Source organism: Somniosus microcephalus, chromosome 21, assembly GCF_052327205.1.
Source record: "Somniosus microcephalus isolate GS21.2 chromosome 21, FLI_Smic_1.0, whole genome shotgun sequence".
NCBI lineage: Eukaryota > Metazoa > Chordata > Chondrichthyes > Squaliformes > Somniosidae > Somniosus > Somniosus microcephalus.
The window spans coordinates 70,114,550-70,342,500 of NC_141007.1; the positions used below are offsets into that span (position 1 = coordinate 70,114,550).

General features: G+C 42.0%; 1 protein-coding gene across 5 annotated transcripts; it reads right to left on the reverse strand.

Moving 5' to 3' along the window:
• Window positions 1–12,016: 12,016 nt before the first annotated feature.
• On the reverse strand, window positions 12,017–227,721 carry smurf2 (SMAD specific E3 ubiquitin protein ligase 2). 5 transcript variants are annotated; one of them, XM_085963891.1, is made up of 22 exons: window positions 227,593–227,662; window positions 126,255–126,368; window positions 122,429–122,544; window positions 113,950–113,988; window positions 108,631–108,739; window positions 86,838–86,971; window positions 85,025–85,090; window positions 84,156–84,240; window positions 78,737–78,820; window positions 72,318–72,520; window positions 60,276–60,360; window positions 58,995–59,153; window positions 56,270–56,314; window positions 29,565–29,766; window positions 28,292–28,395; window positions 25,844–25,958; window positions 21,427–21,605; window positions 18,808–18,945; window positions 16,855–16,975; window positions 15,335–15,536; window positions 14,984–15,059; window positions 12,017–14,403 (listed from the first exon to the last, which is right to left on the reverse strand). In XM_085963891.1, exons 3-22 carry the CDS (start codon window positions 122,436–122,438, stop codon window positions 14,304–14,306), a joined length of 2,256 nt encoding a protein of 751 aa, XP_085820017.1. In that variant the 5' UTR covers window positions 122,439–122,544; window positions 126,255–126,368; window positions 227,593–227,662; the 3' UTR covers window positions 12,017–14,303. The 5 variants fall into 5 exon arrangements, with proteins under 5 accessions (XP_085820017.1, XP_085820018.1, XP_085820016.1 ...); XM_085963892.1 differs by lacking the exon at window positions 126,255–126,368 and having other exon boundaries at window positions 227,593–227,683; XM_085963890.1 differs by lacking the exons at window positions 122,429–122,544; window positions 126,255–126,368 and having other exon boundaries at window positions 227,593–227,721.
• Window positions 227,722–227,951: the final 230 nt, after the last annotated feature.

The window sequence follows — 227,951 nt, forward strand, 5'->3', positions numbered from 1 at the left end:
TACATGAGCCCTTCAGCCCATCAAGTTTCTGCAGATACTTTTCTCCACCTACTTCAATCAGACACTTTTGCTCATTCCCCATACCTTTTAATATTCCTCTTTAAATCAACTATTTCCTTTTAAAAATAATTTATGGACTCCGATTTAACAATTATTTGTGGCAGAGAATTCTACATTTTAACCACCCTATAAAGATTAATTTCCCTCGTCGCCACTTTAATTCTTTGTGATTATCTTAAATCTGTGCCCCCTCGTTATCATCTCATCAACCAGTGTAAAACATCACTATTCGCCTCATCATTTTAAATTTCTTTTATTATTCGTTCATGGGATGTCGGTGTCGCTGGCAAGGCCAGCATTTATTACCCATCCCTAATTGCCCTCGAGAAGGTGGTGGTGAGCCGCCTTCTTGAACCGCTGCAGTCCATGTGGTGAAGGTGCTCCCACACTGCTGTTAGGGAGGGAGTTCCAGGATTTTGACCCAGCGACGATGCAGGAACAGCAATATACTTCCAAGAAAGGATGGTGTGTGACTTGGAAGGGAACTTGGAGGTGGTAGAGTTCCCATGCGCCTGCTGCCCTTATCCTTCTAGGTGGTAGAGGGCACAGGTTTGGGAGGTGCTGCCGAAGAAGCCTTGGCGAGTTGCTGCAGTGCATCTTGTAGATGGTACACACTGCAGCCACGGTACGCCAGTGGTGGAGGGAGTGAATGTTTAAGGTTGTGGATGGGGTGCCAATCAAGCGGGCTGCTTTGTCTTGGATGGTGTTGAGCTTCTTGAGTGTTATTGGAGCTGCACTCATCCAGGCAAGTGGAGAGTATTCCATCACACTCCTGACTTGTGCCTTGTGACTTGTGCCTTGTAGATGGTGGAAAGGCTTTGGGGAGTCAGGAGGTGAGACACTCGCTGCAGAATACTCAGCCTCTGACCTGCTCTTGTTGCCACAGTAGTTATGTGGCTGGTCCAGTTAATTTTCTGGTCAATGGTGACCCCCAGGATATTGATGGTGGGGGATTCGGCGATGGTAATGTCGTTGAATGTCAAGGGACGGTGGTTAGATGCACGCATGTTGGAGATAGTCATTACCTGGCAGGTAACATTCATGCCACGCATCAGCCCAAGCCTGAATGTTGTCCAGGTCTTGCTGCATGTGGACATGGACTGCTTCAGTTTCTGAGGAGTTGCGAATGGCACTGAACACAATGCAGTCATTAGCAAACATCCCCACTTCTGACCATATGTTGGAGGGAAGGTCATTGATGAAGCAACTGAAGATGGTTGGGCCTAGGACACTGCCCTGAGGAACTCCTGCAGCGATGTCCTGGGGCTGTGATGATTGACCTCCAACCCCCACAACCATCTTCCTTTGTGCTAGGCATGACTCCAGTCAGTGGAGAGTTCCCCCCCCCAACCCTGATTCCCATTGACTTCAGTTTTACTAGGGCTCCTTCATGTCACACTCGGTCATATGCTGCCTTGATGTCAAGGGCAGTCACTCCAATTCCAATTCAAATGCTTTATTGGCATGAAAGTTTACAGAGAACCATATTGCCAAAGCTTACATAGCAAAAAGGTACAGTTTTCCAACATTCTGTAGGTGTCAATCGATTTGACATTTGTTGGGTACATACAATATTACTTTTAAACAATATTAATTTTAAACAGTCTTTCTACTTCATTTGGTACGTTCAATATTAATTTTAAACAGTCTTACTTTTAAACAGTCCTCAGGTTGTGACATGTTGTTACATATTTGGCCCCAAGGCATGGTCTGTCTCCTTCTCCCAGGACTAATCTCAATTTTGACAGGTCATCCAATTCCTTGAAATCTGGGGTTGTTTGGCTTAGCTTGTTGAATAATATGTTTCTTGATGTGTTGAATTTTTCGCATTTTAGGAGGAAATGCATTTCTGTTTCAACCTCGCCGGCCAGACATTGATCGCATATTCTATTCTCTCTAGGCTGCCAGGATTTCTTGTATCTGCCTTTTTCAATTTCCAGTTGGTGGTCGCTTAGTCTGTACCTGGTGAGGGTCTGTCTCTGTTTTGTGTCTCTGATGGTCGTGAGGTAGTCTGCCAGTTTATATTCTCTTTTTAGGGCCCGGTAACATTCTAATCTGCTTTGGCTTTCGGTTATTTTGTTCCAATGTTCCAGGTAGGTTTCTTTGCATTGTTTAATGATTTGGTTCACTCGGATTGGTGTTTGGACGGCTGTGTTGGTCTGGGGCTGGTCAGGGTCCGGCTGAGTACTTAGTTTCAGTAGCAGCTGACTCAGGGGACTCTTTTCTGGGTTTAGCTCTTGGGTCTGAAAGGCTTTGAAATGAAGGGTGTCTGGGGAGCTAGATTTGAGGTGATTTAGGAAGTTTAGTGCTCGTTTTTGGATGTTTATTATCAGTGGGTATCTGCCTAGTTCGGCTCTGCATGCATTTGTTGGCGTTTTTCTTTGGGTGCGAAGGATGCTTCGGCAGAATTCTGCATGTAGGGCTTCTATTGTGTGTTTTTCCCATTTAGTGTAGCTTTGGTGATTTAGCGGGCCCCATACTTCACTACCGTACAGTGCAATGGGCAGGATTATGCTGTCAAATATTTTGAGCCAGATTTTGATTGGGATTTGGATGTTGTAGAATTTTCTTTTTATTGCATATAGGGCTCTTCGGGCTTTTTCTTTTAGTGCATTCACTGCTATGCTGAAGCTCCCTGATGCTGTAATAGTTAGACCAAGGTAGGTGTAGCTCATAGTGTGTCCTATAGTGGTATCACTGAGGGTAAACAGGTATTTGTTTTCCTGACATCTGGGCCTTTTTTGAAAAATCATGATGTTGGTTTTCTTTAGATTTACTGTTAGAGCCCAATTTTGGCAGTATTTGTCGAGTAGGTCTAGTTGTTGCTGTAATCCCTGTTCTGTGGGAGACAGCAGAACCAGGTCGTCCGCATAGAACAGGGATTTCACTTCTCCATCAAGGAGACGGAGACCTGGTGACTCGCTTTGCTCCAGCATGTCTGCTAATTCATTTATGTATATGTTGAAACAGGGTCGGGCTCAAATTGCAGCCCTGCCGGACGCCTCTTCTCTGGGTGAAGAAATCGGTGCGTTTGTCTCCAATTTTGACCCCGCATTTGTTTTTCAGATACATTGATTTAATAAGGTCATAGACTTTGCCCCCTATTCCACACTGAAGAAGTTTATAATAGAGCCCTTCGTGCCATATAGAGTCAAAGGCTTTCTTGAAGTCGATGAAACAGGCGAATATTTTCCCATTTTTTGTTTGGTGTATATGTTTTTCAATGAGGGTGTAAAGGGTATAGATATGGTCGGCGGTGCGGTGTTTTGGAAGAAAGCCTATTTGGTTTTTTCCTGAGGATATTATGTTTGTTAAGAAAATCAAGTAATCTACTATTTAGAATACTGCAGAATAACTTCCCTAGACAACTGTTGACACAGATGCAGCTCTTTGTCCATGTTTGGACCAAGGCTGTAATGAGGTCTGGAGCAGAGTGGTCCTGACGGAACCCGAACTGGGCATCAGTGAGTGAGTGCTGCTTGATAGCACTGTCGACGACACCGTCCATCATTTTACTGATGATTGAGAGTAGACTGATGGGGCAGTAAATAGCCAGATTGGAATTGTCCTGCTTTTTGTGGACAGGACATACCTGGGCAGTTTTCCACATTGTCAGATAGATGCTAATGTTATAGCTGTACTGGAACAGCTTGGCTAGAGGCGCGGCTAGTTCTGGAGCACAAGTCTTCAGCACAACAACCGGGATGTTGTCGGGGCCCATAGCCTTTGGTGTATCCAGTGCGCTCAGCTGTTTCTTGATATCACGTGGAGTGAATCAAATTGGTTGAAGACTGGTTAGTGTGGTGGTGGGGACCTCAGGAGGAGGCCGATATGGATCATCCACTCGGCCCTTCTGGCTGAAGTTGGCTGCAAACGCTTCAGCTTTGTCTTTTGCACTCGTGCTGGGCTCCACCATCATTGAGGATGGGGATATTCAGGGAGACTCCTCCTCCCGTTAGTTGTTTAATGGTCCACCACCATTCACGACTGGATGTGGCAGGACTACAGAGCTTTGATCTGATGCGTTAATTGTGGGATCGCTTAGCTCTGCCTAGAGCATGCTGCTTCCGCTTTTTAGCATGCATGTAGTCCTGTGTTGCAGCTTCCCCAGGCTGGCACTGCATTTTTAGGTACACCTGGTGCTGCTCCTGACATGCTCTTCTACACTCCTTATTGAACCAGAGTTGGTCCCCTGGCTTGATGGTAATGGTAGAATGAGGGATGTGCCAGGCCACGAGGTTACAGATTGTGGTGGAATACTATTCTGCTGCTGCTGATGGCCCACAGCGCCTCATGGATGCCCAGTTTTGAGCTTCTAGATCTGTTCTGAATCGATCCCATTTAGCACGGTGGTGTCACACAACACGATGGAGGGTGTCCTCAATGTCAAGGCGGGACTTTGTTTCCACAATGACTGTGCGGTGGTCACTGCTACCAATGCCGTCATGGACAGTTGCATCTGCGACAGGTAGATTGGTGAGGACGAGGTCAAGTAGGTTTTTCCCCTCGTGTTGGTTCTCTCACCACCTGTCGCAGGCCCAGACCGGCAGCTATGTCCTTCAGAACTGCCAGCTCAGGCAGTAGTGGTGCTACCGAGCCACTCTTGGTGATGGACATTAAAGTGCCCCACCCAGAGTACATTCTATGCCCTTGCTACTCTCGGTGCTTCTTCCAAGTGGTGTTCAACATGGAGGAGTACTGATTACCACCTACTGCCCTCCCTCAGCTGATTAATCGGCAGGAGGTTTCCTTGCCTATGCTTGTCCTGAAGCCACGAGACTTCATGGAGTCCGGAGTGAATGTTGAGGACGCCCAGGGTCACTCCTTCCCGACTGTATACCACTGTGCTGCCACCCCTGGTGGGTCGGTCCTGCCCGTAGGACAGGACATACCCAGGGATGGTGATGGAGGAGTTTGGGACATTGGCTGAAAGGTATGATTCTGTGAGTATGATGATGTCAGGCTGTTGCTTGACTAGTCTGTGGGGCAGCACTCCCAATTTTGGCACAAGTCCCCAAATGCTGGTGAGGAGGACTTTGCAGGGTGGTCCGTCCGGTTTTATTCTTATTGATTTTCGTAGCGGTATTTTACAACGGAGTGGCTTGCTGGGCCATTTCAGAGGGCAGTTAAGAGTCAACCACATTGCTGTGTGTCTGGAGTCACATATAGATCAGGTAAGGACAGCAGATTTCCTTCCTTAAAAGGACATTAGTGAACCAGATGGGTTTTTACGACAAGCCAATAGTTTCGTGGTCACCATTACTGATACTTGCATTTCATTCCAGATTTATTTAATTAACTGAATTTAAATTTCCTAGCTGCCGTGGTGGGATCATTAGTCCAGGCCTACTAGCCCAGTAAGATAACCACTATGCTATCATAACCCAGTATAATCTTCAAGACCTCTATCAAGTCACCTTTAACCTTTCCAGTTGCATTGGGCTAAAAAGCTCTAATTTCTCAAGTCTCTCTTCATAACTGTAACTGGCAACACCTTAGTGAGCCTTTTATTGCTTTTAACGAGGTGCCTATAATGAGGTGCCCAAAACTGTTAGGCTAAAGAGTGTTGTGTACAACGGTCATGTACAAGTTCAACATTACCTAATTTATTTTAAGAACATAAGAAATAGGAGTGTGAGTCGGCCTTTTGAGCCTGCTCTGCCATTTAGTAAGATCATGGCTGATCTTCTACCTCAACTCCACTTTCCCACACTATCCCCATATCCCTTCGTATCCAAGAATCTATCGATAATTGATACAGGCTGCCTTTTTAAGACCTTGAAGTGCTACCTTTAATAACCTGTGGATCTGCACGCCAAGGTCCCTCTGCTCTTCAACTCCATTTGAAACCTTACAATTTGAGGTATATTTCTCTTCCCTATTCAAACTTCCAACATCAATTGCTTTTACATTTTTGTACATTAAAATGCATCTGTCCCCTATTTGCCCATCCTGTTAGCCTCATGTAATCCTTAACAATTTCAGCACACCCCTCCGCCCCAATTTCACTAGCAAATCTCCGAGGAACCCCCTCACTGGCCCTTACCTGTCCGAAAGCTGCTATGATCGCAACATCTGCAATTTTAACTTGCTCTCCTGAGCAGGCGGCAAGGACACACGCTCAGAGGCAACAGGGTCCATCTTTACACATGCATGCTGCGGCCCGATGACATCTGAAGCCTGAGCAGGGAATCCACCTGAAGTTAAAATCGGGGCTCAACAAAAGAGCCAGCCCAGGCACGATGGGCTGAATGGCCCCGTCTGTGCTGTATTATTCTATGTGAGGGTAGAGCTTCCAACAGGAGAACTTCACCTGTGGTTGCTTAATGCACTCAATGCATTCCCGTGCATTATTTTTGCCCAAGCATTAACCCATTTTTTGTGTAAAAATGGCACATGGGAATGTCGGAGTGCATTGAGCCTTCACAGAAGTTCACCCGATGAGTTGCTTCCCTGTGGCTATTCCCCCGGCCCCAGCAGCACATCAGCCATTGTCTTCTGTATAGTATTCGATCACCAGTTTGCTACTAACTAGGGGCCATAAATATAAGATAGTCACCAATAAATCCAATAAGGAATTCAGGAGAAACTTCTTTACCCAGAGAGTGGTGAGAATGTGGAACTCATTACCACAAGTAGTTGAGGTGACTAGCATAGATGCATTTAAGGGGAAGCTGGATAAGCACATGAGGGAGAAAGGAATAGAAGGATATGCTGATGGGGTGAGATGAAGTAGGGCGAGAGGAGGCTGGTGTGGAGCATAAACACCGGCATTGACCAGTTGGGCCGAATGGCCTGTTTCTGTGCTGTGAATTCGTTGCATAAAGCATAATAGGCTTGAATCTTAGCAATGAGATGGTGTGTGCTTCAAAATAGTTATTCTCCATGAGGAAAATGTATAGAATCTTGGTTAGACCACACTTGGGAGTACTACTGTGAATAGTTCTGGTCTCCATATTATAAAAAGGATAAGGGGACACTGGAAAACATGCAAAAACGATTTACTAGAAGGATACCAGAACTGAGGTTATACCCATCATGAAAGATTGAATGTACTGGGGCTCTTTTCTCTTGAAAAGAGAAGACTGAGGGGTGACCTGATAGAGGTCTTTAAATTATGAAAGGGTTTGATAGGGTAGATGTAGAGAAGATGTTTCCACTTGTGGGCGAGACCAGAACAAGCGGCCATAAAGCTGATAGTCACTAATAAATTCAGTAGGGAATTCAGGAGAAACTTCTTTACCCAGAGTGGTCAGAATGTACAACTCGCTACCACAAGGAGTGGTTGAGGCGAATAGCATAGATGCTTCCCACAGATAAGCACATGAGGGAGAAAGGAATAGAAGGAGATGTTGATGGGGTGAAATGAAGAAGGGTGCAAGGAGGCTCGTGTGAAGCATAAACACTGGCATGGAGCAGTTGGGTCGAATGGCCGGTTTCTGTGCTGTAAATACTTGGCAATTGTAATACTTTGTAAAAAAATTTCCATTCTCCTTCCTGGTGTCCATTGTTTCTTCAAGACTTGAAAAGCAAAAAAAGTGCATCAGTAACCCCATTTGGATGGAACATAGGAACAGGAGTCGGCCATTCAGCCCCTCGAGCCTGTTCCGCCATTCAATGAGATCATGGCTGATCTGCGACCTAACTCCATATACCTGCCTTTGCCCCATATCCCGTAATACCTTTAGTTAACAAAAAGCTATCAATCTCAAAATTGATCTAGCATCAATTGCCGTTTGCGGAAGAGAATTCCAAACTTCTACCACCCGTTGTGTGTAGAAGTGTTGCCTAATTTCACTCCTGAAAGGTCTGGCTCTAATCTTTAGACTATGACTCCTAGTCCTAGACTCCCCAAGCAGCAGAAATAGTTTCTCTCTATCTAACCTATCTGTTCCCCTTAATATCTTGAAAACTTCGATCAGATCACCCCTTAACCATCTGAATTTTAGGGAATACAGCTTTAATTTGTGTAATCTCTCCTCGTAACTTAACCCTTGAAGTCCGGGTATCATTCTGGTAAACCTACTCCCTCCAAGGCCAATATATCCCAAGGTGTGGTGCCCAGAACTGCTCACAGTACTCCAGGTGTGGTCTAACCAGGGCTTTGTATAGCTGCAGCATAACTTCTACCCCTTGTATTCTAGTCCTCTAGATATAAAGGCCAGCATCCATTAGCATTTTTGATTATTTTCTGTACCTTTTCATGACATTTTAATGATTTATGTACCTGGACCCCAAGTCTCTTTGGACCTCCACTGTTTTTAGCCTTTTACCATTTAGAAAGTACCCCGTTCTATCCTTTTTAGGTCCAAAGTGGATGACCTCACATTTGCTTACATTGAAATCCATTTGCCACAGTTTTGGCCATTCACTTAATCTATCACTATCCCTTTATGCTTCCCTCTACACTGCCGCCTATCTTTGTGTCATCGGCAAATTTAGATATATGACTTACTATGCCATGTTAGAGCTGTATTCCCTAAAATTCTGGCAGGACCGGACAGACTAGATGCAGGGAGGATGTTCCCGATGGTCGGGGAGTCCAGAACCAGGGGTCACAGTCTAGGGATAAGGGGTAGGCCTTTTAGGACAGAAATGAGGAGGAATTTCTTCACCCAGAGAGTGGTGAACCTGTGGAATTCTCTACCACAGAAGGCAGTGGAGGCCAATACATTAAATATATTCAAGAAGGAGTTGGATATATTTCATAAGGCTAAAGGGATCAAGGGATATGGGGAGAAGGCAGGGACAGGGTACTGAGTTTGGATGATCAGCCATGATCGCATTGAATGGTGGAGCAGGCTCGAGGGGCCGAATGGCCTACTCCTGCTCCTATCTTCTATGCCATCATCCAAGTCATTAATAAATACTGTGAATAGTTGAGGCCCCAACACAAATCCCTGTGGGACACCACTCGACACATCCTTCCAATTTGAGTACCTACCCATTATCTCTACTCTGACTCCTGCCGCTCAGCCAATTTCCTAACCAGGTCAATAATTTGCTCTAAATTCTGTGGGCTTCTACCTTAGTTAACAGTCTCTTATGTGGGACTTTATCAAATGCCTTCTGGAAGTCCATATAAATAACATCCTTAGACATTCCCCTGTTCACTACATTAGTCACCTCTTCAAAAAATTCAATCAGGTCCGTCAGGCATGACCTACCTTTCACAAATCAATGCTGGTTCTCTCTGATCAACTGAAAATTTGAGAGGCACTCAGTCACCCTATCCTTAATTTTAGACTGTAGCAATTTCCCGACAACAGATGTTAGGTAAACTGGTCTATAATTCCCTGGTTTCCCTCTCTCGCCATTCTTAAATAGTGGAGTGACATGCACAATTTTCCAATCTAAAGGAACGGTCCCTGAATCGAGAGAACTTTGGATGATTATAGTACTACTTATCGGTGAGCTTTCGTTCAATGATATATACTGTACAAGACAGGTGAACTACATTTGAATTATTTTATTTGTTCAGACACAGAAATATTTAAGTGAATGGCTTCAGGTTATGTTACTTTGCAATTATGTAAAAAAGATTACTGAATGCATGTTTAAGGAAACTTGGTTGGGAGTTGAGATTCAATTGAAATCAGAAGATTTAAATCAATCTTTAGCTATGTGATTGATTCTCCCAATTATCCTAATTTAATGCACAGATCACCACAAGCCTCATGCACAGCACTTGGGGGAAAAAAACTATAAAATGAATTAATGATTTAAGTGATTACTTAAATCTGGTTGAAAAAAATTAAACCAAAACAGTAACAGACAATAAGAGCAAGCCTGGAGTATATAGAATAAGCTATCTGATACCAAAGAGCAGATCACAACCGTCAAGTCACTCCAATTCCTTGTTACTTTCATAATTATTATATGCTGTGAAATAAGATTTTTGGCTTCATTCAGTTTGTGGCATTTTTGTGTTTGTCAATTTAATCTATCAATATATGATCACAGTGAAGAAATTAAAAACTGACAGATCTTTACACCACGTTTATCAAGAAGTAACCAACCGTTGATTGCAATATGATCATATGCATACAACTCATGAAAGGAGAATCTTACCGTGGGAAGGTGGCAGGAAGTTGAAAAGGCTGTTAAAAAAGCATACCTGGCTTTATAAATAGAGGCATAGAGCATAAAAGCAAGGAAGTTATGGTAATCCTTTATAAATCACTGGTTAGGCCTCAGCTAGAGTATTGTGTCCAGTTCTGGGCACCACACTTTGGGGTGCAGAGGAGATTTACTAGAATGTTACAAGGGACAAGGGACTTCAGTTACATAGAGGTACTAAAGGAGCTGGGATTGTTCTCCTTAGAAAGTTGAGGGGAGATTTAATAGATGTGTTCAAAATTATGAGAGATTTTGATAGAATAGAGGGGGAGAAATTGTTTCCACCGGCAGGAGGGTCAGTAACCAGAGGACACAGATTTAAGATAATTGGCAAAAAAGCCAGAGGGGAGATGAAGAGAATTTTTTTTACGCAGCGATTTAAGATCTGGAATACACTGCTTGAAAGGGCGGTGGAAGCAGATTCAATAGTAACTTTCAAAAGGGAATTGGATAAATACTTGAAAAGGAAAAGTTGCAGAGCTATGGGGAAAGAGCAGGGGAGTGGGACTAATTGGATAGCTCATCAGTCAGTACAGGTATGATGGGCCAAGTGGCGGCCTCCTGTGCTGTGTGATTCTAAGCTTCTAGGTATTTTCAATGTGAAGTGCTACCACACTTCCCCATTCACTAAAACAGATTATCTGGTCATTATCACATTGCTGTTTGTGGGAGCTTGCTGTGCGCAAATTGGCTGCCGCATTTCCTACATTACAACAGTGACTACACTTCAAAAGTACTTAATTGGCTGTAAAGCACTTTGGGACATCCTGAGGTCATGAAAGGCGCTATAGAAATGCAAGTCCTTTTTTTCTTTTATAACAAAGTAATTTAAAGGGATCCCAGCTTCATTAAGAGTTTGGCAAAGCCTATTTGTACAATGCCATAAATCATTGTCAAAACACACCATTGTGACAGGAGTGATACATTGCCATAACCTTTTCTATGAAAATATTGCCCTTTGAAGATTTTTCTTACCTGATAAAACAAATCTATAGATTTTTGAAGGTCTTCCCTTTGTCTCCCGAGGACCCACTATTTTTGGTCAAGTGGTCAAGAAACAGCCACTCAACTGATGCCATCCAGTGGTATCGCAGCATCAGCAGCAACAAGTGTACTTTTGGGTCCAGGATGCTCATGCAAGGGCTCCCCCAGGCGGCTAAGTGGGAAAACACATCACATGTTGTGGTACTGACCCATACAGACCTGGCAAGCACTATTGTGCTTTCACCCGACATTGCGGTCGCCAACTCTGGTTGGCCGCATTGCTGGAGGTTTAATCACTTGACTCCCCACCCCCAACAGCCTCCCCCAGTCAAAAAGCCTTTTATTTTCCCCGTCTCCAATTTTTTTTATAACTAATAAACAAAAGTGTCCAAGGAAATAAAAAAAAAAAAAAAAAATCACACCATTTTTCTTTTAATGCCCCAATTAATTTTCTCCCGGGATGCTCGGGGCAGTGTCCAGGCGATTAATCTTAATTTCTGGAGACTCCAGGAAAATCCTGGAGCGTTGGCAAGCCTACCCGACATCCACTTACCAGCAGTGGATAGTGATCAAGGGTGTGGGAACCCAGTCTTAAACCAGCGATACTGAATTCAATTGTAGAACATCCCCAACTCCGCACTGGTCAAGATCAGTCAACACAGCACAGACTTTAGATCAAACCTCGGCCCCTTTTCCGGTCTGTATGGCTCACTAGTTAGTGCAGTTACCTAATGAATTCACATTGGGTACAGATTAAATCGAAGGAATTAAGTTTCAGGGCCAACAGCAGTCGGATGTCACCGTTTAAATATTGGTTTAATGACTTGAGCAGTTAATAAACAGAAGGCAGACATAAAACTGAACTGTTTATGCTGTGAGGGTGCAAACAACATACACTTTATTGCTCATTCTGCATGGGTACATACGTAAAAGTTTGTTTCCATACAGCTTTTTTTGTTGTTTTTTATTCATTATTAAAGCCCATGTAACAGCGGGGGTGAAATACAATGTGTTAACAACGCTAAAACACTCTGTAATAAATACAAATAAAATGGAAATGAGAAAAACCTAAAAACAAAATAAAATATGGTGTTTTAAAAAGAACTGGGAAGTAAAGCCAAGGAGTTAATTGTAAACTAATTACATCTATATAAAAAAAAGATTTTAACAACTGGTAGACAATATTCTATTAACCAATAAGTGTTACATACAGTGAACTGCTCCTGTCTGCTATAACGTATTATTTGGTTTTTACAGCATATTTCAAGTCTGTGAAGCGATGGGAGCATGCGAGGAGCTATCAGCTGTATGATGAAGCATGCGTTTTATTACAAGGGCAACACTCTAATTGCTGACTTTAGCTTTTACTTCTGTGTATGCAGCCCATTTTAAATCCACCATTGATAAAACTTAGGCGTAGTGTTATGGATGGTTTCAAAACAGATCATGAAAACAGACCACGTGTGCATTGGACATTTATCAAGGGGACACAGTTGTAAATGTCCATTGGGGACTCCGTTCTGGTAATGGGATGTCAGCTGTCAACCTTTTCCTTTCGAACAGGAGGGAGAGGGGTGGGGGTGGGTCAACAGACCAAACAGAACTAAAGTCCTAAGATGTGCAAAAAGTGGTTTAAAATAAAAGTTAAGATACAATTAATTTAAAAGTTGTAATAATCACAGTATTAGCCTCAGATTTCTATATCACGCCTCACCCAAGACTGTACAAAGCACCATTGCAGGACACTTTCCCATTGGATGATGCTCTTGCAATTGATAGGCAGCAGTGCAGGGCAAAAAAATATATAAGATTGCTGTATCAACATGTGCTCCCAGTACAGAAATACTATCATCTGACAAGAATGTCAACAGGTTATAAATATATTAAAACTCATGTGAATGTATAGGATCTGCAGAACATTTCCTATCATTAAAATTACAAAAAAAAACATACAATGAACTCAAACTCTTTAAAAAGTCAACCTGGGGTCTTGAGCTGCCTCAATTTAATATACAGGTCATAATTCATCTATGAATAGAAAAACAGAACTGATGACAACTCTCAACTTTATATATTTAATTTTTGTTTTCATAGTTGTTGCTGGCTATACAATGACGTTTGCCTCAGCCCAGCTATAACTGATAAAAGGTGATTCACACCCTTCATTCAATGTTAGAAAATCCTGGGGAGCACAAACCAACATTGCATTGTAGAGTGTTGCCGCTTTTAATATACAATAAAGGAGTATTCATCCCTTAAGTCATGTAAATAACTGATGCAATAACAAAAAGGGAAAAAAAAATAACAAAAAGAAACTTCCCAGTTAGCAATGCTGGCTGGTAATATGCAGTTCATTAAAAGATTCCTCCCCGTCAATCTGGGAGGGGTTGGGGAAAAGTGGTTATGGCTGAGTTGGCTGAAACAAAGTGGAATGTTTCTCCTGTGATGAGTTTATATGTATGTATATATAAAATATATATGTGTATGTGTATATATAATATATATATATATTTATATAAACTGGACTAATAGACGTTGATTCAAGTCTGGAGCACTCCAGGAAGAACATTTATAACAAAAAAAAAAATTCAGCCAATTTTCCATTTCAGAATCCATTTGGAATATTAAGTTTACAAGAGCTCAATTACTGTACTGCTGATCATTTCTATGCTTCACATCCAAATGAACGACCAGTAGGAAAAAGGTGCTATTATGGTATAGTCACTTCAGCCCAACAATAGCTTGTTGTACCGATTGCTGCAGTCTACATCATGATGCATGGGGGGGGGGGGGGATTAATAATTAGCAAGGAGTAGATGGGTTTAAGACAGATGACTAAAAATAGTACTTGTCGTAGTAGTCTTTTAAATCAGAAATGCTATCAAGAATACTGCTAACTGGTCAAATCATAAAAAGCCAGCAGTCTGTCATTTTCCAGATATTAGTTTAGCAGCTGATAGTCTCATGACAAACGCCAGGTGACCGGTTTCCTCAAAGTTCCCTAATCATCCAATCCCTCTTGCTGTCCTCTTGCTAAGTAAGGGGAAGACGTCCTGTATAGTCCAAGCCCTGCTGGAACCTTGGCAGGAGAAAGCCCTCACTGACTGGTGCGTATGCAAGTCCCACGATTCACAAAGCAGTCATTCCACAGCAAACCCACAAGTCTCTTCAATGGCTGTTAGCAGCTTCTCATAGAGTTTTTCATAGTTCTCGTAGGGAGGAATGTCAATTCTGTTAAAGCTAGGAAGAAAACAGACAAGAAATGTGTTTTACTGCCCAGTTCTTTAGCAGGTTATAAATCACGACACAGCTGCATCGCCTCAATAGTCTTTGACATAATTGCACACAATGCTGTTTTCCAGGACTCCTTTTATTACATTGTCCTATTGTCTGGAACATCCCTCTAAGCTGTCTTCATAATCTTTACTGGCCAGATATAAATCACAGTCCAAATTATGCTATAATTTTCACTCCAGTGCATGACACTGTAATCTGTTCACTCCAGGGAACAAGAGTGAAAGAGCTGCATGATGACAGAAAATTATTAATGGCAGATTCCATTTGTAAGACTATCCCTCCCATTCCGTTAATGAATTCCTGGCGAGTCTAGTACAAATTTAATGGGATGGGTTGACTGCGTGAAGGTATTATCTTTCTCATTATGCTACACTGATCATCTGTCCATTTTAATTAACTGAGCATTTTCGCTTCCATTTCCCACCCTCAGATTTTTTTGCATTCTAAAGGCAACTTGAAAACAACAGTATTATTAAACTAAACATTTCCAGAAACTAAAAACAAAAAGAAAGCGATCTCCTACCAGGTATGTGCTTTGGGGAGGTTGTTAGTGCTGGCATCGATCTGGTGGATGGTGAAGAGCCTTGGACCTGCTGCACCTGCAGTAACATTAAGACACTTTTAAATATCAATAAACTGAAAACGGGCTGTAATCTTAACAAAAACGTTTGCTAGTTTCGCAGTATTTTAGCTCCCGAGTTAGCGTGCCTTGCAAACCGCCTCCCCCCGTCCCCCTCACCCCAAAGTAATGTTGAGAAGCCGATAAACCTCTCTCCCCCGTCCACTCCGGCATACACAGAAGTGGTCAAGCTTAAGTTTTCTTTCGTTGTGTCGTACCGCGCGTAGCTGTACATGGCCACAAAGTCACACTCACCTTGCAATGCTTTAAAACCCTGCAGAGGCACTCGAGAGGATCCTGTCACGAACTGAAGCAACCGGGCTCGCCTTTCCTCATCAAAAGACTCCACTGCCTTCCAGAACCACTTAACAATATTGCTATCCGCTGTACAGTGTTTTAACCTAGTGTTTGATTTCCAGTCGTTGATATCAATCTTGCCAAGGCCGCAGATAATTAGCTGGGAACGGTCAATAGAAAACAAGCCAAGTTAACATATGGATACAGCTTTGCCCTCTCCAGGCCATTAGCTATCTAGTTAAACTATGCTAACTACACCTTAATATACAGTTTCCTTTTTTAATTTGAGTCCAATAAACCTACTTTAATTCTGCTAGCCTCACCCAGGTTGTTCATGTTCTACAAATGTTACACAACTTTAATAAAACAAGCACTATACTATGGTTTAAACTATACCACAGGACTATATTCAATTTTCCTGATGTTACTTTAGCTTTTGATATTCCACTTTATTTGTTACATTATTCTTTCTTTCTTTGGCTGTAAAGCACTTTGGGACGTCCTGAGGTTGTGAAAGGTGCTTTATAAATACAAGTCTTACTTTTGGACATTTCTCTTGAACTCAATATTGTATCTTTCTTCTTTCTAATTTTACTCCTTCCCTTCCTTCAGGTGTCGACTCCCTCACGGAGTCATTGTTTCACAGGCCCTCTGGTGCACTCAAGCAGTACTATTCACGCAGCCTCGATAGGGAGCGCTGGCAGGCGACAGAGGACAACACTGAGCTCTCCCGGCACCCACACACACCCCCACCCCCCCACACATACCTTCTAGTAGCAGTAGCTGTACAATGATCAACAGTATAGAGATCAGGAACCCTGGTCCATTTCCCCAACCCAACTGTTGCACCTCTACTGCTGCCCTCCTGAGGTCAACTAACTCAGCACAGGCCAGAGACCGAACATGGGCCCTTCTTAGACTTACGGCTCAGACACTGACTTAACTCTGAGCAATCAGGATGCCTCCAACACTGTATTTAAAAATAACATTTAAATTTGAGGTTCTTTTTAAATCTACAGATCATTTTATTTAAAATCACGAAGTGGAGCTGGCGGAGGATGAATGCACAGACGCCAAGTGCCCACTGAGGATGGGCAACATTACAGACTGGTCCAAGTGCAGGCAGCTGCTTCAGAATCAGCACGCAGTAATGACACGCACATTTGTTGGTGCAAACCTAAAAATGGTCAAGACTTGCAGTCTGTAGACGCCTGGATCTACCTGTAACCGACATCTACACATGCAAGGACAATGCAAAAGAGTTCACGGTTTACAACAGCTCAGTGTCATCAAAAGATGAACATACCGAATGTGAAAAATCAACCTGTGTAAAGGTAACAGCGGTTACCATTCTCTCTCTCAAACAGGAGACTGGGTGACCCCAAGTACTCTCAGGACAATGAAACAGGTACTTGCGCCCGAAACACTAACACAGCACTGAAATGGACAGAGTGCCATGATAAAAGCAGAGTACTCACCTCCAACTCCTTCTCATCAAATGTCTTCAGCAGATGCTGTGGGATCACCTCATTGAATCCTTTCTGCAGAGCCAAAAACTGGGCCTCGATACCTCGTAGAAATCGCCAGTTCACATATAGCCTACAACAGGAAACATTTCCCCGAGTCAGAGTGTTTCAGACGGACTCTGATACTGTAAACTGTAGCGCACCACAGAAAAGTTAATCCATCAGGTTGGGCTCTTGTTGTCTGACCTGCCGACAGATTTACTCACTGTTCAGTGCGAGGAAACGGGTCGATGGTGCAACCCCGGCAGCCTTCGGGTCGTTGCCATTTGATGGGTTGAAAAGGCGAGTTAAAAGCTTAGCTTCTCAGCTGGATCAGTAGTAAAGACAGTGTGTAACTGGGCCACACAGACCAGAAGATGCCAGATTTGATTCTGGGATGGTGCTGATCTTAGGTAGAGGGCAGGAGGGGTGTTAACATTGGCTGCAGCAGGCCTGAGATATGGAGCAGATTCCTGCCCCTGATCACAACCCAGTGATTGCTGCTGTAAAGTGCACTTGTTTGGACCAGATCAGACATGGTTGTGATTTGAGACATGACATATGGTAAGTGTAGCGTGCTTGGGAGGAACAGATGACTTTGGACCTGTGGTTCCCAAAGTTCTCCAGCACTGGAGGTTTTCCTCGCCTCACGTCTGGGTCTGTTGGAGACTAACTGATAGAGATTGATTGCTGTGATTAGTCAACAACTCCATTATCATTGTATCATGCGACTACAGGTACAACACTGGTAATCCGGCACCCGACGGTCCGGCACCTTCAGTGGTCCGGCACGAGGAAGGTCCTGCTGTCACATTCCCTCCCTGGGATGGTTCCGGCTCGGGGCCCGGGATCGCCGCCGGGTCAGGATCAGCACCTGGACCGCGCAGCATCACCGACGGCTCGGCGGAGCCCGAGCAGCGGGGTCGGCAGCGGCACAGGGAGGGCAGCAGCAGGAAGAGGAGGAGCAGGTGGTGGCGGTGTTTGTGGTGACTTTCGACACCTTCAGTGGTTCGGAATTTTCAGTGGTCCGGCACCGGCCTGGTTCCGAGGGTGCCGGATTACCGGTGTTGTACCTGTACCAGGATGGTAGAAGGCGAACTAGATGGAACTTAGTCTTTTATCGTCTCGCTATTCCTATCTTCCTATGCTTCCCACAGTCAAATAGTTTTCCAACAATCACTGTCTTGGCTCACAAATATACAATAGGCACTTGGGTTGGGTATCGAACAGAAACTGGCACCTGTGGAACCGTCCTGACAGGAGTCAATGCTTTCAAGGAGGGGAGGCGGAGGAGAGAAAGTTAGCAACAAAAAAAAGCACAAATTCAAGATTTTAAAATGCAAATAATTTGAAGAGGTTAGGATACAATATACTGGTAACAAAAATTAAAGTTAGTTAAAGTTACAAAGGAGAGATAGGAAGAAACAAGGATGAGGGTCAGCAGAGGTAAAGTGTTTATAGATTGTTACACAGCATTGTGTTTCAGCTGTTCAGTAGTTTTAGGTTAATATTACAGTAAAAAAACGTTACACCATCAGAAAATTTCGTGCTGTTTCAACATCATAGAACATGACCCGAAAACCTACAAAGTGGGTCAGACTAGAGAGAAAGCTATTCCAGTATCGGTGGCGAATAAATATTTCAATGTAGATTGGGCGCTTGTTGATTCGGTGAAAATCCCCGGTCAGTTGAGTCAACCTATGTAGCCCTAATCCGGTACATGTGGGAGAAAGCTACTTCGCTGATAATGGATAGGTTATACACTATCTTACTGAAGAGCAAAGCTGCAGCATGCATTTAAACCGTGCAAGTCTGCACCATCAAATCCAATCCCTTTCACTCGGCTATTTTGCTAATGAGATAAAAGTTTCATGAAGTATCACCACAAAACAGCAATAAACTGAACAGACTTATGCTGTCTCTTACCGGACATATTCTTTCTTTGTCTCCTCTGATACAGGGATGCTTTTCCCATTTGGCTTCAGTTCATGTTGAATAATTTCCCCATAGGCGTTGTGCTCTACACAGAACGTGTGGTCCAAGACACCCGTGATGTCATTTTCACTGCATGGGAGAAAAATAAAACTCTGCTCACTTGAACTATTTCCTCCCAAAAGATAACCTACTTTTTGTCTAGTACATGTTGCGAGTTATCGGTTGATGAATAGATTAAGCGTCTTTTCAGACTACAAAAGAAAAATTTATCACGCTCTTCTGTATAGCTAACGCATTCTACGTTTCAACTTTATAAATAGCATGGGTCTTGATAACGGTTCTCCCCAAATATCATCAGTCAGAATGAGAACACAATAAGTCATCCTCGGTTCCAAGGGATTGCCTAAGAAGAGGAGACAAATGTGACCTGATGGTGAATAGGTTTTGTGGCAAATTTTGTTCAAGAAACTTTAGATCACATATTTCCAAAATACATCACTTTTCTCAAAATGCTTCCATGCTCACAGAACAACACGGAGTAAATGTTTATGTTCAATCCAACAAGTCAACACTATTTTGCCTCAAATGTCATCAATGTTGCACCTCATTTTGCAAATTTAAATAGAAACTCGAAGTGTTTTGCAGTTTTTAGAAAGAAAGTGATTAAGCAACAGGTCTTCTGACCCCCATCTTAAAGGTACACATCAAATCCCCCCAAAAATGCTGTTCATCCCAAGGTAGAGATGCCATCACTATTCACTAAAGCACAGCGGGTTTAAGTGGCAGACTTCTAAAGATTTCAAATCCTGCTACAATAAAAATATGCTCTAATGCTATAGTTCAAAGGCTATTAAATGGCAATAATGTATTTTGAAAATATATGACAATTTAAAAAAGTTATATAAATACAAAATTATTTAATTAACAAAAATAATAAATTATTTAAAGATTATAACAAAATTTGGTAAAACTTGTTCATCATTAAGTTATATTTGTTCAAACACTGATAATACTTGGGGAGAACAATCTATTTATAAAGCATATAATTTCGAATGTGTTAAATATACAGAGTAGAATATGACACAAACTAAGTAAATTACCATTCTTTACATAATTGCAAAGGGTTGTTACGATTTTGGGTTTCCTTTACCTTTTTTTAATTCTAGATACTTTCGGCTAGCGTGTTTCAGACTACTTCCATAGGTAGTCCCTGCTCTCCATGTCCCAGAGAGGGTATCCACTTCCCTCAATATCTGGGTAAAACTTATAGCATGTCCAGGTAGTGAACAGAGAACCCTTTTCAGCTACTGGCTTTATTTTATGCCTTCAAGCGGTCCACCTGGGCTTTGGAAGACGGCAGAATAATACTACACTAGACTTTGTCTTGGACTTTAACTGCCAAGCACATTTATTAAACAAGAGAAGCAGCAAACAGTAGCAGTAACGCAACATATTTTTACAGCAGTTAGGTTTAGCTGGCTCCATGTAGTAATAGAAAAGAAATAGTTCACAACTACAGGAAACTTTCGATTAACCGGCCCTTAACTAACCGGAACGCTCTATCCACCGGCAAAATTCAGGAGTCAGTTCCGTTAACTTTTATTACCTTTTTTCACTCCATTTGTTGCTGTGCAAGGGTGTAGCTGAAGCTGTTGCTAAGCTACAGAGGCGCTTGCAACTTGTGCCGATTGTTTTGAAGCTGCAGGGTTTGTTGCTTTATACGGAGCTCTGAGCTCCGTATCTTTTACTATAGCATTCGGTTATCCGGAATTGTTGATGAACTGGCACCAGGTCGGTCCCGTCCGTGCCGGATACCAGAAAGTTTCGTGTACTATGCTAAAATACATGACTCGACATTTTCATATATAAAGGTTCCTTTTTCTTCTTCTATTGTCAACTATGGATGTTATCGATCCTGACCTAATTATCCTCAAAGATTTGTTATATTCACTGATTTTAAAAAGACAGGATGATGAATACCTTCAACACAGTGATGAGGACCTGGTGAATTTAAATACCCGTTAATTCAAAAGGAGCTGCCAATCAAAAATATATAGGGAGACAAATCACAAGATGTTTGCATTTGAATTGAATGGCTTGGCGCCTCCGTAGGAGGATTGCCCAACAACAACCAGACTAATTGTTGCAACAGTGCACCAAGTTGAGCTGGCCCATGATTTTGGTGAATTAAACTGGGTTTAACTTCTTATACACCATGACAAAATTAGAGAAGCCAATACCGCACTTAAACAAAAATACTTCATTATCACATCATCCTAGTGCATACACCCACTGTACAGGGAATACACAAAGTGGCATTCACAAACACACGTTCGTGCCCACAACTGCTCTACCAGCTCTCGAGATGAAGTCAGTGTGTGTAAACCCACAGCTTTCAAAACATTCAGCTTTGCCTGTGCGCAGATTTCTGGCACCAGCAACATTTCTCTAAGTGAGCCGTTAACAATCGCCACCCCGCCCTACCCTATTATTTGATTTGATTTGATTTAATTTAACTTCTTCTTATGAAGTCTAAAATGGAATTCCTGAAATTGTTCTCCACGTGGATAGAGCTAAGCGGCATCAGGGGTAAAGCAGCAGTGTACGTACAGGATCCAGACTAAGCTGTTGTGTAGATCTGGGTCCACAGACTCCATGTCGTCCAGTGTGATCGACTTTCCCAGCAGCTGCTTGTAGAAGGGCAGAGTGAAGCCCCCATCGATGTAGTGCCCGTGAAACACTGCCATCCCCATAATCCGACCAACAAAATGGAAATAAGACAAGTGCTCCTAGTTTGAAGGAAAGGGAAATGAAAGCAAAATCAGTTAAATGGTGCTTAGCAATAATTTGTCTTCAATTAAAATTTTGTTGGAATTCATGCTTTATCGGATAGATTAATCATCAATAAATTATATTAGATAACAAGGAATAGTTAGGTTATGCTTGCGATTTAACTGTTTAAAAATGAAGTGTTGTCTTCAGAGTTCATATTAAGTGTGCACGTAGACATTTTCCCCATCCCATTTACCAAGTATCTGTCCCACTGTATTATTTAATACACTGAACTCCAGACATTCTCAGATTTCAACAAGAATTTTTCATTTACAAGGTGCTATGTCTTTTGCAGACTCTAAAAGCCATCTGTACATTCTAACTATTTTATAAGGCTCAGTTAGAATTGGAAAAGAAATAACTTTGCAGATGTTGCAAGGCAGAAAACATGTTCATACTTTAGAAGCTAAAAGACACAACACTCAAAATATTAAACAACAATTCTTGTCTCTCTGCAGACCTCGCCATTCTCATTTAAAAAAAAAACTATTAGTGTAAAATTCAAACATATAAATTTAATTTTAAAGGTTAAAATGGTGTTATCATAGAAATTTACAGCACAGGAGGCCATTCGGCCCATCGTCCGTGTGCCGGCTGAAAAGAGCTATCCAGCCTAATCCCACTTTCCAGTTCTTGGTCCGTAGCCCTGTAGTTTACGGCACTTCAAGTGCATATCCAAGTACTTTTTAAATGCGATGAGCATTTCGGCCTCTACTAGTCTTTCAGGCCTCCACCAACCTCTGGGTGAAAAAAGTTCTCCTCAACTCCGCTCAATCCTTCTACCCATTACTTTATATCTATGCACCCCGGTTATCTTGGTTCCGAGGCGACAACTTAAAATACTATTAAATCCCTGTGACATTAAAAACTCCAGCAATGTGATCTTTAGGTGTGATGGGTGGGGTCCAGACACACTACCTTTATCAATGTTCCCCACTGTGCTTTCTTCAAACTTCTAGTGTAAATGGCAAGGATTATTTAGTGCCTTTTGAATTGAAATTCAAAGCAGAAAGACACCCATCTCTTTCTCTGGGGCTGCAAGTGGAAAACTCAAAGGGCTGGTATCACAAACAGCTATCGTGAACCCTGTGGATTTGATCTGTAAATCGAAGACTAGTCGGGTGAGTAATTCAATACCTTTCACTGTATGAATTGACTGGGAGACTCCATTCAGTTTTGGGCAACATGTTGCAAGCTGAATGCAGCATCGAAGGGTTTGAAAATCTGAACTGGCCCAAAGCTCAATGAAGGTTTAAACTTTCATAACTAATGAAAATTGTTCAATTAACTGATTTCATGTCAGTTCAAAAATACGCCTCACTACGCCCTTCCATTTTGTTTTTTTCTCTCCTTCCTCATTAGCCCTGTACCCGAAGCCACTCCCCAACCGACCTCAGTGGAGAAGCTCGAATGCAAATTCACGCCCTATTAGTGCTCCACTAGGCTGCCCCATACAAACTTTGGTTTAAACTGCTGCTCACTCATCTGCACACACAAATCTGTTCTTCTGTTAGACGCAGTTTTTTGGTTGAATGTAGTCTCCCATTACCCCATATATCCCAATACGATTGTCATTCTGCTCTACATGTGTGCTATGGGACTATAATCACCTACTATGGAAAAAGAAACATCAGTTTTCTTAACCAGCTACCTCAATAAAATGAGAATTATTCTCAGTGTGCGCCAATATAAAGGCGTACTTTTATCCATGCATAGTTGTCTGACTTCGAGGCTGAGATTTTAGACTGGCTATAAACATATAATTCAACAAATGAACAGTTAAAATGAACAGAAACTTCCATTTTTAAAACCCAGATTATGAATTAACCATTCAGGTACGGCATCACTTCAATTTAAGCACTGTAAGCTTACCTGAAATACAGTAACTTACATGAACTCCCTCAAACCAGAATGTCACTTTGCAAGGTGCACAATGACACCAATCTTAATTCAGGTTAGGATTGAAAGGCTAAAGTGGTAGGGTGTAGGGCTGCCACGATAGAGAGGGTGGGGAAAGGGAAGACAGAAAGAAAGAGGGAGAGAGAAGGAAAGGGACAAAGAAAAAAAAAGCACACGGACAAAAGAGACACACACAAAGGAAGAAAAAGAATGAAAGAAAAAAGAAAACACGCATTTATATAGAGCATTTCAATCACAGGCACGGAATTACTTTTGAAATGTAGTCATTGCTGTTCTATAGATAATATAAAAAGGAGACATCTGCATACTTTTTAAACACTATTGTTGGTGGTTTGTGCTTCAAACTGGTCAGAGGCAGTAGGAGACCAAGTATTTTATGCTGCATTCCCTCCTCAGCGACCCCATGAATTGACACTGCTGCTTACAGTTCTGCATTCATGTCATCACTGGAGAGGGGCTGCTACACAAAATGGGTGATCTCGAGCTGCTTCCACTTGCAGTATTGAACGTGTAAAATATAGGGACCAAGGGAAAAATGAGAGAAAAGTATATGGAAATTTCCACTGTATAACAAATCAGGATTAAAACAGCAAGAGTTTAAATTTGATTGACACCAGCAGATCTCATGTGGCATTGCTCAGGGCCAGTCACTATTTTGTAATGACAGAGGTGTTATATTAAGTGTCAGCTGCAGCCACATCCAAGTCAGAAGGTTGCGGGTTCAAGTCCCACTCCAGAGACTTGAGCACATAATCCAGGCTGACACTCCAGTGCAGTACTGAGGGAGGGCTGACACTCCAGTGCAGTACTGAGGGAGGGCTGCACTGTCAGAGGTGCCGTCTTTCAGATGAGATGTTAAACTGAGGTCCCAGCTGCCCTCTCAGGTGAGCGTAAAAGATTCCATAGCGCTATTTTGAAGAGGAACAGGGGAGTTGTCCCTGGTTCCCTGGCCAATATTTATCCCTCAACCAAAATCACTAAATTACAGAATATCTGGTCATTTATTTCATTGCTGTTTGTTGGACCTCGCTATAGGTACAACTTGGCTGCTGTGTTTCCTACATTACAATAGTGACCATACTTCAAAAGTACTTAATTGGCTGTAAAACGCTCGGAGACGTCCCTGAGGTCATGAAAGACGCTATATAAATGCTAGTCTTTCTTTCTTTATCGTGTAATGCATACTATTATTCTGTTGCTAAGGCGGACCAGTTTTTAAGGCGGTCTGTTGCTTTAAGATCACAGAGTCTAACTGCTTTAAGTAAACACAGCCCGAGATCAATAAGAGCGTAACTGCTGTTTGGCGGGAGATGCTTGCTGACTGGAAGGCGCTTATAAATTTCCAACTGCACAACAACAAAAAACAACAGAAATAAGTCCCTTTATTTCTCTTTTTATTCTTTTGATACTTTGAAATGTGATATACTCTCTCAAACTTCCTATACACGTAGATTTCTACTGCTGGTATAAACTTATTTCTTCACATATTTCTATATGAAACAATTTTAAATGATCCCGAAAATAAATTATTTTCCAAATTTTGTGCTCCCACAGCTCGTTCAAATCACATATCACTTGTCCTCCACCATTGTTAATGCGGTATGTTCTGGGTCACAATATCACTACTGGTGCTCCTGAACATCATCCATCTACAGTATTATGACATCAATTGTCATAGTCTCCTTCACTCTTACACAAATGAAACAAATGTGTTCAAGCAGTGCTCCATCTAATGATTCCACTAAGAACAAACTAAATGTGATCAAGATCGAGCGCCAAGCTAAGCCTGGGCTAACTTGAGCTTCAGGATTTAGTTTAATGAGAAGAACACTTACTTGCTTAAGAAATATTAACTTATATACATTGATCTGACTTACCACAGACTGTTTAGAGCCGTTTTAAATCTAATAAACGCCCTGTGTTCATCCATTGTATCTCACTACATTTAAATTTTAAAATACTGTCTCTCACTGGAACTTGAGTTCTCATTCCACTTTTGTCCATCAGCAGTCAATTACTCCACCAGGCAGAGTGCTTTACTAAAAGCCAGGACTCGCGTGCGCACACACAGACCTGTAGGTTTTCATCATTAATACAGCTCCTTCTGCTTGCACTCTCTCAGGTTAATCTCATTGGACTGCTTGCAGTAATTAGGAACAGTGCATCTGGCCTACTGGCTATTCTCCTCATCTTACTGTGAAATAACAAACCACCACTACAAGAATTATACGATGGAACTGACAGGCCATCAATTAAAAAAAGACCTTATGCTTACAGGATTGACCGCAGAGTCTGGGTTGATTTGCAATGTGTAGATGTCATCTCTAGAGTACTGGAACAGTCCGTAGTATGGGTTCAACATTTCATGGGACAAAAGATAAAGCCATTCCCTGCAAGAAAGTAAGTAGAAACCTTTTTATTTTATATCAGCAGATATCCAGTGGCGATCTCGTGGCAAGTTAGAGGATGTGCTGGTTTACAAGGACAAGAGCATCGTACTATTTAATGCACAATGTATTATTCTGCTGCTAACGTGTAGGTGTGTGTTTCTTTAAGGCTACAAGGTACAATTGCTCCGCAATATTAAAATCAATGCTCAGTCAATTACAGGTCAGGGCAGATTTCTTCCTGTTTTTAAAACACTTAAGACCACAAAGGCTGAGGTGAATCAGAATTTAATTGTTAATTGGTCAGAGAATTCACCAGGTCAGAAGCTGCTGGTCAGTTTCAGGCGCAGATCTGAAGCAGGCAGCTTAAAGTCCTTCAGTAGTAAAATATTCAAGCCTTACAAAATAGTTTCAATTGCCACAATTATTTGAAGAACTAAAATATTAAATCTCTACACAGCAAAGACTAATCCTGAGAGTGGCAGAGATAATTTTACTCATTTAGTGAAGGCAATCAATAGTCACTGGCCGACAGTCTCTTTCTGTTTGGACATGGATCAAGGGTTGAACTAGTCGTCACATCCATGACTAAGTCAATCTCGTGATCTTTGGCATTTGACTGGTTGATAAATAAGGACTAGTTTTCAAGCCAACCACTTGGTGCCTAGTGTTTTTTCCAAACCAAAATGGATGGTGAAAATAAAAAGAGACAGCAATAAAAGTTAAACAAAAAAATTTACATTAAAAAAAAAAGGCAAAGGTTAACATTATACTGATTAGAAAACAGTTAAACTGAAGCAAAAAATAAAAATGGAATAAGGGTGAGGGGGAAAAAAGGGATGACAGGGTAAGTACAAGTGTATTTTTATGTACAATTGTACTCGTCTAGGGTTACTACTAGTTATAAAGCTACTGTTGATTCTTGGGCCGCTTTATTAATGTAATCTCCTCCCCTCACCCCCGTGTCACAGTGTCCGAGCTAAAATATTAGAAAGTCAGTCAGCCCAGAGAAACACCAATCTCTCCTATGGACCTGCCAACAGTCCAGGGGTTATTAATCCCCAACTGCAGATTCACTAAATGGGAAAGTGTGCCTTTGTCTGAGGCAGTAAAGATGTCCACAGATTAGCTCCTTCCTGAATTGAGGAAGTTAGAGAGAATTGAACTAAAAAGGATTGCAGGTAAGGGAATGCAGATGGAAAATAAATCACACGCTCTGCAAATGGCTCAGCTGGTTAAAGTAGTGAGTAGCTAAACCAGCATGCTCCCAAGTTCAACCCACAGTCTGCGCTGAGTTAGCAGATCTCGACTGGGGTTCAGTCAGAACATTGGGATTGGTTTCAGTGCTCCTAGGGTCCCTGTTCCTGCTCCAGTGATGCTAGAAGCAGAGGTATGGAGGTCAGGTGAAAACAGGATCAGGTTCAGTGGTGATTCCTCCACAAACAGCCTGCCAATGCTCACCGTTGGGCTCACGCATTAAGAATGGCCACTTGGGTGACCAACACAGTGAAACTACGCCAGCAAGGAATCGATACCTTCAGGAGGAGGAGAAAATTGGCAGAAAAAAGGAGGGACAAAAAGAAAAGATATGCTTTATGTCATAAAAGTGCAATTTCACAAAGTATTATGCAATTCTAAAGACCATCAGAACTTCCAAGTGGTTGGATTAGAGTTTGGCCCATTTCTATTTTGTTCAGGAAAGTATCCACAAGGTGGCACTGCATACAGACCCATTTAAAACAGAATTGTGATCGCAGTGCAGTATTGTGTTTAATAGGGGGAAGGAGTAATACAAATATTAATGGAATTAACTTGCTATAGCAATCCTCTCAATTTACTTTGTGTTTAAGACCATTTTCAAATTAACACCTGCAAGAATGCTGCCGCAAGTCTCCAACAACACATTTTAAAGTAGATTGGACCAGCTGCAGCAAGTAATGGTACTTACTGATCATAACGTACACTGTATAAAGACTTACAAGTACATAATACAAACCAGCTGTGGGGCACCATCATACCAACACGCTGCCCGAGAGGTGGGGCATCAGCTTGTGCCCGAAGTTCTCCAAATAGCAAGCTCCGGATCTCTGCCATGCCAATTCGGAGTAAACAGTGGGCTCAGCATTTCAACTCAAAGGGGAAAAAGCTGGAGCCTCTACTGCCGTTGAGCATCTTAGTGGACTGTTTGAGTAACATTGGCCGAGATCTGGAAGCAGTCCACTGGTCTTTCCTTGAATAGGGAACCCACGCACAGCTTGGTGGGGGTGGGAGTTGTGAAAAGAGGGACAATTTTTTTTTAAAAACCTTCTATGTGCACTATATTAACAATCACTTACCTAGCAACACCTCCATAATCTAAACCCTCTTCACCGCGGAATTTTACCATTAGCCGTTTCCATAAGTCTTTCGGTCTCATCTTCATTACTTGTCTGTAAGACTCCTGGATAAAAAAATATTTATCCATCCATTAATTAAAACATAGGTCTAGATTATTAACCAATGGATAAGAGAGTACAAAACATAAAATCCCGCTTCAAGGTGATAAAGAACTATCCACTACTCCCTCCTCCCACTCCAATAACTTAACATTGCCCACCCAAAGGCACAGGCAGGCAATCCGATCCACGCTGTGTTCTGTAAACTAAGATACACAACAGCACCCAGAGGAGTTTATTGCATACGTGTACTTATGATGCAAGTAGTCTCAAAAAGATGGGTGGCCATTGTTACCCAAAGTATTCCAATGGTAATAAAATACTCCAAGCAACCTGCCACAAGGAGGAGAAAGGAGCCTTTAGTGAAAGGAGTTGAAGTATATCAGCCGCTCTGCTCCCTTCTTGGTGCCTGCTCGGTGCGATACTCGTTCGGGCTCTTGGACCTTTGCCCAGTCACAATCAGATTACTACCTTCTCTTTAATTTGAGTGCTCAAAAGAACAGAAGGCAAATGCAGGTAAACTAAAACTCTTTCCCCAATTTATTCATGCAAATAAATGCAACTTTGAAACAGAAAAGCATAAATGAGAGCTCCAGTCAAGAGAAGCACAATGTAGAAGCCAGGCACTCTTCCACGGAGAGGGACTCGGGATAGCTGGAATGCAACTTCCTTCGTTAGAAGTCCAAGCTGCTCTAGAAGCCAACAAACTAGCTTTGAATAACCAAAAAGGTCTAAATTGCTTAGGAGTTGTACAGCAATTCGTGAAATACAGTACTGCTGTACAGAGAAACGCATCCAGACGAGAGAATAAAGACTGCTCAGACTATCAATGAATATCTGAATAAGGTGTCAGTCAGGCAGCCTGTGAAATCTTTGTTTTGCTGGTATACATCAACCACCGAGATACTCTATCTATGTAGGTCACCTGCAGTGTGTTTGACTTGGAACAAATACTCATTACACTATTGTTTGCTGACTGACAACAGTCTGCGTTTGGCAACTGCAACATCATGTCTTAGTTTTATCATTTATTTTGCTGCACTCATGCACAGTCCTGGAGTCTCACAAAATACTTTATAAAGTAACGAATCACATCAGGGCACAGCAGCTATTTACTGTCAGCTACTTTTGTCTTTTGCATTTGCAAAAAAATAAAAGGAGACCGTCTCTGTACCTCAAATATTTCTTCCCTAGAAACCTCGATGCGACAGTGGCCAGCCTGGGGCTGCTGCTGCGACAGTTCTTGTCTCAGGATCTTGAGCTTCTGGACCAGGTCTCGTTTATACCTAGGCACCGTCAGGCATTCAGCTTCATCTGGCAGGAGGATCGGGGGTGCCGGCGGCGGCTGCTGCTGCTCTTTCAGGTGGTTCTGACGACTGATGACAAGAGCAGGGGGAAGGAGAACAGAAACAGTTTAAAACTGATCTAAACACTGTACTCCAGCGCAGATTACAAATACTCCAGCACGTTCTGGTACATCCCAGGATGAGCACACTCCTACTAGGTTACAATCAAAATAAACAAACTTCAGACAGATCCTTACTCGTTACCTTTACAGCACGGTAGAAACTATCTGCAGTAGTTTCCAACAGAAATCTTTGGATAACTACTGTAATTAGTACGGCATTAAAAAAATTAATTACACCTTCAAACTACTCTCTCAAAAAAGTATACCGATGTAATAAAATTCACTACACAGTTTAAAATGAATGATTTTATTGTGGCTCAGTTCACTGTACACCGTATTAGCATACATATCTGAAGCCAGAGGTTGTCCTGCTCTTAAAACAAAGCATTCTTCCTTCAAATGTAGAGAGATTTGGACAAGTTAAATTAGACAAACTGAATGTCCCAGAAGCGAAGTTCACCTGCAAAGAGGCTCACAGCATAAACCAGATACTAAAATTAAAATACTTACGTCAGAGCTACAATATTGTGCAAACTTCCTAAATTAACTATTTTATCTAAGATTCTAGTATAACCTCCAATTTGGGGTGTGTTGACTCAAAAACAATGTTAACAGATTAGCAAAAAAATATGAGTGACTTTTTCAAACCAAAACAGAAAATGCTGGAAACACTCAGCATTTGTAAAGAATGGAAAACATGCTGACGTTTCAGGCACAGCCATTCATCAGTTGGTGGTGGCTTTGAAAGGGAAGGGAACAGTCCCAGAGGAGATGGAACCATTTACAATGTCAGCTAGCCTGGGGGTCCAGGAAGGGAAGATGTGTGGTCAGCAGTTTAGTGGGAATGGGGTCAAGGGAGCAGGTGGAGGGTCTCACGGACGAGATGAGCTCAGAGGGGGCATGAGGAGATACGAGAGAAACGTAGGTTCAGGGGTAAGGCAGCGGGAGCCTGGGGAGAGGTTCAGCTTGGTGGGCAACGGGAAGGTGGGGAAGCAGCAGAGGCAGCTGAATGGATGGTCTCAATCTTTGTGACAAAAAGGTTAATGGGCTCCTTCAATTGTTGTTGGAGGGGAGGGTGGAGAAAGGAGTTTAAGGAGACGCGAGGTAGTGGAGCTAAGAAGCCAGGGGTTATATTTGTTCTACAGGATGATCCTGGAGTAGCTGGTGGTTTTGGCAGAAGAGAATAAACCATTAGTTACATGCATTATAACTTAACCAAATAAATCTAAGTACAGCCACAATTTATTTATTTAAAATGGAAAAATTGTGAAAAGAAATTGCCTCCTGCAATTTTTCCCCTGCTTTCCTAGGTGCAGACTTATGCTGAGGTACAATTTCACAGGTGCCACCAACTCTCTTGTACTTTTCTGAAGTAGTTATTCATGTAGTATGAATGTAGACAGCAAGTGTCAGGTGGCTCTTGACTGTGAGGGGCATCACAGCTGAGCCCTGTCTTTTCCTCACCTGATAGCCACATGCACAGACGTTCCATCAGGAATCACTGGATGGCGAGTAGGAGACCTGCGTTTCCTCTCCTTAAAGCAGGAACACAGAGCTACTGCAGCACTATACCAGTTCCACACTGCACAGTGCATGTACCAAATCAATTATTGGAGGACATGACCAAAAATAACTTTAAAGATGTAAAACAAATTAAGTTTAAGAATATGAAATAAGAGCTTATTTTAAAAGTCAATACATCAAAAAAAAGTAAAACATTTTTTTAATATGCGCGTGTGCACGGTGAATATTAGAACCACAAAGAGGCTGGGAGAGGGCGATGAAGAGAAGCACATATTATCCTACATTACAACAGTGACAACATTTCAAAGGTACTTCATTGGCTGCAAAGTACTTTTGGATGCCCTGAGGTTGTGAAAGTCTCTATACATGCAAGTTCATTCTTCTAGTGAGAGAGAAAAAAAGAATTCCTCATCCAGGCGCCAACCCCCCCCCCCCCCCATGAGTGACACCACGGGAGATCAAACTGGTACAGATTAAGAATATTTTTTCATATTTGCAGGGTCATTCTAAAACAATGCTGACTGCAATTCTCTGAACGTCACAGCTGGGGTCCTGAAGCAGAGCAACAAGAGGACCCGAGACAGAAGAAAAAACAAATTTTTAAACAGTTTTCTGCCAAATCGGAACTCTTCTTCAGTCTGACCCATAATCTAATGAATACAGCAGCTGTACAAGAGAAAACACATTATAGACTAAACAGGGTCATTCTGAAAGCAATGATAATTCTGGACTGCTGATTCTTGCTTCCACCTATTGTCAAGATAAAAAAGGACATCGCAGATTTATGAGTTGCATTTCAAAATACAACAGCATGCCAATCATTGCACCTTTGATCTAAGCTCTGTACCACAGCATGCTCCACGGACCTGATTGGCAAAAGGCTATTGCTTGCAAAATGCTGTTTGTATTAGCAACCTGGCTGGGACACCATCCCTGGCTGGCTGACCACAGGAATGAGGGAATTTTTCAGTACTACCCACTGGCAATAAAACTAAAAAAATTCTTGGCAATTTTTGCAGCTCATAAACAGATGGCTTTTCGGGTACTTTTGATTCATTGTTTTAAACAGTAAGTTTTGAATAGCTATAATTTGAAGGACAATAAAGTTTAGTGTCCGTTACACATTGCCTAGTTACTCTTAAAGTACACTTTTTAAAATAAATTGGGTTAAAGCTGGTCATTCTTGTTCCTTTACAGTTTTTACAGTAAATATCCTGTGCCATAAACAGGTTGTTAAAACAAGAACTAATGTCTGCATAAAAGATGAAAGGAGTGCTAATGTGTGCTTTAATTTAAAGCATGATTTCAGTTTTAACAACGCCGATTAATTATCCAAAATTTTTATACTGCGGTAATGATTTCTAATACAATGGAAATCTTAAAAATAAAGCAACATTTCTTGAGAATCACTGTTTTTAAATGTTTACATGAAGATTAACTTTGCATTCAGATTTGCACAGCACTTTTCTGTGCAACTTGCATGCCTCCAATTTGCTTCAAACACTTGGCTGACATCCGCCAAGGGGATCCCATTGGAGTGCACCTGTTTCTAACAGTGGAGTCAGTGGAACTGGTCTCTTTGGGCTACACCGTAGCTCATCTCAAGTCACTTCCAAGTATTTGTTAGGGGGTTACCAAATTCTCCGTAGAGACCGGAGGATGAAAAACACAAAAATCGCAAAAATTGGAAATAGTTTTCTTTACTAAGTACATGCTCTGGTTGTTCTCTGCTCTCTTCATCCCTCCCTCCCCTCCCCAACACTCGAGCATGAAAACAACCTTTCCTTTCCTCCAGTAGCTTTAACGCAAGCAAGAGTTATTATTTTTGGATAAAAATCCGTTCGCTACTGCTCGCAACCGACTTTCATCTCGGTCACGCGGCCAGACTAGACTGTGAATGAGCCAGAGCTTTACTGGCAGCAATGCAAGTCTTGCTGTGTGCATAATCATGATAGGTCATCTACTCAGCCGAACAATCACTCAACATTTACACAGGACCCATGAACAATTCCACCTTGCAACTATGCAAAATCAGTACCAAAGTGTGTACCAAGTTGAACTCTAAATTAATAATTTCAAAACAAAAAAATTGACATTCTCTCCCCAGAACATGTCCCAACTTGCATCTCCACAATCTGATCACAGTAGTGGTACAATGGAACTGCTCCAATCAATGCAATTACAGGAAACTCTCTTTTTACCGGCACCTAAATAACCAGAAATCTCTCAACCGGCAAAATTCAGGAGTAGGTTCAGGTAAGTTTTACTTTATATTAGTGGCTGTGTAACCGGGGTTCCTGGATCTGTGGCCGTGTAACCGGGGTTCCTGCACCCGTTGCCATGTAACAGGGACGCCTGGATCTGTGGCCGTGTACGGGGCTCTCATACCTTAGTAAGTATACCTCTCTGTAATCCGGACTTTTTGATCAACCGGCAGCACGGATGCCGGATAAAAAAAAAGTTTCCTGTACTTGACTTCACATCTTGGGAAGCACTGCAACAGATCAATGCAACGTTGTACACCATGGCTCAGATGTTGCAGTAGAAATAATGGTGAGGCCATCAGCGCTTAACGTTATTAAAGTGTAAAATGGACAGCAACTTTCAGCGACCACACATGCGGAAATCAGGAAGTTGCTGTTGGAGTTGCCCTACTCCTCCAGAAGCTCCGCTATACTGGTATCTCGCTGAGACTTGGCACTGAAACACACGGAACAGTGTGAAGTTCCTGTACTTAGTTGATACATATGCACTAAACTCGCCAGAAAATGTTAGGGCTTGTCCTTTCCAGTGTAAGTACATTTTTAGCGGTGTGATAAGTCTTAATTACTACCAACAACCTCTCTAGCACTGAAAATGAACTTTTACATGCGTGGAGTCTCATTCCTTCAGTTTTTAATTATTGTTGGAGATTTTAAAAAATTAAATATTTTCGATTACTTTTCCTTTGTTTCTTTTATCTTAATCCCATTTTTCTTTCCCTCTCCATTTCACTTTCTGTATATGATTTAGCATTGAATTAAATATTCTTAACTGACCTTTCCTAGTTCAGACTCTGCATGGCTCACTAATGATTCTTCAATCTGATTGGTTGAGATACATAGTTGCTTTCCCCGTTAACAAAGCTTCCAGACGCCTGTAGAGGGCGCTGCGCCAAAATGGCTCTCTAGTCACAGTAGGTTCCAGTGCAAAATCCCATAGAAAGTGTATGGGCAAGTGCAAGTGTACCATTCACCGCGCACCGCAAAATCCAGCCCAAGTTTTTAGATCTTCCTATCAAAAGAATGTATATATACTCTTTTTTTTTTATACAAGATACTGACGCACAGAATCTGGGACATTTTAGTACGTTCAAGGCGCTATATAAATACAAGTTGTTGTTAATATATTAGTCCTCAGGCACTCCATGTGTCTGAATGAGTTGACCTTATCCACAATGGAATGCAAGTTTTGCTCCCAGTACATTGCTCAGGACTTGCTGGGAAAGCACAAGTTCTCAAGATTTCCTGTGTCAGCAGCATGTAAGATTCGGCTTTAGGCCCTACAGTTGAGCAGCAGCTAAACGGACGGTTCTTACTGGAACCCCCAGGCAGTGAGCAACTGGAGTACGGCTGAACTGCATAATGTGGCATGGGCCTTATTTAAATAAATTCGGAGGCGTAACCAGTTTAGCACACACTCGGTGCGCAAGTTGAGCATAGATAGTGCTCAACATACTGCTTTATTGTGCACCAAGCCCAATGGGCCTCTGGATACAATCATACACACACCAGCCATTGCAATATTGGCTCTAGGGTCAAACTCAGGACTAGTGAGTAGTTGATTGTACTGCGGGTCCATCTTAAGATCATCAATTAACTACAATTCAGCTCCTGCTGGATTATGCAAAACATTTTTAATAGTACATTTTAATTGCCTTCAGCAGCAAACAAGACCACAATCTTCAGCAGCATTACCAAAAGAGGTGGTTTTGGCATACGCCTCATTACTAGGAGAAGCACAAGACTTGTACTCACTACTTCTCTTCTACCTCCACCCCAAGCAGCATGGCTGAAATTTGTGTGCGTGTGGAGAATGTAAGATGAAAAACGGTGTCAACAACTTACAATAATATAGCACCTTTAACATCATAAAACATCACAAGGTGCTTCACAAAAGCCCTGGTTAGATCACACCCAGAGCACTGTGAGCAGTTCTGGGCGCCACATCTTAGGAAGGATATATTGGTCTTGGAGGGAGTGCAGCGTAGGGTTCGCACAATGATACCCGGACTTCAGGGGTTAAGTTACGTGGAGAGATTACACAAATTAGGGTTGTATTCCCTAGAACTTAGAAGGTTATGGGGTGATCTGATTGAAGTTGTCAAGATATTAAGGGGAACAGATAGGGTGGGTAGATAGAGAGAAATTATTCCCATTGGTTGGGAATTCTAGGACTAGGGGGGCATAGTCTAAAAATTAGAGCCAGACCTTTCAGGAGTGAAATTAGGAAACACTTCTATACAAAGGGTGGTAGAAGTTTGGAACTCTCTTCTGCAAATGGAATTTGATGCTAAATTTTAAATCTGAGATTAATAGATTTTTGTTAACCAAAGGTATTAAAGGATATAGGTCAAAAGCGGGCATATGGATCAGCCATGATCTCATTGAATGGCGGAACAGGCTCGAGGGGCTAAATGACCTACTCCTGTTCCTATGTTGACTGGAGCGTTATCAATCAATATTTTGACCACTATCTCACCAAAAAAACTGTCTACTTCTCTGGCTGCTCAGAATGATAAAAGTAGCAGGACATAGGTGACCAGTAAAGAGAGCTTAACTTTTCAGTAGGGACCCTTCATCAGAACTTATCCAAAACAGCTCTACTAGAAAACTTTAATCTATCTTCCTCGTCTTTCTTGACTTGTCTGCAGCCTTTGATACGGTTGACCACGTCATCCTTCTCCAAAGCCTCTCCTCTGTCGTCCAGCTGGGTGGGACTGCACTCGCCTGGTTCCATTCTTATCTATCCAACCTGCAATGGCTTCTTTTCCTGTTCCTGCATCGTTACCTCTGGTGTTCCCCCAAAGATCTATCCTTGGCCCCCCATCTATTTTGTCAGTTTCCACAGGTACGCTGACGACACCCAGCTCTACCTCACCACCACTTCTCTCGACCCCTCCACAGTCTCTCAATTGTCAGTCTGCTCGTCAGACATCCAGTTCTGGATGAGCAAAAATTTTCCCCAATTAAATATTGGGAAAACTGAAGCCATTATTTTCGGTCCCCACACAAACTCCGTTCTCTAGCCACTGGCTCCATCCCTCTCCCCAACATTTATCTAAGGCTGAACCACACTGTTCGCAACCTTGGTGTCATATTTGACCCTGAAATGAGCCTCCGACCACATATCTGCGGCACAACTAAGACCACATATTTCCACCTCCGTAACATCGCTCTTCCCTGCCCTTGCCTCAGCTCATCCACTGCTGAAACCCTCATCCATGCCTTTGTTACCTCTGGACTTGACTATTCCAACACACTCCTGACTGGACTCCCACGTTCTACCCTATGTGAACTTGAGGTCATCCAAAACTCGGCTGCCCGTGTCCTAACTCGCAACAAGTCCCATTCATCCATCACCCGTGCTCGCTGACATACATTGGCTCCCGGTTAAGCAACGCCTCGACTTCAAAATTCTCATCGTTGTTTGCAAATCCCTCCATGGCCTTGCCCCTCCCCATCTCTGTAATCTTCTCCAGCCCCACAACCATCTTCCCCCACCTCAGCCCCGCGATATCTGAGCTCCTCTAATTCTGCCCTCTTGAGCATCCCTGATTATAAATCGCTCAACCTTTGGTGGCTGTGCCTTGTTGCCTAGGTCCTACGCTCTGGAATTCCCTGCTAAACCTCTTCGCCTCTCTACCTCTCTTTCCTCCTTTAAGATGCTCCTTAAAACCTACCTCTTTGACCAAGCTTTTGGACAACTGCCCTAATTTCTCCTTATATAGCTCGGTGTCAAATTTTTTGTCTTATAATACTCCTGTGAAGCACCTTGGGACGTTTTACTATGTTAAATACATAAGATAACATAAGAAGTAGGAGCAGGAGTAGGCCATAGGGCCCCTCGGGCCTGCTCCGCCATTCAATAGGATCATGGCTGATCCGAACCTAGACTCACGTCCACTTCCCCGCCCTCTCCCCGTAACCCCTAATTCCCTTATCAGCTAGGAAACTGTGTATCTCCGTTTTAAATTTATTTAATGTCGCAGCTTCCACAGCTCTCTGAGGTAGCAAATTCCATAGATTTACTACCCTCTGAGTGAAGAAGTTTCTCCTCATCTCAGTTTTGAAACGGCAGCCCCTTATTCTAAGATTATGCCCCCTAGTTCTAGTCTCACCCATCAGTGGAAACATCCTCCCCACATCCACCCGATTAAGCCCCCTCACAATCTTATATGTTTCGATAAGATCGCCTCTCATTCTTCTGAATTCCAATGAGTAGAGGCCCAACCTACTCAACCTTTCCTCATAAGTCAACCCCCTCATCTCCGGAATCAACCGAGTGAACCTTCTCTGAACTGCCTCGAGAGCAAGTATATCTTTTCTTAAATATGGAAACCAAAACTGTACGCAGTATTCCAGGTGTGGCCTCACCAGTACCCTGTATAACTGAAGCAAGACTTCCCTGCTTTTATACTCCATCCCCCTTGCAATAAAAGCCAAGATTCCATTGGCCTTCCTGATCACCTGCTGTACCTGCATACTAACCTTCTGTGTTTCATGCACCAGGACCCCCAGATCCCTTTGTACTGTAGCACTTTGCAGTTTCTCTCCATTTAGATAATAACTTGCTCTTTGATTTTTTCTGCCAAAGTGCATAACCTCACACTTTCCAACATTATATTCCATCTGCCAAATTTCTGCCCACTCACTTAGCCTGTCTATGTCCTTTTGCAGGTTTTTTATGTCCTCCTCACTCACTGCTTTCCCTCCCATCTTTGTATCGTCGGCAAACTTGGGATACGTTGCACTCGGTCCCTTCCTCCAAATCGTTAATATAGATTGTAAAGAGTTGGGGGTCCCAGCACTGACCCCTGTGGAACACCACTAGTCACTGATTGCCAACCCGAGAATGAACCATTTATCCCAACTCTGTTTTCTGTTAGATAGCCAATCTTCCACCCATGCCAGTATATTACCCCCAATCCCGTGATTTTTTAATCTTGTGCAGTAATCTTGTGTGGCACCTTGTCAAATGCCTTTTGGAAGTCCAAATACACCACATCCACTGGTTCCCCTTTATCCACCCTGTTTGTTACGTCCTCAAAGAATTCGAGCAAATTTGTCAAACATGACTTCCCCTTCATAAAACCATGCTGACTCTGTCCGATTAAATTATGCTTATCCAAATGTCCTGTTACTGCTTCCTTAATAATGGACTCCAACATTTTACCAACCACAGATGTTAGGCTAACTGGTCTATAGTTTCCAGCCTTTTGTCTACTTCCCTTTTTAAATAAGGGCGTTACATTAGCAGTTTTCCAATCTGCTGGGACCTTGCCTGAATCCAGGGAGTTTTGGAAAATTACCACTAATGCATCCACAATTCCTACCGCTACTTCTCTCAAGACCCTAGGATGTAAGCAATCAGGTCCAGGGGATTTATCTGCCTTTAGTCCCATTATCTTACCGAGTACCACCTCCTTAGTGATTTTAATCGTGTTTAACTCCTCCCCCCCTATAGCCCCCTGTTTGTCCACTGTTGGGATATTTTGAGTGTCTTCTACTGTAAAGACTGATACAAAATATTTGTTCAGCGTTTTTGCCATCTCCATGTTCCCCACCACGAATTTCCCGGTCTCGTCCTCTAAGGGACCAACATTCACTTTAGCCACCCTTTTTCTTTTTATATAACTGTAGAAACTCTTGCTATCTGTTTTTATATTTTTTGCTAGTTTACTTTCATAATCTATCTTCCCTTTCTTAATGAATCTTTTAGTTATTCTTTGCTGGCTTTTAAATGCTTCCCAATCTTCTATCCTCCCACTAGATTTGGCTACTTTATATGCCATTGTTTTCAGTCGGATACTATCCTTGATTACTTTACTTAGCCACGGATGGCTGTCTTTTCTTTCACGCTCCTTTTTCCTCAGTGGAATATATTTTTCTTGAAAGTTGTGAAATATCTCCTTGAATGTACACCACTGCTCATGTACCGTCTTACATTTCAATCTATTTTCCCAGTCCACTTTAGTCAACTCTGCTCTCATACCTTCATAGTCTCCTTTATTTAAGCTTAGTATGCTGGTTTGAGATCCAACTCTCTCACCCTCAAACTGAATTTGGAATTCAACCATATTATAGTCACTCATTCCAAGGGGATCCTTTACTAGGACATTTTTTATTAATCCTGTCTCGTTACACAGGACCAGATCTAAGATTGCCTGCCCCCGGTTGGTTCAGTAACATACTGCTCAAGGAACCCGTCCCTAATGCACTCTATGAACTCTTCAAGGCTGCCCTGCCCAATTTGATTTGTCCAGTCAATATGAAAGTTAAAATCCCCCATGATTATAGCTGTTCCCTTATTACAAGCCCCAGCTATTTCCTGATTTATACTCTGACCAACAGAGTTGCAACTGTTAGGAGGCCTATAGACTATGCCCACTAGTGACTTTTTCCCCTTATTATTCCTTATCACCACCCAAACTGTTTCACTATCCTGACCCTTTGATCCAATATAATTTCTCACTATTGCAGTGATTCCATCCTTTATTAACATAGCCACCCCACCTCCCTTTCCTTTCTGTCTGTCCTTCCTAATTGTCAAATACCCCTGGATGTTTAGTTCCCAGTCATGGTCACCTTGCAGCCATGTTTCTGTAATGGCCACCAGATCATACCCATGTGTAGTTATTTGTACTGTCAACTCGTCTATTTTGTTACGAATGCTGCGTGCATTCAGATAAAGAACTTTTAAATATGTTTTGTGACAATTTATTCCTGCTTTTACCCCCTTTACTACTTTACCTTTATCTTTATACATTCTGTCCCTTCCTGACACGCTCTGGTTTTTAATTCCCCCACTGCTACCTTGCTCTATTGCCTTCTCCGCTGACATTTTTATTTTTTGCTCTCTTGAAACCTCCCCCTCAATAATTAGTTTATGTTAAAGGCGCTATATAAATACAAGTAGTTGTTGTTGCTGCTGTACATTTCCAGCATTCATGGTTTATCTTTTAAGCTCCATCAAAACTTTTTCCCCACCCAGCAACAGCTCCTCCTGCGCTATGTGGGAACTCAGGGACACTTCCTGTGTCCCTGACAACCATGTATGCAGGAAGTGTGTCCAGTTGCAGCTACTGGCAGACTGCATTGCGGTGCTGGAGCAGCGATTGGATACATTTAATCAGTTGGTCACACCGCAGGTAAAGGTGGCACAGGCAGAAAGGGAACAGGTGACCAACAAGCAGAGTAGTAGGCGCAGGCAGATAGTGCAGGGGTCCCCTGTGGCCATCCCCCTCTCAAACAGATATACCACTTTGGATACTGATGGGGGGGATGGCTTACCAGGGGAAGGCAGCAGCAGCCAACTTCCTGGCACCAGGGGTGGCTCTGCTGCACAGGACGGGAGGAAAAAGAGGGGTAGAGCTACAGTAATAGGGGATTCTATTGTAAGGGGAATAGATAGGCGTTTCTGCGGCCGCAAACGAGGCTCCAGGATGGTGTGTTGCCTTCCTGGTGCAAGGGTCAAAGATGTCTCAGAGCGGCTGCAGACCATCTTGGAAGGGGAGGGTGAACAGCCAGTTGTCGTGGTGCATATAGGTACCAACGATATAGGTAAAAAACGGGATGAGGTCCTAAAAGCTGAATATAGGGAGTTAGGAGGTAAATTAAAAAATAGGACCTCAAAGGTAGTAATCTCAGGATTGCTACTAGTGCCATGTGCTAGTCAGAGTAGAAATAGAAGAATATTTCAGATGAATACGTGGCTAGAGGAATGGTGCCAGGGGGAGGGATTCAAGTTCCTGGGACATTGGAACCGGTTCTGGGGGAGGTGGGACCAGTTCAAACCGGACGGTTTGCACCTGGGCAGGGCCGGGACCGATGTCCTAGGGGGAGTGTTTGCTAGCGCTCTGGGGGAGGGTTTAAACTAAAAATGGCAGGGGATTGGGAACCTGAGCAGGGGGACAGAGGAAAGGGAAACAAGGATAAAAGCAAAAGATAGGAAGGAGAAAAACAAAAGTGGCAGTCAGAGAAATCAACGGTTTAAATCAAACATGGCCACAGTAAATAATAATTCTAATAGGTCTAAGAGCGTTAAAAAAACAAGCCTGAAGGCTTTGTGTCTTAATGCGAGGAGCATTCGTAATAAGGTGGATGAATTAGCTGCGCAAATAGAGGTAAACGAATATGATTTGATTGGGATTACGGAAACATGGCTCCAGGGTGGCGAAGGCTGGGAATTCAACATCCAGGGGTATTCAATATTCAGGAAAGATAGGCAAAAAGGAAAGGGAGGTGGGGTAGCATTACTGGTTAAAGAAGGGATTAACACAATTGTAAGGAAGGATATTGACTCTGATGATGTGGAATCTGTATGGGTAGAACTGAGAAATACCAAGGGGCAGAAAACGTTAGTGGGAGTGGTATATAGACCTCCAAACAGTAATGCAGAGGTTGGGGATGGCATTAAAAAGGAAATTAGAGAAGCATGCAAAAAGGGCACAGCAGTCATCATGGGTGACTTTAATCTACATATAGATTGGGCTAACCAAATTAGTAACAATACTGTGGAGGAGGAATTCCTGGAGTGTTTATGGGATGGTTTCCTGGACCAATATGTCAAGGAACCAACCAGAGATCAGGCCATCTTAGACTGGGTATTATGTAATGAGAAAGGATTAATTAGCAATCTTGTTGTACGAGGCCCCTTGGGTCAGAGCGATCATAATATGATTGAATTCTTCATTAAGATGGAGAATGAAGTAGTTGACTCAGCGACTAGGGTCCTGAATTTAAATAAAGGAAATTACGATGATCTGAGGCGCGAATTGGGTAGGATTGATTGGGGAATGTCACTCAAAGGGTTAACGGTGGATAGGCAATGGCAAACATTCAAAGACCGCATGGATGAACTACAGAATTTGTTCATCGTAGTTTGGCATAAAGATAAAACAAAAAAGGTGACTCAACCGTGGCTAACGAGGGAAATTAGGGATAGCACAAGATCCAAGAAGAGGACATATAAATTGGCCAGAAAAAGCAGTAATCCAGAGGACTGGGAGCAGTTTAGGATTCAACTAAGGAGGACAAAGGGATTAATTAAGAAAGGGAAAAGAAAAAGATTGGTGAAGTCAAGCGTAGGTCCCTTGCAGTCAGAATCAGGGGAATTTATAATGGGGAACAAAGAAATGGCAGACCAATTAAATACATATTTTGGTTCTGTCTTCACAAAGGAGGACACAAATAACCTCCCAGAAATGTCGGGGAACATAGGGTCTGATGAAAGGGAGGAACTGAAAGAAATCAGTATTTGTAGGGAAATGGCGTTAAGGAAATTGATGGGATTGAAGGCCGATAAATCCCCAGGGCCTGATAATCTACATCCTAGGGTACTTAAGGAAGTGGCCCTAGAAATAGTAGATGCATTGCTGATCATCTTCCAACATTCGATGGAATCTGGAACAGTACCCATGGATTGGAGGGTAGCTAATGTTACCCCACTATTCAAAAAAAGTGGTAGAGAGAAAACGGGGAATTACAGACCGGTAAATGCTAGAGTCCATTATAAAAGATGTAATAGCAGAGCACTTGGAAAACAGTAACAGGATCGGACAAAGTCAACATGGATTTACAGAAGGTAAATCGTGCTTGACAAATCTACTGGAATTTTTTGAGCATGTAACTGGTAAAATAGATAAATGAAAACCAGTGGATGTGGTGTATTTGGACTTTCACAAGGCTTTCGATAAGGTCCAGCATAAGAGATTAGCATGTAAAGTTAAGGCACATGGGATTGGGGGCAAGGTATTGACTTGGATAGAGAACTGGTTGGCAGATAGAAAGCAAAGAGTTGGAATAAATGGGTCTTTTTCCGAGTGGCAGGCAGTGACTAGTGGGGTACCGCAGGGATCGGTCCTTGGACCCCAGCTATTCACAATATATATTAATGATCTAGACAAGGGAACTAAATGTAATATCTCCAAATTTGCAGACGACACAAAGCTGGGTGGGCGTGTGTGCTGTGAGGAGGATGCCGAGAAACTCCAGTATGATTTGGACAGGTTGGGTGATTGGGCAGAAGCATGGCAGATGCAATAGAACGTGGATAAATGTGAGGTTATCCACTTTGGTGTCAAAAACAGGAAGGCAGATTATCTGAATGGCAATAGATTGGGGGAAGTGCAACGAGACCTGGGTGTCCTTGTGCACCAGTCGCTGAAAGTAAGCATGCAGGTGCAGCAGGCGGTTAAGAAGGCAAATGGTATGTTGGCCTTCATAGCGAGAGGGTTTGAGTACAGGAACAAGGATGTCTTGCTGCAGTTGTACAGGGCCTTGGTGAGACCACATCTTGAGTATGGTGTGCAATTTTGGTCGCCTTATCTGAGGAAGGATGTTCTTGCCATGGAGGGAGTTCAGTGAAGATTCACCAGGCTGATACCTGGGATGGCAGGAATGATGTATGAGGAGAGATTGGGTCGATTGGGCTTGTACTCGCTGGAGTTTAGAAGAATGAGAGGGGATCTCATCGAAACTTATAAAATTCTGGCAGGACTGGACAGACTAGATGCAGGGAGGATGTTCCCGATGGTCGGGGAATCTAGAACCAGGGCTCAGTCTAAGGATAAGGGGTAGGCCTTTTAGGACAGAAATGAGGAGGAATTTCTTCACCCAGAGAGTGGTGAACCTGTAGAATTCTCTACCACAGAAGGCAGTAGAGGCCAATTCATTAAATATATTCAAGAAGGAGTTGGATATATTTCTTAAGGATAAAGGGATCAAGGGGTATGGGGAGAAAGCAGGGACCGGGTACTGAACTTGGAAAATCAGCCATGATCGCATTGAATGGCGGAGCAGGTTCGAGGGGCTGAATGGCCTACTCCTGCTCGTATCTTCTATGTTTCTATGTTTCATTGTATATGTACAATAGGGAAATTACTGACTGACTAGATAAATGTTTGCAAGGTTGAGAATGAGTGATCACGGCCACAGAACTATATGCTCAAGACGTTTCCTTTATTTGCACATAAGGAACCACTCCTCGTAAAGTTCTCAATATTGCACAAATTGCTGCAAAATAACTTTCGAAACTGACGCATCTCATTAGTGCATATTTTTTTTTTTTTTTTTTTTTTTTTTAAGACCACAAATGCAGCTTTAGCGTCTGCCTTTTAAACCTCAGACTTTACCATTAACCACCTGTCAGACAACCTTGAGGTACTTTTCAGAAAAGGCATGTTGCCAAGTCTGAACTGTGTCTTATTTTTAAACATTTTGCTTTATTTGAACAGTTTACTGAAATTTGCAACTTTAAAACTGTGTTCTAAAACAGTGATTTCAAAGAGGTTTTCCTCCAATGTTTTCCCCTCCCCTCCGCCCCTGCCCAGTCCCGAAGTTGGCTACCCCTACTGAGGTACAGTTCCACACTGGGCTCTGCTACCCTTGGGTATCTTGCCATTGTTCACATGAAAGCCTGGACAGTCAGTTGACTATTTGACTGTTGAGTGTAATCCTGCCCTTAGCAGGCTGCCAACCTACCCAGGTACAGTAGATGTAAAGATAATGTTTCCTCTTGTGGGGGGGGGGGGGGGGGGTCCAAATCTAGATTTATAAATATAAGATAGTCACTAATAAATCCAATAGGGAATTTAGGAGAAACTTCTTCACCCACAGAGGGGTAAGAATGTGGAACGTGCTACCACAAGGAGTAGTTGAGACGAATAGCTCAGGTGCATTTAAGGGGAAGCTGGATTAGCACGAGGGAAGAAAGGGTTAGATGAAGTAGGGTGGGAGGAGGCTCGTGTGGAGCATATATCAGTTGGACTGAATGGCCGGTTTCTGTGCTGTACGCTCAATGTAAGGTTGGGGGGAGGGGCGGGGTGCTAGAGTTGCAGAATTGCATTTCTCTCAGTTTAAGCTGAGGACCTTTTGTTTCCTGAAATTGGCCAACTCAGCACAGACCACGGACCAAAGCTGGAATACCTTTGTCTGTGTGGACCAGTGCCACATCACACAGCGCATGTACTAAGTACACAAGTTTTCAACAAAAAACACTTTTCTTGAACTATCAAAGTGAGAGACATCAGCACTGACTAAATGAAATACATGTCGCTTTTTTGTCTTGCCCCACACCACCACTGATATCCACAACAAGCATTCCAATGCTAGGTATAGCATGAGTTAAATGCAGAGTAAAGCTCCTTTTGGTCTATCCCAACTGTGTGCATTAACCCAAATCTCAGAAGAACACCACTAAAGCATCATTGTGACACTTCAATTTCTCATACGAGCTATGAACTGGCTTAATTAGTATTAAGAAACAGTGTTGAAAATCTGCCTAAATTTATTTAAATCGAAAGGAGCCTCAATAAGGGAGGAAGAAAGACAGACAAATTTCATTCCACTGATCTGGCTGGTTACCAATCTAGGTTCTAAAGGCGAGAGGTCACTCAGGTCCCCAAATGTGATCTGTTAACGTGCTCTAACAGAAGTAGTAATTCTTAAACAGCTTTGGAACTGTATTTAGAAAATATTTGCTTTCTGAATTTAAAAAATCATGCAACAAGATTTCAGAAAGCAAACAAGAACATCTTTAGAAAAGTGCAAGAGGATGAGACTCATTTTAAAAATGAATAAATGCTGGCCTTGCCAGCGACGCCCACATCCCATAAGCGAATAAAAACATTTAAAAAATGCTTTAAAGTGCTTGATACAGCTATATCTTTTTAAACACTCAATGACTATACAAAATGGCAAATCAAAGCTGTGTCAACGAAGCAATCAACTGAAATTGCTTCAACCATCTGTGTCTAAACACCAACAAATTGGAGGTTATTATGGTCTCTGTGTCGCTTCTATCTCGAGACATTCCAGGGCAAAGATCAGTGCTCCCAGTGATGAATTGCGTCTGCCGAGTCTGAGCACGGTTCCTGCTTGTGTGTACATGACGTGCAAGCTTCCTCTTGCATGGGACTGGAGACTGCACTACAAATAAGATGGGCTTCGTTCCCTCTCCATCTCCCTCCCTGTACAAATGTCAGAAAAGTCAACAGGAAGTCTCATCCTATTCAGTTCTCGAATGCCAGACTTCACTGTGGAGCCAGCTAATAAAACCATCCTGAGATCTAAGCACACACTGACCCCAGGAGCAGAGTATAGTGAATGCACTGTTCACAGGGTGGCTAGAACTCAGATAGCACAGGGAAAGCATTTGACTGGTTAGAGCAAAGGTTCCTATTCCCAATGCTTAAATGGATGGCCTTTGGTGTTGGATTGAGATGATGGATCAAAATCTTTCACCCTCACCGCTCAATCTCAGGGACTAACCTCCTCCCGTATTGCCTTCTGACAAGGGACGAGGAAGGGGTACCCCATGCCCAGTTTTCTGTTTACCTTCACCATAGAATCCTCAACAGCAGCCCCTTGAATGAGCTCACCCATGGTATGTAAGCCTGCGATGTGGATCACAGAACAGCATTCTAGGCAGACATTTTCTAACATATCACCAACACTTCCCACTTCCCCACCCATTCATTTTCCAAATCAGAAGAACCTGACCACTTCAAATCAGAGGGCATGGCCCTTGCCCAGGGCAAGTATGAAATGTTTGCCTCTTTGCATAAATGCAGAGAGGGGTGCAGGCTTGTAAAGAGTGTTACTGGGTTCAACTGTATGAAGAAGCTTTATTAACATGATCAGGAACAACAATAATACAGCTCCTGCACACGGATGACTTCACTAATTCATCCAAGTCAGTATCTTTAAAGATGCGACTATCACTCACTTAAAATAAAAACTGACTCGGATGGATAAAACAAAACAGGAAATAATTAGAAATAATCTAAATTCTTTGCATCATTTTCATTTTCAGAATAAAATCTGATGGTGATAGTTCCTCTTTAAACGAGTTCAGAGATATATTTACAGGTTTATGGCCGTGTTTATCAAGAGTGCCTGTCACTTTAGCACACAGGAAATGGACCAAATCTTGATAAGCATTTATATGTTTCTGCAAAGCAATGCACCAGACTAGCAACTAACTAATTAGGTTACTTAAAGGAGTATACATTTCTTGCACAATACAGTTGCAAGATGTTTGTGCCCCTCTCTTAATTCCCTCTATGTGCATGCTTCCTTCCAGTTGAGAAGGTAGGCAGGCAAATGTTATGCAATAAGTCACTGGAGTGATTTGCCCTTAAATGTTTCCATTCCTCCATCTGTGGGCATCTGTTTGTCACCTTCCTCGACAACCCAGCAAACAGGGAACTCACCATTTCAGATTCTTTTACAAAAGTCACAATAAGCTAATCTTTCAACATAAAGGAAAAAAAGACCATTTTTATATTATAGGAGTGCAGCTGCCAGCAATTGTGCTGTTCTCTCTCTTGTCAGCTGCAATTCTTAATGTAAGCACAACCTACCTGGAACTATCAGCATCAAAGCTAATGAAAGTGGTGGACTCCAAAGTTCAACAGAATAAGCTACAGGAGGGTTTGAATATACTTGGGAATTGGGCAGACAGGTACCAGATGAATTCAATCTGGAGAAATGCAAAGTACTTTACACGGGGACAAAAAATCCAGGCAGGGACTGCTACTTAAATGGAAAGACAACGAAAGAGATTCTAAAGGTCCCGATTGACAATAAATTGAAGCTATCGCAACAATGCTCGGTAGCAGTGAATAAAGCAAATCTGTTGGGATGTATTAAAAAGGTCAATATTGAGCCAAAGTAGTGGGGTAATCCTGCCACTTTATAAATCATTGTGTGACCACACTTAGAATAGTGTACAGTTCTGGTCACCACAGTGCACAAAGGATATTGCAGCTATTGAAAGGACGCAGAAGAGAGCAACCAGAATGATCGAGGGGATGGAGGGATTAGATTAGGAGGAATGATTGTAAATTGGCCACGTTCTCACTGGAATAGAGAAGGCTGAAAGGTGATGATAGCTGATTTTAGGATTTTAAAGGGACTAGATAATGCGGACCATGATGAGCTGTCTCACCTTGTCCAGAACAGTGGAACCAGAGGACATGGCCTGCGCTTGAAGGGAAAAATTCAAAGCTAATCTGCGGAAACAATATTTCAGGGAGCAAGTGGTCAATCTCCGTAGGAATAGGCTCCCTATGGAGACGGTGGAAGCAGACAGTATTGATTCATTCAAATGCAAATTAGATAGATTTCTTTCAGAAAATAACATTTTGGGATACAGTATATGAGTAATTTGAGACATGACATGTGGTCAGTGTAGTGTGCTTGGGAGGAACAGGTGACTTTGACCTATGGTTCCAAAGCTCTCCAACACTGGAGTTTTCCTCGTGTTATGGCTGGGTCTGTTGTAGACTAATTGATAAGAGCTTGATTGCTATTAGTCAACAATTCTATTATCATTTTATCATGCGACTACCAGGATGGTGGTAGGTGAACTAGATGGGCCTTGGGTCTTTTTTCGTTGAGCAATTCCTATGCTCCATTAAAATATGGGTCCACAAATCTGTCATTGGGTTAAGTCTATCAACTCCTGTAAAGCTAATGTGGGCAGCAGGTTCCTTACATTTGCACTTTATTTAGCAATTGGGTCTCTGCATTACACAACAGAGCCCAGTGCAACCAGCATCCAAACTAAACGTAAAAGGGCGAGCGCAACACACGGAGATTGCTTTCCTCGACAGAAAATCATTTTGTGAAAGTATCAAAAACCTGGTTGGCACAACATATACTGTGGCCAGCACTTTATTTAAAATATACGGTGAGGTGTACAACTTAGTGTTTGAAATCCATTTATTACTCAAATTTATTAAATGCAGATTTAATGAGAACCTATAAACGATTGCACGAGTTAAACAATTTGATTACTGCTTAAATCGTAAAATTTAGTGACATCATTCATTTGGAAGAAGTTAAAAATAAAAGTGCACTGCTCACCATAAAATCTAGGGTATGTCACAGCCCTTTTACAGTTTCCATATTAGTGAGGCCGTTCTAGTATACAAGTTACTGCTTTATAGCTGGAGGGCATAAAAATGTGCAACGTACACAACAGATTTCTGAACATTCAAACTTTTAATGGGAATATACACAGCAAAACCCATATTGCCACTGGATTCGGGGAATGTATGCTGAAATCTTCACTTTTTTGACCTGCAACTTCTTAGAAGTTTAACAAAATAGATTTATGCAACACTGTCTCTTTAAAATGCACATCCATCTCTCAGGATTATCTGCCATCATCAAAAAAATTGGGATTTTTTTTTGTGCTTCATTTAAGACTTAAGCATTTGTACAGATTTGCTGAAAGCCCTTCCCCACCCCATAGTAAAAAAAAGTGCCAATGCAACACAGATTTCTGGGCGGATTATTTTATATTCTTTTCCTTTTGCTTCAAGGCCTTCAAATGTCACTCACCGCCAATGCACCCTGGCTGAAAAGAGTAGGAGACGAACTGCGCCCTGCTTCTACCAATGCTGCCCTGCAGTGGCCACTCGGAGGAACACAACAGCATCCAGAGAGGACTATTCTCTCCCTGGGAGGATGGACTTGGCCTCTCCGTGGGATCTGGCAGGCACAAACTTGTGTCCCATCCCATCATTCCGTGGCACAACAATTCATCCTCAAATAAGCTGCACCACCCATATTGTGGAATCTAGCAATAAAAACTACATGTTTGAGCCCACTTAAGATGTTTCACGCTGTAAAGCATATGAAAACCTGCAAAGAACAACTTCACCACTATTCCTGACTTTATGATCATCTACTTGGACTGTACTTCTGTTCATGGGGTGATGGCATAAACAACACAATCCGTTCAAAACTCAACATGATTTCTGATCTCAGCCTGAGCCTGGTGGTGACAGGAGATGAGGGGCAAGAGTTTCATGGAGGAAGTAAAAGCACTCCAACAAGAAGATAGGTAAGTGGAGCCAACTTACACCACTAAGTCCTACTGGTCCCTTGCAAAGTTGCTTTGACAAAATCTAAGAGTAGGCTGTTGTTCATCCTACTAACCAAAAATAGGTACAGAACAGGAGAACAAACAAATTGGGTGGGGTGGGAAGAGAATGTAAAGTCGGGGATGAATACACAAAGTAACTTCAATTACAGAACTGCCACTTTCATTACAACTATAGATAGGCATTTTCCTCTGGTTCCTCAGTTGCCTTTCAAAGGCATTTAAAAACACATTTTAATAAACCTGATAGTAATGTATGAGGCACAATAAAGTTATATACTTAAAACACAGGAGGATTACAACAGTATAACATGAAAGCAATATGGTTGCTAGGAACTAGAGTCACTTTGCCATAATATAGAGGTGAAACAACCACCTTAACAGAGTCATCCAATTTACCTTGGAAAGCATTTCAATAATAGTCTTACAGAAACTGCAACCACAAAAATGTTTGGCTTGGTTTTTCAAGTCTGGCATGCCAGCAAACTATTTCCTCTTAAAAATTGCCAATATCATCAGAAATTCAATCTCCAAGGGCAAAGTCTGCAGCCGACTCTTCAACCCAGTTAGATTTGTCTCTTTGCAACGTTTCTACTGCAGTGCAGCTATCATTGGATCACTGCTGATCAAGCAGCAAGAAGCGAGTTTCCCATATTTACACATCGTAACACCATAATAAAGCTACAAGGCAGGCAGACAAATTTTAACCTGCAAGATACGTTTGGATAGCGGAGGCCCATTGGCTCCTTTGATCTCATCCTTCTACATTCCCATTGCAGCTTAACATCAAACTGAAACGCAAACAGGATCTCGGCTTTAACATTTCTTTCGAAGCCTATTAAATATATTCACTACTTAATTCCCAGATTCAAATAAAATGCAGAAAAGGGAAAAGGACAGAGATCCCAAACAATAAACAGCAGCAAACATAGATATTAATTTTAGAATCCATTCAGAACATAATTTAATAGGAGCAACAGCACCAGTTGCAGTACAAGTGTGAAGCAGAATTCCGAAACTTTGTTAAAAGGGAGGTCAGCAGACTGTCTGGATTCTTTGCAAAGTTAGAAAAGGGCCGACAGGATGATTTGCTCTTTTCCATCATTAAGAACTTAAAACATTTCACTGACATTTTGGAAGCTGCTGAATGGAGCTCTCTGTGTGCATTTAACTATGCGTACACAGATCGGCTTTCTAGATTAGAGAGTGCTGCGAGCAGGCAGTCCAGGTCCGCAGTATTCACTTGCATTGCACCAAAAAATGTTCCAGTAAAACTGCATCATTAAAAAGTAAGAGACAGAGAAATGTACCAACAGAATGCCCACAGTTCCTGGCACTGCAAACTCCAGACCTCAGGTTGTCAAGGGGTTGCACTGAATGAAGGTTATATGTTGCCCGCACAAGGAGGGAGTGAAGGAAAATTGGAGGGCAAGTCAACATAGGCCACTCTAATGTGTCTGCCAGCAGCCAGCTAATAACAGAAGAGGCCTGGGGGCAGGTTACTTGTCTGCTGTCTTAGCCGAAAAATGGTGCTCGTTACTTGGGAGAGGGGAGTGGAAAACCTAAATTGAGTAGAGGAAAAAAAGTCCTTTTAAAGTCAATACTATTTATGGATTTAGACCCTGAATAAATACATTTAAACATTCGCTGCTTGTGGTTCCCACCCAGATTACACCAGCATTGGACTCCATCCAATAAGAGGTCCACCGAGACGAGTGAAAATAAAGTTGGGATAAGCAGACAGTCATCAAGATAGGATAGTGGTTTTTCGTAATGATGTTTATTACATGCTTCTGCTAAGAGCAGCATATAAAGCAGCATCCCTCAACCACTGTGGTGTCTGAGTATTTACCAAAAACTGTCTGCCTTTCCAGGCCACTGAATTTTTCTTACTATAAACAATTTTTCCACGAACCCATAACCTTTGTCCTTTCTTCTAACATCTGTTGCTTTGGCTGCTTCATTGACAGACAGGACACCAGCTCACACCAGGCAGTTGAATACATAGATATGTACATACACACACTTGCACATGTATATTAAAACAGTCTAACTTATGACGCTAGAAAATGGGGGAAAATATACTTAGTCGGTCGGAGGATTGAGCCTACAACTCTGTGCCGACGAGCTCCTGACCCTGGTTATCAGCAGTAACTGTGATGAGTGGAAGCTAAGTAGTTCCCCACCGGGGGAGAGGGCGAAGGAGTACGTTTCAAATCAGACAGCATGTCACCCTAGAACACTCTTCCACACCTGCCAGCAGCCAGATACAGAGTGGTATTCACTGGGTCTCAGGAACAGGACACCTGCATGTTCTCTCAACTGTAGAAGAGTAAATTGTGGGTTTGGGTGGGCGGAAGAATGCGGATCCAGAGGGGAGCAAGAAATAACTTTTTATATATTAAAGCATTTGACCACACACGTGTAGACCGATCTTTGAAACATTAAAAAAAAACTTCTTACATTCTGTTACATGGTGTGTATATGCAGTGATTGTAGACTTTTACAGCAGTCGCCCTCCCTAATGTCAGTTATTAGAACTAATAAAAGAAAACTTGTCTTTTTAAAACTGTCCACAATATACTAATTTCCCATTTGAACTCACTGCCTACCCCACGACAGTATAGGAACTCCATCAGAGAACCTGAGTAACCTTCTCCACTCCTAAGTCCCCACAGGATAAAGCTATCTCAAGCTGTTAAAAAGCAGCGCTTGTAAAATTCAATCCGAGGTAAACAAACCCATGGTCATGCTCAGTGGTTGACAGAAAAGTAAACTGCTGGTAAGCTGGACTTGAATAATGTCACTCACCCTTGTAAGATAACATAAATAATGTTACTCAGTGGATGATTTTTTTTGTGCCCTGTTATATGTCCTCTATATAGAGTTAACCTTTTAGGTACTAACCTAGAGTTTAACATATGACATTAAAATATGTGATTAACTCCTTGACTAAACGTCCAAATACATTTGTAGAGAACCAGTGGGACTTGGTTTGTTGTTAGCTCCCCCTCATTCAGAGGGTGCAACCTGTGCACTGATCCGAGGCTTTTGTGTTTCATGATTGTCGTCTTCCGATTTCTGTTTCTGTAGCAAGCAGTTTTACATTGCAGGTTTGCTAGTCCTGTGCACAACCCTGCTCCTTTATCCGGGCTCGGCTCTGGCAGTGTGGGCATCACACAGGCTCTTTAACATCAGATGGTTTAACAAAGTGACAAATCGAAGTGTACTTCAGGGAGCCACCACTGATTATTGCAGTCCAGAAGAGAAGTTGGACCTACATTGGCCAAATTCTGAGAATACCGAGCACAATGGTCCCCAAGCAAACATGAAAATATAAGCCAAAGGAAAAAGAGCTAGAGGTCGACCAAGAGGAACTCTATGCAACACAAGAACAACAGATGCAACTTAAGTGCACTTGCAACTATGCGAGCTGGAGGCAAAGGGAAAGACCAAGGGGAGATGAGGGGAATTCATTTTATGCAGCAGGTTATGATGATCTGGAATTCAATGCCTGAGAGTGGTGGAAGAAGATTCAATAGTAACATTCAAAAGGGAATTAGATATATATTTGAAAATGAAAAATTTGCAGAGCTATGGGGAAAGAGCAGGGCAGTGGGACTAATTGGATAGCTCCATCAAAGAGCCGGCACAGGCACAATGGGTCGAATGGCTGCTACAGCCCAGATGTGCAACACAGGAGAGATATTCTAACAAAGAGTGTTATGACATGTTGCCCAAAACATATTACAAGGATGAGTTACAAAGTCCAGGTACTTAGACAGTCAGTAGTAGAATCTCAATTTTACTCTCTACAGGTGGGCTACATGCAATCCGGGTTTCTTCAGAAACCAAAGGAAATCAGCAATCTATTCCCAACTGGAGTATAGTATCCTGTATGTATGAAGGGTTAAAATAACATTTCTCATGGGGAGGTGGAGGGGCAGAGAGAGTCTCAACAGTAGTACCCACTTTTAAAAAGTTCCAAAGAATGATTAACATCTTTTTATTCTTTGGTCTGCTTCCTCTAGTTTTAAAAAAGTATGTTTTTCTTCTTTTCCTCAATGTTCTCTCTGACTTTCTCTCTTGCCCGTCTTGTATCCTGAAGGCAGTGACCCAAGCATGGGTAACAACAGCCCTCTGGCACATTATAGGAAAGATGTGATTGCACTAGAGAGAGTACGGAGGAGATTTACGAGGATGTTGCCAAGACTGGAGAATTTGAACTAGGAAGAAAGATTGGATAGGCTGGGGTTGTTTTCTTTGGAACAGAGGAGGCAGAGGGGAGATTTAATTGAGGTGTATAAAATTATGAGGGGCGTAGATAGAGTGGATAGGAAGGACCTATTTCTCCTAGCAGAGAGGTCAATAACCAGGGGACAGAGATTTAAAGTAATTGGTAGAAGAATTAGCAGGGAATTGAAGAGAACTTTTTTCATCCAGAGGGTGGTGGGGGTCTGGAACTCACTGCATGAAAGGGTGGTGGAGGCAGAAACCCTCACTGCATTTAAAAAGTACTTGGATATGCACTTGAAGTGCTGTAACCTACAAGGCTTCGGACCAAGAGCTGGAAAGTGGGATTAGGCTGGATCTCTCTCTTTCGGCAGGCACAGACACAATGGACCGAAAGGCCGCCTTCTGTGTCATAAATTTCTCTGATTCTATGAATGCAGTTATTGTTCTTTAAAAAGCACATGACTAGTCCACAGCAGACCACTTAAGGACATAATTCACCAATGATTTTTGTACAAGGTGAAGGGAGAGCTACAATCTCTAAAGTGAGAACTTTCTGCCCAACCCATACTATAGTATTGCCAGTTGGTACCATTTGCAGGAGTTTATATTTCTGAACCTATCCCAAAATAGTACAAATCTTCACATTACCCACAAACGTGCACATCCAATTACAGTGGTGTTTCAAATCATTCATACCATTCTCTACCAGTCATTTAATCTTTTGTATGGTGTCCATTTCTTGAAAATTACCTGTTAAAATATTAATGAAAACCTTGCCCATCTTCTACCTATCCACACCAGACTGCCTGCTTCTGCACTAACCTTACCAAGTACTTTGTGACCATATCACTTCACAGCAGCTCAGTAATACCGCACATGAGCTGCCTTCTGCAGAAATGCCCCACAGAATAGACATTTATAATCTTATGTTCTGATGTGCAGTACAAGATAAACAATATGACTTAGTTTATAGAAAATCAATCACCAGTGAGGTTTGCGCAACAACTTATCCACCCATTGGGCTAGACAGTTAGGTCAGTGTAATTTTTTCCCAAACCTCAGAGTCCTGTCATATATCTGTTACTTTTGGTAATTTCATTTTCAGTTCCAAGATTGGGAGTTTCCACACATAATATATGGGGTTAGCTATTTTTCCAGTTTATTATGTTTAGGAGTTAGCAACTACGTAACATGTTTCTAGCTTGCGATACAGAACATCACTTCTCCACACTAATTCCCATTTCCAAGATCAATCTTGTTCATGTTCCCAACTTTTGTGTTTGATTCTTTGATATCTCTCAAAATGCTGCACTTTTTGCAGTGTTTTTGCTGGGTTTGGGCAGCATTTTGTAATCGGACTCATTAACAAATAGGGAGGGGTACCTACCCCAGAGGTTTTCTCCTCTTGATGGTCAGGATATACAGCTCAGTTCGCCTAACATTACTTTCTCTCTGACTTCTCCAGCCACCCACCCAATTCAAGTCATTCTGATTGAGAAGTATCAATGGATGAAAGATAAATAACTTCACTTTAGGCAATGCTTTCATTACTTCACCTGGTATGTTGGTAATGTAGATTCGGTCCTTGGTTCGAGTCCCTCCTGTAGAACAGTACCCATGATAAAAGAAATTAAAACAAAAAAGGTACAGAAATTAATCAAAAATCCACTTCATATTTTTCATTGAAAACTCTTCACTTGCAATGTTTCGTGCCAGATGGTGCAAAGTTTAACATTAAAAATGTAAAATAAAAAGCAACATCACTTAATATTTATAAAGTCTACCGAGGGGAATATTATTTTATTACAAGTTAAACTGAAATACTGGCGAGCGGGTGCTAGTGTATGCATTGTCACATTAAAACATCAACACAGCACCACATGATCAGTTGTGCAGGTGACTTTCTGAATAACCTGGCAAGGATTTAGTTGGGCAGGTGTTGTGCCTCAATCAACAACAGTTTACACATCTATTGGACTTGGGCCAGAAACAGAAAAATAATTTTTGCCCCCAAACAAAAACAAAATGCTACCTACAGCCATCATAACCAATAAGCAGATGTGCCCTCAATAACCAGACAACAGCACCATATCTTTAAAAAAAATCACTTTAGTCTTGACACCAATACAGATTTTTTTAAATAAAAAAGGAACTAGAAAAGGTTATTAGGACCAAACAAGTTTTTCATAGATGAACCTCGCTTATCCACCTTCTCACCACATTCCTCAATATTTTCCTGAGAAATACAACAACAACTTGCACCTTTAACATAGTAAAACATCCCAAGGCACTGTCCACTTCAATGTCCTTTCCTGGCAACTTAATCCCACAACACTATTACGCTGTGTGTGGGAAACGTTCTACCCAACCTGCCTTCTTAACTCTTAACCTTCTAATTTTTGAACCCACCACCACAGTGAACAATTTGTCAGGATCAATTTTCCGATTCCCTCTATAATCTTGACCGCTTTAATTGGATACCTTGCAATCTATTCCAAAGAAAATAAGCCCAATTTCCTTAACCATTTTTCATGACAAATTCTTGTTACCCACAATCGTATCTGTTGCCTGCATTTGTACCCTCTCAACAGCAATATAATTTCTATAATTAAATGATCAGAATGTTACACAGTATTTCAAATGGTGACCTGACCAATTTCTTGTACAGCAGCAATACAATCTCTTCAGCTATATACTCTATTATTCTGCTAATGCAGTCCAGTTATTATTTGTCTTTTTTGCTGCAGCTAATCACTGCAAAGATTTATAGATTTTCCACTATAAGTCATGGATCTCTTTCTTGATTTATGCTACTGCATGACTGTTCCATTTAACATATGCTCCCTTTTTTTTTTTAAGGTCTGTGCTCCCATATTAATTATTTTACATTGAATTGTAACTACCACCCCAATGATCCATCGATATAAAATATACAAATCCTTCCAATAGTTATTATCCCTTTGCATTTACAGGGCTACTGATTCACCCCTCCCTCCAAACAAAAAGTATGATTAAGGTATTTTGGGGTTAGGAGAATGATCAACCGTCAGTGCTGTCCTCATAGGATGCTGTCTGAAGGTGCTGTAGCGGAAGCTCTCAAACAGAACAAATCTGCCAGGAAAGAATGTCCCATTTATCCAAACGTTCCAAAGCTTATGCACACTATCCCAGTTAGCCTCCCCACCCCCCCAGAACTAAAACAGATGTACCCTAAAATTGCAACCCTTTCTGACTTCCCCTCTCGTTAGCACACAACATTCTATGTTCAATGCACTTGCAGCATCGTTTTGCATGTATAAAAATGAATTTAAAAATGAAATTGTTGGATGCACCATTCACCGGACTGGGTGTCTCAAGATGAATTTAACATTGCGGTATCAAGAAACAAGAATTCTGTATAAAAAGAGCATAAATTGTTCCAACAAGCAAGCAATTTTTTTCCATTAGAACGTACAAGGAATTTTCTACACCAGAATAATGTGGTCTTTAATCAAATGGCCCCATTAATAGGATTCTTGTTAAGTGATCGTACTGTATTTTGATTGGTGAATCTATCTGCAGCCATTCTGGAAATTCATTTGACTACACAAACCTTTACGTTCACTTGGTTTTAAACACTTGCCCTCCGCCAGATTGAAACCCATACAACACACGTCTCTCTAACTGCTGGGAAGTTTTGTTTGGTACAAATTGCTGTTAGTTATTTTTTCAGCCTCTGGGTCTTTGCTACTGGTTATTTCCATTAGATCATGGATTGAGTAGTTCTGCTATATAGGAGGAAACTGCTGTAGACACTTCAGGTGCTTGCCACCAAAGAAAAATGTTAAACACATTTATTTGAACCATCAGATGGGATCATCATCAAACAAAAGTGTGCCTTTTTTCCCCCCTCAAAGCAAGACATTCTGAGTAAAGGGCAGAACATAAAAGAGCAACCGTTTGGTAACAAAACATTTCTGTGAAAAGTCTGGAAGGTTTGACATAAATCAGAGCAGTTGGCAAATCTGAATTATTTAAAGCTTGCTAATAGCCAAATTTCAAATGTTTTGATGGGACAATTTAATAACTGTACAATCAAACTATTCCAGATTGATGTTAATATCTGTTTTCAAGTGCTGTTTAAACAGCTGCATTGGAAAAAAAAACCACAATACCAATTTAAATAATGGGACATCCAAAAACGACGTTTGAAATTCACTCCCTAAAATAGTTTTGAAATTTTAAAAAAGCGGGTGGGGATGGGGATAAATCGGTGACAACAAAGGATGTTCCATTACTTACTTTAAAATAAAATGCAAATTAGCAGACAACCGTGGGTCTGTAAACTGCGTTGTCCTGTTGTTGTGGTCAACAAAGTAGACCCTTCCTGTAGCCGTATTGCGGATTTCCCAGCCCGGAGGCAATGGCCCTAGTTCCTCACAATTTACGTTGCTAAGATCCCTGCAAAACAAACATAGACGGCTACCTCAGCTTACTTCATGCCAAACCAATTAAAATGGTAAGGAATACAATTCCATAATGTCAGAAAAACCAGAGTGTTCCAAGAACTTGATACTTTCTGTTAGAATCCTTTAGTATCCCAAGATACAAGCTCACAAAACCTGCATAGGCCTCAAAACTAGGTTGTCATGTCATTAATCTACATTTTAACTGCAGGTCTCAGCCAAATGGCTTTAGCCCAAGGAATAAATCCATTAAAAGCAAATGTTCTGGTACCTTTCACATTCATATGTTGGTAGTTCTTCCCAAAGTGTATAGCAACCCACTTTTCAACAAACATTTTACTTTTACCACAAAATATAACACATATCTATGCTCTGCTACATTGCCAGCAACAAGGGTGCTTAAAATCGGATTGCCATATTTACTTAAAAGCTTTTTAAAAATCCCCCTCATTAACCAAATTTTTCCCTCTTTCAGATAATTCTCCCGCTCCACAACTGCGCTACTCCTTAGCCAAGACAGAAGGCAGCTGACCTACTCTCAGGTCTCTGCCGAACATTTTCTTTAACGGGGTGCCAATTGGGTTGCAACAGCAGCCTAGGTAGATTCACTCTCCACCCTTGTGCAGAAGTGCTTTGCCTCCACTTCGCAACCTACTAGTAGCAGGGATTCCTCAAAGGAAGAATTCCCAATCTTAGCTATGCCCACGGAGCCCCAGGCTCCTCTTGAGAACCCAACAGTGGCAAAGTCCTGGGGTCAGATGAACTGCCTACTCTCTTCATAGGGAACCAGTATATGGTGCAGAAGGCAGCAGGGAAACCTTAAAGGGGAAATAAAATTGAAGTATAAATAAATTGCCATTGATCAGGCAGTTTTAAGTGTGCATCTAAAATTCAAATCCTTAAAAAGCGTAATCATTCATTCTTTTTGCACATCAAACCAAATTGCAACAAACACAGAAAAAGTACCTCCAATTTCATATACCAAATTTAACAGAATCAGAAGACATAATGCCTGGCCTTCACAAACAGCTTATACTTTCTATCACAAACTGAAATAATTTTGGCTTTGTCGAGTCTCTGTCACCAAAGACGACCCATTTGGCCAGGTTTCCTTTACCTGGGTACTCGAGGATCGTGCCATGTGCTCACCCCAGTCTGTGTGTGCAGAAAGTACACTTGACCTTGTTGCGTTGTCCTTTGTTCTATGCAAAATAAAAGAATAATAAATACTAATGATGGTAGGAATAAAGAGGAAGTGGTTTTCAGATCTGCAACAGTGTGAATTTCAACAGTTCCCATGTGGAACATGGCACAGACTGTTACAGAAACGTACCACAATGTAATTGTACAGTAGCAATTGCTGAATTCTGCAGGCTTGAAGGTAATAAATAATCATGCATGGGAATAGAACCATTTTTAGAAGGTAATTTTCCCCCCTCCCTATCTCTTCTCTCCAAGTCATCCCCAAACAAGAAAACTGACAAATGAACCTGTCAGCTGTGGCTCAACAGGTAGCTCATTCTTCGGAGTCAGAAGGTCGTGGGTTCAAGTCCCACTCCAGAGACTTGAGCACAAAAATTTAGGATGACACTCCAGTGCAGTACTGAGAGTGCTGCACTGTCTGAGGTGCGTCTTTTGGATGAGACGTTAAACCGAGGCCCTGTCTACCCTCTCAGGTGGATGTAAAAGGTCCCATGGCACTATTTCGAAGAGGAGCAGGGGAGTTATCCTGGGTGTCCTGGGCCAATATTTATTCCTCTTTCATCACTAAAACACAGATTATCTGGTCATTATCACTGCTGTTTGAGAGAACTTCCTGTGCGCAAATTGGCAGCCGTGTTTCCTGCATTACAACAGTGCCTACACTTCAGAAAGTACTTCATTTGCTATAAAACGCTTTGGGATATCCTGATGTCAGGAAAGGCGCTATAGAAATGAAAGTCGGTCTTTCATTTTTTTCTCTAGGTCTCTGCCTAACTCACCGTTAATGACCAGGGGGTGAAAGAGAGCAGTCCACGGTAGTTCGGATTTTCCCGATCAGTGTGTGCTGAAGCATCTGGCCTCTACTCTACACTTCTCCACAAATGTACAGCTTAGAGAATGAGAAATAATAGGTACAAGACCAAGTTGAAACACCTCATTGCAGTAACAGAACATGTTTCCTCTCTGCTTGCCATATCAGGTACAGGAGCCACATCAGATGCACTGAGAGCTTCTACAGACCTCCAGACAATGCATCTTAATCCCAAAGTCTGGTACTATAACTGCCAATGTAACAAAGTGTTTTTATCCAGTCACCAGTGGCTTACACCATATAGCTCTGCAGCAATATATTTACTTGTAAACTTGCCCAATTCCCCTCCTTCAAATTTTCATTGCATAACCCAAGTTCTCAGGAAAATTAACCATTTTGAGGATACTGCAAATATTTTAAGTCAGTACATTTTTGAGTTAGCAGTACTGTATAAATCTGTATTACCCAGTGCATAGTGTGTGGATTTGGGCATTGTACTGTATAATATAGATAAATTCATCATATCTCTAAAGTTAAGGAAGCACAGTTTTAATAGCTTCAGAGATAGAACTGCTACATGTCCTTTCCCCGTAACGCCACAACACACCACCACGACAGGTTTCATTACAAATAGTGTCAGCTGTGGCTCAGTTGGTAGCACACTCGCCTCAGAGTCAGAAGGTTGCGGATTCAAGTCCCACTCCAGGGACTTGAGCACATAAAGCTAGGCTGTAACTCCAGTACAGTGCTGAGGGAGTGCTGCACTGTCGGAGGTGCCATCTTTCGGATGAGACGTTAAGCTGAGGCCCCGTCTGCTCTCTCAGGTGGACGTAAAAGATCCCACGGCACCATTTCGAAGAGGAGCAGGGGAGGTACCCCCGGTGTCCTGGCCAATACCCCTCAACAAACGTAACAAAAACAGATTATCTGGTCATTATCACATTGCTGTTTGTGGGAGCTTGCTGTGTGCAGATTGGCTGCTGCGTTTCTCACATTATAACAGTGACTCCACTTCAAAAAGTACTTCATTGGCTGTAAAGCGCTTTGAGACGTCCGGTGGTCGTGAAAGGCGCTATAGAAATGCAAGTTGGAATAAACGGGTCTTTTTCCGAGTGGCAGGCAGTGACTAGTGGGGTACCGCAGGGATCGGTGCTAGGACCCCAGCTATTCACAATATATATTAATGATCTAGACGAGGGAACTAGATGTAATGGCCCAGAAATTCGGGTCCCAACGCGTGAGTATGCACGGGGTACTCACGCGTGGACCCGATGGAAGTGCCGGTTTCTTGCATGCACTGCGCATGCGCGGGAAACCGGCACTTCCGTTCCTCTGAACGAAGGGGTTCAGAGGTCGAGCGCGTGCACGCGGGAGTCTGCGCGTGCGCTTTGAACTTGCGTTTGTTTTTGTTTTTTTGGTTTTTTTTGAACAGGTTTTTCCGTGAGGGCAAGTCTTTAGATTTTAGAAATGTAAAAACCAGGCGTAAGGCCTGCATTTTATAAGGTAAGTGGTCAATTAATTAAAATTAAAACATTTTTTCCACAGGATTATTATTTTTAAATACTTTAAAGCAAGGTAAGTTTATTTTTAGCCCTGTTTTTTTATAAAATTACTTTTTTCAAAAATTTAAATTATTGTTTAAAATAGTTATTTAATGTAATTTATAGTTTATTTAAAAAGTGTGATTTAAAAAAACAATTTATTTGAAGGTTTACTGTTATTTTGGGGCCCGTATATTCATAAGTTTAGACAGGTCTTCCTGTCAATCTTATGAATGGGCTTTTCCCGCCTCCGATTGGCTGCCCATGGCTCACGTGATCCCAGTGGCTGCCCATGGCTCACGTGATCCCAGGGGACACATCGCACTAACTATGCCCCTGGGACACGCAAGCACAGCGTGCCGGGAGTTGGAGCAGGCCCCGGAGCGGAATTCCACGGGAGCCCAGAGCTCAACTGCCGGCGCGCAAGGTAAGTGCAGGTCGGGGGCTTGCACCCACGGGAAGCCCCCGACCCGAATCTCTGGGCCATTATCTCCAAGTTTGCAGACGACACAAAGCTGGGTGGGCGTGTATGCTGCAAGGAGGATGCCGAGAAACTCCAGGATGATTTGGACAGGTTGGGTGATTGGGCAGATGCATAGCAGATGCAGTATAATGTGGATAAATGTGAGATTATCCACTTTGGTGGCAAAAACAGGAAGGCAGATTATCTGAATGGCAATAGATTGGGTGAAGGGGAAGTGCAACGAGATCTGGGTGTCCTTGTGCACCAGTTGCTGAAGGTAAGCACGCAGGTGCAGCAGGTGGTTAAGAAGGCAAATGGTGGCATAGTGGTTAGCACTGTTGCCTCACAGCGCCAGGGACCCGGGTTCAAATCCGGCCTCGGGTGACTGTGCAAACTCCACACAGACATTCTCCCCGTTTGCGCGTGGGTTTCCTCCGGGTGCTCCGGTTCCTCCCACAGTCCAAAGATGTGCGGGTTAGGTTGATTGGCCATGATAAAAAATTGACCCTTAGTGTTAGGGGGGATTAAATACGTGGGGTTACGGGGATAGGGCTTGGGTGGGATGGCTGTCGGTGTAGGGACCGGGTGCTAGGGTTGGATGATCAGCCATGATCTCGTTGAATGGCGGAGCAGGCTCGAAGGGCCGAATGGCCTACTCCTGCTCCTATCTTCTATGTTTCTATGTATGTTGGCCTTCATAGGGAGAGGATTAGAGTACAGGAGCAAGGATGTCTTGCTGCAGTTGTACAGGGCCTTGATGAGACCACACCTTGAGTATTGTGTGCAGTTTTGGTCACCTTATCTGAGGAAGAATGTTCTTGCCATGGAGGGAGTGCAGTGAAGATTCACCAGACTGATACCTGGGATGGCAGGAATGACATATGAGAGGAGATTGGGTCGATTGGGCTTATATATTCGCTGAAGTTTAGAAGACTGAGAGGGGATCTCATTGAAACTTATAAAATTCTAACAGGACTAGACAGACTAGATGCAGGAAGGATGTTCCCGATGGCGGGGGAGTCCAGAACCAGGGGTCACAGTCTAAAGATAAGGGGTAAGCCATTTAGGACAGAGATGAGGAAGAATTTCTTCACCCAGAGAGTGGTGACCTGTGGAATTCTCTACCGCAAAAGGCAGTTGAGGCCAATTCATTAAATATATTCAAGAAGGAGTTGGATATATTTCTTAAGGCTAAAGGGATCAAGGGATATGGGGAAAAAGCAGGGACAGGGTACTGAATTTGGATGATAAGCCATGATCTCATTAAATGGCAGAGCAGGCTCGAGGGGCCGAATGGCCTACTCCTATCTTCTATGTTTCTATGTCTTTCTTTTATTTCAAATGAATGGCATCATTGCTAAGAAAACAAAAAGGTTTGTCAATTTATTTTTTTGGCGAGAGAGAAAAAAGGCACGAGAGAGAACGCGCAGCAGACAGAGAGATGGATATTAGCCGGCGGCTGTTGTCACACAGCCTCCTAGCAGCCATCTAAAATAGCATGAGCAGAGGCTTGGGATTAGGCCATGCAACCAGACTTCTGATTACATGCCGAGTGGCCTGATAAGATCAGCATGTGGAAAGAGAGACAACTTCATGACGAGAAAAACAAATAACTTTATAACTCCAGAAACAAGACAAAAACAATGATTTTGTAACAAAATGGTTCAAGAAATTTTATGATAAAACCTTTAATTTAGACTATGGATCTGGCATTAAAATGGTACTAAATACATGTTGTGACTCGTCCGGTTAAATACGATACTCAACCACACAAATCAGGAAGGTACTAGGTTCTATTCTGGTCCATGTTGAGTTAGCTGATTTAGCAGCAGAGGGAAGCACTACAATTGACCCATGGGCCTGCACTAGGAAGGGATCAATGAAATGGAAATTGGCCCAATTCACTATCTAGCGACTCTTGCTGCAAAGTATGTGCTTGGATGTCAGGTGTGGGCAGGATAGGGCTTGGCTAGGATATCTCCTACGTTTGGAAAAAAAAAAAATGCTCATACTCATTGTCTAGGCGAGATGCCAGAGGACAGCTGATACTTGTGAAACTGTATCCCAGTGTAAATCAGCACCTCAAAATAATATATATATATAATAAAGTCACTCTCCGGAAAATAAAAATCACAAACTGGAGAAAAATATGGCCGTCATAAAAACATTTTTAGAAATATAGGTTGGTGTGTGTGCTGGGCAAGCCTGATAGATAGAAAGAAGCAATTCTTGTTCAGAACATCTCTGCTCTGTACCCTCTACTCTATTTGGATGTCAAGTAACACTAACTGAAAAACTTGGAACAATGACTAATTATTGACTCACAGGGCAAATGGAGAATGGCTTAACTAATGAATTTTTGGAGTCACTGAGAACTAACCAGTAATCAAACAATAAATCTCTGACCTGCATATAACACTCCCAAATGGGTTCTCTTTCACTATCCCTGCCTCAAACAATGAAAGCACAGTAAGAGATTGTCTGAAATTATTTCCAACATATCTATTGCAATTAGCTACATGCCATGCATGCTTCGCATACTTACCATAACACCCATGCACTGCTGAATAAACACATTGTACATCACTACAACAACCATTTCCTTACAAATGTAATAATCACCAACAACACTGATGCACACTTAACTCAATCAAAGACAGAATAACACACCATCCTACAGCTCCTATGCCCAGGTATATTTATGGTGTCCTTGGTAAAACTCAACATAACCGGGGCACCTTCCCATACAAGCGCAGGAGATGCAACACCTGCCCTTTCACGTCCTCCCTTCCCACCGTCCAAGGCCCCAAACACTCATTCCGGGTCAAACAGCAACTTACTTGTACTTCTTGCAACTTAGTATACTATATTTGCTGTTCACGATGCGGTCTTTTCTACACTGGGGAGACCAAACGCAGAATGGGTGATCGCTTTGCTGAACACCTCCGTTCAGTCCGCAAGCGTGACCCCGAGCTTCCGCTTGCTTGCCACTTTAACTGTCCATCCCACTCCGACCTGTCTGTCCCTGGATTCTTACACTGCTCCAATTGAGCTCAATGCAAGCTCATGGAACAGCACTCATCTTTCTACAAGGCACTTTACAGCCTTAACATTGAGTTTAACAACTTTAGACCTTAACCACCATTTCCTCTCAGGCAGCAGGCAATGGAGGATGCCTGCACCAGAGCCACTGGAAGTAGAGGTGGTGTGGGCTGGTGCGTGGGGTGGGGTCCCCTATACTGGCTGGCGGGGTGGTCCGCACCCCTGGGATCTACCTGTCTTTCTTCCACCACATTCTTGGGCCACGAGAGCCTATTTACCAGATTTCCATGCTTACCTTCTCCTCTGCTATAATCATTTACACTTCTTCTGGATCCATCTTTAGTTTCTATACTTGTCTCATTCTCACCTCATTTTGCCTTGCACCGTCATCACTTTTGTCATTTAAACACTCCTGCCCTCCATCCAATCACAGATCTCTCCCTTTTGTTCTTTTCCCACCCCACCCTTTTCCCTGGCTCTGTACTTGCTTAAATGCCGTTCCTCTAACATCTTCCAATTCTGATGAAAGGTCATCGACCTAAAATATTAACTATGCTTCTCTGTCCACAGATGCTGCCTAACCTGAACGTTCCCAGAATTTTCAGTTTTTATTTCACCATAACTAGGGATGCCAACCCTCCCAGATTGTCCTGGAGTCCCCAGGAATGAAAGACTAATCTTCCGGACAGTGCTGTGAGCAACACGGAAGAAAATAGGCAAGTAGAGCTTGAGGTTTGCGCGCGACTACGGACTTTCTTCATCTGCTCGCAGCGGCCTCCCAGTCTGGGAACTTCTCGCATGAGACGGGGCAGCTTCTGGTGAAAAGTCCCTTCCCGCGCCCAGACTCATGATCACTTAAAAGACTGCGGTGCGGTGAGGAGCGGTCCACAGAGGGAAGGGCTGAGGCAACAGTGCGAGTTCTAGGATTAGCAACGGGCTCCGCTTTGTTTTTATATAGATCCAAATGATATTACTTAAAGCCGAAGTAGCAGTATTAAAGCGTATATCTTAAATATTCATAGTAATTACAAGATTTTCTGTCTCCTGATGGGAATCCCACCTAACGTGGAATAAGCACTCCACATTTATTTCCTGCCATTCCTTCCTCAAAAAAAAAATTTCACTGTTAAATTGAGGCGAAATAACTCCCCGATAGCAAGCAAATTCAATTATTCTGAAGAAATAGTGCATGTGGCAGACGTATCTTGGATTGTTCTTGATGAGAAAATACTGCAATTGACTGGTTTGCTGTTTTACATCCTGAATTATAATTAGATGCTGACAGTAGATCATTGTTACAATAGAGCCTCGATATTAGACGCTCAGTATTTACAGTAAACCTTTTTTGTGAATGAGAAAATTAAGCAGTTTCATTTCGGCATAGTATAATGTGATATGATTCCCTTTATTATTAATGCAGCGTGTAAGCATTCTATAAGACTATTTCTTCGTGCATTTTACAACATGGTTTGTGGTTTAATGGATCAGTGGTGGGTTATGCAAGGAGTGCAGATTTGGCCCTGAATGTTCTTAATGTCCAGAGCCCAGAGCCCCAAGAATTCTTAATTCAGCTCTGTTGTGACTGACGAACGATCACAACTGCTTATTTCACAATTCTCCCAATGCTTCAGTTGATAAAGCTAGGGTGTAACTGAGCAACACAAACCAGGAAGTCCCAGATTCAAAGCCTGATCAGTGCCCAAGTTAGCTGATTTCAGCTAGAGTGACAGTGGGGAGGCTACAATTGGTCTTACCAATCCTGGACCAACAGGTTGAGGATCGGCCAGGTTTCCCACTCTCAATCGCTATCCAGAGTTAGAAAACAGGTGGATGACAGACAAGAACAAAATCAGGCTTGGCTGCGATGTTATGGATTGTGGGTTCAAGTCCCACTCCAGAGACTTGAGCACAAAAATCTAGGCCGACACTCCAGTGCAGTCTTTCAGATGAGAGGTTAATCTGCCTTCTCAGGTGGACGTAAAAGATCCTATGTTTCAAATGTTCCTAGTAAAGTGATGTTTATGAAGAAGGGGGAAAAAATGAATAAGCAGGTGAACCCCGTCTGCCCTCAGGTGGACGTAAAAGATCCCATGGCACTATTTCGAAATAGAGATGGGGAGTTATCCCTGATGTCATGTCTAATATTTATCGCTCAAATCAACATTACTAAAACAGATTATCTGGTCATTATCACATCGCTGTTTGCGGGAGCATGCAGTGTGCAAATTGGCTGCTGGGTTTCCTACATTACCAGTGACTACACTTCAAAAAGTACTTCATTGGATGTAAAGCGCTTTGGACATCTGGTGGTCATGAAAGGCGCTATATAAATGCAAGTCTTTCTTTTATGCCCGTCATCGGTTAACAAGCCTATTTGTACTCACCATCTAGGCTCACACATGAAGAATGGCTGGGTTGCACCAGGTGCTGCAGGCAATCAATACCAATGGAACTGTAGCCCAGTAGGAATAAATGCCATCAGAAGATAAGGATGGGAAACAGGAAAAAAAAATACACTCTCCTCACTGCCGACGAAAATGGCTAACTGAGGAGTTGGCCATATTTTATAAGCATAAATATGCAAGACACCATGTTCCACAAGTCAGCCAGTGTCCCTAATCCTCAAATAAACAGTGTGGTCTTGCTGGCAGACTCGAGAGCACGAGCCATGCCTGGGGCAAATACAACATTTGAATTGCTACAAGTCTACCTGCTTTTTCATTTTCCCCCCTTCTTCATAAAGATCACTTATCTTTACTAGCAACATTTGAAACGATACAACAATGAAAAGTTTTGCTAGTTTGTAAATCCTGTCTTCTGAACAAAACCTTCCCATGACCAAGCACGTGAGAGGCAGTTTGATTTAAACGGGAGTATTACTCCCACAATCTATAAGATTTTGATACCCAAGCTTGCTGTAACCTAATCACGGAATTTAGCTCATCTTCAATTCTACTCTCTTCAATCTTGATGGTTTCTTGCATTTTGGGACCAGACTCGTCACTTACATTTCTCATTAATATATATTTTTTAATTGCTCCGTTTGAGCCAGAATCCCCCCACTTCCTCTATCAGTAATTCTGTTTTACGTATGGTGTACATTAATTTAATAAATAACCTCATACTCCACACAGGAGATTATATTCACTACACCCTTAAACCCACAATGTGCCTTGAGCCCAAAAGCACTACGCAGTAAAGCAATTTATTATACTTCTATCACAATCTTGGTTGTACTATACCATCATGAAAATATCTTTGCAGATTTCAAGATACCTGTACTGTCCATATTTCACCTAATAAATCACTGGCATGAAAGACCGTTAAGATCCCCATATACAACAAAGCAAAACAAGTCCTATCCACACATTCATCTCTACACGAATGTAAAGGCTACAGGTGGTTTTCCTAACGGGCCAGTACAAAAGGGTTGCTGTAACTAAGCGATAGGTGAATATTTTATTCCCACTATCTTCCCAGACGACTTCTCGAAGCATTTTGGCTCTATAAAAGTTCACAGCAAACAAACCACAGTTTGCCTCTTCATCCCCACAACCGATTTATTAAAAAATTTTGGGAAATATACAAGCTTGCCAGCATTTCCTTTATTGCCCATCCCTAGCTGGCCTGAGGTTGTGGTGGGTCACGTAAGAAAACTACGAGGCACTTGGTCTAAGTATTAAACAAGGCTTTAATCAACTGTTTTTCAACATGGAGATCTAGTTGTGTCCTTCACTAGTTCCTGTTAAAGAATGTCCTGAGCAAGCTGGGCCCATGCCCGAGTATTTATACTCGCCCTGGACAGCGCCACCAGCAGGCTGCCCAGTATCATTTCATAAGTCATTGCCACATGAATGACAAGATTCATGTCAGTGGGTTTTCTCCTTGAACCCTTGTGGTGATGGCGCTGAGCAGCAGCATTCTATTAGAGATCGAGGGCTGGGATACCCAAACAACAAAAGGTTTGCTCTCGGTACTCCTCCCTCAATGGCAAAGAAATCAAATCTGTGCACCAAGATATTTTAGTATTGGACCAGGATATAAGATAATTAATGCAAACATCTATTTAAACTTTTACATGGGCCAAAGGACTCCGTGGTACGAACCTAGGTAGCCCACACAAACAAAAAAAGTTCAGACACTCTAGGAGATGCGTATTGTGATAAACTATTTTAATGACATTATGACCTACTGGCGCAGATATAAGGGTGCAGAAAAGATTTACAACAATGATTCCAGGAATGAGGGACTTCAGTTACATTGATAGACTGGAGAAGCTGGGGTTGTTCTCCTTGGAGCAGAGAAGATTGAGAGAAGATTTGATAGAGGCATTCAAAATCATGAGGGGTCAGGACAGGGTAGGTAGAGAGAAACCGTTCCCATTGGCAGAAGGGTCGAGAACCAGAGGACACAGATTTTAAGTGACTGGCAAAAGAACCAAAAGAACCAAAGGCAACATAAGAAAAAAAAAATTTACGCAGCGAGTGGTTAAGATCTAGAACGCACTGCCTGAAAGGGTGGTGGAGGCAGACTCAATCTTATCTTTCAAAAGGGAGTTGGATAAGTACCTGAAGGGAAAAAAATTGCAGGGCTACGGGGAAAGGGCAGGGGAGTGGGACTAGCTGAGTCTCGGCACGGGCTCGATGGGCCGAATGGCCTTCTTCCGTGCTGTAACCATTTTATGATTCTAATAAGCTTCTGCACAACAAGTTTGCTGCCTTACAAAACTTAGCCGAACTACCATCCCAGCCTTCGCAGTTCCTCAAAGCGGTAGCGTCATAGACTATCTTTTTTAGCATCCTTCCTGCTTCAACAAGGACAACCCTCCAGCTTTCAACAAATATATACAAGATGTTCAGCTCCATAAGCCCTTGATACTGTAGACAAGCTTTTCCTGTCATTCCTTCTCACCCTGGAAAGCCCCAACTGTGTAAAGTGACTCATCCATTTCTCTTGGTTACACAAGACCCCAATCCAACCTGCAGCATTTCCCATAAAGTGTGAAAACAATGGAAAAAATAGTAAAAAAGTGAAAGTGGAAAAAAAATTAAACAAATAGCGAGCCAAAAAAGTAAAGCAGAATGAGGGAATGGAGGAAGAAAGAGAATGAGCGTCAAGAAACAAAGATCTTGGATGAAACTTTTTACATAGAGCGCAAGTCACCATTTCGGATCATTAAAAAAAATTTGGATAAGTTATTTGAAAAGGAAGACGTAAAAGGATCCAGGGAAAGGCCAGGAAAATATGATTTAATAGCTCCAGTTGAAGGCCTGACATCACTACATGCACAATACAAGGCTTGTCAAATGTTTTGATACTGGTGATTAGGGAGATGAGGATTAATGTAATGTAAAGTTGTGTTTTAAACCCTTCACCTCTGAGCTCTCTACACATCCCCGAGCCCCCCTCCCACCACACATCAAAAAAAATTGTTTCAAAGAATCCTGCTACCAAATGTTATTTTAGTTGAGTTTTATAGATGTTAATAAGAAATAGGAGCAGGAGTAGGCCATTCAGCCCTTCGAGCCTGCTCCGTCGTTCAATAAGATCATGGCTGATCTTCGACCTCAACTCCTTCTTCCCGCACTATCCCCATATTCCTTGATTCACTTAGTATCCAAAAATCTATCCATTTCTTTATTGAATGTACTCAATGACTGAGCATCCACAGCCCTCTGGGGTAAAGTCCAAAAATCACAACCCTCGGAGTGAAGAAATTTCTCACCTCAGTCCTACGTGGCCGACCCCTTATTCTGAGACTGTGACTCCTAGTTCTAGACTCCCCAGCCAGGGGAAACATCCTCCCTGCATCTACTCTGTCGAGCCCCTTCAGAATTTTATGTTTCAATGTGATCACCGCTCATTCATCTAAACTTCAGAGAATATGGGCCTAGTCTACTCAATCTTATGTTATAGCAGGAAACTCAACTGCCTTTTGTATATACTGCCAATATTTACTTGTGTACAGCAAACCTCCCATCTGCTTATAATACTCAAAATAACGCTAACCAAAATCACACGTGATGCAAAACAGGATTATAACAATCCCCAAGATTACATTAGACAGGCTTCTACTCAAAGTGAAATTAGGCGACTTACCATAACCTTCTGGGAGATCAGGTGGGAGGTGCAAATGCGTCCGACTCATGTAGTTCCTGTGTCTTTGTGACCTCACTCTCCTCTCTGCCATCCTTGGGTCAGGAGTCTGTCCACATGAGGCGCCATTAGCTGGTGTAATTGGTGTATTCTCATCTACAATGCAACTCAGTGGCCTGCCAGGACTGGCATATTCAGAGGCCGGCCTATGACCAGGTGGGGGAAGAGAGAGAAATTAACACTTTACTTCTAGTATTTATATAGAAATATAATGAAGCTGTTCTAAACACAACACTGAGACAGCAATGTACAATAAAACCAAACCTATACCCTACAAATATAGCTATGTCATTGTCATGAAAATATGGGTAACAAAAGAGAGGTGAGGCATAGGTGTGTAACAACAGTTCCTGCACAGTACCCCCATGATCTCAATCATGCCGTGGTACAAAGGTGGAAAGTGGAGGTTAGGTCTTTGCTTAAAAAGGGAGGAAGGGAAGAACTGGGAAATTTAGGTCGCCCTCCTAGTTGAGGATAGGATCAGGTATTTGGGGACACTGGGAAGGAAAAAGAAAAAAATGAATGATCAAAGGAAACTTAAAATAATAGTACTTTAATAGCAGTTTACTGAGGTGTGCTATGGAACTCTACAATATTTAATGTAAGGAACCCGGCTGACTGATGAAAGCTCTTCCACACAGGAAAGAAAAGGAAAATAAAGATAATGAATCAAGTTATTGTGGTTGGAAGGGAGAGAAGGAGGGTTCCCTCTTGCACACTTCCTAGCTTCCAGCAATGGAGCAACATTGAAAAGGGGCCTTGGAACAGGTTAGAGAATGGCATATAAAGAGGAAAGTTTAAAATAAAAATAAAAAATCACAATTGAATGGTATGCAGAGCAAAATCTGAAATTTGTCAAACCCATTGCAACTTTAAACAATGTTTTACAAGTATTTTAAATATTAGTACTAAGGCAATCGGAAAATGAACAGAAGGTAAAACAAATGTTCATATTCTTCACAAAAGTTCTTTAATTCTAAGTTCCTTTAAGTTGATATTGAAGACTATATTTGGTAAGGAAATGCCCAATAAGCATTTTGTTTGTAGTTAGAGACTTATTTAGTTAATGTTTTAGTGTTGTCTTCACACTAAATCAAGGGATGCTAGGATGCTTAAATCCAAGTCTGACAAGCTGAAGACAGAAAGTAACAAACTGGCTTCGATGGCATGTTAACCATATAGAAAAACAACTGGAGAATCTTCAATAAATCTTATGATGTAAATCAAGGTCAAAATCTCAACTGCCCTGTTCATGTCTGAAGTGTCAGCTGAGCGATCTGGAAGAGGCAACGAGTGGACTTCCCCATATGAAGGGGAATTTAAAAAAATGAAGGGCGAGCTGTCGCAGGTGGAGCAGTCACAGACCACTTCTGCACAATTTCTGGTGCTTAATTATAGGTCGCCATTGGTAATAGAGGCTTTACGCTAGACAAACAGCATGCAATATTTGCAGGGTGGGAAGGAGAAGGAATGTAAACCAAATGATGAGAAGGTGCCTCATCAACCAACACTGTTTCCTGTTCCCCAACATACCATTTGAAAAATCATTTTCCTTGATTACAAATACCTCTATGCCTTGCCCCACCCTACCTCGGTAACCTCCTGCTACCCCACCTCTCTCTCAGTCCTCTGACTCAGGCCAACTGTTCATTGCCCACCCAATTCTCCTTGTAGTGGCAGAACTTTCATTCACCGATGTTCTACCCTCTAGAACTCCCTCCCTAAACCTCTTCCGCTTGCCATGTTCCTCCCTGTCTCTGAGCCTCCTCAAAACTTTTCTTGCCAAGAAATCTTCGGTCAACTCATCTAACTCTTCTACTACTGCTTGATCCGCACTCTCCAATGTGAATGAAGCACCGTAGGAAATTTTATTACATTAAAAGGTACAATATAAATGAAAGTTGCTGTTGGAACTTCAAAGCTTTGTGTCTTGAGTGACAAATATTGATAGCATTCCCCATTTTGAGTTCCATATCCCAGCTACGATGACAGGGGAAGGCACAAAATGAAGGCTAAGAAATTCTTAAGGTCTCAGAGAGGTAAAAGAAATATAAATTGGAAGGAGTCAACTCTGGCTGCACTGGTCCATCTCCTAGCAGCCAATTACACAGTAGCATTGCTGAAAGCCTGCTGTAGGTTAGCCACCTGCCCGCTGTCTGTGCATGGATTTCATCCTCAGGTTTCTCCCCTTTTCCCCATCTCCGAGGATGCTGATTATTGTTGGGGTACAGTTTCAAAACCACTGAGATGCCCTCTATTACCTTAACAAGTGGCCATTCTTGATTTGTGAGCCTAGGCAGTAAATATCACCAGGGTATTTGACTGCGGACAGCATCAGAGTCAAGCCTGATCCTGCTCTCAGCCGGCATCCCCACACAAATGCACTTTCTAGTAGAATTCATTGGCTAGTGGCCAGGGTATTGAGGTCAATTACAGAATGCGCACCGTCATGCCATCCAAAATCTACTAACTCAGCACAGAATAGGAACCTTTGAGGTTCGTGTGGCTGAAAACCACATTCATGGTGCAAGTATCCGCTGAGCCAGGAAAACTAACTAAAGAAAATAGTTGAAATCTAATAATCATCAATTAATTTTTGTAAAAGATACAGAAGTTACAGACTGAAACAATGCTGATCTTTATTTAAAAACTAATCAAACAAGTCAATCAGCTGAAACTCAGGTCCGCCCCTCCCCCTGCATTTAAGGAAGCAACTGAAATAGAAAGACTGATTTATGCTCACATGACTCACATCCGCCATGTTGCATGACAGGAAAGAGTCAGATACGGTGGAATTTTTGAAGGAGACTGTGGTCTGAGTGTCTGGTGATGTCATGGTTTCTTCGTTTATCTGGGATTTTTTTTTTTTTTTTTTTTAAACACACTACTGTACAACACAATTTTAGTTGCTGAAGCCTATGCACGTAATGCACTGATAACAGTGTCATTAATTTTGACCCTTAAAAGGGGTTTGAAGAATGGTTTATGTTTTCCGCTGTTAAAGCGCCACTGCCCTACAACTTCCACTTGTTTTCCGCTCAAAATTTCACAGCCAAAAAAGATTGCCTGCCACAAAAATGTTAGCTATAATAAACAATTTTGTAAATTGTATTTTGAGAGAAGTGGGGGGGGGGGGGGTTGAAAAAGAGGTAGAAATCAAAATTATGAACTATGAGGTTTATTGACAAATGGTATTTAACTTCAGTCTACACAGAGAGCTAGCAATTAAGTGCAAAAAGTAAAGTTAATCATTATGGAGATATGGGTATAATTTGCAACCTGAATTCTCATTATACATACACTCAATTTTTTTATATAAATGTTAAAATGTCATGTTTAAAGTGCACCATGTTTAATGGAAAATTGAGCTCAAAAGCTCTCCCAATGGTGTAGTTAGTAAAGTCACCATGTAATTGGCCCATAGAGCCTACAAATCCCAGGTTCAATTTCTAGTCCATACTGAGTTCATTAATCTCAGCCAGGATGGCACCGCTGGGCTGGGGGATGGCAGGGTGGGGGTAGGGGGGTTTGAAAAGAAAAGGATCATCCTCCTGGGATCCCACTCCTAATTGTATACCATGCACCTGCTTTTCAGCAGGGTTTACTAGATCATGGTTAGGTCAGAATTGGTCTCAGCTGTGAAGGCCACACTTCACCCTCCATAGTTGAAGAGCTGGCCAACACTCACCGACTAGACTCACAAATGAAGAGCGGTCATGTGAGATTTCAGACACCTCAAGCAATCTGTGGGATCACACCCTACCAAGAGTCGATGCTTTCAGGAATGGAGGATGGGACAGAGTTGGCACAAAAAAAAGTGCGCTCAGAAATTCTTTGTAGCGGTTTGATACAACGGAGTGGCTCGCTAGGCCACTTCAGAGGGCAGTTAAGATTCAACCATGTTGCCGTGGGACTGGAGTCACATACAGGCCAGACCGGGTAACTACTACACTACCGTACCCTGGTTGCATATCCTTAGCTGTATCTATATCTTTCGAAAAGGGCTACATTTCAATCAAGTTTTGAAGCTTTCGCTCAAAATATACTTAAATAGCACACCACAAATGAGTCCATTTGTCTGGCATGATTTTCTCCGTGGCTGTCAGTTTGCTTGTCCATCAGAGGGCCATGATCATCTACAGTCTTCTGCCTTTTGACTAGCTTAAAAAATTTTTTTGGATAGAGTCTTTAGCCAATCAAAACCCACCTTTGTGCAATTTGCTTCCACCTCCAATTAAAGGATGGGAGTCAGGGAAAGCAGAAACAATGCAAGGAAAGGGTTTAGAAGAAAAAAAGAATAGATTCAAAAGTAACATTAAAAAGTTAAAATAAAAACAGGAGAGAAAAAATTGAGGTGAGGAGTGTTTATATATTTTTTTTTAATGTCATATTTTGTATTTTGGTTGTATTGGGATACTACAATAATAAAGCTACTCCTGACATCTCAGTAACTCCATCACTGAAGTATTAGTGTATGTTTCAGCAGCATGGTGGGGGGACTGAAAACTTACACTAATGCAGAGAGACTGGATTTGTGAATGATTGAAGAGTTAATTACATAAATCGCTGGGAAACAAACTGCAAAAACACATTACATTGTTTATTGTCCATTAATAAACACTTATCCTTTACAAAGAATTGCATTATACAATACTGGACAGTGCTTTCTGTAGATTAATCATTTATCTATTACATTCAAGGGATGCCAATATGCTTTTTACTTCATGCAATTCTTTGCACAACAAATCCAATTACAGACTTTTTAATTAAAGATTTTGTTTATACCGTATTTCAACCGGAGCAGAGCACCATCTTTACAAGCATATTGTGGAGCAGGGGCATTAAACAGGTGCCATCATCAACTTTAGTGGATAAGCTTAAAACAAGTCATTTAGATTCAGAAAGGCTGAAATTCTGAAAAAGCAAATTAAGAAATGTGAAAAGCACAGAAGTGCGGAGTGATGCAGGAAGGCTGCAAACAGGAGGATGCAAATTCTTTCTCCAAGGAGAGGGCAGATACACGAAGGGAAGGAAATTTTAAAAGGAAAAAAGGAGGTAAATTAACCTATTCCACTTTCATTGCCCGTTAAGTGGCTGGCACTTCTCTTCAATAATTATTTGCAAGCAGTAGTCAGGTCAATGCAGCTTTAAAAGTATGGTATTAACCAAGCACAGACAGATTTTAGGAAGGCGGTTGACAAAGTACCACATAGAAGGCTGTTTAATAAAATTGAGGCTCATGGAATAGGTGGTCAGTGGCAGATTGGATAAGGAATTGGCTTAAGGATAGAAAACAGCAAATTGTGGTAAATGGCTGTTTTTCAGACTGGAGGATGGTAGGCAGTGGTGTTCCCCAAGGGTCAGTGCTGGGGTCACTGCTTTTTTTGATGTGACCTGGATATTGGAATACAGAATAGAATTTCTAAATTTGCCGATGACACCAAACTTGGGGGTGTGGCAAACAGTGAGGATGATACCAATCGACTGCAACAGGACATAGAAAGGCTAGCAGAATGGGCAGATGGAATTTAATAGAGAGAAGTGTGAGGTGATACATTTTGGCAGAAGGAACAGGGAGAGGCAATATAATGGCACAGTTTTAAAGAGTGTGCAGGGACAGAGGGACCTGGGAGTTAATGTGCATAGGTCCCTGAAGATGGCAGGACATATTGAGAGAGTGGTTAGCAAAGCATATGGGATCTTCGGCTTCATAAATAGAGGTATTGAGTACAAAAGTAGAGAAGTTACGCTGAACCTTTATAAAGCGCTGGTTAGGCCACAACTGGAGTATTGCATCCAGTTCTGGTCACCACACTTAAGGAAGGATGTGAAGGCCCTTGAGAGGGTGCAGAGGAGATTTACCAGAATGGTTCCAGGGATGGGGGATCTTAGCTACAAGGACAGGTTGGAGAAGCTGGATTTGTTTTCATTAAAGCAAAGGAGGTTGAGGGGTGATTTGATAGAGGTGTATAAGATTATGACAGGTTTGGATAGGCTAGTCCCACTAGTTGCTAGCACAAGGACTAGGGGACACAGATTTAAGGTTTTGGGCAAGAGATACAGGGGGGATGTGAGGAAAAACCTTTTTACGCAGCGAGTGGCGAGGACCTGAAACTCGCTGCCGACAGAAGTGGTGGAAGCGGAGACACTCAATGTTTTCAAGGAGAGGCTGGATAGGCACTTGAGGGAAATAAGCTTGCAGGGCTACGGGGAGAGCGCGGGGGGGAATGGGACTGACTGGATTGTTCCACAGGGAGCCAGCACGGACTCGATGGGCCGAATGGCCTCCTTCTGTGCCGTTATGACTCTATGACCTCAGAATCTACCGCAGCAGAAAGGGATGGCTATTATTCTGCACTTACCGAGTCGGTCTCTCCCACTGTGTCGTTCGTGTGATGTGGTTGAGATACTGTATCCGACCTGAGGCAGTTCTTCGTTCTTCCCAACTAGTCAACAGAAACAGATAAAGTAGCAAGTGACATTTCCTGGAAACAGGGATAGGAATGTGTCCAAAGCCAACATAGGAAACAATTCAATACTAAGAAATGGTTATCAAGAAACGCATTCCAAAACTTGGTTACAAACTCAGTGGTTGCCAGAATGTAGCCTGTTCTGGTGGAGTGATTATAAACCATTTGCCATAAATCACCCTCTCCCGAGTCAGAAGATTGTGGGTTAAAGCCTCATTCCAAGACGAGCACATAATCTAGGCTAGCGAGTGCAGTACTGAAGGGCTGCTGCATTGTCAGAGGTGGGTTTTTGTGCATTGAACGTCAAAATGAAGGTTGTGTCTGCCTGCTTAGGTGGACGTAAAATACCCCATGCAACTATTCAAAGAACAGGGAGTTTTCCAGGTGCCCTGGCCAAAATCTATCCTTCAATTAACACCACACCACCAAAACAGATTATCTGGCAGCATAGATGTGTACCATGAAGTCTCAGGGGCACGTAGAAAGTTTAAATCAATGTTCCCATTAATTCGTACTTCAGAGCCACATACAAGATTTCAATCCATCGTCCCCTTAATTTGCATACATCTCACACTGGGGACACCAACAGTCCTTGGTGATCGGATTTAGAATTCACTGCCAATGAGGCAACTGTGTTCACAACAGTCCTGGGCAAACATCCAGCAACACAAAATTTGAAAAACAAATCCAGCAAGTAAGAAATATAAGCAAAAAATAGGATCAAATTGCCTGGGCTTTGAGGGCTGGATTGACAGGGATCAAGAACACAATTTGGACACTGCTTAAATAAGGAATATTGAAGATTAGGCTAGGGGGTCCTCTGAATCACAAAAGCTGGGATCTAGAGGCCAGCAGAGGCTTAGTGATCTAAGCTGAAGCTTTGCATGCAAGCCAATTCTCAGATATGAATTTAAGATTTGTATATGAAGGTGAAAATAATTAGAAGCCATTTGATTTATAAAAAGGAATCAGACGATGAGACCTCTTTAAAAGGACTACGCTCCAGCTAAGTACTTAATGCGTTTTTTTTTTAAACATGTAGGAAGCTGTTTATTTCCTTTTTCACAATTTGTTTTAAAAAGTTATTCCCACACTGACACGTTCCTCTATGGAGCCTCAATGCTTCTACATTTTCTTAGTACAACGGTGAAGCGGATGCATTCTAGTGACATCAGCGAAAAGGATCTCCTTGGGGTCTGTCTGCTTATCATGAGCGGCAGTGATTTCAGCCTCTTTTCAGACCAACTGCTAGCCATTAGTGCTGAGATTTTGATTAAATGCAAGGAAAACTGTAAATTAGTTTTCTTCCTTAAAACAATCAGTTAGAGGGGCACATCTAGCTGGAATTACTTACCATTCATAGTATCTAATTCTACTGTTACTCCTTTTACATTTTTAGTAAGATATATTCACAGATATTTGAATTCTCATACTTATGCAATTCAAATTCCAAGACATGCTATTTAAACTCATGATCTATGCACGCTTATAGTTTCTGTCAGTCTCATTAGGTTATTTATACCTTACTAGATTCAGAATTGTAAGATCTGCAATCCATTTAGACGCCCACATCCAATTTTCAGTTGTCTAATAATGGATTCAGGGAGTCACGTCGAGAAAAAAATCAGCACATTAATTATGTTTTGCAAGAAGATACCATCAGACACAACAGTGTAATCATTAACACATGCACCAGTGATTTCTACCAGTGATAACCAGCGGCAGATCACACCCTCCACCACCGGCGCGCCATGTCTGCAGTGTGTACCATCTACGATGCACTGCGGCAACTCGCCAAGTCTGCTTCGACAGCACCTCCCAAACTCGTGACCTATACCACCCAGAAGGACATGGGCAGCAGGCTCATGGGAACACCATCACCTCCAAGTTACCCTCCAAATCACACACCATCCTGACTTGGAAATATATTGCTGTTCCTTCATCGTCGCTGGGTCAGAATCCTGGAACTCCCTCTCTGACAGCACCGTGGGAGTACCTTCACCACACTGACTGCAGTGGTTCAAGGCAGCAGCTCACTACCACCTTCTCGAGGGTAATTAGGGATGGGCAATAAATGCTGGCCTTGCCAGCGACGCCCAAATCCCGTGAACGAATAATATAAAATCAGCAACAATACATGAATTCTAATTATACAAACAGGTCAGCAATGTGGGCAATTTTCAATTCCAACTGCAAGTCTACTTGGAATGTCACTCCACCAGACACAGGTTTAGGACCAATACTGCTTCTGGATAAGCCTGGTCTTCAAAGTAAGCTCAATCAAAACTTTACTGAAGCATAAAACCAGAGCAAAAGCTTTTACCAACTACTGTGGGTCCTGTAAAAGTTTTGAAGTAGATTACACCAGTGCCTGTACAGGAAACTTTGGTTTATCCGGAGGTTGTATATCCGGGATACTCGATCTAACGGCAAAAATCAGGAGCCATTTTCTATAAGTTTTTTTTAAGTTCTTGTTCTTTTTTATTCCCCCAGTCAGGCACTGCAAGGTCTGTAGCTATAGCAACAGCTTCAGCTAGAGACGCTTGCAGCTGCAGCTGACACTTTAGAAGCTGTTGCTAAGCAACAGTGTTTGTTGTCAGATACGGAGATGAAAACCTCCGTATGCTTCAACATTAACTTTGTATGTCCGGCAGTTTTGATAGATCGGTTACACGCCGGTCCCGGATATCACAAAGTTTCCTGTACTTACTCAGCAAAAGAGCAAAGCAAATAACCCATCATCTTCAATGTTGCCTGCAAACTGTTCTTTTGTGTTGTGACGTACACCAAGCAAGCAAGCACGGTGCCTAGGTAAACTAGTTAGGTGAGAAATTCTTGCCTTGGATCATAGATGAGGCAAGAAAAATACTAGTGTAATAACACGATAATTATCACTCATTAAAAAAGGTGGGCAAGTTTTTGTTGCAACAGAAATTTGAGGATTACAGGATAAGGCGAGGATAAAACAAATCTGAAACTGGGTTTGAAGTGGAATTCTAATTGGGAACTGTGGTTAAGCTGGAATGGAGTTGAGGATTGGGAGGGAAATGAACGTCTAGGACTCTGATCCAGTGGTCGTGATTCTAGACAAATGTGCCAGACGAGCCAAGTGGAACTTTCTCATTCCTTATATGCATCGTGACAAAGGGTTCACTTTCTAAGTTGGGCATCATTCACTATATCCGGTAGTGTGAACAGGAGCAAAGTGCTCCAGTATTTGGAACAAATGACAATCAGCTTGCATTACTGTAAAACATGCAGCTCGGTTTAGAGGCTCATATTTCAGAGATTGTGGTCTTGGACCCAGCAGATTATTTGCAGTTCTTTCACATGAAAGGAATACGGATGTCACATGACTTAGGTGACACTCATGTTAATATTAAAAAATCTGGAGACAATTTAAGAATGGAAAGATTTTATTATTTTTACTGGTTTCGCAGTTAAAAACACAAGGAAGCACAGTACAGTGGAATGCGGGTGCACACCCAGGTTACTAAACTTCCAATCTTTCCTGCATCGACTGGAGGCAAAACCAAACATTGAGTAAATGCCAGGCGTGACCCTACAGGAAAGCAGAGAAAAGACCATGTCCAGGATACTGGCTCACACTTCTTGGCAGATGAGTAGGAGCATCCTCTCAGCTGTGACTGATACACAGCACAGGAAAACCCAATCAGCAAAGGGAAGAGGATAAGAGCCTAAGAAATAGGAGCAATATTAGGCCATATGGGCCCTCGAGCCTGCTCCGCCAGTCAATAAGATTATGGCTGAACTTCTCCATCAACTCCACTTTCCCGCCCTATTCCCATATCCCTCGATTCCCTTAGTGTCCAGAAATCTATCGACCTCTGTCTTGAACATACTCATCGACTGAGCCTCCTCTGGGGTAGAGAATTCCAAAAATTCACAACCCTCAGTGAAGAAATGTCTCTTCATCTCAGTCCTAAATGGCCAACCCCTTATCCTGAGGCTATGAACCCTAGTTCTAGACTCTCCAGCCAGGTAAAAACAGCTGCTCAGCATCTACCCTGTCAAGCCCTCTAAGAATTTTATATGTTTCATTGAGATTGTACGCTTCAGAGAGGTAGGATAGCTTGAAGGGGAGCATTTCCATAAAGAAAAAAAGTAATTCAACTCATAACATCCAAAAGCACATAATCTACTCAGCCCTTTAGATTAAAGTTAAGTCAAATTATTTCTCATATCCCACTGTGGCCCTGCAGCCAAATTCATGCTAACAACAAAGCTTAAGTGACCAATGAAAGCAACTTTTAAAAAAAATTCAAATCGTGGGTTCAACTTTCAATGTAGTCATGAATTGCCCCCTAGTCCTAATGTTACAAAAAATAAATATCTTTGTACATCTCCTTGTTACTGTGTCCCGTGCTTCCAAACTACTGGTTTGCATCAACACTGTTGAGCAGACATTTTTTTGAGAGATCTTTTCCCTGATCTGTTATAAAGTTCAGGTTTTCACTGCAGTGGAGCTTCAATTGTTGCATCAAGGGGAAATCCACATAAAATGGATACTCCCAAGGATGCCGAGACCAAGAATACAGTGACAAATGTTTATGAAGCTCAAAAATAAGTGTGTGGACATCTACCCGCAAAACATAATTGTGTGCAACAAAAAGAAAAATACTACAAATGCTGGAAATCTGAAATAACAACAGAAAATGCTGTAAACATTCAGCCGGTCAGGCAGCATCTGTGGAGAGAGCAAGGTAGGGTTAATGTTTCAGGTCTGAATATAGGTCATTGACCTGAAACATTAACCCGACCTTCCTCTCACCACAAAGGTTGCCTAATCTGCCGAGTGTTCACAGCATTTTCTGTTTTTATTTAGTTATATGAAACTTTGGCACAAGGCACTTTCCCTTTAATCGAAGTGTTTGTTATTAATGAACATACACTATTAAAAAGCGAGGAGAGAGAATTACAAAAAAAAAATAAAAAGAGCAAGTTCTTAAGCTATTAAAGCTTGGCTTAAAGATTATCTTTTTTTATTTCTCCCTCAGATCAAAAATTTGCTTGGAACCTGCAAACTGAAACCTTGTCTGTCTGTGCAAAATTAAAGAGAGACCATCTCGGAAAATAATTACAAATCAATGAAGAGCAAACGAGTGCTAGCGAAAGCATTCTTGTTTTAGCAACTTCAGGTTAATTAAACACTAAATCCTAAAACCCAAAGTAGTTCCACTTTTAACATTTGCTCAAAGAGCTATTTACTAGTAGCAGGTTGCAACATTTTATAATTGCTTCAATTTCTCACCAAACTTCTCAAACATCTATATTACCACTTATTTCTTACCCGTCTGGCAAGTCATTATCAAACAAACGACTGCAATCCACCACAGGACCTCCACTGCCTATCCGGTCCCTAGACTGAAGGCTTACTGTAATAGATAAACAAGAAGTCAGTTCAGTCAATTTATTTTTGTACATTTTCTGCTCATTTAGAAACACACAAATAAATAAAGATACTGTAAATACATTAAATAAACAAATAAATAAAACAAACAGATTTTCTCTCTTCTTCTGGTTCCCCAGTGCCAAATGCCATTCTTCAACCAAGAGGAACATAGGAACAGGAGGAGGCCATTCAGCCTCTCAAGCCTGTTCCGCCATTCAATTAGATCATGGCTGATCTGTACCTCAACTCCATTTACTTGCCTTTGTTCCATATTCCTTGATACACCTACCCAACAAAAATCTATCAATCCAAGTCTTGAAAATTTCAACTACCCCAGGATCCACAGCCTTTTGGGGGAGAAAGTTCCAGATTTTCACTACCCTCTGCGTTAAAAAATGCTTCCGGATTTCACTCTTAAATGGCCCGTTTCTAATTTTAAGATTACGCTCTCTTTTTCTGCATTCCCCAGGCAAATGTTCCGTTCCCAGCCTTTGCACCAATCTTCAATTACTACAAAGTATTCCAGGCTGATTCGCCCGGAGATTTATTTTCACCTGCAGAAAATCACGTTGCCTTCTCTTATTGAGTGATACCTCTCGCCAAGTGAGATCAGAAGATCACTGCACGGTGATCACTCGCACAAATGTCAATCCTGTGACATACCATTATAAAGACAGAAGTGCATTAAGCCTCTACACCATTGAGTGCTTAAATATTTCAATGCCAAGTATTCCAACAATTACCTTTATTACATTTTTCATACATACCTACTATCTGCCCCCTTACTGTATCATTGTCGTTAGGGCTCAGTTTGCATAGATCCAGTCTCTGATCTGTGGAAAATGAAAATTTCTCATTATCTGTTTTCTCTTAGAAATATTCAGCATTGTCACTCGTGATTCAGACTAATTGAAGCTTTTGCCAAAGATAACAGCACACAGACAGTTTTTAAACCAGTAAGTGCTAAGCATTCTGTAGTCTCGAACAGGAGCTAACTTTTAACTTCATGCCATAACTCCTTTGAACTTCAGTGATTACAATGGGTGCATAACTACAATTACATATACTTCAAACAGAAAGCCTTGATTTCACAAACTGTTGTTGAAAATCTGGAGTGAATCTCCTGGTGAATGGGAACTACACTGCAATATATTAATAAGGAAAACATAATTTAAGTGGGAGGGAAAGAGAGGGAGAAATGTAAAAAAAACACAAAATAGCTGGCAGCACGATGGTGGAATATATTGGAGCAACAATGTGCAGCAATGATGGGATGCACCTCAATGGTGTTCCTGATCTCCACCATATGACTATAGGAAGGAAGAAGGGTACAAAAAAAGCTTCACAGGAAGGGTCACCCCCCTTACTACTTCGCACATTTCCCAGCGAGTAGTTTGTAGCAGCAATTGCAGAAACCTGGGAGCAGCCTGCAGTTGGCAGGTCACTCGGGGACACCAGGAGAGAAAGAGAAGCGAAAAGGAAGGAGTTTCCCACAGAAAAAACATTGACAAAGCATTCTAATTCCTGAGATTTATGTATATAATATTGTTTTAGTTTGAGTCACAACCTATTTATATGATCAGGGACTTCATTATCATAGAGTTTAGAACTTCAATATTAGAGACTCTTCGAACACAACAATAAGGTTTCCACGAGTGCACTATGGAGTTAGTATTACAGCAAATAGAGCATTATTTTGCACAATGGGTGCTCTTAAATGCAAAGTGCCCATGACCCTTGCAATTAAAATCAACCTTTTGACGAATTCTTCACAAGTATTTGGTAATAACTTAAGAACTTAATCAATCACTCTACTTCAGCAAAACAAAAATTGGGAGGGGGGTGGAAAGAAAGGGGGGAACCAAGTATAGGGCCAATCATTGGGAATGACACCACATTCACAAGTTAACATTTTAGGACCTTGAAGAAGCAGATGGAAGAGGGGGAGTAGAAGAGCACAGATTAATTAATCTGAATTCAGTTTTGAAATTGAACAACAGTATGAATCCATCCATTTTCCCCTAGTCCCCTTCAGCCACACTGGGCTACACAGCACATACGGCTGAGACAACAGGTAAATGCCTCCAGGAGTCACAACAGCAACCCGGCAACTGCTTCCTCCTTTGGGGAGGTCCCTAGAAGCCATTTGACGCCGCCCACAGCAGTGCAACAGACTGACAATTTGGCAAAAGGGAACTGAATCCATTTCCTTCCATTCATTCTTGCTGGACATCAGTACTCAAATGATGTACTTTTAAAAAAAAAACTTAATATTTCAACGTTGCAGAGCAACTTTAAGCTGATGAACAATCCAAAAGTGTCAGAGAAACAAATAATTCACATTATTCATGCCTCTCAACCTGCAAAGTGTTGAAAGGGTGAAATTCAGGTCAATGTTTGGTGCAGGTGTACAGGGTTCTATGCAAGTGGAAAATCAGTTTGCTCTTGCTTTCTCAATGATCAAGGCTTTACCAATTAAAATGGGACAGTTGAGAGTTATGATACTGGTAAAGATTTTTTAAAAATATGATCTAGACTATCATCAAATTTGTTCTTAGTCTTTAAACTGTTTATACTCACAACCGGTATCTTTAAGGCGATTGATGGCATTGGAAAGGAGTCGCACACAGCCAAGGAAACCAGCACCCTGTTTTTTGTGGATTTTCTTGTGATTCCAAACGCTGATGGTTATAGAATCTGATCTCCCAATATATCTGGAAACAATACAAGAGGTACTAGAATCAGATCAGATATTCATATAATATTCTACTTGTATTGTTTTGATCAAAGTTGACTTCAAAAGAAAAGCAAACAGATGACTCCTATTTTTCCTTTTACACTCCTCCCTCCACCGCACCCCCCCCCCACCACTTTTTGGTTTCTCTATTCCACAAACCATTCAAGGCAGTAGGCAAATAACGCAGCCCAGCCCTCTATAGGAACATAGGCATAGTAGTAGGCTGCTCAGCCCTTCGATTCGGTTCTTCCATTTAATGAGATCATGGCTGACCTGTATCCTAACTATGACCCACCTTGGCTGCATAACCCTCAATACTCTTGACTAGCAAAAATCTATCGATCTCAGATTTAAAATGATTAATTGAGCTAGCATCTACTGCTTGTTGTGGCGGAGAGTTCCATATTTCTACCACCGTGTGTGTGAAGAAGTGTTTCCTAACTTCTCTCCTTAATGGCCTGGTTCTGATTTTAAGGTCATGTCCCCTTACCCTGGACTCCCCCACCAGCGGAAAATGTTTCTCTCTATCAACCCCATCAATTCCTATCAAAATTCTAAAAGCCTCAATAAAAGCACCCCATAACCTTCTATATTCCAGGGAATACAATCCTAGCTTACGTAATCTCTCCTCATAACTTAACCTTTGGAGCCCTGGTAACATTCTGATGAATCTTCCAAGACTAATATATCCTTTCTACAGTGCATTGCCCAGAACTGTACACAGTACTCCAGATGTGGTCTAACCAGGGCTTTGTATAGCTGTAGCACCAATGCAGAGAAGTGCAGCAGAATATTATCGCCCCGAACAACCTACAATTTTTTTTAAAAACCAATTTGCACACCTCCTTTGCTTCCTCTCCTGAATTCATCAACTGCTGCTGTGGCACAGTTTGATGGTGCCCAAAAGGCCATTCTTTCTGGAGGCTAGACAGTGAATGCAGGCTATGTAACAGTGGGCAGGATCATAGCCAAGTCTGATGCTATCCTATCCTACCCTCAGCTGACACTGAAACAAGTGGACTTTCTGGCAGGATGACACTGGACAGCAATCAGAAAGAGAAGCTCTGACTGATGTTCCTCTCCGCATCCCAAGGATACGGAGAACAACTGCCACACCATCTGAGATAAATTAACTAACAGACTAGGACTCAAACCTGGAATTGTATGCTCATTTAGATGCTGATTTACCAACTGAACTATTGAGGGAATCTATTTTCTTCCCTTTTACTGTATCGGATTGACTAAAGAGTTTTCACAATGTCACTTTAATAAAACTATGTCAAGAGTTAGTGTTACTAACAAGGATAGATTGGGCTCCTTATACTTGGCTGCATGCTATGATTTTAACTGCAATACCTTTATCACAACTTCTACTTTCAATGGGAGGACTCGAAGCTAAGAAACAGCACACAAATGCTGGAGTTTCTGTATTGAGCCTCAGAAACATTGTAAAGATAGTTTCCCCAATCGAGCTATCAGCCACCGCTCCACAAGAGCTTTAAAAACATTTTTGTTTGAAAGTTTTTTAAAATTAAATGCAGAGGATTTTTACAGGAGTACTTAAGTCCATTGCAGGGCCTATTGTGGATTGCATATTGTAGAATCATAGACTGATGCAGCACAGAAGGCGGCCATTCGGCTTATTGTGTCTTTGAAAGATTTATTCAACTAGTTCCATCCCCCAGTCCTTTCCCTATAGCCCTGCAAATTATGCCCCTTCAAGTATTCCCTTTTGAAAGTTACATCAGTTAATTATGTACAGGTTGACTGAAACCTCAAAACGTTTCCTGTATAATCTAATCTAATCCTGGAATAAGGGGCGGGCCCATGTTGTCAGAAGCAGTAAGAGTAAATACTGTAAAGCCAGTTTAGCAGTGTTATCTAAATCCCAAGACTAGATTGCAGCCTTCTACTAGCATGCTGCAATATCTGGTATATTTTACAATACATACAATTTATATATGCATACACATATATAGTAACAGATAGCTACGAATTCCAAAACTGTAATTCAATCAAGGATTTTGATAACGTCAAACAGTCAGTGAAGTCAGATGCCTGAATCTGAATTACCACCTTGTAGTTCACGGACAGCTATTTTTGTACACAGCTATTTTTGTACACAATGTATACTAAACGGTTTATTTCAAACAGTAATAAAGCTGATTGAGGTATATGATCTGAAGGTTAAAGACACCTCAGAGGGGGTGTTGTAAGGTTTCAATAATACATGCAAAACTACTTGTTTTTTTTTTTTAAAAAAGGTATTAACAAATATATATGTTAACACTCTTGACAGGAATTCTTCCCCTCAGAGTCTCAACAGTGAATGGTACACATTAATGACCATTAATAGTAAAATCTTGAGCTGATGATCCATTCCTTTATTGGGCAATCATTTTTTTTTTTATTGGCAACCCATTTACAACAAATAGAAATTGAAATCGAACACAGCACAAATAAAACTAACGTACAAACATCATACTGTTACAAAAGACTTGGGAATGATTTTCACAATAAACATGAATATCCTTCACATTCATCACGTTTGTCACTGAGGCATTTATTTTTAATCATTGTTTAAATGAGCAGAACCACACTGAATCAAGTCAGATAAATACCAGTATTTTTCTTTAAATCAACAATATATTGCAGTGTCTTTCAATTGCATGGAACACCTGCCTCAAACACCCTTTTATGAAGTTGCCTCGCGTTTATTGGCTGCAACTTCAATCCTAGGGAAGGGTAATCATGCAGGAATGACCATGGGCACCTGTCAAATTCCCACAAAAAGCAAGAGAACACTCTCCTGTTTGGTTGGATGATGCAGGACTGGAAAGAATTTTCAACTTTCTTGTGAAATAAATTGCATGTAAAGAGTGAGGTGGGCATTCACATTCATATGAATTGGCCCATATTCCCAACGTCATAAAAAGTGAACTATCTGCACAATTACTGACTTCTCTTCAGTCACCGTGCTACAAAATCCTATGTACTTCAGATCTAGTGCTTGGAGGAAGCCAACAATATATATTTTGTGTAGGTACACCCCCACTTCCTAAAATAAATCCTGAAGTTCCGCTTTAATGACATAATGATTTGATTTTTTGGGGATTTTTTTTGATGACATAAAAGCAAAATCTTCGCCAGCCAGCACCTTTTTTTGTTCAATTTTCTTCCCCCACCCCCCCTGCCTCACCCCCAACCTGGAGTTATTGCACCATTGTTAATAACATTGTCATTGTAGCAGAACTTCATGTCATCAGTGTTCAATTAAGTTATTTTATAACATTTGGGATTAGATAAAAATTCAGTGGAATACATCTCCCTTGTTAACTCTGCGAATGGCGAGATAAACTACCAGTTAAATGAAACATTATAGCGGATTTCTCCACCTCCACAACAAATTTAAAGATAATGGATTTCCAGGAAACAACCATTTTTAGAAACTATGGTTAAAGATTCACTTAGTTTTGTGCAGCATACTTTTCATCCAATGTACTAATATATTTAAGTAGTTTAAAGATAGGGATTTACAGAAAACTATCAGACTTACAATTATTGGGATCATAATGTCAATCCAATTTGCTGACATCCTTTCCAGTTTGGAACTGATTAAGAGTAGCACAAAGTGTTCAATATTTCCATACGAAACTATCAGCAGAACAAAATAGAACGGTGGGCTGTTCTTCTGCTAACATTGAGGTAGTCAAAGATCAGCATCTGCAGTATTTTGCTATCGTACTAGTGTTTGGTTCACTGCCACACCTCTTCTAGGAATGCCTACCTTGAAGAAGTTTTGCTCTTCTCTTCGACGGGATCTCCGTTTGGCTCTTCAACCTTGTTCATCTTCATTACTTAGTTTCCCTTCTCGTGTTTGATCAGGTATCTACCAAGACTCGGTTTCACAGCCACATCATTTTCTCCACGAGTCCTATCACCATCTCGTCTCGTTTTGAATACCTCTTAATGTCTCTTCTCTTTTGTTCTCTCCCAGCCTGGCCTCTTAATCTATTTCATTTCCTGTGCTTCTTTAGTCTTGACAAAGGGGTCACCCGAAACGTTGACTCTATTTTCTCTCCACGGATGTTGCCTGGCTTGCTGAGTTTTTCCAGCATTTTCTGTTAGTTCAGATTTCCAGCATCTGCAGTATTTTGCTATCGTACTAGTCAAAGATCAGTGCCTTCTGGCACAATGTACTGGAGCACTAATTCCAAGCAAAGGCCAGGCACATACCCAACAGGATAGGGCTGGAGTCAGAGACCAGATCAACAGCCGAGTCCTGGGAGCAGGTCAGGCAATAGTGGCTTGGCATTAAATGGCAAAAAAAGACTGGCCTACTCCTGCTCCTATTTCTTATGTTCTTATAAATAGAAACATTTAAAAAACTGGGGTTAAGTTTCCATTGGGGCAATTTTAAAATAGGAACATAGCACTCTTAATACTCCTGGAAGTCTTTAACACACTTTGTAAATACTCTTGGATTCACCATAATCCAGTACGAATGCAAGGGCTTCTGGGGACCCATGTAGGGGCACCAGACATCAAAATGTGGATCTGCCTTCCTCTGCCAACAGAAATACTTCTTTATTCATGTAAATACTGCAACAATTGCATTTCATATAGTGAGTAAATAAAAAGAACACCCCAACAATGGCAACTCAGTAAACCTCAATAATGAGAGGATCAACAAGCAAGAATTTTCACTTTTATGCAGACCTGCTTTTACAGTAGGATTTAGTTTAGTATTTAAGCTCTGCTCAAAACTTCTGAATATATTTCTCCTGCTGGCAAGGCAGGAATTTTACTGGTCTGTGTAGAGACAGTTTGAATGAGGTAAGCACTTGTGCTGGCAACATCTCATTTAGAAAATCATTATCACGCTGGTCTTTGTGTCAAAGCAAAGGAGTTGGTTTTTGTCTGGCACAAAATGAAATAACACAAATAATAATTATTCAAAAGGTCTTCAAGAGGTTCTTGATCAAAGGTCACAAACTTAATTTCACTCATATTAAAGTCAATTTTAAGCATACCTATTGCCCCATTGAAGCAAATCCAGAGGTTTGAGAAATCACAACTTGAGCAAAGAACAATGATCTTACTCAGCACTGGATCGCTTGATTTGATGATGCAATCTCAGGTTAAGATCTGTAAATACTCTAACCTATTCTTCAAAGTTGACATGGTCTCCGCTTCAACCACCAACTCTGGTAGTGCAGTCTATATCCTCACAACCCTCTGTATAAAAAAAAGTGGTGGCATAGTGGTTAGCACTGTTGCCTCACAGCACCAGGGACCCGGGTTCAAATCCGGCCTCAGGTGACTGTCTGTGTGGAGTTTGCACATTCTCCCCGTGTTTGCGTGGGTTTTCTCCGGGTGCTCCGGTTTCCTCCCACAGTCCAAAGATGTGCGGGTTAGGTTGATTGGCCATGATAAAAAAATTGACCCTTAGTGTGAGGGGGGGATTAAATATGTGGGGTTACGGGGATCGGGCTTGGGTGGGATGGCTGTCGGTGTAGGGACCGGGTGCTAGGGTTTGGATGATCAGCCATGATCTCGTTGAATGGCGGAGCAGGCTCGAAGGGCCGAATGGCCTGCTCCTATCTTCTATGTTTTCTATGTTTCTATGTAATCTTGGTCCTAAATCTCTTACATTTAATCTTGTGTCTTTTTTACCCCTAGATTTGACTATTTCAACGCTCTCCTGGACGACCTTCCACCCTCCATAAACTTGAGCTCACGCAAAACTCGGCTGCCTGTATCCTAACTTGCACGAAGTCCCGTTCACTCATCACCCCTGAGCTCGGTGTCCTACAATGGCTCACGATCCGGCAATTTTAAAATTCTCATTCTTGCTTTCAAATCCATCCAGGCCTTGCCCCTCCTTATCTCTCTAATCTCCTTCAGCCCTACAACCCTCCAAGATCTCTGCGCTCCTCCAATTCTGGCCTCTTTTTCATTGCTCTACCATTGGTGGCCGTGCCTTCAGCTGCCTAGGCCCTAAACTCTGGAATTCCCTCCCTAAACCTCTCCGCCTCCCTCTCCCCTCCAACAAGAAGCTCCTGAAAACCTACCTCTTTGACCAAGTTTTTGGTCATCTGTCAATATCTCCTTATTTGGCCTGGTATCAAATTTTGTTTGCTAAACGGTCCTGTGAGCACCTTGGGATATTTTACTACGTTAAAGGCACTATATAAATGCAAGTTGTCATTAGATCTAGGTCATGTTTACACAGTATCCTGGAGCCACAGAGCAGAAAGTAATAATAATGGCGATTCCGAACTTTCTCTCGTTAGTTGACAAGCGCGCTATTAAATCTCTGTGCATCCAATCACAAACAAGGCAGCATTTGGGGTGCTACAACTGGCCTCCGCGCTCGTGGGGTTAGGGGAGGGAAGATTTGGCCAAGGTTCCTGCACTTGGTGACCTCTGCTACAATGTGCACATGTGCAAATGTTGGAGGAAAAAAAGCTAGGTCTCTCCTGATGTCCTACACAGTCGAGCAGCCCACCAACACTTCATTCTCCAGGTTCATACATGAAGAACAGTTACTGGAGTGAGATACAGAACGACTGCTGTACCCTAGGAAAATTCAGCTTGCATATTTTACAAGTTTTGTTTCCAGCATTTGGTTTGGCAGTGGATGTGGTGCAATGTGAAGTCAGGCAGGCAGACTTTGGGGAGAGGGAAGGATCGACCAGTGGAAAGCCAGGTTTCAGCAAAACCCACAATTTCAATTTGTTTCTACAAATGAGATGATCAATGGGGTGGTGGGGGGGGGGTGGTGTGGGGGTGGCAGGTGGGGGGTTTGTTCATGAGAGAGCATACATTTTTGGAGGGCAATAAAGAGGGGGAAGGTTTTTTGAGGTCGGGGAAAGACAAAGGGAGACTCACAGGGATGGGGATCCAAAAAAAAAGAGTACAAGCAAAAATAGAGATTGAGATGGGGTGGAGGTTTCCAAGATTAGCCACAGAGGAAGGTACAAGGAGAGAGAAATGAGACAGGCAGGCTGACTATTGGTGTGTGCCATGGTGGGTACACCAAAGAATTCCAGGTTGATGCAGAGGGAATCTGTGAGGCAATTTAATAAAAGACAAGAGTCCAGGAAGAGGAATTTAGCTGAGAAATAGCCACTCTGATGGCTCCAGACCAGAAGGCCATGGAACATTTAGTCACAGAGGGTTGGGCTGATAGGGAGACTCATTTTGGTGGCAAAGGGCCAGGAAATGGGTAAGGAGAAGAGATAAGGAGACAGAGCTACTCAGGACCATGGTGGTAACCATTATGTGCAAGGTGACATAAGCAACCAAGTTATATTAGCAACCAGGGTATACATTAACAACAGTAGAAACTCAGGTCTCTCACGCCAGTGTATCAGACTGTCTATACCTTCGGTGAACAGGTGGTCCAGAATACTCGCTTCACTAATGCACTGTACCACAGAATAACATCTCCTGTCTGGCAGAGAACAAATCAATTCAAATCACTCCAGTCTAGCTCTCTAATGCTTTATGAAACAAAAGACCTAGGAAATGCCAAATAGGAGGCTGGGTAGTAGTAACATTGGGGGTTAAGAGGAAGAACAATGGCTATGAAGCCTAATCCTTGCTATTCATACTATAGGTATGGCTCTGCTTTATATTTTAGAGGAACAAATACAATGTGCAAAAGCAATTCAAGTTATATAATTTAAATAAAGTTCCATTCGGAGGATTACAAGATGGTGAATTAAGCTCAGCATCAGCAGAGGAACCTTTGCTTTTGCACAGTGTAGCATGCAATCAGTATGAACACAGTGACAAGACACTAATTACTGCACCTATTAGAAATATGACAACTGCCTATTAAAACAAACCAGAGCTCATTTCTACCAAACCATTAATCTTTCTGCACCTTTCATTTTTAATTAGCTTAGATCTCATTATTGTGCTTGTGAGTACAGAACCCTGCTGCTGTAATCTACTTTAATCAGAATGTACAAGAAAACCAAACAGCTCCTTTGCATAGTAAAAACACACTTACAGCTCAATATGCTGCTGGAATAAATCACTGGCAATTAGAGATTCAGCTGCAACACATCCAAACATCATACTACAGTCAAACTTAATGACCAGCACCTGGGAATGCACCTTGTTCTTCATCACAGTTGTGTTTTTGAAGTTTGTGCTTCTCTAGCAAATAGAAGGCTTAACTAGGGAAGTGTTGATTTCGTGAGCATCGGGTACTCTCAGGCTAGGTATAGCATGATTAGATGAATAAAACTTCCTCCCTCCATTCTGCCCCAACAATATGCCTAGGTCTAAATTATAGAAGAGCACCCTCTATGGCATCAATATGAAATTTTTCTATGCCAATTTAGTACCAAATTAGAGACCACTTATGTAATGCAGTCCATGTCAAGCCAGAACTGGCTTGCAGCTGCCAACTCATTTCCCATACAGCCAGCAGACAGAGCAGAATTCCATCCATCAGTCTGGGTTATTTGTACTTCAATGGTGAAAATTGTAATAATAATAAATAATTTTAACATACAGGTACATCCATACAGTGCCTTTAATGTAGAAAAATGCCCCAAAGCGCTTCACAGAAGCTCAATCAGGAAAAAATGGATGGTGAGCCAAAGAAAGTGATATTAGGAGGGGTGGTCAGAGGTGGCTTTTCAGAAGTGTCTTAAAGGAGGAGAGAGAAGTGGAAGGGTTTAGGGAATTCCAGACTGTGGAGCCCAGGCGGTTGAAGGCATAGCTGCCAATGGTGAGGCGAAGGGAGGGGTTGATGAACAAAAGGCTAGAGTCAGAGGAACAGAGTGTGTGTGTGTGTGTGTGTGTGTGTGTGTGTGTGTGCAGGTATGACTGAAGAAGTTAGAGATTGGAATAATGAACGCTATTAAACAATTTAAACACAAGGATGAAAATTTGAGCCATTGGGAAGTGGGAACCAATATAAGTCAGCGAGGACAAGGGTGATAAGTAACAAAATAATAAGTTTAAATAAAAATGGTAATGGAGATAATAATGAGACTGAAGATAAACAAGTCTCCAGGACGTGATGGTTTCCACCCAAAAGAATTAAAAGTAGTAAGTGAGGAAATGGTAGATGCTTTAGTCATGTTATTCCAAAACTCTCGATTTAGAAACTGTCCTCTTGGATTGGAAAATTGCCAATTGTCATCCCATTATTTGAGATGGGTGGGAGAGAAAAAACAGGAAATTATAGACCCATTAGTCTGTTGTGGGGAAGTTACTAGAATCTGTTATTAGGGTCCGAGTGACTGAGCACTTGGACAAAAATGAACTGAGAGCCAGAATGGATTTGTATAGGGTAAATCATGTCTAACTAATCTAGTTGAATTTTTTTGAAGGTGTCACTAATGTGGTAAATAAGTGGCGTCTATGGATGTTACTTGTGTGGACTTCCATAAGACATTCGACAAAGTTCCACATAAGAGACCATTAGGAAAAATGAAAGTGTATGGAATTGGAGGCAACCTCTTGACATGGGTAGGGAACTGGTTAGGAGGCTGGAGACAGAGAGTAGGGATAATGGTTATGTACTCCAATTGGCAGGATGTGACTAGTGGTGTCCCCCAGGAGAGTGAGGGAATGGTGGAGCAGATCGACAGTGGTATTAGTATCATGGCGAATGAAGGGCTAGAGGCTAGGCAGTTTGGAGTTTGAAAGTGCAGCTCTAAGTGACTTGGACAAAGAGTTCTTTCCCAGGGTGGAAGCTGAAGGAAGTGGTTAAAGGAATACAGGTAGAGAGAGATACAAGAAAGTATTCAAAAATTACCTTGCCTGTGATCTGAGACCAAGAGACTAGAGAGGCTACAGGAAGTGACAAGGTCAAGGGGTGGCTATGAATACGAGTTTATATGGAGGAAGAGTGTCAGGGAGGGCAGTGAATTTAGGAGAGGGTAGAGTGTGCTTAAATAAGGACTGAAATCACTAATGATGAGTCACAGAATCACAGAAACCCCACAGTGCAGATAGAGGCCATTTCGGCCCATCGAGCCTGCACCGACACATATCCCACCTGATCCCCGTAACCCCTACACCAACACATATCCCACCCTATCCCCACGTATTTAATCCCCCTAACACTAAGGGTCAATTTATCATAGCCAATCATCCTAACCCGCACATCTTTGGACTGTGGGAGGAAACCGGAGCACCCGGAGGAAACCCACGCAAACACGGGGAGAATGTGCAAACTCCACACAGTCGCCCGAGGCCGGATTTGAACCCGGGTCCCTGGCGCTGTGAGGCAACCGTGCTAACCACTATGCCACCGTGCTGCCCAACGAGTCGTCACAATGCAGACAGGAAGAAAGAGAGGATATCTTGGCGAGAAACTCTGAGTGGGCTTGGGGGCAGTAGACAAAGATGATTTTAAAGGAGAGGGAGGAGGGGTGGAACAAGATTAAGTGCTTGAAGGAGAAGGTATCAGAAGAGATAGGGAAGAGATCAAGGTGTCGCCACCCATGAACTAAGTTTCAGTCCAAGCTAGGATGTCAATGCAATCATCTACAACAAGATCATGGGTGGCAAAGCCTTGTTTGAGTGAATGTACATTCTGGAGGGAAATGCGAAAAGGCGTGGCGATTGTGTATCCGCTGGCAGATTCCAAGGTTAAGTGGTGAGTAGGGCAGGAAGGAAGTTGGTGATGTTAAGTCCCAGTGGACAGTGCACTACCTGGTCCCCATTCTCCCTGGTGCTTTTTACTAAAAATCAAATTGTTGCAACTATTTGTTAGCATCAGATGTAACTGCGTCTGCCTATATACTTTCAATATGTAAATATATTAAGACAAGAATAATTTTATTTCATCATGATGTCGAGACAATTCCCAAATCAGATGACAGCATATTCCATAAGAATACCCAAGTACAGCCTGGAGAAGTTTTGCTTTGTAATACGTATTATAATACAATACATATTACAATACAATACGTTGGCATATCCCTTAGCTGGTGCTTAACTGAAATCAAAGCAAATGTGTTCTTTGAAGCGGAAGTCATTCTTATTCCGAGGGGGGAAAAAAAGCTATAAATAATATTGTTTCAAGTTTTCATATTATCACCATTAATATAAATAGATCTAAATGTTATACTGTTCCATGATTAGCACATTCCTTTAAATATGCACGATTCTCATGATTAACTAAATTCACTTTTTCTTTAATTGGCTGACGCTGGAGTCTTGAGGGCCAAGCTCTGTGTCGCCTGTGCCGGAGCCTCTTCTTAAAGGTTACCACAGGGCAATGTCAGACCACTAGGGAAATACACAATAGATGTCTCATGGAGGAAAATGCTCAGTATCGGGTGTGTGATGCTTTCTCTTTGGACACACTCCAGAATGGTAACTATGAATATGTGGAAACCCTGTTCCTTGTTAAGAACTAATAACCTTAAAAAAGAACCTGTTAGAATAAATCACGAGAACAAAAAAAAACTGGGTAGGGCACCTGGCAAGCACGGAAATCCCTGACTACTTTTAGTACCAGATAGCAACCTCTCAAATAAAATTCTTATCTTGTAACTTTGTGTGTGCATAATAAGGCACGCACTACGGAAATCACTGTACAGTATATGCAGTGCAACTGAGGCATCGTAAACCCCAAGTTTATGATGAGCAGTTTATGACTCGGTTGAGTTTTGAACTACAAACAATGGCTACAATAGTTACTTTTAAAAAGTCAAAGGGCCTTTATACTAAAATTACTGAACTTTTATAACTATTTTTGGGGTAAATCCCTTCCATTTCTTCACTCCCATTCATGACCCCGCCCAAGTTCAGCCCTGGATCACTGGGCCTGCTTCTGGGAAAGGTGGGACTTGTACAAGTCGGACGGGTTGCACCTGAACCAGAGCGGGACAAATATCCTTGCGGGGAGGTTTGCTAGCACTGTTTGGGGGGGTTTAAACTAAAATGGCAGGGGGTTGGGAACCTGAGCAGGGAGACAGAGGAAAGGAAAACAGGGATAAAAGCAAAAGCTAGGAAGGAGAAAAACAAAAGTGGCAGTCAGAGAAATCAACGGTTTAAATCAAATGTGGCCACAGTAAATAATAATTCTAATAGGTCTAAGAGCGTTAAAAAAACAAGCCTGAAGGCTTTGTGTCTTAATGCGAGGAGCATTTGTAATAAGGTGGATGAATTGGTTGCGCAAATAGAGGTAAACGAATACGATTTGGTTGGGATTACAGAAACGTGGCTCAAGGATGGCCAAGACTGGGAACTCAACATCCAGGGGTATTCGATATTCAGGAAAGATAGGCAAAAAGGAAAGGGAGGTGGGGTAGCATTACTGGTTAAAGGAGGGATTAATACAATTGTAATGAAGGATATTAGCTCTGATGATGTGGAATCTGTATGGGTAGAATTGAGAAATACTAAGGGGAAAAAAACATTAGTGGGAGTGGTATATAGACCTACAAACAGTAAGGTGGAGGTTGGGGATGGCATTAAAAGGGAAATTAAAGAAGCGTGCAATAAGGGCACAGCAGTAATCATGGGTGACTTTAATCTACATATAGATTGGGCCAACCAAATTAGTAACAATACTGTGGAGGAGGAATTCCTGGAGTGTTTACGGGATGGTTTCCTGGACCAATATGTCAAGGAACCAACCAGAGATCAGGCCATCTTAGACTGGGTATTATGTAACGAGAAAGGATTAATTAGCAATCTTGTTGTACGAGGCCCCTTGGGTTGGAGTGATCATAATATGATCGAATTCTTCATTAAGATGGAGAATGAAGTAGTTGACTCAGAGACAAGGGTCCTCAATTTAAATAAAGGAAACTACGATGGTCTGAGGAGCGAGTTGGGTAGGATTGAGTGGGGAATGGCGCTCAAAGGGTTGACGGTGGATAGGCAATGGCAAACATTCAAAGACCGAATGGATGAGCTACAGAATTTGTTCATCCCAGTTTGGCGTAAAAATAAAACAAAAAAGGTGACTCAACCGTGGCTAACAAGGGAAATTAGGATAGCATAAGATCCAAGGAGAGGACATATAAATTGGCTAGAAAAAGCAATAATCCTGAGGATTGGGAGCAGTTTAGGAGTCAACAAAGGAGGACAAAGAGATAATTAAGAAAGGGGGATTAATTAAGAAAGGGAAAATAGAATGAGAGTGTAAGCTAGCAGGGAACATAAAAACTGACTGTAAAAGCTTTTATAGATATGTGAAGAGAAAAAGATTAGTGAAGTCAAGCGTAAGTCCCTTACAGTCAGAATCAGGGGAATTTATAATGGGAAACAAGGAAATGGCAGACCAACTAAATGCATACTTTGGTTCTGTCTTCACAAAGGAGGACACAAATAACCTCCCAGAGATGCCGGGGAACATAGGGTCTGATGAAAGTGAGGAACTGAAAGAAATCAGTATTTGTAGGAAAATGGTGTTAGGAAAATTGATGGGACTGAAGGCCGATAAATCCCCAGGGCCTGATAATCTACATCCCAGGGTACTTAAGGAAGTGGCCCTAGAGATAGTAGATGCATTACTGATCATCTTCCAGAACTCGATAGACTCTGGAACGGTACCCATGGATTGGAGGGTAGCTAATGTTACCCCACTATTCAAAAAAGGTGGTAGAGAAAAAGTGGGGAATTATAGACCGGTAAGCCTGACATCGGTAGTGGGGAAAATGCTAGAGTCTATTATAAAAGATGTAATAGCAGAGCACTTGGAAAGCAGTGATAGGATCGGACAAAGTCAACATGGATTTACAAAAGGTAAATCATGCTTGACTAATCTACTGGAATTTTTTGAGGATGTAACTGGTAAAATAGATAAGGGAGAACCAGTGGATGTGGTGTATTTGGACTTTCAGAAGGCTTTCGATAAGGTCCCACATAAGAGATTAGCGTGCAAAATTAAGGCACATAGGATTGGGGGCAAGTTATTGACTTGGATAGAGAACTGGTTGGCGGACAGAAAGCAAAGAGTTGGAATAAACGGGTCGTTTTCCAAGTGGCAGGCAGTGACTAGTGGGGTACCGCAAGGATCGGTCCTAGGACCCCAGCTGTTCACAATATATATTAATGATCTGGACGAGGGAATTGGATGTAATATCTCCAAATTTGCAGATGACACAAAGCTGGGCGGGAGGGTAAGCTGCGAGGAGGATGTCGGGAAACTCCAGTACGATTTGGACAGGTTGGGAGATTGGGCAGAAACATGGCAAATGCTCTATAATGTGGATAAATGTGAGGTTATCCACGTTGGTGGCAAAAACAGGAAGGCAGATTATTTGAATGGCAATAGATTGGGAGAAGGAGAAGTGCAAAGAGACCTGGGTGTCCTTGTGCACCAGTCGCTGAAGGTAAGCATGCAGGTGCAGCAGGCGGTTAAGGCGGCAAATGGTATGTTGGCCTTCGTAGCAAGAGGGTTCGAGTACAGGAACAAGGATGTCTTGCTACAGTTGTACAGGGCCTTGGTGAGACCGCACCTTGAGTATTGTGTGCAGTTTTGGTCACCTTACTTGAGGAAGGACGTTCTTGCCATGGAGGGAGTGCAGCGAAGATTCACCAGGCTGATACCTGGGATGGCAAGAATAACGTATGAGGAGAGATTGTGTCGATTGGGCTTATACTCACTGGAGTTTAGAAGATTGAGAGGGGATCTCATCGAAACCTATAAAATTCTGTCAGGTCTGGACAGACTAGATGCAGGAAGGATGTTTCTGATGGCCGGGGAGTCCAGAACCAGGGGTCATAGTCTAAGGATAAGGGGTAAGCCATTTAGGACTGAAATGAGGAGGAATTTCTTTACCCAGAGAGTGGTGAACCTGTGGAATTCTCTGCCACAGAGGGCAGTGGAGGCCAGTTCATTAAATATATTCAAGAAAGAGTTGGATAGATTTCTTGAGGCTAAAGGGATCAAGGGATATGGGGAAAAGGCAGGGACAGGGTACTGAATTTGGATGATCAGCCATGATCACATTGAATGGCGGAGCAGGCTCGAAGGGCCTACTCCTATCTTCTATGTTTCTATGAACGACGCATGAACTGCAGTCGAGGGGTTAGGTACTAATGCTACAAGTGATGTGCGAGTGCAGGAAGAAATCAGCACCTTACACAACAGAGAACAGAAACTCAGTGTGGGAAATCAAATTCAATGTCCCACTACTGAATGGTACGGTTTATCAGTTGTTAAAAGTGCTGCTCCACCCCAAATAAAATAAAGAGCAGGTGGCAAGTTGTGCAGTCAGTTAATTGCACTGCACTTGATGCCCTGATGGCTCAGCCAGTTTATCCAGTAAGCAGCTGTAGAACTCATGACGAAGGCCAAAGTTCAATCCACGTTCTGTGCCAAGTTAGCAGATCTCAACCACTGCATGACAGGAGTGCTACAACTGCCTTCAGCACCCCCTGGGTTGGGGAGGGGAAATCATGCTTTTGATCACAATCCTGCAATCCATGTTGCAAGTGCACACGTGTACAATGGGCAAGGACAGGATCAGGCTTGGTTTTGATGCACACATCACAATAAAATAGCCTATCGACACAGAGCGACAGACACAACAGCGGCTCTTAGACAAGTGCCGATAAACCATCATGTTAGAGACACCCAGAACTGACCATCATTGCTGAGGAATGATTCAATTCACATATGCCATTTCAAGAATTTGCTTTAAACTTTTTTTTTTTTTTTTTATTAAAGTTAGCACATTCCAGTACAATGCAAAAATTCATTATATTGTAAAACTGATCTGCCATTTCCTTCCCAACCTTGTAACATTTCTTTTTGGCCACTGTAAGACAGCAGTTTCATGCTAATGTCCGGCAATACAGAACTTAAACCGCAAGGACAATATTTTCTTCACTACTGCAGCTGGCAGTGAGCTTGGCACACACTGAAAAATATTAGTCTTTGGTTTAAGTCTCAGCTAAAAGGAGCATGGAATGAGAAAAATTGCTATTTTGCACATTAAGCTAATCCTTTTACATAGTATGTAAAATTTACCTTATCTTGGTTGCCACTCTAGTGCGGTACTAACTCAGACATTTTCATTCGGTTTGAGGTGGGTAGATATTAAATCCCCGGCCCCTTCTATTTATTTCATACTGCAGGAACGGTCTTACACCTTCTGTAAAAATGTGAATGTTCTTTGTTTGGCACCCAGTCTTCCTTCACCATCAGGAGCATTATCTTTTCCACATAACATGACTCAAACAGAATAGCAGGAACAGAAGGAGTGGCCATCCTTCTCGTGATGTTAAACCAATGTGTCTATTCTAGTGGTTGAAAATGGACATTAGAGATTCCATAACATTATATGGAGAGAGTTTTCACAGTGTCCTAGCCAAACACAATGCCTCAATGCAGCATCATCAAAAATAGATTGTCATTTAGCTCAAAGTTATTTGTGGGATCTTTCTGTATGCAGAAGAGCTGGCACGTTTACCTACATAACAGTTGCTGCATTTCAAAGAAGCTCACTTTGTGAGAGGTCTCTGAGAAACAGGATATTAATTCAAAATGTATTTCTATCATGGGCGCCACCTCACTCCAGAGTATATATCCATCACCATTAAGCAAACCTGGCTTGCTGCTCATTGTAGAAAAATGCCCCACAGCCCTGACCCAGGAATTAATGTCCCTTGGAGTGTTCAATCTCATTTCATACTTATCCCTATAACTTTGGATTCCATTTTCCAATCAAATATTTTTTTCAGGAGTTAATTTAGAAAGCATTAACTGTTTTTTAAATGCTCCACTACTGGCGGTTGTGCCTTCAGCTGCCTAGGTCCCAAGCTCTGAAATTCCCTCCCTAAATCTCTCTGCCTCTCTACTTCTCTTTCCTCCTTTAAGACTCTCCTTAAAACCTACCTCTTCAACCAAGCTTTTGGTCATCTGCCCTAATATCTCCTTATATGGCCCGATGTCAATTTTTTTTTGTGGATAACGCTACTGTGAAGCGCCTTGGGACGTTTTATTACGTTAAAGGCGCTATATAAATACAAGTTGTTGTTGTTGTGTTGGGATCTGTTCCACATTCCACTACTGCAAATAACTAAATGAATAAGTGGCTGAAACATGATTCTCTTCTTAAAATTATCCCCCCATTTGGAGACATGACACCCAATGGAGGCAAGCGATCACATCACTTGAGCTATGACAAGACACTTGTGGAATAAGTTGGGCAATACAATGTTTCTGTTGTCCATCATGTACTTAAAGTACTCTTTATTTCTCAGTAAAAAACATTACTATAAATAACACCAAAATACTTTCATTATATGATGCCATATCAACTACATTAAAATCAACTACATTAAAATCAACATATTTTACAATTCTATATAATTCTGGCCTTAACATGTTCTATGTGCCTCCACATTTTGGTAAAATATGAAAACATTTCAATTATAAATAAATTAAGTAGTGGTCAACAAGCAGAGGCAGTAATTCAATCTCAAGAACCTGCAGCACTTGAACTCCACATCACTCTCATCATTTACAATATTTCCAGAAGTTATTCTATATATTTTTCTAGGGATTTGCGTCTTCTGACTGCACCTGAAACATATTGTAAAATTAATTCCAGAACATAGTAGCTAATTGTTCTGTTGTTTTGCTTGTGAAAATTATCTGATTGCCATTTCTGATTCCATAAGTAACCGTGTAGCCAGTGAACTGACGAATTACACCCAATTAAATAATGGCCCAGATATTCCGATCCCTATGTGCTGTGTATCCACCCGTAGGGACATCGGAAATGCCGGTTTCAGGCATGCACTGAAAACCGGCATTTCCGACCTGTCAAGAATGGTCTTGACAGATCCTCCGGCTACCCTGGAGAAGGGCCTCTGTGGGCGGATAGTTCTGCTTTTTGGAGATCCTCCGCCCGCAGAAAACCCTTACAATTCTTACGCCTGGTAAAAGCAGGCGTAAGGCCTGCTTTTACCAGGATAAGAGTTGAAAAAAGTTTTTTTTAAAAATTCACTGATTTATCATTTTAAAATACTTTAAACGGTAAGTCTATTTTTAGCCCTGTAAAAAACGAATTATTTTTTCAAAAAATTAAATTTGGTTAAAATACTTAATTTATTGTAATTTCAAGTCATTTTAAAAATGTGATTTAAAAAAAATGTATTTGAAGTTTTACTATGTTTTTTCATTGATCTCCATTCATATACGACAGGTCTTCCTGTCAAATGTATGATTCCCTTCTGTGATTGGCTCCCCATGGCCCACGTGATCCCAGGGACGCTGTGAACTACATGCGCCCCTGAGATACGTGGGCCCTGCACACTTCAGGTTTGGTGAGGCCCAGGTGCGAGAGTGTCCTGGGAGCCCTCAGGTAAGAGCGCAGATTTTTCCAGATCGCAGGCCTCCGCCCGCGCGGGAGGCCTACAATCGGAAAATACGGGCCAATATTCCTAAACTGCAAAGGAAATGTAGACATTAATTATCTGCAAGCGAGCATGAGCTGCGATATACAGGAAACTGTAAGGCTGTACATCTTATTTGTAGAAATAGAAACTATATTACCTTGATTTATTCCTTCTCCCCCCATGGATTAATACAAACACAAAGACCAATTGCGTTACTGTACAACACTATGACCTTTTCAAATCTTACTGGTTTCACAGTTACATTGAATAAGAAGGCAGTATACAATGTATAGTTATGCATACATTTCTGCATTTACTTTTAAAGAAAACCACAGCAAAATATGTACAACTATCTACAATTATCAGCAAGGAAAATTCTGCAGGCATGTCGGCCCTAATCTGTTTTAATCTTGAAACAGCAATCAAATGAACAAGTTGGCACTTTGCCATTGAGACACCATCTGTCATCCATGGCATGTAAGCTATTTCCCGTTACACTGCATGCATCATAGGTCAGTCGCAGTCTGCTTTTAATACAAAAACTTTTAGTGTGGCAGACTGCAGATATACAGTTTTCCAGGGATTTTGACACATACAATACTGTGCATGTTTTTACAAATCCACACCATCATTCCTAATCTAGAGTTCGATATTTTTTGTTGTTGAAAATGATCAAGTCTAACAACTTCACATTACATATTAAAAACAAAGGTGCTCCAAATCATCAAAGTTTAAATCTCCTTGACTGTGGCAATATTTCAAAATACAGTAATGCTGTATTTCATAAGTAATTATTTGATAATTTCAGCATGTGCCAAGGACAAATTCTGCAGCAATAAAGGAGAATAATTCTGTAGAGGAAGTACTGCCGCAATATTAAGTACTCACACCATCATATACATATTACTCAGTTTTTGAGTTTAATAAATTGTAAATGTTACAGATTAATCCTCAATTGAAAAACTACCACGTGTAGTCCAGGAGAACAACACTTCATCTAACCAGAATCAAACTAGATGCACTTCACGGAGATTCAGCACCAGGATCATTGCACAGCACTTTTGGCAGCTGATACGATTGTCAGTGGGTTTTTTTGTGCCAAGACAAGGCTCGTGTTTTTTTTTTTTTTTTTTTAAAAGATATTTTTCCTCCTCTTCTGCCATGCCTTGGGCAAGCGGTTTGCTGTGGCAAGGCAAGTGATTTCTTGTTCCTCAGGTCCACTCAGGAACTACCATTGTCATTGTCTTCCAGGATGTTTAATGCAAAATTGCAGTAATCAGACAGCAAACTGTACTATAGGTGGCAAGTATAGAAACTCGTGGAATTTGTCTCAAATGATTCATCACCCACGTTCACTTGCCTTAACCACCCATCCCAGACCTACACTAATACCATTATGAAACTAGATCCTGACGCACATGCTCCTTAGTTTCTTTTCATATAGCAATGCATCTGGCCTCCACTTGGAATCCATGCAGGTAACGTCAAGGCACTGCTCTATCATGCCACGTTTTTAAATACAAATCAATTGGAAGCAGAGCATTTTTTTTTCTTTTCTTCCTCCACCACCCCACATAGAAATTTTGATGAATGGCCTTGCTCCACAAGTATCTCTTCTGTTTTTAAACCAATGATGAATAAACACTTGGGACTCGAATTTCCAAGCCCTGTGGAGGCGGGTTTGGAGGCGGGAGTGGTGGGAAAATTGCAGAATCGGAGGGCAGGAACCCATCCCGCCCCCAACCCACCTCTGTGCCAATGTCCCAGGAGGCGGGTATCCGACCTGTGCTGGGAGCCGCCTCCCTGAGGCGGGAAGGGGATTAGTGCCAATTAACTGCCTGTTAACAGGTAGTTAACTGGCAGTTTTTTGCCTAATCCCTATTTTTAGCCCTGAAGTGTGGGCTTCCCGACGGCTCCAAACCACGCCAAGTTAGCGAGGCGGACCTTCGGTCTGAAGGGGTTGGAGGGGTCGAGATGTATGGTGTGCAGGGTGCATATGTGCAGAGGTAGGTGTGTGAGGTAAGTGTAAAGTGTTTTAAAGAAGTTTTACTTACCTTTACTTTCTCCTACAGGCTTCCTTCCTTCAGGTCTCGGGAGTCCCTCAGTTCACCGGCACAGAAAGCAGAATGGCCGCTGAAATGTCAAAAGCTGCAGCATTCTGCTTTCTGATCTGGAGAGATCTCTAACTGAGTCTGAGTAGAAGGACTCAAGTTAGAAGACAGATTGTCAGTGTTTGACAGCTTCACAGAGCTGTCAAACGCTGATTTTTCATCTGTCAAAAGCTCTTGACAGATGAAATGTCAATCACTGACGTCACCAGTAACCAGGTGTCCCTTAATTGGCCTGCTGAGCCCGCTGGGTGGGCTTAAGGTCAATCAAGGGAAAATAGCGTGGGTTGGACACAAGTCGATGGAGGCGGGACTACAACCCAAAAAGTGGGAGCCCCGCCTCCATCACGTCCCCATTGACAAAATCCAGCCCTTGATCTTTGATGGGACAGAAGCTCTTTTCGGCATAACCAAATAACCTTTTTGAGTCAAGATTATTCTGTTGTGGTAGAAATTAATTAATTTGCTGCATACATAATAGGATGAAGTATTTCTTTTTAACAGCACTCTTCTTTCAACCCATTTACAATGTCTATATCTGATATGTGCATTAAAGTACGCAACATTTTCTTTATCTCATTCTCCAGAACATTACAGTTTACTACGGTAGCCTTGCGCATTAGAGTTTCAACACTCACGTGCCATGGTGCGGCAGGACATGGGTTTCAATCCGTAACATCTAGTCTAAGATCCCAACATCATCCATGCCAACACTAGAAGTATTACAGTCCGTCCCCCATCCTCCCAATTTCAAATCACAGCCTTCAGACAGATATAAAGTTGCATTGGTCAAGCCAAAAGAAAGGAACAGAGTGATCAAAAATCTACAGGTCTATAACGAGAAGACATTTATTCAAAACAAAATTGCTATGGTTATGAAGACAGCTATAATTAATAATTCCCAGTATGCTGTGTCTGGTATTCAGCCTTGTTCAAGGTACTGTGGGGCTGGTTTTTAAGCTTTTCTTCTTCTAGGACATGTACTATCAGGTAGACACAAATTCACACTGGTCAGACCACAAACAGCATGTAAAAAAACCACTTTTTCCAAAAAGAGACACAAATCATATTTTTCTAAACATTTATAACAATTTTTGTTTCTAAACAATTGACTTGGCAACACATTATCTATGGTATACTTTTCATTGCAGTAATAATTCTTGGAATTTAATCAAGTACTCACAGATCATAATGCTGATTCCACTTTGGGTCTAGGGTGTTCTTCACTGTGTCTGTAGAATGGCACTGACCTGACCCATCTACTACCACCTTTGCAAAGGGATCAGGGAGTCCTAAAGGCAAACAAAAAAAAGCATGAAATTTTGTTCAGTTACTATGCCATCTTAATTTTCTCACAGAAAAGGATTACTACAAAAGTAATTCCATTTATTCTTAGAAAGTTATACACTAGAATGACATTTTAACAATACTGTATACAAACCACACTATTTTTATGAAGACTTTTTCCTTCAAAGAAAACTCTCTCTTCTCATCCCCCACAAAAAAAGTATTTCACCCTCCTCTCCGAAAGACAGCAGTTCATGCTGCAATACAGTTCCAACTCTCAGAACTGTTGTTAATGTTTTTGATGAAGACCTTTCTTCAAACAGTTTTAAAGATATGTCAGTACCCAAAATTTTTACTTGTCTGTTCACTCCACAAATGTTCACGGACATGCTGTGCGTGTACTTCCAGCATTTTCTGCTTTTATTTCAGATTTCTAGCATCACCAGTACTTTGCTTTTCACCACATAGTACTGCTGTAGCCAACTGCAGAGCATCATTGGCAAAGGTCTGGAAGCAGATCACTGCTGTTTGAAGCTGGGCAGCATGAGAAGACCACTAAATAGTAATCTTAACAAAATATAAGACAATTATAGTACACAGTCTATCGCATGACAAAATATACAAGGAAATGGCAGCAAGGAGCAATATTGGTGAAGGGATAATGAGCAAGTCCAGTGGGCTGAACAAATACAATGGTCTGCAGTCAGGTAGGGAAAACAGTGATTTTGCTCTTAACTTAACTGGAAGTAACTCGACTCCCAAATGTCCCCACAGTACACTCTTGAAGGCCCCATGCAAAAGGTTTAGACTTTTAAATCTGTATAAAACTTTTAAAGACATCATGATCTACCTTGACAACAACAGTCATAACTGCCCACGACACACAAGCACTCCCGTTTCAGAAGACTACCATCAAGTAATTTGTACTTCAGTCATTTTTGTCATGTCTGCCATTGAATTTCCCCAATAACTACTCTGATGCTGTATGAAAATCAATAAAGTGATTGGTGTATGATGTGTGTGCCATTCTTTACAAGTATGAAATACATTCCAGAACAAATCACATCCCTACTGACAGGAAAGAAGTGAGATCATCTTTTGGAAAAGTCAACAATCTCATCGTTCCCTCTCCCTAGCAACCATGGGAGAAAATCTATATACATTATTAGATTCACGATGTTCGACTACATTTCATTGAAGAGTCTTATTACCGTGCTTTGAGCTCTCACCACCGCACCCCCCGCCCCTGACCCTACTCCACCTTCACCCTTGAAACTTCCGGTTCCAAGAGTTCAGTATCGATAGGTCGAACGTTTTACTTGTAAAGTTAGGATCCTATCGTTTTTCCCCTGAAACAAAGTGAAAGGAACTTTTATTTTGTACCATTAATTCTACAAATGTTGAAGCAAATGGGTTTAGTAGGCAGTGCTTTGAATTCAATGCATCAGAAAAGATAATATGTAACTAGATGTTGTCACTGTTTCAAATGTGTGGGTTGTATTTTTTCATGAAAACCATTAAGAACCAGAGATGTGTTGGGACAACTAGATTATGAAAAGTAAATGTACAACCTGCTGAACAGAAGAAAATAGAAGAGACAGAAAGACCCCTCCCACCCCACCAAAAAAACCTAATTTTTAACATATGTAACAATTGCCTTTTTCTGTCATATATGTAATACTCAGGTCATTAAAATGAATTTGGTCCACATTTTTTGTTGGCCTTCTAACAGTGCATTGCTCCAAGAGGCGCATAGTGCAACTGGTTTTCCCCAATGACAAATGGGCAAGTATTTTCCTTAGAATACTCGGGTATTTTTAATTGCAGAAATCAAGCAATAAAATCTCAAGTAGTAAAGGTGAGGTATGGGGAAGTTGTCAATAGTTTGTCTTGTTGGAAAAAGTTCCCTCCAACTCAACATCTCCTCAAAATTACTATTTTGTATGCTACTCATGCAGCAAGTAAATGTCAAGCTTTTCCATTCCGATGCGATTTCAACCAGAGGAGACTGCCATCTTTGACTAAATCACATGTATTTCTTAAATTTAAAATCCTGTGATCGTTAAATAAAAAAAAATTCAGTGTAAAATGTGTCTGCCTGTCCTTTAAAATCTAAAATTGCAACATTATGACATGACACTGTGGTCATCTTTGTACAGCTATTTTCATACATACAAGAACAGCTGTCCCAAATTCTGAACCAGAAGAACGGTGCTGCTCAATGACCAGAGCAGTGGCCCACGTGTCAAACACCGTCATTTATCCTCTGCTCGCCGTAGCTCACTTTTATAAAGTAAATTAATCATGACCCCCAACACTCAAATATATACTAGAGTGCCCTTTTCTCTATAATTTCTTCCATCATCTTTTGTCCTATACTTGTAGAATTTGTTTCTTAGCACCATCTCTGGGTTCTTCATAATATTCTGTATATTAATTCAATATGATGTTATATGGCTCCAGTGGGACTTTATTGTTAAAACTAATAAATAAGACTTAAAGACACTCAAAGGCTATGATGTACAATTGTGGGCATGAATTTAACTGTGCCACACTTAACTACATCAGGTCAGGGCATGCACATTTAATTATGCACCACTCTGCCTATACATCATTCGATCCAATTTATAGAGCACTCTAAACACATTATTTTGGTCAAGTCTCCTACGCCAATAGTGAAGTCATGCAACACTTTTCCCTTCCCTACTCACTTTATAATGTATTTTTACATAGCGGCCAAAAATATACCGCATAGCAGTCTGCCTCAGTTCTATAGTGAGACGTGGTTTGTAATTTATGTTGTATTTGATGGTGTGATTGAGCTAATTTTGCCCAGTTATAGGAAGGGGGGTTTCGGGGGGGGGGGGGGGGGGGGGGGAAAGAAGAGGGGGGAACAGCTAAAAGATTCGAAGAAAGAGAAAGCGAATAAAAACAATTCTCAGTCGAGTGTTTGTTTTAAGCACTAACCATTAGCAAAACCTTATCTATTGAGCTGGTCTTGCTATTCTGTTCACAACCTCCGTGTCGTACTGGTCCCCAAGCTGAGCCCGGCCACATATCCTCTCCGTCACAAAGATCACCTACTTCCACCTCCGTAATACTGCCCGTCTCTGGCCCTGCCACAGCCCATCTGCTGCTGCAAACGTCATCCGTGCCTTTGTTACCTCCAGACTTGACTATTCCAATGCTCTCCTAGCCGGGCTCCCATTTTCCACCCTCCATAAACTTAAGCTCATCCAAAACTTTGCTGTCCATACGTCTCAGTCGCCCATCGCCCCGTGCTCACTGATTGATATTGGCTCACGGTCCAGGAATGCATAGATTTAAGAATTCTCATTCTAGTGTTTAAATCCCTCCATGGCCTCACTCCTCCCTATCTCTGTAACCTCCTCTAGCCCTACAAACCTCCAAGAACTCTGCGTTCCTCCAACTCGGACCTCTTGTGCATCCCTCGCTTCCTTCGCCACAACATTGGCAGCCGTGCCTTCAGCTGTCTAGGCCATAAACTCTGAAATTCCCTCCCTAAACCTCTCCGTCTAATGTCTCCTCCTTTCGCTCGGTGTCAATTTTGTCTGATTACGCTCCTGTTAAGTGTTTTGGGACATTTTACTACATTAAAGGCGCTATATAAATACAAGTTGTTGTTTTCTAATTAAACAATGCATGAAAGCAGCTCCACTGTTGAACTCAGATGTTCCTCTTGGATCACCCTGTGCTAACTAATCTTACCATAATGATTATAGGGATCAAGAAGGTCCCATTCCAACCCATGTCGTTTGTTATGATGCATGAGCACTGCAAATGACCAAAGAAACCAGAACAGGATTTCATTAATCATAAAGGATCATTTATACATCAAACTATGACAACCTTTTTACATTGTTTTGGGTTCTCCAAAAACACACACCAGTTAGAATCTTGATTTTTTTTACTACATTGTTCTTGTTCTTAAAAATATTCAAAAGGGACAAAGCTGATCAGGTAACCTTGACTTTAATGTAAGTATTGTACAACTTGAAGTTTATTCATTGAATGATGTCCCATTAATCCAACAACTTTCAGTAATTACAATTGATAGTCTTCATACCATGAAATGAGGGAGATAGGCTAGCGCACTCAGTGCTAAATTCCTGATCGCATCCATGTTGCACAGTACAGCAGGTGGTGGACTAATCAGGCGAAATTTCCCTATAGAGTCACATGTGATAATCCCTGGTGGCCAGCGAGACTGGTGTATAGAGTAGGTCACGCGGATTTGAGAAATGAGAAACTTGTATCAATACTTCATTCCAAAATATGCCACTTGGCCCACTGAGTTTGTCCATTATAGAAATACACTGGGGCTCCACCAATCGATTTGTGTGGTGTGCAACTGAACCATATAGACTAGGTAGGTTCCTGGTTCAATCTCTGGTTTGTGTTGAATTAGTGAGCATCAACTGGCAATACAGTGCTACATTAGGCTACACTGTCCCTGGGCTAGGATGGATATAGAGAAGAAAGCTAGTTGCTATCCAATGACTCCTGCTGTAAAGTACATATGAGAACACTGAGTAAAGATAGCATGGGGCTGGGGTGTGATGCCCCCCACAGTTCAATAGCCCACTAATACTCAATATCTAAGTCCACATATGAATGTCAACTAGACCATGTCAGTGGAGGGCTGCCAGTACCCTTGGAACTGTGCCAGAGTGAGCAAGCAGGGGCTGCTTATGGTACGTACTTCCAGGAGAGAACTGCTGGTGGTGGGAGTAAACAAGGGAAGAACAGGAAAGGGAAACAATGAAAAATTGAAACATACAGCTCCATGCAAATCTAATGACACTATTCAGTCTACACACAGCCACATCAGTAATGGTGAAGTTACTCTACTGAGCAGTTGTCAATAGTTGCTACTGTTCAGTATATCTAAACTCATTAGAACACAATCTCTCCAAATACTACCAATTTGGATCAGTTGTTGTAAAGCTGAAGTGCATCAATATCATACCTCAGAAATGTATACACTTGAATTTGACTAATGTTATACACTAAATTACAAATAGAATAGCTTTCTGGCAAGTGATTTTTTTTTTAAGCCTACTTTACACTACTTAATGGAATGATATGTAAAAATCTTTAAAGTGCATTATTATACAACTAATTTTCATTACTTTTAGGGTTATGAATATTGCCAAGATAGTCTCATCTAGTGACATGCAGCTGGAATACTTACGGAAGAAGTCTTTCTTCACCAAATTCTTAGCACATAATACTAGAAATAAAAAAGGAAAAAAATTACTTAAAATCTGAAACAACATTTAATTTGATTCCAGTAACTTAATAAAATGTCCAAGCATTTTAATTAATGTTAATTTAAACAATGCAACTCATTAGATAGTATCAATTATAGATTAAAGAAAACTACAAATGCTGTTGATCTGAAATCACCACTAGGAAAGAATGCCCTACTAAAAACATTATAGCATTGGACAGAAACTACGTATCGTAAGCAGCCCTTGCTTGCTCACTCTGTGATACAGTTCCAAGGGTACTGAAAATAAGTTAAATTTATCCCAACTTGGATCACTATTAAATCAATGCCAATACTGTGACTAGCTATCACAGCACTGTAAAATCCCAGCTACACTTCATAAACGCTTCTTATTGCCACTGGTGTGAATAGTTTGGAACTACGTTGCATCCATTTAACCTTTTTCTTTTAAGATCATAGAATGGTTACAGCACTGAAGGAGGCCACTCCCACTCCCCCCCACCCTTTCCCTGTAGCCCTGCAATTTTTTTTCCTTCAGGTACTTATCCAACTCCCTTTTGAAAGCCGTGATTGAGTCTGCCTCCACCACCCTCTCAGGCAGTGCATTTCAGATCCTAACCACTCACTGAGTAAAATAGTTTTTCCTCATGTCGCCTTTGGTTCTTCTGCCAATCACCTTAAATCTGTGTCCTCTGGTTCTCGACCCTTCTGCCAATGGGAACAGTTTCTCCTCTAACTACTCTGTCCAGACCCATCATGATTTTGAACACCTCTATCAAATCTCCTCTCAATCTTCTCTGCTCTAAGGAGAACAACCCCAGCTTCTCCAGTCTATCCACGTAACTGAAGTCCCTCATCGCTGGAAGCATTCTCGTAAATCTTTTCTGCACACTCTCCAAGACCATCACATCCTTCCTAAAGTGCGGTGCCAAGAATTGGACACAAGACTCCAGTTGAGGCCGAACCAGTGTTTTATACAGGTTCATCATAATTTCTACGCTTTTGTACTCTATACCTCTATTCATGAAGCCCAGGATGCTGTAAGCTTTAACTGCTTTCTCAACCTGCCCTGCCATCTTCAATGATTTGTGCACATATTTAAGAATCTTATTTAAAATACATCCATTCTGTAATCCATATAGCATCAAATAGCAACAATGTACTCAAGGCATATGTTTGTTTTCAAGCACAGCAGTGATCAATTGGACACAAGAAGCTGAATTCTGTATCGCCCAATGAATGGGTGTTGTGTTTTTTTAATAAAATACTTAGAAATAATGACTACTGATTACATGACCATGAAACAGAGTGCCAAATTACAAAGACAGTCACACCAGTAAGGAGTAAGTTTCTGCAGAACAGCAGAGAATTCACAAAGCTATAGGAGCCATCACAGTATTGATATTAAACCCTTGTCCGTGACGTGCTGATGTGTATTTCTCCGGTCATTGACAGCACTCCTGAACATAAACAATCCAATCTCCAGCAAACTGATGGCAGCACATCAACAAGATTTTCGTGGGTCTTGCAATCTGCCAGCTCTTCTATTAATTGTCTGTTCAACACGGTGCTGGTTCAATGCATTAGTGTGTTACAGAAAAAGATTGGTGAAGTCAAGCGTAGGTCCCTTGTGATCAGAATCAGGGGAATTTATAATGGGGAACAAAGAAATGGCTGACCAATTAAATACATATTTTGGTTCTGTCTTCACAAAGGAGGACACAAATAACCTCCCAGAGATGTCAGGGAACATAGGGTCTGATGCAAGGGAGGAACTGAAAGAAATCAGTATTTGTAGGGAAATGGTGTTAGGGAAATTGATGGGATTGAAGGCCGATAAATCCCCAGGGCCTGATAATCTACATCCTAGGGTACTTAAGGAAGTGGCCCTAGAAATAGTTGATGCTTTGCTGATCATCTTCCAGCATTCGATGTAATCTGGAACAGTACCCATGGATTGGAGGGTAGCTAATGTTACCCCACTATTTAAAAAAGGTGGTAGAGAGAAAACGGGGAATTACAGACCGGTAAGCCTGACATCAGTAGTGGGGAAAATGCTCGAGTCCATTATAAAAGATGTAATAGCAGAGCACTTGGAAAACAGTGACAGGATCGGGCAAAGTCAACATGGATTTACAAAAGGTAAATCGTGCTTGACTAATCTACTGGAATTTTTTTGAGGATGTAACTAGTAAAATAGATAAGGGAGAACCAGTGGATATGGTGTATTTGGACTTTCAGAAGGCTTTCGATAAGGTCCCGCATAAGAGATTAGCGTGTAAAGTTAAGGCACATGGGATTGGGGGCAAGGTATTGACTTGGATAGAGAACTGGTTGGTAGACAGAAAGCAAAGAGTTGGAATAAACGGGTCTTTTTCCGAGTGGCAGGCAGTGACTAGTGGGGTACCGCAGGGATCGGTCCTTGGACCCCAGCTATTCACAATATATATTAATGATCTAGACAAGGAAACTAGATGTAATATCTCCAAATTTGCAGACGACACAAAGCTGGGTGGGCATGTGTGCTGTGAGGAGGATGCCGAGAAACTGCGGCGCAGGCACGATGGGCCGAAGGGCCTCTTTCTGTGCTGTAAAACTCTATGACTCTATGACTTGGACAGGTTGGGTGATTGGGCAGAAGCATGGCAGATGCAATATAACGTGGATAAATGTGAGGTTATCCACTTTGGTGTCAAAAACAGGAAGGCAGATTATTATCTGAATGGCAATAGGTTGGGAGAAGGGGAAGTGCAACGAGAGCTGGGTGTCCTTGTGCACCAGTCGCTGAAGGTAAGTATGCAGGTGCAGCAGGCGGTTAAGAAGGCAAATGGCATGTTGGCTTTCGTAGCGAGAGGGTTTGAGTACAGGAACGCGGATGTCTTGCTGCAGTTGTACAGGGCCTTGGTGAGACCACACCTTGAGTATTGTGTGCAGTTTTGGTCGCCTTATCTGAGGAAGGATGTTCTTGCCATGGAAGGAGTTCAGCGAAGATTCACCAGGCTGATACCTGGGATGGCAGGAATGACGTATGAGGAGAGATTGGGTTGATTGGGCTTGCACTCGCTGGAGTTTAGAAGAATGAGAGGGGATCTCATTGAAACTTATAAAATTCTGACAGGACTGGACAGACTAGATGCAGGAAGGATGTTCCCGATGGTCGGGGAGTCCAGAACCAGGGGTCACAGTCTAAGGATAAGGGGTAAGCCATTGAGGACAGAGATGAGGAGGAATTTCTTCACCCAGAGAGTGGTGAACCTGTGGAATTCTCTACCACAGAAGGCAGTAGAGGCCAATACATTAAATATATTCAAGAAGGAGTTGGATATATTTCTTAAGGCTAAAGGGATCAAGGGGTATGGGGAGAAAGCAGGGACCGGGTACTGAATTTGGATGATCAGCCATGATCGCATTGAATGGCGGAGCAGGCTCGAGGGGCCGAATGGCCTACTCCTGCTCCTATCTTCTATGTTTCTGTTTATTTTACAGCGCAAAATAAGGTGATATTGCGAAAGCACTGAACAACGGTACTGGCTCTGTCAATTTATCAGTTTCCCATCACCCTAACCAGCCAGTAAAGTAATTTCTCTCAAGTTCAAAGCTCACAGTGCATTGCTATATGTGATACACAGAATAAATGGTCCCCTTTTTCAGAATATAGGGGTGCAGTGCCTAATGACAATATAAATGTGTGAAAGCGGTGTACAGAGATAGTTTTAGTGTCATCCTCCAAGGGTATATGGTTTTAGTGTCACTCTCCAAGGGTATATGGTAAAAGGGGTATAAAATTAGGTACATTTAAACTTAACCTACTTGTATGTGGAGCATGTGAGAAATACTGTTTGCTGATCCCAACAGTGTTCATGGTAGATTCCAGACCTAGGATCAGTAAAGTTCTTAAAATCCATATTTGATGTAGAGAGTTAAGAAAATGCATGGAGCGCCAAAGAAATGAATCACCCTTTTCTTAATCAAAAGTCCTGACATTTAGCAGCAAGATCCATTTTTTACAAACACAAAAGCTCAGAACTCATCTATGAGAGATTGCATTAACACCCTGCAAATCAGTGAAATCTACTCTGAAAATTCTACAAAAGAAACCAATTTCAATCTGTTTGCAACGTTTCAACCATTTCTGACCCACACACAGGCTGACGATGCTTTATTCTTAAATGCTGTAGCGGAACCAAACAGGTTAACTAAGCGCAGTAAGTAGCAGACAACGAACATGAATTTTGAACTAATAGCATCCTACATGTAGTTGGTTACTGTAGCTGTCTAGGAAACAAAACCTAACACATGTTCGGAGTTGATGTACCTTGAGGAAAGCCCAGGATACATGGATAGACTAACTTTAAATAGTATAATCTGTCAGGCTAAGAGAATTACACTTTCATAGCCACTGTACAATGACTTTGCAGCTTGTCTGGCTGAGGATACCTGGGCATATCATTCAAGCATGCCCACAGAAACCTGAAAAGAGCATATCTGGAGCTGTCCATAAGCTGTCTAACCTGAAAGAATAATGAGAGATGCGGGGCAGGGAACGAAACAACACTGAATTGTAAGGGAAAAAAATACAAGCATGTAAATTCCGTACAAAAGCAAATCCTCTTACAATTCAGCATGGATTGTGATAAATGAGGTTCTCATCAACCCAGTTTGTATGTTTTAAGCAGTTTCATCATAGTCAGGTTGACTAATTCACTGTTTTCAGGGGAAAATGTTTTTGGCTTTGCGTAGTCCTATGTGGGGGGAGGGGAAGAGAGAGAAAGGTGGGTTAGCTTAAGTATAAAATAACAGAAAACTCTGGAAAAACTCAGCAGGCCAGGCAGCATCGGTGGAGAGAGAAAGAGAGTTAACGTTAGTTTAAGTATGCCTCGTGCAATGTTGTCCAATACATTAGCCACATATGGCTATTTGGGAATCCAGAAGTGGCTAATTGCATTTTTGATTAGTAAATTAAAAAATGAGTAATAGACAGTTATTGAACATGTGCAATTTAACTGTTTTGTGCATTTATTGGTAAAATGGCAAGACGAAAAGCAGAATGAGAGTGTGTTTTTTGATCATTGTGTGCATTTTCTTCCTTGTTCACTGCTCATTAGTTATCTGCTAAAATGGTGTCTAACACGAGTGAAAATGCGGGCCTTCAGCACCATGGAAACACCAATAAACATTGTATGGAGAAGGAAGCGGTGGTCATCGTGATCAGCACAACTAGAATAATCGCTCCAGGCCAGACGAGGAAATCAATCCCGACTAATAACGAGCAACTCCCAACCGAGCACTTCATGCCAAAGGACAAGCAGCATCCAACCATGTTCTGGACGGCGAGCAGGGGAGGGCCTGGGTGGGTCTGGGTCTGGACGGGAGCGGGCCTGGCGCGTCTCATTGCTGAGAATGTTGACTCGCACAATCACTCTGATAAAGTCCCAACTGCTGGACACAAAGCTAGAAGCTGCACCAAGGTGTGCCGTGTCTGATAAATTCAGGCCAGAGTTCCAAACTTTGGTGAAAGAGAAAGATTGCAATGTTTTCCACTGAATGGTGGTATATGTTTCAATAAATATACACGTGAAGTACATTTACCCTGTATTGTGTCTGACATTTTCTACTAAAATTAGTGCAGGCGGCTAACACAGTGTCGCTGTGGCCACACCTGTGGCTAGTCAGCAATTTCGATTGGACAATGCAGGCCTAGTGATGCATTGTGGGGATTGCAGGAGTTTGCTCGATTACTTTAATGATTCAGGGAGGAATTTCCCAGTATTTATTTGCAGGTTTTTCTGCCTCTCCAAGGAGTTAGCATTTCTAGCAGTTGGTGAACACTGATGGGCCAGGTGATTTAAAAAAAAAAAAAAAAAAATCTTGCTCTTCATATGTATGAATCACAGAATGCAATCCATAAATCCAAGAACATCCTGTGACAAGAACATAATTTGACTTATCTAGTGACTATTAACCAGTGACCCTGATATTTGACCCAGCGTATCCTTTCCTACCTGTTTTGATATCCTCATCGTTCAACATTCCTGCCTCAACATATCGTTCCTTATCCAGGAAGAGAGGCAAGAACGTATGCACCAAAATGGACTTCAAAGCCAGCTTCAAAGCTAAATCAAAAAAATTCCTAGCTGGTGGCCTACTTTACAGGACAGATCTCCCTGCTAATTATTGTGTTCTACCATTCCCGAGATGGTGTACTCTTAACACCAAGGTAGGAACTACAAGACACATGCAGAGGGTAGGCTGACTTCAGTGTTATTCATGGCTGGTGCTCAGGTTGTATGAATAGAAATTCAATACATCACTGCTACCAAACACTTTCTCGCCCAATTTTAAATGGTAATATGGTACGAAGGTCCCCTGACAGTCTGGTACAGTAGTTCCAATGGTAGAATCCTGTAATCCCAAACCACAAGGGTCAAAATTTCAATGCCAGCATTCAATTACTTTTGAACCTGCCTTGGGTGAATTTTGCTTGTTCTCATCACGACAGACTCCCAAACACCATTTCAAATGGAGAAAAATTTCCACTTGGGAGGTTAGCCACACTTCGAGGAGATGGACAGAAAGAAACAGAAATGTGAAGCCAATGTGGTATTTTTCTAACATTTTGGTAAATATAGGTGAGACACCGTTATGTTTGTATAGAAGATAGACAACAAAAACAGAAGTTAATTTCACAAACATACCAGCTATCGACTGTAGATCAATGGAGGCAAAGCAATGATTTGGTTTGCAAACATGTTTATGCAAAATAAAAAGGCTCTCAGAGACAGAATTATACTGATATGTAGGTAATGAGATTTTTTTCCCTAAAAGCTGATATGTGCCAAGCATTTTGTGCACTCTTGGCAAGTAGTGCTTCGGTATTTTAAAAAAAAATCCGTCAGCTGCTGTTTGATCAAATGAGCCCAATCAGGCCTGTATAGTGCATTAATAGCCTCTGGGATACAAGTGAAGAGAAATTATCTAGGACACAAAGTCTGGGATAGATCCTATGGGTAGACAGCATCCTCATGGGAGAAAAAAAAATCTGATTTAATGACAAAGATGAATTATTCAAGATCCAACAAATTTAATTCTAGAAATCATTCACCTAAATGACCACACCACCTATTTTCCTGAAGCCAGTATTGCACACGTACTCTGATAATATGGGAGGGGGGAGAGGTGCCAAGAGCTATAATGAAATGTTGCCAGCAGTTCATTTCTAATCCAACCTTCATTACTACAGATGGAAGCTATACACAAAAGTAATGGAATTATCTAAAACATAACTGGCCTTACATAATGTGACACTAAAACACAAATTCAAACTTTTAAAACCACATGTAAACATTGTCAGAGACATCAGTTAATTCATTGCTAACAATGCTCTATTTATTTAGTTATGCACAAACATGCAAAGTCAATCGGAATCTGGGACCAAAAGTTATTTTTAGAAATTAAGGGCAAATTTTGCTCCTCTCAAACATTCCTCCCTTCAGCTCCTTCACATGCTCTTCTGTGCCACATGTCTGAGAGGGAATGAACAGTTAGTCCGTTACCAGAACTCTGGCTACTTCTACTCCTAGGCCAACCACCAGGAGGCGTATAACAGCTACAATCTAGCACCAAGATCGGAGGCAGAGAAAGTCTTGTGTTCTGTTCATCAGGAGCTGAGCAGAGGAAAATCAAATTTGCATCCTCCCATTCCATGGCTACCATTTGTTTTCCACAGCGCTGGTGCATTTTGTTCCAGTTAGATTCAGATCAGACATAACACTGGACCACTTTAATTTTTAAATGTTGTTGGAATACGAGCGACCTTTGAGACGGTGTGGGCCTTCTTGCACCACTGTCTGTGGAGCTTCCAGGATGGTGCTAGATAGTCATTCCTTAAAGAATATCGTATGTATGTCCCAGTCAGGACGTATATGTTGGTTTAACATTTCTTTTGAAGGGAGGCACTTTTGACAATGTAACACTTCCCCCAGTACTAGACTGAAGTGTCAGTCAGGATTAGGAGCTCAAATCTTAGTGCGGTTTAAACCTACCACCTTTGGACTCCATGCTAGCAGTGGTACCAACTGAGCCAAGCTGGCACTTCTACATTCAGCCTACCCTATCTGAATGTATTGACTCTAACTTCTTCTCATGACTATCAACCTACTTAATTCTGTTTGCTCACAACGTAGATATGCAGTACCTTTACTCTAAAGCAGGGGTTCCCAAATTGTGGGACGCGAGGCATCTCTGGGGGCTGCACGGGAAAAAATTGTCTAATGGTGGATTTTATTTATTAATTATTTTATTTACTGCATTTTTATAATAGGCTACTAAGACAAAACTTTAAAACTGTGCGGGAAATCGTTATATTAAGTATAATAATTTACTTCAAGATGTACCAATGAGAAAACAGATACACAGTGACGATGACGAACAGAACCCTCACCTCCAATCATCAAACACTACAGCGTGCTTTCAGTTGTCCAGCAACTGTCCAGTCTAACTGAGCTCAGAACGAAGTCGGATTTTTTTTTGGCTGTATACGTCGCACTATAACTATATCTGCCGGAACATAACAGTGAAAAGGGGTTTAAAATATTAAACCTGTATGCTGGTAGGGGCACGCGGGCAGTTGGTAGATCGGAAGGGAGTACACAATATGTAAAGTTTGGGAACCTCTGCTCTAAAGAGGCAACATCCTCATGACTTAACCCATTTACAAATGTGAAAATTAAACAAGAAATACGTATAGATTTTACCATTTGTTGTGACTTTATAGCAAAGAAAACACTGCACATACTACCATATAATAACTAATAGCGTACAATTTAAGCTGTATATCCCATTTGTTTCTCACCCCATGGCTGCTTAGTCACATTAACATATTACTTCAAACATTAATTAGTTGCTTTCAAAGTGTAGTCACTGTTATATTGATGGCCTAAGGACACGATATGGTGCTATATTCATGAATGTTCTTTCTTTCAAGTTTATATTTGCAAAATAGATTTCACTTTGATGCCACAATTTCAAGTCAAACTCATTTTTTCCCTCTAAGCAATTTTTTGGAAGCTTTTAAAAAAGTGATAAAACACTAAGGCCTAGAAATTCAGTTGCTTGCGCCACCAGTTTGCGCCCAAAGAGGCCACTCAGAGGCTTTAGCGCCACTGGCCACAACCACCGTGATATCTAGCGCTGCGCTGCCACCGATGACGTCATCGGTGTGCGCAGCGCCCCGCACGCCATATTAGGTCGCGCCCGCCTCTTCCGCGCCGGCCACAAATAGCGACCGGTACACAGGGGCCAACCTGTGGCGGTAGTGGCGCTAGTTAAGGTGGAGGTGCGGCCGGCCGCTTTTTCGGCGGCCGCCTGCCCCCCCCCCCCCCACCCGCCAGCGGCGCCGGCTGTTTCCCCGAGAGCCCGGCACTTCTCCTTGGTGCCGGGCTCATTTGCCGGCACTCGCGAGCGGGGATCGCGCTGTTGCAGGCACCTCCCCCTTAACAGTGGGAGGAAGGCCTGCAGTACCGCAGCGTGCCGTAGCGGCACTTTGCGCACCGATATTCAGTTTCAGCGCCCCAAGCGGGGCGCGGGAAGCCTCGTTTAGCGGCCCGCTTCCATTTGGGGCGCAGAAACTGAATATCCCGATGGCGCAAGTGGCTCCGCGCGCAGCGGTAATTCCGGCGCCCAGGCGAGCTTGGCGCCCCAAACTGAATTATTAGCCCTAACTGTTGTAAGGGTTGGTCAACTGATTATATGCCTGCCGTGGCTAATGCAGCAAGAAAACATTAGTTTTAATTCTTGCATTGGAAAAGTCAATACACTCTACCAGCAAATAACTATGTACAGTTTACCCTCATCTTTAAAAACACTGAATAAGTACAATATTTTACAGCAAATACTAAAACAGCTCACAGTAATAACAAACCATTTGCGCAAATGGCAATGCATCAACTCAGGTTCTCAAAAAGGCAATAAACCCACATTTCTGTAAACTCCAACAAACTCAATATGAAAGGCAGCTGTCGCGCTTTATGCTACAATCAAATTCTTTACATGCTGGGCTGTAAATTCCATTCTCTTTCCTTCCCACCAAGTTGAACTCCAGTTCCTTTCTCCACATTGATTGTTAAAAAAAAAAATCAGTGAAAGAAAAAAGTTCCTTTTAAGCTTGCAACGCTATTTTTAATGACCAACAACTATTCTGACCACCGCCTTCTCCTAGAAATCATTGTAAATCTACGCCATTATATAAATTTTAAAAAGTTTTTGCCCAGTAATGTTTCTACTCTCTCTCATAATTCACCACCTCCTGGGTATGATGAACCCTTAGGTATCTGACAATCATGCTTATCTTGATATGGCTACAAGGTGGCTTTCATTGATAGCCCAAAAAGGGAGGAATTGGGAAAGAACATTGTCCCTCTGATTATCACGCACCAGGTGAATCTGGCTTTTGGTAGATGCCTTCTGCAGCTGAGGTGGAGAGCACTGTCGGAGGTGCCGTCTTTCAGATGCGACGTTAAACCGAGGCCTCCCCCGTCTGCTCACTCAGGTGAACATAAAAGATCCTATGGCACTACTTCGAAGAAGAGCAGGGGGGCGTTATCCCCGGTGTCGTAGCCAATATTTATCCCTCAACCAACATAACAAACAGATTAGCTGGTCATTATCACATTGCTGTTTGTGGGAGCTTGCTGTGCGCAAACTGGCTGCCGCGTTTCCTACAACAGTGACTACATTTTTTAAAAAGTACTTAATTGGCTGTAAAGCGCTTTGGGAAGGGACGGTGGTCATGAAAGGCGCTATAAAAATGCAAGTCTTTCTTTCTTTTCACAGTGTGGGTTATAACACGCCCAAAATGATAAATCTTACCACACCATGGAACAGTGCATTGGAACTCAATGAATTATGCACCACACTTCTCAAAACTACTGTATTTGCATTGTCTATTGACAATACTTTAGCCACATCAATAACTGTACTGACTTGTCATTATCAAGGTGTGCATTGGACACCAGGTTTCAAACCATACATTGTTATAACACAAGGATTCAAAACTTGGATATATCTCACCCTAAAAAGTCACCCTGCACTGCATCATACCATACTGCAGTTTTTGAAAGTGGTCTCTGCATTCATAGTTTTATGACTCTCTGAATGACTTTTTAAATAAATATTCAGGGGCAGGGAGGTGCTGTAATCAGCAACCAAAACACGGTCACCAGCCCAACATCCTCTTGGTGTTTTTTCTGCCGTCAATGACACTACTTTTGCCACCATTGTGCTATGGTGGGAGAACAAAACACAGTGGAAGTTGTATCTGGCATCCCCAACTGTTGGAAACCCACAAAAAAAAGGTAGGTTACATCTTAAGCAGGCTTTTTAACATTTATAAAAACAATGACGGGAAATAGGAGTTGAATCATGCATTCATTTAGCCGCTGCTTGCAACAATAAATTGGGTAAACAATAGTTACAGGGGTGCTACTTGAAGCAATCCTCAAATAAAAATGTTTGAAACTATCAGCAAAATAATGTTTGCAATTTGCAGGTCTATTTTAACTGCAGGTGCTTTATCTGGATCAACTAGATTATACTGATCCACTCAAGCAATGATTTATAACTGATGTGCCCCATTCAGGAAAGGCAGTTTTATACAGAAAGAAAATAGTCAAGTGGGTACCGTCCTATATTGGTAGACCGTCTCGGAGAAAGAGTCTATTGCATTGCTCCCTATTTTAAAAGTCAATGTAAAGAATCCTGAATCAGGAGTAGGTTCAGATAAGCTTTACTATATATTAGTGGCCGTGTAACCGGGGTACCTGGATCTGTGGCCGTGTAACCGGGACTCCTGCACAAGTGCCGTGTAACCGGGGCTCCTGCACCCGTGGCCGTGTACGGGGCTCTCGTACCTTGGTAAGTATACCTCTCTGTAATCTGGACTTTTTGATCAACCGGCACCACGCCAGTCCCGGATAAAAAAGAGTTTCCTGTAATTTGTTTTTACATATTAATTGTTTGCATGCTACTATTGAAAACGATCTTAGTGGTGATGTCATTTCTGGTACCAGTTCATGCCAAAGATGTGGTTTTAAATGTAACCGTATTAACTTTATGCTTACTATGCAACACACAAGCTCAATGTTTAAGTTGCCAATTTCACAGATTCATTTATTCCTGAACTTTAGCACTCAAATTCAAGTTGGTGTAGTGGCTGCTTTACAACATTGAACTTGGAGAGCGGTCTAATTCCAATTGTGACTGATATTCACCTGAAGCTCCAATAGTCTCCACCAGGCATGAGCCGATGGGAAAACTGCTTTGCACGGTGATCCTTATCCGCAGCGCTTGGGTGCACTTTCAAACAGGTCAAACAAGCAGCAGCACTGGAGAGGGGATAAATGTTGCAAAATCTTAACCAACCACTGAAGTAGTATGTAAATGCCTAGAAGAGACTAGATTTCATTAGGAAATCCTGATTTGTGCAATTGTTTCCATTCTTACTAATTAAAATACATGAATCTGGCACAACATATTCACAAACTATTTATCACTGCAGCATCTGACTCAAAACAGCCAAGGCTGCTCCATCTTTTCATGGTGCCCTTTTTAAATGGTTTTAACTGAAGTGTAACCAGCCCTTTGCAAATCACATGTGTGAGCCAGCAACTCAGAGGAAATGCTAAAAAAGAAAAAAAGTGCCAACCTTACAGTCTAATCTATCCAATAAAAAAATTTCATCTGGGGGGGGGGGGGGGGGGGGGGGGGGAGGGGGAAGACGGAAACCACACAGCTCAAGTCATAATTCCCTCGGGACATTTTTGAGCAACACATTAATCTCCAGTCTGTTCTTCGTTAAGGTGTGACAATGATCAAAATTCTAACCCCCTCCCCACTCAGAAAATTAAATATTCAATCCATTAATAGAAAAGGTACTCATTCAAACAAATGAGTTTGCTGCATCAACTTATGCAGAACACATGCGACGGCCTGCGTTCCTTGACTGCTGCTCGAACCGACTCCCCCACTGTTTGTGTACTATTTTTAGTGTTATTAGGCACGTATCCAAGCCTTTCATATATTACGACATCATTACATGAATATGCAAACAGATTCTGAAAAGTCAGAGAAAATTCCATGGCTTATTTTGCAACATTTGATATTGTTCAGTTAGTTAACAACTGTTTGCAGTGTAGTATTGTACTATTAACCCTTACAGCATTTTGCAAAGAGCCATAACTATTCTGTTGCACAAAAAAGCAGCCCTTGCATAGAATCAGAGCACAGAAAGAGGCCATTTGGCCCATTGCACCTGTGCTGGCTCTTTGAAAGAACTATCCAATTAGTCCCACTCCCCTGCTCTTTTCCCCATAGCCCTGATTTAAGAACATAAGAAACAGGAGCAGGAGTAGGCCAATCGGCCCCTCATGGCTGATCCAATCTTGTCCTCAACTCCACTTTCCCGCTCTCTCCCCATACCCCTCAACTCCCTTGTAGTTCAAATGTCTGTCAATCTCCGCCTTGAATATATTCAGTGACTCCGCCTCCACAGCTCTCTGGGGCAGAGAATTCCAAAGATTCACGACCCTCAGAGAAGAAATTCCTCCTCATCTCCGTCTTAAATGGGCGACCCCTTATTCTGAAACTATGCCCCCTCGTTCTAGATACCCCCACTCGGGGAAACATCCTCTCAGCATCCACCCTGTCAATCCCCCTCAGAATCTTATAGGTTTCAATAAGATCACCTCGCATTCTTCTAAACTCCAATAAGTATAGGTCCAACCTGCTCAATCTTTCGTCATACGTCAACCCCTTCATCCCAGGAATCAACCTAGTGAACCTTTTCTGCACTGCCTCCAATGCAAGTATATCCTTCCTTAAATATGGAGACCAAAACTGTACGCAGTATTCAAGGTGTGGTCTCACCAGCGCCCTGTAAAGTTGCATCAAAACTTCCCTACTTTTATACGCCATACCCCTTGCAATAAAGGCGATCATTCCATTAGCCTTCTAATTACTTGCTGTGCCTGCATGCTAACTTTTTGTGTTTCATGTACTCGGACCCCCAGGTCCCTTTGTACCGCAGCATTTTGTAGTCTCACTCCATTTAAATAATAATTTGCTTTTTCATTCTTCCTTCCAAAGTGGATTAACCTCACATTTTCCCACATTGTACTCCATCTGCCAAAGTACTTTAAGTGCCATAGAAAGTTTACAAAGTGTAATTTTATAGGAATTTAAATCCAAATTGAAAACTCTCCATTCTGTGTTTCTGACCTCACCTGAGCTGCCATGGGCAAGCTGAGCAGAGACACAAGACGCTGTCCCACAGGCACACAAAGATAACAATTAAAGAGCAAACCAACTCATTTTCCTGCACCTTCCAACAGACACTTAGTATAGCAGAGGCCTAGAAGTAATTTGTTTATATGTCAATTATCTGAGTCAGCAATGGATACAGGTGATTGATGGGGTGGGGGAGAAAAAGAACTTGGAAAGGAAAGAAGTGGGGGAGAGAAAAGGTGCAGAAGCAACTGCAAATTACATCTTCAGAGATTTTTGAATAAGATATTTAGCCTCACAGGCCCTGGTCTTCTGGAACCAGCCTCTTCACATATACACAAACCTTGCACCAATAGTACTTAAGTGACCCATTATAATTTACACCAAGAGGTGAACATTAGTCTATCATCACACCCTTAATTCATATTATAGAAGAGGGCATTTAACACTATTTCTTTTCATCGAACAGTTTTTGTTACCCATACATTGCTTCAGTCAATTGTTCAGTTCAATAAAAATTGACCCTTAGTGTTAGGGGGGATTAAATACGTGGGGTTACGGGGATAGGGCTTGGGTGGGATGGCTGTCGGTGTAGGGACCGGGTGCTAGGGTTTGGATGATCAGCCATGATCTCGTTGAATGGCGGAGCAGGCTCGAAGGGCCGAATGGCCTACTCCTGCTCCTATCTTCTATGTTTCTGCAGCTGAGAATGGTTCTGCCAGAAATCGTTAAATACAGCGCTCATGTTTCTTTTACACAGTAAAATGTCATCCAGAAAAGGTGAATGCTGGAATAGGCCAGGTATCCGTATCGTTCACAGATCTCATCATTAAACTAGAATTTTGTATCAATCCAGCAATTTCCAGATTCAGGCTTGTAAGCAACACATCAAGATTATAAAATAAATATCCGACAAAAGTGATTCAATGGATTCACAATCTGTTGTGGTCACGAGAAGCCCAAAGACTGAACCAGCAATCCCATCATGGACTACAGTGTCACAATAGTTCTCTGGCATTCCAAGGTACCAAACCAGAAATTACTTTCTTTGTGAATTCAAACACCTAGGAGCCATAGCAGTAAACTATTGACCGGAAGGAAGGTCACTTAAGTAATCAAGTGCATGTCTTATGATGCCCAAACATGAAGGCTTTAAGATATTCAAAAGTAATTTCTATGACCCAAGGAAAAGTTTACCTTTAATACGTCAAAACTGCATATTTAGACATATTAGTTTTATTCCACCCTTAGGAATAAAACTTTCAAAATGGGAAATTAATTTCACCAAATTTGTATAGGCAAATGGGAAGTCGTCTATCTAGTCTTTTGACAGCAGCAGATATTTTGTAGACAGCAGTAAATACTACGTTCTAGCAGCTATTCATTTAGTCAATACCATTAGTCTTTGATCCAAGTATAATGACACCTTTATAGAACCCTTCAACGCAAAATGGAATACATTGGTGGTTACAAGGTGAGGAAGGGTGCTTGGGAACCTTGGCCCTTGTATGCTCATGGCACCGAGAAAAGTGATGCAGTACAGATTCTCATAGAAATCACAAAAATGGCACAGAGTAACAGATCATATTTACCACTTGCCCATTATGTGTATCAAACTATACTCAAAGCAAAGTTTAGAAAGTGGGGAAACACCAGCAAACACAGGATAGAGGACAATGTAAATAGGTTCAACGATATATTCGTTAGTCAGCCTTTCTCAAAAGTTGCAGGAAAAGAATGGCTCAAAGAACTACCCCTAGTTTATATTCAAGCCAGCTTGCTGGAAAGTCATATAAACAGGTTTTAATGAGAGGCTGTGTACAGCATCCTACTGACAGGTACTACTAGGTTATATGGAACACAACATTCCAAAAAGCAATGTCTAACATATCATGTGCTACAGTGTCCTGCTGACAGACACAGTATGTTTCACATATATTGACAAGATGGTTAGCAGCAAGTTTGAAGGTAAGCAATTTAATCTAGTAATCCTCGACAATGCCAAACTGCCAGAACCAGCTTAAATTGCACTCTGCACCACCCTACAACTAAATACTTTTTTTAAATATACAGAACTATACATTAACTCTTATGGTTGCAGAAATGCAGCATGATGTAGGTAAAAGAATAAAAAGGACAATGATGCACCAACTTTAATATGACATTTGTGACAGGTACAAGGCTAAATTTTCTCATCCCAGATTCTCCCAAGGAAGACCTCCTTTAGATGTTGTCTAAATCAGTTTATTTTGTATTACAAATTAATATTTCGACATAGTCCTGAACATGCTTTAACAAAAAACTTACCCATCTGATTTCAGTCACTTGGATTAATCCAACTATAGCTATATTAATAAGAAACTGCAATCATCCAGTTAGAATGTTAGGATAATTCAAGCCACCATAAAGAAATATTTAAAAGCACAATGATGTCTTAAAGTGGCTTAGATAGGGGAACTAATGATAATCAGAATAGTATTTTTACAACACGGAACTCAAATTGACAGTTACTTAGAGGTTACAAAACTAGCTGGGAAGCAGAAAAGATTTTCCCAGTGCAATAACAAACTGCATTTATATAGCACCTTTAACATGGGAAATCATCCCAACACACTTCACATTGACGTAATCAAAAAGTAGATGCCGAATCAAAGGAGATAGTGACCAAAAGCTTGGACAAAGAAGTGGGTTTTAAGGAAGGTCTTAATAGAATTTGGGGTGGGGAGGGTTGAAGGGCTGGGGCAGGGGCAGGAGCAGGAGAGAGAGAGAGAGAGAGAGAGAGAGAGAGAGAGAGAGAGAGAGAGAGAGAGAGAGAGAGAGAGAGAGAGAGAGAGAGAGAGAGAGAGAGAGAATGTTGCAGCAATGCCATGCCATGTAACAGCTTAAACACAAGAATGAGAATTTTTAATTTGCAGTGTTGGGAGAGCAGGAGCCAATGTAGGTCAGCGAGGACAGGGGTGATGGGTGAGCAGGACATGGTGCAGGATAAGATATGGTCAAGGGTGTTTTGGGTGAGCTCTGGTTACAAAGGGTGGATGATGGGACGCTGGCCAGGAGAGCAGTGGAATAGTCGAGTCTGGAGGTGACAAAGCCATGGACGAGGTTTCAATGACAGATGGGCTGAGTTAGGGGTGGAAGTATGGTCTTTATGATGGGAGAGATGTGGGATCGAAAGCTCAGCTCAAGGTCGAATAGGACATTAAATTGCAAACATAGTTTACAACAGGGTGTTCTTGAGCAGTTGGGTTAAGGCACCTTCCTTGGAAAGGATAGGGTGATCTTTACTCTTATTTGGCTGTGTAAAGTGTAGGTAAGCATGCTTGGTGTCCAGACTGTGGAGTCAAGGAAGCATTCTATATTTAGTCCATATACAATGAGCAAAGGCCAACATAAATGTAAATGGTGCATGCGCGGATTTCTTTCTGAAGAAAGCAACCATAAAAGTCTAAAATTTACAATGACACAGACTGTACAATACCAATTTAACAGTTTTAGGTCATCAAAATGTGGAAATATGTAAAACATTTCCACACTCTGAACAGCAGACAACTGTTATAATACGCATTCCTTAAACTCTTACCAATAAGGGTCAACATATAACTAAGTTTTGTTATGTCTAAACCGCTTGGAGATCAGAACCAGCACCCACCTGATTATGATCTTTAAAGGAGTATTTTGAAATGAAAAATACCAATTTCATATCATGATCTTCTTTATCCAGGATACAAATACACAGGATGCATCACGGCTAGCAGAAAGGATAAATATCTCCACAACTAAGGTTGACTAATTAATGAACAGGGGTGCGTAATAGCAGGTTACGATCAGCCTCACAACTGAACAGCTTCATCTTAACCTGAACCCTCTTATACATAACTACATTTCTGAAACCACAGAGATCACGATCATTAAAAAATAAGTTTTCAGAGTCTAATGAAGCTGCTCGTCTTGTGCCATTGGCTCCCGATACACAAGTCTCAATCAGCTGGTGTCAAACAGAAGCTAAACTCTACAGATTAGTTAAGACTGGTGGCTAGGAAGGCCCATTATTTTCTTTTAAACAGGGTCTTCTCTGCTGCCACCAATCTATCTGCCCCAGTAAATGCAGTGTTCAGACTACAAGGTGATCCCTAGCAGCAATGCCATGATGCAAGCGCATGCCGACGTCACTGCGCGCTGTTTTTTGTCCCATCCGCCTCCCTAGACTTAAATTTTTTTTAAATTCATTCATGGGATGTGGGCATCGCTGGCAAGTTGCCCTTGAGAAGGTGGTGGTGAGCCGCCTTCTTGAACCGCTGCAGTCCGTGTGGTGAAGGTACTCCCTCAGTGTTGTTAGGTAGGAAGTTCCAGGATTTTGACCCAGCAACAATGAAGGACCGGCAATATACTTCCAAGTCAGGATGGTGTGTGACTTGGAGGGGAACTTGGAGGTGTTCCCATGCGCCTGCTGCCCTTGTCCTTCTAGTTGGTAGAGATCGCGGGTTTGGGAGGTGCTACCAAAGAAGCCTTGGCGAGTTGCTGCAGTGCATCTTGTAGATGGTACACACTGCAGCCACGGTACGCCAGTGGTGGAGGGAGTGAATGTTTAAGGTGGTGCCAATCAAGTGGGCTGCTTTGTCCTGGATGGTGTCGAGCTTCTTGAGTGTTGTTGGAGCTGCACTCATCCAGGCAAGTATGCCATCACACTCCTGACTTGTGCCTTGTAAATGACATGTACTAGCACCTTGTCCACCTAAGTTTGTTTAAATCGTAGGCCAGGACATGGCAAAGCTCCCCCATGTTTATGTCCTCACTTTAGGAGGAGGTGGTCTTAGTATAGATTGGCTGCAAAATTAAACTTGGCATTTGTGCACGTGCATGACTCAGATTGGTTTCAGTGTGTGGGCATAAATACAGAAGAGCAGCACACTTAGGCCACTAACATTACCCAATCTTCAAGGCAAGACGGGCTCACGTTCATCAGTATATCAAACAAAACAAAAAGTATCAGCTTCCCTGATGGCTCAACTGTTTAATACAGTACGTCACTGTCTCTGCTGAGTTATCGGATCTCAGCTGAGACTGTAGGAGGGACACTACAATTGACCCCAGCACACCCAGCTTGCCGGGTGGGAGTGGAATTCAGTTAGGGATCCCACTTTTGATTACTATCAAAACATTGCTAGAAATGCACATTCATGATGATTCAGTACAAAAATCGAGCTCAGCTGTCATGTTACCCAAATCCCCTCCGCCCATCACGCTCAACTATCCTGCCAACATCAATATCTAAGTTCACATGTCAAAAGACATGTGAGGGTGCAAGATACCGGAGGAATCGTACCACAGTAAGATGATGTCATGGTACTCAAGCAACTTCAGCTAGTGAATGGCAAACAACAGGCAATTTTGTTTTGTGTGTTCACATCTACTACGAACTTAATTGAAACTACCCACTCTTTTCACTTAGGACCCTCAGAGCTCATGGACATCTGCATTAAGATTGAAACCATCCATTCAGCTGCCTCTGCTGTTTCTCCCGCTTCCCTTGCCCACAAAGCCAAACCTCCCCCTCACCCAGATTCATCTTGCCTGAGCCCTGAACCCGCATCTCCCCCATGTCTCTCTTCTATCTTCCCTCATGCTCTGTCTGAGCCTCTCTTGTCCAGGAGACTCATCGCCAGCTCCCTTGAGCCTATTCTCACTAATCCCTCCCCCTCCATTCATCCAACTTCCCTTGTTGAGCCCCACGTTGGCTGACAATGTAAATGGTTCCTTCTCCTCAGAGGCCCCCTCAAGCCTTCTGTCCTTGAAAACTACTGCCTCATCGCCAACCTCTTTCCTTTCCAAAGTCCTTGAATGTGTTGTCACCTCCCAAATCCATGCCCATCATTTCTGCAATTCCATGTTTGAATCTCTTAGATCAGTTTTCCACCACTGCCACAGCACTGAAGTAGCCCTAGCCAAGACCATAAATGACATCCGCTGTAACTGTGACCATGGCGCATAATCCTCCCTCAACTTCTCTGCACCCGTTGACACAGTCAACCACACCACCTTCCACCAACGATTCTTTTCAGAGTTGTCCAGTTCTGTAGGACTGCCCTCACTTGGTTTCACTCTTGCCTATCTGATCGTAGCTGCAGCATCTCCAGCAATGGCTTCCCTTCCTATCCCAAGGATCTTTCCTTGGCTCCTTCAAGTCATGGTGCCCTTGGCCTATCTTCAACCCCTATCACAAACACTCTATCCTTGTCACCAATTGCATCCCCCTCCCTGAACACCGTCTCAGACTGAACCAGATTGTTTGCAACCTTGGGAGACTTATTCCATATTCTCTCCATCATAAAAACCACCTACTTCAACCTCCACAACATGTCCTGCCTGTGCCTCTGCCCCCATCTCAGCCCATCTGTCGCCGAAACCCTCATTAATGCCAGTGTTCTCTCTAGACTCAATTATTTCAATGCTCTCTTTACCGGCCTCCCATCCTTACACCTCTGGAAAATTCAGCTCATCCAAAATTCTGCTGCCTGTATTCTATCCTACACCAATTCCCGTTCACTGAGCTACAACTCCTGGTTCCCCATCTCCTTAAAATTTATCATCATGTTTAAACCCCTCATGGCCTCACCATTCAGTATTTGTTACCTTCTCCAGTCCTACAATTCCAACCCATCTCCCCCCCCCCACCCCACTCCAAGCTTGGTGCTCCTCTGAAGCATCCCCCCCCCCCCTCCATTCACCCACCAATTTACAGCTGTGCCTAGTCACCGAGGCACACGTTCTAAAATTCCCTGCCTAAACCACTCTGCCCCACCACCTCCCTGTCCTCCTTTCAGACCCTCTTTAAAACCCAACTCTGACCAATCTTTAGGCCACGCTTCCCAATATGTCCTTCTTTGGCATGGCTTCCATTCCTTTCTGATTTCGCCCTGAAGCATCTTGGGACTTGTTATGTTAAATTGTTGTTGCCCGACTCAGTTGTTGGATCCCCGGAGTTATCTAATTCTGCTCACTCTCATCCAGCACAATTCATCCTATATTATATGTAATGAAGTGATGTAATTGTCCGATACCAGGCCATAAACCACGAATAGACTAGACAAAGACAAAGGCAATGAGGAAATGTCAGAAATTAGCAGTTTATGCAGCTCCTTTTACTGAATCTCAAATTAGTCTCTATTTTCAGCAAAATGTTCATGATAATGAAGTCCCTGAAGGTCCCGGTCCGTGACAGATTTGGTTTTTGCTCTGTCAGAATTGACAAATTAAGAAAAAGCCCAAAAATGTGCTATATTCTCAAAATAAGGCAATTAAACTTTCACCTAAATTCTGTGTGTTCCAAAATGTGCCAACAAAAGTAAAATTGAAAACTACTATATTTCCACTTGAAACATCGCACAATATTTTGGGTGCAGTAAAACTCTCAATGTAACCAGCAATAGTTTGATTTAATGAAAATGCCCATATTAAATGATACCGTTATTATTTTGCAAAAATATAAGTAGCAGTTTACCACACTCCTCCATTTTTTGCCCTCCGCTCCTGAAGCTGCTGATGTTTACTGACTGGGTGGTGGGTAAGCTCCAGTAACTCTGCAAAATTATTCTCTGTGCGAGCCGAGATTCCGAGTTTTGGCAGGATGTTATCACAGGCAAGCCCAATCCTGCCTTTACCTGACGTCCGCACATGCACACTTTACAGCAGGGGTAACTAGGTAACAATCAGGAGTGGGAACCTTGGTGGATTTCCTCCCTCCTTAGTTCAGGGGACCGTGGCCAATTTAAGCACTTTCTATCATGCAGGTTGAGCTAACGGAGCAAAGACCAGGGATCAGATCAGTCACTGTCCTGGTCTTATTCGATTAGTACCAGCCAGGTAGTGCATTCAATCGACTAAAACATCGAGGACCTATGAATAACAATTTTAAAACAAAAATTATTCAGGACTAAGTTATGCACGAAACTCTCTTTTTACCGGCACCTAAATATCCGGAAATCTCTCTTAACCGGCAAAATTCAGGAGTAGGTTCAGCTAAGTTTTACTATATATTAGTGGCTGTGTAACCGGGGTTCCTGGATCTGTGGCCGTGTAACCGGGGTTCCTGCACCTGTAGCCATGTAACCGGGACTCCTGCACAAGTGCCGGGTAACCGGGGCTCCTGCACCTGTGGCCGTGCAACAAGGACTCCTGCACCTGTGTACGGGGCTCTCGTACCTTGGTAAGTATACCTCTCTGTAATCCGGACTTTCTGATCAACCAGCACCACGCCGGTCCCGGATAAAAAAAAGTTTCCTGTGCTTAGAAAATTCCAAGAAATGTTTCTGCAATTTGAAAAGTACTAATATTGGTTGGGATAGGTTATGCCAGAATGACAAAATAAAAACTATTCTCCCCAATAAAACTATTCTAGGTCCTTTGTGTCAGTATTCATTCCACATCAGCACTATCTACTTCAGTCCCATTTCCTTACTCTTTCTCTTCAAGAGTTTTTTTCTAATTCTCTCAAATACTGTAATTAACTCAACTGGAGTTTAGAAGATTGAGAGGGGATCTCATCGAAACCTATAAAATTCTGTCAGGCCTGGACAAACTAGATGCCGGGATCTTGGGTTCATGTCACACTACATGGAACCCCACCTGACGTAGGGTCATCCAGACTCGAGTCGTCGTTGGCTTGTTCTCTCTACACAGATGCGGCCAGACCTGCTGTGATTTCCAGCAAAAAATAATGTTTTTTGTCTGGTTTTTTTTGTTTTTCATACAGACCCCAGCATCTGCAACATTTGACCCCTTGTGACCCCACCTCATTGTTCTTTGATGTAATGTTTTCCTGACTGACCTGTTTGGACACCATTCACACCTTTGTTTGCTGTGATTATCTCTCTGCCGAGGTGTGATAAATGGCAGTTAGAAAGATTACCTGTAAACATCTGACATTATTCTCTGACTATATAAGCTGTGTCTTTATGCATCTCTCCACTTCACCGGACGAAGGAGCAGCGCTCCGAAAGCTTGTGATTTCAAATAAAGCTGTTGGACTATAACCTGGTGTTGTGTGACTTCTTACATAGATGCAGGAAGGATGTTTCTGATGGCCGGGGAGTCCAGAACCAGGGGTCATAGTCTAAGGATAAGGGGTAAGCCATTTAGGACTGAAATGAGGAGGAATTTCTTCACCCAGAGAGTGGTGAACCTGTGGAATTCTCTGCCACAGAGGGCAGTGGAGGCCAGTTCATTAAATATATTCAAGAAAGAGTTGGATATATTTCTTAAGGCTAAAGGGATCAAGGGATATGGGGAGAAGGCAGGGACAGGGTACTGAATTTGGATGATCAGCCATGATCTCATTGAATGGTGGAGCAGGCTCGAGGGGCCGAATGGCCTACTCCTGCTCCTATCTTCTATGTTTCTATGTTAACTTCAGTATCCAACTGTTTGCTTCAAGAAATCTCTTCTACACGGTCCCCTCCTCCCACAACCGATAACGCCACTCTGTTACTAATTCAACATCCTGGAAAAATAATCTTTTACTATTTATCTTCTCAAACCCTTTCTAAATTTTCAACACTTCTATCCGATCCCCCATAACCTTCGCTGCTGTAGTGAACACAGCCCTACTTTTTCAAGCTTCTCAACATAACTACTGTATGTCTTTTTATTCCTGGTGTCGACTGAGCAAATCTACACTGCACCTATTCCATAGCTCCAATTTCCCCTTTATAGCTAGGTTCCCAAAACTGCACAGTCCTCCAACTGTGGCTTGACCAACGTCTTGTACAGATTCACCATTACCTTTCTCCTTTTAGAACAGATTGCTTGCTGAATAGTGAATTCAGATTTGGCTCAAGCATTCAAGAACAAAATGGCTAAATTCCTGATTTGAAAGAACAAACTTGCATTTTTACATAGCGCCTTTCACAACTTCAGGACGTCCCAAAGCTCTTCACAGCCAATTAAATACTTTTGAAGTGGTCACTGTTTTAATGGAAAGGAAGTAAAAGCAGAGTAACTTGCCATTCAACTCAATACTGATTGTAGATGTTGCTGGCTCAGAATGGCTGACATGCTCATCTATGCAAGAACATTTATCACACTCCCAAACCAAATCATTGTGTGAAATTCTTTAAGACATCTCAACAATGTTAATATGCCACTCTCTACATGCAGATATTTCTTTCCAATGGAAGAGAGTTTGGCACCAAGTCAGGAAACATATGAAAGTGGTTTGAGTATATATATATAATATATATATATGGATTGAATGGCCTTTAGTATTCCTCTATTCTTCTACAATGTTATCTCTTGAAAGCATGCAATTCTGTACCTTTAGCCGTCCCCCATTTTAAAGGGGAAATTTGGCTCCCACCCTAGTTTAAAATTACATCCAGTTTAGAATTTATACAGCATGTTTAACATACAAAAATATCGGGGAGGAGAGAACCAAAGAGAGATAAATGTTAAGATCTCTCTTGGATGGATAAATTAGAATGGGCTAAACAGCCTTCCTCGTCTGTAAGTATCTCATAATCTTGTGATAGGATGGGTGAGAAGCCTGCATCCAGATCACAGCCAATGCCCATCTTTATCTGCTGGAAGGTCCAAGGTGCCACCCAGTCAGGATACTCCAACCAATTTTCCTTTTCTCCTGTGGGGAATTCTCACTGCCTTTGGCACCCTGCACACCAGCTCAGCTCAGCACAGGCCAGCAACTGAGCAGGGCAGCCGCAAAGCTTACATTTTTGGATTTTAACTCATTCTTGGATTTAACAGAAGAATTTAAGTAGTAAGAGCAGGAGTAGGCCATACGGCCCCTCGAGCCTGCTCCGCCATTCAATAAGATCATGGCTGACCATCGACCGCAGCTCCACTTTCCCGCCCGATCTCCATATCCCTCGATTCCCCTAGAGTCCAAAAATCTATCTATCTCAGCCTTGAATATACTCAAAGACTCAGCATGCACAGCCCTCTGGAGAAGAGAATTCCAAAGATTCACAACCCTCGGAGTGAAGAAATTCCTCCACATCTCAATCTTAAATGACCTACCCCTTATCCTGAGACTATGCCCCCTAGTTCTAGACACTCCAGCCAGGGGAAACCACCTCTCAGCATTTATCCTGTCAATCCCCTTCAGAATCTTGTATGTTTCAATAAGATCACCTCCCATTCTTCCAAACTCCAGAGAGATAGAGTCAGAGTCATACAGCACAGAAAGAGGCCCTTTGGCCCATCGCGTCCGCGCCGGCCATCAAGCCCTGTCTAATCTAATCCCATTTTCCAGCACTTGGTCCGTAGCCTTGTATGCTATGGCATTTCAAGTGCTCATCCAAATGCTTCTTGAATGTTGTGAGGGTTCCTGCCTCTACCACCCTTTCAGGCAGTGAGTTCCAGATTCCAACCACCCTCTGGGTGAAAAAGTTTTTCCTCAAATCCCCTCTAAACCTCCTGCCCCTTACCTTGAAACTATGCCCCCTGGTTATTGACCCCTCTACTCAGGGGAAAAGTCCCTTTCTATCCACCCTATCTATGCCCCTCATAATTTTGTATACCTCAATCAGGTCCCCCCTCAGCCTTCTCTGCTCCAAGGAAAACAACCCCAGCCTGTCCAGTCTTTCTTCATAGCTGAAGCGCTCCAGCCCAGGCAACATCCTGGTGAATCTCCTCTGCACCCTCTCCAAAGCAATCACATCCTTCCTATAGTGTGACGACCAGAACTGCACACAGTACTCCAGCTGTGGCCTTACCAGCATTTTGTACAGCTCCATCATAACCTCCCTGCTCTTATATTCTATGCCTCGGCTAATGAAGGCAAGTATCCCATATGCCTTTTTAACCACCTTATCCACCTGTCCTGCTGCCTTCAGAGATCTATGTACATGCACACCAAGGTCCCTCTGATCCTCTGTCTTTCCTCGGGTCTTACCATTCATTGTGTATTCCCTTGCCTTGTTAGTCTGTCCAAAATGCATCACCCCTCACTTTTCAGGGTTAAATTCCATTTGCCACTGTTCCGCCCATCTGACCAACCCATCTATATCGTCCTGTAGCCTGAGGCTTCCCGCCTCGCTATTTACCACCCCACCAATTTTCGTGTCATCTGCAAACTTACTGATCATACCTTTTACATTCACATCCAAATCATTAATGTAGACCACAAACAGCAAGGGACCCAGCACCGATCCCTGCGGTACCCCACTGGGCACAGGCTTCCAGTCACAAAAACAACCTTCCACCATCACCCTTTGCCTTCTGCCACTAAGCCAGTTTTGGATCCAATGTGCCAAGGCCCATTCTACACAATCTTTCATCATAGGACAGCCCTCTCATCCCAGGAATCAATCTAGTGAACCTTCGTTGCACTGCCTCCAAGGCAAGTATATCCTTCATAGAAACATAGAAGATAGGAGCAGGAGTAGGCCATTCAGCCCCTCAAGCCTGCTCCGCCATTCAATGAGATCATGGCTGATCATCCAAATTCAGTACCCCATTCCTGCCTTCTCACCATATCCCTTGATCCCTTTAGCCTTAAGAAATATATCCAACTCCTTCTTGAATATATTTAATGAATTGGCCTCTACTGCCTTCTGTGGCAGAGAATTCCACAGGTTCACCACTCTCTGGGTGAAGAAATTCCTCCTCATTTCAGTCCTAAATGGCTTACCCCTTATCCTTAGACTGTGACCCCTGGTTCTGGATTCCCCGACCATCGGGAACATCCTCCCTGCATCTAGTCTGTCCAGTCCTGCCAGAATTTTATAAGTTTCAATGAGATCCCCTCATTCTTCTAAACTCCAGCGAGTACAAGCCCAATCGACCCAATCTCTCCTCATACGTCATTCCTGCCATCCCAGGTATCAGCCTGGTGAATCTTCACTGAACTCCTTCCATGGCAAGAATATCCTTCCTCAGATAAGGCGACCAAAACTGCACACAATACTCAAGATGTGGTCTCACCAAGGCCCTGTACAACTGCAGCAAGACATCCTTGTTCCTGTACTCAAACCCTCTCCCTATGAAGGCCAACATACCATTTGCCTTCTTAACCGCCTGCTACACCTGCATGCTTACCTTCAGCAACTGGTGCACAAGGACACCCAGGTCTCGTTGCACTTTCCCTTCTCCCAATCTATTGCCATTCAGATAATAATCTGCCTTCCTGTTTTTGACACCAAAGTGGATAACCTCACATTTATCCACGTTATATTGCATCTGCTATGCTTCTGCCCAAATCATCCTGTAGTTTCTCGGCATCCTCCTCACAGCACACATGCCCACCCAGCTTTGTGTCGTCTGCAAATTTGGAGATATTACATCTAGTTCCCTTGTCCAGATCATCATTAATATATATTGTGAATAGCTGGGGTCCAAGGACCGATCCCTGCGGTACCCCACTAGTCACTGCCTGCCACTCGGAAAAAGACCCGTTTATTCCAACTCTTTGCTTTCTATCTGCCAACCAGTTCTCTATCCAAGTCAATACCTTGCCCCCAATCCCATGTGCCTTAACTTCACACGTTAATCTCTTATGTGGGACCTTATCGAAAGCCTTCTGAAAGTCCAAATACACCACATCCATTGGTTCTCCCTTATCTATTTTACTAGTTACATCCTCAAAAAATTCCAGCAATATTAGAATGATGTCGAAAACAATTTCTGGAGCACTTCTGCTTTAGCCATATGCTGCCAGCAAGTGGTATAAAAATGCACTACTGCCACTATTTAAGTTGAGGCTTTGTTATGTCTCATTGCTATTTGCCTAAATTTATTTTCTCTCCACCATACAACCTTGAAATTCCCAGCACTATAGCAACAATACACAGTGGTACAATACAAGTTTACAGCTACAATTCCCCCACACAGTAAGTTAGTTACTGATTTCATTTGTAGAATCATGGGAAAGGGTTTAACAGAAGCCATATACTTCCCACATGGAGGGAGAATTGCCCCCAACCAACTCTTGCACAGATCCCAGTGTCTGTTCAGAGCAGATCCAGCAGAATCTTTGAGAGACAGACATCTTTTGGCCTGCTGTGCTCCAGGAATAAGAACAGAAAGAAAATCACCTTGTGCCATTTCTTTCAGGTCACATCAACAGGTCTCAAATTGGGCATGAAGCTATGCAGCACATCAAAAACAGCAAGAAGCATTTATATAGCATCTTTAATGTAGAAAATATAAACAGTGCTTTACAGAATGAATAAATATATTAGATAAAAGGGATAAAGGAACACACATTAGGTCATTGTGGGAAAGTTAAGAGAGGTGACTGAAATCTTGGCTGAAAAGATGGGTTGAAAAGTTTTGAAGGCAGAGAAAGTGGAGAGATGGGTTTAGGCAGCGAATTCCAGGTAGTAGGGCCAAAGTAGCTTAAGACTCTGCCACCAATGGTGGGGAAAGGGGGAAATGCATTTGGAGGACCCATAGCTGCAGGAGGGGATACAAGGCTGGAGGAGTTGCACAAGTAGCATGGGGCAAGGTGATGGAAATTCAACTTTTTAAATACAGTCTCGGAATGTGGGCGTCTTTTGGCAGCGCCGGCATTTATTGTCCATCCCTAATTACGGAGAAGGTGGTGGACCTTTGACTTGATCCGCTGAACTATTCTTTGTAGTGTCTGAATACAACAGAGAGTGTCTTGCTAGGCCACCTCAGAGGGCAGTTAAGAGTCAACCACATTGGTTGGGATTGGGATCACGGCAGGTTTCCTTCCCTGGGCAAGAGGGATTTAATTTAGTGCAAGATAGGTTGCTGGTGGCTGAGTTTTGGATAAGTTTGAGCTTTGAGGGTGGCGTTTGGGACGCTTGCAAGGAGGACATGGGAGAAAGAGAGTCTTTTGGTGACAAAACCATTAACTTGGACTTGAGTGACAGTGGGGCTATGGTAGGCCAGAGGCAGGCAACTGGACAAGAAGTCACAGTTCCCATCACCACTGGTACCTCATCACTCTCAGGTAAGTTTTGAAAGAGATTTTGACAACCAACAGGTCAGAATTAAGAATGCTGCATTACAACAGTGACCACACTTCAAAAGTAATTCATCGGCTGTAACGCGCTTTGGGATGTCCTGAGGCCGTGAAAGGCGATATATAAATGCAAATCTTTCTTTTACAACAAGCAATTTTAAACTTTGTTTGTTTAAGGCAAAAATCTTTTCTTTTATATAAAAGAACTTTTCAACAATTAGCACACCATCATAATCATCGAGCGACATTCGAATCATGCTTGATGACCCATGTCTTCAAGGCTCCAATAAGGTTCATGGACACTCAACAGCTCATTAAAAAAACACATACAAAAGCCAGAACAATTTTGATGTAAAATTGTGTCTTTTAATAATGGTATTTGATTAAAATTATTAAAACCTTACTTTATTTTGTGAACTTGGATAACAGCTGCACGCCTTTACTCTATCATATAATCGGACAATTTAAACAAGTCCCAGCTGTGGAAACACAATGATACACTGTACTAACGTGTGTAGTAATAATGAATGGCTGGCTACACTCTAATCTGAATAATGCTCTCAACTACTCTTGTTGCCAGATTCCCCTTCCCTCCTCCAGAGACCGACTGCATTCCAATTACACTTATGACTGGAATGAAACTGTTTCAGACAAAAATACTAGTCTCCAATCTTCTAACAGCATACAGTAGTACATTATAAGCAGCATATTACTAAGCGTTAGAGTTACATGCTATGTAGTCGAATAATTAGGGCTTACAACAATCAGTTTTAACTGATGAAAAAAGTACCCAAACACTTTTACAATCTGCCAAATTGTGTGCTCTGAAGAAACACTATTTTAACAGTCTAATTTGAATGTTAGTAAAATGTTAAGCAGGAAAAGGGGCAGACTCTTGCATGGTTTCTTGATTAATGCTGATGGCTGTTCTTTAAAAAAGTGTGAATGGCATTCTAATTTCAAGTAAGCACATCAGTTTCAATTAAGTCAATTTCTGTGACTGAGAATGTCTAAGAGTTTGCAAAAAAATTTTTGCCCAGAGAACCATTAATGTTCAATTTTCCATGAACCGAATAAAAACCAAAAAAATAAGTAATGATTCCCCCCAAACCCAAAGCATAAAAAAGATAAAACATTACGGTGTTCAATTGAAGAGTACTGTTGCCTAGTTAAACATCTCACAATACACTTCACACAGAGACAGATGCAGTGCTGCGTGACTGGTGGTGTGGTAACAGGGTCTCCATCTTATACTTTTCTTTGTACAAGCAAGAGATTATTTTTCTTTCCATGGGTTTACACCACCCGACAGTCCGGCCAGGCAGGAAACCTGCTCCTCTGCCTCGGCCAATGTTACTCTATAGCCAACTGCTCGAAAGTGCGCAAGAGCTGCCCATTTCAACATGTTCTCCTATTTTCCCTCCCTTCCTTTAGGGAAACTCCTGGCTTCCATTTGGCACCACTGGTTGATCAGTTATTCAGGATGTGGAGAACAACACAAAACCTTCACCTTGCACTCCAGTGCAAAACCCTATCTCCACATTTTAGCACTTTAATGCCCAACAGGCAAAGGTTGAAAAAAAGGTAATCCAGGGGAATGGAATATTGACAGATGTGGGCCTCCACTCTCAATTCCCCAATTTAGTGCATTCCTAATTTCAAACTAAACAATCAGGAGATTATATGCAACAGCCTCACCACTCCCAAACATAGGGCAGGGAGGGAAATATTAGCAAGCGAGTCACCCAGAGTTGCCTTTGTGCACTTCCTAGTGTCATACAGAAAGGTCACATACCTTCTCCTCCTTGGGTAGAGATTGGTCATAGCACAGAGAGAACTTTGGTGGTTGTTTTAAATGGTAAAAATATTTATAATACACTGTAAAAGTTTAACCACAAATATACCACAGCAGGCAACATGCCTGACGAGAGCAGGATTGTCTCGCCTGGCTGTTCCAGTAACTTAGCCTGTCTTCTCTTCTCCCATCCCCCAAAACTAAAATTGTGGTAAGGCTTCCTTTGAATGAATTATAACATATAATTAACCACAGCAGTGGAAATATATATATTTTTAAAATGCTTATTCGGAACATAGGAATTGTTAGACGATAAAAGACCAAGGCTCATCTAGTTTGCCTTCGACCATCCTGGTAGTCACATGATACAACAATAATGGAGTTGTTGACTAATCATAGCAATCAATCTCTATCAATTAGTCTACAACAGAGCCAGACATTACTCCAAATAGATTCGGTTTAAAATTACAATGGCATTCAGTTTCAAATCTTTTCTGCCTCATCAACTTCAGCGTACTGAAAATAAATGGTGGCAATATATCAGAAGAATTCAAAACCAGGCAACATCATGCAATTCCCAAAATAATATGACTGACAACTTGAGGATGCTTAAGAGTGTGAGGCTGTGGTAAGTACTTAAAATATAAATCCCTCTCATCTACACCATGCATTTTAAAAACAAATCTAAAAACAGCTACAGAAGTGTCAGCCAGCAGCTCCACAGGGAATCCCAGAGACTGCCATCCTTTTGCCGCTGGAAGCATCCAAGGTGCGATTTCTCTGCAAGGACAATTTTTTTCCAAGACTTCAATGGATATGTTGGATGCCTGACATTTTAATAATACTACAGGACAGTAAAATGTGCAGTCATAATTTTTTTTCCCTAACACTGCACTTCTGAGTTCAACCCAAGGGCTGTTGCTTCAGAAAGAGTCTTAGATTTGTTAAGATAGCAAAGCTAAGTGCCCAAGATGGCCCATTAAAAAAAAAACTTTGACCACAGACGGAATGTCATTAAACAGCTTTGTATAATTCAGGAATGTATCCTGTGAAATACAGCAGTATTGCACTAAACTTAAAAAAAAGTTTGAAGAACCAAGGTTCCTAGTGTTCAGTATGTCTTCAATTAAATTGTTTCCTACTGTCTGAGGGCTGGTGCTGTTTTCCAAATAAGTTAATTTCTACCACACACACAGGATGGGTTCAGCGACTGTCTGCGGTCACTAGAAATATTTTGACCCCTGGATTAACTGGAACTGGAGGAAGACCTATTTTTCCTGGTTCTGAGCACCTGCTTCCAGTCTAACTGCAGTCAGTAAAAGGGCTGCCCAGCCCCTTGGACTGCACTTTGGCATTGGTTCAGCATTGCTCTTGGCCTACTCTGCCAAAACTTAGGCAATCATTAAAAAAAAGTCCTAAAATATTTTCTCCCCCTTCCACTCTTTCAGGCAAGATCTTGCATCCTGTGCCACACACCATTCCCTGATCATCAAGGCAAGCTGAAGTTATAGACACTAGGAGCATAGCACAGATCAACTCAGCCCAAGGCATATGCCCAGATTTTGCAGTCAGTGCCAAAGGGACGGCGCTCGCCGCTGACCTCGAAGAAAGCTACCCACAAAGATTTAGCGGGCTCTGGGGCCTCAATTTCCCCTATTGTGTCATCAGTTTCAATCTGGCGCCACGTATAGGGGATCTGTGACATCCAGGGACAGTGAAGTCATCAAGCAGGCTGAGCAGCCAGCCAATCAGATTGAAGAAGTCTCACAGGACAGCAAACCAGGAAGTAAAAAGCACTGATTATCATTCACTTTTTAATTATTTTACAGATAGCAAAATAAAGATTGGGACATACACATGGGATTAAGGTAGAAGCTGAAGATATCATGATCAAACTTTTTTTTTTTTTTTTTTTAATTCATTTTTATTTTAAAAATCTATGGAATTTTTATCCTGGAATGGAGAGAATCACACTCCTCACTTATAAAGTTAGTTTTTCAGGACCAGGGAAGTTGTTCAGCAGTAATTATGACTGAGTACACCATTTAAAAACTCAGTTACACCTCATTCAACAAGGCTTAACATTTTCAATGGTTCTTACAGCAAGAATAGTGCGCAAAAAGTTGAAATTCACGTCAAATCACGAATTCTGTGTTGATTGCATCTGCGAAGACTGCAACACGGCACCCTGTGGAGGAGCAGGTTATCACCAGCAGCAACTTCCGGATTTCCGTGTTTAACTGCGCATGTGCGGACGCCAGAAGTTGCGGTCAGCTTTACATAGTAATGCCGGCAAACGCTGACAGCTTTGCCATCATTACAACCGCAAATTCCGGGCTATCTTGACTAAAATATGGAATTAGCACGGCAGTGTAGCTGCATACTATAAACTCATGCAACATTAAGCATGCCAAAGGTCATGACATCGAGTTGCTTTCTAGTCACGATATGATTTTAAAAATTAAAATACTACTGATGGTCCAGTAACTAAATGCACAGTAGTACCAATGAGATGACATGGCTTCAAAGCCACAATTTCTCAATTGCAGCTGCACCACCCTGACTTGACACCAGGTAGAAATTAGACGCATTCCCACAAAAAAAGCGTGGGTAAAACCCTCAAATGACCATACCAAGCTGTTATCAGACACCCACAGAATGTGATATTGGTAGAAGCAGGGGAGAAGGTCTTGTGTATATCCTTTCAGCTAGGAAAGTATACACGGTGTCAGACTTGGCTCAGTGGTAGCAATCTCATCAAAGTCAGATGGCCATGGGTTCAAGTTCCACTCCAGCCTTGAGCACATACTCAAGGCCGACACTTCAGTGCAGTACCAATGGAGGGCTGCACAGTCAGAAGTGCAGTCTTTCAAATGAAACGTTAAACCAAGACATTGTCGCCCTCTCAGGTGGATGTAAAAGATCTCATGGTACTATTTGAAGAGGAGCAGTCAACATTTCTCTCTCAAGCACCACCACCAGAAAACAGATTATCTGGTCATTAATCTCACTGATATTTGAGAGACTTGCGGTGTGCAAATTGGCTGCTGCGTTTCCATAAATTACAACACTAACTACACCCAAAAAGTACTTCAGTGGCTATGAAGCACTTTGGGATGTCCTGAAGTAATGAAAGGCACTATATAAATGAAAGTTATTTCTTTCTTACAACACATGGAAATTATAGGAGAGGAGAGTGAGGATTGTAAAACATATAGTTCTATAGTGTACGATAGCAAAATACTGCAGATGCTGGAAATCCGAAATAACAACAGAAAATGCTGGAAAAACTCAGCAGGCCAGGCAACATCTGTGGAGAGAAATTAGAGTCGACGTTTCGGGTCAAACCCTTTTACAAAACTGGAAAGGAAATGAAATAGATCGAAGGCAGGGCTGCGATAGAACAAAAGAAATAAAGAGACATTGAGAGGTATTCAAAACCAGACAAGATGGTAATAGGACAAGTGGAGACAAAAGACGGCTCAGATTAGGTGTGAAGTGTACTGGCAGGATGAGAGACAGCTGCCATGTGGGAGAGAGAAAAAAAAAGGGGGGGGAAACCCAAAACAAAGGGGTGGGAAAAAAAATATGTAATAGGGGCAGAGGTTATGATCTGAAATTGTTGAACTCTATATTGAGTCCGGAAGGCTGCAAAGTGCCTAATCGGAAGATGAGGTGCTGTTCCTCGGGTTTACGTTGAGCTTCCGTGGAACAATGCAAGAGGCCAAGGACGGTGAGGTCCGAGTGGGAATGGAGCGGTGAATTAAAATGACAGGCGACCGGAAGCTTGGGGTCACCCTTATGGACTGAATGGAGGTGTTCCGCAAAGCAGTCACCCAATCTGCGTGTTCTATAGTGTAACCTGGAATCGTGATAAATCAATTCAACTCCCACTCGGAGTTCCTGGTTTCAACCATGGTATTATGAGCAAGAATGAGTGGAAGCTTGAGCTTCCCCACTGTGCAAGGGGGCAGAAGAACAAGTCACCCCTAGCTGCTCTTACGAACCATAAAACACCATCAACAGAAATTCCTACAACTAGGTTTAGGTATGTATTGCGCTGCTTGGCAATAAATCAGTGACATTCCCATTTGAATTCTGTAATCCCAGCTCCTAGATATACTATGCCTCACAATCTGCAGCACACTTCAAGAGGAGTACAGGGTAAAGATTTTGTACCAATTTATGTCAAAATTGTCTTTTGTTCCAAAATAAGGGGTGTTAAGAAATGATCAAACAGGCATGCCACAAACCTTTTAATAAACACAGCTTTTATACAGGGTTATAAATATAACCGGTCATCCTGAAATTGCAGTCGCATACATAACCCACTACTGACTAATGATGCATATATTAACATTCAAACTGCAAGTCAGGCTTATGAAGCGGCTGCATCACTGCTAATTCTTAGTGAATTACACACACAAAAACACAACACACCACAACACAACACACCACAACACAACACACCACAACACAACACACCGCAAAATACTGCGAATGCTGGAAATCTGAAATAAAAAACGTTAGAGATGGAAGGAGAATAAATGCAATCATCAGTGCAGCCATCGTGAAAAATCATCTGTGCCACGTCACTCGAGAATCTAAAAAAAAAAAAAAATATTCTGCACTTTTAATATAGGAGAACACCACTAATCCAAGCTAGTACCGAGTAAGTGCTCAGAATTTGATACAGGAGATACTGATGGCAATTAAGGAGTAGTGTGAGCAAGTTGGAAAGATGAACTGTCATTTAAATACAATATCAGAGTTTAAAATCAGCAGTGGGAGCAGCAACTGAAATATGGAGTCGGAGCAGGGTTAGAGTTGCCATTTAATATCACAATGCTGGAAGAGTGGAGCAGAATAACACTGATAGAATTGCATTCCATCCCATCCTCCAGCATCGTTATATTTCAATAGCGACTCTCCCTCCAAATTGAACCAATTAACAAGCTGCAGTCGTAGCTCCTGCTGCAAATTTTATTATACACATATGCATACACACACACATTTTTACACAGTCTACAAAATAAACTAAACAAGCTGGCAAAAGTCTGTCCCAATTCTTCGGGCCTACAGGAAGTGCTCTTTTCAAAGTTATCACCCCCGTTTGGATTACTGATCTGTGTGGATAGTCAGCATTTGATTTAGTGGAATAAAAACAGAAAATGCTGGAAACACACAGCTGGTCAGACAGCACCTGTGGAGAGAGAAACAGAGTTAACGTTTCAGGTCGATGACCTTTCTGACCACCTGAAACAATGGCCCATATTTTCCGATTGCAGGCCTCCCGCGGGCGGAGGCCTGCGATCTGGAAAAATCTACGCCTTTACCCGAGGGCTCCCGGGACGCACACGCTTCTGCTCCTGGGCCTCTCCAAAGCCCAAGTGCGCAGGGCCCACATATCCCAGAGGCGCATGTAGTTCACAGCGTCCCTGGGATCACGTGGGCCATGGAGGGCCAATCAAAGAAGGGAGTCTCGCTTCATACACTCGACAGGAAGACCTGTCAAATATATGAATGGAGATCACCCCAAAAACATAGTAAAACTTTAAATAATTTTTTTTTTTTTTTAATAAACATCACATTTTTAAAATGACTTGAAATGACAATAAATTAAGTATTTTAAATAAAAATTAAATTTTGGGAAAAAAATTAAAAAAATTTATGGGGCTAAAAATAAGCTTACTTTTTTTTTAATTAAAAAGTATTTTTAAATGATAAATCAGTGAAATTTTTTTTTTTTTTTTTTTTTTTTACTTTTTTCAAACTCTTATCCATGGTAAATGCAGGCCTTAAGAATTGTAAGGGTTTTCTGCGGGCGGAGGGTCTCCAAAAAGCAAAACTATCCGCCCGCAAAGGCCCTTCTCCAGGGCAGCCGGAGGATCTGTCAAGACCATTCTTGACAGATCGGAAATGCCGGTTTTCAGCACATGCGCTGTGCATGCCTGAAACCACCATTTTCGATGTCCTGACGGGTGGGTACACAGCGCATACCCACCCGCAGGGATCGGAATATCTGGGCCATTAACTGTTTCTTTCTCCACAGATGCTGCCTGACCTGCTGAATATTTCCAGCACTTTGTTTTTATTTCAGATTTCCAGCATCTGCAGTATTTTGCTTTTGATTTAGTGGTGCTTCTCCTGTAGCATCCCATCTTCAAGAAACTATATTTTACATTGCATGGTTTGAACAGAATCAGATCCTCTCCACATACAGGAAACTCTTTTTTAGCCGGCACCGACGGGACCGGCGTGGTGCCGGTTGATCAAAAAGTCCGGATTACAGAGAGGTAAACTTACCAAGGTACAAGAGCCTTGTACACGGCCACAGGTGCAGGAGCCCCGGTTACACGGCACTTGTGCAGGAGTCCCGGTTACACGGCCACAGATCCAGGAGTCCCGGTTACACGGCCACAGATCCAGGAACCCCGGTTACACGGCCACAGATCCAGGAACCCCGGTTACACGGCCACAGATCCAGGAACCCCGGTTACACGGCCACTAATATATAGTGAAACTTACCTGAACCTACTCCTGCATTTTGCTGGTTGAGAGAGATTTCCGGATATTTAGGTGCCAGTTAAAAAAGAGAGTTTCCTGTACATGGAACAGAACGTCTAATGGGGGGATTCGTTTCACTGCATCTGCTCAGGAACACAGGCGATCCCTCAGTCCTGTAGATATCACTCACAGCACAGTTATCTTCAGCTACTTTTATATTGCACAAGACTCATGTCGGTGGCGCTGGCTCCCAATGCATGGGCCTTGTGCAGTCAGCAACTCAAAAGTAAACTTGCTGGGATTTGCGATGGTTGGCATCCCAGAAGAATGATTTTGAGCATAGATCTTAGTGCACTATTAAAGCAGCTTCCCTCCCCTCACCACCACCGTTAAATTTCCACTAAGTATTTGTTAAAATCCATTAAATATCACAATTCCACACAAAGCAAGTTTCAGATCTCTTGCCAGACTCCTAGGGTATGAAAGAAAGAAAGCCTTGCAATCACATATTACCTCATCAGCCAACTTCTCAAAGTACTTCACATACAATGAATTACTTTGAAGTAAAGTCAGCGTTATGCAATACCCTTAATTATCACCTCAAATTTGTTCCCACTACTACCAACTCCATCCTAGTATTCAAGCCTAGATGGGCAAAATCTATACTTTTATTATACTGCTGGGTGTCACCAACAGTTCAAATGGACATGGCAGGAAAATTTCACATGACCACTATTACACTTTACTGAAATCCTAATGACAACATTGCTAAATTATGCAGTATTAACTGGGTTTTTAAAACTGGAGCCATGACAGAATGGTCCTTTAAAAAGAGGACTACTACTGAATATATTAATTTGTGGGCTATTCAGCTTTAAACAAGGAATGCACTGTAGTTGGTAAACAGTGCATTCCTTTTGTTGATCCCCCTCCCCCACCCACCCCCAAAAATAATTCACCAGCAACCTAGGCTGCCAACTGTTCAGTGCCCATCAGTCTACTTGAAATGACTGTAAATGGTCTTCAAAGCCCAGCAGTTCATGAAAACTTGACATTAACCTCAGATATTACGAAAAAACCTGTAATGTTCATGGTCACTTGGGGCAGTTGATTAAATACATTCTTAGTCATTTTAGTCAGAAACAATACAAACTGCTTCTGATTGGTTATGTTAGTACACATAATGACATGTGCTAAATGCCTTCCAAGGGTTCATTTACGTCATTCCTTTCAATGTCACCAATCCTAAGTTGATCACACTCATTGTAAATTTAACAGACCTTCACTACAATTAATGCACACGAGTTTGTAATTTTAAACTGTAAAATAATTACACACAAAATACTGTAACTGGAGTAGACAAATCAGCCACTAGGTCGAAGGTAGTCCAGATTTTGTGAATTAAATTCAAATACCACATCCAACATATTACATCATTGGCTTTCAAGAAAGTCCCAGACCTGAACAATAGAGGGGTAGAAATCTGAAGGCCTCAGACACCCTGAAAATCATCTGGTAGATCTCATGAATGAAAACCTATGAATGACATTACATAACATAACAATTAATTGGATGGCAGCCGCATTCTGAACTGAAGTACTCGGATGCTTTTCATAGCAGTTTCTTGTGCCAATTAGAACCGTGCCTAAGAGTCAGTATGACAGAGAGAAGCAGCACTTAAGACCAAAATGAGTGGAACTCTAAGGTCAGTCAAGAGGACAGAAAACTTGAAAAAAAGTGTTAGTGAGTAGGAGACAAGTAGAGACACAGCTGCAAGGGAAACATATTTGGGGAAGAACAACTGCTCCAAGCACAACAGCTTATGAGGTCAACAGCAACAACAATTTACATTCATATAGCATCTTTAGCACAGAAAAATGTCCCAGGGCTCTTCACAGAAGTGCAGTCAGACAAAAATGGATACAGGAAACTTTGTGATATCCGGCACCGACGGGACCGAGCTGTTGCCGATCTATCAAAACTGCCGGACATATAAAGTTAATGTTGAAGCATACGGAGATTTGCAGCTCCGTATCTGGCAACAAACACTGTTGCTTAGCAACAGCTTCTAAACAGTCGGCCGTACCTTAGTTGCGTCTCTGTAGCTTAGCAGCAGCTTCAGAGAGACTTTGCCGAGCCTGACTGTTGAAAAAAAAGCCATGAGAAGAAAAAAAACCTAACAAAACAGCTCCTGATTTCTGCCGGTAGATCGAGGTTTCCGGACATACAACCTCCGGATAAACCAAAGTTTCCTGTATCAAGCCAAAGGACATATTGGAAGGGGTGAACAAAGGCTTAGTTAAAAATGTGGGGCGGGGTGGGGGGTGGGGAGGGAGAAGGTCTTCAAGGGAGAGAAATGGAAAGGTGGAGAGATTTAAAGAATGAATTCCAGAGCATAGGGCCTAGATGGCTGAAGGCATGTCTGCCAATGGTGGTGCAAAGGGAGGAGGGGGGGGGGGGGGGGCTGTACAAGAGCTCAGAGGAACGCAGAGTTTTTGGGCAAGGGGGTGTTGCAGGGCTGGAGGAGGTTACAGAGATAGATGGGGCAAGACCATAAATGGATTTAAACTGGAGGCCCGTCAGCCAATGTAGGTCAGCAAGAACAGGGGTAAGAGATGAATGGGACTTGAAGCGAGATAGAAAATGGGCAGCAGAATTTTGGATGAGCTTAAGTTTATGGATGGTGAAGGGTGGAAGTTCTCACAATCACATGCTTTAAATATTTAAATTTTAACCACAGGCTAAGGAACTCTGCATACAAGTGTAAATTAATTTAAGTACGCATGCGCAGAGTTTTGTTTTGGACACAATAACTGGAGTTTAAACCAGGAAATTTAAATACGATACTGCCTGGCTTGAACCAATACTGACCGTAGCTACTGCTCTCAGGCCAATAGTTACAGTAGATTTGTATCCTTAAATGTCCTAATCATATAAAATGAAGCCCATTTCAGAGACTCTCAGGAGTATCTAGTTTGAAACACTGTCAGATTTTTTAATGTCTCTTGTCAACAACGATGTATCCGATGGATCTAACAACCAACCAATCAGGCACTCACTCCCAGGCACTCAAGAAAACCAACAAGAAAACAAGAGATAGCTTGGTACTGTAGTTTGGAGATGCCTGACTACAATATTCTATTATGGTAGATCCAACTCCTAGCCTTGACTGCTATGTGTTCTGACCTCCATTTGCAAGGGTGTAGGCGGGAGTGAGGGCAGTCTCAAACCAGGATGTCTTGTGGAGGAAATAGGATTGGCCTCTCCTCTTATTGTTCCGTATGTTCCCAACAGCATAACCCAAGTTGCACTGAGCATCAGCAGAAACCATCAGGAGCTGTAACACTGGCTACCCAATCAATGAGGATAACATATGATATAATCTTGAGGAAAGGAGAAACAAAAACAGTTGTTGGCAAACCAAAGGCCTGAGAACAAAGATCACTGTTGGTTCTTTTGAAAATGGTGGTCAGGGGTTAGTGAGAATGGAGAATTGTTCCACGTTATAAGTGCATAATCTACCTCAGGATCTGTAATAGCAAATGTCACAGGCACCCACTGTTCATTTCCCTAAAAATGAGGGGCTTGACTTGCTGAAAAGACTACAAGGCTACTTTATAAACAAAATAAATGAGCATTTTGGTTTTTTTTTCCTGGAATAAATGCAGTATGGATTATCATGATCTGGCACGGAGTCCAGTTGTCTCTGTTAATGTAGCCTATGTGACTAGGAGACATATCAAACTGGAGTCTGCTTGCATTTTCCATGTCTAGACTCCTGTTTAACACCATGTTGCATATTTCACATCATTGTTCTACAGTAAACAAAGCACTTCCTTTTTTCTCCCTCCCACTTCCTCATTTCTCCCTCCCACTTCCTCTCAATATGTTACATCATGCCAGAATTAAAATGCTGTAAAGGTTCCTCGGACTACGGTTTTATGTTTTCACATTTCCTAAACTTTTTCCCTTGATGGCCGAAAGCCATTTCATATCAACTTACACGGACTCGGCCCTGCATATTATGACTGTTCCAGCTGCAATAAAGTCAGCGAAAGACTCAAAATACAAAGAGCAGCCAAAATATTCTTCATTCAACAGTAAAGACAAATGATTTCCACACCCATTTAAAAACTTACAACAGAACACATTGGAATGCTTGGTTTATGTAATTGTTAATTAAAAAGGAATGGATCGTTATTATATTTTGCATCTGGTAAAAGTATTTTCAACACTATAGCTTGCCAATCTTCAAGAGAACATCTATCACAGTCTGGACTACAAGTCTGTACACCAGTTAATCCAGCCAATAATGGAAATGAGGAACTGAGATACCCATTTCTTTTAATATGTGATTGCAGAATCTGCTCTGGGGTGGGAGTGGAGAGAAAACACTTTAAAAAAAATTCTCTTAGCCCTCCTCTCGTAAAGGCATGGTGGGGTATGGTTCACACCCACGCAGGTTACTGCTTAGTTATTGTCATTTTAGTCTGTTTGACTGTGGGAGCAATCTCAACAGAGCATGATCCTGTCTACATCCGATTAGTACAAGTACATTCAAAAAGGAGTGGCTGGATAGTTATGAGTGGGAATTCTAATCAATTTCCTCCACCTCTTCCAGGCCAGGGACACTGAATTCACTCGAGGCAGTCAGGCAACGTGATGGGGGATTTTAAGTTTCTATGCAAGAATAAGCTAGTGAGCTGAATAGTCTCCTCACCTGTACTGCTCTTTGAGATAGTGAGCCCATAGGACGGTCCCCACGACCACCCTATATAGCTTAACTCAGTACAGACAAGGGAATTTCAGTCTTTCATAGAATCATAGAAATTTACAGCACAGGAGGTGGTCATTCAGCCCATCTTGTCCATGCTGGCCAACAAAGAGCTATCCAGCCTAATCCTACTTTCCAGCACTTGGTCTGTAGCCTTGTAGGTTATTGCATGTCAAGTGCATATCCAAGTATTTTTTTAAATGCGATGAGGGTCTCCGCCTCTACCACCCTTTCAGGCAGTGAGTTCCAGATCCCCACCACCCTCTGGGTGAAGAAAAATTCACCTCAACTCCCCTCTAAATCTCCAACCAATTACTTTAAATCTATGCCCCCTGGTTATTGACCCTTCCGCTAAGGGAAATAGGTCTTTCCTATCCATTCTATTCAGGCCCCTCAATTTTATACACCTCAGTTAGGTCTCCCCTCAGCCTCCTCTGTTCCAAAGAAAACAACCCCAGCCTATCCAATCTTTCCTCATAGTTAAAATTCCCCAGCCTAGGCAACATCCTCGTAAATCTCCTCTGTACCCTCTCTAGTGCAATCACATCCTTCCTGTAATGTGGTGACCAGAACTGCATGCAGTACTCTAGCTGTGGCCTAACTAGTGTTTTATACAGTTGAAGCATAACCTCCCTGCTCTTATATTCTATGCCTCGGCTAATAAAGGTAAGTATCCCGTATGCCTTCTTAACCCCCTTATCTACCGGTCCTGCTATCTTCAGGGATCTGTGGACATGCATTCCAAGGTCCCTCTGATCTTCTGCACTTCAGTGTCCGATCATTTATAGTGCATTCTCTTGCCTTGTTAGCCCTCCCCAAATGCATTATCTCACACTTCTCCAGATTGAATTCCATTTGCCACTGTTCTGCCCACCTGATCAGTCCATTGATATCATCCTGCAGTCTGCAGCTTTCTTCTTCATTATCAACCACACAGCCAATTTTTGTATCATCTGCAAACTTCTTAATCAACAGCCTTCGACCATTACCCTTTGTTTCCTGCCTCGGAACCAATTTTGGATTCAACTTGCCACTTTGCCTTGGATCCCATGGGCTTTTACTTTCGTGACTAGTCAGCCATGCGGGACCTTACCAAAAGCCTTGCTAAAATCCATATAGACCACATCAAACGCACTACCCTCATCGTCCCACCTTGTTACCGCCTCAAAAAGTTCAATCAAGTTAGTCAGACAGACACGACCATCCCTTAAATCCAGGCTGACTGTCCCGGATTAATCTGTGTCTTTCTAAATGAAAATTTATCCTGTCCCTCAGAATTTTTCCAATAATTTTCCCACCACCGAGGTTAGGCCGACTGGCCTGTAATTACTTGGTCGATCCCTTTCTCCCTTTTTAAACAACGGTACATTAGCAGTCCTCCAGCACCACACCTGTAGCCAGAGACGATTGGTAAATGATGGTCAGAGCCTCGGTTATTTCCTCTCTTACTTCTCTTAACAGTCATCCGGGCCTGGGGATTTATCCACGTTTAAAGGTGCTAAACCCCTTAATACTTCCTCTTTCACTATGTTTATTTCATCTAATAATTCACACTCCTCCCCGATTGCAATGTCTGCATCATACCTCTTTTTTGTGAAAACAGACGCAAAGTACTCATTAAGAACCATACTTTCTGTAGAAGAAACTAGAACGAAATTAAAAACAGTGGCCAAGCAATATTTGATATACCTATCAAACCTTGCAGTAACAGAATAGCACTGGCTTCACATAACTTTCCTTTCTTGTTCCTCCTAAACTGCAGTTATCTCATTCTATGCATTTTTCTTCCTGTCCTAGCTAATATTTATCCCTCAACCAACATCACTAAAACAGATTATCTGATTATCACATTGCTGTTCGTGGGAGCTTGCTGTGCACAAACTGGCTGCTGCGTTTCCTACATTACAACAGTGACTACACTTCAAAAGTACTTAATTGGCTGTAAAGTGCTTTGGACATCCGGAGGTTATGAAAGGCACTATAGAAATGCAAGTCTTTCTTTTTCCTTCTTTATCCCCTGTGTTGAAATCAAGATTTGTAGCAATGTTTCCTACTCCATCTAATTCATCTCCAGGACCTCAAGCTCCCTTCCTAAAAGCCAAGCTCAGCGTCACCTCATTATTACTTCCTGATTTATATCGCCTTCTCTTTTCAAGTCAATATCTGCTACTACTGTATTTAGTAATTTTAAGAATAAGGAAATACCATCTGATTACAAACTAGAATCAACTGAATCAAGCATTACAAATAGATTAACAAACAAGCATTAAGTCACCTGCCACCTACACATCCTTCTGTGTGACTCGCTCCCTTGGGGCCACCGGGCAACTGTGTGTCATGAACAACATTCAAGGACAATGTGCAAACTAGGATGCTCATAAATGGCAATAACAGTAAAATTACTACTGCTTCAAAAAAAGTAAGCCTATTGTCTTCTTCTTCTTAGGCAGTCCCTCGGAACCGAGGATGACTTGCTTCCACATTAAAAATGAGCTTGCCTGTGACTGATGAGTCCAATGCGGGACCTACAGTCTCCGTCACAGGTGGGGCAGATGGTGACTGAAGGGGCGGGTGGGTAGGGTGCTTGGGTTGACGTGCGCTCCTTGCGCTGCCTGCGCTTGGCTTCCGCTTGCTCCCGGCGAAGAGACTCTAGGTGTTCGGCGCCTTCCCGGATGCTTCTCCTCCAATTTGTGCAGTCTTGGGCCAGGGATTCCCAGGTGTCAGTGGTATGTTACACTTTTTCAAGGAGGCTTTGAGGGTGTCCTTGAAACGTTTCCTCTGCCCAGCTGGGGCTCTCTTGCCGTGCCGGAGTGCCGAGTAGAGCGGTTGTTTTGGGAGTCTCGTATCGGGCATGCGGACAATGTGACCCGTCCATCGGAGCTGATCGAGCGTGGTCAGAGCTTCCATGCTGGGGATGTTGGCCTGAGCAAGAACACTGACGTTGGTGCGCCTATTCTGCCAATGGATTTGCAGGATCTTGCGGAGGCAGCGTTGGTGGTACCTCTCCAGTGCTTTGAGGTGCCTGCTGTACATGGTCCATGTCTCTGAGGCATACAGCAGGGCAGGTATCACTGCTGCCCTGTAGACCATGAGCTTAGTGCCGGGTTTGAGGTCCTGGTCTTCACACACACTCTTCCTCAGGCGACCGAAGGCTGCACTGGCACTGAAGGCGGTGTTGGACTTCATCGTCAATGTCTGCCCTTGTTGACAGTAGGCTCCCGAGGGATGGAAAGTGGTCCACGTTGTCCAAGACCTTGTCGTGGATTTTGATAATCGGGGGGGGGGGCAGCACTGTGTGGCGGGGGCAGGTTGGTAGAGGACCTTTGCCTTACGGATGTTTAGAGCAAGGCCCATGCTCTCGTATGCTTCTGTGAAGGTGTTTACGTTGGTTTGGAGTTCGACCTCCAAGTGAGCACAGATGCAAGCATCGTCTGCATACTGTAATTCGATGACAGAGGATGGGACGACCTTGGATCTGGACTGGAGGCGATGGAGGTTGAACAGTTTCCCGTTCGTTCTGTAAATTAGCTCCACTCCAGTGGGGAGCTTACTGGAGGGCGAGATGGAGCATTGCAGCAAGGAAGATTGAGATGAGCGTTGATGCGATGACACAGCCTTGCTTGACCCCGGTTCGTACGTGAATTGGGTCTGTGGTGGAGCAGTTGGTCAGGATCACGGCTTGCATGTCGTCGTGAAGCAGGCGGAGGATAGTGACAAACTTTTGAGGGCAGCCAAATTTGAGGAGGACACTCCATAATCGCTCACGGTTGACAGTGTCGAAGGCCTTTGTGAGATCAAAGAAGGCCATGTAAAGTGGTTGGTGCTGTTCACTGCACGTCAATTACAAGAGAAATGCAGGGAAGATAAATGTCCATTGTGCCCCTTAGTGGGCGGAGTCCGCATTGCGACTCTGGGAGGAGCTCTTCGGCCACTGGGTGAAGGCGATTGAGGAGGATTCTTGATGACTTTCCCTGTGGCAGATAGCAGGGAAACTCCTCTGTAATTACCGCAATCGGACTCGTCACCTTTCTTGAAGATGGTCACAATTACGGCGTCTGAGATCCCCTGGCATGCTCGCCTCCTTCCAGATAAGAGAAATGAGTTCATGAATTCGCGCCAGTAGTGCTTCTCCGCCATGCTTTTGTGCCTCGGCGGGGATTCCATCTGCTCCTGAGGCCTTGTTGTTCTTCAGTTGTCGGATGGCCTTTTCAACCTCATGCCGGGCTGGGGTTGTGCTGAGATGGTGGTGGGTAGCATGCTGTGGGATGGAGTTGAGGACACTCGTCTCGAAGACAGAGTCGTGGTTAAGGAGATCTTCGAAGTGCTCCTTCCAGCGGGCACTGACTGCTTCCCTATCCTTGATGAGTACCTCTCCGTTCTTGGCCCGCAGCGGGGAAGGGCCTTGGGTGCTTGAGCTGTAGATGGTCTTGACTGCGCTAAAGAATCCACGCACGTCGTGGTTGTCAGCTAGCTGCTGGATCTCCTGCGCTTTCTCCACCCACCATCTGTTCTTTAGGTCGCAAGTTTTTTGTTGGACCTCGGCCTTCAGGCTTCTGTAGAGCTGCTTTCTTGCTCTCGAACAACATTCAAGGATAATGTGCAAACTAGGATGCTCATAAATGGCAGTAACAGTAAAATTATTGCTTCCTCAAAAAAAGTAAGCCTATTGTATATGTATATACTGTAGGAGGAAGAATGGGGCTGCTAACTGCATAATTTTCTGGAATTACTGGTTCAACAACCGACATTTCTGCAGAATTATTGCGTAACACAATACACATTCTTAGACGATCAGGAGGAATTTTTAAATTATTAGGCATAATTGTAGCCTCATCTCTTCTGGGGCCAATGTAAAACAAAGAAGTTACATTGTGAGATTTCCTCCAGCATATTCAGAACCCAGCGCCATACAAATTACCATATGCAATAGGCCCAAAATTAAGATTCATCATAGATTATTGCACTGTGGGTCGCTTGCGACATGAGGCCTTATTATAGATCACTGATGTCAGGGAAGTTTGGTACAGGCCAACGTCAACCACACTGCTAGTCTTTGAGGTCAGCCCAATTCCAGACTAACAAAGGCCAGAACAAGAGAGACAGCTGGCAGCGTCCAACGCTCCAAGCGACCACTGACAACTACTGCTGAAGAGGATTGGTCTCCAGAGGCAGAGAGCAAAACTACCTTGTGACACTGATTGTGACTCCAGAAGCATGTACATGGCTATATCCAAAGGCAATTTTCAACAGTTTTAAAATCAGTCCTTGTATCCAGCACTATTGAGAATATATTACATGGCATTACGTCCCTCTCGACGGCACTATTCAGTCAGGATGCACAGTGACTCAGCAAACTATGTATGCAAGTGCCCACACCCATAAAATGTGTGGACTTATACATGTAAATATACAGTACAATGACCTCATGAAATATACACACAATGGTTTCAGAAAATGTGAATGTGCACCAATACATAGAATAGCTCAACTAAGTGTACTTGAACACCCAAATAAAAAGAGAGAAAAAAATTACAATTCAATTTTTCCTGTGTTTCTAAATTCCATTTTTGGTTAGTTTTTATGCAACACTAACTGCAACAGTATGAAAGAAAAGAAACAAACAACTTGCATTTATGTAGTGCCTTTCACAATTTCAGGATGTCCCAAAGAACTTCACAGCTAATCAAGTACTTTTAAAGCATAGTCATTGTTATAGTGTAGGGAAATGCAATGTGCGCATAGTAAAATCCCACACTGAACGGTTTTAGTGGTTGGTTGAGAAGTGAATGTTAGCCAAGAAACTGGAGGAACGTCCCTGGTCTTTGTTAAATAGTGCCATGCAATCGTTTACACCCACTTGAGAGGGCAGACAGAGCCTCTGTTTAACATCTCATTCAAAAGCTGGCACCCTCAACAATGCAGTACTTCCTACAACACTGAAATGTCAGGCTAGATTACCTTCTGACCACTAAGCAAAGGTTGATACCTAGAACAAGGTTCAAACTAGTAAATGGTAAGTTTAGGACTGAGAGCTAGAAATTTTTCTTCCAGATCAAGTAGTGGAGACAAAAGCCCTGGAATTATTCAAGAAACAATTGGATGCTACAATGCCAGGGTTGGGGGGGGGGGGGGGGGGCGCGGAGAGAACCAGAGAGATAAACGTTAGGATCTCTCCTGGATGGATAAATTAGAATGGGCTAAACAGCCTTCCTCGTCTGTAAGTATCTCGTAATCTTGTGATAGGATGGGTGAGAAGCCTGCATCCAGATCACAGCCAATGCCCATCTTTATCTGCTGGAAGGTCCAAGGTGCCACCCAGTCAAGATACTCCAACCAATTTTCCTTTTCTCCTGTGGGGAATTCTCACTGCCTTTGGTACCCTGCACACCAGCTCAGCTCAGACCTGCAACTGAGCAGGGCAGCCACAAAGCTTACATTTTTGGATTTTAACTCATTCTTGGATTTAACAGAAGAAGAACATAAGTAGTAAGAGCAGGAGTAGGCCATACAGCCCCTCGAGCCTGCTCCGCCATTCAATAAGATCATGGCTGACCATCGACCTCAGCTCCACTTTCCCGCCCGATCTCCATATCCCTCGATTCCCCTAGAGTCCAAAAATCTATCGATCTCAGCCTTGAATATACTCAAAGACTCAGCATGCACAGCCTTCTGGAGAAGAGAATTCCAAAGATTCACAACCTTCGGAGTGAAGAAATTCCTCCTCACCTCAATCTTAAATGACCTACCCCTTATCCTGAGACTATGCCCCCTAGTTCTAGACACTCCAGCCAGGGGAAACAACCTCTCAGCATCTACTCTGTCAATCCCCCTCAGAATCTTCTATGTTTCAATAAGATCACCTCCCATTCTTCCAAACTCCAGAGAGTATAGGCCCATTCTACACAACCTCTCATCATAGGAATCAATCTAGTGAACCTTCGTTGCAATGCCTCCAAGGCAAGTATATCCTTCACAGAAACATAGAAGATAGCAGGAGTAGGCCATTCGGCCCCTCGAACCTGCTCTGCCATTCAATGAGATCATGGCTGATCGTCCAAATTCAGTACCCCGTTCCTGCCTTCTCTCCATATCCCTTGATCCCTTTAGCCTTATGAAATATATCCAACTCCTTCTTGAATATATTTAATGAATTGGCCTCTACTGCCTTCTGTGGTAGAGAATTCCACAGGTTCACCACTCTCTGGGTGAAGAAATTCCTCCACATCTCTGTCCTAAATGGCTTACTCCTTATCCTTAGACTGTGACCCCTGGTTCTGGACTCCCCAGCCATCGGGAACATCCTTCCTGCATCTAGTCTGTCTAGTCCTGTTAGCATTTTATAAGTTTCAATGAGATCCCCTCTCATTCTTGTAAACTCCAGCGAGTATAAGCCCAATCGACCCAATCTCTGCTCATACGTCATTCCTGCCATCCCAGGTATCAGCCTGGTGAATCTTTGCTGCACTCCCTCCATGGTAAGAACATCCTTCCTCAGATAAGGCAACCAGAACTGTGCACAGTACTCCAGGTGTGGTCTCACCAAGGCCCTGTACAATTGCAGCAAGACTTCCTTACTCTTATACTCCAACCCCCTTGCAATAAAGGCCAACATGCCATTTGCCTTCCTTATTGCTTGCTGTACCTGCATGCTAGCTTTCTGTGTTTCTTGCACGAGGACACCCAAATCTCTCTGAGCACCAACATTTGAAAGTTTCTCACCATTTAAAAGATATTCTATTTTTCTATTCTTCCTACCAAAGTGAATAACCTCACATTTCCCTACATTATATTCCATCTGCCACCTTACTGCCCACTCACTTAGTCTATCTATATCCCTTTGCCGACTCTCTGTTCTCCTCACAGCTTACTGTCCCACCTAGCTTTGTATCATCAGCAAACTTGGATACATTACACTCGGTCCCCTCATCTAGGTCATTAATATAGATTGTAAATAGCCGAGGCCCCAACACTAGTTACAGGCTGCCAACCTGAAAAATATCCATTTATCCCTACTCTGTTTTCTGTCCGTTAACCAATCCTCTAGCCATGCTACTATATTACCCCAACCCCATGAGCCCTAATCTTGTGTAATAATCTTATGTGGCACCTTATCGAATGCCTTTTGGAAATCCAAATATACTACATCCACTGGTTCCCCTTTATCTACCCTGCTAGTTACACCCTCAAAAAACTAATAAATTTGTCAAACATGATTTCCCTTTCATAAAGCCATGTTGACTCTGCCTAATCACGTTATGATTTTCAAAGTGACTTAATACCACTTCCTTAACAATGGATTCCAGCATTTTCCTGATGACTGATGTCAGGCTAACTGGCCTGTAGTTCCCCGTTTTATCTCTCCCTCCTTTCTTGAATAGCGGTGTTACATTTGCTACCTTCCAATCCGCTGGGACCTCTCCAGAATCTAGGAAATTTTGGAAGATCAAAACCAATGCATCCACCAGCTCTTCAGCCGCCTCTTTTAGAACCCTAGGATGTAGGCCGTCAGGTCCAGGGGATTTGTCAGCTTTTAGTCTGCTGCTGCTTAAACCAGCTTTTAGGTGATCTGGCATTCATTTCCCCCCTCATCTTTGGTTTTCTTAGCATTGCAACAAAGCCACCCCAAGGTGCTACACATGGAAATTTCCTGTTTCATTCATTCAGAACACCCCCTTTGCCCAGATAGGGATAAAGACTTCAGGATATCCACCTCAAATACAAAACAATTTTTTTTTTTTTTTTATAAAGATGCTGCAAATTTACAAATCATTACAGATGTTACTTCACAGAGCAACACGTTTATATTTAGAAGCAACCAGGAACATCAACTAAAATACTCAAACGGTTTATGCCTCAAACATTCCAAGAAAACGTATAAAGTGCACTCAAACTGTTCTCTGCTCCCCCAAGCTGGACACTGCGCTTGCTCTCGTGTATCCATGAACATAAAAGCATGTTGTACTAACATGAACACCAAAAGATTTTTTTTTAAACAGGTGTCAGTTGCCAGTCAGTGATTTTACAGATAAAATGAAAAGATTCCATATAGAAGAGGAAGCATCAATTCAATTAAATACGTTAAAAAAACAACTTTTTTTGTACTTTTTTTCTTTCTTTGGGAAGGTACCATGAAAGCACACCAGTATCTCTGACATCATCCCCTCAGGAGGATAAATCAATCTTCTGGGTTTTTTTTAAAAAAGGAAGCAGCTATGGGGAATACTTTCAATATTCCCCCATCTAATTTACATTTTTTTTTTATCACATACATATCTCAAAGCTTGCAGGAGATGGCAAATTTAGTAGCGTGCTTTCCCTCCCACAGAAACCTGCCATTTCAGATTTCCTTTTGCACCAGCACTTGGGTTACACAAGTGGCCCACAAGCATGACAGAGTGGTTTGATTCACTAACATTTAAATAAACAGCTTGGACCAATCTGAATGCTGAACTGGAAACACCCAAGCTTGAAACATAACCAATCCTGCACTCATTTTCCATGCTTCAGGTGCCTCTGGATGGTCATCCAGGCTGATCCAAAGCTTGATTTTTGAGTGAAAGGGGCCTTTCTAGGACACATGCAGAATGCCTTGGATTAATTGTCTGGGCCCAAGTGGAGACCCAAAACGGCAGGTCTTTGGAGAGAAAAAAAATAGGTTACTCAACTGATAACCCATACTAAACAGGAAATAGATATATTCTGAGTCAAAGATGGAAGGGGAATTTTTTATGATGCCAGTTGGGCTTTTACTCCTGTAAGTGTTAACTAAATTTTTCCATAAAAAGTTTTACATTTTCTCCTCTCTTTTGAACATTGAGACAATTACTGTGAGCAGTTTGAAGCAGAATATTTACTGGCACGAGGCCTTACTAATGGAATAAATATAATATTCCAAATACAATAGGTTGCAATGCAACAGACAAGATAAGACACTAGTCCACTTTGGACCTAAAAAGGATCGAACAGGGTACTTTCTAAATGGTGAAAAGCTAAAAACACTGGAGGTCCAAAGAGACTGGGGATCCAGGTACATCGATCATTAAAATGTCCTGGACAGGTGCAGAAAATAATCAAAATGTCGAATGAAATGCTGGCCTTTATATCGAGAGGACTAGAATACAAGGGGTAGAAGTTATGCTACAGCTATACAAAGCCCTGGTTAGACCACACCTGGAGTACTGTTCAGTTCCGGTCACTACATTTTGGGAAGGATATATTGGCCTTGGAGGGAGTGCAGTGTAGGTTTACCAGAATGATACCCGGACTTCAAGGGTTAAATTACAAGGAGAGATTTCACAAATTAGAGTTGTATTCACTGGAATTTAGAAGGTTAAGGGGTGATTTGAGAAACTGATAGTGCAGGTAGAAACTATTTTCACTGGTTGGGGAGTGTAGGACTAGGGAACATAGTCTAAAAATTAGAGCCAGACCTTTCAAGAGTGAAGTTAGGAAACACTTCTACACGCAAAGGGTGGTCGAAGTTTGGAACACTCTTCCCCAAACGGCAATTGATCCTCGGTCAATTGTTAATTTTAAATCGGAGATTGATAGATTTTTGTAAAGGGATATAGGGCAAAGGCGGGTATATGGATTTAGATCACAGATCAGCCATGGTCTCATTGAATGACGGAGCAGGCTCAAAGGCTGAGATGACCTAGTCCTTTTCCTATGTTCCCAAGTACACTCTTGCAATTCCCACTATAATGAGCTCTCAACCTTGGCCGTTCCACAGAGAGGGAGGGAAAAAATTTGACTTAGGAGAAACTTTAAAAAAAACAAGAATCCAATAAATAATATTGAAGTCACACATCCACAGGTATCAGCTTCCTCCCTTTAAAAAAAAAAAAAAATCTTTTGCCAATTTTCTCCCATCATTAAGTGCAGACTCATTATTGGGTATTCGCTGTGCAGATACTCGTGACCAGTACTTCACCTTAGCAGCCATTTCATATCTATGGGCCATGACTGCAATGGCCAGTGGGGTATTGTTTACAGGAGCATCACAGGGGGCCCGGTTTCTGTCCTCGCATAATGTCCACACACGTACACTTCCAGTGAGGGTCACTGCTTGACAATCAGGAGCGGGAACCCCAATAAATTTTCTTCTCCCCATTCCAGGACATTGAAGCCAATGGTAATGCCCTCGCGTGCTGCCCCAGCTGAGATCAGCAAACACATCACAGATTGTAGATTGAACTTGTACCTTCCTGGTCTGCACAGCTCAACTCCTCACAGGATAAACATATTCAGCCATTAGCAGAGCCCTACTCTCAATTTTTACTTTATATTTTTGATGATTTTCACAATTTCTTAACTTGCATAATCTACCCACATCATGCAGCTTCCCCTTCTAAGTCAACCCTCACTGTATATTAATAGCTCGAATTTTAAAACTCAGCTCCACTGGCCAAGCATGATCAGTGAAGATCATCTCAAATAGCTTTACTGACATAGCCAGTTATGAACATAATAATCAGCTCTGAAATAAATGGCTATAACAGTCAATGTGAAAAAGAGTTTTTGAAATAGGTGTCTGCTAGGGTTGCAAAATTCTGGGAATTTTTTAAAGAGGAAAATTTCCATGGGAATTTTCAGGAATTTAGAGTTTTTTTGCACACTGATGGTTTTTGTCTCTGACCCTTATATTATCTTCGTCGTCAAAATAGACATACTGTTCCATACAAATAAAAACAGGCTTTCAAAACTTTATTTAGGTTATAATTTTGAACTTTATTGAACCCCCACAAAAAAGACCCATCTAAAATAAAATAAAAAGAGCGTCAGCTTATTTAGCCTGTAATTTGTCCTTATTTTGTCCCTTTGAGTCTTCTACTCATGAGTCTTCTACTCCTCATTGCTCCTCCTGATTCTCTGACACTGGCTCTGACGTGTCCATTTCCTCCTCTGTGTCAGTGTCTAGCTGTGTGGTGGACACTTCTGTATCTGGCTCAATAAGTTGTAGGTTCGCCCGGATAGCCACCAGTTTCTCCACTCTCGTTAGTCAGCCTGTTGCGCACCTTTGTATGCGTATTCCCAAAAAGTGACTGTAGTGTCCGTGTGTAGATAAAGACACTGAAGACAGGAATTGGTTCATAGGTATTTACTAAGCAAGTCTGCGGGGGGTTGTAAAGGATATACACAATACACAAGCTTATATAGCCCAAGTGACAATTACCGGCATTACGCACACCTGGGGCTCTTAAAGGCACATACACCACAATTCCTCCCCTTCTAGCTAACTAGTACATCATATTTTAAGTAATTATTAATTACATGTTATATGCAAAATAATATACATTGCTGTATTAATTAATTATAAGTTAGTCTCTCAGGAGGCTTCCTGACTCGGTCCGGATAACGCCTCGGGGGTGTAGTAGTTTCTGGTGGTGTAGTAGGTTCTTCTGGTAAGGCTGATTCGGCTTGAAGGCCAGTGTCGGGTTCATCGGGTTCCAGTATCACCGGATCGGAGGTAGATATGGGTATCTCTACTTCATAGTTAGATGTATAGCGTGGTGGTGTAGGTTGTCCCTTTTCGGATGACTTGATGATTTGGTCAGCATGGCGCCTTATTATGCTTTCTCCGATGTCCACGGTATACATCAGTGGTCCTAGTCGTGTGCAGATAGTTCCAGGCTGCCATTTCTCGGTACGGTAGTCCCGGGCCAAAACCGGTTGGCCTATCTGGAAGGCCCTAGTTGGCCTTTCATTCATGCCCTGAAACTGCCGGTTCTCCACTTCCCTTCGGATGTTGGGCTTGACCAAATCCAGCCCGCATCTTAGGTTTCTATTGTAGAACATCATGGCGGGAGTTTGGTTTGTAACCATATGTGTTGCATTCCTATATGCAAATAAGAAGTTATCCACCTTGTGCTGAAGTTTTATGTCTTCATTACCCATGGCCTTTATGGCCTTCTTAAAGGTCTGGACAAACCTTTCAGCCAATCCATTGGTGGCGGGATGGTATGGGGCGGACGTGTAGTGCTTTACCCCATTGTTCTTTAAGAACTTTCTGAATTCTTCGGACACAAATTGCGGTCCATTATCAGAACATCTCTGTTCCGGCAGCCCATTCCTGGCAAATATGGTCCTTAATACTGTGATGGTTTTTTCCGTGGTGGTGGAGGACATCTTTATTACCTCCGGCCACTTGGAGTGTGCATCAACTGCGATTAAGAACATTGAGTCCATAAATGGACCAGCAAAGTCGATGTGCACCCTTTGCCAGGGAGATGAGGGCCACTCCCATGGATGTAGAGGGGCCTGTGGCGGAGCATTTTGGACCTTCTGGCATCCTAGGCAGCTCTTGGTCATGTCTTCGATGTCTCCATCGATACCTGGCCACCATACAAACGCCCTAGCTAGGTTCTTCATTTTCACTCCACCCAGATGCCCCTCGTGAAGCTCCTTTAGAACTTTATCCTGGAGTTTGGGTGGAATCACCACTCTGGATCCACACATCAAGGTTCCTCGGCACACTGACAGCTGTTCTCTTCTTTGCGAGAATGCTGGCAACAGTGGTTCGCCATGTGCTGGCCATCCCTTCATTGTTAAATCGTAGACCCGTGAGAGAGTAGGGTCATTTCTGGTCTCCCTTTCAATGGCAGAATTTGTCACCGGTAGACATTCCACTATGGTAGAGTGGAATATCTCTACTGGGTCTACTGTAGGTGCCTCTTCTATCGTTGGCAACGGCAGGCGCGATAAACCGTCAGCATTCCCATGCTGTTTTGACCCTTTGTATTCAATGTTGTATTGGTGTGCCCCTAGAAAAAGGGACCACCTCTGTAGTCTTTGTGCCGTCATAATGGGGACACCTTTCTTAGGGTTGAATATGGAGATGAGGGGTTGATGGTCAGTCAGCAAGGTAAATTTTTGTCCGTGTAGGTAATGGTTGAATTTCTTCACTCCCCATACCAGGCTGAGTGCTTCCCTGTCTATCTGGGAATAGTTACGCTCAGCTGAGTTCAATGAGCGTGACGCAAAAGCTATCGGCCGTTCCGAGCCATCAGGGAATCTATGGGACAATACCGCTCCTATGCCGTAAGGGGATGCATCGCACGCCAGTCTGATTGGTAGTGATGGGTTGTAATGAGCCAAAACTTTCTCGGATGTGATTAAGTCTTTACATTTATGGAAGGCACGTTTACAGTCTTCGTTCCATTTCCAAATCACTCCTGTGTGTAGAAGATCATTAAGAGGGTGTAGAATAGTTGATAAGTTCGGTAAAAATTTATGATAGTAATTTATTAATCCCAGGAATGACCTCAATTGTGAAACATTTTCATGTGCTGGGGCTTTTATAACTGCTTCAATTTTTTCAGGTGACTTATGCAACCCTTCCTTATTAATTATGTGGCCACAATATGATATCTGATTTTGGAAAAATTCGCACTTGGGGCGATTTGCTCGTAGGCCCCGCTCTTTCAGCCTAGTGAGCACCTGCTCCAAATTGGCAAGGTGCTCGTTGTCGTTTTCTCCTGTTACAAGGATGTCGTCGAGGTAACACTGAGTCCCCGGAATCCCTTGCAGGACTTGCTCCATAGCTCTTTGCCAGATAGCTGGAGCTGATGCTACTCCAAAAACCAGTCGATTGTACTGGTACAGGCCTTTGTGTGTGTTTATTGTGAGATACTTTTTAGAGGTCTCCTCAACCTCCATCTGTAGATATGCCTGTGCCAAGTCAATTTTTGTGAAACGTTTTCCTCCGGATAGTGAGGCGAAAATATCTTCTATCCTCGGAAGAGGATACTGTACCGTGTGAAGGACCGGGTTTACAGTCACCTTAAAGTCCCCACAGATGCGAATTTTTCTCTGTTCCTCAGAGTTATTTTTCAATGCTTTTTTCATGACTGGAACGATGGGTGTTGCCCATTCGCTCCAATCTATTTTGGATAATACGCCTGCCTTTTCCAAATTCTCCAGCTCTGCCTCGACTGCCGGACGTATTGCGTATGGCACCGGTCTTGCCTTAAATTTTTTTGGAATTGCTGCATCTTCCACTTTTATTGAGGCGGTGATGCCTTTCAAGGTTCCTAGTTTCTCTTGAAACACTTCTTTGGCGTTGGCCAAGATGTCTTTTAATCGTTCAGGTATGATGTCATCATTGTTTTTTTCCTTACTGGTCACCGTCAGTGCCTGAATGGAGTGCCAGTCTAAACGTATCTTCCTTATCCATTCACGTCCCAACAACGGTGGACCACCATCTTGTAGAATGTATAAATACAACTTTTGTATTTCTTTGCCGTTGTATACCACAGGCACCTTTATTTTTCCTTTGGGGTATACTTTCTGCCCCGTATATGTTTTTAAGATAATGGATGTGTCTTTTAGAGGTATATGCGAAAATAGTCTCTCGTAATCTCGTCGATTTATTACGGTTAGAGCTGATCCTGTATCTAGCTCCATTTTAACTGGGGACCCTGCTATTATGAGGGTAACCCAAATGGTCTGGTAATCTTCATTGGCAATTACATTATGTAATTTGAGAGAGCTTAGTCTCTTGTTCCCGGAGTCGCTATCGCTCTTCTGGTCTTTGGAGCTACTGTCCGTCATCATTTGTACCTTTCTGTGCTTTTCCTTATTGATTCTTTTCCCATTAGTGGATTTTTTATTTTCAGATCGGCATACACGTGGAATGTGTCCCATCTTTCCACATCGCCTGCATGCTTTTTCTTTGAACCAGCAATCCCTCTGGTCATGGTTGGATCTGCCGCAGCGATAACATCTTTCGAAACCCCGTGTCATTTCATGGGTGCCGAAGTCCTGTGGCCTTTGCTGTATCTTTGCCGCTCCTATTGCACTGAAAGCCTTGTCCAGTGTTAAATCTTTTCCAGAAGATACCTTTTTTTTGTGTTTCTGCACTTAGGGGGTCGCAGATGAATTTGTCTTGCAGAGAATCTGCCAGTCCTGCCTCGAATTGGCAGTGTAGGGTATCAACAATCTCCTCAAAATTCTTGTCCATCGGTTCGGCTGGAGTGATTAAGTTGCGTAACAGCTTGTATGTTTCTGCGCCCATTAGATCCAGAAGCACTGAAGCTTTTTTTTCCATCTTCTATTCCATTTGCGGTGCAAAACACCTCCACTCTTTCTACATATGTGGTCCAATCCTCTATCTTATCAAAAACATCAATATTGCCAAAGTTAGGCTCTGTTTCGTTATCAAAAGCATCAATATTGCCAGAGTTAGGCATTTCAAAAAAGATATGGCGCTTCCCGCGCTTTTTTTTTGTCTCTGTAGCAACGATATGGCGCTTCCTGCGCTTTCCCGCCGCTGCTACCGATAACAACGCTGTTTTACTGTGGTTTCCATTTATTCACTGTTGGAGACTCGTTCCCGACGGAGGTCTAAACGCTGACCTGCTTGCCGCGCCGGCCGTCTCCCGAGTGCACCCTCCCAGTCCGTTATTGCTTGCCTCCGATTTAGCTGCCTGTCTCAGCTGTCGAGCCCGCCACTGGAGCCCCAGCCTGACGCCCAGGAAGGATTAGCGCAGTACCTGCCAGCCACCAGCTTGGCCAGCTGGTGAAACCACAGTTTCTATTACTTCCTTGAGTCTTCTGGACGCTGGAGGAATCGATGTCCTTGAGGTGCTGCCGAATTGCAGGTAAGTCCGTTTCCACCTCGTCGCCACTGTAGTGTCCGTGTGTAGATAAAGACACTGAAGACAGGAATTGGTTCATAGGTATTTACTAAGCAAGTCTGCGGGGGGTTGTAAAGGATATACACAATACACAAGCTTATATAGCCCAAGTGGCAATTACCGGCATTACGCACACCTGGGGCTCTTCAAGGCACATACACCACAGTGACCAGTTTCGTTCAGAGGCCGCTGATGAAGGTGGGATTTGGAGTATCACCGATGCAATAGGTGACAGGGCCTCAGATGCACAAAGTCCCTTCCACCAGGTACGTGCACTGATATTGTGCTGCCTCTCCCTCTAACTTACTTATATATGTATAACCTACCTGTTGGGGCCGTTGCCCCTTTAACTTACCTTTTAGGGCCATTGCCCCTTTAAGACGCGCCTTAGCGTGCTGACGTCACGTCACGTACGACATAGCGTGCCGACGTCACGGCACGTACGACGTGACGTGCGTGAGGCGGCTGCCGGCCCGACTCGGCCTTCCAGAAAGGCCGCCGGCACAGCCCGGCCTAGCGTCTTCGGCCGCATCTACCAGCCGCCGGGAGCAACGCGATCTTCCGCTCCCGCGGCAAGCACCGGCTCAGCCTGGCCTCCAGCTCCCGCTCCCGACTTCGGCCTCAACGGCCAGAAACGCGACCACGCGCATCACATGATGCCCCAAGCGCGGACAACGCAACCGAGCGTGATGAGGTCATCACGCTCCCCACAGGACTGCTACGTAGTCCTCGTGGAGTCCTCGCTGGGACACAGACCTACACCACGGTGCTCCTACAGCAGCACAGGCTCCGGGCAGTTGTATTGTCCCCATGCTTGAGTCTTGGAAATTGTTTGTCTGTAAGTATTTTAGAATGCTATAGATGATTAGTGTGCACTGCATGTTGTAGAAAATGTTTAGTTGTAACTTTTCTCTGTCTAGCTGATTAACTAGTAGCTGTATTTTGATACACTATGTACAGGGCTAATTTAAAGAGAATGCCTCCCAGTTTACTAAATGTACTGTGTTGCTCAGGCGTACCTAAATCTGTGCATACATATCAGTTATGTGCTTGTATACTAATGTGTGCTTCCATTTCTGTGTTGTATTTCAGTTTTACAATAATAAGAATCTTTCAGTAAAGTTTTACAAGAAAAGTCAAGCCTTGTGATTTTTATGGGAAGATATCAAGTTGTTCGCTATCTGTCTAGCTCTGCATAGCCACGCGTTGCGAGGGCAGAATAGATATGCTTGCATGATTCCCATATCCCATCCCCATTCCAAGGACCTTGCTTGGTAGAGAACTTTGCCAGACTTCCCAGAACTTTGCCCACATCCAGATTGAGATGGCGTGAGAGGGTAGAAATCACACTGTAAGCGCTGTTGATCTGTTCTCCAGAAAGTTTTGGTCTCCCAACATGCTTTGGGCCCAGCATGTATGCTGCAGCATGATTCGGCTTGACACAAAATTCTTGACGCGTCTGTATGAATTGAACAATTGCCTTCTCCTCTGCTTTGAGCAGCAGGGATGTGGGTAGGGCAATGCTGATTTGTTCTTTTAAATCAGTAAAAAGCCTGAGAACATCTGACAAGACAGCGTCATCTCCTTCAATCTGAGCAATTGCAGATGCTACTGGTGAGAGTAGTTTAAGGCTGCTAACCACTCTCTCCAAAAACACATCATCCAGCAGTATTTTCTTGATGGTGGTTTCCATATCCCCAGACTGGGATATTGCCATTTCTTGCAGCAACTCCTTACCCTCCAGAAGGCTGTTGTACATTATGACAACACCACCCCATCTAGTGTTGTTGGGCAGCTTCAGTGTGGTGTTCTTGTTCTTTGTCATTTGCTTGGAGTTGTAGGTTGCTGCAACTACCTGTTTTCCCCTGACATACTTAACAACTTGCTTGGCTCTCTTGTACAGTGCTTCCATGGTTCTCAAACCCATGATGTCCTTGAGGAGCAGGTTAAGCCCACGAGCTGCGCACCCAATAGACGTAATAGGAGGGTAGGCCTCCTCCACTTGAGCCCAAGCAGCCTTCATATTCGCAGCATTGTCAGTAACTACTGCAAAGACCTTTTGTGATCCAAGATCGTTGATGATCGCTTTCAGCTCATCAGCAATGTATGTGCCTGTGTGTCTGTTGTCCTTCGTGTCTGCCATCGCTATCGTTTCTTTGAGCTTTCCTTGGACTCTGTTATACTCAGCCTCCAGCAAATAAGTAGACAAAGCATGTCTGGTGGGAGGACAGTATGCAGGGCGAATAACATTGAAAAATCTCTTCCAGTACACATTGGCTGTGAGCATGAGGGGTGAGCCTGTTGCATGTACAGCTCGAGCAAGGCACCTGCATTCTTCTGGCTATGGTTATCCATTGTATCAAAGAACCTTCCAAGTGGGCCAGGAGTTGCTGATGATAAGGAGCCTGATGCTGAATGAGAACCATCATCTTCTTGAATGGAAGCAGAGGAACTCTGGGCTGACTGCTGTGAGCTTTGAGTGAAGTTGTTGCATTTGGATAAATGCTGCTGCATCTTTGTGGCATTCTTTACATATGGCTTTCTACAGTGTTCACACATGTACACAGTCTTTCCATCTTTAATGCCTGGGGTAAAATGCTTCCACACATCCGACGGTAAACGTGGCATTGTTCTATGCAGAGAAATAAAGGGCATTCATCTCTGTGTCGAACTGCGGTCGATCAGCACGATTGCAACAGGGTGAGTACATTTTTGCTGATGCTCCATGTGATGGAAGCATGACCTGTACACACACGACGCTACATCACCAATAGTGTATTATTTTGTATATTTTAAATTGAAGGACAATAGAGTTCAACAAGTAACTGGTTTATTTGGTATAAAGTCTGATTTACTTACTGCATCATCACAACATCAGCAGAAAACAAAATAACTTCCCTCAGGACCCCTAACCGGGATCTTAAAAAAACTATAGCAGTCTTACAGATGCCTGCAGGCCAATCACAATTCGATATGCAAATATTACAAATAGAGGGAGCTAATCGCTCATCCACCCAATCAGGACACATTTGTTCACAGTCACACACAAAACTTGTAATTATTAAAACAAGCCAAGTAAGAAGATAAACATATATTGATTAAGAAATTCCTTAATAATTAAGATTCCATCTCTGTTAGTAATTTTAAGAGAGGACCTGTGGAAAAAAAATACAAAAAAAACAATATTATGCTAGCATGTGCTTTTTTGGGCAAAATTCCCAAAATTCCCAAGCTAAACTCCCCGTGGAAAATTTCCGGAAATTTACCGGAAACTTTCCACCCCTTTGCAACCCTAGTGTCTGCTATTACTGGAAGACAGGATGTGTCCCAATTTCTCTCTAGAAACAGAGATCATGATATTTGCTATACAGCTTGGGGACAGGACCAAGTGCAAAACAGAAGAAAAAAAATGAAAAATGGCAAAAGGACAAATTAAAGAAAAAAATCAGACAAGTCATCCAGGGCCAACACGCTCACACTCTCTAGCATCCGATTCAAGAATGGCACTGGCAGAGATCGGACAGATTTCCCGCCCACCATCTTGATTGGAAAATACCAATTGATGTAATTTCATTAAGGAAGAATGAGAAGAAATGAAAACACAAGATTTTTTTTTTTTTTTTTAAAAAGAGAATGCACCAACTGCACTAAACGCTTGGAATTGTACAGTATGTGTGCAATGGTAACTCAACTTTACAATTTTGACTTGTACATGAAAAGACAATCTTGTACTCTGTTTATGCAGGAATCTGGACTGAATTTGATCCCCCTCATTGTTTACAAGCTGCCCTGTTCCACAGCAGGGACATGCCTGATGTCTGGATATCAAGCTAAAGTTGAAACACATGCACATTATACAATAGAGATATGAACAAGATAATTTACATTATAAAGCAAAATTAAAACTAGCGGAGCTGATTCAATAGCTCTGAGCCACAAAGACAAGGAAGGTTTTAGGTTTGATCTGCGGCCTGTGCCAAAATAGCTAACCACAGCCCAGACACAACAGGCCTCAGCATCCCTGGATTAAGGAGGGAATAATCAGCCAAAGTTCCTGTTCCTGAACACTATCCAACAACTCCTGGCCACGTGTGGATAGGATCAGGCTCAAATGTGATGCCTCTTCAGTTGAAAAGCCTGCCAATACTCACGATTGAGTTTCATGCGTAAATAATTACCACCCTGGACAAGGTGGCCAAGTGCAACTGGAGCCCCTAGAACCATACCTTACCAAAACCTACAAGAGCAGAGATGAGAGAGAAATGGCAAAAGAAATAAAAAACTAGCAGGTTGAAACAGCTATTTGATTTCAAAAGTTATAGCAGAGTATACGGAATAAGCAAACTAAACTTTGTGTAACTTGTGCACATAATACGCTCGTTTCACAGCACTTAACCTATTTCCACATACTCTATCAAACACAGCATTAGATAGTGATGAAGATCATCGTCAAGTGGGACATGAAAGCAAATATCAAAACCATATTGATTTTTTTCTCTCCCTTCCCCAACCAGATTTCTAGGAAATTAACTACTGTATATACATCTAGCACATGCTAGAAGGGGAAACATTTGAGTCACAAGTGTATACATACATACACATTGGCTCAAACTTTATACAGTATACATAAAACATCAACAAATCACAACTGAAGTGGTAGAGAAAGGGAATACATTAAACTACAAATATTTTTCTTTGTAAATCCTTTCAGCTGCCATGTTGATTTCTCCAGTAAGCTAAGGACTTACTATTGGAAACAAGGTTTGTGACAAAATAAAGACAAAAATTACAAAATTTAGGTGATTTAACTCTGGGGTGGAGCTCGGGTCGAAGGATGGGAGGAGTCGAACCTCCCCATTCACGTTGTCTAATACCATGGAAATCATCACCCAAAGTCAAAGTTTAACCAGTGAACTCATCTTCTCCATCATGCAGACTCTCATTTCTCTCCTCTTGGGTGGCTACTGCTGCTGCTTGATGCCCAGTCTCCTTCCCTGAAGCTGCCAACTCTTTTTTGCCACAGACCTCAGTATCGTCTGCAGTTTAGGCCTCTTCCTCAGATTTAAAATAGGACTCTTGGCCACCCTTTCTTCCTGCCGCCTATTCCGTGCTAATTCCCAGTCCCTCACTGTGACCCTGCTGTCTTGGGGTCTTGTTCCACTCCTTTCTGCACCAAACCATGGTGGCTTCTCACCTCTCCTCTCCCTCTAGGCCAGTGCGGCCCTTACCTCCCAGCTACTCTTCAAGAGTGGGCCGGCCTCCCTCCACTCACCAGCCACCCCCGAAACATCATCCTTCCGGCCAGTGACTGACTCCCTTCCTCAGTTGGTGCCAATTCTCCCATTTGTGAATGCCAGAATCCTTCTCTCATTCGGCTCCAGCCTCCATTGCTCTCGCCGACTCATGCATTTTTGGTACCAAAACTGCCACCAAGGCATCAACGCTCCATACATTCAAAAATAAAAATTGGACGATGATTGGGAGAAGAGAAATGGAGTGTTTTTGGGGGTTAGTTATGGTTCGGGGTAATATCTTAAACACCTCAATTAGATCAACAAGTTTCACTGTCCAACATACCAGACTGAGCACACAACCCACATACAAGTTTCCACTAGTGTCATTCGTATCAGTTCCTCAGAAATGCACGAGCACACGCTACAGCAAGTCCCCCTTCCCTTCTTCTTTGTACAAAATTGCCAAGTGTTCACCTGGACTTACCCCGATGTTACAACCTAGATCATGGTGCTTTCCACATACTAAGCAGCAGGCGTGACTCCATGTACTACCCCATGGCATGCACCACAGTGTGCTTTCCAAATGCCTGGAGAGAGAGAAACCCATTATTATGAAGTACACAGCAAGTTTGTATAATTGGGTTTCCGAACAAGGTCAAAACCTCGCCTCCCCACAATTAAATTGGAACCCGTGCCAAGTATGTTTTCACATGCTCGACTGCAAAGATCATACCATTGAAAAATCATGACAAGGAAAAGAAAACCTTTCCTGCAGGAACTAGTGATCCCGAATAACGATCAAACTGTATGGCGGAGGTACAATCCATACACATTAAAAAGAAAATACAAGTTTCTAAAACATTAAAATATAACAACCCACCCTTTTTGCAAAAAGGAAATATGACAAACTATTAATCATTTTTCGTGGTATCAGAGCCAAAATACTTAGAATTTTGAACCGCTCTTGCACAGCACTCATCCCATTCAGAGACGGTGATTCATTTCCCATTTGGCAGCAGTTCAGCCTGTGAAGGCTGTCTACTGCGGATCTTCTTTTCGTAATGGATGTGCGGATTCTTACACCTGACTTTTTGCATTGCTATTGTTGCCAGCTGCTCAGGCTAGACCTCGTCCTGTTTACCAGACACACTAAGGCTATCCTATAGGGACTCAAATCTTGCAGCCAGACTGGAAAGGTTTGAAATCTTGCACAGATCTAAAAAAATTAAAAAAATTATTCAGTATTAACTACAATTTATCAGTAAAAATACAGTCAAATCCATTTACATACAAAACTCTTGGAAAAAATATGCCTCTTAAAGTCCAATTCCGTTAATTCGGCATGGGGTAAAAGGCAACGTTAATTTTAAAAGGTTTGCTAAAGCAGCTTATTTATTCCCCACACATTCCAGTGGCATACATTTGGATTTACTGTAATAGTTCAAACGGAGGGTTGCTGGTTTTAGGTAAGACTCTTGGCCAGTAGTGTAACTGATCTATTATTGTATTAGCAGATGTACCATAAACACTTCAAACAAAAGTAATGCTCAGAATTTCATATGCATACAGTTAACCAAATGATATGGAAACATAGCTGGTACAACACAAAAGATTTTGTTTAACCTTTTGTATTACCATACAACAGACTATGCCCAAAAAGCTAAATGGATCAATTTTATACTTAAATCAGTTAATGCAAGAACCACTTCACCTCAGAACTTGTACACTTATAGTTCCTGTTACTTTCAGAGTACAGTCAGCACACCTACTGCTAATCAGGATTGCTTAAAAGAAATAGACTTGCATCTATATAGTGTAGCGATGTCTGAACTTTGGATTATGGGCCACACGTAGTGCCCTAGCTCTGCAAAACCAGCCACTAAAACCCAGGGAACTCTGTTCTACTTGTGCTTATATTTCCAGTTTGTCCTGTTTGAACTTTGTGGACCTGAAGGTTTGGAAAAGCTTGTCCTTAGCACTGTTGCCTCTCTGATAGATTAATCTTGAATCATAATAGCAAGATCTGTTGGTATCAACACCTTGAGATACGTGGAAATCAACAGGAACATGAATTTAAATTTTATATGTAATTCTCGAGGGTCTATGGTGTACACATATGTGGCCAGTGATGTAACAAAAACAACTTTTATTTATATAGCGCCTTTAACATAGTAAAATATCCTAAGGCGCTTCATGGGAGCGTTAAGAAAATTTGACACCGAGCCACATAGGGCAGGTGAAAGAGGTAGGTTTTAAAGAACGTCTTAAAAAGGAGGGGAGCGAGCGTGAGAGAGAGAGCGCGAGCGGTTTAGGGAGGAAATGCCAGAGCTTAGGGCCTAAGCGGCTGAAGGCACGGCCGCCAATGGTGGAGCGATTAAAATCGGGGATGCTCAAGAGGCCAGAATTGGAGGAGCGCAGATATCTCAGAGGGTTGTAGGGCTGGAGGAGATAACGGAGATAGGGAAGGGCGAGGCTGTGGAGGGTTTTGAAAACAAGAATGAGAATTTTAAAATCAAGGCGTTGCTTAACCGGGAGTCAATGTAGGTCAGCGAGCACAGGGGTGATGGGTGAACAGGACTTGGTGCAAGACATGGGCAGCAGAGTTTTGGATGCCCTCAGGTTTACGGAGGGTAGAATGCGAGAGGCCAGCCAGGAGTGTATTTGACACCCAAGATGCAATGTCCTACCACGTGTTCAGAAATATCTCAAAGCACTTCGTATACAATTACTTTCTAGTCCCATGATTGTCAAGTCAGCAAAAAAAAAAAGCAGGCATTTTTCACATAGCCAGACCATGATGAATGACCACATTTTTCTGCTTTGGTGTTGGTAAAAGTGAGAAACATTGGTCAAGACACTGGGAAAACATCCTTCTCTCTTCAAGTAGTGTCACTGGATGTATCTCAAACATCTCAACCACTGGAACCGCCAGACAATGCCTCAATTTCACATTTCATCTAAAAATTGGTACCCGAGTGCTTTGTATGTGGTTATTTCCATATATGGCATAATACAAATGAGGCAAGCATTACTACTTCTAGCAGTGCAAAATCCCACCTTAAGAGGTGATCCCTTCTTGCAGCACCACCCAAAGCAAACATAACTGGGTGTCAGTGGTGGCATTCGATACTGCATACTATTTTGTTTGGGCTGCAAACAGGTTGTGCTCATAACCCACTTAGACAAATCATCTGTGACAGACACGAGTTCTGTTCTGCGTCATATTATAAAATGTCTATATTATGTCTTTTCATATGAATGAGATCGGATAATATACTGGGATCTTTTTAAATTGGACCAAAGCTGCTCTTTTTAATAAGATTTCCTCCTGCACTGAGAGCTTGTAGGTAGAACAAATATACAATTCTGTCTGGAGGCATTACATGTTGAGAGAGAAATTCTCACCAGTGTGTGCAACATTTGATGGCTTGCTAGGGTGGGGGGGGGGGGGGGCGGGGAAGGGTGATCTGCCAGACACACAATATCTCAATGCCAACTAATTACACACTATTTTTTAATTGATTATATAGAACAATGTCTGAGTAAACTAAAACTTAATCCCCCTGTACCAACTATTAATACAAATCAATTATATATCATATACTTCTGAACTGAGCATTTTTGGGATAGAAGGATTCTGTTGGTCTAGACAAATGCTTTGACCCTTGGTTTCACTGTACTCAAACACTGAATGTTCATATTTGCTTGAAAGATGAGATTAATATTAACTACTCAGTAATATTTACCCAATAGCTGTGTAACAGTACCACAAATAGAGCTTTTTTAACTTTGATAAATGTGCCTACTCCCTCTCAAAAATAAACTATAACCAGGAGAAAAAAATTGCAGGGATATGGGGAAAGAGCCATGGAGTGGGATTAACTGGATTGCACTTCGAAAGAGCTGGCGAGGACTCGATGGGCCGAATGGCCTCCTCCTGTGCTGTACTATTCGATGATCTTCCTTGGTTAGGTGGTCAGGATGGTCCAGCCTTGGACATTTCCACCAACAATGTTAATGTCACTCCTTTACTGACCAACCAGCATTGCAAGTGAACCATTCCTGAACAGTGCAGGAAGGAGACGATATCCACAACCAAACCCAGTTTTCCCTTAGAAGTTCACCAAGCCATAACTGGGGAAAAACCTCACCAAACAGGTATACAACATCAGTGTCAATCTAAAGAACAGATCCATCCTGGGTCTCCTAGTCCAACACTCCAGCACTGGAGCTCAAAGCCTGCCTGCTCCTAAATCTTATTAGAAGACAATAAAAAGGAATTCAAATGTGTCTGCACCTTCTACTTTCAACAGCACAAATATCCATGTCTTTAAATAAATGGTTTGGCACTGAATACTTTCTAGTTTGGGCAACATAGTCCACGAGTGCCAGCATCCTGTGCTAGAGCAGGGATAATGGGTCTGTACCCCAAATGGCAGGATGTGACCAGTGGTGTCCCCCAGGGTTCTGTACTGGGGCCTCAGCTTTTCACGATATTTAACAATGACTTACATGAAGTAGTAGAGAGCTGTATATCTAAGTTTGCTAATGACACTAAATTAGGTGGCACAGTAAGTAGTGTAGATGGGAGAACAAAGTTGCAAAGGGACATTAATAGATTAAGCGAATGGACAAAACTGTGGCAGATGGAATTCAATGTGGGGAAGTGTGAAGTTAACCACTTCGGATCGAAGAAGGATAGATCAAGAGTATTTTCTAAACGGTGAGAAGCTAGGAACTGTGGAGGAGCAGAACGATTATGGGGTCCTAAAAACTAGTGGACAGGTACAAGAAATAATTTAAAAGGCTAATGGAATGTTAACCTTCATCTCAAGGTGCTGGAATACAAAGGGGTGGATGTTATTTTACAGTTGTATAGAGCTCTGGCTGGACCACATCTGGAGTCCTGCATTCAGTTCTCCGCCCCATACCTCAGGAGGATATATTGGCCTGAGCGGGGCGCACAGCGCAGATTCGGCAGAATGATACCGGGGCTAAAAGGGTTAATAGACTGGGCTTGTATTCCCTTGAGTACAGAAGATTAAGGGGCGATCTAATTGAGGTGTTTAAGATCATTAAGGATTTGATGAGGTAGATAAAGAGAAACTATTTCCTCTGGTGAGAGTCCACAACAAGGGAGCATAGCCTTAAAATTAGAGCTAGGCCAAACAGGGGTGATGTCAGGAAGCACTTCACACAAAGGGTAGTGGAGATCTGGAACTCCCCCAAAAAAGCTGTTGAGGCTGGAGGGTCAATTGAAAATTACAAAACAGAGATAGATTTGTGTTAGGTGAGGGTATTAAAGGGATAGGAACCAAGGTGGGTGGATGAAGTTAAAATACAGATCAGCCATGATCGAATTGAAATGGTGAAACTGACTCAGGGGGCTCAATGGCCTACTCCTGATTTTATGTTCCTAGAGCACTTGGACAGAAACTAGTGCCCACAATTCTCCATAAAACAAATTCCCAATATGAACCTCATCAATGTGGGGGAGAGGAAAGGGGAGAAGAGAGAAAGAGAACAGAGACATACTGGTTGCCTACAAGCTCTCTTGACCAGGTACAGTACTGATATGAGACCAAGGCAGGAGGAACAGGAATGAACATTATATATCAAAGATATAAAATATTTTTTTTAATGCTTTAACTTGAGAGAATCCTAAATGTTCAAACCTGACAAGAACTTGAGAACAAACTAGTTAAGAGGGAAGGGAAGGTTGCAGAGGTCCAGCTCGGTATGTATTCCCATAGTGTTTGCTTACATCAGTTTATTTCATGTAGATTCCTGTCTAGTCTCCTCTGACAACAAAGTACACTTTAGTGATGTGGTTTGGCCACAATCCAAAACAACAATCATATTCTTATTTAGTTCAATGGTAAGCAGCTCCATTTTTAATTGTGGGTTTAGGTTTATGATGAATCTCATTATTGGTTTACAAGTCCCATATACAGTACATGCTTCTCAAATAAAACAAAAGGATATATAAAAGGATACAATGGCACACTAGTACTTAGATGTGCACATAAAAAACATCCCAACCTTAACAAGTTTTACTAAATACTGAAACTATAACAATGTTCTGCCATCATCGGTTTAGGCCTTGCACCGTAAATGTACAAATTAGTGTGTCTCGAAAAATGGAGGCGAGCAATGATTTGAATGGGAGAGGAGTGAACCTCTGCAGTCAGCCAGCCACCATGTGTTTGTTTCAGAGGATAGCAATCAATTAGTATCTTTTGAAGGGCATTATTTTGTGTTTAATAATGCAGACTTGTGACACTGCTGACTTTTAAATACATTTTTGACAGGTACAACATAATTCCCAGGAGTTGAATAAAGCAATTGGGGTGTTTATTTATTTTTCTAATATATAACCCATGTAAATTGACAAAATGATACATCTGCATCCGTTTAGAAAGATAGACAGACAGCTACCTGCAGAGAATTATAGAACATCTCCAGACATTCAAATATTGTTCTTTCCACCATTCTACTATCAGCAAGAGGAAAATAAGTGGGCGAAGTAAGGTACAACAAGCAACAGGCTGAAGCGACGAGAGATGATTGAAAGAGTATATAGAAAAATCATCCTAAATTTACAGGATAATACAGAACAGAGAACAGCTACAAAGAGTCTTGGAATTAACAGTGTGTCAAATCTTTGCAAGTTGCAGTCTATACGAAAAGGGAGAAGCACTTTGTTGGGGTCAGGTGCTGACTGGTGAGACTACACTTTTACCAGATGTAGTCGTCCAATAAAAATAAATACTGCTCCTAAAGCCAATACTTCAAAAAATTGCAAATTAGCAATAGGTCAGTTTGGTTCCTTTTGTCTTTTTGAACCAAGATTACAGAATAATAATGGAGTCAGGTTACCAAGTTACCCTAATGACAAGTCTCCAACAACAGGTCAATATAATCGACTTGAGAACATCCTGTATTGCTTAAAAAAAAAGTCAGTGTTGTCATATAAGGGAAGGTTTATAGACAGGAATCAGTTACTGAAAAAGTCTATACCAGAAAACCACTACAAATGTTGACTTTGAAAAGTTGCCACAATTGATGAGGCGGGGGGGGGGGGCGGCGGTGGGTTGCAGCTCAATCTTCTCTCGAATACACTTCCCAAAATGTTATTTTGGCCAGACTAGCTTGCATTTTAAAATGTGTTTAATATTAACTGAAAATACAATTGCCAACAAATGATGTAACTGTGTACAAGACATTTGCAAACAGCCCCAATAGGATCTTACAGAACTTCCTTGCAAGATAATACTGCCCCTTTTAAGTGAAATAATTTTGCCGTCAACATTCTGGTTTACAATGTACACAGAAATGTGGCGGAGGGGTAGGGTCAGACAGCCACAACCAAACAGTCTGCAATGATCCAAACAGTCTGCAAAACTGAAAACAAGGCAGTTCTATTCAAAAGTTCTACACTAGCCTAATGGGTAATAGCAATGCCCAATGTAGCATTAAACAGTACAAACCTGAAAATGATCTCAGGGCAGATTCTCCTTTTGTGCTGCATTGGCTGATTTCAGCCGGGGCACTAAGTGGCCTCAATGCATCAGAGTTAGTGGGGTCAATATCAGGTAGGGTTCCAGTCCCAGATCCCTATCCTGTGATCTGTGTCAGAAAGTGCACGTGGACTTTAGTTGATAAAGGTGGGGTCAGGCTCAGCTGTGAGGTTTCACGAGCCCCATGATGTATAAAGAATGACCATTTTGGAAAAGTACTAAAGAGATGCCGGGCTATGATTCCACAGATGGCTGCAAGTGTCAACACCTTGAGAAGAACAGGGGAGGCAAAAGTATAAGATTGGGGAATAAATTGTCTACAGTTACTGGCAAAACAAGTTAAAAGCAGAAAGTAAATACAACACAACCATTCCATACCATACAAGTGTTATACCAGTTCAAAATTATACCAAATCCTTTCACTACTTCAGGGTTTAGGAACCCAATACTCTGGACCTGCATCTTCAAGAGTTACACATGTATTTCAAAGAAGTGTCACAGAATCTTGCAGCACAGAAGTGAGGCCAATCACCCCATCCTGCCTGTGCCGGCTCTTTGAAAGAGCAATCAAATTAGTTTCACTTACCCGCTCTTTCCCCACAGCCCTGCAAATTTTTCCTTTTTAAAATATTGATCCAATTCCCTTTTGAAAGTTACCATCAAATCTGCTTCCACCGCCCTTTCAATCAGTGCATTCCAGATAATCACAACTCGCTGCGTAAAAATGTCTCATCTCTCCGCTGGTTCTTTTGGCAATTATCTTAAATTGGTGTCCTCTGGTTACCGACCCTCCTGCCAGTGGAAACGGTTTCTGTACAGAATGCAATGCTTCCATGGATCATTGCACTATGTGGCAGAGATCAGGACGTTCCCGGATTGGATCCATTGTCTGATCAGTGGTGAGATTACTACAATTAATGCATGCCTCCGTGGACTAGGAAGGGAGGAATAGCCTGAGTTTCCACTCCTAATCACTATAATAGCCCCCCTACTGGAAGCGTGCATGTACGGATAACAAGCAAGGACTGGATTAAGCTTACTGAGAATGGCATGCATACTCAAACTTCCAAATTCATAAAGCTGAATAAAGTACCAGAGGGTCAAGCAGCATGAGTAACCACCTTCAGGAAAGGAGACAGGAGTGCAAGAAAAAAGTATTTTGCAGCACAGTACGATTTATGGTAGTACAGCACGGTAAGATATATAGCTTGGTGAGTTAGTGGCAGAGAATGGTAGTTGTGAAGAAATCAAAAGGAGGATTGGGCTTGCTTCTGCTGCTTTTGGAAGATTAAGTAGCATATGGAAGGCTAAAGATATTTTGGTAAAGATTAACGTAAAAGTTTGTGAAGCAATGGCTATCCCAATATTATATGGATCTGAGTGTTGGAACGCGAGAAAAGTTGATGAGCAAAAGGTACTAACAGCAGAGATGAGTTGGTTGAGAGGAATACTATGACTATCTAGGATGCAAAGATTCAAGAATGAAAGAAGAACATGGCTTGGACAAGAAACAATGCTTATAAAGAAGATCCAAGAAAGACAACTCGGGTGGTTTGGGCACTTTTCAAGAATGGAAACAGCTAGAATGCCTTTCATGGCCCTGCATACAGGAGGTATGTGGAACAAGGAACCAATGAAGATGAAGAAAGTGCTGGAAAGCGCAAAAGTGGCTTGTCACAGAAAGAGATGCAGATGACTTAAGCGACCAGGCTAGTTCAGAACCGACAGCAATGGAGTGAATTTATTCGGCCCGATCATCGCTGCTGAGCTGACGGACAGAATTTAGTGGAAGTAGTAGTTGTAGCATGATGAGATGCTGAAGAAATCACGGGTGCAGACCCATACCACCAAGTATCTGATCTCATCATTGCAGTGAAGCAATAGGCAAAACCCACTCCTTTTCAGGGAATCAACAGATGCAGTCTTGGATTCTCTTGTACAATTCCAAACAGTGCGTTCACACCAGCATCGATGGAGGTCCAAGAGTAAGTTGCCAGCTCTCAGACTCAATTAGTGCACAATGTGGAGATTTGCTGTAGGCTTTGTGGAGAGAAAAGAATTACATCAGCCAACATCATTTAAACAGATTTTCTGTTCATTTATCACATTGCTTTTTATGGGCCCTTGCTATGCACAAATTGGCTGCCATATTTCCCTATAATGCAACAGTGACTACACTTTATAAAGTACTTCATTGGCTGTAAAGCACTTTTGACATCCTGAGGTCATGAAAGGCGCTATATAAATGCAAACTCTTGTTTTATCTAGATCACAAAACAACTATATTAGAAAAAAAAGGAACATAATCTGAAAGTCACCAGATATTAATTACGTGCCTCAGCTACACCATAGGATTATTTTACATATTTCAATGATTTGACCGTTCCTTTCATTCATTTGTTCAAGCATTTAAAAATATATTTCATATAAAATGGAAGCTGAAATTTTACACTGCAGTTGTACACCTCCAAATTCTGGCTGTTGACTTGATCAGATTAGTGGCATGTTGGTGCACGCACTGTGGTCTGTTCAGTGATGAGGGATGCGGCAGACAGTATTCAACTGGATATCTGGCTAAACACCTAGCAAATACTGCAGCCAAGACAGTACATGACTATTTCCATAGCTCAAATTTATTAAATATTCTCACATTAATTAAATCTCACAATAAGTTTACTGTAACCCTCAATATTTTTGTGAAGAAGCTCAGTGACATGGAGAGGAAATGACCATCAAGCAGATGTGAAATCTCCACATTGTATATTGATCCACCATCCCTTCCTTAATTAAAAATATTAGTTTATACAAAACTGAACCTACTAAAAACATTATAGGCTTAGTCACGCTTTCTATTTAAAAGTAAGTCAAACTAAATTGCAGTAGAATACCAACTTCACATTAATAAAAGAACAAATCTTTCAAAAACATCTAGTTTTGTTTGAACATATATTAAAAGTTTGTCAGCATTTGACTGTAGAAGAAATATTTTCAAATAATAGGTACAAATGTTCAGGGGTTAAGTATGTGCAGAAGTGTAACACGTAATAGGAGGTATGTGAAATATTCAAAGCTGGCAATGAAGGTCTTCAACCATTTTTGGAAATGGTCTCTCCCTACTGCTAGTTTTGGCCCAGTGAAATATAGATTGATTTGTTTCCCTTTCTTCAGGTATGCATGTATACCAAATATCTTAAAACAAAATCGGTCTCTAAGAAACATCAGACGTGATAGCTCACAGAGCTTTGAGTTTTTAAAATCACAATACCACCAGGTCTCCTCTGTCAGCACATACCTCCTGGGACTTGTGGAAATCCTGCAAGCGCATTTACTGTTACCAAGTTTCTGAAACTTTGCATGTGCTGTGCAAAGACCGACCCAAAAGGAATATAAAACAACATCCTTTACATCGCTCTTCCTCCAGCCCCTTCTCTACTGTATCCCCTTTCACAGTGTCTTCTGCAGTTTGGAATTCAGTGATTTTCTATTGTTTAGCTGTGTGCACACACATCAGAGAGGGGGAAGGGAGCTTCAAGTGAAAGGAGACAAAGGAAGCATACATTTACTTACTGAAGTATGCTGTAACTTGGGCTACAGTACTTATACCAAAACCAAACATATTTCAGGCAAAACTATCTGGTCATTCTAGAGTGGCTGCAGAATCTGGTCATTATTAGTGCTTTACACATACAGATGTTCGTAACTCTGTTCAGATTGTTATGGGGAGGTTAAAAAAAATCCACAGGACGTGTCACTCAGACAACTGTCGCGGAACATAACACGTTAGAGCAGTACTGACAAAGGCTGGGAACAGGTCACCTGCGTATCACTGTAGGCAGGTATGCTATACTGTGCAGACTTAGAGAAGAAGGGAAATTAAGAGAAAAATAAATACCCGACAGTGCATATAAACTGCTCTTTGCTCATTTTATTCAAGTATATAGACTCTAAACTTGTATCTGATTCTTCTCTCATGGTTCCTGCCAAAAATAGGGTCAAGTGCAAGATTTTAAAAATCAGGCTAATGATCGGGATGAATGTGTTGGGGTACTGGCTGCAAGATGGCAGATGACTAAGATTTTTGTTGGTGTCAAAACCCTTGAGAACAAAAATTACAATCGGATCTAGAGGTGATGGGGGAATGGGCCCGCGTCTGGCTGATGACATTTCATGTAGATGAATGTATTGTTATGCATGTGGGTATGCTAAGCATGTGTAAACCGTGCTGGACTCTGAATTCAAGTCTGTCGAGCAAGAAAAGCCTAGATATTTAGTGCACAGTTCACAACCAGTGTCGAGCGGCTACAATGACAAACAAGAGCATTTGGAATGTATAGGTAGGACGATCCAATATAAAACAAAAAACACCATAGTGTCCTTATACAGGGCCTAGTTCTGGTTCTCCTACATGCTGGGAAATAGAGGTCTTGAAAAAGGTTCAGAGGAGGACCACTAGAGTAACACCCAACTTTAAAAACCATTAGTTGTCACGATAGGCTCAGAGATAAAGTATAGATTGCGGGGTGATTTGATTAAAGTATTTGAAATGGTAAAAAAAGACTAGTCTGTGTCCATGTGGACAGGTTATTTAAATTAGATAAGTTGAGAGAAGGCTGGGACATGCGTATAAGTTACATAAGCTTAGGATGCTGGATGTCAGGAGGCTATTCTTTTCACAAAGGGTTATAGACCTTGGGAATAAGTTGGTGCCTCGTGCAATGCGTGCTGATTCACTGCATACTTTCAATTGGGAGCTGGATGAGTTCCTAAAGGAGGCTGATAACACTGTGCACAAAAGGTAGGCGGGGTGCTTATCCTCGTGGTCACGGTTTTTTCCTGGAACTCGTTTTTGTTCGCCTTCGGTGGCGGGGGGGGGGGGGGGTGGTGGTCAGAGAGAAAGTTCCCACATCCTTTATTGCAACCCCCCCCCCCAAAGTGACCTGGGAGTTTTTTTCGTCTCTGGACAGATTACATGGCTGCCAGCAGATGGGGAGCATCGAGGGCTATGTTACTTAGTTGCTACATGATTGAATGGGACAGGCTCGATAAACAATCTGATCTTTTTCGTATAGTCTTATGTAAATCTCCTGAAGCAAGTGATTACAACTAAAACTTACGTCAGGAGAAAGCTGAAATTCCTGACCTGCATTCATCCTCTTCAAAACTATAGGAAAAATTCCAGGATATCAATCCAACATTTTAAAATGCATGGTCTTATTGCTCGTTAATCAACTGTACATTGTTCACTGAAAGGATGAGTGATAATGTTATAGTTACAAAAGTGCAAATTACTCCCATAAACTCCATAGTATGTGTCGTGGATGAAAGAATGGTCCATGGTATAGATGATTATTAAACACTCAAGATTTGTTCTCAAGACATCATCTGAAATTGGATTATTCCACCCTTTATTCAGGTGTATTCCACAGATGACCATATTCCTAAAGCCCAAGAAAGACCAGAGCCGAGGAGCTACATGAAGTATCTGGCCACATATGCCTGTTAGTTGCAACTCACTATTCCAGCAACATGGTACTGTGCATATTTTTCTCTTTTTTGATGAGGGGAGAATTATTGAGGCATGACTGAATAAAAATATAACTACGGGGTCACTCCAGCTTTAAATAAAGGCAGCGCTTTGGTACTTCTTCCCTGAAAATAAGTTTGACTTTAAAAACATAACATTTGGGGGGGTTTAAATTTTCTTTTGTTTTGTTTAAAAATTAACTATAAAAATCAAAGAAAGCTAACCCTAACCATATCTATTAGTGTACCGGTTTTTATATACTGGGTAAAAATGCCATTGAAGTACAAGGTCAGACAAAACAAGCCACACATCAAGGTCTTCACAGTCAAGACAAACATGCTCAGGTTTCAAATATTTTCATCTTGTTTGGCATCTGTGGATAATATTTAATGGAAACACAAACAGTTCTGAGCAACTGTCTGTCCAATTCACTCAGAACACCAACACCATTGATCAGTGGTGTCTCAATGATCTGAATAATAGATTGCATAAAAGTTAACTCCTTTTGAACCCTTTTCAAACCAGCTCAATTTGTTTCTATGAATATTCTTGCTACGTCACTATATTATGACAAGATTAGGATTGATTTGCTGTAAAGCTGATGTGCAAGTCATGTGTTTATGTTCTTTGGGGGATTATATACACCAGATATTATGGTAGTACTTAAAGGTCTGAGGAAATAAAAACAAGATTAATGTAAAGGTAAACTATCTAATAAAGGATGACGGTTATTCATATTACTTGTGCTGCAGTTAAACTTGCATCACCAAAGAGAAGAAAAAGGCACCTGCCTGAGACAGGCAAGTAGAGGGTGCATGGAGTACACATTTATGTCCCTAGAAAATACATAGTGTAGGTTAGATCTGCATTATTTCCACACAAATCTGTATTATCCAATGGCAGTGAGGTTTGCTTACTTATGTTTCAAGGAGCAAACAATTTGGCCTATTGGGTGCATCCGTGAATATTTCAGAATTTTAGCTGATCATGGACAAGTAAAATTCAATTGGTAAACACGATTGTTTTCCTGGTGCCTGTCTTGGGGAATGTGAACTTTCTCTAAACATTTCCATCTATACATGCTACTTCATTTGCAAGGCATTTTAATAAACATCTACATTGGGTATTAATTTTATACTGAACATCAACATTTCTAATCATCACTTGCAGGTATTCGTAATGAATAAAATCACAATGTCCTGTTATCCGAAGGTCATTGTACTAAAAAGGTTACCAACTAGTGTCAGGAGCAACTACAAGTGTTTCAGAGAACAAACCACAAGAACAAAGCTCAAGTGGCTTCTAACAGTCATCTGAACTCCAGGAGTGATCACTGCTTTGCAAATGCTTCCTCCTTTATTATTCATACATGAAAGTTTATTCAACTTTTGTCATTTTGCTCATGGTTGGTGTGATGGCATCAACAGGACTCCATGTACTCAATTCACAAGGCTATCCACACTGAGGGGTTAACCATTTTGATATAAATTTCTGCAAGTTTAGCTAGTTGGCATACAATAGTTCAGATACACATTCTTGGTTAGAAATATAAATTCATAGGTGACCCAGTTGTATAGTTGTTTTTTTGCTGGAGATTAATCTGGTTCACCAGTGTCCTTTAGGGAAGGAAATCTGCCGCCCTTACCCGGTCTGGCCTATATGTGACTCCAGACCCACAGCAATGTGGCTGACTCTTAACTGCCCTCTGAAATGGCCCAGCAGGCCACTCAGTTGTACCAAACCACTATGACAAAGTCAGCACCGTGGGAGTTCCTTCACCACAAGGATTGCAGCGGTTCAAGGCGGCGGCTCACCACCACCTTCTCGAAGGCAATTAGGGATGGGTAATAAATACCGGCCTCGTCAGCGACGCCCACACCCCATGAATGAATAAAAAAATCTGGACAAGATGTTACTGAAGTTTCGCTCTGAAAGCCAATTCATCCAAAAAGGTCAAATGACCACAAGGACATTACTGCACAATTTGAAAGTATGATTTGGGTTGCCTCCTAGATGGGTTGATCATCACCGCAGTAATCAAATATGCATTAGGACCAGTGACACAACCAAATGTCATGTAACAATTGGAATTTTAAGAAAAGTGGTCGGCCTTAATCAGTGCCTTCTCTCAACCATCAGGCCGAGATAAGGGAGCAGCACAACAGGCGGGTTTGCAACGCTAAGTCCTACCATCACATGGACACAACCTTCAGACGTGCATAGAAATACAATGAAGCTTCACGAATGTCATATTGGGTAAAGGAGTTACCCAGTGTAGTATTAAGACCAATAGGAATGTACACAGCAGCAAACATGCATAATTAAAAGTGTGCATTATGAAACACTATGCTGTAAGACAAAATAAGAGAGAATTCAAGGCAATACAAATCATGAGTAGTATTCATAATACATTCTCATGAATGAGTCACAGCAGATCAGTTTAAAAGATTGCATTACTATGCAGACGACTCAGAAGGGAGGCATGATATTTACAAATATTTCTTGTACATCTAATTAACCCTTAATTCTTCAAAAATGTTGCTGGAACCAGCTTTTGTTAGAACATAATGTCTCTTATCATTATAGTTAGGAATCTAACCCCAATCTGGCAGCCTGTACTCACTCTACTCAACAATAATTAAATAAATTTACTTACACAAACAGCTTCAAGCCCGTCATATTCTCAACTGGTTTATATATCTGGCCAGGACATTGGCAGACTCACACAGATTAAAGCATCAATAAGAAAGCTGTAGTCCTCACCACAGCCAAATGGGAAAAATTAAAATCACAAAAATAAATGAAATTAAGAAGCAAATTTTAAGTTAAAATAGGTTTCTAAACTGTTCACAAATCTAACAAACAGCTTTACAACATGGTGCCTCAGTGTGCCACTATTCTAATTATGCAATGCATTTGGGTTTATGTACACAGAGGTTCAGGTCACATCTGAGGGATTTTCTAATGACAGGTTGAGTTTGATGAACTCAGTAAGAAATTATGCTCAGTAATTCTAGGAATCTGACCAGACTCAATTTTTTTTTGTAAAAGAGGAACAATCAGATGTGTGTGCAAAATCATTTTTCCTCCAGTTTTCCAAATTTTTTCTCCTCCCCATTAATTTCCTTTCCAAGGCCACACCGCCAGCCCACCACCACAACCCCATGTGAACAAGTCAGTATGCTGAGCATACTGGGCAAAAACCTGCATCCAAGCACTCTGACAACACATTGGTATCCCAATGGACTCACTCACAGTTGTTTTTAAAAAAGGAGTGAGCTTGATGTTCCATAGCCATAAATATGAACAGAGGAAAAGTGCAAGAAAAGACCATCAGACTCATCAAAGCTATTCTTATCTGTTGGACAATGCAACTTCATAGTATCACTGCACAGGAAGCGGCCATTCAGCCCTACATGCCTGTTCCGGCTCTTTGGTAGAGCTATCCAATTAATCCCACTCCCCTGCTCTTTCCTCATAGCCCTGTAAATTTTTCCCTTCAAATTAATGTACTACTGTCTCCAATCTTTAGTAATTCTAATTCCTTGGAAGGCAAAAAAAACACCCAAAAAGTGAACTACTTAGAGAAATTCTTGGAAATTCCTCCCCAACTCCCAAAGACAATCAAAAAAATTCTAGGAGACTGGGGGAAAAATTCGGTTGGTTTGCGCCTCAAGAGGGCACTAATGGGGCGCAAAGCAACTAGCGCCCGTGCGCGGCGATGTTTGCACCGCTCACGAAATTGTCTAGACATTTTGCGGCGGTGCTAAACACTACCGCCACGATCTCCTGCGCCCGCAGATCCTGACGTCAGTCGAGTGTGCAACGCCCCGGACCGGATATTGAGTGGCGCCCCCGTCTTACCGCCTGCCGCTAGCAACGACAGGTTGAGGGGAGTGTTTTGCAGTCGGGAAGGGACTGGGGGAGCGCTATTTAAATGCGACCGCTTCCTGCCCTTTTTTTTTCTTCTTCTCGGGGAAATTTTTTCACCACGCATTCTGAGTGAGAGAGAGAGAGAGACTGCAGGAGATATTCAAAGCTGTGTTGAGGAGTTTTGGGTACTGAGCAGCACTTTGCAGGTTCTTTTTTATTTGATCTTCCTTGCATCGATTTAGAAGAGAATATGGGGGCTGCACTCCGAGCTCTTTCCCTGGGCCTCTCCATTGTCCTTTCCAGCAGATTTGATGTACAGGTCTCTCCAGACTGAGATTCAAGGCTGCAATGAGCAGGGTGCGGATGGAGAGCAAGATCAATCCTCCCCTTTAAGAACTGGCTGGCACCAGTGTGTCTGTGTTCCATTGCTGACTGGCATCACAAGCTTCGCTAGCGCTGAGTTAGCGCCTCGCTCCTCAGCCTTTGCGCCTTAAGACAGGTGTGCAGCACCTGATTTAGCACTCCAATCACCTGCAGGGGCGATAAAAGCCAAGTTTGCAGTCGGACTCTACTCATTGGAGTTCAGAAGAATGAGAGGCGATCTTATTGAAACATATAAGATTGTGAAGGGGTTGGATCGGGTGGATGCGGGGAGGATGTTCCCGATGATGGGTGAAACTAGAACTAGGGGGCATAGTCTTAGAATAAGGGGCTGCTCTTTCAAAACTGAGATGAGGAGGAACTACTTCACTCAGAGGGTGGTAGGTCCATGGAATATGCTGCCCCAAAAAGCTGTAGAAGCTACATCATTACATAAATTTAAAACAGAAATAGACAGTTTCCTAGAAGTAAAGGGAATTAAGGGTTACGGGGAGCGGGCAGGAATTTGGACACGAGTCTAGGTTCGGATCGGTCATGGCCCTGTGGGTAGCGGAGCGGGCCCAGGGGCCGTGTAGCCTGATCCTGCTCCTATTTCGCGTGTCTAATTCTGTTAGATTCAGGAGATGGTTCTGTGATAGTAGATTGGCGGTTAGGATCAGATCAGGCATGATCTTATTGAATGGCGGAGCAGGCTCGAGGGGCTGATTGGCCTACTCCTGCTCCTATTTCTTATGTTATGTTCTTATTAGCGCCAGGCACTAAACTTTGCTCCCGGCCGATAATTGCGCCCCAAATGGGGCAATACTGAATTTCTCCCCCTATGGCTTCCCAGCACACCTCACTAAACATAACTAACTTACCTCCACCTCTCCCCACCTGCACTTTCTGATCTCTTACCCAAGTGGCCATTATTTTTATGCAGTGGACTCTTTGATTACATGGCACATCACAGCCGAGCTAATCCCGGCATCGCCCAGCTTCCACACAGGCATTTTCAAGCCCAGCAGACCATCAGGAGCGAGGATCTTGCCCAATTATTTCCTCTGTAACCCAGAGATTCGAAGGCCAATTGTAGTTTCCCTTATCTCCGCCCCAGTGGAAAACAGTCAACACAGCACAGACTAGAGATTAATTTTGAGAGCTTCTTGCCCTGTATGACTCAGCATCGGAAATACTTCACTGAGCTATCAGGAGAAGCCCCAACATAATGAGTTACAATCCCCTCCACTCTCCGACAAAAAAATTAAATAATAAAAACAAACAAGGTGAAAAGGTAAGAACCCACCATCTTTTTAGATGATTTGCAATGAATAAACAAACTCCAAGGCAGTAACACATTCCAGGGTGACTATGACATTGATAAACCAATCAAGCCTCACTCTGGCTACTTATATCAACTCAGCGTATTGCCATGCACAAACTAGGGCTCACGCAGAAATTACAGCAAAATTTATGCCTGCTCCTACGCTGAAATATCCTGCAGTGCTCAAACAAATGCAGCTCCACCAATATGGAGTAATAACAAGTGGGCTGCTGTCTTCTGCCACGGTGCCCCACTCGGAGCCTTTTGCCTCTGCTGCTCCTCTGCCATGATCATGCTTAACAAGGGTATGCCCATTGGGAAGACCATTCCTGTCCTTCTGAACCCCTTGGGGGGTGGTGGGGGGTCAGTCGTATGGGCAGAAACATTTTGGGTGCATTGAGACTGAAAACACTTTGGTTAAGTATAGTGCAAAACAGCAGATGAAAAATTTATATTAAAAAAAATGGCAGAGAAAACCTCTATCCAACCCCAGAAATCTTAGTTACACTACTCTTGGGTGACTTCGGGATGGATACACTGCACCTAAACTTTTGGGCCTAAATCAACACCAGTGCTGGAAACTCATTTGAGCTTGTCTTTTGCATGGGGCAGAACTATATACATGAGTGGAAAAGGGTTTTGACAGACGTATCTCAGAGGAAATGATCGAAGACGTCATGTTTTGTTGTAAAACTGCCGAATTTCTTAGGAAAAAAAATGGCACGACGCTGTTCCTAACGCTGTAATTATGCCCAAAAATTCAGGAGATTCTGGACTTGGAAATTACTAATTTACATTAATGCGAAATAGGTGCATTCAAGGACCTGATGAAAAAGAGTATATATCTTTAAGTGAAGTGAACAGAGGTAATAACCATATAACAAGAAAGAAGTGTGCATAGGTTTACATTCTGATCTCGAAGGTCAGCTACCTGCTGTTCATACTGGCAGTAGTGGAATCTGCTGTAAAGTTTCCACGGTCACTGTCCCCATTATAAAATTCTCCTTCAATTGACGAATACACCCAACCCAATATTACGTTTATACTTAGTCAGAAAAGACTCTCAGTCAATTTTCAAGAGTCCAGTATACGGAATTGAGAAGTCAAAAGTTAAGAAAACTTTGGAGCAATAAAGCTAAGCTGCACCCCTAGAAGGATTCAACACACTTCATAAAAATGTTATGTAACATTTAATACCTGCGCTAATCACAAAACATCAGCACTACACCAACTTCTACTACGCCGATGGGCTGTCGAGATTAGATCAATTTAGGCTGCAGTATAGTTTAATTTAAATGCTAAACCATTCATTGAATAGTTGAACATATGGCTCAATGTAACACTACACAACACAGGAAAAACTAACAGGATTTTGTCTCATTTACAAAGGAACTGAAACTCATTAAGCCCAATGCCCACCTCATGTGAGCAATTATCAAAATGAAAAGAAATCAACTTTTTAAAAAGCATAATTATCTGAGCCCAAACAAACCTGCCCCAGACGGCTCAAACAAATCTCAATTGTTTTTTTTAAACATAGCTCATCAGGCGCAGTGTTTCTCCGATTTAGGATGTTGAAATCATCAGAGCTAGACTGAAAAAAATTTGTTGACGTTGTGGTCAACAAAAATCAGTGAGCGAGTATAATTCCTGTCTGACCACCAAGGAGTGAAGTATGAAGTCTTCATTACTTGGCAGAATGCTACAGCAGGTGCCCCACAAGGAACTAAATAAACCCTGATTATATACAGTGCTCGTAGTTAGTTCACTGATGCATGTATTTATTGGAAATAGATATATTTAGAAACAATAATTAAAAGTATGCGGCAGCTGAGCAGGTGGCAGAGTAGAACAACAATCTGATGTTCTAATACGTTATGCCATAGAATGGTATGCAGTTTCCCCTTAGAGTTCAGTCTTGGCAGTGTTGCTGCAGTGGTAAGGGGAAGGATAAGGACAGAAGTGCTGGCAGAGGATTGAAAATAGATCGCCTCCCCCACCCTTCTCAGCCAGGAATAAAATATCACCTAGACAGAAAAAGTTACATGAGCGGCATCACAGGAAACAAATATCAAATAACCGAATTGCACTTAAGACTGCAAGAAAATGGGTACACCTTCCTACTTCCGAAACTAGTCTCTTCCTCTATGATTCAAATATGCATCCTACAACCAGAAAGTGAATGTGTTTTTAAAAAAAAATCAACTATTGAGGATTGTGTTGACAAAACCGCTCAGAATTTGCTACAATATTTTTGGACTAGACTAACAATATCTCAAAAAAGCAGAACAATACAGTGGTAGATCATTTAATGTCCAAACTCAGTACAATGATAATGCTTTATAAGGACAGGGCTGAATGCATGAGGCACAATTAATGTAAAAGCTGTATCACTGTGCGTCACCTAAAGGTACATTCACACTATAAATGGTAGCATTAGTGCCAAGTAAAACAGTTTCACACGGACGCTACATTTTCAGTGTAAATGCAGCCTGAATTCAGAATCAGGGCCTTGATACCTAATTTATACACCACAGTTCAACGTTGAAACTGCTTTGTACAGAGGCTAAACTTGTATCTTGGAAGCACCGTAAATTACCGACATAAATATGCATTAAATATTATTCCTTTCAGCTGGTAGCATGCTTGAGAACACTTTCCAGTGGACATTTCTTTGATGGGCGATTGGGGGGGGGGGGGGGGCCGCAGGAAAGAGAACATAGCCACAAATGCTCACTGTGGGATTCTTAATCTGCAACTTTATATGGGACAGGGTAGATAGAAGTAAACTGTTTCTAGTAGTCGAGAGTCAACAACAAGGTGCCATAGATAATAAATTAAATGTAAAAGATTTAGAAGAGGGCAGAACAAACTTCTTTACAGAGTTGTGAGGATGGGAAATTCACTTCCAGGGTTAGTGGTTGAGGCAGAAATTATAACATTTATGATAGATTGAGTAGGTGGATGAAGGAAATGAGGATGAAGAGATACGAGTATGCAAATGTGATTAGGACTATAAATCTGGCTAGTGAGCAAATAGTCAACTTTTAAAGGTAGCTTGTATCCCTCTGCCGACCTGCTCAATGCTCATGTCCTCCACTGCCTTGACCTGATCTTCAAAGGTTATGATGAAGCATCATGACCTGAGCGTTAGCAGTACCTGTCCCAATACAGACAACTTTGGCATATTGCAGGAAATCAGTATTAAATTTTGTCTCGTCAGTACCTTAAGATCCTACGAAGGCACTGGTGATGATAAAAACACTTTCACTTCTTTCCTGTTGCAATTGGGTCATGCACAAAGGTTCACTGCCTGCGTGTTTGGGGATGGGAAGGTAAGGGGGGAATCTCTGGAGAATCCATTGATGATTTGGCCGACCATATTATAAGACAGTTGGGCATTATACAGGTCATAATCCTGATACACCAGAGATGGTGTAAACATGGCCATAGAGGATATAAATATGATCTTCCATGAGGCAGCTGTAAAAGCCGACCTTGTGAAACAGAAGAGGAAGCGTCACAAAAGACAAAATAAAAATAAGAAATGGTTTGACCACGAATGCAAAAATGCCAGAAAAGACCGGAGAAAAATATCAAACCAAAAGCATCGCCATCCAAACAATCCGGACCTACGTACTAGATACAATGAAACCCTCAAAAGATATAAACACACCATTAGGAACAAAACACAAAACTATACCCACAAAATACTCGAAGAAATTGAAAACTCCACCAATCCAAAACAATTCTGGGAAATGTGGAATAACCTGAGTACAACACAATTGCAAGCATTACCAATCCAAGATGGCGACATCTGGAGAACACATTTTGAAAACCTCTACAAAGACATCCCAATAAACGAAACAAACCCAAGTCAACATCAGGTCACAGAAAAACTCCACACATTAGAAGCAACAATTAAAGACAACCAAAACCCTCTAGACTCCCCAATCACATGGAAAGAACTGGCCACAAAAACAAAATCTCTCCACCTAAAGAAAGCCTGTGGCCCAGACAACATCAAAAATGAAATGCTCAAGTTCAGCAATATGAAGATGCAGGGTGCGGTACTCAAATTATTCAACATCATATTACGTTCAGGCTGTTTTCCCGATATCTGGTGCCAAGGACTAATCTCCCCCATATATAAAAGTGGAAACAAATCAGACCCAAATAACTACCGCGGCATCTGTGTCAACAGTTGTCTAGGGAAGTTATTCTGCAGTATTCTAAATAGTAGATTACTTGATTTTCTTAACAAACATAATATCCTCAGAAAAAAACAAATAGGCTTTCTTCCAAAACACCGCACCGCCGACCATATCTATACCCTTCACACCCTCATTGAAAAACATATACACCAAACAAAAAATGGGAAAATATTCGCCTGTTTCATCGACTTCAAGAAAGCCTTTGACTCTATATGGCACGAAGGGCTCTATTATAAACTTCTTCAGTGTGGAATAGGGGGCAAAGTCTATGACCTTATTAAATCAATGTATCTGAAAAACAAATGCGGGGTCAAAATTGGAGACAAACGCACCGATTTCTTCACCCAGAGAAGAGGCGTCCGGCAGGGCTGCAATTTGAGCCCGACCCTGTTCAACATATACATAAATGAATTAGCAGACATGCTGGAGCAAAGCGAGTCACCAGGTCTCCGTCTCCTGGATGGAGAAGTGAAATCCCTGTTCTATGCGGACGACCTGGTCCTGCTGTCTCCCACAGAACAGGGATTACAGCAACAACTAGACCTACTCGACAAATACTGCCAAAATTGGGCTCTAAAAGTAAATCTAAAAAAACATCATGATTTTTCAAAAAAGGCCCAGATGTCAGGAAAACAAATACCAGTTTACCCTCAGTGATACCACTATAGGACACACTATGAGCTACACCTACCTTGGTCTAACTATTACAGCATCAGGGAGCTTCAACATAGCAGTGAATGCACTAAAAGAAAAAGCTCGAAGAGCCCTATATGCAATAAAAAGAAAATTCTACAACATCCAAATCCCAATCAAAATCTGGCTCAAAATATTTGACAGCATAATCCTGCCCATTGCACTGTACGGTAGTGAAGTATGGGGCCCGCTAAATCACCAAAGCTACACCAAATGGGAAAAACACACAATAGAAGCCCTACATGCAGAATTCTGCCGAAGCATCCTTCGCATCCAAAGAAAAACGCCAACAAATGCATGCAGAGCTGAACTAGGCAGATACCCACTGATAATAAACATCCAAAAACGAGCACTAAACTTCCTAAATCACCTCAAATCTAGCTCCCCAGACACCCTTCATTTCAAAGCATTTCAGACCCAAGAGCTAAACCCAGAAAAGAGTCCCCCGAGTCAGCTGCTACTGAAACTAAGTACTCAGCCGGACCCTGACCAACCCCAGACCAACACAGCCGTCCAAACACCAATCCGAGTGAACCAAATCATTAAACAATGCAAAGAAACCTACCTGGAACATTGGAACAAAATAACCGAAAGCCAAAGCAGATTAGAATGTTACCGGGCCCTAAAAAGAGAATATAAACTGGCAGACTACCTCACGACCATCAGAGACACAAAACAGAGACAGACCCTCACCAGGTACAGACTAAGCGACCACCAACTGGAAATTGAAAAAGGCAGATACAAGAAATCCTGGCAGCCTAGAGAGAATAGAATATGCGATCAATGTCTGGCCGGCGAGGTTGAAACAGAAATGCATTTCCTCCTAAAATGCAAAAAATTCAACACATCAAGAAACATATTATTCAACAAGCTAAGCCAAACAACCCCAGATTTCAAGGAATTGGATGACCTGTCAAAATTGAGATTAGTCCTGGGAGAAGGAGACAGACCATACCTTGGGGCCAAATATGTAACAACATGTCACAACCTGAGGACTGTTTAAAATTAAGACTGTTTAAAATTAATATTGAATGTACCAAATGAAGTACAAAGACTGTTTAAAATTAATATTGTTTAAAAGTAATATTGTATGTACCCAACAAATGTCAAATCGATTGACACCTACAAAATGTTGAAAATGTACCTTTTTGCTATGTAAGCTTTGGCAATATGGTTCTCTGTAAACTTTCATGCCAATAAAGCATTTGAATTTGAATTTGAATTTGAATAAATCGCACCTGGAGTAAATTGATTCTTTCAATGCTGACATCACAGGGAGACATGCAGCAGCAGCAGGAAACTTGCCACTATTTTAATCTGTTATAAGCAATGATTTGTTTATAGACTTTTCTAAGAAAACATATTGAGGAGTGTTTATATAAACATATTCTGTGAAGGATAATTAAGCAGACCGAGTTGCTCCTATTCATTTCCAGACTGGTCTTTTCTGTACAGTGAAAGTCTGTTTTAAAGAGCACCTGGGTCTGCAGTGACCACCTAACATTAATTATGAAGGGTCATGATTCGACAAACCTATGATTTGTCAAAGCAGATAGGCAGCATGCACATGGGAGACACCTGAAAAAATGCTGCTCAACAATGCAAAGTTCATGGCTGACTCTTTGATCTTGCCTTTGGCCAAAACTCCGAAGCCTTCTTCCACCACTGCTCAATATCTTTCTTTTTTCCATCTCTGAAATGTTTTGGGATGTTTTATTAAAAGGCTTTATAACATGCAAACTATTGATGCTGCGGAGTGCAGGGTATAAGTATTTTTTTAAATCCATTCTCAGGATGTGGGCATCGCTGGCATGGCCAGCATTTACTGCCAATCCCTCGTTGTCCAGAGAAGGTGGTGGTGGGCCATCTTCTTGAACCACTGTAGTCCATGTGCTGAAGGTGCTCAATAGTGGTTTGATACAAATGAGTGACTTACTAGGTTACTTCAGAGGGCAGTTAAGAGTCAACCACATTAGGATAGGACTAGAGTCACACTAGGCCCAGACTGGGTAAAAAAAAAAAAAGCAGGTTTCATTCCCTAAAGGACATTAATGAACCAGCTGGGTGTGATGTGCATATGTAGCAGTGGACTGTCAGGATTTGTGCCACAATAGAAGGAAAGATTTTTTTTTTTTTTAAGGCAAAGGATGAGAGAAACAAAGACTGGGAGGGCATTTCCTGGTCCCCCTTCAGGTTGGGCGTTAGCATTGCAGGGCCAAAACTGCAATAATATGACAATACTCCATACCTAAAAATGGTGGGGGAAGCAGCAATATTTGCTACTTGTGAGCTATTAGAAGTTGCAGGTGCTCATGAAAGAGGCAAATGGCACTGAAAAGATTAATACAGGTTGAGCGTCCCAAATCCGGAGTTCCGGAACGATTGGTGGCAGGGGTCCGGAATCCGTAAAATGTTCCGGAATGCAGACACCCCGAGGGAGGCTTACTGAAAACGCAACCTGAGCCCAGGCATTTCCGGACTCGGCACGTGTTTCTGATGTCCGAAGTCCGGAAATATCGCAACCTGGGCTCAGGCGTTTCCAGACTTCGAACATCAGAAACACGTTCCGAAGTCCGGAAAAACCTGAAAACCGGCTCAGCCTTCGTCCTGAGGTTGCCGGATTCGGGACACTCAACTTGTACCACAAAAAAGCACTCGCCCATACTTTAATAAACTGCTGTGCAAATTACTTTACACAGCTACGTATCTGATGCGTGCTAGCCTAACACAATTGCATCAGTGGTTTTTTTTTGGTTTTTTTTAAACTTGGGTGCCAAATTTAAATTTAGAAAATGAGAAGACAATTCCCCCTTCCCCCCACCCCCCCCCCCCCGCCCCGACTCCTCCCTGTTGGGTCAGCTGGTTAATATAGGAACAACTGAGCCGTACAGACTAGGATGGTCCCAGATTCATCCATAGTCTATGCAGCCAGAGCAGTGGTAGCAGCAATACAATGAGCTGGGTTAGGGAGGGAGGAGTTTGCGCTTGATTACTACCCAGCAACTGCTGCTGGAAATGCGTGGATTTTGGGTGAAGAGAGATTTGAGCTCGAGTGCGGTGTCACTGAAGTTGAACAGTCTGCCAACAATCAATGTCAAGACTTGCAGATGAAAAATGGCAAAATACCAGAGGATGGCCAACACCCATGGAACGATTGCCCACAAAGTTGTCGACCAGTTTAAGAGCAGAGGGAAGGGAATAAATTGGTCCAAAAAAAAGAAAAACTAAGATTTCATGGTGCGAATCAGTATTATAAACACCTTCAAGCTTTATCCATCATAACAACCTTCCTAGAATTCACCTATGATGGACTCAACAGCCAAAGGCCAAATTCATTCTAATTGGACAAATTTCAATAAATTCGAATATATCTTGGATTTTGAATTCTGGGTTTCAACAGACAGCCTCATTTAGCTTAAGTAACATATATTGTTCAATCCGAGATTTATTTTGAAGGTGATAGAGTGCTTGTGGCTGCATTGTTGAGCAGCTATCCTAATGGTGCCACTAAAATGTTCCATACCTAACCTGCCAATATTCTATACTGGCTTCAGTATTGGAAAAGTGGAACAATTTCCACTTCAGCAATTATCATCCCTCACAAAGAACAGCCCAATCAATACATTTTACATGAATTAATTTAAACCAGTCAAAGATGTTACAAAAATGAATTAAATGTGAATTAATGTAACAGCAAACCCAAGAAAATATTTTTCAAACCAACAGCTTGAAGCACTTGGAAGTTTAAAATCTTTACTGCACAGCATAAACAACCAGTTACAGTTGCATTATTCCACAGGATGATGGTGATTGAATAGAGAATACAAAGAACCTGACAGATTCAGTCAATTACACCACCAGTGAACAGTCCATTGAGAAGCAACATAAAAAGTATATATATATATATTTTTTTTTTTTTTTTTTTTATAAACTGCAAGCCTTTGGGCATTTTGGCAAAAGATCCTTTAGTTACCAGAGTTTTAAAAAGACTACTGTTGTTCATTACGAAGGCTGAGAGAATACAATTACATAAAAGAACAAATACCGGGAGTAAATCAAAAGGCAGCAATCCAATTGAGGAAGTCACGTCACGTCAAAACTGCAAGTTATCTGACACCCCAAGATTTGATTACTGCTTCAAAATCAAAGCTTTTTTTACTTTAATAATAGTCTGTTAATTTTAGAGTGGCTTAATTCAATTTTTGGCCTGGTTTTGAGCCAATAACAACTAACACTCCAGACTGCCAGCATGTTCCATGTTATTGATGCGTGATGACACTCAAAGTGAATGATTAACTATTGGGACACCATTACTGCACATTTATCAAGAAAGAATTTACAATCATAAGTAAATTTTATGCCCAGTATATTTTACATTTTGAATAATCCAAATTGTCAAGCATATTACAGTATTTCATTATTTTCCAAACAATGCGAGGGCGGGAGATGACAGATGTCTCTTGATTATTTCATACACAAATAGCCTTGTTATGCTCAGAAAGAAAAGAATGCAAACACTAAGAAGCTCCTTTTCCACTCGATGTTTCATAAAAATGACAAACTGAATAGTGAATCAGCAGAATACCATGGTCATATGAGTTTGCAACACTGCAAATCAGTTCTATTATCAGCACCAGAGAAATTGTCTCCCAAATTATAATTTACAAGGAAAGCAGACAAATGTTTTAGACTAAAGTAAAATGTGAATTATTTTATGGTTTCAAACAACTGTTTTTGTGGGTTTTAGCCAAAATTCAAACAAACACCATTCTCTTCTATGTGGCTAAATTTTAGAGGTCACAATCAAAAAAACAAAAATAAAGGAAGCCCACTATTTCTTGAAGAAACACAGGCTATTTTCCATATTTTCAGTTGGATTAATGGTGCGCTACATAATCGTTAACAACTGAACCAGACAGTGGAGCAGTTCCCTTTTACATCCAATTTCTGCCCACTTGGTTCAGCATAAAAATTAAGCTCTTACCAGAGGACTGCCACTAAAATTTGTTTAAAAGATCAATCTACATTAGTGTTGATGGACAAAGGACAGAGGACATCAACGCACTAGGTCATGAACTAAAAACAATTCTGAACTGACGTTCATACACCGCTCTCCTTCTTTCACTTTTCAGTTCAGCGACAGTCACATTCAGCTTCACTTTGTAGTGTGGGAAGAAAATGGGAAAAATTGGTCTTCCAGCTGCCGGATTTAACAAATCCTGACAGATTTACTCCTGGGTTGCAGTCAGCTGTGCATGACCCAAACGTCGGGAACCAGTTATGCTCACACGGGTTTCACATAATTTAAAATAAATAAAGAGAAAGCACTTACATTTATAGAGTGCTTTATCATGTCCTCAGGACATCGAAGTGAATTACTTTTTGAAATGCTGTCACTATTACATATTTGGCAAACATGGCAGTCAAACTGAACACAACAGGCTCAACAAAAGCAAGTGAGATGAGTGACCAGTGAAATCTCCTTTTGGTGGTGCCAATAATGGAGGAAAAACTGACAAATTACACCCTGCTCTTCTTCAAATAGAGCATGGAAACTTTCATGAAACTTGAACCACTGGAACAAGCAAACTCAGCCTTGGTTTGAAGTCTGATCTGAAAGAAAGAATGCACCTCTCCAAGCACTGCACTGAAGCGCAGGCCGAGATTATGTGCTCAAGGCTTGAACCCATAAAAGCAATTAAATACTACACTAAGTGCATTTATAGAATACTGTATTTAACTTAATATTCATACTGGACTTCAAGTGCAAATGTGGAAGGCAATTCTCCACGTTTACGTTACTGTAACTGGTCGTCTTAGCCAAATATTTTTTGCACCCGAGCATTTAATCAGAAAAGTGTCCTTGTGGAAGCCAATTTTTCATCTCCAAAGTGTGGAAGACATTTTTGGAAGGAAAAATCAGATGACATTCCCAAGATATCTCGCCACCATCGTCATAAGACACACTAGTGTTGTTTGCTTAATTCATGCTTGACTGAATGCCTTACTTTCAGTCCATATAGCTAAATTATTATTTTTTTAATTCCAGGTTAATTTAAGAATATGTTCTTCCCAGCTTAAACATTGATTAGAAGTGCTTGCCAGGTGGATGTCCTTTAACTTTGAAAATGCACTTCATCCACAGCAGAACTTACTGTTACAAAACAAACCAACTTGGATTGTGTGTGTCAAAGAGTGGAATCTCATGATCTCCCATCTCCAGAAAGTAGGTCAGATGGAAGGAGAAAGAAAAGACATATTCCTTTCTTTTTTAAACTCATCTTTTCACCATCAAATTCCCCTTTATTATTCATTTTTCTTTTAACTTTATAAGTTCTCCCACCAACTCCTCACTCCCCTAAATCTAGGATTGATCTTTAATAAAAAATAACAATGCTTAAGAAAAAAAATAAACAAGCCAAGAAGACAATCATCAGCTAGGACAAAACACAGTATGAAGTGCAAAGAATTGGGTGGTGAAAACACCTTAGTACATCAGATTCGCCACTTGAGTATATCTATGTGCCAGTAGCAGCAGGTGGATTTCTGACTGGTGTTGACAAGAGCAGAAAGCAGTACAGATGCTTGCACTCGTTATGACACCAACATGCAAGTTATAGATTTGTTTAGCAGCATTCTTGGAATTTCACGGTTGGTCCAATAGCAGAATGTGAAATAGGGACTCCTCCATAGGGAAAACTATTGGAATGCCAGCTGCAAAATCATGGTCATTACTTCAAAGTAAATATCAGCCCCTTCTTTTATTCACAATTGAAACAGTTTTCACAACTGAATGACATCTTACCAAAGATAAAATCAATCCTGTACCATAAGGCACTTTTAACTTAGTGTTGGGACTTTGCAGTATGGTATCTAAATGGAGATCCAAGACATTCATGCACTGCTCTCCCCAATTTACACTGTAATCAGCGCCAGTCCAAAATATGTAGAAAAGGGCCACAGACTGATCACTGCTGTCAGGGGGCTGAGTTATTAAAGAGAAAAAAAACCTTTGGTCTTGAAAAGGAGGCAAATGAGAGTAGACATTATAGGAGGAATACAAGGGAATAGTTGGGAGTACAAATGGTTAATCCAGAGCACTATTTCAAGTTAAACCACAAGGGGCCACAGGTATAGGCAAGTTCAGCAATGAAGTCACGAAGCTCTCTTTCACAGAGTGATTAATACCAGGAATTATCTTACAGGTAGGATAATGGTAGCAAAAACTCGAGTCATAAAAGAGGAAGTTGAGTGGAGAACCGTCAATCCTTATGGAAGGATAAAACTAGATGGGTCAAATGGCCTCCTCTCATCTATACTGATTGTGACTGGAAGTGTGTATACAGTTGGCACATTATGTATTTACTATTCTAAAAATGAATATGTAAAAAGACTTTTTTTTTTACTTAGTAATTAGATTAAGTTGCATAATTGAGTTAAGGGCTTTAAATTACTCAACTCATCAGTGGCCATAAGAAATTAATTTCATCCTCTTCCTGGATTATTTTGATACACAATTGGAAACACAGTACTGTAATACACTTTGACATACAACATTAACATGTGTATCTTCTCAGTATCTCTCCTTGGTCACTGTACGAGGCTGAAACAGACTGTTCGCAACCTTGGCGTCCTACGTGAACCAGAGACGAGCTTCCGACCACACATACTTTCCATCACCAAGACCGCCTACTTCCACCTCCGTAACATCGCCCTTCTCCGTCCGCCCTGCCTCAGCTCATCTGCTGCTGAATCCCTCACTTGTGCCTTTGTTACCTCGAGGCTTGTTACTTGACCCCGTCTAAAACTCTGCTGCCCGTATCCTAATGGCCACCAGGTAACATTCACCCATCACCCCTGTGCTCACTGGCCTGTATTGTCTCTCGGTCCGGCAACACCTGGATTTTAAAGTTCTGACCCTGGTTTTCAAATCCCTCCATGGACTCGCCCCTCCCTATCTCTGTAACCTCCTCCAGCCCTACAACCCTCCGAAATCTCTGCCCTCCTCCAATTCTGGCCTCTTGCAGATCCCCGATTTTAATCTCCCCAGCGACCGTGCCTTCAGCTGCCAAGGCACGAAGCTCTGAATTCCCTCCCTAAGCCTCTCCACCCCCCTACCTCTCTCTCCCCTCCCTTAAGAAACTCCTTACAACCTACCTCTTAGACCAAGCTTTTGGTCACCTGTCCTAATAACTCATGTAGTTCGGTGTCAAATGATGTTTGATAACGCTCCTTTGAAGTTTTACTACGTTAAAGGTGCTATATAAATGCAAGCTGTTGTGGTTGTTGTATATGCTACCAACATTAACTGGAGCTTGTTAGAAAATTAGGATTATACCATTTTAGGTTGCCACATTTCACAAATTTAACATAAGACCAGGTTAAAAATGTGCATTCTGGCCTGTAGAAAACAAAGGGCATTGGGACATGTAGGCTACTGGGACCTTTGTTCCTTATAAACATTGCGAAGAAAGCTCACTGCAAACTTTTCTTTTTTCGGAATATTCAGACAACCAACTCTGATACCAGACATTTCAGTCAGTCCTGGAATTTGATTTTAAAATCCCAAATACTGTACTCTCTCATACTGGTCGAGTACGATCCATGCTTCAAGTCATATCAATATGCAATAAGTAACAGAAAAAAAAAAATCTGCGATGCAAGGCAAGGGAACATATTTACTAGGAAGCATGCATAAATATTTATAATTTTTGCCAGAGTAAGTGGTCTTTGGTTATTAAAATGTTTTCTTCACTTCTCTCTAGACAAGTTAGGAGAATGACCCAGCCCACAAACACCGCCAGGAACATTAAATTTTTCTTGTTGATTGAATCAACAGCAATCTTGAGTAGTGGGGTGGGAAGGGAAGAATTAAAATTATACCCTATCTAGGGCAACACAGCTCAGACTAGAAAAATTTGCCATAAAGGGAAAACACCAACACCAATGGACTGCATAATTGAACCAGGGTCTCACAGTAAACACTCCAATATTATGACAGCCAGACTAACATCACTTTTTTAAATTAAACTGCATCTTTAATAGACACATACTTGATCACTGGAGAAAACAAGCAATAAACTAAAGCCCATTAGGATGTGCATGTTTAAAAGACAGTCTAAAGTAGAAACATAACTATCACTGGAGTCAGACTTTCAACTAAATCCAAAGTATCTCCAAATTTTGGCATCATGTATCAGGAAAACATGCATGCACATCAGCCCTTGTGGGTTCAGTTTCACAATATACATGCCATTGATATGAACCTAACATGAATGAAGTACATCTTTACAAAAATGTGCTGTGCAAACAATACTCGAGTCTAGATTTTCCAATCAACTTTATTTTACCAGCATTAACCCTTTCATTTTAAACAGGTTAGCGCCAACATTAAAATACCAATCAGAAATCCTAGGCTTAAGCGATTATAATTTTAATTAAGCAGCCACGCATGAAATCAGATTGCTCTAGGCACAAAATATAGAACTTTCTTGGGAGTCTATTTATCATTTGTTCCCTTTTTAAAATTATTTTTCTCATGCTTTGTAGCTCTCTCCACGTTAAGAATCACTGCCTTGAATTATGATGTTATTCACAGCTTGGCTGCTATTTCAGATTTGAGCCCATTACTCCCATTTTCCTCTTGGCCCTCACTCTTCCATCTCGCACAACTCATTTAAAATTCTCATTTACTATCCTTCCCCACCCCCCAAAAGCCTCATGCTAACTTGCTTACTGAGGTGTCCTCCCTTTCCTACACCAAGGAGAGTTCAATCGACACTTCCACTCCTCTAGCCATCCTCTCTCAATCTCACCCTTCATAGAAGCTCCTCTATCCAGATCTTTGGCCAAGCCCTTAACCTCCATCTCTCTGCACCCACAATCTTCATCACCAACAATGCCATCTCTGACCACACCCATCCCCTTTACGCTCCTCCAATCCCCCTATTCTCATTATCCACCCACGGCAAAACTCTTCCCAGCTGCATCACAAACTCACTTGCATTTGGTTGTACGTCAAGACACTTCTGTCACTGATGACCTGAACTGCTCCATCATTTGTGTTTAATGTCTTTGCCCCCAGAAAATGTGTCAGTGTCTCTCACCGTCGGTCATTCCCATAGTACAGCCGCCCATTTTCCCTCCCTTATGGTCAGGTGGTACGCAAAGTCAAGCATACAAGGAATACAACTAGCTTGGTCAGCAATTGTCTGATCTGGCTTGCCCAAGTTAAGCATTACTGTGCTTCACTCCGAGCCAAAACCCCTCAAAACTCCAGGATGATCCTGGACGGCAAGGATAACTCTTGGCTTCTTCTCTCACCACACCGACTGCCTCCTTAAAACACCTCTCCCCGCCCAGTCCACCGTTGAGGACAAGTAACGAGAAGGAACTCATGGTTTTTTTTTCTCTCTACCTTGCAGCTGTCTCGACCGCTTCCTCCCCTTCCCATCCCTCAAAAAAAAACAACCTCCCCCCATTCTCTGACCCAATCTAGCTTTAAACATTCATAGTTTTGTTGGTTTTTGCCCTTTCTCCCCTCCTGCCCTCATCTAGCTCACCTCCTCCAGGAGACCCCTGCTCCTACCTCAATCATGGAAGATAGAGTAACTCTGCTACAAACATGCCCCTGGTCAGCTGATCATAACATGATTGTAGTTCTGCCTGTGAATTTCTCTGCAATGTCTTCCCAGAGAATGAACACTTTAAAAGACAAGCAAATCTTGGAGAATAAAGATATTTCCAATGTAATCTTGAAATGATCAAAGGGGGTCTCAGGAAGTAAACATTTGATTGGATAACAAGACCAAGAAAGAGAATAATTCAGCAAATACACAAGAATTAATCTTCAGCTTTAGACTCGATTTGCATAGTAGTAGTGAAAGAAATAAAGTCACATTTTAAAATATTTCGAGAATGCCATTTACAACTTTGGGCTACATCTTCATTTTAAGATGATCAAAATCACTACAAATTTGCTAGAGATGGTACTGCTAGAAAATGCAAGACGATTCACTAAGATTTCTTCCTCTGGAGGTGGTGGTTTTAAAACACGTTCATGCAAAACGCTTACATTTAGGCCTGTTTTGGGGGGGGGGGGGGGGGGGTTGAAAGTCTGGGGCAGCGTCATCTAATGCGAGAGTTCTTGAGGGGTATGGTACTTTAGCTCAACCTAGGGAACACATTCACCTGCTGGCCCAGTCCCCCTCCTGTGTCTACTCTGGAATCTCCAGTGCTGCCCCCTCCCCCATCCGTATACAGCAATGGAAGCATGCCAAATTGAAATGTCCCATTCTCTGGAGAGTTTTATACATGGGTTATAGATTTTTTTCCCCCCTCCAGCTTTTTGTTGACTGGAATGTTGGATCGTGTATGTGCATCACCTTATGCACAATTATATACAAGTGGTTGTCAAAATGGTGCCTAATCCCATTTCAGTCTTTTCCTTCTGGCTTATGATTTTTTTTTCCAAACTGGTAATATTTCACTGACTTGGGGGGGGGGGGGGGGGGGGGGGGGGGGGGGAGGTAGGAGGAGGAATAAATGGTCAAGAAAACTCAAAATTACTGATTTAAAATGTAAACAGTACTGTGGAGTTGCAAACCCTTTGGCATTCGCCCAAACAGCACACTTGGGCAAGTTTAAATTTGAGAGGTCATTTTTCACTATTCCCTTTTTTCTAAATTCACTATCCAGCGTGGCACAGAGACCTGCAGCCTAGGTCGGCCTTTGGTCCTATCCCTAATCTGTCTTGATATTAGCCAGGGAGGCAGTAGGGTTACTAAAACTATACTTGGCGTCCCAAGCCTACAAGAGTGTAAAATTAGACAAGATTTCTACTCCTGGGCACTATCCAGTGCCTCCTGCTGGAATGTGCACGTATACAGGTCAAGTGAATAGTGTCCGCTTCAGTGCAACAGCCAAACAGCCAATGAATTAGCTGTCAGGAGGAGGAGGAAAACTGGAAGAATAAAAAAGTCTATTGCCTCAGCAATGTTAGCACGCCAGGTAATGTAAAGCTTAACCATTACTTCACTGAAAAAAAACCTCCCACCTAATGAAACCCCTACCCCACATGCCCCAAGCCTCTTGACTATAAATGATCTCAGCCCCATTACGTAGTCATCTCAAAGCTATCAACAACTTGCATTTATGTAAAGAAAGACTTGCATTAATGTAGCGCCTTTCATGACCACCGGATGTCCCAAAGCACGTTACAGCCAATGAAGTACTTTTTGAAGTGTAGTCACTGTTGTAATGTAGGAAACGTGGTAGGCAAATTAGCTCACAGCAAGTTCCCACAAACAGCAATGTGATAACATAACAAAAAGACCTTATCTGGTCGTTGAGTGAGGGATAAATATTTGCCAGGACACCGGGGATGACTCCCCTGCTCGTCTTCAAAAACAGTGTCATGGGATCTTTTATGTCCACCTGGGAGAGCAGACGGGGCCTCGGTTTAACATCTCATCCAAAAGACAGCACCACCGACAGTGCAGCACTCCCTCAGCACTACACTGGCGTGTCAGTCTAGATTTTTGGGCTCTAGTCTCTGGAGTGGGACTTGAACCCACAACTATCTGACACAGGAGGCGAGAGAGTGCTACCCACTGAGCCACGGCTGACACTCAATATATTGCTTCTAATAAAAGAAAAAAATGTCCCAAGGCACTTCATAAAGTGTGTAACTATACAAGATTCTGAATGTGAGCATCTAGAAGTACTGTGCAATCCATAATGTAGCATGTATTCCATTTTTATACCATGACATGAGCGTAAACCTTTTGTGCAACACAATTAACAAAATAAGGCAGCTTAAGGTAGGCTAATTGCACAAGAACAAGGTACTATTGTTGTATGTGCAATGTTGCCACAATTTGTTGTGCACTTATCACAGCATTCCTGTAAAATGGCATACACATTAACCTGAAGAGCAAATCTGATATTTAGAATAATAATAATAATCAACTTTATTGTCATTGTTAGTGCACAGGTGCAGTACAACGAAATGTAGGCTTGCGGCTCCCGAGAGTGTACATTTAGATTAAGACATTTAAACATTCAACATACATTTGGCTTGTAATATATTAACATAAACATAACCATAATAAAGTGCATTGGCAGATGTGCAGGCTTTAGAGTTTATTTGTGGAGTTCAGTAGGATGACAGCCCTGGGAAAGAAGCTGTTCCTAAATCTGGTCGTACGGGTGCGAATGCATCTGTAGCGTCTCCCAGATGGCAGGAGGGCGAACAGACTGTGGCTGGGGTGGGTAGGGTCTTTGATGATGGACCGTGACCTCCGTAAACAGCGTTTTTGGTATATGTGCTCTATGGTCGGTAGAACATTTAGAAATGTGCAACTTTAGATGCACAAGAACATCACAATTCTAGTGTGCTTAAGCCTTTTAGTGTTGAAAAATAAAATTGTGCATACTACATAACATAGCTTCAGGCAGTAGCAGCTCTATAATCAGGCTCAGTGCCCCAGACAAGGGAGATGAATAGAATAAGTCAAGGTTGCTGCTCCTGATCATTATTGAATAACTCCAGCTAGCAAATACATTTGTGTGGACATCAGATGAGGACTAGATCAGTCCTGGCTTTAATGGCCACTTTCCCACCCAATACTGAAAGCCTGCCAACACTCTAGGCTTACACAAAGAATGCCTACTTGGGCAAAGTGCAGAGGGCTAGCAAATAAACAAGCGAGATATTTGCTAAATACCTCACAACTAAAGCCGTTTCAAAATGACACTAAATGAATGTGTAGGGTGTATTACTTTAATCCACATGTAAAAGACAAAACCAATGACACAGAACTTTACCTAAAAATCGAGGAAATTCGAAAGTATTGAGACTAGATTCTGTGAAGTGGAATTAGCCACAAGGCTAATGCAGAGAACCAAGATGGCATAAAATACAAAATAATAAACACAAATAGTGATTTACAAGGAGTGTAACAGGCCAAGTGGAAGACTCATGCATTCTTCTATACAAATTCCAAATATCTATGTTACTAGTAAATAAATCTTCTCAAGATGACAGAAAACAAAAATTTGAGACTTCACTACAAACACTTTGGAATTTTCAGGAAATCTGGCATTTGCTTGCTATGACTATCTCTTCTTCATCACAAAATAATCTCGCTGCATTATCAAATACTTACCCCTAATTGTGTGCACACATAGCTTCCTCCGAGTTATCTCGTATTCAAAACATCACTTCCCAGGAATACCCACTGTCACGCTACAATCTGCAGTGTTTTGACTAGTGGGTTTCTCTGGGCCGCTGCTTAAATCTTAACAATACAGAAATATACTGGAAGTGCAGCCCTGTTCAGCTTCCTCCAAATGCCCCATCTCTCCGAACCGTCAGCTCTCTCTCCTGCTTTCCACTCAACCGACCCCTACCATTTCTCCCTCAACACCCCCATAGTTCTCAGCACAGTTCTTCTGCTGAAACGTCAATCACCTGCTCCCTCAATTCTTTTCCAACCCCACTTCTGACCTCCCAACCACCTCATCAGACCTATGCTTGCTGCCATATTTCCTCCTTCAAAACCACCATTATGGCCTTGCCCCTCACTATCTTTGTGACCGCCTCCAGCGCTACAAGTCCCCAACGCTCTGTTCTGACTCCAGCCTCTTGTGCATTCCCCTTCCTTATCTCACGATTGGCAGCTGTGCCTTCAGCCTCACACTCTGGAATTCCTTTCCTAAACCCTTCTGCCTCTCCACCTCCCTCACCTCCTTTAAGACCCTCCTTAAAACCACCTCTGACCAAGCTTTTGATCACCTCCAATAATTCCTCCTTTGGCACAGAATCCATTTTTCCCCTTTCACCTCTGTGAAGTACCTCAAGACTCGAGGACAAACGTTCAAGACAATTTAAAAAAAATATTTCAGCAAAAATTATTGCCCATTTTAATGCAATATACATGCAATTGTTACTAATTTTGGAGTGTTTGAAGACCAGGACCTCAAACCCAGCACTAAGCTCATTGTCTACAGAGCAGCAGTGATACCCGCCCTGCTGTATGTCTCAGAGACATGGACCATGTACAGCAGGCACCTCAAAGCACTAGAGAGAGGTACCACCAACGCTGCCTCCGCAAGATCCTACAAATCCATTGGCAGGATAGGCCAACATCCGCAGCATCAAAGCTTTGACCATGCTCGATCAGCTCTGATGGACGGATCACATTGTCCGCATGCCCGATACGAGACTCCCAAAACAAACACTCTACTTGGAGCTCCAGCACGGCAAGAGAGCCCCAGGTGGGCAGAGGAAACGCTTCAAGGACACCCTCAAAGCCTCCTTGATAAAAAGTGTAACATCCCCGACACCTGGGAATCCCTGGCCCAAGACCGCACAAAGTGGAGAAGCATCCAGGGAGGCGGCAAACACCTCAAGTCTCTTCACCGGAAGCCAAGCACAGGCAGCGCAAGGAGCACACGTCAACCCGAGCACCCCACCCACCCACCCGCCCGCCCGCCCCTTCAACCACCGTCTGCCCCCGTGACAGAGACTGTAGGTCCCGCATTGGACTCAGTCACCTGCGAACTCATTTTTAATGTGGAAGCAAGTCATCCTCGGTTCCGAGGGACTGCCTAAGAAAAGAAGAATACTCATTTACAGAATAGAATAGTAACTTACAAGTACAACAATATATACAAGTGTCAAACGCGTGGCCAGCAAGCTCTTTCATCCAGCCCCCGATCTTTCTTATATTAGGTACACAATGCCAATTTTTAATTAGTTACTTTAATTGACAAAACTAACTGTAGTTGAAATTATCTATAGGCGTTTCATACAAGAAGCAGGCTGAATGGATTATCTGCCCAGCTGCAGCCTTTTAAACCTCCCAGACCAGACTGGGAGACTAGAAAGGCTGGTATCAGATTGGTTTAAATTAACTAATTTTTGGACTGGTCTTCCAGCCTGGGAACTTTACAGAGCAGAGGCTGAAGCTTTCCAGAGTGTTAGGTATAACCCGTCATCATCACTGCTGAAGCAAAAAAGATATAAGCCACCCCAGCACAACTGCAACACTGCACTGTCTGTGAGCCTGCTGTAGCTTCACTGAAATCACAGAGAATTATGGTACGAGGTTGGGTCAACTGATGGCATTGAAATCCACACACCTGTCACATTAGACAAATAAATTCCAGACTACTCGAGGTAAAAAGGAAAATAAACCCTGGGCCATCTTTAGCAAGTTCCAAATGTTACTAACCACTTCCTAGTTTTCAAGCTTGGGGGGGGGGGGGAAGGGAAATGGGGTGCGGAGGGAGGAAGAAGGATGGGACTGAACAAGATTGGGGTGAAAGGATAGGAGTGAAGCTGGAGGAGAGGATGTGGGGGAGAATGATGGGACGAGGAGGGAGGGACTTTGTGTATGGTGGCTCGCAATGTGTGCACACGGAGTTCTTACTTATTGTCTAAAGATCTCAATTTGTGGATGGGGAGGGGGGGTTCAATTTCTTTTCCCCACAAGGATGTTCGATTGTGTAACTGAGCTCATATTTCTGCATAATCATGTGGCCACTGATTGGCTTTGACAAGTATCTGAACGCTAGCTTCAAGAGGATGAACATCACTTTTAAGAGGTGAAATTGAATAAAATCATGAAACGCTCAATCTTTTAAGATTCACACCATTCCTCATCCAGGAAAGTCAGCAGCTGCCTGCTCCTTGACCCCAGTCAATGTTGCTGCTCACATCCTCTTCCCTGCTGGTCTGGATGAGACCAAGGAATCATGATACATACCTTGTGTACTCTGACACATTCAAATTTTAAAAAGGTTTACGTGAACATTTGGTTAACAAGGAAGGAGCTCTGGTTAACTATAATGTACTATAATTTTGCTAATTAAAAAAAATTACACTATATTTTTCACACTTAATTTTTTTTAATATTTATTTTTCCTTCCTCACTCTCCTGAAGGTACGGAGCCATGCCAAGTGCACTTTCATGGGCATCAAATCCACCATGAGCTCACCAAAATGGCCATTCTTCAAAAGAGACCAGGCAACAAGGTACAGGAAACTTTTTTTTAATCCGGCACCGACGGGACCGACGTGGTGCCGGTTCATCAAAAGTTCCAGATAACCGAGAGCTATAGTAAAAGATACAGAGAGCCGAGAGCTCCGTATAAAGCAACAAACCCTGTTGCTTAGCAACAGGTGCAGAACAATGGCCACAAGTTCCAAGCGTCTCTGTAACTTAGCAACAGCTGCAGCCACACCCAATTGCACAGCAACAGATCGAGGAAGGCAAGTAATATGAAGTGAAACTTACCTGAACCGACTCCTGAATTTTGCCGGTTAACCGAGATTTCCGTTTATTTAGGTGCCGGTAAATCGAAAGTTTCCTGTATCTGAATAGCGCTCCTCACGTAACGAAAAACTCCAGCTCAGTTACTGAGGTCCTGTGTCACTATGATAACGTGCCCCACTTTCTCCCCGCCTTCCTTCCCCACACGATTTTGCTAATTTATCCATGCCTGTTGGATCAATGCTTCAAATTCTGCGTCATAGGCTGGTACTTCCAACTACAAGGGCGTACACCTCATTTATCCAGTGACACAAAATGCACTTCTTTGCAACTAAAAAGAACATGGCATCACTAGGTCTCCAGGTCAAACAGCACTGGCCTAAAAGGAAGGTGGATCCAGAGAGATCGGAATTATATTCAACACTAAGATTTTATGGGGGATGGGGAGGGAACCATAATTAATTACAGTGTAGATAATGTTTTGAACTCCTTGACACATTGTTAAATCATAAGTTGCAATGCTCAAATCATTACAATGCTCAAATCATAAGAGGCAATTCTTGATCATTTCTGTTACTCACATGAACATACCAGAACACGCCAAGTGTTTAAGAGACCAACAACTCCCCTTTATCTGTCTATTACTGAACATCCAACACTAAACAACCAATGCCCTAGCAACCAATGAACAAGAGGCTGAAGCTAACCAATTAAAGATGTGGTTTAAAAAAAAGGCTTTTTTGTTCCTTTGAAAATACATCACATCTTCTGATCTACTACGATTAATTCAGTCTGCCTTTGGAATTTAGGATACCTCACTAAATAATAAAAGATGTATTAAAATAAGAAAACAGGGAACGAAAAAAAACATGACCAGTCCTTCTACAAATCGTTCAAACATGAATCCTACTTAACCTATTTAACCTTCTGGGAGAAAGTTCTACACAAATAGTCTCTGATCCCCAAAGGAAATCAAGCAAAACTCCATCAGTGTTACTACTAAGCTTGTTTGGCATATTGGTACCAATATGCTATAGGGAAAAAAGTACTTAAGCCAATATGCTTTAATGCTGCATGATATCTTTCTTGTATAATATTCATCACCTCAAATTGCTCCCACCATATCCACCTCCAGTGACAGGCCTGTAAGCAACAATACTTTATCCCGGTATTATATAGCTGAAATAGCTGTCCCCAGACAAACTGCTGGGCATTTTTCACAATTCAAGTAGACTACTTTACATGCCCATATTTACACTTCACGAAAATCAGTAGCCGGTACCGTTGATGATTATTCCCTGTAAGGAGGTAGAATCCCTGGAACTGTTCTGGCCGAGATCAGCAAACGCATCACAAACTAGGGATTGAACATGGAACACCTGGTCTGAATGACTCCACTACTCACCTGATTAGCTCTGCTGATGGCTCAGCAGGTTTAAGGATAACTTTTGAAGTCACGTAAATAATTGGCATTGCACTGTTGATGGTATATTTCTCTGCAATCCACTGGGACAATATGTTGGTGCAATGCCAATCATGAATGCCATATGCCTTCAGATCCCACTTCCCTACTGCCGAGTTTATTATTCATTTTACATCACACTGCTTTACCACATTCACCATAGCAGCAGAGTAGCAAGAGAAAGAAAAATTGAACTTTAAGATTTTACAACAACCAGACTATATATAGAACACGCTGTCAGCAAGCTTAAGGAAGTAATCGTGATCCTACTATTCAACATAAAATACAATAACAAGGAGTAATCAGAACCACTCAAGTGAATTATTGTCTTGTATCATGCTGCCAATCCTCTAAATTATTATACATTTTTTTTTATATAAAGTGAGGCACTGACTTGTTTCAGAAGCAAAATAAAAAATAATGTGTGAGCTGCAATGTTTATGAATAGAATTAGATTGGTCTAACTGAAAAATCCCTTTTGGTCTCATTCTTCCAGAATACCAATCCTACCATCTTTCCTTCATAACCTTAACATCCACCTGAAAGACAAATAGGAGCTCAGTTTAACGTCCTCAGAAGAACAGTACCATTAATAGTGCAGCAATCTCACAGCTCGAGACTAGAACGTCCACCTAGATTATCTTAGTACGGGGCTGGAATATTACCCAGAGGCGATAGCACCACTAACCCGCCCAACCTGACCCTTACTGAGGAAAGCGGACATTCTACAGTGCCAATACTGCAGGCTTTCTGCCCAAGAAATATTTAGTTTTTTCACTGCTTTAACGTAAATTTGTATCGGTGAAATAAATTGTGAAGAACCAACAGAAAAATGGGCATTAAAATCAACAAAAACTATTTTCTGCCACATCTCCACAATAACTCAGCATGGGGCAATTTATCTGCCAATTCCTTCTTCCACACCCTTTAAACAAAATAGAAGTGCTCATGATATTAAAACATTTTGGGCAAAATATTTTACATATTCTACATATGCGCATATATGTATTTATTTATCACATTTATAAGAAATGGAGAATTTATTCTAGGTACAAGGTGATAAACAAATCAAAACTACTCGCCCATGAACTGCTCATGGTTTAAAAATAAATCAAACAGCTGTACAGTCTAACCATAAACAAGCACTAGTTGTAAACATGGGAGCTCCATTGCTATTATTGTCCCTAAATATTCTGGACTGATAACTGTACAAAAAAAAGTGCAAAATGTAAGTTACTGGGTACTGCACATTTGACCTACAAAAAAAATGTACAACTTAACAATAAATCCCACCTAGCTAAAACAGAACCAATCTCATTTAGGCATCAGCTTTGGCCCAGTGGCAGAACTCTTGCCTCCGAGTCAGAAGGTCGTGGGTTCAAGCCCTACTCCAGAGACTTGGGCACATGATCTAGGCGGACACTTCAGTGCAGTGCTAACTAAGGTGCACTGTCAGAGGTGCTGTCTTTCCGATGAAACATTAAACCGAGGCCCTGGTGGAGGTAAAAGAGCTTATGGCACTATTCAAAGAAGAGCAGGGGCGTTCTCCCGGTGTCATGGTTAACATTCATCCCTCAACCAACACCTAAAAACAGATGATAGTCATTTATTTCATTGCTACTTGCAGAACCTTGCCGTGCGCAAATTGGCTGCCGTGTTTCCTACATTACAACAGTGACTACACTTCAAAAGTACTTCATTAGCTGTAAAGTGGTTTTAGACATCCGGAGGTTGTGAAAGGTGCTAAATAAATCCAAGTTCTTTTCTTCTTAACCTGCCGAGCCAACATCATGTTTTTACGACAAGTGTGCACACTCTCCTTCTCCAAAGACCAAACAGTAACTTCATAATGACTCCTAGCAACTTGAGGCATTAGGTACTGCTCCAATACATAAGCAAAAACCATACTAGACCAAAGCTGCACTCAATACTCCTATAATCACTGTATAACATAGACGTTGCAAATACATACTGTAGAAATAGAATACTACATTTCAAATTGTTTATTTTACTTGCGGGAAGCCCATATAACTTGGTCATAATTTGCTACCGATGAGTTATGTGTTCTCCTTCACTTCAAATAAAAGGAGGGAATTCCACCACTTCATATGCAGTATCCCCTACATTTTAGAATGAACTTTCTCTATTCACAGTGCAATTTGTTCCTCCATCATAATGCAGTTTACCTTATCCTAAATGTAAGGGGAATCATCTTGCTGTGTAAATACATTTTATTTTGTACAGTATGTATCTCTAAATGGCCAAATTTTATTAAAAAGGGAGTCTTGCCATCACAAAGAATTATGAATTAACTTTATTTCATTTCTGCTGATTCTCTGGGCATTTTAGTTTAAAATAATGAGTTATCCAAGCAATAGGTTTGCTGGAGTAACTGAAATGGCACAGAGTCATTTTAACTCTGTGCATGTTAATTCATCTCCCTCACAATACCAGGCTTAGAAATCCCTCACTGCTCTCACCACTCCGCATTTGAACAATACTGCTCAACATGGAAGTTAAACTTTTTTTAAAGATTTGATGGAGATATGTTTTGAAGAGGGAGTAAGTGCACTAACACACACTTTTCTGATCTTAAAGTTCCCATATATTTCAGTGGAAAAAAACCTCAATAAGACAAATATGCCCCACGCTTCTTTCTGTCCCTTGTGAAATTCAATTCAATAAATCCCAAAATTACAGCTTGCCAAATCGTTTAATGTGAACATAGCAGCCTGCTGTCTATCACCTTCCACCATGACGTCCCCACCAGCAAGAAACCTTTTAAAATGGGAAATGTTGAAGCAAAGTATTCCCACTTTCATAGATCAAAAAAAAAAAAAAAAAAAATCACCTTTTTAAAAATAAAACTCAATTCTATTGGTAGCAGGGAGACCCTCATGCAGGATCTCCCACTCTGGTGACATCAAATACATGGAACAGCCTCCCCATTTCCAATGCAAACAGCAGAGAACATGACTTCAAACTAGCCTGAGCTGCGCTGAAGCCACCAGACACCAGGTAACCACGCTAAAGGCTGGAAACCCTGCTGAAACCTTATCCGCACTTTAGCCACCTCCAAACTGAACTTTTCCAAAACCTGGCTGAAAGATGAGAGGGAAAAGATTAAGAAATGTGGTGGATGTGTTGCCCAGAACAGTCTGGGCCAACCATATGTAAATGGGAGTTCCCAACACCAACTGCAATTCATCCAGAACTCACTTGCCCACATCCTGTTCCACCAGCCTGCTTAAATTGAGCCCATCAGCCCTATCCTCACCAACTTCCATTGGCTCCAAACTTGCCCTCGATTACAATTCCTTATATAGCCTTACTCTAGCCAACAGTTGCAAGCTTCTCTAGCCCTAAATCCCAACTCGGACTCTGCTCACGAGTCTGAACTACTGTGCGTCATTACCCCCACTCCACCATCGGTGGCAGAGCCTTCAGCCATCGTGGACCTGCTCGCTGGAATTCTCTTCCACCTTGCCATACTGTCCCCAGCTTCAAAAGCCCCCTCAAAAACTACATCTTTGACTTTGCTTTCAATCATCTCCCTAATTCTTCTCCCAAGTTACGATCAGTGTCAGAATTGTCCCTCCAACCCCTGCCCCATGAAGTGTCTTTACGTTGCATTACATAGAAAAAACATGGAAACAGGCAGTTCAACTCAGCCAGTCTGCATTAATGTTTACCCTCCATGAGCAGTTGTGCCAATCCCATGTGCCTACCGAGTCACCATATCTCTTTACCCCTCCTTCGTTCAACCACCTACCTTACCTATTCTTAAAAGTTGACAGGATCTCCACTTCAGTCTCTAACTCTGGTAGTGCATTTCACAGTCTGATAACCCTTTGTGTAAAAAAGTTTACCTTGCTCTCTCCTAAATCCCTTATATTTAATCTTATTTTACATCCTCTCGTTCTGGACCCTCCAACTACTGGAAACAGTCCCGCCTGGAATTTCTGCTGGGGTGCTCAGATTCCCCTACCTCAACCTCAACAGAAGATCTGCAGAAAAACAGGCCAAACTTTTGCTACATTAAATGTACTATGCAAGTATAACTTGGTGCTTCCTGGAGTCAGGCATCTTCAAACTAGCTCAAGAGCCACTCAAGTCTCCTTCAGCCCTGCTGTTTGCAATGGGGCCACACTGGGATACTTGTTGAGCACAGAAAGAGATCTTCCTCCAGGGTCTCTATTGTTTTTTAAAATTAATTCAAGGCAATTAAAGGCAAGACAATTTCTTCTATAAAAAGGGGGAAGGAAGTACTTTGAACAAAAAGTACACTGACTAAATATTCCTTCTCCCATAGGTTTGTATACATTATAAATAGTGCAAATAATCCTGCAAAATGCACTTTCAACCTGTTGTAATATTTGGACAGCAAATTGCACAAGTTTACATAAACAGCTCCAAAAGCAGTGAAAGTGCCAGTTTTAAGTAACAAATCACTTGCCCTAATTAAACATCAGATACTCAGAGCATTTTCCAAGACAGTGACATCTCTCAATGATGACACACTGCTGACAAACTGCACAAGGTCTTGCAATTTATGATGTCATCTTGATCCCTCAATACATTTGTTATAACACTGCAGACTGTACACGCTGTATAATTATTTTGCTATCTTTATAATATTTAAACCTTGAGAGTTACTGGAGGGCATTCCAATAAATCTGAACACATCATTAAAAAGTAGGGCAATGGCACTGAAATAGGACTAATGTGTTTTCTCTAACTTTCATCCCTTAAGTCACATACTTGTACTGGCGTGTGGTCCTTGTGCGCTCCACCAGCCCCCTGGTACCTTGCCCAAATGACCAATCTTCAGCAACGTATTTGACTGTGGAGAGCATCACTAATGAGCCAATCATGGCCTCAACCAACAGTGCACTTTTTGTATGGATTACTGGAAGGCAAAGGAGTGGGAACCATGCTAATTATACCCCTCTCAAACCAAGGGGTGGTGAGGCCAACTGTAACACTCCAATAATTGCACCTGCTAAACTCAAGATTTTTTTTTTTTAATTAATAGATTTTTAAAAGTTTTTTCTTTCTTTTCTCGCCAATTTTCTCTACTTGCCTCCTCTACTGTAGGATTTACTTTTTACTGGGATACAGTTCCAAGGGCACTGGGCACCCTCTGGTACATTGCTTAAGTGTCTATTCTACATGCCTGAGTTTGGACATCAAGTGTCAGCAGGCTATTCAACTACCAGTATCATACTGTTATCACCCAACATGCACATGCACACTTCCAGCATGGATAACTGAATAGCAATTAGGGGGGGGCAGGAAGCCTGAATGATTTCCCCCTCCCTAACCCCAGGGAACAGAGGCCAACTTTAGTACAGATACTGCTTTCCTGGTTGAGATCAGTTAACTGAGCAAAGACTAGATATTGAACCTGGGACCTTCCAAACCTGTATGACTCACGGGAAAAACTTACTGAGCCATTAGGGAAGTCAGCCAGTCATTTTGTTGGTTAAAACCCAAGCAGAACCTACTGAATGCTTAAATAACAATTGCAATCAGAGTCATGCATTTTCACAATACATTTACTACACTTCAGAATCAGAACCACAGCTAAATATTTTCACTGGCTCTGTCACCCGTGCCCAAAAGTTGCACTTTCACTCTAGCTTAGCACTGTATCTGCGTTTCTTTGAGACTCAAAATCCTGGAACTCCCTAACAGCACTGTGGGAGTACCTTCACCACATGGACAGCAGCGGTTCAAGGCGGCGGCTCACCACCACCTTTTCAAGGGCAATTAGGGATGGGCAATAAATGCCGGCCTTGCCAGCAACGCCCACACCCCACGAATGAATTTAAAAAAAATTCTTCCAGGCAAGTCAAAACAGTATTTTTTTCCCCCCACCACAAAATAAGTTGTTTCCAACAGACAACTGTTTAAAAGAAACAAAAAAATTTTTTTCAAATAATACTGGAACAATTGGTACCCTACTTCTCTCAGACAGACTCAAAGTTGAAGACGCCACAAGTTTGTACTAAGATGGGACACTGCCCAAATTTTGTAAATATATTTGCTAAATATGTTAGATACTTTTTCAAATAAAATATAAAGATAAACAAGAGCACATACAACTCCCTGCTCTTCTTAAAACAGTCTCATGGGATCCTTTAAGATGACCTGAGCTGGCAGACAAGGCCTTGGTTTAATATCTCATCCAAAAGACACCTCTTGACAACACTCCTTCAGTACTGCACTGAATTACATGCACAAGTATGTAATGGAGCTTGAACCCACAACCTTCTTACTCAGGAGGCGAGAGTGCGACCTCCGAGCCAAGCTGGCACACAGCATCAGATAATGAAAATGCACTCAGAAGCACAAGCATACCATCCCAATAAGCTTTGAAAAATTGAATATATATCAGCTGTAATTTCCTATTTTGGAAACATTATCCAACCCACTGTCCTTACTGTAAAATACCAAAACTGGGAGGTGGCTATTTTGCCATAATTTTTCCAGAAACTAAGTTCCAGACTAAAATAATGCAATCATATTTTCATTGTGGAAGTCCATGGACATAGAACAAAAATATAAACATGGTGCAGTAATAACACAAGGCAACAAAAAATAAACTTTGAATTGTTGCCAAGTTTGCTGCTGCACTTCTTTCGAAGGGTGGGAATGTAAATACGACTGGATTAATAAAATCCAGTGAACTTTTAGACGCACGCTCATTTCCAATTATACACATTCCATATACAAGGGAAAAACAGGAAGGTTGTTTGAAAATCCTCCCCCCTTCTCAGGAATAGCCTCAACACCAAGAGTTTACTTTGCCAGGCCCAGGACGTATTACAAGCACCGAAACCTACAATTTAAAAAAAAAACAGGAATCTCCTGGTTATCAAATTGTCTGAAGACACCACCTTTCTGCACAACATCGCGCAAAAAAAATCAATAATTTCAATAGGTAGAAAATGAAAAATTACCAATAAAAACCTCATTCAAGTTCAACCACTTTTTTTCAAAGCAAAAAAATAACCTGACTTGGTTATTTTGCCGCTCAAGGAAAACACTCCTACAAACAAGCTCTCCATTCACAAATAATAAAAAGGGGGAGAATAGAAAGGGAGAGGAAGGATCCATTTAAAGAAGCACCAGATCTTATAATACGTACAGTGTGTGTGTATGTGATTCACGTAGATTCTTACCGGTTAGGCGTAACTTGACTGGCCCGTTCCTCCTGGCCCCTTGGTTGGACATGTTCCCGAGTGGTTTATCTTGTTTTTATAAAGTTGAATTGCTGCTGCTGATGTCTCCCTGCCAGCGGCCGCTTTTCCCCCCTTTCCCCGAGCGAACAATGATGGCCTCCTCGAGCCCGATGGCCCGGATGTGCATAGCACACACTCAACAACTGACGGCCAGAGAGAGAGAGAAAAAGGGGGGAAAAAAACTACATCAAAATTAAAAAATAAACAACGTTTACCTCATGAAATTTAACAACAACAACTTTTCTTTTCGAATTCACCGAAAAAGAACCAACTTTTTACTTTTCTTTTCGAGGTTTTTT

Bases quoted from the DNA above. Each gene is read 5' to 3' on its own strand.
- smurf2 (XM_085963890.1), bottom strand. From the start codon at position 227,644: ATGTCCAACCAAGGGGCCAGGAGGAACGGGCCAGTCAAGTTACGCCTA. The intron at 84,241-85,024 runs GTATGTATGAAA...TATCTATTACAG, and splicing joins AGTAAGGGGGCAGATAGTAG to TAAGCCTTCAGTCTAGGGAC. The intron at 16,976-18,807 runs GTAAGAGACAGC...TTCCTGTTGTAG, and splicing joins ACAAAGAAAGAATATGTCCG to GCTATATGTGAACTGGCGAT.